The sequence below is a fragment of the Bombus fervidus genome, chromosome 8 (assembly GCF_041682495.2).
Source record: "Bombus fervidus isolate BK054 chromosome 8, iyBomFerv1, whole genome shotgun sequence".
Lineage (NCBI taxonomy): Eukaryota > Metazoa > Arthropoda > Insecta > Hymenoptera > Apidae > Bombus > Bombus fervidus.
In genome coordinates this window covers 245,805-489,597 of record NC_091524.1, presented here as the reverse complement: position 1 = coordinate 489,597, position 243,793 = coordinate 245,805, and the positions used below count along the sequence as shown (strand labels likewise).

At 36.8% G+C, this 243,793-nt stretch overlaps 6 protein-coding genes and 1 long non-coding RNA gene across 22 annotated transcripts; 3 read left to right on the top strand and 4 right to left on the bottom strand.

Moving 5' to 3' along the window:
- Positions 1-742: 742 nt before the first annotated feature.
- Positions 743-63,344, bottom strand: Pvr (PDGF- and VEGF-receptor related). 3 transcript variants are annotated; one of them, XM_072009075.1, is made up of 24 exons: positions 63,014-63,343; positions 53,262-53,398; positions 51,287-51,470; positions 50,578-50,705; positions 49,073-49,211; positions 45,640-45,779; positions 44,488-44,656; positions 42,878-43,001; positions 41,603-41,796; positions 40,548-40,711; positions 39,847-39,982; positions 38,613-38,763; positions 38,391-38,524; positions 36,519-36,658; positions 36,028-36,187; positions 32,984-33,084; positions 32,280-32,430; positions 11,781-12,005; positions 10,557-10,725; positions 7,922-8,192; positions 6,399-6,730; positions 3,371-3,476; positions 1,268-1,881; positions 743-1,119 (listed from the first exon to the last, which is right to left on the bottom strand). In XM_072009075.1, the coding sequence occupies exons 1-24, from the start codon at positions 63,072-63,074 to the stop codon at positions 1,065-1,067; spliced, it is 4,185 nt and encodes a 1,394-aa protein (XP_071865176.1). In that variant the 5' UTR covers positions 63,075-63,343; the 3' UTR covers positions 743-1,064. The 3 variants fall into 3 exon arrangements, with proteins under 3 accessions (XP_071865176.1, XP_071865175.1, XP_071865177.1); XM_072009074.1 differs by having other exon boundaries at positions 743-1,881; positions 63,014-63,344; XM_072009076.1 differs by having other exon boundaries at positions 743-1,881; positions 7,922-8,159; positions 63,014-63,344.
- A 14,177-nt stretch (positions 63,345-77,521) lies between these two features.
- Positions 77,522-108,300, bottom strand: Znt77c (Zinc transporter 77C). Of its 3 annotated transcripts, none has more exons than XM_072009078.1 (8): positions 108,156-108,300; positions 88,605-88,797; positions 85,274-85,399; positions 84,269-84,567; positions 81,124-81,365; positions 80,248-80,426; positions 79,257-79,343; positions 77,522-78,200 (listed from the first exon to the last, which is right to left on the bottom strand). In XM_072009078.1, the coding sequence occupies exons 2-8, from the start codon at positions 88,791-88,793 to the stop codon at positions 77,781-77,783; spliced, it is 1,542 nt and encodes a 513-aa protein (XP_071865179.1). In that variant the 5' UTR covers positions 88,794-88,797; positions 108,156-108,300; the 3' UTR covers positions 77,522-77,780. The 3 variants fall into 3 exon arrangements, with proteins under 3 accessions (XP_071865179.1, XP_071865180.1, XP_071865178.1); XM_072009079.1 differs by lacking the exon at positions 108,156-108,300 and adding an exon at positions 98,850-98,938; XM_072009077.1 differs by lacking the exon at positions 108,156-108,300 and adding an exon at positions 95,112-95,134.
- A 10,893-nt stretch (positions 108,301-119,193) lies between these two features.
- On the top strand, positions 119,194-123,117 carry LOC139990135 (TNF receptor-associated factor 6). Of its 2 annotated transcripts, none has more exons than XM_072009081.1 (6): positions 119,194-119,396; positions 120,611-120,672; positions 120,883-121,013; positions 121,123-121,432; positions 121,503-121,651; positions 121,741-123,117. In XM_072009081.1, exons 2-6 carry the CDS (start codon positions 120,616-120,618, stop codon positions 122,336-122,338), a joined length of 1,245 nt encoding a protein of 414 aa, XP_071865182.1. In that variant the 5' UTR covers positions 119,194-119,396; positions 120,611-120,615; the 3' UTR covers positions 122,339-123,117. The 2 variants fall into 2 exon arrangements, with proteins under 2 accessions (XP_071865182.1, XP_071865181.1); XM_072009080.1 differs by lacking the exon at positions 119,194-119,396 and adding an exon at positions 119,403-119,579.
- Positions 123,118-124,406: 1,289 nt separating this feature from the next.
- On the bottom strand, positions 124,407-127,490 carry LOC139990138 (uncharacterized). Of its 4 annotated transcripts, none has more exons than XR_011800495.1 (3): positions 125,951-127,489; positions 125,508-125,861; positions 124,407-125,317 (listed from the first exon to the last, which is right to left on the bottom strand). It is a non-coding gene; the product is annotated as an uncharacterized lncRNA (long non-coding RNA). The 4 variants fall into 4 exon arrangements; XR_011800496.1 differs by lacking the exon at positions 124,407-125,317 and having other exon boundaries at positions 125,583-125,861; positions 125,951-126,621; positions 126,736-127,490; XR_011800494.1 differs by lacking the exon at positions 124,407-125,317 and having other exon boundaries at positions 125,583-125,861; positions 125,951-126,912; positions 126,994-127,490.
- A 1,308-nt stretch (positions 127,491-128,798) lies between these two features.
- Positions 128,799-131,883, top strand: LOC139990137 (polyprenal reductase). Of its 3 annotated transcripts, none has more exons than XM_072009084.1 (6): positions 128,799-129,029; positions 129,813-130,098; positions 130,562-130,710; positions 130,987-131,175; positions 131,264-131,559; positions 131,632-131,883. In XM_072009084.1, the coding sequence occupies exons 2-6, from the start codon at positions 129,920-129,922 to the stop codon at positions 131,722-131,724; spliced, it is 906 nt and encodes a 301-aa protein (XP_071865185.1). In that variant the 5' UTR covers positions 128,799-129,029; positions 129,813-129,919; the 3' UTR covers positions 131,725-131,883. The 3 variants fall into 3 exon arrangements, with proteins under 3 accessions (XP_071865185.1, XP_071865186.1, XP_071865187.1); XM_072009085.1 differs by lacking the exon at positions 128,799-129,029 and adding an exon at positions 129,193-129,240; XM_072009086.1 differs by lacking the exon at positions 128,799-129,029 and having other exon boundaries at positions 129,373-130,098.
- A 170-nt stretch (positions 131,884-132,053) lies between these two features.
- On the bottom strand, positions 132,054-134,881 carry Ostgamma (oligosaccharide transferase gamma subunit). The gene is made up of 8 exons (XM_072009083.1): positions 134,721-134,881; positions 134,329-134,507; positions 134,133-134,250; positions 133,448-133,588; positions 133,235-133,375; positions 133,017-133,167; positions 132,473-132,638; positions 132,054-132,265 (listed from the first exon to the last, which is right to left on the bottom strand). Exons 1-8 carry the CDS (start codon positions 134,811-134,813, stop codon positions 132,250-132,252), a joined length of 1,005 nt encoding a protein of 334 aa, XP_071865184.1. The 5' UTR covers positions 134,814-134,881; the 3' UTR covers positions 132,054-132,249.
- A 595-nt stretch (positions 134,882-135,476) lies between these two features.
- LOC139989625 (uncharacterized) lies at positions 135,477-146,087 on the top strand. Of its 6 annotated transcripts, XM_072008085.1 has the most exons (16): positions 135,477-135,738; positions 137,618-137,727; positions 139,682-139,851; positions 140,182-140,466; positions 140,541-140,765; positions 140,850-141,326; positions 141,404-141,586; positions 141,713-141,928; positions 142,185-142,379; positions 142,458-142,591; positions 142,696-143,068; positions 143,217-143,438; positions 143,522-143,590; positions 143,717-143,823; positions 143,901-144,054; positions 144,657-146,087. In XM_072008085.1, the coding sequence occupies exons 2-16, from the start codon at positions 137,658-137,660 to the stop codon at positions 144,840-144,842; spliced, it is 3,066 nt and encodes a 1,021-aa protein (XP_071864186.1). In that variant the 5' UTR covers positions 135,477-135,738; positions 137,618-137,657; the 3' UTR covers positions 144,843-146,087. The 6 variants fall into 6 exon arrangements, with proteins under 6 accessions (XP_071864186.1, XP_071864187.1, XP_071864189.1 ...); XM_072008086.1 differs by lacking the exon at positions 137,618-137,727 and having other exon boundaries at positions 135,478-135,738; XM_072008088.1 differs by lacking the exon at positions 137,618-137,727 and having other exon boundaries at positions 135,479-135,738; positions 141,713-141,913.
- The last annotated feature ends 97,706 nt before the right edge of the window (positions 146,088-243,793 follow it).

Sequence of the window (243,793 nt, the reverse complement as noted above, 5' to 3'; positions counted from 1 at the left end):
CCTTTAATATTATGCATTAATTTAATTTAATGCAATATTGGCCCATAATGAGTTAATATCTTATGTCAATGTATCACTTAGACAACAGTAAATGAAAGTGCTTGAAATATTCAATAGAATATTTCTCAAGGTCTGTAAACTAGTAGGTTTATCAGTGATTCTTAAGACTATATCCTATTCCTAAGACTATATCCTTAAGACTGGCTTTCATATACTACCAAAATTTCCAAGGCCTTCAAACAAGACTGATTAAAACTGAAGCAACTTCAGCAATTGTTGTTGCTCATTGTTCTGAACCTTGATTATTTGCTTGCTAAGCAATTGCTTTAACACTTTAACCAATACTTTTCAAAACTCCTAATAATGAATATGATTACTGCCCAGTAACAGTTGCCAGTAACAAAAGTTACTGCTTATTGTCTGTTGTTGTCTGAAATGGTAAAATTAAAAAAAGAGAAAAAGAAGCAATATACAGCAGCACTTTACAACAGAAAGAAGTGTTCATTTAGTATATACACTTTTTCAATTGTTTTATGACATATTTGTATGTGGACAACTAGAAGTAAATTTCACTTTAAAACTAAAACTTATATACTTCTCTGATTATGTTGCTTTAGTGTACACAGAATGTTTCTACAAGTTGATATTTATTGAATACTGTTTGGAACATGCAGCAACAACAGGCAATAGAACTTCTCTTTGTTGTTTTAACAAGGACATAGTTTAAGATTTAAATCATGTTCAAAGTGATTCAATTTTCTTGTCACATTTATTGGCTACAAAAAAAGTATTTGCACATACCCTTACATACCCAACGAAGCATTTTTTAAATCAAGTCCTATACATTTCGTTTTCATATTATTAAATTTTTACAATCACATAAAAGTGCATATGTACTATTAAATGACACAAAATTTTATATACTTGGGCCTAACTAATTAATAAACTAATAAATATGTACAGTAGTGTATAAATACTTTTTGTAGTCACTGTATACAGATTCTAATTACTTCAAAGTGTATCAGATCCTATCGGTAGGAGACAGTAAAAAGATGTATTATTGTTCATTTTTCTCCATTTACCATATCCATATCCACATGTCTATCCATGAAAGCCCGCCTGAAATAGACATTCCCTTCAGTTAATCATCATTATAGAACAATTGTCAAATTTTGTTCATGCACAGGTTCAGACTTTCATCTGATCTCTTTCGCAATTAGCCATCACCACGTAACTAGGATTGCTAAAACTGGCTGGCATGTCTAACCTTAAGTCATTCTTCTGCTTCGGCATGTTTACGTAATTGCCCTGTGTCCTAATGATGGCTGGTATAAAATCCTTCTTTGATAACGTATTTCCAGTATTTAATATGTCAATGTCGTCAGAATCCTTCTCATTCTTTTCATTTTTCTCGTTCAAATCTATCAACTGAACATTTCGTGGAGTATTACAATATGCGAAATCCCTATTGATGGGCTGATGATCTATTTGTTGATTCTTCATTGTCTCTTGCTGTCGGACGAACTCTGCTCGCCGCGCGTGTACGTTAATTGGTTGCAGATAAGGATCCTCTTCTTCTGGTTTCTTTAACATTGGTGACAATTCTACAGCGTCTTCTGAATCGGAAGTGACCGGAAATTTAAAATGCGTTCTCTCTTGATTAGGTCTAGGACTGAATATTTCTGAATCGTACCCACTCTGGCTAGTGGGACTCATGCACAGGTACGTTGTGTTTGAAGCGGGCAAGTTTGAATAATCGTGGATGGGAGAAGAGAGTGCTGCGTGATCAGGTGCGGAGAGCATAGTTAGATAGTCGCTCCGACCACCTTCCAGTAGCGTCGTATTCATGTCCATGTAAGGATCGTTTAGACTGATGTAATGCTGCGAATCAGATAGATATTTAATGTATTATAATTAGATTATAACGACGTGCAAAATGCTATGAAATATAATTAAATGTTATTGAAATATTAATGAAATTTAATTAAATGTTATGGAAGATAGTAATTTTATTGTATAGTAGATTTAGTAAAATTCCGGCGCACTAAATATAGATTCAATTCAATTTTAATACAATTTTAATATGTTATGTAAAATAATACATTTTATTAATCTTGTGAAGAACAGCATGTTTCAGTTTAGAAGTAAAGAAACACATTTGAGATATTGAGATCAAAAATAATTTAAACTAAAATATTTTCTGGATGAATATAGTATTCCAATAAACTAAATTAATTACACGAAAGTGGAGGAATTTATTTTGCCCGAATTAAATTCATATAATATAATGTAATTCATTAAATAAGGGTTAGATTTAAGTTAGTTCATTTTTGCTTTTAATGCGTTTCACCACTTCTTACGAATTTGACCTTCCGCCAACACAAAATTTAATATGAATGAAGGGCAAGGTAGGATCGTTTGAGTCAGTATCACATTTGAGTGAAGCTATAATACAATTTGCTTTATAATTCATCAAATTCGGTCATGGATAATTTTTGAGTGATTTACATTTGAAAGCAAACTGTTTAACTTGTTGGTGGTGTAATTAATGGTGTGAGTGGTGTGAAATATATCGAGTATTTATATTGATAGTTCGACGGCCATAGTTTTCTACAAAAATATATATTCATAAAAAACTAAGAAGTTTGTTAATCAATGTTAAAATTCTTAGATGTAATTATTATTATAATTTAGTAAAGTGTGTGCATTACTTTATTTCTAGAAGTTATATTGTTATTTATTTTATTAGTTCTTATATAATATAATATCCTTTCTGATTCAAATAACTGTATCATAGACTTGAGTCACTTTATCATCTTTAATATTTTTTCTTGTTAAGCCTGAAAACATACAGACTTATATAGTCTTGTAATAAAATTTTAATTCCTCACAAGTATGTATTTTACACATATTAGTGATGTGTATTTTACACATATAGAAATTTAATTATTCTACGTATAGTTCAAGGTTGAATTTTAAAATATTCAAGCTTGTATCTCAAATAATCGTACCTTACCCAACTTATTTTGTCACAAAGTACAGCATATTTAGATTGCAGTGAAAATTAACATATTTAAGACACAAAGTAGATATATTTTTGTATAAAACAAGTATTGTTATTATTGTAAAAGTAAAGGTAAGTATAGTAAAGTTACGTTATTATTTTGTATGCTTCTTTTCATAATTAACTTTCCAAATATAATAGTTTTCACAATGAAAGATGAAACATAAATATTTTTCATATCAGTGAAGACAATAATTTTCCATATATGTTATACAGAGTGGCCATAAATGCACGTAGGATTTTAGAATTTAAATTTTAAAGTAAATAGATTGGCAGATATCAAGAAACTGTTAACATCAAACTCACCGCTTTTACGCTTTCTTCTAATAATTCGCCAATACCCTGTACCAATTCTATGAAACTCGGACGTAGGGTAGGCTTAGCTTTCCAACATTTCAGCATTATGTCATATCTGTAATATATTCACAATATTGAGTTGTAATATTATAATACATACAGGATGTAAAGATATACGAGAGTAAAATGGTTTCTTTTCTTTTTGAGAAAAAGAATTTTTATAGCCTCAGGTTAATTAAAAAATAAGAAAAAATATTACTTGTTTTATCCATTATATATGTTAATAATAACGTATTACAAAAATGATACATGATGTCTCAGGCTATTTTGTGTCAAACGGTGTTGTGTATACGTTATAGACAGTGATATCCACAAGAAAGTTTAAAGAGTAAGCTGGGATAAAACATTGTAATTTTATAAAACTGAACTGTGATTAACAAGAAAAATGAATGTATAATATAAACGTGTATCTTGAAATAGACAAATGTACAGAAAAGATGTTTAATATAAATTTTAGTTATACTCATATACAAGTATCAGTTTTAAACTTTCTTCTGTCCACCACTATATGTAGATACATGTAGGTAAAATATGAAAAAAGTGTGCAAAATTTACAAAGTCATATGCTGATTGTATTATATTTACTAGTGTGATTCAGTAGCTTGTGACTGTTGCGGACTAATTAAAATATTAAGATATTTCGTAGTTAAAATATTTCTTTTCGTTTTCTTAAGTTTTTTCCCAAAAAGCACTAACATAATAAAAAAAACTTGAGACACATATACATATATGTATATGTGTGTACATAATATAATCTTGTAACAGAATTACTGAAAATATCCGATATGTACATACACGTTCAAATACATCAATAATTCTGTTACAAAGCGATTATCTGTTATTTTTAATGATATTATGATATGCGGAAACGCTTAAGGAATGAATTATTTTGTTCCGAGAGACACATATTATGATACAATTTTCTTCATGGCCATATTTTTCGAGATTTAGATGTTTCCGTAATTTTTTAACATGGAACCTTATATCTTTCTATATATTAGTCGATGCGTATTTTTTACTCCCTATAAAAAAATGTAAAGGTATTCGTATACGAAAATATTTAGTTTAAAAAATATTTCAGTTTTAATTTCACCAAAATAAGAGGCAAGTAAAACAAACGCAAGGGCACTGTTCTCTCCTTCCGCATGCTATTGAAACCATCGACACAGATTTCGCAGACACTGTTTTCACCGATAACACTCTTAACTGGCTGACAGTATTAGCACAAGGAAATAAGAAAGGATTTTTACTTATGTAGGAATAATTATTCAAGTAGTTAATGATTGCCGGCCGCTTTACAGTGCTGTGACAGTCGGATTAATAATGTCCAAACCTAATACAGACCATGGATTTGATATTGATTTGCGTTGAAATTTCATACAAACTTAGCGTAAATTAATTGAAATCAAACTTATAATAATAACTTATTTAATTGTTAGCCAGCTTGTACTGCATACTGAGCTTGGGTTAATTCTTTTTAATCCGACCACCGTAAGGCAACCGACCATCAAATATCTGCGACAGTCAATTTACACAAGTAAAAATTCTTTCTTATTTCTCTATACTAAATATTGCCAAAGCTATTATCAGTGAGATCTTGTGTCAGAGAATTGTCGATGAAAACAGTTTCAGGGTTTTTAATGAGACCTGTCTTCTCTTCTCCATATGCAAAGTTTTATAAAAATAAAACTAAGAATTATTTTAAATCAAGCATTTTGGGATTCAAATATCTACCTAGTTCAAATCTATAAATACAAATTATTCGTACACTAAATGTAGAAAAATATAATTTAGATAAGCAGTTTATAGTTTCGGGGGACGGGGGGGGGGGGGCACAGTCTGGTGTAAGTGCTTTTTTTCGAGACGGACACGTTATATGAAGGTGACATACATTTTTTAAAATACAATTATAGATATTTTAATGCATTGATTGACACAGATCGTTATTCTCTACAAAAGAGTATCAACCGATTTATATCCCAAAACCACTAGTCTAGCAGATATTTTAATTTTAATTTGTCAAATTTAATGTATGGAACATAAAAGTGTTCATTTTATGTGAACATAAAAGTCTGATATTTATATTGTCTTTCATAAAATGCGTTGATTAATGAACACAACCATCGTTATATAACACGAGCGATTACAAAGCTACATAAAATATTGCAAAGATGCACCATGAAATATCTATACAAGCTTGGGTAGGTATGTAAATTATCTTATCGTTTGGGGACTACATACATTGTCAGAAAACAATTTGATAGATTGGATTGTCTCTATGCGATTCTTTGATCAAATGGAACGAAAATGATCCATTTTTGAGGTGAATAGTCAGAGGCAAAGAAAAGTGAATCTTTTATAATATTATGGTAAAAAAGTCATCATGGTCAATGGACAAACAAGGTGAACCACCATTATCGAGTTCAAAAGTAGATCTTCATCCGGAAAGGGTTATGCTGCACGCATGGTAGGGTTACAAAGGAATTCTGTATTACGAGCTCCTTTCAAAAAATCAAACAATTAATTCGTATGTATACAGCTCGCAGTTGAAGTGATAGAAAGCAACAATTGAAAAGAAGTATCCAGAATTGGTTAAGGTAGTCATCTTAAGACAATGCAAAACCGCATGTCTTTGGCTAGTAGGCAGAAATTGATACAGTTCGGGTGGGTTGTCTTGTCGCACCCTCCAATTTCCATTTATTCCAGTCTCTACAAAACTTCCTTAACGATTAATTCTTAAATATCCAATTTCTTGGAAGACTAAAAGGAGTAAATAAAATAATCTTTTAGTCAAAGATCTGCAAAATTTTATAACAATGGTATAATAAAGCTATTTAAAAGATGGCGAAAGGTTTATATCAAAAATGAAGAATACCTTACTGGATAAAGTTACATTGGAAAAAAAGAGAATCGTCTTGTAACTTGACTTTGAAAAAACGACACGAACTTTTCACTCAATCCAATAAATTAAACTCACATTTCAGAAGTAGCATATTCCGGTTGTTCCAATCTGTATCCCTCAATCAGTTTCTGATATTGTTTCTCAGCTTCCATTCCGGGATAAGGTGTCTTAGCCAATGTAAAGAACTCCCATAGAACTATACCAAATGACCAGATATCCGATTGCGTTGAGAAAATTCGATCTCTAATCGATTCAATGGCCATCCATTTTATAGGTAACAATCCACCTCCTTTCTTTTTATAATTATTATCCTTGTACATAGTTTTTGCTAGGCCGAAATCACAGATTTTCACTACGTTGTTTTCGGCTAATAAGATATTTCTCGCGGCCAAATCACCGTGTAACACCTACAAATGATTATTAAATTAGATTACAAGCAAATGATTTTGTTTATATTTTTCATTTATTGATATTCATAATTTAATTAGCGAATTAATGAGGTTATTGTCTTCCCCATTTCATACTACTTTTATATTGCGCTTTGAAAATTTTTCTATTATTTTTGATAGCTTAGAATTTATTTCATTAGACATATTTTTTAGTTATCATGATATACTTCAAGTTTCATTTCGCATCCATTTACATAACACGTGCGGGAACGGAAAATTACCACACTAGTTACATGTAAACTTATTACCACTATCATACATCGACATCCATCATCTAATCTATGAACTGCTTCTAGAACTAGAGTTACATAGATCATGTTTGTTGAAAATGGGTGACCTTGAACATCTGAATTCTATATATGTACATACATAGATTATAGACAAGATTTTGGTTGCGGTCTCTTATGGAGGATGGTGCCTACGTTCGATGTTGTGACCGGGTCTTTGTATCCTGACTATGAGGAGTGATGTGTTATTACTCTCGTTTATTTGATATTGTTGTGGTCGGTATTTGTGATCGCATCAAGATACGAAGATCCAGATACATCGAGCGTTAATAATAAGTGGTCGTTAATAAATTTTAAATTACAACAGAGAAGAACATGTTTAATACGTTAAAAATGAAATGTAGAGAACGGAGTAGAAAAGAGCCATGATGTTTATAAAAATGCGAATAATAACATTGTGCATAATTATCTTTCAGGTAAGCACCTTCCACCACAAGGGACCACAACCGAATTCGTTCTGTGTTCTTGTCTGTAATCTATGTATGTACATATATAAAATTCAGATGCTCAGAGTCAATCCTTTTCAATAAACGACGTGATCTATGTAACCCTAGTTCTAGAAGCAGCTCGTAAATTAGATGGTGGATGTCGATATATAATAATGATAGTAAGCTTACATGTACTGGTTACAATGTGTTGTTATTGTCCAAGTTCTCGTATTTGAGAGTTCCAAATTAAGTGAATGGCGCTGTAGATAATTCTTACATACAAATATTTTCCAGTTAATCTTGGTCTAATCCATTTAGTTTACATTTTCCTATAATTATGACGTAAATTATAATCCTTTGAGATTTACCCTTTATTATTTTATATACATAGCAAATTAAACAAGTAAAAAAGAAGAGAAATTATTGAAATGAACCTTTCTTTGGCTAAGATATTCCATTCCTCGCGCTACTTGGAACGCCCAGGATAACAAATCCTGCGTGCAGATTGGCTTCAAATTGTGATCTTTGTAATCACCGCGATAATTAGATCTCCATCCCGGTTGAGAGGAATTATTACTAAGAACACAGCCATCTGGTGACATACTAATTCCTTGAGAATCCGTAGTAGAGATTTGATATGTTGCCGATTCGGTGGCTGAATCTTCGCTACGACTGCGAGAAAATGACAATGCCACGTATTTTATCCTGTCGTATGAACAAAAGAGAACACGAATTTGTTAACACCGTAACCCCATGCACAGCATCAGTAGTTTTATATTATAATAGCAGAGTTATGGATCAAGGGTGGAAAGAAGCAAAAATGTGTAATAGTTTGCTAATTGTGTGTAGCAATAAGTTAAAAAACATGGGACATACAAGAACAGTAAAGCTTCCTATATCCAAACTATAGTACTATAGTTTAGGTAATTATATAGAATAAAATACACCTCACCGATTCCATTGACTTTGAAATATGTTGTTGAGGACAAATTCTGACTTTTTTCCATATATATATAATCGTCGCTCGGCTATAGTTTGCGAGATATTCGCCAAAGGACTTAAATGAAAAGGTAATCATATTGTTGTATAGCTCAATTTAATCCTAATTCATTGATAGTAATTAGTTTTAAGTAAAGAAGATATAAAGAAAATGAAACAGAGGAGAAAAATATGTATATATCAAATGTATAAATCGATTGAGTTACAGTCGAATTGGCGGCTCCTTCTTCTCTTCACCCATTCAGTAAAGCGGTAGGAGGAAAAAGCTCTTTCCATAGCTTCTTCACTCTGATGAACTATACAACTGCACAAGTGTACTATCAACAGGCTAGTCGCCATTATACACATGTATATATAGGGTCCGGCCGAATAACACGTAAAAGTGGGCACGTCGTGATTCCTTATAGAAAAATAAAAAAATAATATAAAATAAAATTTTCTCATTTTCGGCTTAATTTTTGATAAAATCGAGTTTGAGAATTTATCAAGTACACTGAACATGGCTAATTACCGACTAGATAACCTAACTTCCATTTAGTACTTACATGCGTACGATTTATTTTTTCGGAAATAAAGCGTCTTGAGAGAAAATTTTATTCTGCATTTTCGACTTATTTTCATACGTAGAATGACCTCCTGTCGATTATTTACTCCTGCCTAGTTTGGAACTAGCCATATTCAAGTATACTTGATCAATTTTCAAACTCGATTTTCTCGTAAACTAACCCGAGAATAAAAAAGTTTTATTTTATATTTTTTAATCGATTGATATAGAAGGTTTACTTTATTCTGATTTTCAAAACGGTAAAACATGCAATAATTCATCGAAAAGCGTTATTGAAAAATTCCTTATAGAACAAAAATCTTTTAAAATTGTTAAATAATATTTATAGTGTGAAACGTAAGTTGTTTTATAACTTGAAAACTTAGCGGCGGTGATATGTATGAGGAAAAATTATTCAGAATGTCAATTTGAACAACATATTTAAAAATCACCGAAATCGGCGAGTCAATACTCTAATCTACATAATTATTCAACTCCATTTATACGAACTTGATTTATATGAACGGAATTTTACTTATTGTCTTTTTAATTTAACTCTGAATTTCTATTAACTGAACAATTGTCCAGTTATATGAAGATCTGAAACGTATTTGTGTCTACTTATATTTATATTTAGACAAATGATTTCTGTCGACGTTTTGGCAATCCGACGAATTCAAAGTTGCATTGATGCAAATAGCCACCACTTCGGACATCTCTTATTATGCTGCAAGATTTGTTGCTTATTTTCTATTTATTATCAAATGACCTTGCATTGAAGCTCGTTGAGATCGTAATTAAAATAAACATTCTCTATTTTGCTAGGAATAAAAAGCTATAGCAAATAATTTAAAAAGTGGAAATGGTTTTGAAATGCTCGAAAACCCTCAACCTACAAAAATATCATTACCGTCATACTATAGCAACCTCTGTAGCGTTAAACTATTGTAAAAATGTTACTCCATATCTATAGAAAGAACAGAGATATTTACAGTGATCAGAGTTATTAACTTAGTCAGTATTGTGTGAAGTATGTAGTATAGCTACTTTGGATATTCCATATCTTTCTACATATTGTGTTTATGCTATAGTCTAGATTTCTTATAAGTGCATCCACATCCGCAATCTAATTATTAGTAAAAGTTCTATTCCAGCGAAAGAATGTTCGAACAATAGGAAACTCTAATATTATGGTATTCGACTGAAGATTTGGGATACGAGAGGTTTTACTGTATGATTTTTTCGTTTTCAAATATTCTAATGTTAAGCACAATGTTGCATTCTGAGATTAAAATATTTATAGAATACTGCTAATAGTTTGTTAGAATATTAATATACAATGTGGGAGTTGGTTATTTTATACATATAGATTTTAATTGTACACATTTTCATTTTCGCGAGCTGCATTCAATCGATCATTTAATTGTGTAATGGAATAAAGTAAGCAATTATCAACAAGTATATTAATAAATAGGGATATTATTATGATATGAGTTTTTATGTGGAAGTGAAAACCAAAAGCAAACCTGTTGTTGCTGCTAACACTAACAGATCTAGTTAAAAGATCTAAACCGATAGTAGGATCGAATTTGTCAGTTGCAGGATCAATTTGGTTGATGAAATCAGCCCTGTGCCGCAGCAAATAATTGTGCAAATTTCCAAATCGGCAATATTCTACGATCACTAATAATTCACCTATTAAAAGAACGTTAGAAAACTATCAAGATTAAAGTTTAAACTCCACCTAAAAAATATTAGTTTTTGGCAAATTATTAGGTTAATATTATTTTTAAAAAATGAAACTTCATTCGAAAGAATTCAAATTTCATTTCAAATATTATAGTTAAAAAATTCAAATTTTTGAAAAAAAGTTTCATGTATTTTAACCAAAATTTAATAGTTAAATAAAATTAAATTATTAATAATCAAATATACAAATTTATTTATTATTTGCTAATATTAAATTCATATTTAAGAATTGATTTTCACTTAGAATGAATATATCGTAAAGACATAAAGAGTATTTAAAACATTAAATATTCAAAGAACATTATTCAAGTGATGATAGAATCGCTTAGATTTTTAGGTATGGTTTAAAAAGATATAACACAAATTTTACAAAAATAATGAAGGAAAATGCTATTAAGTTTAAGAACTAGATCTATTTACGTGAAAAACGGTCAGCAAGCTCCAGATAGAGATTTTTGTGATTTTATCTATTAAAATATCTTTAAATTAATATTAAATTAATACAAAGAGTTTCTGTTCCTGCGATTGTGATGTGTCGATACGTATAATTCCATTCATAAGCATTAAGACACTTGCAAAGAAACAAGGTATTTAAACCTGACAAATTATTAGGTTGATATTTCTCAAAAATGAGACCAGTCGAAAAAATTTTATTCTATATTTTTAACTTATTTTCAAATCTAGAATAATCCCCTTGATTATCTTCTCAAGCTAGGAATTAGGCAAATTTATACTGTATATTTGATAAGTTTTTAAACTCGGTTTACTCAAAAAATTGTGCTACAATTCTTGATTTTCCTCTTATTTTGAGTCATAGAATTTATTGAATAATTTAAGGCCACAGGGTATAAAGCCTTTTTAAGCGATTTTATAATCACGTTAAACGTGGTAGCAACTTTTTGATTCAACTTTATTTGTTATGCAAGTACTGCGTTATACGGATGCTATACGTATTACTGTAGTGTTCCTTGTAAGTCCTAGATCTATTATAAGATACGTACGTTTAGAAATGTTTTTCGTGCAAGCACCGAGAAGATTAACGACGTTCAAGTGCTTTCCAAGGTGCACCATAATTTTCAACTCACTGGCAAGTGCACGAACACAAGTTGGAACTGTTGTTCGCCGAACCATTTTTACAGCCACAGTCGTTATCGGTTCGTTCTCGCAAATTCCTTCTGCTTCCGCTTTCATAACAACGCCAAAAGCCCCGCTTCCTAATTGTTTCCCTGTTAAACGTTTTGCGTAATCAAGGTATGTACGTACCATCAAATTTTATTTCGCTATAAAAGTAATATAATTAATACCTACAACTTTGTATCTTATTTGACATAATCTTGTTTAAATTGGAAAAGCATTATAATGCTAATCATGGTTGGACACTCTTTATTTGAGATAGAAATAATGAATGAAATCTTATTTGAAAAATTAATTATTTTCATATGATTTATTTGCCAAATATTTGATTATTACGAATAATAATAATAGATCGAATAATTATTCATAATAAAATAACAGATTTATTCGAAGATGAACTTACTTTCAAATCAATTACAATCTCATTCGAAAAATAAAATATTTCCAAATATGTTTGCTAATTATTTGATTATTTTACATAACAATACGAGATAGAGGATAACGAACAATTATTTTTCGTGTATAATAAATATATTAATGAAGTATTCATCGTCGAAACAGATAGATATTGAAACACTGACAGATCAAGCAGTGCGAGATTTACACAATTTGAGAAAAAGCATCAGAATTTTTCAATAGAAAGAATTTTTTGAACAAGAAAATTAAAAGACCATTTCTAAAATAAGAAAACAATACCAGTAATTTAATTTCATGTAACCATACAATACAGTTCTGCCCGAGCAGTTGAGCTAAGCGGACGTGTGAATCAGTGCTTCCGTAAGTGTGACAAGTGGGGAAAACAATGCAACAAATACCACCTATTAGGCTATTAAACAACGGCGAAACATATGTCATAAACAGAGCTGTAAATACAACAAACCCAAACCCAAAGAGCATGATTGCTCAGTTATAAAGGAAACAGAAATAGAAACTACACAAATGAATGACAAGAGGAATAACATCAACATCGATCTACCACACCAGAATGAAAGCTGGAAGGTTGTAACTCCTAGCAAAAAACGAAAAATAACATCAAACACAAATGTTAGGAGGGCTGTAGAAACAGAAAGGCAACAATGGCTCCAAGAAATTCCACTCCAAAACTCCTTCAGCGCACTGTCACAAGAGAAGGAATCAGACCCAACTGAAAAACCAAAAACACACAACGCCAAACCACCACCAATCTACATAGATGCCCAGATAATAGACCCCCTCATCGAACTGCTAAACATCACGGCAGGCAAAGAAAATTACAGCCTTAAACAACTAAAAGTGTACCAGGTAAAAGTGCTGACCAACACCCCAGAAACCTACAGAAAAGTGGTAAAAGTGCTAAAAGAAAAAAACGCCGGGAACCATACTTACCGGCTTAAAACTGATAAAAGTTACAAAGCAGTAATCAGAGGATTACACCCAAAGACAAATACAAGTAACATATGTGAGGAACTAGCCAAAATCGGACACCAGGTAAGATCAATAAATAACATAACCAGATATGATACGAAACAACCACTACCGCCATTTCTAATAGAACTTGAATCTAAAAACAACAACAAGGAAATTTTCGAAATTAAAAAAGTTCTAAACACAATAATTACAGTCGAACCACCCAGACACAAAAAAGACATACCACAATGTATACGGTGTCAACAATATGGACATACAAAAAACTACTGCAACAGAAACCCGGTGTGTGTCAAATGCGTAAAAAGGCATCTAACAATGAACTGCCCATACAAGGAAAAAATAAACGATGTAAAGTGCTACAATTGCAGTGGAAACCACCCAGCTACCTACAAAGGCTGTACAGTCAGAAAACAACTTCAACGCAAACTCTATCTGCCGATTCGAAGCAGGACATACAATAACTATCACACACAACAGGACAGCGCAGAAACTGAGACATCAACAAACGTACAGCACGTAATGAATATCAACCACAATAATACCAACACCTCTGGTAGCCGAAACTACGCGCAAGTAACCAAACAAACCACACCCTTAGACAACCAAAGCCAGAACAATAACATCAATGACGCTACAGAAATCAAAGAACTACTAAAGCAATCCATCAAAAACACTGAAATGCTAACAAAAATGATAAGGGAACAAAATGCAGTTCTCAGACAGCAAACGTAACAAATCACAACCATGTTACAACTTCTTACAAACATGTTAAGCAAAAAATAAAACATGGACATGCTTAAAATAGCAGCCTGGAACTCTAACGGCCTACAACAAAGGGCCCTAGAAACCAAAACATTCCTGTATCACAACAATATCGACATATTACTCGTATCAGAAATGCACTTCACCACAAAAAGTTACATAAAAATACCTTACTACACCATATATGATACCAAGCATCCCTCAGGAAAAGCACACGGAGGGACCGCGGTAATAATAAGAAACGACATTAAGCACCACCTACACAGCTAAGTTAGTAAGGAATATTTACAGGCAACCACCGTTATTGTACAATCTAGCAGCAACCATTTAAGTTGTCAGCAGTACCATGTATGTACCACCGAGACACAAAATTACAGCACAAATGTGGGAAGAGTACTTTCAACAATTAGGCAACAAGTATATCGTAGCAGGAGACTATAGCTCAAAGCACACACTATGGGGATCAAGAATCACTACACCTCGAGGTAGAGTCCTGGAAAAATACGTTTAAAAAAATAACCTCAATCTATTATCCACAGGAAGACCGACATACTGGCCGACAGACCCGAGCAAAATCCCTGACCTACTTGATTTTGCAGTTACAAAGGAACTAAATGGAAATAAAATAAATATAGCATCCAGCCTCGAGATTAGCTCCGACCATACACCCATAATAATTACATACATAAACAAGCCAATACTTTGCAACAACTCAGAGACACTATGCAATAAATCCACCAAATGGCAAACATTCAAAGAAATAATCGAGAGCAAAGTCAACTGCAACATCCCACTGAAAACACCTGAACACATCGAACAAGCAGTAACAACACTTACAGAAACTATACAAGAAGCACCAAGGGCAACCACTTTACCTGAATCAACCATTAGACAAACAAAAATAATTCCGCCAGATATCCTCGAAAAAATTAGAGAAAAAAGAAAAGCGAAAGCAAAATGGCAAAAACATAGAACAAAAGAAAAGAAAAAACACCTAAACAAACTTGCAAAAGAAATAAAAACAAAATAAAAGAACACAATAACAACGAGTTCACAAAGTTCATAGAGTCACTATCTACACACGAGAGCTACAACTACTCGCTATGGAAAACCACCAAAAAAAAATAAAGAAGACAATAAAATTAGCCCCAGCAATCGGAAAAGCAGACAACACATGCTCAACGAAGAGCAAGCTGAAGAATTTTCCAAACACCTATGCAACACATTTACACCACATAACATCAATAACGGCAACCTCAATTGTCATATGGACGAGAATGCGCCAACCACTAGTTCCGCAACTGACAGGTAATACACTATACCTAAAACAACAGCACAAGAAATTAGAAACATAATCGAAAAAACAAAAACCAATAAAACACCAGGAATCGATCTAATCAATGGTAAAATCTTGAAAAACCTTCCTCCAAAAGCGATACGACTAATAACCATAATTTACAATGCAATACTAAGAATCCGATACTATCCTAAACCATGGAAAATAGCACAGATCATAATGTTACCTAAACCAGGCAAAGACCCACACCAAACAGCATCCTGTAGACCAATTTCACTACTTCCCGTGCTTTCCAAAATACTAAAAAAAATAATATACGCCCGACTAAAACCAATAATAGAGAAGGAAAAATTAATACCAGACCACCAATTCGGATTCAGAAACAAACATTCCACTATAGAGCAAATGCACAGCTTGTCAATGAAATAATACTAGCACTAGAAAACAAACAATATTGTATAGCCCTCTTTATGGACATAGAGAAAGCTTTTGATAAAATAAACCACGAAAGCCTACTGCAAACAATCAAGAAACAATTCCCGGAGCAAATATACCAATTAATAAAATCATATCTAAGCAGCAGAACCTTCGTAATAAAAATGAAAGACGCATACTCCGAAGTCAAAGACATTAAGGCAGGGGTTCCGCAAGGAAGCGTCTTAGGACCAATACTATACACACTATACACGGCCAACATACCAACAACTACCAATAGCAAAATACTGACATTCGCGGACGACACAGCTGTACTAGTCAGGCACACTAACCCTGTAACAGCAGTCACAATATTACAAAAACATATCACAAAAATAGAAAAGTGGCCACAAGCTAAACAAATTAAAGCTAACCCTAATAAATGCAACCACATCACATTCACACTGCGAAAACAGATACCACCAAACATCTTCCTGAACGGCACGCAAATAATACAAACAAGGCAAGTCAAATACCTAGGACTCCACATAGATACACAATTCACATGGAAACAGCTTATCAAATCAATAATAGACAAAATACAGACAGCAAGGAGATAAATGCACTGGCTAACAAGTCAAAAATCCCAATTAAGCATAGACAACAAATTAAAAATATACAAAACAATCATAAAACCAATCTGGACGTACGGAATTCCACTATGGCGAATAGCAGCAATGAGCCATATAAGCAAAATTGAGACAATATAAGCTAAAATTCTTAGAACGATAGTAAACACCCCATGGTACGTTAGAAACGAGGACATTCGGAAAGACCTGGGAATACCAACGGTCAAGGAGGAGATTAGCAGACTTGCAAGAGGGTACAGAGAAAGAATAGCAACGCACCCGAAGCGGCTGGCAGCGGAAACGATCAACACACCAAACATTGAAAGAAGACTAAAAAGGAAACACCCAACAGACCTCACAATGGATATAACCTAGCAAACACGACGATGGTACCCCGCTGGGGGTAGCCACCCACATGCTATATTTTTTTTTTGTTTTTTTTCTTTTACTCACCCAGATATAATACTTTACTAAATGTCTTTCTGGACAAATTGTAAAAATAAAAACAATTAAAAAAAAACCATACAATACGTATGAATAATTACAAAAAAAGAAGTTTTGAACAAGTGTAAACAAACAAATGAGTAGTAATATCACTAGTAAACCAATAAATGTGACAGTACTGTTGATAAAATAATAATATTAAAAACATATAATTACCTACAATAATTTATTTAACAAAGAAACGATCTAATCAATGAATGTATAATATTCTTTTAGATAAATTTACATAGTTAATTTAATTTTTAGTTAAACGTAAAAATTAATTGTTAAATTAATTGCTAAATATTATAAAATCTGATTCTTTTTAGTATTTTTCTTATGCTTAATACGTTTAAAAAAAAGTTACGCATAACTCTGCTTAACTTACATTTCTTATTCTATTTATATGCCATTTCATTTAGAAACCTACATTGCATCTCATAATTACAAAGAGAGCTTAAAATGTTCAATTCTCATACAAGTACGAAGTACAAGAGCATGTAAGATGATAAATTTGATCAAAAATGTTAATCAAATATTATTGTTACAATTTTCATTTATTTTTTATTATTCTGAGCTCAATTTTTGTCCAGGGTGTTCAAAAATCATTTTTCATGATTTTGGCAGGTGAGTCTACATAGATGTTAGGATTGGTAAAGGTCTCTTAAAAAAGGTGTTGCAGAATTCACCCTGACCTTGTATTTACCAAGCATAAGGATCAAAAGTCTCAAAGGAACCATGGGTGTCAATTTAACCGTTCTCTTGGAAAAATATATTAAAGTTTCATTAATTCTCTATATGTGCACAGAACTGATTTTCTTTATAAAATGTCATATTTACATCTTGCAGTCAGATGTAGATAGATAACATCTAGATGATTATTCGACCGTTCGCGGAGATACGCGATCGCGAAGAAGCACGTCAACGAGAGTCGTAAATTCCCGTTACGATTTGATAATCGACGCCACGAAATGATCGATCCCCTATTTTAGTTAGGATACTGGAGGTGGTTGAATTGATGCCAACACTTAGTTAACAAATTAAAATAATACTTTATTTTTAACAACTTCGAATACGACAAGTCTGCGAATATATCGCGTGTACAAAGATTTGATCGCAAGTTAAGATGTTGGCGGGTCAAAAAACGTAAAGCAACTCAAACTTCTGTGACGATGATTCCGCGGAGGAAAACTGGTGATGGGTGTGTCTAAGGGCACGAGATAAGCGGATTCGTTGATGACAATTTTTCGTTAGGAACATGAGGGCAACGGACTATCTCTGCTAATTGGCTAAGCTACAAGGCTGGTGGGCGAGGAAGGGTACTAGCCGCCCCCGAAAGAAAGTTGTTAGCGAAAGGCATCATACGTGAAAAAAACCAGATTTCCCATACCTTCCTGGAATGGACAATAAATGTAAGGAATACTTCAAACTAAAAAGATATTTGTTTGGTCTGAAGGACCTAAACTAGAAAAATGTTAAGATTTATGGTTGGTCCTTAAGCTTATTGCGTGTATGCAATAAAGATGTTTAGACATCTGGCGGCCATTTTGCCCGAGGGGTAGGGTCAGCTTTGTGTAGCAGGTCACAGGACGTAACAATGATGGTCAACAGATGTGTGTAAGCAAACGTGTGCTCCAGTCAAGTGATTCAGAGAAGTGCTACGAATAGTGATAGTGACAAACAATGCAACAGCAGATATCAACGATCAAGATTGCAACCAATGGAGAAAAATATTACATAAAAGGGTCGTCAGATTTACCAGGCTTACAGCAACAACAGCAAAATAATAACAACCAAAATGATATGGAAATAGAAGAAATGGAAGAGCAGCGGAGACAGGAGGAGTGCAGACACGACAACAAAATAAGTTACCAGGACGAAAACTGGAAGCTAGCAAAGACTAGCAAAAAACGTAAAATAATTCCAGGCACAAATACTGCAGGAAACCCAGATACAGGAAAGCAGCGATGGCTGCAAGAATTACCTTTAAGAAACTCCTTCAGCTCACTAACGGAAGAAATAGACAATGACCCGACAAGCAAAACCACAACTAAAACACCTTACATATCAAAACCACCACCAATATTTGTTGAGGCCCAAATAATAGACCCGCTTATTGATCGACTAAACAATGTAGTCGGGAAGGATAACTACACAATAAAACAAACAAAATTAGAACAAGTAAAAATTCAAACAAACACCCCAGAAGTTTATAGGAAAGTGATAAATGAACTAAAGGAAAAAAATGCTATATACCACACGTACCAACTCAAAACAGAAAGGAGCTATAAAATAGTTATAAGAGGTTTACATCCAAAAACTAACACAAAAAAATTAAGTGAAGAATTAGGAAAAATTGGCCATGAAACAAGAGCAATAAACAATATGACAAGATACGATACGAAGCAACCATTGCCATTATTCTTAATAGAACTGGAACCCAGAACCAATAACAAGGAAATCTATGAAATCAAAAAAATACTAAATACAATTGTAACAGTGGAACCACCACGCTACAAAAAAGATATACCACAATGCATGCGGTGTCAACAATACGGACACACAAAAAATTATTGCAACAGAAGCCCGGCATGTGTTAAATGTGCAAAAAATCACCTAACAATACATTGCCCATACACAGGAAAAATAGAAGAAGTTAAATGCTATAATTGTAACGGAAACCACCCAGCCAGCTACAAAGGATGTGAAATAAGGAAACAAATACAACGTAAACTGTTTCCTCCACTTCGCAACAGATCACACAATGACCATCAACCACAACAAAGTATAACGGATAATGAAACAACATTGAAAGCACAACACGAACTAAACGCTATAAGCAGAAACATAGATCCCCAAGGTAAACGAAGCTACGCACAAGTAACTAAAAACATTAGCAAACCAACGCTTACAAACAATCAGAATGAAAACAATAACATCGAAGACGTTACAGACATCAAAGAAATGCTCAAACAATCCATTAAAGGTATGGAAATGTTAGGAAAAATGGTAAGTGATCTAAACACAATACTAAGACAACAAGCACAACAAACAACAATCATGTTACAACTACTCACTAACTTGCTAAGTAAAAAATAGAGATGGACATTTTGAAAATAGCAGTCTGGAACTCCAATGGCTTGCAACAGCGAGCCCACGAAACTAAAATATTTTTGTATAAAAATAATATTGATATACTACTTGTCTCAGAAACACATTTCACCCTAAAAAACTACATGAAAATACCGTACTATACCATATACGATACCAAACATCCCTCAGGTAAAGCACATGGAGGAACTGCAGTAATAATAAAAAATGACATCAAGCATCACTTACATAGTCAAACAAATCAAGAACACCTACAAGCAACCACTGTCACAATACAAACCAATGACAATTACTTCCAGATGTCAGCAGTACATGTACCTCCGAGACACAAAATGACACTTAAAAAATGGGAAGAGTACTTCCAATCCTTAGGCGACAAATATATAGCGGCAGGAGACTTTAATGCAAAGCACACATTATGGGGTTCGAGAATTAGCACGCCGAGAGGTAGAACATTGGAAAAATACATTAGAAGCAGCAACCTCAACGTACTATCTACAGGAAAACCAACGTACTGGCCGACAGACCCCAATAAAATACCTGACCTGTTGGATTTTGCAGTAACAAAAGGGCTAAATGTAAGCAAATTAAAAATAGCAACCAGCCTCGAGCTTAACTCCGACCATACACCAATTATAATAGAATATACAAGCAAACCACTACTTTATAACAAGTCAGAGTCGCTTTGCAATAAAACCACCAACTGGCAAACTTTCAAAGAGCTGATCGAAAACAAAATCAACTGCAATATCCCGTTGAAAACACCTGAACACATTGAGCAGGCAGTAGCAACTTTGACAGAAATAATACAGGAAGCAGCGTGGGCAACCACCACCTATGAAACAAATAGCAGGCAATCAAAAATTATTCCGCAGGACATCCTAGACAAAATCAGGGAAAAAAGAAAAGCGAAAGCAAAATGGCAAAAACAGAGAACACAAGAAAACAAGAAAAACCTAAATAAACTTGCAAAGGAACTAAAGAATAAAATAAGGGAACATCATAATAACGAATTCTCAAAATTCATCGAATCACTATCCGCGCATGAGAATACCGACTACTCCCTATGGAAAGTCACTAACAAAATTAAGAAAACAGTAAAAACAATCCCAGCAATCAGAAAAATGGACAACACATGGGCCAGAACCAACGAAGAACAGGCAGAAGAATTCTCAAAGCACCTACAAAATATATTTTCGCCGTATGAAATTAATAACAGCATCCCTGGATGGTAAACAAATGAAGAAGTGGAAAATGCCAGCAACACAACTGATAAACGCTGCACCATACTCAGCACAACAGCGCAAGAAGTTAAAAACTTAATTGAGGCAACAAAGACAAGTAAAGCACCAGGATTTGACTTGATCAATGGGAAAATCTTAAAAAACCTTCTCCCAAAGGCAATAAGACTAACAACGATAATATTTAACGCAATTCTAAGAATACAGTACTTTCCTACACTATGGAAAATAGCACAGATAGTAATGTTACCCAAACCAAACAAAAACCCACATCTAACTGCATCCTACAGGCCGATATCATTACTACCTGCGTTTTCCAAATTATTAGAGAAAATAATATATAACCGCTTAAAACCAACAATAGAAAAAGAAAAACTAATACCGAACCATCGGCCGCCGCACTACTACAAGAACACATTACAAAAATAGAAAAATGGCTGCAAAACAAACAAATAAAAGTGAACACCAGCAAGTGCAACCACATAACATTTACACTTAGAAAAGGAAAAACACCAGATATTCAACTGAACGGCGCCCACATAGCACAAACAAAGCAAGTCAAATATCTGGAAATAAATTTAGACACACGCCTTACATGGAAGCACCATATAAAATCAATAATAAACAGAATAAGTGCAAAAAGGAAGCAGATGTACTGGTTAATCAATGGAAAATCTAAATTAAGCACAATGAATAAACTAAATATATACAAAACAATAATCAAACCAATCTGGACATACGGAGTCCCATTATGGGGGACGGCAGCAATGAGTCACATAAGCAAAATAGAAATAGAGCAAGCAAAAATTTTAAGGACAATAGTTAACGCTCCATGGTACGTCAGAAATGAAGACCTACGAAAAGATCTAAAAATTCCAACAGTCAAAGAGGAAATCGCTAGATACGCAAAAAAGTACAAAGAAAGACTTGCAGCACACCCAAACCAGCTGGCTGCTGAAACAAATAAAACCAAAATAGAAAGAAGACTGAAGAGGAAGCATCCCGCAGACCTCGAAATAGAGATGCAATAGGAAAGCTAGAAGATGGAACCCATCTTCATTATTTTTTTTTTTTATTCTTTTATTCTCTAAGCTATAATATTTTACCAAATGTCCTTCTGGACAAATTGTAAAAATTTACCAAATAATCAATAAAAAAAAAAAAAAAAAATGATGGTAAGTATATTGGATACATGATTAGATATTCTATTTCTTTCTTTTCTCTTTCTTCCTCCTTTTTGGGGTTTAAGTAATAGCCGTGCCTGCGTGTAACTTCTATACTGTATATGCATATCATTTTTTTTTTTTTTTTATTATTTAATTTGTACTTTACAATTTGTCCAGCTGGACATTTGGCAAATTTTTTTAGCTTAATTGCTAAATAACATATGGATGGCTACCCCCAGCAGGATACCATCTTCGAGTTGGACTATTTTATTTCTTTAGTGAGGTCAGTAGGGTATTTTCTTTTTAGTCTTCTTTCTATAAGAGTTTTGCTCGGTTCAGCAACCAGCTGGTTTGGATGTGTTACCGTTCTTCCCTTGTATTTTTCTGCGTACCTACCGATTTCTTCTTTAACCGTTGGTATTTTTAAGGCTGTGCGTATATCCTCCTTTCTAACATACCATGGGGCGTTGACTATTGTTCTCAGTATCTCCGATTGTAGTGATTCTAGTTTATTTATGTAGCTCATTGCTGCTGTTTTCCATAGTGATATTCCGTACGTCCAAATTGGTTTTATTATCGTTTTGTAGATTTTAATTTTATTTTCTATGCTGAGTTTGGAGTTTTGACTAGTTAGCCAGTACATCTGGTCTTCTTTTCATCCATTTTTTATCTATAATTGATTTAGTACGTTGCTTTCATGTAAGTTATGTGCCTAAGTGGAGTCCTAAGTAATTAACTTGCCTTGTTTGTGTTATGTGCGTCTCATTCAATAGGATATTTGGTGGTTTCCGTTTTCTTGGTGTAAATGTAATATGGTTGCATTTACTCGGATTTACTTTTATTTGTTTTCCTTGTAGCCATTTTTCTATTTTTGTGATATGCTCTTGTAGTAGCGTGCCTGACTAATATGGCCGTGTTGTCCGCAAATGTCAGTATTGGTAGTTGTTGTAAATGTCATGCTATTGGTAGTTGTTGGTATGTTGGCTGTGTATAGTGTGTATAGTATTCACACTATATTACACACTATATATATTATTCCTAAGGCGCTTCCTTGCGGAACCCCTGCCTTAATGTCTTTGACTTCGGAGTATGCGTCTTTCATTTTTATTACGAAGGTTCTGCTGCTTAGATATGATTTTATTAATTGGTATATTTGCTCCGGGAATTGTTTCTTGATTGTTTGCAGTAGGCTTTCGTGGTTTATTTTATCAAAAGCTTTCTCTATGTCCATAAAGAGGGCTATACAATATTGTTTGTTTTCTAGTGCTAGTATTATTTCATTGACAAGCTGTGCATTTGCTCTATAGTGGAATGTTTGTTTCTGAATCCGAATTGGTGGTCTGGTATTAATTTTTCCTTCTCTATTATTGGTTTTAGTCGGGCGTATATTATTTTTTTTAGTATTTTGGAAAGCACGGGAAGTAGTGAAATTGGTCTACAGGATGCTGTTTGGTGTGGGTCTTTGCCTGGTTTAGGTAACATTATGATCTGTGCTATTTTCCATGGTTTAGGATAGTATCGGATTCTTAGTATTGCATTGTAAATTATGGTTATTAGTCGTATCGCTTTTGGAGGAAGGTTTTTCAAGATTTTACCATTGATTAGATCGATTCCTGGTGTTTTATTGGTTTTTGTTTTTTCGATTATGTTTCTAATTTCTTGTGCTGTTGTTTTAGGTATAGTGTATTACCTGTCAGTTGCGGAACTAGTGGTTGGCGCATTCTCGTCCATATGACAATTGAGGTTGCCGTTATTGATGTTATGTGGTGTAAATGTGTTGCATAGGTGTTTGGAAAATTCTTCAGCTTGCTCTTCGTTGAGCATGTGTTGTCTGCTTTTCCGATTGCTGGGGCTAATTTTATTGTCTTCTTTATTTTTTTTTGGTGGTTTTCCATAGCGAGTAGTTGTAGCTCTCGTGTGTAGATAGTGACTCTATGAACTTTGTGAACTCGTTGTTATTGTGTTCTTTTATTTTGTTTTTATTTCTTTTGCAAGTTTGTTTAGGTGTTTTTTCTTTTCTTTTGTTCTATGTTTTTGCCATTTTGCTTTCGCTTTTCTTTTTTCTCTAATTTTTTCGAGGATATCTGGCGGAATTATTTTTGTTTGTCTAATGGTTGATTCAGGTAAAGTGGTTGCCCTTGGTGCTTCTTGTATAGTTTCTGTAAGTGTTGTTACTGCTTGTTCGATGTGTTCAGGTGTTTTCAGTGGGATGTTGCAGTTGACTTTGCTCTCGATTATTTCTTTGAATGTTTGCCATTTGGTGGATTTATTGCATAGTGTCTCTGAGTTGTTGCAAAGTATTGGCTTGTTTATGTATGTAATTATTATGGGTGTATGGTCGGAGCTAATCTCGAGGCTGGATGCTATATTTATTTTATTTCCATTTAGTTCCTTTGTAACTGCAAAATCAAGTAGGTCAGGGATTTTGCTCGGGTCTGTCGGCCAGTATGTCGGTCTTCCTGTGGATAATAGATTGAGGTTATTTTTTTAAACGTATTTTTCCAGGACTCTACCTCGAGGTGTAGTGATTCTTGATCCCCATAGTGTGTGCTTTGAGCTATAGTCTCCTGCTACGATATACTTGTTGCCTAATTGTTGAAAGTACTCTTCCCACATTTGTGCTGTAATTTTGTGTCTCGGTGGTACATACATGGTACTGCTGACAACTTAAATGGTTGCTGCTAGATTGTACAATAACGGTGGTTGCCTGTAAATATTCCTTACTAACTTAGCTGTGTAGGTGGTGCTTAATGTCGTTTCTTATTATTACCGCGGTCCCTCCGTGTGCTTTTCCTGAGGGATGCTTGGTATCATATATGGTGTAGTAAGGTATTTTTATGTAACTTTTTGTGGTGAAGTGCATTTCTGATACGAGTAATATGTCGATATTGTTGTGATACAGGAATGTTTTGGTTTCTAGGGCCCTTTGTTGTAGGCCGTTAGAGTTCCAGGCTGCTATTTTAAGCATGTCCATGTTTTATTTTTTGCTTAACATGTTTGTAAGAAGTTGTAACATGGTTGTGATTTGTTACGTTTGCTGTCTGAGAACTGCATTTTGTTCCCTTATCATTTTTGTTAGCATTTCAGTGTTTTTGATGGATTGCTTTAGTAGTTCTTTGATTTCTGTAGCGTCATTGATGTTATTGTTCTGGCTTTGGTTGTCTAAGGGTGTGGTTTGTTTGGTTACTTGCGCGTAGTTTCGGCTACCAGAGGTGTTGGTATTATTGTGGTTGATATTCATTACGTGCTGTACGTTTGTTGATGTCTCAGTTTCTGCGCTGTCCTGTTGTGTGTGATAGTTATTGTATGTCCTGCTTCGAATCGGCAGATAGAGTTTGCGTTGAAGTTGTTTTCTGACTGTACAGCCTTTGTAGGTAGCTGGGTGGTTTCCACTGCAATTGTAGCACTTTACATCGTTTATTTTTTCCTTGTATGGGCAGTTCATTGTTAGATGCCTTTTTACGCATTTGACACACACCGGGTTTCTGTTGCAGTAGTTTTTTGTATGTCCATATTGTTGACACCGTATACATTGTGGTATGTCTTTTTTGTGTCTGGGTGGTTCGACTGTAATTATTGTGTTTAGAACTTTTTTAATTTCGAAAATTTCCTTGTTGTTGTTTTTAGATTCAAGTTCTATTAGAAATGGCGGTAGTGGTTGTTTCGTATCATATCTGGTTATGTTATTTATTGATCTTACCTGGTGTCCGATTTTGGCTAGTTCCTCACATATGTTACTTGTATTTGTCTTTGGGTGTAATCCTCTGATTACTGCTTTGTAACTTTTATCAGTTTTAAGCCGGTAAGTATGGTTCCCGGCGTTTTTTTCTTTTAGCACTTTTACCACTTTTCTGTAGGTTTCTGGGGTGTTGGTCAGCACTTTTACCTGGTACACTTTTAGTTGTTTAAGGCTGTAATTTTCTTTGCCTGCCGTGATGTTTAGCAGTTCGATGAGGGGGTCTATTATCTGGGCATCTATGTAGATTGGTGGTGGTTTGGCGTTGTGTGTTTTTGGTTTTTCAGTTGGGTCTGATTCCTTCTCTTGTGACAGTGCGCTGAAGGAGTTTTGGAGTGGAATTTCTTGGAGCCATTGTTGCCTTTCTGTTTCTACAGCCCTCCTAACATTTGTGTTTGATGTTATTTTTCGTTTTTTGCTAGGAGTTACAACCTTCCAGCTTTCATTCTGGTGTGGTAGATCGATGTTGATGTTATTCCTCTTGTCATTCATTTGTGTAGTTTCTATTTCTGTTTCCTTTATAACTGAGCAATCATGCTCTTTGGGTTTGGGTTTGTTATATCTACAGCTCTGTTTATGACATATGTTTCGCCGTTGTTTAATAGCCTAATAGGTGGTATTTGTTGCATTGTTTTGCTTATTTAGCGATTGGTTATGTCTTGAGTCACTTTGTTTTCCCCACTTGTCGCACTTACGGAGGCACTGATTCACACGTCCGCTTAGCTCAACTGCTCAGGCAGAACTGAGGATTTAGGTGGCATAAGAAACCATTTGGTCGGAATAATCTATACCACACATTCCTTCATTATATTCAACAACAGCTAGTGGTTTGAATATTGCGAACAAACGCAACGAGAGATTATTCTTGAGACCTCCACTTGAGCGACTCGCATTACTAAAATATCGATGGGAGTATCTAGCAGAGAACGCTTGGTACTGCGACACGCGTAGCCTGACGGAGATTTCCTTCAAAACACGCGTGGCAGTCAACGTGTTAGGTAACATATATGATCTGTGCTAGCTTCCATAGATTAGGAAAGTATTGGATTCGTAAAATTGCATTGAATATAATTGTGATTAAACGTATTGCTTTTGGGGGAAGTGTTTACAAGATTTTACAAGATTTTTCAACATTTTTTCAAGTTTAAAGTTCAGTTTTCTTTCTACTGTCGTAGTGTGCACACGTGTGTCTAGTGCCTAGTGAAGTTCGCAATAAGTGACGACCCTCCGTCGAAAGTGAGTTGAAACAGAAACAAGCCAAGTGTTTTCTAAACTTACTCGTGGAAAATCCAACACTTCAAATCTCTAATTCAAATCATAGCTTCTCGACTAGTTATTTTAATTTGAATTAACTAGCTCGAAGATGACCCTAGTAACCAGACCATGCCCTCACGAACAGAACTACAACCGCTCCGTTCTACCTCCTCCGTGGCAAAAGGATATCACCCACCTTTCAAACCACACCAACAGTATCAAATAACGTAAGTTTGATTCAGTCAAAAAAAAAAATTTAAATACTAGTCAGAGTGAACCGACAGCAAGACACACAACCACTCACAACAGATTCGCAATATTAGAATTTACAGACAATTATATGGACATAGTTGAAACATTAACAATTCAACACACACAAGAAAGTCCTCCTCCCCCACCAATCTTCATTGATGATGTTATCGACATTCAAACAATGATAAAGTCCATCGAGAAAGATATTTACAAAGAGGATTACATACTAAAAATTAAAAACAATCTAGTTAAAATCCTGCCGGTCAATCCAGACTCCTACAGAAAACAAACAAAATTACTACAAACCCTGAACGCAAACTTCACATATCAACTGAAACAAGAAAGACCTTTTCGTGTGGTATTACGCAACATCCATCACTCAGCTAACTTAGATGAACTGAAACTTAAACTCTTAAATCATGGTCATGAAGTAACCAGCATTAGCAATATAAGGCATAGAATCACAAAAATCCCACTATCCTTATTCTTTATCGACCTAAAGCAAAAACCAAATAACAAGGAAGCCTATAGTATCAATCGTTTAATGAACTCGGTAGTAAAAATTGAACTACCTTTTATGAAAAAAAGAGATAGTTCAATGCAAAAGCTGCCAAAGGTACGGCCACACGCAAAAATATTGCAACCACAATCATCGCTGCGTTAAATGTGCAGGTATTCACCCTATAGATCAGTGCACTAAATCTTCAGAAACCCCAGCGAAGTGCATCCTCTGTCAAGGAGAGCATCCTGCGAACTATAAAGGTTGCACAGCCTACAAGACTTTGTATAATAATAAGTACCCCAAACCCAGAGTTAAGGACCTAACCAACCAAGCACTTAATCCACAAAAATTCACTACCCCTTCAATCTCTTACGCACAGGTAGTTCAAGGAAATCAAAGCAGACCGAAAATCCATAGTGCTCAACCACAAATTAGTGTTCCCAGTTCACAAGACACGGATAACTTCGATAGACTTGAAAAATTAATCGTGAAACAAACAGAGCAAATTAATAACTTGCTATCATTTTTTACAATCATCGTGGACAAATTAACATGCCCCGACGTGAAATAAAACCAATACGCATAGCTCTTTGGAATGCTAACGGTCTAGCTCAGGATAAATACGAACTAGAACTCTTCCTAAAACAACAAGAAATTGACATAATGCTTATATCTGAAACTCAGTTCATCGATAAAAATTACCTGAAAATAAATGGTTATAACTTTTACCATCCCAACATCCAGTGGAAAGACCCACGGCGGCACTGGAATTATCATCAAGACCAGCATAAAACACTATGAGCTTCCATCATTCCAGAAGGACTACCTCCAAGCCACAAACGTAGCGATAGAAGATTAGCATGGTCCAATCACCACATCAGCAGTATATTGTCCTTCTAGACATTCTATTTCCACAGAAAACTTCGATAAATTCCTCGAAGACCTGGGCAATAGATTATTATATATATATATATATGTCGGAGATGAAAGTACACCGGGCCTCCCCTTTGCAATTCTTAGGAATATCCGTAACACTTTAATCTTATAAGCAACCCGACTATAATTGTCCGAGATCTGCGATAATGAGCTTGGGCTTGTGACGGCACTCGACAACGAATGCCGCCACTCGACATCAACTAGAACTGGACGACGATAGCGCAGTGGTTAGCGCCTTTGGTTACAAACGTTCGGAACGCGGGTTCGAATCCTGGCGACCGGAATCCGATATTTTTCTTCCTTGATACATAAATTAGAAGAAAATGCAGCAGTACCCCAACAGCGACGAACATCATCAACAACCAGCAAGGACAACTATCTCACGGCTTAATCGCCACAATAATGGTGACCCCGACCACAGGCTCGCGGCGACAAACTAGTCGCCTAACGTAGCCCGCGGTCACGGAATTGAACGTTTTTAACCTTAACCTAACAGAAGGTATAGAGTAATTGTATAGTTTCCCCCTTAAAAAGAAATAGTTGTAGCGACACTTAACAGTAAACAATTCCAATGGTCTCTGCTCCGTGGCTCCGCCACACACAGACCATCAACAACCACTCTATTCTTTACGTAAGATGATTGCTAGATGTCGATGCATCTCCACAGTACAAGTTCAGCTAGCCTGAGGATCGACATAATAAATCCCCTTACGATTTTAGAGAACTTTTAAGGTTCTTCAAATGAACAAACAGTCTTTATTCTAACAGGCCCCCCTATCTTATCACCTACTACCGTAGTAGAAGATACTTCCCATAAGAAAAAACGGGAAATCTGCTTTTCTCATGAACGATGCTTCCCGCTAGCAACTTTGTCTCAAGGGCGATTAGCATCCTTTTCTAACACCAACATATAGAAATTAACCAATTAACATTAATGTCGTCCATTTCCCTCACTTTCCGAGCGAACGGTTTCTTCAACGAATCCGATGATCTCTCGTGCCCTTAGACAACACACCCCATTATAGTTTTCCTCTGCAGCATCACCGCGACGGATAACGCATTCTCTGGGTACGATCTCATTAGCGAGGAGACAACGCTTTTTAATGATCAGTGAAATACTCCATGTTTTATTTTAACCAAGATCCAAACATAGACTTTGGAGAAAAATATATTTGCTACCCCGTTGACCGTGGATTCGTTATCGAACCTAAGACCATTGTCATTAGTATCTCGAGTGTCTAATTACCGCGGTTACTTGTCGATTCTGTAATACACTTGTGCTAATCAACATTACCTCGATTGTATAACAACTATGGCTAGTTCCAGTGAAGATTCATTACACGCCCCTAATCTTAATCATAATGTTAACCCGACATATATATATATATATATAATTTTCTCCAAGAAAATTACGAAAACCATGTCAAATGGATATGTGTTTATATGAATCTTTTTTATTGTTTTGATGTGCTGAAGTCACCCCTAAAATATTTCCCACCTATTCTAGGATACTGTATACAATTTATAAAATCATAATATTTGAGTAAAATGGATTCATCCATCAGTATTTAATATTTAATACGTTATAGATTTCAATGCAGAATTTCGAAAAAATTTTTTATATTTACTTGGAATTTTAAATATTTACAAAGATATACAATGTGTTTTACTATTAATTATACAATTTTACTCGTCGGGTGAGAGAATCATGATGAAGCGCATATGTCGAACTAATTAAAATTTTATAACTACGGTTTACATCTGGAATGTTCAAAATTTATATAATAAACGTTTCACCTTCTTCGCAATATTGTTTTCTTTTTTGCTACGACACAGCAGTAGAGTACATGTTTTATAATTAGACTGTGAATGTTCACATATTTGATGTAAAAATGTAATTATTGTACTCTAATTAATATAAGAATGTAAATTATATAATAATATATTTTTATAGAATGTAAATAGAGATGGAACCTCGATAAAAATTTATTGTATGATTAGAAGATTATAAAAATGTGTTTTTCATATTGTATTCTTTGAATAATGCGTATGTTTCGCATATTTATGTTTAAAAACGTATGCAAAGATATATTACATAGCATTTACTTATGCAATATATTCATTTCATTCATCAAATTAATTTAATTTATCGGAAATGCGTAAAGCGCTAACAATAATAATATGTAATCGACATCAAGTGTAAACCATGCTAAATAGTGTATTTGCAATATTGAGTGATTAAATGTAAGAAGTAGTAGTTTGTATTTCCAAATCGGATAAATCGGTATGATTTATCGCATCATTATTTGTAATGTGAATCATATGATGAACAAGAAGTAAATGTATGGGAAATTTTCTTAAATTTTATAAAAAAACGAATATTTGAAAGGATAAACGAGCTATATTTTGTATACAAATATCATTGGTTAAAGTTTGTAAATTTGGACAGAGTGTTTGTAATTTATTATAACACAAATTATATGTATATGTACCAGAACAATTGCACAAATATTGTTAAATATTACATCGTAAATGATATTTAATGTATTAAATTTACTACTATACCTATTTTATATGTTTTATCTATTTTATATGTGCATAAATGTTAAAATAAATGTGCATATATTTAAATATATTTAAATAAAATGTCAAAATAAATGTGCATATATGTGTAGATAGGTATCTCCCGTACTATACAACTCCGAACTCTTACAAAACGATTTCTCTAAACGATTTCTCTCTAAAACGATTTGAGAATGCGGGAAATCTCCACAGAACGGAACAGCACTTTTAAGGGCAATCACCGACATTCGATATTTCTCATTCGAGCAAGTATGTGTGTGTTCACACATCTGCGTATTTTTAATCTGTCTTTAGTTCGGGGATTATTAAATCTTTGCACTCGAATTGTTTCGCTATAGGGAAGTAGTAACTCAAAAATTTTCTCATAAAAAGTCAATGACGTTCTTACAACTAATGAATGAATTATGAATCAAAGATAAACTAGTTTCTTATCGCTTTCTTTTCTAATGAATACATTTTTCGGGGGGGGGGAGGGGTAAATTGTTTCTCAGCATAAAAATATATTAGATAACACATAAAAATTAAAAACTTTTAGACATTTATGAGACGTAATATATGTTTAAGTCAATTATATATATGTTGAGATTCCTCACCTAATTTTAATTTTTCTCGAGGAAATTCCCATTTCTTGTCGTAAGGAAGCAATTCTGCTTGATCATCTACTGTTAACTCTGGATTTAAACATTCTACTGCTCCTTCTTCGAAATGCATCAATCCTGATTCCATTAATTCCTTTCTCATAATCTAAAATATGGAAATGTAGGAAATGATATAATAGTAGTTATTTAAATACATATTAAGGCAACAATTGGTTATTATCGGAAGATCGATTAATGAAGAATTTGAGTATAGTCCTTTGTAAGAAACATTGGAAAACAAAAATAAGAAGTGAGAGAAATTGTTAAATTTTTATTTGGAGATATTATATTAATATTTGTAAAATAGTTGAAAGAAAATAAACGATTTTCACTTATATAAAAAGAAAATTATTCGATAATTCAAACAATTTGTGGCATGACTAATTCTAATCGACTCGATATTCAAGATTCTACTGTATTTCATAATATCAGGATATTTTATAACATTAATAGAATACTTGATCTATATACAAATTGATACGTTTAGAAACGTGATCAAAGAAATGGAACTTAGATACAGATCTGTCCCACCTTTTAGATATTATAATTACTTTACCTCGATCATTCTGTTTATTCACATATATTTTTCACATTCTAATTTCCTACAATTTTATAAGCATTTGCAGACTACTAATTAATATTCAATAATATAGACTTACCCTTTCACGACGAATTTTGATTGTGAAGCAGGTTAACAGAGTCACCACTATGATCAATAAAACAACGATAAGCACGATCAACCCCATAGGAAGTTCTTTCCCTATAATTTTTAGAAGATAGAGTCATTATTAATTTTGGTATTTTTTCATGAACAAGAAGATGAAAGAAACAACACAATTATCTGAAATATTTGCAATTATCTTGTAGGTATTTCCGATTATGACAAAAGTATATTTCTTTTGCAGTTTTATAAATATGAGAATTAGCCGAGGTTAGTAGAGATAAATTTCTATCTATACATTTCATAAAATATTTACAAAATTTTTATGAAAAATTCTGAATTGATTGTTTGAACCACTTTGCTAGTTCTAGTGTTAATGTACAGTTTCAAGTTGCTACTATTTGGAAATTGTTATATACAATACATATATACATGTACTTCTGTAGTATCGTGGACAAATTGTCTAAGAAATATCGGGTGAACTATAAACAATTTTTCTTTTTTTTTTTTTTTCTTTAAAGAATTTTACAATTAATTCTCATTGAGAATTATAAGTAAATTATTCTGGCGTGGCACTATATCATGTATAATAAGTGATTATCATCTGTTTGATTCTAGCTGAATCTAATGAACTATAAACAATGTTGCAAGGAAGCCTAAGTGCCGACAGGCCGAAAGGGTCAGGAAACTTCAATGTGTCGTCAATCCTTCAGTTGAATAGTTCCGCGGAAGAAAGCGTACGTGATCATGATCGCGAGCGGTTACGGAACACGTACGTGGTATGAGAAAAGACAAAAGGATGCTTCTTAAGGGATAAAGACGAAATCAGCAGTCGTTAACTAAGAGTCGAGTTGTGAGGAGTTGAGAGTTGAGTTGCCAAGTTGCTATGAGTTGTAAACTACTAGTTGTGAGTTGTGAATTATCTATTTAGTTGTCTTAGTTATAGCACACAGTCCATCGTTTCCTCTTTAATCCATTGTAAATAGATCCATCTATTAATAAACTTATCATTTAGAATAGAAATCATTGGAAACCCTAATTTCTAATATTTCTGAATAAATAAATTGTATACTATCTTTTGAAATAAATTTTCAAGCAAACTCAGTAATACTAAGTTAACTATAAAAGCTAAAGTTTGACAGATGTAACATGTTATGATATGGATACAAAATACATAGGAAAATTAAATTAGTCTGATATGACTACAAGAAAAGTAATGATGACTTTCATTTATTGTCTAGTAGAAAATGGAGAATAAACTAAATATTAGTTGAAAGACAGTATTTGACCGATGTAAGTCCTGGCAAACATAAATTAATATTTTACGATTTTTCGATTCTGTTATTGCCAAACATTCAAGTAATGAAACTTGACAGATTCTCATGAGATTATTTGTGCCATGAACGTAAACTACTTTCCAAAATTTCTGCCTAAGTATTTTCTTGATAATAAATGAATATTTTGATTATTTCTTTTGTATTTACCTCATATTAGATCTGTTAAACTTTCTGATGAAAGAGGGAGAGAGAAATATTAGTGAGTGGATCATTATTCTCATATATTGTTGTACAAATAAAAAGTAACAATCAACGAATTATAAATTGGGGTACAGTAGTAGCCAATGCTAGTGTGAAATAATTTTCGATGAATAGATTGATATATGGAATGTTGTGTTTTATTCAGATTTTTTATTGATTAAAAATGGATGTGACGAACACCACACGAAGCAAAGTCAAGGTCAATTTTCCAGAATCTTCTTTAACAGATCTCCACCGACTGGAAAGCATCTGTCAAAGCCATATTATTAATGACATATAACTTTTAAATACCCTGTACATATAACATTAAACATAAGTTGTTTTATAACTTGAACACTAGAGTCGAACGATGGTTATATATTCTATGTTGACTTTGACAATATATGCCCCTATTCCGAATAATTACCTATTAATAGTATCTATTATTATCGTTAGATAATTGAATTCTCTAATTTAAAAAAGTCTATAATATACCACAGCTGTTATGGTAGCACTAAATAATTACGTATATTTAAACATCAGAAAATTAAACGTTAAATATCTTTATAGATAATACATATTGCCAAAAATTAACCGGATATTGGTTGACTTACTTTCTTGTCTAAAATCATCAGAAAAAGTTTAATTTAAATCGACGATTCCACTGTTGTGACTTGTAAACAATTTACCTTGTACGTCACCGAATTTGCTTATGATCAGTTTTTGAACGATCTATGTCTATTTTAAGACAAACCATTTATCTTATTGTTAGTGCCACAAGAAATAGCGAAATGTATTGTGTATATTCACAGCTTAAGGATCATAGGATTCTACGACGATATAACTTATATTCATCAAACAATACGAAAGCTGTACAATTAATTGATACTAAACTAGTTAGTACTAAAAACTAATATCTTCAGTTATAATTATCATAATTCGATACCATGTGTGCATAAGTAATAAAAAGAATAAGGTATATTCTTTCAACTTATTTTGTTGTGTAGTGTATTAATTCATATATACTATCTTTTCGCAAACTCAATAAATCCATATAGGATTTCAGTCATTCTTTCATTTTTAATACTTTTTTTGACTAAACCTAAAGTATATCTTATTTTCTTATTCTTATGCTATATTAAATTTATTATATATGGACTATAGATGTACACCATGGGCGTAAATTCGTGGTAGGTAAAAGTCAGGTTGATTCTATGATATGAAATAAGATAATAACGAAATTGCTTTGAAAGCTCCATTTTATAAAAAGATCGAGCTTGAAAACTTGTAAAATATAGTGCATTTGGATAATTTTCGATTAGACAGAAGCGGTCAGTTACCAGAAAAATGCAGAATAAAATTTTTTTTTGCTACAAGTCTCGTTTTCCAGAAAATTATTAGCATCTCATACAACATGATTATTCTATGCAGAGTGCAACATCAAACAAGAATGTTAGGATGTTGAAGCTTAGTTGAATCGTTAAAAAAGATCGAGCATTTGTTATGTTATGATATGATAAATTACCTTTCACTGTTATTGTTATGGTGGACTGGACTAATCCCAATCGATTCTTTGCTTTACACGCGTACACCCCACTGTCATTATCCTGAAGATAATTAATATGCAACTCTTGGTGGTCACGGATGTACATGAATTGCTCGCTTATTTTTAATGGTACATCGTCCTATAAAGAATATATAATAATTATTAAATAATATATTGTATCATTATATATATAATAAAAATTATATTGTATAATAATGTATATTATATATAAAGTACATTATAGAAAGCATAATAATATAATAATTATAAGAATTATATCAAAAAAGATATTTGAAAAAGTCACATTAAAATTCACGAGGTTGAAACGTCACACTATGCTTCAATGTAATAATACTTGTAACAAATCCATCTAACACGATATAGGACAGTATATTGATTAATAAACCTCTCTGAGTATGAACAACTTTTTTTATTCAGTAATTTTTAGTAACAAATTATCAGCCACTTACTCTATACCAAGTGACTAATGGTTTAGGCATTCCACCTACAAAACAGTGCAGTACTAATTCGTTGTGACCTTGGTTGCTAACATCGACTATAATTCCAGTTTCATTCAAATTAGTTTCTATTATGTAAGGTGATACTGCGTCTATAAAAAGAAAGAGAAAGAAAACCTTAAATAAAAAATCTAATTATTCAAGTATTAGCATTCGAGAGATTCATTTACATATTTACTTGACCCGAGAAAACCGAACTCTCTAACGCTAAAATCCTTTATATAACATACCGAGAAAAATTGCCTGTAGATATTCAAATATTTTGGGATCCTCTATATGTACATACTAGTGATGAAATAGTGACGAATCAAATCAAATATCCAAGATTTGCTTCATAGTGATCGAATACTACTTGAATATAATGTTTCGTAGTCGATCCTTCTTAGCCTGTTTCGAACCTCGAAATAAGTATTCGTAAGTTTCGAAAATCTATGTACAACTACTTCAATAATACCGGAGAGAAATTGTTATTTCATTGATTCTTCTAATAAATTAAAGAAAATTCTATAGGATTATAAACGATCAACAGGATTCCCATGAATTTGATTTAAACGATTTCATTTGCACTTGTAACCATAAAAAATGATTTTAAATGAATGGAGAATTAGTATAAAGTGCCCGTAAATCTTCGATCTATTCCAGCAGTGTTCGATTCTACTTAAGTTTACTTTTTTCATTTGGATAATAGCCAAAATATTCGTAGAGAGGTCGAATCTGTCGCATTTAGTATATTTGAAAGTATTACTACCTGTTTTATACTTGTGGAGGATTTGAATCTGATTGACCAATGTTCAAGTCTATATGCAACGTACTTCAACTCATTACTAATATGTACACTACTGTTCAAAACTATTTGAACACTTTTGCGTTATTATAAATAAACAGGCTCACAATAGTATTTGTAGACACCTTTTATGAATATAAATATGAATATAATATAATATGGCAACATGAATATGAACATTTATGTGTGTTACTTAAAACTAGGAACTTCATTAGAACTATTATAAGACTCTATTATCATATTGATACAATTTGAAACGAATCTGATATTTTATGTAGAACTTACAAGATATATTACAATATTAGAAGAAGAAAGTAAGTAAGTAAGAAATGTTAAAAATGATCTCACTGAATGTTGTTTCAATATTTTTGAGGTTTTTTGTGAAATATATCTTGTAATTTTCATATATATTTTTAGAGTTTTTATTAATATAATCACGACAGTCGTGCCCCACAGTCTGATTACGGTGGTAATATAAAATTTCAGATTGTGGTAAATGTTCGAAGTGTACTTTCGTAATTCAGTGGATATAAAATATACTTGGAATAAAATTCTGTAATATAATTTCGGCTTCTGATCCTTACTTGGGGGAATCATATATAACTGACAGATATCGATGAAAACAATGGTCAATTTTAACAAACATAAGTAAGAGAGCAAAAATTGAAATTAAACAATTGGTCTTACAAAAACACTTAGATTCAGTGACCTTATGTAACCTCAAGGTCCAAGCTATATTCATTTAATATTGGAATCTTAGAATGATACACATATGTGATACACATATTTCTAGTTTTAGCAATATTCTGTGTCACTTACAATTAGTTACACCTTTTTGCAGATTATAATTATTTGATACAATCATGTCAAGTAATACAGAATCAACAACAGGAAACCGTTTTTTTTTTTCATTGTACTATAATTTTGAAAATAAAATATAAAATAGCAATAAAAAATTTTATGGTTCTGATCATATTGTATCTATAAAGTATCTATAAAGACGATGGTATATCTTTTTCATTATAATATAAAATATTTACCGTGTACTTGAAGAAAGTAATCCATTTCCTCTTTATTATGACATATGTACATCATTGAGTCATCTTTTGTCACATTTCTTATCTTCAAAATGGAGCGATAAGTAAATCGAGTTTTGGCTCGTCTGATCGTTGTCCTGGCTAAACATTTAAAAAGCGATTGGTTAATGGACAAATATCCAAAGAACGCTCTTTTTGTTAAAGTACGATTAAAATCAAAGACACTTAATATTTAGCTCGATGGGACTGTCATCCGAGTATTTCCATTCGAAATTATCCGTGTAATTGTAAATAGAAGCTGCACAAATCAGTTCCAGATCGTCACCTTCAACCACTGGATCTGTCGTATTTATTATGCCGAAACCACCCCTTCCATCTATGGTTTTAAAATAGAATTTTAGATACAAAGTTGAAAAAATAAGTTAAATAGAAATAAAATTATGAAAACAGGAAAGACAAGTTCGAATAATACACAGTGTTTAACCCGATAGTATTCAGGATTTTTAATAAATCAATTATAATTAGACCGCGGATGTTCATACAAATACATACTTTTATAAAATGCAAGTAGAGAAAAGAGATCTAAATAGAAATTTATTGTGCTAATAGAAGATTATAAAAATATATTTTTTATTTTTCATCCTTTGTGCAATACATATTTATATTTAAAAACATATGCAGAGACATACTGCATATTGCGTGTCATATTTATTTCATCAGGTTGATCTAATTTATCATGATTGTGTTAAGTGCTGTTAATAACAGCAATATATAGTTAATGTCAAAAATAGACCATTGTGTTCTGAAATAGTATAGTTTAATTTAATTAAATTATTGCGTCCGCCATTCTGAATTGTATGGTGAACAAGAAGCAAATGTACAAAAAAATTTCTTAAATTCTGTTATAAACCAATATTTGTAACATAAATGAACGTTACATTTTACATAAAAATGAATGACTAGTCAATAAATACAAATTTGAGCAAAAAGTACTTGTAATTTGTTATAAAATAAGCTATACATACTAGATATTGCATCGTAAATAATATTCGATATGTTAAATTTATATCAAACATATATTGCATATTTTATGCGCATATATATATTGTATATTTAATGTATATAAAAATCCTCAGTCTGGCTATTACATCGTTTAACATTTTATTGCAAAGTTGGGTATATGCTAACAGGTATATGTTATAATATAATTACTATTACTATTATATTATAATTACTGTAATTTGTACTAAAATTAAGGAAAAATAAATATCTTATATATTGTATTAATTTTGTTGTTGTTTTATACTAACACAGGTAACAATTAATAACATTTAGCAGACGTGAGAATTATTAGAATAAATTATAGTAAGCAGGTCAAATATCATGGGCATATATTTAGTGATCCCATAAATAAAATTACAACTCAATTAGAATTATCATTTGAGCAAAGATTACATACCGGAAACCAATATAGTTTCAACTTGAGACTCGCATCCAATAAGATTACACGCGGTGCAAGTAAGATGGCCGCTCATTTCAATAGTCACCCTCACAGTTGAGCGAAACCTGGTATTCATTCCGCTTTCCGTCTTATTCTATACGAAATTAAGAGAACTCTTGTTTTGAACTCTTACGACGAAGAATTAATTACTACTCAAAGTAATTCTATTAAATTGTGTAATAAGTGCGTTTAATTATTATTACTATTTGGCTCGTTCGTTTTGTTTAATTATTCAGTTATTTATTTTTCTAAAAGAGTGTCATAGATCGTTACTTTTGCATATAAAGTCTATTTAATTTATTAAATCAGACGGTGAAATAATGTGTAAAAGTTGAGTAAAAGCAAGTTTATCAAACAAGATAAGTTATTGAGAAATAATACAATAATTACAATAATAAATATATTACAGAAACCGACAAATCGACAACGCAGAAAGAATTCCTACAATTTAAAGAGAATATCTATGCTCAACAAATACATCGATTCGGTTGCAAAATCCGATTGCGCTTGTTTTATAACTAGAATCTAACGATTTTTTGCATAAATTTATTCTGTCTATTATTTTAAGCATGAAAGATAATTAAGTAATTAAAAAAGAAATATTCGATTTTGTCTAAATTCTTAGGATAGTACATCAGTTCAAAGAAGTTATTACGTACCTGTAATTCTATGATGCTCGCGTCTTCATAAGAAGGATAATAAGGACATCTCATGTAACTCCACGTAATGTTTGGTGCTGGATAGGTTGCCACATCACAGGAAATTTCTACCGTTTGATTAGGAGCATAATAAGGCTCTACCTTCAACATTGGGACTGGTTTCACTGAAAAAGATATCAATATAGAGGGTTAACTTCTTTTGCAGATCTTGCTAAACAAAAATTATACACTTATTCAGTTTAAACTGTTTAAAGATTGAAAATGCTCATAGAATGAAAAAAAAAACTTTTCCATAGTATAGTAACAAGTTTAGTAATAAAACAAATGATATTTTATATAAGGAAATTATACAAATTGTAGATTCTCTTATTTAATTAAAGATTATAAAATCGTACAAATGAAATCTATCACCTATAATTTCTATCTTTTTGATTTATTAATGTTACAAAAGTAATTCAGTAAGTAAGGATGGAACTTTTTTGAGCAGTTCTTGATGGGGGATTTTCACTACTCTCTTAAGCTTAAAGAATTTTTGAATGGGAGACATTTTAAAGATGATAACGAATTGAAGTTCACATTCAATTATTGGTAGTTCAATAGAGTGGCAATGGAGAATTGCAACAACGGGATTTTAAAGCTCGTGAACAGATATGATAAATGCATAAATGTAGGGCCTGGTTATGTAGAGAAATAGATTATGTAGAACTGTAGTTTAAAAAAATATAAAATTGAATAATAAGGTTCATCGATTATATTTGAGCCCTCTATAAACATTTCAGAAGAAAGAGAAGTTCAAATCGTTCGAATATTGAATTCGTTTTTCAAACTTTGCAAGTATTCGTTTCGAACTAGCTTATGAAAATCAAATATATACTTATCAAGTAAGCTAGACGGGCCATCAATCGTACGAGAAATATTCGAACTCTATGAAACAAACATTATAAGTATATGACATAATTGAACATGATATTGTGATTGAAGAGTACTTCTCTTAATTATTACTACATCACTTCTTTACCACTCAAAAAATATGCTTATCCTTTGAGTTGACATACCTATTACGTCGAGCGTAAAATTCATCATTTCGAATTTATCTTGGTTGACAGCCTGAAGAGAATATTCTCCCATATCTTCGATATTTAAATGGTTAATCTTCAGAATTGTATGGTTAGGTGTCAATTTTATTACGTACTTCGGTCTATCTGAGTCATGCGAAGCTCCTATGATCTCTTCTCCTTTTGTATTTAACCTAGCAAATGTTCAAATTATACTAAAAAATTTAAATATCATTGTGCACATTAATATTCATTCTAATAATACAATGAAATATTGAATAATTGTCCAAGCCTGTGCAAATGACGTTTCTAAAAAATTATTATCTATAGTAACGTAAATTCTTAAGCAACTATATATATATATAAGTAATATTTTAAATAAACATTTATGGAGGAAAATTATATTGATAATGTGTGATATTTTGTCGAAATTAATTTTTATAGTACGATAATTAGCTCAGATATGTCTAGCATTTATTGAAATGATTGGAAGGAATTGGAATAATTTTGTTTTGTGATTGTTAGCACTATGACAAATGAATAACAAACATCAAATAAATACTGAATAGAGGGGAAAATGACGATATGTTATTCTAAAGTATTCTAAAGTATTATAAGAAATTGAGGCGAGTCGTGGTTATCAATAGGATTATCAATAGGAAAGCTATAAAAGTGGTTAAAACGACCGAGGCGACTATGCCTTTGTATAAGTTTTATAAATTACAAAATTACATTTTTACTGCATTATAAACTTTCCTATTCCTTACGGTTTAATTTCTTTTATACAACTTCAATACTTTAATCTTCTGTAGTTCTATAATGCGTGCCATTTAATTCTAGTGCTGAAATCATTAATATACTTCCAAAGACAACGTTAGATATCCTTTTAAATAAAGTTTGGTTCTATAAAAAATTAGTCTCATTATTATTAAATCGTGGATTTTTGTGCATTTATGGAAGTTTTAAAAATGCATAGAATGCATCTAATATAATAGAATACTGGTTATGTGTACTGATTAGATGTTATTTCCTTAATTATATTAAGAAAATAGTTGCAGCTTGCTAACTACGATTTGTATAAAAGCTACTTGTGTGAGTAATTATATATGTAAATACATACACACAGGCGCGCGCGCATGCATGCATATGTATCTATCCACGCATAACATCAAAAAAATATTTCTCATATTTCATTTTTTCTATTTGAACATTGCTATTTGGAAGAAATATGTTTGGATGTTATCAATAGTGATCCATTAAGCTAAAACTTGTTACCATTTAAGAATAGGTTCTGGATAGGCATGCACGTGTACAACCCATTGTACACTATCACCTTCTCGACGTTGATAATGTCTGTTCGCATCCTGCGCTGTTAGGTTGATAAATTTGTTTTCTGGATCTAAAAATGAATATCCGGAATAGTTTTTGGTACAAAAGCTAAACGCTACATAAGATATATATTTGGCAATTAAAAGTAAAAGATTGTATTCAAATTTCATTTATCTTTTGTATCATGAATCGTATATGAGAATGAATCCACTATGCTACACATATCTGTATATTGAATTCTTTCAGCCACATTTATTAAAACTTTTGATATTTAGTAAATTTAAGGAGAAATCAAAAATAGTTTTATCTCGTATTCCAAGCAATCTAAAGTGTGATTAATAACATTATTCAACAGCCCACTACTGATTATTACGAATCTGCAAGTAGTTTTTCTCAAATTTGATTGTAAAAAGAATTCGTATTTTTCAAATTTAAACAAATTTTGTGCTGTAACTATAAAAGATATTTTATTTCAGTTTGTGTCGAAAAATTCTGTACACTTTCCTAAGTACTCAGATATCAGTTTTTAATACATTATAAATGTTTGAATATGTGTAAACAGTCCTTAAATGTGGGGAGACGTCGATTTTTTGGAATATTTTTCAATTTATCTTAAAAAGTAAGAATCTAGCGTAAAATCGAACCACGATAGAGCAAACTTTTACCTTGAAAAAACGCCCAAGAAAACATGCATCCAACCAGAAAGCTAAATAGCTCCGCGGATGCGAAATGTCGGCAATAATACGCAAAATCAAAGCCAAAGCTCAAAGTCTCACCTATATCGCGCTTGATGGAACATCGAGCTCTTACTTTTTGAGTTAAATTGGAAAGTATCCGTAAAAATTAGTGTCTCTCCATCTTTAATGATCGTCTAAACATTCTTGGTGTACCGAAAACTATCAACATATTCGGAAAAAACTACAGAATCTTCCGACGCAAGCAGGAATGGAATATCTTTTATAGTTATGCCTGACATAATCTGTTTAAATTTAAAAAGTATGAATTTAGTTAAAGATCAAATTTCTCAAATCTAGACGCAATGGGAAAATGATTTATAATCAGAGTGGTAAAAATACCATGAAAAGTAAAAAATACTTAATAGCAATCGGAACGATGGAAAGAATTTGAAATTTGTTGGACGGTGTAATTGAATAACATAAACAAAATATTCGTGAGGCCAGCAAAAGCACATATATAATCGGAAAATCAAATAAGGAGACAGCGAATGAAAATTGATTCGAAATATATCGAATTTTTAAAAATATATAGAATTTTCTACAAAAAGCATGAAATTTGACTTGTTATCTTCCACTGTGGTTTTCACATTATACTTAGTGGCATAATTGTAATTAAATTAAATTAATTATAGAAATAAAAATAAAAATTGAAATTAAATTAATGACGAACTTGACTTGAATACTATATTTAAAAAGTAGAAGAATACTGCAAACGTTAAAAAATAAAAATAACTTATTTTAAGGAAAGACAATATTATATACAAAACAATATTTTATACAAAATCTTATAATTGGAGAATTATTTAAAGTGAAACTTACCATGAACCTTGATGTACTTTCTCGTTTTGTTAAAGTCATAAAAGGATTTGATAATGCATTCATACCACCCTTCGTCCTCATCCCTAACATCTTTTATGATCAATTCGGTGGTTGTGTGTGCAACTGGACCAGACTTTTTAGTATAACTAGTAGTATTTATCCTGTTGCTCTAAAATTATACATGAAATTTATTTTCTATGACAATTAAAATTATACAGGAAGTTTTATGATTTACAGTAAAACAGTACGGAAGGGTGAATCTGGTTGTAAAAAAATTAGTCAAAAATATGGAATACAATCTTTTCATACGAGGCATTGCTTGTGTGAAAATTCACGTACAAGATGTTTTCGATATATTCTCATTAAATATTTTTCTTAATTATTGAATGAATAATGAATTGTTGAATTGATTAATATCTCTACATATATTTGTGTTTATTGTATCGTGTAATAGAAAGTATACAACTAAATAGACTAGCTTTTTATATTTTATATAAAAAATTTTATATTTAAAAATAAAATTCTTTTTCTATTTGTAAAATAATATGAATGTAATTAAATATCACGGATTGTATTAACATCATAACTTTTTCTATCATTTTAGCAGTCTTCTTACCCTGACTTCCAATTAAGAAATTAAATAGGTAATCAAGATAAACAACTTATTAAATAATAAACTAGTTCTGTAAATTTTGTCAATTGGAAACACCAGTTCTAATATTGCATATTGGTTTCTATAAATCAATTTTATGATGATTGCACGATGTAAAATTATTACATTTCGATTTATCCGTAATTTATGAGGTCATAGAAAATTAATCGTATATTTGTAAATTCCAAATATCATTCAATGTCAAAAAAAGGATTGTTTGATAAAATAAATCAACAGAACACTGCACGCTGAGAACATTACAGAGTGTTCATATAAATTTTTGTCAATATAGGGAACAAAATGGAGCATTGAATAGAATAGAAAATGTTTTCAACAACTTTTAAAGTCAATTTTCTGAAAAACAAAGTTTCGTATGAAAAAATTTTGTTTTATATTTTCGACGTATTTTTTCACCACATAGAAGAATCATATTTTTTTTTTAGTTGTATACCAGTTAAAAAACAGCCTGTATAATAAAGATAAATAAATTGTTTCCTAACCACTTGTGGTGTACTCCAAATTAAACCATAAGTCAAGTCTGCTGCAACAGTTGTCGTGCAATTTACATGTAGAGTTTGTCCTCGTGTTACGTGACGCAAAGTGTCTTCTATAATTACTGGAGCAAGCAATTCTGGCTTAACTACAATCAATGCGAATTTTTCAATTAATTTAATATAAAAAATATAATTTAAATTATAGATATTAAAATTAATATATAGTGTCGAACTTCAAAATTTAATCATAAATTCAACAAATTGTTTGCGATAAATTTTTGCTTTTCTCTATAATGTAGACTCTCAAAATATATAGAATGACCGATTTAAAGCGATACGCGCAATTATCTCCTAAATTCTAAACTATTCGTTATACAAAAGAGTGTTTCAAGTAAAACTTACTTTATTTCGCAGGGGATCGAACGTTTCGTGATGCTCACAAATCTTATCTAGGTGGATGTGCCTTCCAAATTTCAAGGTGAAATATGTTTTTTTGAATGAAACTGTGTGTAAAAACATAAATAGAAGCATAATGTAATAAAAACACAGATAGGCGTATACCCCATTCCGTGACGAATTCATCGACTCGAATTAACTATGTTGGTGTTCCAAGGTTATTCAGGGTCATCTATTGCCGTTCAAAACTTTCCTTTGTTAAACGTCTCCAAGATTTCGTTTACCAAAGTTTGTGTTACAATTGCTTCGGAGGAATCAGTATTATCGTGACTAGCAGTACGTGTTCTTCGTTTCGATATCAATTCAATTTACGATGTCTAATTGAACAATATGTTCCCTGGTAGTTGGGTACGAAGAGGGAGCACACTTCTCACCAAGATCTACGGATTTGATATCAGCAGAATTTTTCTTTTGAAGTTTCATAAGAGAAGCTTATCGGCAAGGACCACTATCCCTGATAAAATGAAAAAGTCGTATAATATTGGAATGGATACTTGTTAACAAATTACTTCTGCAATATTGCAGAGGGCGCAACTATCTTTTAGGGATAGAATAAATGAATGCATTCATGTCCGAGCTTATTATTTCGAATACAAAAGATAAGGAACATTTGTGGACATTAAACGAAGGTAAATTTCGACTGGCAATAAATGGCCTGGTGTTCTACACCATCATATTATAGGTCGATAAATTTGTCATGGCATGAGCTACGCACTTATCTGAATAAAAATACGCAAGTAGTTGCATTAAAAAAATAAGATCACCTTGAAATCTGGAAGGCACGTCCACCTAAATAAGATTTGTACTCATCACAAGACACCTCCCTCGAAATAAAGTACATTTTACTTCAATACATATTTTTGCATAACGTATAGTTTAGAGTTCAGGAGACAGTTGCGTGTATCACTTCGAATGAGTCATTTTGTATTTATCTTACTTTGAAGCAATGTAAATATTAGACTTTATAAATATAGTTTTCAGATTTTTATTTCACGTAATAATTATAAACTAAATTAAATTGATTTTTGTATAATGCTTGCCATTGTACATCCTAAAATCAATTCTTTTTATATAAAGTATATTTTTATATTTACTTTTCTAATTTCATATCGTCAATGAATATTTTTTCAACACACTTTATGTGTATATAATATAAAAATTGGATCAAATTCGTTTTTTTTTTTTTTTTTCGAAACAATAGAAAATGTGAATCTACTCATATTCAACAATTATGTATAAATAAAAGATTCATATACCATACGAGACATGCAAGGAATACCTGAAAATGTATTTCATCAATCTATAATTAACAACACGTGTGGCTTTATCAAGCTGCCATAGCTTTTCTGGAGGATCTGGCTTTTGCTTCTGTGTTTCAAGTATCGATAAGGATCACCGAATCCGATTCAGGTGTGACGGGCAATTCATAAAGGGCCGATCGCCGATAAAGATCTAGACTAATTGCGAGCCTCTACAGTAGACACTTTTTACAAATATGTTATATGTGTTAAATTTTTTGGAATGTCCATAGCACTGTTATGAGTAGAATACGGATTTTTATGTATTTGTAAAACATTTAAAAGTGTAAAAATGCACGTAATATACAAAAATATATGTATAAACCACTCAAGCGCCATACCATAAAATTTCAACAAGTTTATATTTAATTATATTAAATTACAGTATATTATAACATAAAATGATCAGAAACATGTTTCAGTAGTGGCCGAATTGACACTGAAATACGGCAGTGACCGAAATATACTGCTTGTATCTGTGCGGATACAAAGTACGCTCATTGTATTAATGGTGTAGAAGTTAATGAAATTATATCTACAGCAAGCTTGTCATTAACTTAAGATCCAATCGTTACAATTTCTGACGTTATACAATTAGAAATGGAAATATGATTCCTACGACGGAAAATACGAGTTGAAGCCTATATTAAAAAGCGCAATTTCAAAGCGCTTGGCCAGGTTGCTGCCTTGGAATCATCTCGATATCAGTTTAACAATTGTAGAAAAATCACTGAACATACGTAAATGAAATTGGTAAACAACAAATTCTTTGCAATAACAATAGTTAACAATGAATAAATTGGAGAAATTTTGCAAACAGGACCGATCTGTGAATTACCCCTAGAAGATACAAACGGTTTCATTCTGATAACTCAATCCAATCCTGAGTAATCGATGGGCATACATAAAAATTGGACTTGCAAAAAAAAAAAAAAAAATAGTTCGCGAAAAACAAACGCAAAAAGGTTTTATAAGTGGACCAGTGGGAGAACATGCCCTACGAGAAGCAAAAAGAATCATCTTGATTGGTTAAGCCGTTCCGGAAAAACGCAAAAATATTAGTTAAAAAACATCACTTAAAACGATCAAATCGAAAAAAAATTTTTTAACGGGACTAACCAGATAATATATTCTACAACGTGCAAAAAGAATCACCTCGGATTGGTTAAGACATTTCGGAGTAGTTGTAACAAACATACATAAAAAGGAAAAAAGAAAATATATATATTTTCGGTATAAAAATGATTCAGATAGGAACAGAATTTTAGACGTGTTTCTTCTTGTAGATGCAGGTGCAGAGATCATATGAAGGTAACATACGTTTTCTTACAATCGTATTTTTTAACATACTAATCTATCTTGTGCCAAAAGAATTGATTTTAAGACCTAACACAATTAAGAGAATTTAAAATATAAACATTGTTCGATATTGCTCTGACACAAATATTCGTAAAATGTACAATTTTCCTTAGATCGTTATTTTTATGATTATTAAACATATTATTTGCAATAAATAGAAGTTTTGTCAATTATAAAAATTACAAACGTTCTCTATGTACTAGAATAGTATATCTTAATTCTCTCAATAAATAGGTAGAATAAGATTTAAGGCTTTAAATGTTATTTTTTATGTCTTTATATAAACGATGAGAGTTAAATTAACATATTTTGTGAAGTATACTTACGCTGCACTAAGAAGAAATATGTGATTTCATGGGCCACATCTGCTTGGTCTATTACGCATTTGAAGTATCCACTGTCTTTTAACGTGATATTTGTCAATGTGAGACCAATTCTCGGATTGAAATTTGTTTGCTCCACGGGCTGCACAGTGAATTCGATTTTAATACAACAATTATAAATGATACAATGAATATTTATTTATATTTTTATATTATTAATATTTAAATTTATCAATCCGATATTTCTGCCCGATCCATTTACATATCTGAATGTCTCCTAATTACGTATCTCTGTTAAAGATTTTATTCATGATTAAGTTTTATTTTAATTTTATTCATTGATTTATTTTATAATTTAAAGCGTAATTTTGGAACTAAATTCCATTAAGTTTTAATTTTTAACTAACACTATAATATGCATTATAAAAATAAAACATCTTGAAAATTTTCACTGTATTTGTTGCACTTGGTTTTAATACCATATAAATATTTCAAGTGTGGAAAATCCGTGCAAAATCATGTACTTAAGGTTTTAGATTGATAACTTTCTAATTTATAAAGTAAATTGTTTAATCAAGATTGTATGTATTAAATGCCTTCATAATAAGCATAGAAGTAACAAAAATAGGAGTCAAAAGTTCAAACATAGTACTCAAATTGACGATAAAACGACATCTCCTCTTTTTCTAATTTTGATACATGGACTGGCTAAAATGATGACATTATACAAATAATTTCCCCCGATCTAAACTAATAACGGTAATATTAAAAGTCAAATTTTTCGGATTCACAGTGCAGTTATCATATGCACATGCCTATCCATCGTATCTTATACGATGTACACAATCTTCGTTAAAGTGGCTTACACTATATTTCTCGTGATAATATAATCAAATGTTATTTTCGTTATTATTTTTTCTAGACATATTTTTTTTTAGTTTTTCTTTTTTGTTCATCGATTTTTGGTTTTTTAATGGTTAACGCCAAAAGATTAAACGGCAGTTTATGGACCAGCGGAGTACAATATACAATGTTTTACATGGCGACTTTGTACGGTTGTGCTCCAAGACTGGCCAGGACATACAAACATGACCTCCTTTGAACTAAATACGAAAACGAAAATCATCGGTTCTTTTAATTAGTAATAGAGAAAATGTGATGAACGGCTTTACTTATCTACGTAGTTTTTACAGGTTTTTTTATGTTCCCAATTATCATTAGAAAAAATATGTATTTATCACACATAAAAGTAAACCTCCCCAATACTTTTTGTTGTATTTGACTTTGACTACATATAAATATTTCAAATACTATATAAGTATAGTTGAATGTATTGTATTCTAGTAGATCTGATCAACGGGAGATTTAAATGTTCTTTGTAGAATAATATGATTAATTTTTTTGCAAAAGACAAATAACAGTGTTCGCTCCGGTATATTTGTCTAATATTGTTACTATTACTATTTGAATGAAAGGTATTAATAATAAACGCATATGAATAAACTTACCATCTCGTTTAAGAAGACTTGGACTGTGAAATTGGGTGACGTTGGTCTGCATGGTATCACGGCGGACCCACCGACTGCTGCATGTAGTGAAGCAAAGGTATTCGCTTCTACGAACACATTTGTAGTAGCTGGAACAGTCATTACTAAATTAACATATTATAATCACATAAATTACAAATTTATCTCGATTTAGTTAAAATCGGTTAAAATTAGCCCGAACCGTGTAATCATTTCATCGTCGCGTCGTTCAAATATTGTAAAAATAGTAAACATAAACATAGTTGCTCACAAATATATTTTAACATTTATAGAAATCTTTTTTGAATATATCATGTATGTTATACAAAACATTTTGGAATTTCATCAACAGTCGATAACACTCAACGAGACTCGACTATTATAACTATATTAGTAATTATTATTAGTATATATAGATCATATATTTCAAATATATATACGTGTATCGGAAAGAATATTGGGATTTTATTAACATTTCTTATTCAACTATCACGATTATATTGATAAAGTTTCAAACGGATCTTCAAAGGATAAATTAAACGCTTATGGGACCCTAGAATCATATATCATAGAGTTTTGTACGTGTTTTCCATATGTATAGGAATCGTAAAAGACGCTACGAATTTTCCGAACAACCCACTATTTGTTTATGATGATAGTTTAGGTAAAAAACATTTAAAAATCCACTTACACTGAACGTAAACATATATCATGCTTTTAGATGTTTTAAAGTTAGGATGTGAGGTAACTTGTAAAGTATTTCCAGGGCAACCATATAACCCGGTATCTCCATGAACAGTTTCACGTCGCTGGAATACGTACATATAAATTCCGTGCTCGATGTGTTCTTGTGCATGCACTGGCGAAGTGACGATCTATTACCAGATTAAAAATAATTAGTGATTATGGTATTACTATTTCTAACAATAAAGAATTTTAACGTAATAAATACAATTTTAATATTATCATAAAAATGGAATTTAATAAACTGAAGATAAGAACATACAATTTTGTTATAGGTATAATAGGTATAATGAAATCAATATATAATTAAAGTTCAATATATGCATAAATTCCTAATGTATTAAATATACGTAAGTACGTAGATTCTGTTAAAAATTGTTACAATTTTATTATATTATGAAAATGAAATTTAATAAATTCACCATTATAAGGTAAAATTAGTAAGATTCAATATGTATTTTATATAGGATTTTAATTCATGAAATATAGATTATGTCGAAAATTATACGGCAAATACAGTTTATCATAAATATAGATAAATAGATAACTTTATTTTCCTGCTTTTCAGCCATGAAAAGGAAGTTAGCCTACAAAACCAATATAAATATACATCAATACAATGATTCTAAATAAACTAAAAATATTAAAGTTTTTACAGTTTATTAAAATTTTACAGGTGTATAATGTTATGATATAAATATAAAACACATAGGGGAAAGCTAAATATCGTAGTAGGTTTAATATTGTGAAGCAAATACGAAAGAAATAATCAGACATGGCTAAAGAGCGTATGATGTGAATAGTGTGTAAGAACAGAACGTGTAATAAAAGCGAATTTTAATGGAAGTGGGAGTAGAAATAGAGGCAAAGAATAGAGGTGAATAAAAAAGAACAAGTGTAGTTCACAAAAAATAAAAGATAACTAAGCGATGTTAGGAAAGCTAACTTTTCTGAGAGAACGAATCTTGGTAGTGACGTATAAGATAGGTAATGAATTGGGACAGTCTCCAAAAAAGATAGAAGTTAGGAAATCAAAACACGAATATCTTACAAATATCGATAAAACAACAGAAATAGGCAAAGAAAGATGTTACAGAGACAGGCATGTTAGATGAATTTTGAAATAAAATCGGAAAGAATTCAAGTGAAGTATGAGAGAAGAAAAAGGTACTACCTGACAAAAGGGCAAAAAGGAAAGACAGAAATAACAAAGAAAAATGTGAAAAATACAGAAGATAAGAATAAGAATAAGAACAAAAAGGGCATCAGGGAAAGAAATTAAAAAAACAGAAAGATTGCAGAATATTAAGGTCCATAGCGAGTTTGATCAAAGAAATTTAAGGTTTGGGAGGAAGAATGAGGTAAAAATTTGCTCAATGGAACAAGAATTGGAAGACTTGAAACAGACGACGAGAGAGAAAGAAAATGAAAAGATCGTTGGAAAATGAGGGAAAAGAGATGTTAGATATAATTAAACAATTCGAAAACAAGAGACTGAAATCGAGAAGAAAGATGGTCACAATAATAATAAAATCATTGGATAGAAGCTAGAAAATTTGGAAAGAAGGATAAAAAGGAAGATAGAAGAAGATGAGAAGGCGAGCTAAATGCAAAAGTTGGGAAGAATAAAAAGAATGATAGAATTACGAGACAGGAGAAACAAAAAAAATAACATTGTAGTTGAAGAAATTAAGATATTGGATAGAATCTTTTATATTGTATATATTTTTACATGTTATGTATATTCAATGCATTTTTTCACCTGCAAATCTTCCATAAATGTATAAAAGTTCGCGGTCTAATTATAACATTTCACATTTGAGACACTTCAATATCTTTAGATAGTTTAAAACTATTGCGTTTACTCGGAAGTTTGTTCCTAGAAGTGGTACTATTACATCGGTTATTTTTTATAAACTTACCGCGTTTCTTAAGTCTTGAGGATAAATGAAAGAAATCCTTTCGTGGCCGGTGCACTTAATCTCTAAAGGGTCGTTTTCGTTTATAAGAAGATCGTCAGCTTCCATTATCGTAGTTATGTCATCCTCTGTTGATCTTGCTAATAAAAAAAAAAAAAAATAAAAAATTTTCTACGTTAAATCCTAAATTTATCGAAAAAACAAATAAGTAATATAACTCCGTTTATATAAACTCTATATAAACGAAGCTTTACTTACATAGTCTTTGATTAACTGAACTCTAACTGAGTTTTTGTTATCTAAACAACTATCGAACGTTACTTCAATTTCATAAACATATTATTTACATTTATATAATATTTAGTCAAATGATTTTTTCCCATACATCTATTATTTCCATTGTTTTTATCATTTCAATGTATTAAAATTAGTTCAATCTTATATTGTACATATGTCATTTATCATTCTATTCTTCAAAAAGCATTTAATTAATTTCATGTTAATATATCGTATCAATTGTCCAAATCCATTTCCCAATATTATATCTTTGTTACAAACTTAATAAACCATAAAGTTGAATTAATTACACGATTCGTAACTACACATGCGCAAATTCATATTCAAAGTTATAAGATGCGCAACACTGTTACGCATTTCGTCCAATTCGTCCAAAAAATTCACCAATATATATATATATATAATAGGAGTTTATTTTTATATAAATTTCGATTGGTGACATGATCCCATCTATATCCCATATATATTATCTGAACGAAAAACTATAGATAGTAAAAAGAATTAAGTGAACTTTTAATTATATGCACGATCTAGTTACCTATAGGAACCTGCTTGTTCTCGACAAAGTTTTCCTGTACGTACATAGATTTAACAACCGGAGTCGAACACTTCTCGGATTTTCCGAAAAATATTTGTCTAAAATAATATTATCCAAATGAATCCCTTGTTCATCATAATTATTCGGAACAGGAACATCATTACTAATTTCAATGACTTAGACATAGATTATCAAAGTGAACAAGGTTATCAAGATTCCAAGGTATTCACAAAAGGCTTTAGTTAAATTTAGGTTACGATTAATCTTGATTGAGCAATAAGTGGCCACATTTTTATATAGCTAAATCTAAACTTAACTCATTCACGAGATAATTATTTTTAATATTGTATAAATGAAAAAGAAAAACCAATGGGTTGTAAGCTGATAAGGTCCAGAGTAGTAGATATCCGGTCTAGTCGCAACACTAGCGTGAAATAATTTTCAATGCATCAGTTATTACATACATGGAATGTTGCACTTTATTCTGATCTTCAATTGGTCAAAAATATAACAAATACACCTGCCGTCGTTGAAAAATTGCTTACATTTACATTTACAACATTTTATTTATAAAATAAATTGTTGAGCGATACACATAGTATATACACATTAAATATAAATTGCTTTATAATTTATAAAATAAAACCGAGCGGCGATTATATGTATAGGAAAAAGTTGTTTAAAATGTTGATTTTGAAATATATTTCGCTCCTATTCCGAATAATTTCCAATATTTTCTGTACTAATAATAAATTTTCAAATACTTTCGTAAGTCACATTCGAATAACAACGCATTTTTATTTGTAGAAATGTTTCATTTAATTATCCAATTCTGTAACGAAACCTAGGAAGATGAGTAACAAATATTTCAAAACGAAGCCGGTTTTTTTAGCCACAATGTTCTGCGGATAATCGGTTCCACTCCATTCTTGCTGGTATCCTTTTATTAGATAAAAACAGTAAAAACGCACATGTGCCAGGCGAGTTCGGTTCTGCGCATATATGTACAACCGTCTCTTGGGAGGAAGTCCTTTCTTTCCTCTTCTGATAACGTAGCCACATTATCAACCAACAGACTCGTTCCATCAGAAAAGTGAATAAATAAATCACAAGTGAACGCTAACGAGAAAAACGTTTTTGGAAAAGTTATTCTTCAATAGATAGATATTATTAGGCAAAATACATTCTTTGCTATCAATGATATTCTTTACAATATCTGTATAATTTTTGTTTATTACCAGAAGAAGAAATATGCGTGTATCTTTACATTATATCGTGATAACATAGGTGAATCAATCTTAGTAATGAAATATTAAAAGACGTCTTTGATGTTCGAGTGTAATAATTTCCAAGTGCACTTTTTATCTTATGATTTGTAGAATATACAGAGTATATACATATCACTTATTTTATGTTATATAGAGTGATTCAAATAACTGAAATACCTTCTTTTACAAACGCAGTAGTGCACTTGAAAAGTGTAAATTTTTAAACAGAAATGCATATTTACTTCTGTGTATATCAATTACTTGAAATATTCTACGTAAAAAGCTATTGGGATAATAATACTTAGATATTCAGAACGAACGACTTAGGAAATAATTATTTTTTATCAAGGTGTACTATATTTTTCATAAAATACGTATAGGAAATCCATAAAAAAACCGCATACTTAAGATTTTAGGTCTATAGCTTTTTAACTTATGAAGCAAACTGTGTAATCAACATTTAATGTATTTAATGACTCCATAATAAACATGAAATAGCAAAAGTAAGGTTCCAGAGTTCAAACATGTTCAAGTTTGATAGCTTGCTCGAATTTTTCTCGCCTTATAGGGTAAAAGGCTTATGTCGTCAAATTTAATGTATGTACCGCAAAAGTGCTTATACATGTACAAAATTAAAATTAAATCCTTGTAAGTAGTTGTTTTAAGACACAAGTGCTTCAATATTTTTTTCGCAGAATACTTAATATTTAGAGAAATCTAATATAAAGTAGATATCGAATATGAATTATAGATTTTTATCTTAAAAGATGCCACTGCACTTTTAGGTGTACCATTATGCTTATGAAAAAAGTGAGACACATCGTAGAAAAGTAGACCTTCTAATAGTTTTTCAAATAAATTAAACGTATAATTATTGCGAAGTTATGTGTATAGCCAAGTAAAATGACATATTATTTAAATAATCGTTTGCAACCATTTTGTTTAATAATAAACAATTATTAGAATATTTCATTCAAACAAATTTAATTTACACAACTTTTGCCTTAAAAGTTTTTACACTGATAATAACCAGTAATAATAGAATCTCAAACTAATAATTTATTAAATAAACAGCAAATTTAAAAGAGAAATATGTATTGTTTTTGTCAAATTAAGTCGATTAAATGAAATTAAGGTAACGCTGAAAATAATGTAAAACATGAATTTTGTGTAGACACAAGTCGTGGGAATTGTTGTATATTGAGAAGTCTTGATAAGAACTGTTCAACCTACTAATGATAAAGAACGGAGAAAAACGAATGGCCTCTCGCAGATTAAATAGCATAAGATATATAGTGCCTTTCTGTTGTTTGGACACACAGATTACCATCGACTGAATAAACAAAAAATCCGAATAATTATCAGCACGTCAGATCAACTTCTATCCATATAATTGTTGAAATAAAAATTTTTATTCTATTTATTATTTTCTTTATTATTTTATCTTAAATAACATTTAATATTTGCTGATATTGACAATATTATCGATTATATTAGGTCCCTTAAGAACATATTGTATAGAACATATTGTAAGTAAAAGTAATATAAGTCAAAATTAAAATTGATAGAAATATTAATATTTGTAAAAAATGTTGAAAAACAGTGAAAATGATATCGTTTTATCTAATTCGAATGAAACTGTGCTATATCCCACAAAAACGTTTTATTACTAGTGACGTGTTCAAGTTTAATATACAATATTCATATATAGATACTAATAAATTGAAATCCAATACACAAGATTCGCTTCATAGATATATAATAGCTTGAAAAGGGATTGGCACACATTTTCCTATCATATAATAATACTTGTACATGATTATAAAAATTTGATAATATGGAAATAAAATGTAGAAACTGTTAAAGAGACGTTTGATCGGAAAATAAAGTGTTGTATTATACTTGCTATGTATATATTTACAAAATGTTCACACACTTAGTTTCAATCTCGCAAATATTAAAGTTCTACTTCAATAATTATTTCAATAATCGAACAAATCAAATCTCTTGCAAAGATCAATCGCGAGAATTCGGAAACCATTTCATAACCATTCATAACCATTTCATTGAAATGTTTTAATAAATTTAGGAAAATTCTATAGAATTACAAATGATAAATGGGATCAATTTTATTGAACGTTTGCTCTTGTCACTATTTAAGAAGATAGTTCAGAAAAGCGATTTTAAGCGAATGGAGAATTTCTGATAAGGAACTCGTAGTTTCGAACTCATGTAACTGTTCTAGTTGTAAACACGTCTTTGTTCATAAATTTAAATTGCATCGTTTTTTTCGTATTTCAGTTAGACAGAAAGAAGTTCCATTTCAACTAATATTATTTCAGTATTAGCATAAGTATAAGCTGTTAATATATTTTGGAATATGCCACTTTTCACGAATGAATTTAGATGGCCAATTTTTCTGATCGAATAACAACAAAATTATTCTTTTCCGCAATGAACCATCATCAAAATGTACAAAGTAAGCATATTCTGGATTCTAGATTGTGATGTCAATTTTGTTAACTTATTTTTCGTATTTTAAATTCAGCTGCTTTATCTTATTAATTATTTGATAATGGCCTGTTTTATGCCATTTTCAAATAATTACTATTATGATTTCCGTTACCTAATACTCGACATTTCATGGACAAAAGTACTGTTTTTATAGACATTACTCCATACAATGTTCAATATTTTGAACAAATTACTGTATATCGAATGTATTAAGTGGTCCCAAAAGTTTCTTTCGTATTAGGAAGTAATAGTTGTACAACATTTTATTTTTATATTATTTTATTGAATATGTACGATCCATTTTGTTCCAATAATTTTTTTTTCTTTTTTAGCCTAATTTTTTCATGTTTAATTTTTCTAAATGTTGCATTTAGTATTTGTAAATTATTCAAAAAATACATAAAAATCTGCAATCTACTTGTGACATAATATTTAAGCTATATGAAGTGAATCTTGAGATTTATAAGTATTCAGATTTACAAGTACATATTGAACTTGATGTAATCACTCATCGCTAGTTTCACGAATTCATGTCAATAGATATCGTTTTTTTAATGCTTCTTTCACACGATTGGATATCAATAATAAATTTTATCCTTTACGTTGCACACGATCATTTCACATCGTCATTTAGACCCAAATGATAAATTTGTCAATTTTCATTGGGATACATGATGTATTCCAATGAAACATCGTAATTGATTGCTGTGAAACTATTATTTCGACCTAAATGAAAAGAGTAGTTTACAATATTGGTCACAACTTCTTTCTTTGGAGATATTTACAACCAACCACTTTATAAGTACATGTTGTAGATGTACATGTAGATGAACATGTTTACAAGTGAGTGTATGTTGTAGATGAAATGGCTTAATAAAACATTTAATATTTATATGTTGCCTGAAAATAATATTAATCAAACATATTTAATACACTTCGACCATTTGTAAAAGAAAGTTACAATTTGGTACTCGTAACCTTTAATTGATCATTATGGACAACTTTTTGTATATTTCTAATATTTGTATGTTCGATGGTATCTTTCAATTGAAATTATTCCACGCCAATGCAGATTGTTCATTTTTTAATATAGTTTTTTTTAGAAAAAGCTGTTATAGCAGTAATTATATATAAAAAATGTTTATAGCAAATTATTTATATAATAGTAAACCATAAATTATTATAACCACAAACCATAAGAAATTTTCATTTACTTTCTTCTAATCGTCAATTCCTTTTCTCAATTATATTGATATATTCTAGGGTAATTATTTTGAAAGCTGCTATCTTCTTGGATTTCGATGATTTTTTAATATATTACAAAAATCAACATTTTGAACAACTTCTTCCTTTGCGTGTTATCGTCGGACTCTTAGATTCCGAAATTTTTGCAAAAAACTGGCGGTATCACTACAATGAATTCTGCTTATAATTGTTTACAAATAATGTCCGTGACGGCGGACGATCCAACTTATATAAACTATAAACAAATGATAAGAATTAAATTCGGATTAAGCGTTATTTTATCTGGTCATCACACTGTGATGCTGCCTAACCCCAATCAATATTTAACGCATACACTGTCATGGACGCAGAATTATAGCCAGAATTCACTGTGGCTGTACCGACAATTTTTTGCGAAAACTAACAATACGACATATTTCGTGTATACGAAAAAGTTGTTCAAATGCCTCCAATAACATATTAAAAAATCATCGATATCTGAAATGGTGGCAGTTTTCGAAATAATTATTCTTAACTTTTATTTTCTTTTTTCTAAAGAATATATTTCACATAAAGTACAGCCTTCATTAATTAATACAGAACAATTCTTTGAAACAGAATTAAAAGATTGGCTTTTTTTTTTCTCATAAAGATCTTTCCACATTATGTTTAATAATCTCATTAGAACTTGGTAGGATAAAATTAATTTCTTTCCTTTTCTATATCTTTTACGGTTTTTGATCGCTATACATAATAATATATTTCGATTAATTTTGATATTCGTATTATTCTATTTTTTGTTATTTGATTCTACGCATGTTATGAATGGTTTTATAATACAAATTTAGATTTCTATAGACTCTTTCGCGTTCCCTATCTAATTTATTTCAAATTTTTTAAATAGGCCAGGAATATATGTGGGTCAGTAATTAATTACTACATTGTTGCAAGTTTTGCAAATGGTTTTAACAAACTTTTGTTATGTGTTCCGGATTGCAATTTTGCATGAATATGAAATTCTGATCGATTAATGGTTTTCTTGATAATTTCGATTAATTATCACAATTCGAATGAAAATAATAGGTGTCCCATACTCGGGATCAATCAACGGGAGTGTACATATATTTAATTATATTTAATTCTTAAAAAATAAATATGGTAATTTCTATAATTTCATTTATAAATAACATGATTATTAATATTAATATGAAATATTACTAATAATATAGTGGTATAAATAACAGTAAATTTCAAGACAAGTTGAAGAAATAATGCTTGTAATAATGGGATATAATCACTCTACTTTCCAATTTTCGAGTTAGTCAATATAGCTTCTACATGATTCATGTAGAATGCACAAATCATTTTCTGTATAATGTCACTTTCTATGTAACAATGAAAACGAATATATCTAGGGATATCTTTAACATTTCTCATTAATTGCAAATATTTAGTCAAAAGAAATATTGAACGTCCCAATTACATTATACGAAAATGCCACTGAAAGATGTTTACTAAAACATTTCCAATAATCAAATGATAATCTCAGAAAGTTATCGTTTCGTAAATTATATCATTGATTTATTGCCTATTGTAACGTGCAAAGCGTCATGAGTTTGATGATTCATTAAGAAACAGATAATGTTCAAATGCTTCTCGTATGTAATTTGCATGATTGCTACGCATTATCTACACGTTTCTATCCACAGTTCTCCTGTTTCAAGTACGAGAGAATCAAATCGAAACTAGCATATCTGCGAATCAGAAAAAAACATTTCAAAATACTGTATGATTCATGCGATAGTGGTTTCAAACGTTTTTTTAGATCGGTCTGTCTTTATATACAGTAGAACTTGATTTATATTAAATTTTATTTAATTTACAATTAATGCCTGAATAACTGAACGCTGACTGAATCTTTATTATCTGAACTGCCAAGTATCACTCATACCAATTACATGAACGAATGGAATGTATTTGTGTCTATTTATATGTATCGAAATGATTTTTCTCGATATTTTTTGTTACTCGAATTAATTTTTATTTATTTATTTATATTTATATCACGTGGTATTAATTAATTATACGATTATGTGTGTTCACAAATTCATTTCCAAAATCATAAGGTTCGAAACATTATTATATGTACATTTATGAGCAAATGTTCGGTGGAATCCATTTATATGAACGTAAACTCTATTAGCTGTCCGAAAAATCACAGATGTTATAAGAAGGGAAAATTAAGTGAACTTGTACTACATACATACAATGTACGAATGACCTGGTTATACGAATCTGCTTATCCCCAACAGATTTGTATAAATGATATTTTACATTATAGTGTAAACAGGTTTATAAAAATATTCGCGGTTTTAAATATACTTTACGAATATATTATGTTGTATGAAACATTTTGAAACTTCATTAGCGCGGTTATGAGTATGAGACTCGACTATCTTTGTTATATTGGTAAAGTTAAAAACAGAACTGAAAAAACCTATATATATATGTCACACACATGTACAGTATGTATATATATATGATTAAAGTTTTATTTTTCAATTCTCCTACAATTGTTTCGTAACTATAAATCTGAATACGAGGAAAGGCAGAATACGGGGAAAGAGTATCTTGGATAAAATCTAACTTAACAAAACTTGAACACTTACAACAGTTTCATTAAAATTTGTATTACATTCGAAAAAGGAAGTCAATCAACATTTGAACCTAAAAGGTGATACTGGTATATAAGAAATTTACTCAATATCACAGAATCTAAATATCCAAACAAACGAAACGGTACGTATAACGAAACAAAAAGAAAATAATATTAATAATAACTCCTATAGAATATAATAATAATTCCCTAAAGAAATAACTCTAAATAAGTACGACTATACAATAAATAAAAAAAAACAAATAATCGAGTAATTGAAAATAAATGATCTCTCATATGAAAGATTAACAAAGTTATTTGATTATCAGAACAGAATAAGTTGTGACTAGTTCGCATGATCAAGGTTGTTCTATTACATGATCTTACATATTTGCTATAACATATTTGTTATATTTATTTGTAAAGTAATAACTTCTCATTAAATAATTTATACTTCAATTGCGTTTCAAACAAGTTAATAAATGATTCTTTTACTACTGTTATATTTTAAATCAACAAATCTCTATTTAACTTCCATTTCCCTAGTCGTATTCATAAGACTATGAAATGTCACAAATATCCGCGATCTAGTTTTTATTAATTGTATAGTATCCTATCAATGATAATCAATGTCCTAGTAATAATGGTACAATTGACAAGGAGGCGATTTTATGTGGAAAAGTAAGTCGAAAATATAAAATAAAATTTTTTCATAGAACGCTTCGTTTTTGAACAAATGAAATTTGAAAAGTTATCAAGTACGCATGGCAAAGCCAATTCTTAACTAAGCATGTTCAAATACTATTTTCTTGGAAATGAAATCTTAAAGAAAAAAATGTTATTTTTCACTTATTCTTTTTCGTAGAATGATCTTCTGCTGATTGTTTACTTATCTCCAGCCGATATTTAATTAGATAAGTTCAGATATAACAAAGAAATTTCCAAATTTGATTTTATCGAAAACAAAGCGTCATGCCGTATGAAAAAATGTTATTCTATATTTTCACTTAATTTTTTCACGTAGAATTACGTTTTTACCGATTGTACCATGATTATTGAAACACCTTGTGTAGTAATGTAGTAAATTATTGTGCAGTAAGGCCCACAGGTATGTGATTGAAGTTACGACGACATGTGGCACGTAACAGTAACCTGTTTTCACAAGCGTGACTCAATGGTGGCCACGTGATTGTGACACCTCACTGAACAACGAATCGATCACCAGGAGAATATAGACGACAGGCAAAACAGCATTTACCTCGATGCAGTATGAGGACAACGAGTAACACGATTGATCTTGAAACTTGTACTATTTTCATCTTCTCTATTTATTATCACACTGTGCACCGTCTTATTTATTTACTCTATACTCTCTTTTTCTCTTTCTCCTATCATTTCATATTTTTGTAAAGAAGCACTTATATATTAAGGCAACCTCATTCACATGGAAACACTCGTCGGAACGAATACACGATACTACACGACTAGAGCATTCCACGCGCGCTTTCTCACTGAAGAACCGAGTGAACGAACGGGTTACGCACGTCCACGATTCCATGAACAAGGCCCCACCCCGACCGATTCCTCGTTCTCTGAGTTATCGGTGACGACATCATACAGGAGGCGACGTTCTTCTCCTTCATTTGCTCTAATGATCAAAGTTAATCGCGTGAATCGAAGCTCTGAAGTCGCCAATGACGATTTCTACCAAGATTGAGTATTATCAAAACAAGCTTTCATTTAAATAATTTTTCAAATTGAAATGTTGACTTTATTTGTTATTTGCTTTGTTCCTTTATCTTAAATAAAGTTATTTCGATAATAATATACTTGGAAAATAAATTATTTGATTGAATAAATATATTTAGTGTTTTATTTGATATATCTACCATCAATCACAAAAGTCTACATGCGCTCCTCAAATATATTATAATAAGAATGTTAGCTTTACGAATTTGTTTGACAGATTAAGATATAACATTGTTAAAATATAATGTAATTTATTTACTTTCAGCTTCATTAAGTAAAAGATATAAATTACGATATTATAAAAATTACATACATCTGTTATATCTGCATGAAATTATAAAAATAGTAGGCTTAATATTATATTATAATTTTATGCTTAACCCCTCTCCCCTTACGTAAACATCAACAATACCCTGAAATTTTCTTGGCATTAGAAATATTGAAGGTTTTGTAATTTCTAGCATAATTTTATCTCAAGAATTTCATGAAGTAAATATTTTAATGTCTTTTTAGAAACATTAGTAATAATGTGTATAGTAATAAAGGTGTTGCCACGTAAGCATAAATAATTTTGTAACAAAGTGTGTTTCTAATTTCTTTGGTAAATCAGGTACATATAATTTGATAGGTATATATAGAGTAATGTGGGCTTTCAGGACTAAGCATAAATATCACTTATTTAATTTCACCAAAAATATATAAAGGTGTTTATTTATGGTACACAGAATTTTTATTCAAACACTTTGATGTGTAGGTCTACGTACACACATTCTTTTTAATATTTACTAATGTTCGCGCTGCTTGATCCGATGAAATATTTTTAGTGTCTAGTTGTTTTTAAAGTGTCCAAAGTGAATATTTTTCGTCAATAGATATGCAGTGGCTACAAAAAATATTGATAAGAGATATAAGGATATATGTGAATACTTATGCTGCTCTACTCTATTCCTTATGCGTTAAAAGAAATTACATATAATAGAATACCGCTTAGCGCGGTGTTCGTGTAATGCGATTGCAAAATTGCTCTAAAAGGCTTTATATATGTTTACGCGATGGTAAATTCTAGAAGCGCAGAAGCATATTATTGCCTTAAACATACAAGGTAATAATTGATTTATTGTTCTTGCTTTCTGTGCTTGTTTTCAAAATTGACTAATTCTTGACAAGCAAATCTTTTTTTTTTTTTTTTGACACAAAGATTTTTGAATTCGACACAAAGATCATACATACGTATTAACCTTTTTACGAAAAGAAACATTTCACCTATTATGTGAGATTATTTGTATACAGAATTAGCTATGTTGCTTCAAAAAAGAATTTATTTTACTTCTTGCGCTGTGGATCCCATATAACATTAAAACTTCGCATAAAGCAGAACGTGTCTGCCATGTTACAGGGAGTTCCACCGTACTTGTTGGATAGAGAATTCTATCTTCTATACCATTATTACTTAAATCGGTCTATAGTAATCAGAAAGAAGTTCTCATCGTCGATAATGATTACTGGTAAGCAAATAAATTTCCATTTATTCACACTGATTAATATGAATAGCGAATATGGTAAGTAAGCTGGTAATAATGGTTATGATAACTAAAAACAATTTCCGTCATCGATAATGAATACCGGTAACTAAAAGTTGTTATTATATAATGTTTATATTACATATAATAGTTATTTCTAACTAGAACACTTAAAAATTAATATTCTTTAACCATTTAATTTTTTAAAAAATCTCTTCAAAATGTAATGATGTATTCTACTGTTTTCTGTTTAAATAAAAATTAATTGTTTCTCAATAGCTTTTTACTAATTGTCATTTTTTAACGATGATAATAATAAATAACGATGTTATTCCGTTTTCAAATTTGAACCTGTAAAGATAAGTATACAAATAATTCTACATAGTATGTTTTTTATCTTTTTAAATCTATCGTTTTTCATCTTTAGTTAGAATGATCTATCTATCATTTGCTAAATATTATAAGGAGTAATATTGTGTATTTTATACATTTTTGCATATTATGTGAATTCATTTTTATACTTTTAAATTTCCCATAAATGTTTAAAAGTCCACTAATTATACGAATACAAAACACAGACACTATAACTGTTTCAAGTTTAAAGGATGTTTTAAGTAAAATAAACTTAGTATCACTAAAATAGCATTTCTATTTCTGATTTCATCAAATTGAGAATGTTAGAAAATGATTTCACAATTTCCCTGGGCATTAAGAATATCAAATATTCATCCACTTTGTATAAAACATTTAACATTGCGATTATTTCTGGTCATCTATCTATCAATGGTAATAGCATAATCTATTAAACTCATATTGTAATGTATTTAGGGGTCAACGTAATTGCCACCTATGAATTAGTGCAACTTGTGTTAATTGTTCAAACATTTTATTGTATGAAACTTCATTTATGAATATATTGATATTGAAAATTTATCCACTATATTTATCTACATTATATATTTTCTTTCAAACATTTCAAGGGAGAAAATATATTGTAAAAAATCTTGAGAAAGGTTTGGAGGAAAGTAATATACAGGACATAAGTATGTTGGCAGAAATAATTTTTAACAATTGAAGAGTTCGTAACAATAAGAAAGCAATTTCAATATTTAAACTGTATTTATTGCAGAAAAAGATATAGGCTTCATATTCAGAAGTAGAAAAATTCATTACTGCTAATATTAGTTCATTGTAAACCTATATTCTAGATTTTAAACTTTCACGATAATCAGATAACATACATTCCGTGATTCTTCTGATTTCAACAGTGTCTTTGATATACATAGAGAGGAAATGAGAGTACTCACGCCCGTAAGTTTAGCTATTCCACAGTATAGGTGCTACACCGTGCGGCCAAGTGCTGAAAGTATTCCACGCTATCATATACAAGAACCTATTTAGTTCCATCACAAACGAGGTATATTCGCTGTGGTTTCACGCTACAAGATCCTTTCATTGTACTGTTCGACGGAAAATTTTTTTTACGTTTTTATACTATTATTTTATAATTATATTATTTATTTTATATTATTTTATACTGTATACGTTTTTAGTCTATCTACTTATTTTCACGACCGTAATCAAACGTGATTTATACGTTTCTCATGTATGCTGATATTCGTTTGCATTGGGTCTGCTCGTCAGTATCGACATTGTTTATGAATATGATTCGTTGGCGACTACTTGTTGACCAGGCTACATAGCCAGCTCGATTTTATCGTTATCAATCCTATCGATTGCCATACCGATTAAAGCCTCGTCTCAAATCATAATATCGAATTTCCACGATTACTTGAATTTTTTAAACAATACTCTTCACAGTCCCCTTAAATAATTTTACTAAAGAACTGGATCATTTCCTCTTACATCTCCATCCACGTTTTCATGACCGGTGTGCATATATCATATCACGATTTAACAACAAGTCGTGATCAGTCTCAGTAATACCGATCGACCGTTACAATCAATTATTCCGCCAATCATTAGTACGTCTCACCCATGTGCAGACAGATGAATCATCCTTTAATGAATCAGAAATTTACGAAGTTATAGTACTTGTAATTACGATCGACGATCCAATCAGTTCACCAAGCACTTCATTTTACGGATATGTTCGTCCTTGCGTTTAGGTCCTGTTCTTCCATCAGATCCCGAATTGGATAACGATCGTTTTTTGCTCTTTTTCGAACTTTCTGAATCGTGAATTACGACTCATTGAGGTGAAATATCAATTTCACATACTGTATGTGATTTTTCTGTAGAAAAATCTACCGGCGGATGGGACAATCGCGGTGCCTGTATGAAATTTGTATAAACATTTGTTATATGTGCTATTTATTACGTCGCGTGAGACCGTCCGTACGCCGTCCTTCATGAAATGACCATCAAAGGCCAACGCATCGTAATTCTGACCCTTAATAAACCTAAGCAACCACCATAAACAGAATCTTTTTAACGGAATCTTCAATCCTGTATTTTCTGTTTATGGCTGATACTTAAAACAGTCCTTGGGTTTATTAGTCGCTCTTAAAAATCACCGAGAAAGCGGGTAGTTACCTAATGGGAAAAGCAAATATTACCTAACGGAAAAGCTGGTTTTTCCCATGAACAAGGTCACCCACAAGCCACGTTGGTAGGAGGCTTCCTACTTTTAACCAATGGGCATTGTAGATCGTTACCCACACTTTCCTGACGAAAAATGGGAACAACGAATCCGAGTCCTTCGTTCAAAGGGCACACCCATACCGAACTTTCCTCCGTAATAACATAAGAGCGAACAGTTAGTTAACACCGGTGCGAGTTAAAAGACAATTCGAGGAACAGAAGTCATCACATTTCATCAAGTCAAAGACAATTCATCAAACGAAGATATTTCATTACATCCGCCAACACGAAAGGAGTCTTAGGTCGTACTCATTCGTAGTTTGTCATTCCATACATAACATTGTATCACACTAAAGTTGTTAGATCTTTTAAATATATTATATAACCTGTTAAGATCAGAGTTATATTCATTCAACCACCTTTATTATCCCAAAAGAAATAAGGGATCGATCGATTTGTAGTATCGATTAATCAAATCGTAACGGGAATTTACGACTCCCGTTGGAACGCTTCTTCGAGATCGCGTCTCCCCGCGAACGGTCGAAAGTACACTATTATTTCTTAATTATTTATAGAGGCAAAGGATTAGAGGAAACGTTAATTCTCTTTACTCAAAAATTCCATGAGGCAGTTTTCGATACGTTGTTATGGATTTTAATGAGTAGGCAGGTATAATGTTTAATCTACAATTTTTCTTACAAAACATCGTGCAGGATGATTTACGTCTTCAAATGTCATAATTTTCGTCTCTAATTATACGAAGTAAGCTGCTGCCTACGTATCGTTCGATTTGAGGATACTTGTGCATCTCGCTGCTTAGGCTGATCTACTTTCGTTCGTGTAAGGAGGTTTGCTCGCGTACAGGGATATTTTGCTTCATTTCTAATTGTCAATAACTAAAAAAAAGCCGAAAAAGCAACATTTTAATTCTTGATTTTTATCTTATTTTAACTTCAAAAATCATCCCTTAAATTTTTTTACGCATGTAACCGAATAACCTGTATATTACATGTTGCGTTGTAATATACAACTGGTTTCTGTCTTCTAATAAGCAACTTACCAATCTCGAGCGTGTTACTTATTTTCAGACAAAACTATAATTAATTGTTGAAAGTATCAAAACAAAAAAGATACTATAGGATTCTAAGTAGCCTTGAATAGGTCATAAATAAGAAGGAAAGAGCGAACCACTTCTTACAATTCCTAAAAGACATAAACCTGTCCCAACTAATCTAGCAAAATCAACACATACACTGTAATTGATATCTGCTATACATAATATGTCCATTATATCGTACGCTTTTTTAATTATCCAATAGCAGATTAATCTAATATACTAATTATACAAGCTTATTGTCTCCATCCGTGCGTCTTATAATATTAAATTGCGGGTTGTGTTTATATATCCTTCTATAGATATAAACTAATTTGTTATTTCAAAGTTAACGAATTCTTACTGATCACTACACGAAAAAATATATATGAAATACATATATACATATACATATATAAATATGCAATAAACATATATTTATTACATTAATTTATATATAATTATATAATACATATAATATAATGCATTATATTAATATATATATTATAATACATATATATTATTATATATATATATGTCGGAGATGAAAGGACAACGGGGTCACCCGTTGGAATTGCTTGGAAAAGCCTCAATAGCATTCACGAAATAACCCAGACACAGTCGTTCGAAACTTGAGACAATGAGCTTGGGCTCGAGGCGACGACCGGTCGCCGAGTGTAGCCACGGTCACGGGATGAACGTTCCACCTAACAGAGATACGAAGTTACATAGCTTTCCTTTAAAGAATTGGCCGTACCGGCACTTGACAATGAGACATTCCAGCGGCCACGCACAGACCCCATTCTTTGGGTGAGATGGTCGCCAGATGCCGACGCATCATTCGCAGTTTATGTTCAGATAGCCTGAGAAACCGTTACAGATCTTAGGATCTGGTTAACTAAAGTCCTTTAGATTGGAAAACAGTCTTTATTATATCAGCCAGTATATCTGTCACCTATTGCGGCAAGATACGTGAGATCTGCTTTCCTCACGTACGACGTTTCCCGCTAGGAGCTCTCTCTCGAGAGCGGCTAGCATCCTTTTCTAACCACCAACATGGAGATTAACCAATTAACAGCAACGTCTATTTCCCTCATCCTCCGAGCGGAAGTTTTCTTTGACGAATCCTATGACCTCGTGCCCTTAGGCACATCCCACCATAGTTTTCCTCTGCAGCGTCGTCGCGATGGAGAGGCATTCTTTTTCTTCCTCATCTGGCGACCATCGCCATTTCTTTGGGACTACCCAAACTGGTGAATTGTAAGGTGAATCTGATTCTTCAACGATGTTTTTGTCTAACATTTCTTTCATTTGTTTCTCTATTTCGGCTTTGTGGCATTCCGGGGGTCTATAAGATTTAGTGTTAATAATTTTATTTTGTTTCAGTGTAATTACATGTTGCGTCAAGTTTGTACAACTTTCTTTTTGTCTTTTCTATAGGTTCTCTAAATTCGCGTTCGATATAATTTGTCCTCACAATGGCTTTGAATTTTGCAATTTGATCTAAATCTTTATTATTTTCGATATAATTAGAAATTTCATGATTTTTCTCACCAGTGTTGAAGAAACATACTCTCGTTGGTTGTCCTTCCAAGGAGATCGTTCGAACTCTCCTTTCTCCTGGTTGGATTACTGTGGATTTCTAGAAGTGCAAGGTGTTGTTGTCTAATTTCAATGTTTCGTTAGATATCTCATATCGGTATTTTTCTAGATATGGCAGACCTAATATTACCATCTTCAATCAATGGAAAATCCTTAGGCACTAGGAAAAATTCATGGCTTTTACCAAATATTCTAAGTATAACATATTTGTCGGTTCTATATTTGTTTTGTCCCATATAAAATGTTCGCGGTTCTTTTGTACTAAAAACAGTCGATATCGCTTGATTTTCCTTGATTAGATTGATGCCGGCTCCTGTGTCGACTAAGTGTGTTACTGGTCCGTCATTCCTCCCGAACTGTACGGTGAGCAATCTTCCTGTAGTAGTGTTGACCCTTGGTATTCCTCGTTCTGATAACTTTGTTCCTCCATTATGTCGTCCGATTCCGTTTCTATTTGATTGACCCGTGAAGGTGATCGGTTTCTTTGGCTGGGTGGCTGAAAATTTGAACACTGAGGTGCTATGTGTCCTATTTTTCCACACTTGCAGCACTTAGCCTGCATTCTTTCATCCGTCGACACTGGGTTTCTGCGTGATATAGCTCGCTGGCTTTGGGGTCGTCTCTCTGGGTGTCTGTTCGTAGGTCGCACTTATCTTCGTTGTTCTTCCTGTAAATACCTTTCAATGTCTCCAGCTTCTTTCTCAGCCTCTACTAGGGTTGCTGGTTTGCTCGATATTACCATTCTTCCTATATCAGTACGTAGTCCTTTCAGATATATCCGACTTACTCTCTGCACTAACTTCTCGGTGCATTATTTTTCGTGTTAGCGGTTGTGGGTTTTCATTGGTTATTGTGTAGGTCAGTTTGTTGAGCACTCGTCGGAATCTAATGTTGAAGGATTGAACTGACTCGTCTCTTCCTTGCCTTAGTTCCCTGATCTGCTCAGCGTATTCGTCAGACGTCACTTGGGCTGCTACGTTCTGTCGTAATGCATCGAACAGATCGGTACAGTTCTCGATCCGTATATTTCGAATGCTTTGTGTTGCTTTGCCTATTATTTTCTCGACTTTAATGGCCTTTAGTAATAATTCTTTTTCCGAACAAAGGTTTCTCATTGATCGGACTTCTGTTATGAAATCTTCTACACCTATGTCGTCGTCACCGTTTAATATCGGGATATACTTAACTGCCTTTTCTGCTGTCAGAAGTTGTCAGTGTGCGTTTCTTGGTTCCATTTGCGAGTCGTCGTCATCGCCTTCTATCTCTGACGCCGACGGGCGGGTGTGTCGAGATGTATTATAGCGGACTGATTCGAAATCCTCTTTCATTATCGTGGCTTGGTTGCCCCCCAGTCCTACCTCTAATTCGGCTACTGCGCGTCCCAATATTTCGATTTCTTTTGCCCGTTGTTTGTTTTCTTTGTTCGTTTGTCGGGCTATATTGTCCATGCGTCTTTGCGCTTCAAGTTGGTTCTGCGAGTATTCTTGTTGTTTGTTTAATTTATTTAGCATTTCGATAATTTGTCCCAGTTTGTCATCGTTTCTACCGATGGATGCCCTATCTTTCGACATCATTCTGAATGTTTCAAACTCTTCGTCCGAGTCTTGTTCGAAGCTAGGTCGTCTATCTCTATATGTAGAAAATGAATCCATCGTTTACCTTGATTTGTTAGCTTCCGTAGATGCTTCCGGTTTCAAACGTCTTCTGGGTTCGCAGATTGTGAATTTCTCGTCGAGGATGACTCGTAGTCCGCGTTGAATCCTTTTTCACGTAGGTAGAATGTCTTGTTTACCTGACGAGCACTTTTCACAATCCTTTTATTGTCACTCCACTTGGTTCGCGATAGTTACTTCGTTGTTGCGGATGACCGTAGTCCCAAATAATTTTATCTTCCGTAGATGATGAATGTCTTTTGGTTTCCGAACAAACACTTTTCACTATCCCGGCAGGATCGCCAAAAATGTCACGTAAAATAAAAAAGGGAATCGAAGACGTAAATAAAAGATAAAAATAAAAAATAAAAAAAAGAGGATTTATTTCTTAACACTTGTTTTTCACTGGCTACAATTTACTTTTAAACTCTAGGCGCAACTTTTCAAGACTGAAGCTCTTACAACTTGACTTTCGGCTGAATCTGATTCTTTTTCTTTGTCATCTATCAATATCCCCACTATCCACATGTTTGTTAGGCGTTCTCGAATATTCGACGAAAGGACCGTTGGGATATTGAGGGTTCATTAGGCACTTAGGCGCTTCCGCGACGTACATTGTCTCCCACGCCGTGGAGTAAGCGTTGAAGTCCCCGAGAATCAGCGACGGATAGGCGCCCAGACGCCTCACGCAAGCCGCGAGTCCGTCCAGGAAGGAGGCGTATTCCACCCAGCTGACGTTAGGCGACACGTAGACGCCGACCACGGCCAGGTCACCCCATTTCACGGCCACAAAGTTCTATCCTTGCTCGATCATCGAGCAGGAGGGGTTCCCCGCAACCCCGGTCCAGAGTATGGCGACCGAACCGAGCAGGTCCCCAGCGCCTCGTGACGCATCTGGGATGCTATACGGCTCCGTCACCACTGCCAGGCCGATCCTCCGCTCCACCAGGCTCTGGAGCATTAAGTCCTGAGCCTGGCAGGAGTGGTTGAGATTGCACTGCAGGAGCGAGTGTCGTCCACTTCTTCTCCTTTCGTTTACGTCGGGGAAGGCTCCGTTTCCATGGCCTCCTCCTCCGGGCCGTTCCCCTCGCGGTCGACACGACCGATCTCCTCTTTGTCTCTTCTGGCCTCCGTGGGGCCGGTCAACGGCTTCGTCTCTTTACTCGCCGTTGCGTCATCGCCTTCGTCAGAAGCGGGACTTATCTCTTGTACGGTCCTCCCCCTGCAGGCCGGTGGCTTACACGATGGAGATCCCAATCGGTGCGACGCGGGCAGTCCCAAGTCCGCGCATACCGGGCATTTAGGTACCCGTGCCAGGCAGTCCCTTGCACGATGCCCTTCCATGCCGCACCAGTAGCAACGATCCGACCGGTCAAGCGCTGACGAGCAATCCCGGCGCACGTGGCCCGTCTCCAGGCACTTGTAGCATTTGGAGTTGACGTGCCGGGAGAGGGGAGACCCTCGCCGCTGACCATCGTATGTGGAAGTTGCCTCCTGGTGGAGTGTCTCTTCCCCCGCCGCTGCTGCCGCCGATTTTTCTTGCCGCTGTCAGCGGGCAACGCAGCCACACCGAGTCGAGGCCCCGAGGAGCCGCGCGTATAACTCCCACGCTGACCTCCGCGGTCTGGCAGTTCCCCGCCTCGGCGACGGTGACTGCCACCTCCTCCGGGGTGATTGAATCCTCCAGCCCAGTCACCCTCAACTCCGCCGTCTTCCGCGGTACGGTGACCTTGGCGGGGATGTCTCGAAGAGCACCCGCCATCTTTTCGGCCAGTCGCGACGCTTTGCTGCTAGCGTCCTGGCCCGCGATCTCGAATATGAGACCACCCGTAACCGCTCTCCTCGGTCTAATCTCGGAGATGCCAAGGTCGGAGAGCTTGATCTCTCTCCTGACCACCGACATTGCGTTCCTATACGTAAAACCGTAGCCATCCCTCACGGTGAGCGCCAACGCTACGCACCGTTGGGTGGCGGGGAAGGCCAAGCATATTTGTTTTATGCGCGTCTCTCCCATCAGCGTTTCGACCCTTCATCCTGTCGTTGTTCTTAACTCCCGCTCCCTCCGCGGGTTCTTTCCCCGTGTGGAGGGGCGCTGGTGGCCGGGCGGCCACCTGGGCGACCGTCCTCGCCTTTGGTCCCTTATAGTTATTGTTGCAATCCACCGTTCCGGATACCGAGATCACTGTTTGCCGTGATGACAACGGCAACGACGACGACGACCGTTCCACGACTCTTACGTTCCCCGACGGCGCGTGGATCGTTGGAAGGGGTTGCGCTTCTGGCCACCTGCCCTTTCGCCTTGCTCCCCCCCCCCTTCTTCTTCTCGCGACGGCGACGAAGCCTTCTGTCTCGTCGCTCGATGACTCGGCAGTTGAGCGCGAGGTGCCTCTCGCTGGCCGCAACCGTGGTGGCACGGTTTTTGCGGCAGTGTCAGTGGCAGGGGGGATTGCATTCTGTTAAGGTTATACGATGGATGTGGAATTAAAGAAACGCGTTGGTAAATTGCAAGGTATTGTAAATATATAATTTATTCTGAATGTAAAGTACAAAGTGTGGAATATATGTAAGCTGGTCCAGATTCGCACGCTAGCAATGTTACCCTGAGACTAAAAGAACGCCGAAGCCAGCGTCGCACGTGTGCCGCTTATGGTCTGTCGTCGACGCATTCTTTTGTCTATGCGCTATCGATGACATCGGCGCTTGTGAAAGCTGAAGACCAGATGTAGAGTTTTCTTAGAAGTATCGATCACTTCAACCATTCTTATATGCTATCTCACGCCACCATTCCTCCAACTTGCGGAGGAATAGAGCCTTGAGGCTTCCGAGTCCTATCGGTCCCTTTCCTACTGCTGTTTCATCGCTCCCCGTCCGATCGGAACAGCAGAGACGGCGTGACGCCGGCCGTGAGTGCGGGGGAGGTGGGGGAGGGGGTCCCATAGTCTCCCCCGTTGGGGCCTCAGGGGCCTTTCGTTTTGCCCTCCTCGTTGTGGCGGTCGCCACCGCTTGCCCTATCCCGTTTGTACTTCTTTCGGTCAGCCGTTCCACCGTCTCCTGGAGACGACTGACCTCACTCTCCAGAGAGCGCACCCTCTCCCGTAGATACGCGGCGTCCGCGTGTTCTTGACCGTTGTTCGATCCCACGTCCTTATCTCCCGGATTCATCCATCCGCATGTCGTCATCGCCAACACCGCCGTCGCGGATGCGGAGGCGGCAGAGACCAGCCACCGTCGAGGCGGCAGCGGAGGTGTCTACTGTACGCTGCTGGAGCTCAGCGCTTGACGCTCTCACCCTCCGTGAGGCCAACCTCAACCGCCTCACGAGTGCGCCCTTCACGTTACTGGAGACGGAGGCGATCCTTTCGACCTCCTCCATCTCCCTCATAATCTCCGCCCCGAAATCAACGGTCGTGAAGCCCACCTTCGTCCGCGACAGATCCGCCACCGTCTCCAGCGGCCGAGGATCGATGGCGGAGGCGGCCCCTGTGTCTGTGTCGGTATCGGTATCCGCCCCGCATCCCGCTCTCCTCCTCTTCCTCTTACCGGGAGTGGGCAATAGCGCGGGGCCCGAATCCCCCGTGGTCGTGCTACCCTGAGATCCTCTACGTCCGGCGCCCTCGCCAATGGCGGTGGCGGTGTGGTCTGTTTGCCCGGTAGTCCTCCTATATGTCCGCTTACCAGGCGCGCTCGTAATTGTCGAAGAGGAAAAACACAACGACATTTCGTCATCGGACCTCTCCCCTCGGCCGCCGCGGTGCCGCAACAGCCGCCCATCACGAGAAGGTCCCGGGTTGTTAATGGTTACCTTATGTCCCTCTGGCATTCCCCGGGACCTCATCGGTTGCCTCTCTTCTTCACCAGACGCCTGAACGCGTCCGGGGGCCTGGTGGTCCACTCCCGGACGGCCACGGTTGCTCGATGACGACGCAACGGGGCCCGCTTTACAACCCACGGCTGCGCCGATACTGAGGTATCCCTCCCCTGCACCGTAAACTTTATTTGTTGTTATCTTCGTCATGTCCATCATATTTTATTTTATATGTGTTGGCCTGGTCATCAACGGAAGTTGCAGTCCCGATGCCACTCACTCTTTCGCACCCCGCGTCGAACCAAGTCGGCGCGGGGTGACAGGGAGCCCCACAAGAAGGTAAGGTGAGTGGTCTTGACAGGTGTGGGCCCACCAACTTCTCTGAAATTCTCCGCGCCGGATCGGCGGACTGATAGGCGCTTAGGCATCGACCAGCCACCGCTTAGCTATAAGAGAATATCAGATCCATCGGGATTTCTCAGGGCGTGGTCCTACACTCTGAGAACCCACACTTGCCTCGTGCTCCCCGAGTAAGTTAAACCTAACCCCAACCTAACCCTAAACAACCACTGTATGTCCTTGTCAAGATATTTCCAACTATCTAAGTTGGTAGCGTTTCGCACGCAACAACTTCACATTTTTATTCATTTATGAAAAATTTGGGGATTCATAAATGCACAGAATACACATAATATTTAAAACACATATACATATAGTACTCATTATAATATTTATTACATAAAAAAAATTTTTTTTGTCACATATCTGTTTAGTTACATTTATAAAAAAGAAAATTGATACATAATTACATAAGATACATAATATGCACATAAATGCACATTAATAATAATTTATATATGCACATAATATTGCATAATATGCAATAAGTGCGTAATATGTACTGATATAACAATGATACAGATGGGCTGCTTTGTATAAATGTACAATAAATAGCAGTTTGGTAATTTTCAACAATAAAGATGTCGTTATGCTTAGATACAAACATATCGTAAATATGTCAATGTAAATTATATCAAGTCATTAGGATACTTGAAGATTGTCTCTCAAAAGATAAACTAATCGATTGCAATTTTTGTAGATTTAAGAACTTCATTACTTGGATAAATGATTAGTGAAAAAAAGTGACTTAATTTCATAAATTTATTTGAATGTATACAGAGATATCATATAAATAATGGTACATTCCAAGTTAAATTTAAACAAATAATATTTATAACATCATTACATCATTATAATATTCCTGGTACTTTTCAGTTTATGAAAATACATACTCAGTGGCTTCTAAGTGCTTCTTTAGTACTAGTTTCCAGTCTTTCTGTTCATATTGATAAATGAAAAATGAAAATGTATGCAAATACTTTTTTCAACCACTGTAAATAACCCTCTTTCATTCTATTGAAATATAAAGCAAAACTTAATATCGATTATTATCAGAAACACTACAAACTTTTGGGGAAGACTAGTAATATTTATTAAAATATTGTTTCTGGAACGTAGAGTGAGATCTATTTCGCTGGAAACTTCCTCGCACCTCTATATATAACTCGTTCGAAAATCAACCTTGATTGTTAACATTGGGTCATTAGGGCCATAATGGTTTAAAATTAGATCATCTCATTTTTAAATTTCTAATTCCATCCTAATTTATTACTCGTATTAATATTCATCATTAAGAATGTAAAATATACAATTAACTTAATTATTTTATCATAGTTATCTATATTAAATTAAATTTTATTAAATTAAATTAATTAAAAAATCATTCAATTAAAAATTCAATATATCAATTAATCCCGTGGTGTACATTCTTCCAGTTATTCTTGACCGAATTATATTTCTAACGTTAAAAAATGTCTTCAGTTTGGACACAATACACAGATCGGTGTGCAGGATTTCTCATTCAATTTTACATTAACTATTTATCAATATGAGAGTACAATTGAAATATGAAAATTCGCAGATTCCAACAGAATTAAAAGTTAAGATACTATCTCTAAATTCTGTTCATCGTGACTCGTAATACACGAAACATAATTTCCATCGTTAACATTTACTACATTTATCGCATAAAGACTGTTATCAATCGCTTTATCTTTGTTATTGTATGTAGCTTCATCTCTCTGCTGACACGAACTTCCGTCAGGCAGATTTTCGTTCGATTGACATGATTTTGAACCTTCTTCGTCATAGATAGTAAACCTTTTTAGATCGATGTTTGTGGAAGCTGGAATAACTTGCTTTTTTTCTAGTTTCTTGTTTATGGATTGTGCTTGTTGTTTGGTTGATAAGTCTGAACAAGAATCTTCGATGAATTTTTCTTTGGAGCAGCATTGAGATGAACTGCAGTGCTCGCCATGACAACGTATTAAGCAACCGGCTTTTTCCGTATTTGGTCTCAACTGTTAAATTAAGAATTAATAAAATAAGGAAAATAAGGTAAAGAAGATTCTTTTTGTTTTTTACTTTAGTGTTAATTGCTTGGGTATTTAACATATCGTAACAATGAACATAAGATAAAACGACAATATTTTGTTAATCAGATTTATAGAAGAAAAAAATATAATGCTCACACACATAAAATGGGAATGGCATTTTCTTTTTATTCATTCTGAATCTATAAAAATCAACATTGTATGGAGTTGTGGCACTCTTAATGATCTTTCAGTAATCTCAAATACCTAAATCTTAATTACTTTAAGTTACGACATTTTTGTGAAATGATATTTCTACTATAATTGTGTCACTTGTTAATTTTAGTATATATATATATATATATATATATATATTATCTTAAGTTACGATAATACTTGAAAACTTTTACTATATGGTAAGATTAATCGATAGGAAATACGAAACAAAAATATTTAATAGAAAATTTCATCAAGAAAGAAATATATTTTCCGGAAACAAACAATAATCATTTATCATCGCAAGAATAAAAACGTTCATTATCAACGTACAAACTTACATAGCTATTTTTGACAATATAATAAACATTCGATGTAAAATATATTTATTCAAAATATCCATACTAAAAATTATCATAATTCCTTGGGACAATTTTCTGAATATCGCTCTTTATGTTTTTGGCTAATAAAAATCATAATAATTCATCGAAAGTGCTATAAACTACAACCATTAACAAATAGTTGTCGAAAGTGACACAACTCAAAATATGAACCATAAGTGTCGAACAATCCGTAAGAGAATGATTTTTTTCACTTAACCACGAAAATTCAACATTTATGTGTAGTTCAATAACTGGATTAATAATTTGGCACTATGAAAGTCACAAATATGCCGAATTATCGTAATTTTAACATATATATGGATATAATATATAATCTTGTAGATATCTAATATCAATTTACATTTTACATTATATTTATACAAGTTTGATTTCTTAATATTCTTTTTTACAATTCACGCCTATTTAAAAATATTTGCTTACATACCTTATAAAATTCCGGCTGTATTGTAACTTGAGTTATTCCTATCTGTATAAAAAAGGCTGTTACTTCATCGGTAATACTGGCATAAACCTGTGCAACAGTGTTATTCCTTATTCAATACACCCACTAAATGCGGTAAACTAATGATGGGATCGAATTCGGATATGGACCAATTCATCCGAATCAAATCCAATACTAAGACTTTGCTCCATAGAATTGAATACTACTAGTAACATGCAGAGCGTCCTCAAAATTATGATACAACCGGACGGGGGGTGGTTTTACATGCAAAAATAAATCGAGAAATGAAGAATATTTTTTCATTTCAGGTTTCGTTTCCGAAAAAAATGATCTCAAAAATTCCTCAGATATCCGTGCATTAACTGCTTACGAGGTATGATACCCGTGTTTCTACTCGTGTTTTTATTATTAAAGATGCACAATGTCGCGATTTTATAATAGTTCGTCCATTGTAAGTAAGGTGCTTGTCAAATATTGGATCGTCGCAAATTGATTTCGAAGCTTGAAAGGACTACTTGCACCTTCCAAAAATCTACTTATAACCACTTCGATGTTCGAACAAATCGAATCCCTTACAAGTAGTAAGAAATCATGAAAGTCAAAAAGGCATTACTAGGCTTTATTAGAATTTCATTAAATTCTTTTAACTAGACAAATTTCCTAGAAATTATAGGCAATAAATAAGATTCCTATAAATTTTATTTGAACGTTTGCATTTGTAACAAACCGGGAAAATGAATTTAAGCGAACGGGGAATTTCTGACAAAGTGCTGGTATAGTTTTGGGCCTATTCGAGTAGCGTTTGACTGTACATGAGAGTACTTTTTTTTATTTAGTACCAGCCAAAGTACTCGTAGGGGATTCGAATCTTTCACATTTAGGTTCAAGTTTAAAACTTGAAAAAGTAGCAGTTATTGGTTAGTGATCGAATCTACTTGCGATCTACTTGAACCCATCATTGCAGGAAACTCACCATTGGATCCAAGAATATGATGTGAACCGTAGAGATTATCTTCTGCCCTGTTAATTGCCAAACATGTAAGTCGTGCACGTTCACGATACCAGGAAAAGCTTCTAGTAATTCCCTCTTAAGAGAATCAATGTTTATGTGATTAGGGATTGTTTGCAGCAGTATCAGTCCAGATTCTTTCACTATAATAACAATTTGCACGCATGTCATGATTAAATTAAAAAGTGCTTTGCTAGAAATTGGATTAATTTTGAATGGAATAAAAATTGAATTAATCAGTTGAATCAATCACGATAGTTAATGTGAATATAATAGAAATGTTTTTGTAAGACAAGAAGAAATATTCTTTAATTTAAACAGAGTCGAAGTATGGGACGATTAAAGTATTTAAGAGTTCAATATAATTACTACACCCAATTCTATGTTGTAACTGAAGTATGTCAACAACTATTTCTTATTCCTTTATCCTTGTCATGAAACGCGAGAAAATAAAAAAAATTCTGTTTGATACTCAAACTTCAAAGTACTGCTTCTAAATTTTTAATTTTTTAAATTTTCGATATTTATTTTTCATTTTACTTCATACACACACGCGCGCGCGCACGCACGCACACAATCACACTTATTCTAATTAGAAATCTATTTGTTTCTCTGTTCAAATAAGCAGGATGATCAAAATCATGTTAATCAGAATCGGACTAAATGCCTTATAATCGCGTAATTTTTACCCATTTGAACGATAAGTCGAACATAGAACCAAAATATTTCCTTTCGAAAAAGCTATGTGCAAATAAAGTTTCATTTGGAAATATTTATTATATCTAATATTACCAATCTAACATCTTTTCGGTAATTCTTTATTTACATTTTAATACTTACTATATGAATAGCTAAGTGCGAAAAGTGAAATGGCTGAAATAATTGCGAAAAGCGGATCGATGTATTTGGCCACGTTAGAATCGGTAAAATATACTAAAATGGACACGAGAATAACAAAAACACAGCCCAAAGCATCACGACACGTTTCTCGTAGACCTTGGCTTTTTGGTATACCCAAAGGACTTCGCCTAGTTTGCGAAGATAACTGTTCTTCACCTTCTTTCGCTTGCTGCGAACTGTTTCTAAAAATAGACAACGCATATCTTATTGTTAGTTTCGGAAATCTTCTATATTTCTTTTGAATTTGGATTAACCAAGAAAATATATGTATATAGTAAAATCATAATTAGAGTGCAGATATTTATGCAAATTCATATTTTTATGAACATAGTTTAAAAAATGGAACCCAGACGGAAATTTATTTTATCCACTGTATCATAACAAATATTACACACAGGATATTTCATGTATTTTTGCGTATTTCGTGCATTTTTGGATTTCTCCATAAATGCAAAGAAATTTACGGTTCGGTCATAATATATTTTTTCTAAGTTCTCTATCAAGCATTGAAGAGTTCGATGACGTACACAAATGCTCAAAAGTTTCGAATACTATATTGTTCACAATAAATCTATTTCTATAGTATATGTCTATATATATTTATATATGTATAGCGTCTTTCGTAACTAAGAAGTATATAATTCTATATGGACAAACAAATCTAAAGCAAAAAATAAAATCTTTTCGAAAGAATATAATATATATTTTCGAAATACAATGATTTTACTTTTCATAATCATAAGAAAAAGGTGTAATAAAATATTACGATGTATACAAATTACTTTTGCTTACACACTTGTAGAATTATTTTGCTACTGACAAGCGCTTTACCTTGATCACTTTTTAATTTTTTAATTATAAATCAAATTAAGGGACCTCTTCTAAACTTATGGAAAGACTTCTGACTCTAATATAACTTACATAACATTTAAATAGTAAATGTATATGTCGGAGATGAAAGGACACCGCCCCCCCCCCCCCCCGTTGGAATTACTTGGAAAACCTCAATATTGTAGCATTTACAAAATAACCCAAATACAGTCATTCGAAACTTGAGACAATAAGTTTAGGCTCAAGGCGACAATCGGTTGCCGAGCGTAGCCACGGTCACGGGATGAACGTTCCACCTAACAGAGATATGAAGTTGCATAGCTTTCCTTTAAAGAATTGGCCGTACCGACACTTGACAATAAAACATCCCAACGGCCCCGTGACTCGCCACACATAGACCCCATTCTTTGGGTAAGATGATCGCCAGATGCCGATGCATCATTCACAGTTTATGTTCAGATAGCCTGAGGAACCGCTACAAATCTTAGGATTTAGTTAACTAAAGTCCTTCAGATTGACAAACAGTCTTTATTCTATCAGTCCGTAAATCTGTCACCTATTGCGGGAAGATACGGGAGATCTGCTTTCCTCACGTACGACGCTTCCCGCTAGGAACTCTCTCTCAAGGGCGGCTAGCATCCTTTTCTAACCGCCAACATAGAAATTAACCAATTAACAGCAACGTCTATTTCCCTCACCCTCCGAGCGGAGGCTTTCCTCGACGAATCCAATGATCTCGTGCAGTGTCGTCGTGACGGAAAGTCATTCCCTTTCTTGCAGTCTCATTAACCAGATACCTAGTGTGTTTGTACGATCGGTGGATAATCCACGTCTCAATAAAGAGTTAGTCAAGCGATCCTTGTATCGAGAGGAGTAAGTCGAGTCCGACTTAGACGTTGAAGCAAAGTATATCCGTTATCCCGTGGACCGTGGATTCGTCATATCGAACCTAAGGTCATTGTCATTAGCGTCTAGTTACCGCGGTCACTTATCAATCTTGTAACATCTATACCTGTGTTAGTAAACGCTACCTCGATTGTGCGACAACGATAAATAATCCAGGTAAAGATTCATTACACGCTCCTAACCCAAGTCCTAACGCCAACCCGACATATATGACAGCAATATAATAAATAATGAAATATATAATTGCTACTTTCTTTAGTAGAAAATTTAAATTTATAATTTGTTAATCTATTTTCATTTTTTTATTTGAATTCTACTGTGTAAAAACATGCATTTACGTAAACATACGCAGTCTAATTATACTGTTCAATAAATTTTACTGTTTTTTCGATTTTATAATCTTCAATAGATGATTCCTCCACACTTCTGTAAGCTAAACACAAATATGCAACACGTTTTTTTCTTAGAATCTACAGTTTTCGAAAAAATCAATTTTGAAAAAAATTGCAGATTTTCAACTTTGGAGATATTTTGCACTTGTAGAGTAAAAGCTATACAATTGCATTTGGGACGAAAAAATGATGTAGACTCTACTAAAACGCGCCATTTTTTGCTTACATTTCCCAATTTATTCCAAAAGTTCTAGCAAAAAATCTAACCATAATACGCTATAGAGTAAATATTTTCGTTACGAAAAGTACCAAGCAAAACTAGAAAATCATGTTTTGTTCCCAATATAAAAGCAAAGCAGTTTGACGAAACAAGTGACAACAGCAATGGTACTGAATGTTGGCGTATGTCTCGCCCGCCGTTCGGCCTAATGGAACCGATAAACGCGCACGGTCCTTAACCGCCGAAATTGAGTACCATTGCCGTCGCCACGTGTTTTGTCAAACTTCTTCGTTTTTACACTTTTACGTTAGAATCAAAACATAATTTTCTAGTTGTTCTTGATGATTTCCTGAACCAAAATATCTTATCTATCACGGGCTAATATTGGGTGCGTATTAGACGCCCTTTCTGCATTGACCATTATTTAAACATATTTAAATGTTTATAATGCATTAACAATATATATCATTTTGTTCAAAAGAGTCCACAGAATATTTTCATTCTAAGCGCAATTCGGTAACTGCCACTCTAACAGCACAAAACATGTCCAAAGTTGAAAATTTGCAATTTTTTTCAAAATTGATTTTTTCGAAAACTGTAGATTCCAAGAAAAAAAAAACGGTTTGCAGATTCTTGTTTATCCCACAGGTCTACAAGAATCGTCTACTGAAGTTTACAAAATTAGGTACGTGTTGAACAGTGTTATCATATGACATGCAGTTAAAATATTACATACCGTCGTAGTATCACATCTCCATTCATTGTAACGTGGAGAACAAGACCCTGATTGAAGGTGTATCCTCCAATTAGTATGTAACAAAAAGCATTAAGGAGGATGCCACACGCGCCAATTGTGAGAACAGGCATTGGATGGTGCATTTCATCCAAATGATCTATATGCACCAGGGTTTGTAAAGCTTCGACCAACAAAGAAAAGCAAAAAGACGCGAGAAAAACGCAACAAATAAGCATCGTAACGATATCTATTCTCGCCCAGCCAAATGTATTCTTCATCCTCCTATCCGATCGTGATTGCTGAAAAGTAAATTTTTTGTTCTTTCACGTGTTTTTTAAATATAATTTAATGAATAGTTCTTCAAGTTTCGATCGTGCTTTTAATTATGTGTTGTAGTTTGTGCCGACTCCGATGTCTCGCCAACATTATAATTCACTTCTTTGGAATAGATCTGGAACAGTTGTTACAGGTGAACGCCAGAACAGGAAATTAAACGATAAGGTCTGAAACAGTTTCTTCCAGCACAAAGTGAGACAGACGATTAAGAACACGATCGAAATCTGGAAAACCATAAATATATCATCCAATCGTCATGAAAGACTAAGATCTAAATAATATTTTAATAATGTTTAAAATGATAGGGGATAATAATTGGAGCCTTGAATTCTAAAATGGAATAGATTCACTAATATTTTGAGAAAATTAATTTTCTTTAATTCATTGTATTCTTCGTAGATACATCTTTGTCATATTTATATTTTTAACGTGATTACATAACCATCCTTTTAAAAAAAAAATCTTGATAAAATCAAAAGTTGTTTTGGAAATCATCGAATAATTTATTCTTTTAATAATTTAACAAACCAAATATTTATTTTTAATCACTGTCCCAATCTCACTTTTGAAATCTTTGTTTGCAAGCTTTTCGGTGTGTTGTATATATTTCTGTATTAAATTTTCAAAGCAAGAACGACCTGATTACAAATTGAATTATTTTATTTTTACCTTTGTTTTCGTCGATAAAGATGTCGTAGAACCGCGTTCATCGCCATTTATACAAATTACTGAATTTCGTAAGGAACTGGAAACGCTATTTTCACTGTGACTGATGCTGCTTTGACGATGACTATACTACAAAAAAGAAATATGTTAATACTTAAATTAATTATTATTCTTTATAAATTAAATAAAAAATAATAAATATTCATACTGAATAAAAAAATATTTTAAGATACTTTCGAAATAAAATTCAATACAAAGTTCTTTCTCATTATTGTTTATTTTTATTAATAATAATTGTCGCATTTACAGATTCAAGGGAGGTACAGAATCAAGAACAATATGAAAGAATCAGTATTTTGAGATGTAACGGAAAATACCAGAAGATAAGGGCAATAACTACTTCAGACTAATCATCTAAGAAGGAGGAAACAAAGAACCAAAAACTAATGGCGAGGTTCAGACGTGCAAACGAAGAGTAAGGAAACAAATTTTAGTTTGAAAGAGATAGAAAGAAGGTATAGACTGTACGAGGGAGAAAAAGAAATTGTAGAGTACTGAAGAAGTAGATGCAAGGAAATGAAGACAGAAAGAAGAGAAGGAGAGAGAATATGTATTAGAGAAATGCGGTTCAAGAAAGGGCTGGATAAAGAAAATAAATAGGAAAATAAAGAAAAGGGAAAAGGAGTAGAGAGGGTAGGAAAGTATGGAGAGGAAGCATACGAAGAAGATAGAGAATGAGTTAAAATAACTGATAGAGAAAGAACCATACAAAGGAAAGGAGTGCTGTACAATGCGATACTAAAAATAATAGGAATAAATGGCGAACAAGACCATAAATGATTTAGGTCTCAAAACAAACAATTATATTTACTATATGTAGACGTATATAGGTTGTGTTAAATTACTACTATGTTTTAGAGTTATATGTAAGCGATTTACCGATAAAAGCAAATATAAGGATGTAAAACCAAAGCCCCTCAAGGCCCGAAAGAGCAAATGAGCTATCAATAAATGATATTATCTGTTGATTATAATATAATAATAGAAATATGAAATTGATAAGAATTCTATAACTTATTGTAACTATTACTTTTTATAATGATAAATCACTAACATTAATTTATTTCTAATTAGTTTATATAGTTGTAAATAATTGTGCTCTGAATTATAAACATTTGAAATCTAATTTATGCTTTCTTAAACAAATAAGTTAATCGTGTACCTTATTCAGTTTTGTAAGACTTGTTTTACAAAGTAGATAACATGCATATGTACGATTAACTTTAATTGAATACAAATTAAGATTTTTATCATCACGGGAAATGATAACGATAACACAATCTACTCTCGTCTATTGTAACTATGTACTCTACGCATGTTTATACTAGATATTATATTAAACGAAAAATAAACTATATCAATTTCAGACATTTCATTCTGGAACGCTTAGCGTAAGCGGTTTTGACCAATCACCAGTCAACTTTAGGCAATTATATTTATGACACACGATTTTTTATCGTTTATTCAGTTTGTTTTAATCGTTGTTCCCTTTCTACTTATAATTTTTTCCATATTTTATATTAACTATTTATTTTTGTAGTATATTTTTTAATGGTATTTATAATTTCAAGTAATTCTGAATTTTTTTAGTGTATAATTTGTAATATTTTGTTACAACGAAAATAGAAAGTGAAGCTATATCTGTTTAATTTATAATAAAATATTATTAAAGGGAACACCTATATTTACTTATGCTATCTCATAAAAAAGTTTGATAATTGTAGAAGCAAGTTATATGGGAAGAGAAACATTTTGTTGAGTTTTGCTATAAAGCACAGATCACGAAATTTTAACTAACTCATAAGGACAAAAAAATTTTCTTTTGCATTTTTATTCTTCTTATTCTTTATTAAAGTAAATAAAATTATGTCAATTACCTTTGGGTATTTTTTGCGATGTCATGTTCATTTTGCAAAGTTTTGAACCTTTAAGTTTTCTATGAAAGCATAACGCATAAACACCTGCAGTCTAATTATAACTAATCTACTATTATTTTTTAAACATACATTACCTAATTAAATTAATTGCAACAATCAGTAGATAAATTTTTATGATATAACATGAGTGATGAATACACGTGTTTTGTTTAATAATATTTACCAACTAGGTTTATTTTTGTTTTAATGAAACATTATAAGTTATACGCTAACGAAATTTATGATTATTAAAAATTATTATTAATTAATTAGTATAAAAAATAAAGTAAATTGTAAATATAAATAAGAAAAAAATTTTTTTAAAAATTTGAAGATCGAAAAATCATGTGCATCATCGTGCTATGATAAAATTAATCAACTTCTTTGAAATCAAAATCTTTTAGTGTTTTTCTTTTTTCTGATAACGAGATAACACATTTCTGAAGCATCAATCCAATGGTACAAACACACGTTAAGTTTTTACAACAAATTCAAAATGTTACCGATTTGATAAATAAGAAAAATGAAAAAATTATTAAAATAGATTATATATGATAAAGAATAGAAAAAAATGTGTTATTCAGAATGTAAAAGTAACAACATAATAATATGTTTAAAACTACAAAAGACTATAGAAAATTATTATCGTCGAATCAAATAATATTCTGAAACGTAGAATTTAGTATGTTACATATTCATAAAACAGAAAAAAATGTCTTTTTAAAGCGTACAAATATTCCCAACAATGATAACAATACAAGAGAACATCGTTCCAATGGAGCAAAGAAATAGAATAAAATTAATACGAATATTATAAAATCAATATTGAAGTTTCGATACTTCGTCATAATCCTTCTTAACATCGAATACATATCATTAGACTGCGAATACTTATGTAAATTCGTATTTTTACAAATATAATTTAGGAAATAGAGGATACATAGAAAATTGTTTTATCTATTAAATGCTATAGAAACTACTGTACGTGTATGTGTAATTTATTAGCATTATACATTTTTGTATATTACATGTATTTTGTGCATTTTTTGGATGTTCGAATTTCTCATAATTGTATAAAAATCCACAGTCCATATATGTCATATATCATTTCCATTATCATTCAATATTGTAATAAATCTCTTGTTCCTTAATACAATTGATAAACATTGCAACAGAATTTAATGGATAACATTGACGCGGCAAACTCAAATCAAAAATCAATTCAAACTTAGGAGAAAGAACATTTCATATACACGATATGTTTGTTGTTTATATGAAATTTTCTTAATTATAGTTGATAGTTGATGATCGTCAAAAGGAATAGTTTGATAAGTTGGATAATTTATGGTGAAACTTACCTTGATGGAGGCGATACAACCAACAAGTGCTATAATGTTGCATAGCATGTGATAGGCATTGAGGAGTAACGTGAGCGAATGAGTCACATGACTGGCGACCATTTCGACGATAAAGAAAGCGGTGGTGAAAAACAGAATCAGGTACAATTGGACGGGCTGCAGTCTTCTGAACCATTCTTTCACGGCCATGATCCTGCAGCAAAGCCACACAGTGAACGTTCCTACTTTATCTCAGATACTGCACACGTACATATAGAAGAACCACAATTCCACGGTTCTATCTGCTGAGAGATAGGATACCGTTGCTCTATTACTTTCTCTTATAATTAGAGAAAAATTGCATTTTTGTGCAATTATGTAATATTTGAATGCAAAACTTCGCGAAATCTACATATAGGATATGCAAAAATATACAGATTATACGTATGCCTTAATACTTTTTTTTATACAGAGTACAAAGATCCATTGATCAATGTAAGAAAAAGTTAGTTCTATTTGAGAGATAGAAATAGTTCTTTAATATTCAAAACGTCTCCGCTTTCGGAATGAACATTAGGCCATTCACATTATTCGCAACCATTTGATTTTGCCTAATGAAATGTTGTCTATCTTTTACCATATCATAGCTATAGTTTGTTCCCGTTATGGAATACTCTGTATAAAATATCCAAAGTACAAATGATACTCATTATAATATTTAATAGTAAAACAAATTTCTGCTTAGGTTCTATCCTTTTTAATTGTGATCAGAAAAATTTGTATTTGCATGAATATCCACACTAATAAAATATTATACTTATAATACACTATATATATAATATATTATATATATAGTATAAGTATATATATAAGTATACCTAAAAATATACTTATATATATATATACTTATAATATACTTATATATACACTTATAATATTACAATATACTATAAAACAACATACTATAATATACCTACTTATAATATAATAAAATAGGATTACATATTTGAATCACGAGTCTCGCTCGGGCAACCGAGGCGAACAGATGTGTGTAAGCAAACGTGTGCTCCAGTCAAGTGATTCAGAGAAGTGCTACGAATAGTGATAGTGACAAACAATGCAACAGCAGATATCAACGATCAAGATTGCAACCAATGGAGAAAAATATTACATAAAAGGGTCATCAGATTTACCAGGCTTACAGCAACAACAGCAAAATAATAACAACCAAAATGATATGGAAATAGAAGAAATGGAAGAGCAGCGGAGACAGGAGGAGTGCAGACACGACAACAAAATAAGTTACCAGGACGAAAACTGGAAGCTAGCAAAGACTAGCAAAAAACGTAAAATAATTCCAGACACAAATGCTGCAGGAAACCCAGATACAGGAAAGCAGCGATGGCTGCAAGAATTACCTTTAAGAAACTCCTTCAGCTCACTAACGGAAGAAATAGACAATGACCCGACAAGCAAAACCACAACTAAAACACCTTACATATCAAAACCACCACCAATATTTGTTGAGGCCCAAATAATAGACCCGCTTATTGATCGACTAAACAATGTAGTCGGGAAGGATAACTACACAATAAAACAAACAAAATTAGAACAAGTAAAAATTCAAACAAACACCCCAGAAGTTTATAGGAAAGTGATAAATGAACTAAAGGAAAAAAATGCTATATACCACACGTACCAACTCAAAACAGAAAGGAGCTATAAAATAGTTATAAGAGGTTTACATCCAAAAACTAACACAAAAAAATTAAGTGAAGAATTAGGAAAAATTGGCCATGAAACAAGAGCAATAAACAATATGACAAGATACGATACGAAGCAACCATTGCCACTATTCTTAATAGAACTGGAACCCAGAACCAATAACAAGGAAATCTATGAAATCAAAAAAATACTAAATACAATTGTAACAGTGGAACCACCACGCTACAAAAAAGATATACCACAATGCATGCGGTGTCAACAATACGGACACACAAAAAATTATTGCAACAGAAGCCCGGCATGTGTTAAATGTGCAAAAAATCACCTAACAATACACTGCCCATACACAGGAAAAATAGAACAAGTTAAATGCTATAATTGTAACGGAAACCACCCAGCCAGCTACAAAGGATGTGAAATAAGGAAACAAATACAACGTAAACTGTTTCCTCCACTTCGCAACAGATCACACAATGACCATCAACCACAACAAAGTATAACGGATAATGAAACAACATTGAAAGCACAACACGAACTAAACGCTATAAGCAGAAACATAGATCCCCAAGGTAAACGAAGCTACGCACAAGTAACTAAAAACATTAGCAAACCAACGCTTACAAACAATCAGAATGAAAACAATAACATCGAAGACGTTACAGACATCAAAGAAATGCTCAAACAATCCATTAAAGGTATGGAAATGTTAGGAAAAATGGTAAGTGATCTAAACACAATACTAAGACAACAAGCACAACAAACAACAATCATGTTACAACTACTCACTAACTTGCTAAGTAAAAAATAGAGATGGACATTTTGAAAATAGCAGTCTGGAACTCCAATGGCTTGCAACAGCGAGCCCACGAAACTAAAATATTTTTGTATAAAAATAATATTGATATACTACTTGTCTCAGAAACACATTTCACCCTAAAAAACTACATGAAAATACCGTACTACACCATATACGATACCAAACATCCCTCAGGTAAAGCACATGGAGGAACTGCAGTAATAATAAAAAATGACATCAAGCATCACTTACATAGTCAAACAAATCAAGAACACCTACAAGCAACCACTGTCACAATACAAACCAATGACAATTACTTCCAGATGTCAGCAGTACATGTACCTCCGAGACACAAAATGACACTTAAAAAATGGGAAGAGTACTTCCAATCCTTAGGCGACAAATATATAGCGGCAGGAGACTTTAATGCAAAGCACACATTATGGGGTTCGAGAATTAGCACGCCGAGAGGTAGAACATTGGAAAAATACATTAGAAGCAGCAACCTCAACGTACTATCTACAGGAAAACCAACGTACTGGCCGACAGACCCCAATAAAATACCTGACCTGTTGGATTTTGCAGTAACAAAAGGGCTAAATGTAAGCAAATTAAAAATAGCAACCAGCCTCGAGCTTAACTCCGACCATACACCAATTATAATAGAATATACAAGCAAACCACTACTTTATAACAAGTCAGAGTCGCTTTGCAATAAAACCACCAACTGGCAAACTTTCAAAGAGCTGATCGAAAACAAAATCAACTGCAATATCCCGTTGAAAACACCTGAACACATTGAGCAGGCAGTAGCAACTTTGACAGAAATAATACAGGAAGCAGCGTGGGCAACCACCACCTATGAAACAAATAGCAGGCAATCAAAAATTATTCCGCAGGACATCCTAGACAAAATCAGGGAAAAAAGAAAAGCGAAAGCAAAATGGCAAAAACAGAGAACACAAGAAAACAAGAAAAACCTAAATAAACTTGCAAAGGAACTAAAGAATAAAATAAGGGAACATCATAATAACGAATTCTCAAAATTCATCGAATCACTATCCGCGCATGAGAATACCGACTACTCCCTATGGAAAGTCACTAACAAAATTAAGAAAACAGTAAAAACAATCCCAGCAATCAGAAAAATGGACAACACATGGGCCAGAACCAACGAAGAACAGGCAGAAGAATTCTCAAAGCACCTACAAAATATATTTTCGCCGTATGAAATTAATAACAGCATCCCTGGATGGCAAACAAATGAAGAAGTGGAAAATGCCAGCAACACAACTGATAAACGCTGCACCATACTCAGCACAACAGCGCAAGAAGTTAAAAACTTAATTGAGGCAACAAAGACAAGTAAAGCACCAGGATTTGACTTGATCAATGGGAAAATCTTAAAAAACCTTCCCCCAAAGGCAATAAGACTAACAACGATAATATTTAACGCAATTCTAAGAATACAGTACTTTCCTACACTATGGAAAATAGCACAGATAGTGATGTTACCCAAACCAAACAAAAACCCACATCTAACTGCATCCTACAGGCCGATATCATTACTACCTGCGTTTTCCAAATTATTAGAGAAAATAATATATAACCGCTTAAAACCAACAATAGAAAAAGAAAAACTAATACCGAACCATCAATTTGGATTCAGGAATAAACACTCCACAATAGAACAAATGCATAGACTCGTCAATGAAATCTTACAGTCGCTTGAAACAAAACAATACTGCACAGCACTCTTTATGGATATCGAAAAAGCATTCGACAAAGTTAACCATGAAAAACTTCTTCAAACAATCAAAAAGCAATTTCCAGAACAAATCTACAAACTACTCAAATCTTACTTAAACAACAGAACCTTTGTAGTAAAAATAAATGATGCATACTCTGAAATTAAGGACATCAAGGCAGGAGTACCACAAGGAAGTGTCTTAGGACCAATATTATACACACTATACACGGCAGATATACCAACAACTGTCAACAGTAAAACACTGACGTTTGCGGACGATACGGCCATACTATTGAGGCATGCAAATCTAGAAACGGCCGCCGCACTACTACAAGAACACACTGCAAAAATAGAAAAATGGCTGCAAAACAAACAAATAAAAGTGAACACCAGCAAGTGCAACCACATAACATTTACACTTAGAAAAGGAAAAACACCAGATATTCAACTGAACGGCGCCCACATAGCACAAACAAAGCAAGTCAAATATCTGGAAATAAATTTAGACACACGCCTTACATGGAAGCACCATATAAAATCAATAATAAACAGAATAAGTGCAAAAAGGAAGCAGATGTACTGGTTAATCAATGGAAAATCTAAATTAAGCACAATGAATAAACTAAATATATACAAAACAATAATCAAACCAATCTGGACATACGGAGTCCCATTATGGGGGACGGCAGCAATGAGTCACATAAGCAAAATAGAAATAGAGCAAGCAAAAATTTTAAGGACAATAGTTAACGCTCCATGGTACGTCAGAAATGAAGACCTACGAAAAGATCTAAAAATTCCAACAGTCAAAGAGGAAATCGCTAGATACGCAAAAAAGTACAAAGAAAGACTTGCAGCACACCCAAACCAGCTGGCTGCTGAAACAAATAAAACCAAAATAGAAAGAAGACTGAAGAGGAAGCATCCCGCAGACCTCGAAATAGAGATGCAATAGGAAAGCTAGAAGATGGAACCCCGCTGGGGGTAACCATCCACATGCTATATTTTATTTATTTCTATTTATTTTTATTTTTTTATTTTTTTTTATTCTTTTATTCTCTAAGCTATAACATTTTACCAAATGTCCTTCTGGACAAATTGTAAAAATTTAATAAAACAAATAAAAAAAAAAAAAAATATTTGAATCACCTCACTGCCTCACATACACTGCCTCACAAAAGTATTTCAACACTTATCATGTTTGTTTTGTGTTTATATTATGTGTATCATATAGAATATTTTGAAATTTCATTAATACTATAATGGGCAGATTACGGATATTTAGGCAAATTCATACTTTGAGAACTTAATAAAAGAATATAAGGTAAATAGAGATTAATTTCTCCGACAAAATATTATATTATATAGCTTTAGCTATAGATATATTAGATATTTAGATACTTTTTACTATATGTGTATTCGGCAAATTTTTGCACCTTGACATTTTCTATAAATAAATAAATATTCGTAGTCTAATCGCGATTATCACTATTACACTGCTATTACAACCAATTTGAACATGTGCAATTTCAACATTGAAAGTTACGAGATATTTATCGCAAACAAATATTTAACAAAAATTTAGAATACAACATGAATATCTATCTTGAGTATACATATATAGGACAAATGTCAAACGTCCTGCTAAATAATGCAGTTTATTAAAATAATTGATTGTTTAAACACTTTTGTGATTTTTGCTAAATGCGTACCTATATTGAGGATCATAATACAAATTATATGTATATAATACTCGATATAAGTAACTGTCGCGTCGCTACGACTTTTCAAGCACTTCTAATAATCTGGGAAAAAATTTTTTGATTTATCATTTTGATATAAATTTTGTTAATTAGCTTTAATTAATTGGCTACAAATTTCAATAGAAGAAATTTCCAAAAAATTGTTTTGATAATATTTGTTTTTGTCAAGCTCATCTTGACTTTTTAAAATAAAGCTATGTACTTTCTACTACATATTGTTGTAGCTGATCTTAAGACGAGTTCAACAACCTACTATGCTATGACTTTGGAATGATCCTGAATCTTGAAATCTCGGCTTCATCGAAAGAAATATTATCGTTAAAAATTATTTTAATTCGATCAAATTACACATTTCGAAATGGTGAGCATCAACAAGAAAAATGTAAATCATACCAATATCACAGAAAGAGCGTAAACGGCCTACAGAAATAGACAACCTTGTTTAGTATGGTATCAAATCATAAACGTTTAATGAACATTGGTTGGGCACTTACAAACCCATTCCTTGGGCACCGCGGAGCCCTGAATTGTTACCGTTAGATTTTAGATTGTTATATTTATTTATTATTTTCGTTTCGTTAACACAGTAATCTATTTAAAAAAGAGTTCATATTTCTAACATTTTTCATTATTATATCTCAAAACTACATAGTTACATGATTATAAAATATAATAAAGGTATTATATTATTTTTATTTTCCTATGAAGAGCATTTTTATCTCCATACACATTTCATTTTTATAATATCAAATGCTTGTAGTCATATGAAAATACTACTAAATAATACGAAATTTAACATATTTCGATCCAATTAATTTAATATAATAAACATAATGGTGTGCAAATATTTTTCGTAATCAATGTTAAAATCGCTTAAATAAAAATAACATTGTAAACAAAGTACTTTGACATAACAGGCACATTCATTAAGATACAATAAGACACTTCACAGAATTCATATTTAAAGACCAGTTTAGAAAAATAGAAATTAATTTAACTCTTGCACTGCAATGTCTGGATCCCTTTGGATAAATCGGCAAAGAACGGAAGTTGTTTATGTTAGAATAATAAGAAGCCAAACGTATCTCTAAAACAGATTTAACATCGATATTTAATGTAATCTCAGAATTTTATCTCCGAACGAACCTAGATACTGTTTCCTGTGTAGTTGACCGAGTCGTCCGTCCTTGGAAGATAGCCATGTTCCGTATTATTTTGACAGTAATAATTTCAACATATGTTTCCTCTCTAACATACACAACTTTTGTCATTTATCGACTAGTCCGAAGGGATTCAGGCACTGCAGTACAAGAGTTAAATTAATTTTTATTTTTCTAAACTGGTCTTTAAATATGAATTCTGTGAAGAGTCTTATTATATCTCAATTGCTTTCCTTGTCCCTTATTCTTACATTCGATATATTCACAACAAAGTGATCAAAAATCAGGTAAAACTGGTCAAGTTGTAGAAAGTTATCGTCAATTTTGAAGTACTGGGTGGAGGAAAATGCTTAAACATTAAAAATGAAAGTTAGCCAATGAAATAAAAAAAGAAGCTCAATGTCTATAAAAATGTGAACCATTTCATTGTATTAAAAAAAAAAATTACATTGTAATTATATTTCAGGTGACCGTCTTCTCTTTATTATAATAAATTTAAAATCCTTCGGCAACAACCAAACGGCCCTATGTTCTCGCCTAATTCTACTTCTACTAACAGCTTATAGATGGCGAACGACATTTGACTGTGTAGTAAGCGTACATGTTACACTGTTGCCATTTTCATGTGATATATTCTGGCGAGCGTGGGTTCCGAGTTAAATGGATAATCCGCACGTATTAGAGGATGTTATTTCATGTTACCCATAGTCACGATAACATTGCGTCATGAACAATAATTGAAGCTCTGTTCGAGCAATCTTTCATAACTTTAAGATGTACGAGTATTTAGTATTTAGTAAAAAATAATACAAACTCGATTAAGTCCCAAATGTTATTTGTAAAAAAGTCCACAATAAATAATAAATGTTTATAAAAATCACAAAAATTCACTTTCAATACTTGTCAGATTGAAATATTTAATTTTTTTAGTTTTTATACAAAACGATTTCAAATGAAAATTCGTAGACACTTTCAATTTATTATACAATAAAATATCGAATTTTTTTCATTTACACAAATTGAAAACTTATAAACGAGAATTTATATATAATCCTCATAATAACTTATGTTTATAAAGTGTCACGAAAATTCGATTGTAATCGAAAATTTATACAGAATCTTTTTTAATTGTGATGTTTGTAAAAATTACGAAAACTAACTTGCAATTCACTCTAAAACAAAATATTCAACCTCTTGAGCTACGGAAGACAAAAATAGAAAATTCGCTTAGAGTGTTCCTAATTTTTAGAATGTTGTCTGTACATATAGTAATATAAAACTACATTTCAGAGGTTTGGTGAATGCAGTAGAATTTGATTATCGTGACACCATTGTTTGGATAATTGAATTTTTCTTATAATCCAATAACATTGTTTTGATAAAACTATCACTATACTAATATATGTATATTCTAATACGTATACGTGGATTGTGAGTTGTTAAAAACAAATTGTGCTTATACTAGCATATATACATTCAATATGTACATTTAAATATACATAAAGTTAGGAGAAGTTCATCTACACCTAAACAAACTACACAACATTTATTACAGGTTACAACTAAGTACAAATATTACGTAACTGGAGTATTTGAACATTGTGTTTTAGAGTACATAATTTACAAATATGTATTTAGTCAAAGTCTTAAATATAAATAAATGATTTCCAATATGCTTTTAACAGGATTTGACAGCAAATAGAAATGAAAATTTAACGTATATCTATATTTATATTTAAGAATCATGAAGAAGAAACGCAAACAAGCAAGCCTGAATGGAAAGTTATTGTCAAACTGCATAAAGAAGGAAAATTATGGCTTTTCTAAATAGAAGTAAATCAGATATACAGTACACTACATAACAGAAAAGTATTTACAACAGTGATAGAAATATTGTAAACGTGTAAATCACAATTGGACATTCTAGATGTTGAAGGTAATTACCGAGAGTAGAAAATACAGCTTTTTATAGGATAATAATAAATGATAAAAATCCATTTATGTAATAAACTTTAACAAGGAGATGCCTGTACGATAAGAAGAAATCAGCAGCTATGCAGAAAAATACAAGGAAAGAACGGCAATACATCCAAATCAGCTGGCTGCTGAAGCGAGCAAAACTCTCATAGAAAGAAGACTAAAAAGAAAATACCCCACTGACCTCACTAAAGAAATAAAATAGTCAAACTCGAAGATGGTATCCCACTGGGGGTAGCCATTCACATGTTATTTAGCAATTAAGTTAGAAAAATTTACCGAATGTCCAGCTGGACAAATTGTAAAGTACAAATTAAATAAAAAAAAAAAAAAAAATTAGCAAGGAAGACAAACTGCCGTTCGATTCGAATGATTTCATTACTCACTATACGCATACACTACATTCATACACTCCATTATACACAGACTACACTTATTTAAACAAACGATTCTAATATTCCTTTTCAATATCTCCAAAATATGTTTGGTGTTCAGAAATTCTTTAAAACTCTCGATTATTCGCGGTAAGTGACAGAAATGTGCATCTATCACGACTGCAAACGACACAGTCGACGGATGTGGTCGTCACACTCGTCATACGCGCGATACCGAAAGAAAAACATAAAACACGACGCGTTGCCAAAGCCACGTGGTCGAGTTGTCTTCAGATGGTTTGACAGATTGGCTTCAAATGAAACATTAATTATCGAAACGTCAATTAATGAAATATTTGGACGTGGTCCGAAATGAGAAAGATTGAGAAATGAAAATAAAGAATGCACAGATACATTGATACATTTAAATCTAAACATTTTTACTCTCACTTAATATATATTAAAACTATTATAGTATTAGGAAATATAATTTTATTTTATTTAATATTATATTATAATTAGTGTTTATTTTAATGTTTATAATGTTATGTTATATATTATATGTGATATTATAAAATTGTTCGAAATATATATAAATCATACGAAACAAAATTATTCGATTATCTAAAGAATGTGTATCACGACTAGTTCGGATAATCAAGGATTCTTCTACAATATGAAAACTCGACACTCCGCAAATCCACACGAAATAAAGATTTACCGTCGCCTTCAATCGAGTCGATCAAGCACTCCACCACTTCTGTCCCCTCGAACCACACAGCTTGTTATGCTTTGTGACGTACGCTCCGTTGTGATAACGGACTTGAACGGAAAGAACCACTGTATTCCTACTTCAATGAGGTTATTGCTTTTTTCCTGGGGCCAAGTAACCTCACGAGCGAGAAGACGAGAATGAAAAGATTCACCAGATGAAATATTCATAATGGTGTAGCATTGGATAGATGGGTACGTGACAATATATTGTGACTCACGAAATTATTTATTTGAACCAATTGTATATACTTCGGATATATCGTTTATAACTTGAAAATATGTAAAATACAATATTCAAAATACAAATTATTTATTATTCTATTAGAAAGTTAACTAAAATAGAAAATTATTAAGAAATAATTTATTTGATCTTAATTAAGGATCAAAACAATACTGTTCAATAAATTTGAACTTCTTTTCGATTTTGTAACCTTCAGTAAATGATTCTCGTACACTTTTGTGAGATAACACAAATCTGCAACACATTTTTTTCTTGGAATCTACGGTTTTCGAAAAAATTAATTTTGAAAAAAATAGCAAATTTTCAATTTTGCGCTTGTAGAGTAAAAGCTATGCAATTGCATTTGGGACGAAAAAATGATGACTACTAAAACGCGCCATTTTTTGCTTACACTTCCCAATTTATTCCAAAAGTTCTAGCAGAAAATCTAACCATAATACGCCATAGAGTAGATATTTTCGTTACGAAAAGTATCAAGCAAAACTAGAAAATCATGTTTTGTTCCCAATATAAAAGCAAAGCAGTTTGACGAAACAAGTGACAACAGCAATGGTACTCGATGTTGGCGTATGTCTCGCCCGCCGTTCGGCCTAACGGAACCGATAAACGCGCACGGTCCTTAACCGCCGAAATTGAGAACCATTGCCGTCGCCGCGTGTTTTGTCAAACTTCTTCGTTTTTACACTTTTACGTTAGAATCAAAACATGATTTTCTAGTTTTTCTTGATGATTTCCTGAACCAAAGTATCTTATCTATCACTGGCTAGTGCTAGGTGCATATTAGGCGCCCTTATCGCATTGATCATTATTTGAACATATTTAAATGTTTATAATGCATTAACAATACATATCATTTTGTTCAAAAGAGTCCATAAAATTTTTTCCTCCCAATTGCAACTCGGTAACTGCCACTCTAACAGCACAAAACATGTCCAAAGTTGAAAATTTGCAATTTTTTTCAAAATTGATTTTTTCGAAAACTCTAGATTCCAAGAAAAAAAAAAACGGTTTGCAGATTCGTGTTTATCCCACAGGTCTACAAGAATCGTCTATTGAAGCTTACAAAATTAGAGACGTGTTGAATAGTGTAATTAGTCATTTTTGAAATTCTTACTGGAAAGGTTTCTGAAAAAAGGTTAAATTTTTATTAGATGGAAGATAGTGATCACTAAATCTTAAAAAAGCTTCTCGACAAATTAAATAACTAGGTACAAATTAATAATTTTTAAATATTCTGGTTACAAATAACCATTATAAATAGTTAAAGTTTATTTGCTTACCACCAATTATTGTCGATGACAGAATATTTTTTTGGTAATATTTGGCCGTCGTTGATTTTTATTAGCATTACTGATATCTCGAAATAATTAATATGTCGAAAGTAAGACATAATTCATTTTTAATACGTTTCTAATATTCCTATATTCCTATAATTGAAAACGCCATTCATTCTAATTTTTCACATTGTTTTTAAGGAAACTAGTTTCCAGGTACTCTTTAATTTGGATTATAATTGTTATGATCCCTGATTTAAGCACTTCCCATAAAAGTTTTATGAATATATATATTATGAAATTTTAAAAAATTTTGCACGACACACATACCAATGTACTCATGAAAGTTTTCTATACTAAATAACCAAATACTTTCGTGAGTCATTCTATGTATATTCAATGGGTTCAATGGTTCGTACAAACGTGTTTAGTCATTTTGCCAATCATTTCTATCGGCAAATTATTTGCCCACCTATTCTCTGAGAGATAATCGGAGAGCTTTCATGTGAACAGTCACAAACATTTCGCCCCTTTACGTACACTTGTGTACTTAAATATAAAATGTTATGGTAAAAACCTTAGTTCTACAATATTTCTTAGGCATTTTGAGACATTATCATTCATTCATTCATACACAATTCATTCGTTTTCGCATTTATTAAGATAAAAGAAAGAAGAAAAATATAAAATACAACGTTACAAAAACTACATATACATATCATATCAATATGAAATCGTAAAAGTAATAGGCTTAATATGTATTATATTAATATCTATAGCCCCACCCCTCCCTAAGTAAGACTCAATAATGTACTTACAATCTCCTTAATACTGAAAAAATTAAAGATTTTATAATGTCTAATGTAATTTTATCTGAAGAATTTTGTGAATTAAACATTTTAATTTTTGTAACTTTTCTAAGAAATAAATTAATAATAATAATATTGATATGCAAGTGTAAATAATTTTGTGGTGAAGCGCATTTTTAGTTTTTGATAAATAAGGTAAGCTTTCATAACTGACTATACATGTATTCATATAATGACTTGTGAAAGCATTTGAGTATTTGCTATAGAAACTTTTATGGATATATGAAATATATATATTATACAAAGTTTTCTGAAATTTCATTAATATTCCTCGGATATTTATGCGAATTCAAATTATTATAAATAAGTAAAACCAAAGAAATATGATCTAAACATCGAGATTTATATCATTCTCTAAATATCATAACAAGTGCTTTACTTTGGGTACTTTGTAGATGTTTATATATATGTAGACTTTAAATTTCCCATAAATGCATAAAAATCCGCAGTCTACTGATAGAATTTCACAATATTTTGTGTCAAAGACATAACATACCCGTAAAAAGTTTTTATAAATCTCCAAATACATACTTCCGTAAGTCACTTTATATCTGCATGGCTAATGAGTATGCTTGAATAGCGAGACGTATAGAGCTCGATCGCTTTTTTATTTATACATTTTTTTCGATTATTATCGTTATATTTGACTTCTTCATAGAACTTTTTATTACATTTACAAATACATTGTTAGATCTAATAAATTAGTGCTACACATATGAGATTTTACTGAATCCTTAGAGCTATAATTTTTTTCTTGTATTAGTCTTGCATCTTGGTTCGTTGTCAGGATATTTATATTTTAGTTATATTCGAATCCTGTATGATTTTTTATTGTAACTTATATTAATATCATACATACTTGCTTGATTACGGAAACTTGTATTTTCAGTTTTTTTCGGTAATACTCTATACTGTTAGGCCTTTTTCACAATTCTTTGATTCTTCCACTTAATTTTCTTTGCTTTCTATTAAATCTTTGTTGATATTATAATCACATATTCCTTCATCTAAACGTATCTAAAGTATCTAAGAATTTTACAAATAAAATAATAAGAACATTTTCGTAACAAAGAATATACAATAAATATATTGTAATACAGAAATATAATCTTTTCATGGTGGCCCTAATTACGTCAATAAAGAAAGGACAAAAAAAAAAAAAGAAAAAACGATAGTAATAGAGAAATACAAACTGATATTTTTAGCTAGTTTAAATAACTAACAAATAAATTTCTCACATCGTTTTACAACAAAAAGAGACCTTTAAAAAAGCTCAGGGGTATGAAAATAGGGGTTTTGCCCATTAAAATGAGTCTAGGTAGTCTGTTGTACGATTCTTTTTCGTGGAATTATAGCAATTTAAATATCGACAACATCTTGATCAAAATTTGATCAATGTTTATTCAACATAAAATTAATTTTGTATTAAAAATATCTTCAAAGTAGAATTCCAGCGGTTACCATACGGATATGTATACATATCTAAATCAAGCTACTCCGGATGTTGATTTTATACTTGTTCACAAAAGATCTTAAAGTCATTGAAATTCACAAAGTACACCGTTTTCTAAATAATTATTGTAGGTAATTACAAAGAAATTTTATTCTATATTAAAGTATCTCATATTTCTTTAAAGCGAAATAAATATATACATAAATCAATTAGAAAGGAACTACGCTTTATATCAGAAATCCAATTCAAAATAATCAAATATACTTCACGTGTTTTCATAAATACTATACATGACTAATCTTTTAAATCACCGATATATAAACATAACAATAATGATATTGAAAAAAATAATAATAAGACACGTAAAAATTAAATAGAAATAACGATGTATTACGCATAATAAAATTAACAAAAGATAATAGAATCGTTAGCTCACAATTTTTGGAAAAAGAAATTCAAACCGTTTTTGATGCATTTCGTATTTAATGTAAAAATGTAGTATTTTACTGATACTGCATTCCATAATACAATCATTGATAGTGTGACGTATAGATAAAAATTACAGGAAATTTATTTAAACGACGTAGAGAATCAAGAATATAAACATTATGTGTAGATGTATGCGTCTTTTACGCATGTTTAGTAGGAATGACACGTTTAAAGAGGAATGTTTAGATTATGACTTGTCGAAAGTTATTTTTTCCAAATTACTGAGTAGGATATGCATTCTGTACAATACAATACAATACGATAGAACCTTATTTATATACCTGCAGATTACGGTCGCGTCGTATCAACGATACGAACAAGAGTTAATGCTGAGCCTTTATTATCCGAACTACAATCGAGAGTAATTTCAATTTTATTGGATCGCCCGGAAAATTCGTTCCGATTCTTAAGGAATTTGGTCGACATGAAAGATCATATTGAAAAGTTTTTCGCCGAAAAACCTGAGAGGTTGTGGAAGGATGGAATATTCAAGTTGCGTGAAAAATGGAGAAAGGTTGTGAAACAAAATGGCACTTGTATAGTCCCATAAATGTATATCAAATCGGAATCGAAATGTAAATTGGAACGAACTTCCCAGGCGACCCAATACATACATGTACAATCAAATATTCTTATAACGAATATACTAATATATATCATTATCTGTTTTTATCCAAAATACTTTCAGAGATTTAGAGATTTTAATATTTGAAGAAGAATATTACGTATATAATAAGAAGAATTGGAGTGAGTGCTTTAGATATAGTGAGCCATTATTTTAGGAACTACATATTCGGCTATTCGAAATGCCTTGTCCCCAATCCATACAGATAAACGAGGTTCTACTCCATTCTACTATTGACAAATCGCCCGTTTACGTGTTGACCTTCGATACTAGTTTAGTTAACCTTTCCGCCCTAATTACCCTATAATTTGGCGTGAAAATTACTGTTTTCGTACTTGGAACATCCATAAACATCTGGACATTTTGGTCAATTTGTAAATAGCATTTGCATTTCAACAAAGTGTACAAATTAATGATGAATGATTATTTTCTCATGGAATTAGAATTATCAGACTAATCATTAAATCAAATTTAATGTTCATCTTAAAAGATGTACATAAGAACAATATATTTTACTATTTACTATATGTATTTCTACTTGCTGCTATACATATATTCACATTTAAATATCATTATCTGCATTAATGTCGGACTGTCTGCTATTCGTTATCTTAATTGATCGAATTGTCTACCATTTAAAAAAAATTGATGTGACTTATGGTTCAAAAATGAAAGAACTGGAAAGAAAAAGCCTTGTCCACTTAAATATTTCAAGATATAATCTTGATGCTTCGTCATACATGGAATATATCGTTCCTCGTTCATACATTTCGAACACTAAACATGTTTATGTGTAAATATTCTTTCAAAAACTATTTCCATTACTTTGATATTATTATTGTATTACAAAAGATTTTTAGATAATGACACATTCTAATAATCAGAAATCAGACCTATCCACTATTCAATATCAATATTGTAAAAATTAATCTATTTTAGCTTGATACCGAATGAAAATTAATAGGTTCTATAAAAACAACATTTCTTATAAGATCCACAACTTCATGATTTAATTACATACAGTTCTTCTGCGATACGTTTACATTTGTAATGTACTTACATATACTTACTTGTGATGGCTCGATTCCTTCAAATATCAAAATAGTTATCTAAACTTGCAAGTTCCTGTTCCATGATTCGAAAACAGTTTGTAGATCGAATATTTGGCAAGTACAATGAATGAACTATTATTTCTTGTGAATAGACTGCGGATTTTTATGCATTTAACTATAGAAAATTAGAAAGTACAAAATTACACAGAATGCGTAATATTTGGTAGATAAAACAATTGATAGAAAATTTTCTATCGAGGTTTTATATTTAGAACGAACCTTGGGTATTAGATTTGATTCGAATTTATAAGTACCTTTTGAACTTCGCATTACTATCACTAATCACATGTTTCAGCATATCTCTACCGCTTTAAACGTTCTATACATTGAAATAACACAATATGTATACAATTCCGCAACAAACTTTAGAATAGGTCGTCAAAGAGTTAGTTACCAACATCCGGTCGTAGTAATAGCTTTTCAGCTCTGAAATGTCCGCTCCTCTGATCGCTATTGTCGTCTTAATGCGTCTTCATCAAAGTTGCTCTAACTCGTTATCCACTGACCTTTGCACGCGTTATGCTAATTGTAAGTATTCATTTGAGAGTTTCTTTTGGTAGTTTCTCTCGAGAATACTGTCGAATTTTTTTTTTTTTTTTTTATTTAATTTGTACTTTACGATTTGTCCAGCTGGACATTCGGTAAATTTTTCTAGCTTTACTGCTAACTAACATATAGATAGCTACTCCCAGCTATCTTCGAATTTTATTTTATTTCTTTAGTGAGGTCGATGGAGTGTTTTCTCTTTAGTCTTTATATGAGAGTTTTGCTCGCTTCAACAGCCAGCTGGTTTGGATGTGTCGTCGTTCTTTCTTTGTATTTTTTTACGTACCTGCCGATTTCTTCTTTAACCGTTGGTATTTTTAGGTCTTTGCGTATATCTTCGTTTTTGACGTACCATGGGGCGTTGACTATTGTTCTGAGTATCTTCGATTGTAGCGACTCTAGTTTATTTATGTAACATTGTGTGTCTATATTGCTGCTGTCCCCCATAGTGGTATTCCGTACGTCCAAATTGGTTTTATTATCGTCTTGTAAATTTTTAGTTTATTTTACATGCTGAGTTTAGAATTTCGACTAGTTAGCCAGTACATCTGTCTTCTTTTTATCCATATTTTGTCTATAATTAATTTAGTATGTTGCTTCCATGTAAGTTGTGTGCCTAAGTGGAGTCCTAGGTATTTAACTTGCCTTCTTTGTGTTATGTGCGTGCTATTCCATTGGATATTAGTAGTTTCCATTTTCGTAGTGTAAATGTAATATGGTTGCATTTACTCGGATTTACTTTTATTTGTTTTCCTTGTAGCCATTTTTCTATTTTTGTGATATGCTCTTGTAGTAGCGTGCCTGACTAATACGGTCGTGTCGTCCGCGAATGTCAATATTTTGCTGTTGTAGTTGTTGGTAGGTCGGCCATGTGTAGTGTGTATAATATTGGTCCTAAGATGCTTCCTTGCGGTACCCCTCTTCTCTTTAACTTCAGAATATATGTCCTTTATTTTTTCTACGAAGGTTCTGTTGCTTAGGTATAATTTGAGTAAGTGGTGGATTTGTTCCAGGAAATGTTTTTTGATTGTTTGTAAGAGGCTTTCATGGTTCACTTTGTCAAATGCTTTCTCGATGTCCACGAAGAGGGCTGTACAGTATTGTTTCTTTTCTATTGCTAGTAAAATTTCGTTTGACGAGCCTGTGCATTTCCTCGATCGTGGATTGTTTGTTTCTCAATCCAAATTGGTGATCTTATTGTCCAATTGTGTGCCCATTTGAGAGTACCTTGGTAAATTTCTACTCTCAGGCAGACAGCAGAAAACTCGCCGAGAGCTTAGTACTAACTAGAATTCCCAAAATCGTGCCCATTTTAAATTCTTAATAGAGGAAGAAAAATTAATATCAGATCACCAATTTGGATTCAGAAACAAACACTCAAGTCAAAATAGTTAACAGATCGCTTGCCACCAGCAAACTATCTTTCACCTCACAGCTTGGCAATTTCGAGTTGTCAACTATCGATTTTCTAAACATTCACTCAAGCACTCTGTTCGAGGTCCCCATCGATGCCTCATCCTACTCGTAAATTATGGTAAGGCTAAATAACGACGAGTTATAGCCCATAATATCGTTAAGAAAATGTGTTGTCGCTGATATACTTTTGAAATAAAACAACAATAATAATGAATATCTCAGAGCTGATTTTCTGGCGTGAAAAACTTAATACTTTCCTACATGGAACAAAGGAAAACATCGGCCAATGCATAAAGACATATTGATATGTATGACTTTACAATATTTAAAAAAAACTTAATTGGCCTCTTTAGTTTCGACTTGTTTCAAAAGTTTCTTTTTTCTTTTCTGTGCATATTTCCTAACTTTGCCTAACTAATAACCTAACCTAACATTTCCTAACTTTAAAAGAGAGCAACAGTAGTGCGTTACATTTATATGGGAATCGATTCCTTATAATTTTAAAAACTTACCTACTATTATTAATGTTTGTTTTATATAATTCACTCTGAATGTATAAATATCAATAGAACTCATTTTTCATATTTTAATTTTACATATGAAAATCTCGCGAAAAAATGGCCTTGAGAAAAAATTCCTTCCATCGTTACATTTATCTCTTCACATAAGAGGCAGACATTTAGTTGATCTCATTTAATTAAGACACGTTACATATGTAGTAAATACAATAGTAAGTAGTAAAATATATTATTACCATACCTTTTAATGGATAATCTAAATTTATAGTTTGCTAATTCATTCATTATTAATTTGTACAATTCACAAATCGGTATACTATTCTGATACTAACTACTGGCAAAGTTATCGTCAAGACATTTTATTTAGCGTACTGAAATATTAGAAAAGAATAAACTAAATAGACCGATTAACATGAAATCTTATCATCTAAACGAGTTAATTTATGTAACAATATTTCCTCTAAAGATCAATCTTCTCTTCTTCGTCGTACCACTTATCATACCGCATACTGTTTTTAGCAGTTTTCTTATCTACGGAACGATTCTGATATCTCAACACGACTTGAAGAAATAAACACAGAGAAGTTGAATCATTTGAAAAAAAAAAATGTTTCGCAACCCATGCTATTTGACTGCTATTCTTTGCATAATTAACATCACTAACTAATATAATAATATTATTATACGATATATTATAGAAAATAACTTACAATCTTCTTAATTTCTCTTGATATTCACGGTGTAATGTAAAAAAACGCTTCCTCCTCGTTAAACTTTCACCGATGTTGAACGAGACAGCCGTAAATGACTTGACAGCGATCGACCATTTGTCTTCGAGCTTGCTTGAGCTGTATCTTTGACCATTGTAGTTATCGGAAAAGTAGGCAGCACCCGATAACCCAAGATTATCATTTTCATTATCGGACAATCAGCATACAAACATGGAACCATGACAGCTTTGTGATAACGGATGGCCATCACTTGTATCTAATTGTTGAAAGTCAAAAGTCGATGGGAGGAGATACAACTCATGTAATATTTCATTTAACTTTATTTATCGGGAACTATTATAGATTTAATTAATTTGAATACTTCTGCGAATTCACTGCACGTACACAGAAAGTTTGCTCAAAAAACTTTTCAGTCAATTTATTAACAAGATACGCAGTTCCTAGTCATCAAAATAGCAATGTATTTAGAATTTCTCTTTTTTAATTACAATATTGGGAAAACCTGTATAGAAGTTTACGGATCATCTTTATCTTCGTATTAATTGAAAAAAACTGGCGACTATTTCCACCAGGTCCAAGTGTGCGTCAGCAAAAATTTATTACAAAACACGTACACTGCAATAAATTATTAAGTTTCTTGTGTTTTCAAGCGTTCCAATTTTACTCGACAATTTTAGAAAATGTATTGCATGCAGTATTTTAGTAATGAGTAGATAAGTTACATAAAGAAATATATAAATAGTACCTATTTGCTTTATATCTCAAAACTTGTTAATGATCATTTCTTTCTGCGCATTTAATTGTAAAATCATGTTCGTGTGTTTTGGAACATTGTCATACGAAGCAAAATCATCATGTAAAATATCGTCTACTGAAAAAACTACCTTCTACTTTTTAATACATATGTGTTGCTATCTTTAAACGTTTGATAATAACGATTAAAATATAAAAATCGATGAACGAAAGCAGTTAAAGAAATAAATCAATAAACTTAGAAAAAATAATAACGAAAATGACATTTGAGTACATCATCACGAGAAATATGGTATAAGTCACTTAAATGAAGATAGTGTGCTTCGTACTATGCAGTGCATAACATGTGATGAGTATATATGTACTGACTGTGGATCCAAAGGACTTGACGATTTCTAATATTACCGTCGTTAGTTTAGATCAGAGGCAATATCATATACTGTTACGCCGTATAAAGCGGCCAACAAGTCAGCCCTTATTACTTGACTGTCAACGGCCCTCATACAGTTATTCTGACCTTCTACAGACCCAAGGACCCACCATATACTCTAACGATAGTTTAATGTCTAACGTATATAGATGGGTCAATTGGTCTGCACTAAAATTACGGGACGTAGAGTCCCAAAAAGTACTTTACGTTTACAGCGGGCTATTCATCACTACCTGGAATTTATTACGTGCTGGTAACAATCACGAATAAAACAGGTATCTGTCATACGGAAAGAGCGGATGTGTATACAAAGAAAAAAGGGACTTCATCCCAAAAAACAATATCATCCACTACCTAAGACGGTAGAAAGTCTCCCACTCCTGAGATGGCGAAAGAACGAACTGTGAGTCGAGTCTAGGCCAGTCTGTGCCACACATCTCCCGGGTTCCTTTGGCTCTTCAAGCCCTCGCGACAGTCAAGTCAACTGTTCGTACGATAATCGGGCATCATATTAACTCTACGTTCCGTCTAAGTAATCAAATTCACCGACTTCGCTTGTGTATGAGAGTGTGTATCCGTGCAAAATAGAAATAAATATATATATTAATAAAACTGTAGACTACAGTTTTATTCCAACTGCACTACCCCTATTATCCCAAAAGAAATACGGGGATCGACCTGCTCGTGGTGTCGATTGATACAATCGTAACGGGAATTTACGACTCCCGTTGACGCGCCTCCTCGTGAATGCGTCTCCCCGCGACTGGCCGAATTTACATATACTACTGTAAGAGAAATTAAATCCTCCCAACCCTAGAAGGACAGCCTTTTACTTGTTGTTAGACTACAAAAGATCATGTGTAACGGGTCTCTTGTGTCCGGCGCTTGTACATCATAAATTTGCAGCAAGCATCAAAGAATTTTTCTTCGGATCGCACCTTCGCGAAGAGCCTTCTTTCGAGAGCAAGGAAAGTCTTCGCCTGTCTTCATCAATGAACGATCGCCGTTTGAACGGAATCACTCATTTATCAACCACGTAGAACATATTATTGTATTCGCCTTTCGTACACTTCGTCTAACCAATATATATGGAACAATATATATACATATCTATATGTCGGAGATGAAAGGACAACGGGGCCACCCGTTGGAATTACTTGGAAAAACCTCAATAGCATTCACAGAATAACCCAGACACAGCCATTCGAAACTTGAGACAATGAGCTTGGGCTCGAGGCGACGACCGGTCTCCGAGTGTAGCCACGACCTCGAGATGAACGTTCCACCTAATAGAGATACGAAGTTACATAGCTTTCCTTTAAAGAATTGGCCGTACCGGCACTTGACAATGAAACATTCCAGCGGCCACACACAAACCCCATTCTTTGGGTAAGATGGTCGCCAGATGCCGACGCATCATTCGGTTTTTTTTTTTTTTATTTGTTTTATTAAATTTTTACAATTTGTCCAGAAGGACATTTGGTAAAATGTTATAGCTTAGAGAATAAAAGAATAAAAAATAAAAAAATAAAAAAAATAAATAAAATATAGCATGTGGATGGTTACCCCCAGCGGGGTTCCATCTTCTAGCTTTCCTATTGCATCTCTATTTCGAGGTCTGCGGGATGCTTCCTCTTCAGTCTTCTTTCTATTTTGGTTTTATTTGTTTCAGCAGCCAGCTGGTTTGGGTGTGCTGCAAGTCTTTCTTTGTACTTTTTTGCGTATCTAGCGATTTCCTCTTTGACTGTTGGAATTTTTAGATCTTTTCGTAGGTCTTCATTTCTGACGTACCATGGAGCGTTAACTATTGTCCTTAAAATTTTTGCTTGCTCTATTTCTATTTTGCTTATGTGACTCATTGCTGCCGTCCCCCATAATGGGACTCCGTATGTCCAGATTGGTTTGATTATTGTTTTGTATATATTTAGTTTATTCATTGTGCTTAATTTAGATTTTCCATTGATTAACCAGTACATCTGCTTCCTTTTTGCACTTATTCTGTTTATTATTGATTTTATATGGTGCTTCCATGTAAGGCGTGTGTCTAAATTTATTCCCAGATATTTGACTTGCTTTGTTTGTGCTATGTGGGCGCCGTTCAGTTGAATATCTGGTGTTTTTCCTTTTCTAAGTGTAAATGTTATGTGGTTGCACTTGCTGGTGTTCACTTTTATTTGTTTGTTTTGCAGCCATTTTTCTATTTTTGTAGTGTGTTCTTGTAGTAGTGCGGCGGCCGTTTCTAGATTTGCATGCCTCACTAGTATGGCCGTATCGTCCGCAAACGTCAGTGTTTTACTGTTGACAGTTGTTGGTATATCTGCCGTGTATAGTGTGTATAATATTGGTCCTAAGACACTTCCTTGTGGTACTCCTGCCTTGATGTCCTTAATTTCAGAGTATGCATCATTTATTTTTACTACAAAGGTTCTGTTGTTTAAGTAAGATTTGAGTAGTTTGTAGATTTGTTCTGGAAATTGCTTTTTAATTGTTTGAAGAAGTTTTTCATGGTTAACTTTGTCGAATGCTTTTTCGATATCCATAAAGAGTGCTGTGCAGTATTGTTTTGTTTCAAGCGACTGTAAGATTTCATTGACGAGTCTATGCATTTGTTCTATTGTGGAGTGTTTATTCCTGAATCCAAATTGATGGTTCGGTATTAGTTTTTCTTTTTCTATTGTTGGTTTTAAGCGGTTATATATTATTTTCTCTAATAATTTGGAAAACGCAGGTAGTAATGATATCGGCCTGTAGGATGCAGTTAGATGTGGGTTTTTGTTTGGTTTGGGTAACATCACTATCTGTGCTATTTTCCATAGTGTAGGAAAGTACTGTATTCTTAGAATTGCGTTAAATATTATCGTTGTTAGTCTTATTGCCTTTGGGGGAAGGTTTTTTAAGATTTTCCCATTGATCAAGTCAAATCCTGGTGCTTTACTTGTCTTTGTTGCCTCAATTAAGTTTTTAACTTCTTGCGCTGTTGTGCTGAGTATGGTGCAGCGTTTATCAGTTGTGTTGCTGGCATTTTCCACTTCTTCATTTGTTTGCCATCCAGGGATGCTGTTATTAATTTCATACGGCGAAAATATATTTTGTAGGTGCTTTGAGAATTCTTCTGCCTGTTCTTCGTTGGTTCTGGCCCATGTGTTGTCCATTTTTCTGATTGCTGGGATTGTTTTTACTGTTTTCTTAATTTTGTTAGTAACTTTCCATAGGGAGTAGTCGGTATTCTCATGCGCGGATAGTGATTCGATGAATTTTGAGAATTCGTTATTATGATGTTCCCTTATTTTATTCTTTAGTTCCTTTGCAAGTTTATTTAGGTTTTTTTTGTTTTCTCGTGTTCTCTGTTTTTGCCATTTTGCTTTCGCTTTTCTTTTTTCCCTGATTTTGTCTGGGATGTCCTGCGGAATAATTTTTGATTGCCTGCTATTTGTTTCATAGGTGGTGGTTGCCCACGCTGCTTCCTGTATTATTTCTGTCAAAGTTGCTACTGCCTGCTCAATGTGTTCAGGTGTTTTCAACGGGATATTGCAGTTGATTTTGTTTTCGATCAGCTCTTTGAAAGTTTGCCAGTTGGTGGTTTTATTGCAAAGCGACTCTGACTTGTTATAAAGTAGTGGTTTGCTTGTATATTCTATTATAATTGGTGTATGGTCGGAGTTAAGCTCGAGGCTGGTTGCTATTTTTAATTTGCTTACATTTAGCCCTTTTGTTACTGCAAAATCCAACAGGTCAGGTATTTTATTGGGGTCTGTCGGCCAGTACGTTGGTTTTCCTGTAGATAGTACGTTGAGGTTGCTGCTTCTAATGTATTTTTCCAATGTTCTACCTCTCGGCGTGCTAATTCTCGAACCCCATAATGTGTGCTTTGCATTAAAGTCTCCTGCCGCTATATATTTGTCGCCTAAGGATTGGAAGTACTCTTCCCATTTTTTAAGTGTCATTTTGTGTCTCGGAGGTACATATACTGCTGACATCTGGAAGTAATTGTCATTGGTTTGTATTGTGACAGTGGTTGCTTGTAGGTGTTCTTGATTTGTTTGACTATGTAAGTGATGCTTGATGTCATTTTTTATTATTACTGCAGTTCCTCCATGTGCTTTACCTGAGGGATGTTTGGTATCGTATATGGTGTAGTACGGTATTTTCATGTAGTTTTTTAGGGTGAAATGTGTTTCTGAGACAAGTAGTATATCAATATTATTTTTATACAAAAATATTTTTGTTTCGTGGGCTCGCTGTTGCAAGCCATTGGAGTTCCAGACTGCTATTTTCAAAATGTCCATCTCTATTTTTTACTTAGCAAGTTAGTGAGTAGTTGTAACATGATTGTTGTTTGTTGTGCTTGTTGTCTTAGTATTGTGTTTAGATCACTTACCATTTTTCCTAACATTTCCATACCTTTAATGGATTGTTTGAGCATTTCTTTGATGTCTGTAACGTCTTCGATGTTATTGTTTTCATTCTGATTGTTTGTAAGCGTTGGTTTGCTAATGTTTTTAGTTACTTGTGCGTAGCTTCGTTTACCTTGGGGATCTATGTTTCTGCTTATAGCGTTTAGTTCGTGTTGTGCTTTCAATGTTGTTTCATTATCCGTTATACTTTGTTGTGGTTGATGGTCATTGTGTGATCTGTTGCGAAGTGGAGGAAACAGTTTACGTTGTATTTGTTTCCTTATTTCACATCCTTTGTAGCTGGCTGGGTGGTTTCCGTTACAATTATAGCATTTAACTTCTTCTATTTTTCCTGTGTATGGGCAATGTATTGTTAGGTGATTTTTTGCACATTTAACACATGCCGGGCTTCTGTTGCAATAATTTTTTGTGTGTCCGTATTGTTGACACCGCATGCATTGTGGTATATCTTTTTTGTAGCATGGTGGTTCCACTGTTACAATTGTATTTAGTATTTTTTTGATTTCATAGATTTCCTTGTTATTGGTTCTGGGTTCCAGTTCTATTAAGAATAATGGCAATGGTTGCTTCGTATCGTATCTTGTCATATTGTTTATTGCTCTTGTTTCATGGCCAATTTTTCCTAATTCTTCACTTAATTTTTTTGTGTTAGTTTTTGGATGTAAACCTCTTATAACTATTTTATAGCTCCTTTCTGTTTTGAGTTGGTACGTGTGGTATATAGCGTTTTTTTCCTTTAGTTCATTTATCACTTTCCTATAAACTTCTGGGGTGTTTGTTTGAATTTTTACTTGTTCTAATTTTGTTTGTTTTATTGTGTAGTTATCCTTCCCGACTATATTGTTTAGTAGATCAATAAGCGGGTCTATTATTTGGGCCTCAACAAATATTGGTGGTGGTTTTGATATGTAAGGTGTTTTAGTTGTGGTTTTGCTTGTCGGGTCATTGTCTATTTCTTCCGTTAGTGAGCTGAAGGAGTTTCTTAAAGGTAATTCTTGCAGCCATCGCTGCTTTCCTGTATCTGGGTTTCCTGCAGTATTTGTGCCTGGAATTATTTTACGTTTTTTGCTAGTCTTTGCTAGCTTCCAGTTTTCGTCCTGGTAACTTATTTTGTTGTCGTGTCTGCACTCCTCCTGTCTCCGCTGCTCTTCCATTTCTTCTATTTCCATATCATTTTGGTTGTTATTATTTTGCTGTTGTTGCTGTAAGCCTGGTAAATCTGACGACCCTTTTATGTAATATTTTTCTCCATTGGTTGCAATCTTGATCGTTGATATCTGCTGTTGCATTGTTTGTCACTATCACTATTCGTAACACTTCTCTGAATCACTTGACTGGAGCACACGTTTGCTTACACACATCTGTTCGCCTCGGTTGCCCGAGCGAGACTATATGTCGGAGATGAAAGGACAACGGGGTCACCCGTTGGAATTACTTGGAAAAACCTAAATAGCATTCACAGAATAACCCAGACACAGTCATTCGAAACTTGAGACAATGAGCTTAGGCTCGAGGCGACAACCGGTCGCCGAGCGTAGCCGCGGTCACGGGATGAACGTTCCACCTAACAGAGAAGTACCAATATTATGAGACACACGTTGTATTAACAATCAAACCCCGGGCAAGAGCAATGTCGCAGCTACGCGGGTCTGCCTAGCAACAGCAGCAGTTTTGTTGGTATCCCGGGCCAACGTTAAACAAAGCTAACGCAATCGTAAGGAGAGGAAAGTTTCCATCAGTCAATTATTCTTGTGATCTCCTTGGTGAATGACACATCGTCTAGAGAGCAATATAAAGAGCGTCATAGCGAGCGATACTTTTATGCATAGAAATTCTATTCTGAGTTTAATAAAGAGTGAGCCCGTGGACCGTGGATTCGCTATATCGAACCTAAGGTCATTGCCATTAGCGTCTAGTTACCGCGGTCACTGGTCGATCTTATTTCATCTGTATCCGTGATAATAAACGCTGTCTTGTTTGTGCAACAACAATGAACAACCCAGGCGAAGATTTTTTACACGCCCATAACCCAAGCCCCAACAACTCAAACCCGACATCAGAAGTGGGATCGTCGCTGTCTATAACGTTGGACCAGCTATGAGCTATGGCTATGGCTATGGCCATCATGAACCAATCAAGAGGACAAAGGGTGAGCGTGGAACCGAAGGAAGTATCCTTACCAGAATTTAATCCTGAAAACGCAGGCGCCGATCCAGCCGCATGGTGCTTAACCGCCAGTCGGCTCATGGAGGAACGGCCCATTAAAAATAACGAATTACTTCTCACCGTAAGCCGTGCGCTGAAGGGCACTGCCGCGCAGTGGCTCACGCATATACCGTTCGTCGCAGACTTCACTTGGGCAAAGTTTAAAGAACAATTCCTTGCGCGTTTCGGTGGGAAAGAGACGGCAACCTCAGCGTTAATGAAGATGCTGACCGAACCTCAGCTGGAGGGTGAATCTACGGGAGCCTATGGTATGCGTCTCCGCTTTCTCCTTGGAGCAAGGTGGGAACATTTAACAACAACTGAAATAGTCAACGCCGCCGTTCTTTATCACCTGAGTTTGCGCGACGAGCGTGTCGAGAAGATAGCGGTTACAAGCGACGTGAAGACTCTGGATCAATTTGCGGCGGAAATGAACGCTTTTCATTACGCGAAGAAGAGGCTGACGCCTTCGTCAAGAACTCCATCGGCAGGCCCCGAAGCAAAACGACGGAAGCTGTCCGACCCCCGGATTAAGTGTCATTATTGCGGAGTCCCCGGGCATAAAATAGCGGAGTGCCGTACGAGGATGAAGACCGGGAGACAGGAGACTACACGACGCCCGGAGAAAAGCCAACCAGCTGTATCATCCAAAGTGTCCTGTTTCAAGTGCCGTGAGGAGGGCCACATCGCGCCTAACTGCCCTTTACTGCGGAAAACAAACCGCGATTCTGATAACGAACGTCGAGTCAACTCCTGCGTGGTGGAGTCTCCAACGGGTAAACTAAGTCACCTGGGTGAGTCGTTTTCATTTTATTTCGATTCTGGAGCCGAATGTTCGCTAATTAGAGAGTCCATAGCTTCGAAATTTTCCGGCAAAAGAACGACCGATGTAGTAGTGATGAGAGGGATAGGAAACAATCGCATTAACTGTACATCGCAAGTTTCGTCCGTAGTGCGCATCAACGATTTTGCGTTGGAGATAACTTTCCATATCCTCGATGACAGCTATCTAGAGTGCGACATCATGATAGGCCGCGAGATCCTAAGCCAAGGTTTTAACATAGATATTTCTCGAAATATTCTCACTATTAGCAGGGCAAAGACCGTCAACAGTTGTAACAAAACCGTCGAAAACGAAATTGATATTAACACACTCGACACTGAGGCGCTCGGCGAGGATAGAGACCGATTGGTTTCTATTCTCGAAGAATTTAAGAGTTCGTTTATTACGGGGTTCCCGCGTAGACGTGTAAAGACGGGACAGTTGAAAATACGTTTGATCGACCCTAACATCACTGTACAAAGAAGTCCCTATAGACTAAGCGAGGCGGAGCGAGGCATAGTACGCGAGCGAATAGGCGAATTAATTAGAGTGGAAATCATAAGGCCTAGCAACTCACCGTTCGCGAGCCCTATACTACTCGTAAAGAAGAAGGACGGTTCAGATAGGTTGTGTGTGGATTTCCGGGAATTAAATAAAAATACGGTCGCGGACCGGTATCCCCTACCCCTTATTGCAGACCAAATCGCGAGATTACAAAAGGCGAAATACTTCGTTAGCCTGGACATGGCCAGCGGGTTTCATCGAATCCCCATTCACCCCAGTTCGACGGAGTACACAACGTTTGTCACTCCTAATGGTCAGTACGAGTACCTAACGATGCCGTTCGGATTGAAGAATGCACCGTCCGTTTTCCAGAAGGCCATTCTAAACGCCTTGGGCGACCTCGCATACTCTTACGTCGTCGTTTACCTAGATGACGTCTTAATTATTACCGAATCGGTAGACGAAGCCCTGGATAGATTGTACATCGTATTAAATACCCTCGTAAACGCCGGGTTCTCCTTCAATTTTTCCAAATGCTCTTTCCTAAAGACGTCGGTACTTTATCTCGGGTACGTGATCCACAACGGAGAGGTTCGCCCCAACCCTGGTAAAGTACAAGCTTTGACTTCTTTATCTGCACCAACAACTGTCACTCAACTTAGGCAATTCATAGGTTTAGCCTCCTACTTTAGAAAATTCATACCTAAATTTTCGCAAGTAATGAAACCGCTGTACGCGCTTACTTCCGGTAGTAAAAACTTAATTTGGACAGATAGGCACGAAAGTATAAGACAAAAAATAATTTCCGTCCTGACGAATGAGCCGGTGTTAGTAATATTCAACCCGAATTACCCGATCGAACTACATACGGACGCTAGTTCGGACGGATATGGGGCAATTTTAATGCACAAAATTGACGGCAAAAACCGGGTAGTAGAATACTATAGTAAAAGAACGAGTCCCGCGGAATCCAGGTATCAGAAATGAATTAGAGACGCTGGCAGTTGTAAACGCCATTAAGTACTTTCGCCACTATCTGCACGGACGGGAATTTCTTGTTGTTGCTGACTGCAATTCGTTGAAGGCAGCCAGCAATAAAGTGAATTTGAGTGACCGGGTTTATAGGTGGTGGGCCTATCTACAGACTTTTACGTTCGACATCATGTACCGAGAAGGTAAGCGCATGTCTCATGTAGATTTCTTCTCGCGTAACCCTGTCGACATCGACCCTACCTCTATTAGCGAGATCAAGGAAAAGAGGATTAATCTCGCCGAAATTTCAAAGGATTGGCTTCTAGCGGAACAGCGTCGCGATCCCCAAATCTCTGAAATCGTCAATAAATTGAAAAACGACGAGCTCGCGGAAGGCATCGCGAATACATACGAGCTACGATCCTAATAATAGCTACTAATAGCTAATATAGTAGCTAATAAATAATAATAAAGTAGCTAATAGCTACTAGCTAGGACTTTGGCTCACTTGATTGTTTAGGAATTCACGAATTTATAACATTTTACAACAGTAAATGACCTCATGCGCAAGGTCGTTAAATTGGTCTTAACAAACACGATCGTACTTACTAAAGAAAAGATATGTATAATAGTTCCATGCGACGATGAAAAAATATTTATGCCAGTACGATTAACATGCAGAGTGCCAAGAGTTGATATTGAATCTAAATGGTTTATGGAAAATGTTGTATGGTGTATGGTATATTAAAATTATTGCATTGCTCCATTGATCTATTATCGTTTGAAAGAAAATATTCTCTTTTCTTCCCAAAAAAAATATAATAAATAATTAATTTCTCTTTCTTAGGCAACTTACAATTAGTTTAATTATTATATGATTTTGTTATTCTCATACTTGTCTATCTCGGACAGATAAGCAGATATGAACTTTTCCATAGACCGTAAAATTAAAATAGGTTCTTGTAGCGCGAAACTCAATAGGTTCTTGTCTATGCTAGCGTGCAACTCAACAGGACAGGTTCATACTTTTATAGGTTCTTGTATATGCTTGCATGTGCCACCTTTAGCACTTGACCGTATGGTGCAGCACTAGTCCAGAAACAATCAGAATCATAAAAGTACACCCATTTCCTCTCTAATGATACGAATTTATATAATCGAAGTGCTTTTCTCATGTTCATGTTATAAAAAGTGACTCATAATTTAATTAAAAATGGCTACAAATCCCACAAACTCTTAAATACCTTTGAAAAAATTGTATTATAAAGAGAGAAGAAAATATATCATCTTTTACAATAGTTGTAGGTATCTTCATAATGTTATATCTCAAAATATGTGTACATAGAAATTATTATACATACATATACATATACAATGCAATTGTTTCATACAGAGTACCTCACTTGAATCGGATATTTAAACTATTTCTGTTGCTGTTAAAGATGAAAAGAGATGATTAAGGGCAATTTAAATAGATTTAAAGTACGCATTTGGACTCTTACAATTAAACCAATATTACTAGCCAAATATCATAAATTACAAATTAAAAATCTTTGGAGAAAAGAAAGATAAATTATCTCCTAATACAATTTTAAATGTGGAATAGTTTGTTCTTTATCACATAAGGAACAATTACTATTTCACATATAAATGTAAAAATACATAACAAAATTAAAGATTGAAAATTTTTGGGTTATTTCCTTATAAGATGCAATGTATTATTACCTTGATCATGATAAAAACGTGTCCCTAAAATCATTTTAAAGATTATTTGCTAATGACGAAATGCGTTGTTATATATCATATATATTAATTAATTATAATTATATATATTATTATATATTATATATATTAATATTAATTAATGGTAGAGTTACATACACGGCTTTCTATAGAAATTTATTGATCTGTCGAACATGTAACAAAATATGCTAATTTACTATTTTTATATTGTATCTATTTAAATTCATTTTACTTGTACAAGATCACTTCAATATTATGGTATATTCATTTATTGAATTTGTCTTGTTACTAACTAATAACATTGCATTATAAAGAAGCAAATATTATCAAATACACGCCTTAAAACCATTAAAGTTTTTAGCAAATTGTTTGTTACCTTTAATAGCAGAAAGAATAATTTGAATATTTAATTTAATTGAAATACCTTGTATAAACTTCACTATTCATAGTTGCAAATAAATTACATTACTTTTACAATTTAATAATTGCAAGTAATAACGTATTTGCTGATATATTTTTATGCTGATAAAATTGTATCACATTACAGATTATAATTATTGTGTATATAGTAAATTATAAATTCTTACAGATAAAATGGCCAAGTCGGACAATTTTAAAGATCATGTTAAGATAGCTGAAGAAAATATTGTCGTACGTATGTGCATTTATATTTATTGAATTTAAACTTATAGATATTAGTAATATTTACTTCATTTCATTTTCTCTGTTGTTAAAAACTGTAAAAAACTGATTTTGTTGCATTGCTATTACAATGTACATCTCAAAAGGCTTTGCTTTCCATTTTGTGTTAACACTCCTATTATGTTTCATTTATTCTGGTAACTGAACTATTATATGAAGTGTGGTGATGCTTTGAAAGAATACCTTGAACCTAGATTCGAGTGTCCTATTTGTTTAACTTGGCTGCGTGATCCAGTTTTAACATCTTGTGGTCATAAATTTTGTTCGCAATGTATATACACTTGGCTTCAGTAAGTTATATTTCAAGATGTTATAAAGTAACATGCATAAATATGTATATATACATATAACATATTATATTTATATTTTACATTTATGAATCCAATTTTTATATTTTAGAAAAGAAGGTGCTTGTTGTCCAGTTGATAGTAAAAGTTTAAAATCTGAAAATGATTTATTCAGAGATTTATATACAAGCAGAGAGATATCACAACAACGTATACCTTGTCTCTACCAACAATTTGGCTGTGAGATTAAAATGTCCCCAATGGATATGGAAGCACATATAAATGGATGCTCGTATAAAAGAAGTCTGGCAGATTCACAAACTGTCTATTGTTCCTTTAAGAATGTTGGTTGCATGAAAACTTTTCATACTGAAGAGGATTTACATGCACATTTAGAAGGAAATATAAATATCCATTTAATTGTTAGTTTATTTTATTTAATACAATCATATTTTGTTACAATATAGTAATGACTTTCCATCTATGTCATAGATGATCCTGAACATATTAACACAACTATCTGTTTCAAAAAATAACGTTAATGCTATAGCTGCAGAATCTAAATTATGGGATCCTCCACCAAAAAATACAACTTCTATAGAAAAAAATGAACCACCATTAGAATGGCAACACTTATTAAAGTAAATTCTTTTTGCATGCTATTGTATAAAAAATTTCTATAGGACATGTTAAATACTTTATTGTAATTAAATATATTATCCTCTATTAGGAATTTATATGAAAGGATAGTGGTGCTGGAACAAGAAAACAAGGAACTATCTATAACCATTTCTAATTACAAAACTCAACTCACAACTTTGCAAACTTCTTTACGATTTAGCCAGGAAGAAATATCTTTACGTAGTTGTAATGGAGTTTATATTTGGAGATTACATTGTTTTCATGAGAAACTTGAAACCATGATGAATGATTCGTTAAAAATGTTTTATAGTCCTGGCTTTTATACGAGCCCTAATGGTTACAAGATTTGTGCTAGAATTAATATATCTTCTAAAGATCCTGAATCTTTGTCACTCCTTCTGCATATAATGAAGTCAGAAAATGATGATGGTCTAGATTGGCCATTCAATGGAACAATGTACTTTGTTTTGGTTCACCCAGATAATCGGAAGAAAGATATACGAGAAATAACTTCATCAAGACCAGATCTTGAAGCATTTAGAAAACCAATATGTGAACTCAATAAGCGCAGTTTTGGTTATACAGAATTTGTGCGAATACGAGATTTACCTGATTTTTTGGAAAATGATTGTTTAATTTTCAGGATAGAAGTTCATGTTTATGATAAATTTAAAATATCAATATAATTCAAAAATGTTCGTGACATCGGTTTTTTTCCTTGTCTAAAATTAGAGCCGTTTTTAAGAAATTTACTAGAAATTTCCATCCTTATGTTAATATAACAAGTAAAAATTCATAAGAAACATTTAAGTATATGGAATGTCTAATTAACATAACAATATGTTAAGTATTATAATGATATTCATATTATGTATTGTAATACATTTTATAAAATTATACAATCATTCAGATAACAATTCTTTAAAACTTCGATTTGGCACAAATGCGTATCATTTAACCTGGAACTTGAATAATATAACACATTCAGGTGCATTTTTATAGAACCAGCGATTCCACTCATTGAATGAATTATGACTCATTGTCAAATAGAAGACAAAATGGCAAAGTAACTCAGAGTGTAAATTACGTTAAAAACGCTCAATTTTAGATGCAGGTAACTCTTGAACCGCTACATTCCTGAAGTTAAAGGTCGAAAACTAATAAATGACACAAAAAAGACTATAATTTTGTGTTTCCTAAAGTAAAGTTTCAATCCGAAACGCATCCATTCGGAATCATATAAATTTGCATTGTTATCGAAAAGTACGCACTTGATTCAATTGAATGTCTTAAAGTTGTACTGAAAAGAAACGTATTTATTTTAATGTAAAAATCTGTTGCCTTTTTATGCATGTGAAATATTATGCGTGTTTTGTAAGGAACTGTAATCCGTCCTGTAATGTGATCAAAATTAATTATATTTGTCTATAAATATTTAATTGAAATAAAACTTTTAATTCACATATATATATATATATATGTATTATGCTTAAAATATTTTTCCTTGAGATTTCGGAAACATATAACAATATATTTTAGATACATACATACAGTAGCGGACATATACCTTTAAATATACCAATTAATTAAAAATTTAGTAATCTTATAGGACTGTTCCGTACTCCCCAACGTCGATAACTTTTGAATATGTTATAAAAATTAACCTTGTGAATTTTCCCTTATGCACATAACCACCGGTCCCGTTTAATTTCCAAGCATTCGTAAAGAACTGCTGATATCACTACAGTAAATACAGTATATACATGGTATTATATGCGCCAATTTGGTCGCCGGCCGTTTATCTTCTGTTTGTAACCGAAGTTTGAACGGGCGTAAAAATCCTGTGCACAATGTATATGAGAGGCTGCAAGAAATGTCTATTTCAATTAAATTCAATTAAAAATAAATATAATCAATGTATTAATTTTATGATTAGAATAAATTTTCCAATCCGACCGCCTCGTGGCGTCCGACAATACTTATCAATATCTCAAAACGCATAAAATAATAATGATTACTTTATCTCGTAAAATAATATCAATTATTCATTTGCCTATTATTTTTATGATTAATTTGTTATTATTATATGCAAACGACATAAAATGATATTAAAATAGATTTGAAGATCTACCCCAAACCCAATACATTGATGATTTTCATCTTAACACGTTGACACCGACGCCGATATTCATGGTTTTCTCCGTAGGGCGGCGCCCAAATTCACTGTCTGCTTCGTGGGACGGCGGTGGGTCATATTAGACTGTTCGACACGACCGCAATTGACCTCAATTTATAGCAAAATTACAAAGGCTATACGATTCCTGTTGGGTTCAATAAATTCCGTGGACTTCAACTAATATATTGATATACAATAGTTTGTTAATATCAATTTGCATATATCTATAAATGTTAAGTAAAGCTAACGCGACCAGCTTTGGCCCTAATTTTGTACTCTTTTCGATTTTTCTCAAAAAGTAGAGGTCTGACGCGAATTATGACCATTGCACGCAATTCTGTGAACATTTTTCTATAAGAAACGTTCATAGCGCAAATCAACAAAGTTTTCAATTCCGTACAGCAAAAAAGAATAGTCATGTATGTCCGTCGGATAACAACGGCGCGGGTAAGGAACATGCACGACGAAAATCGTGTTAAGTTACGTAAAATAGACTGACAAAAGGCCAGTATGTATGCTAGCTACTTCTAAAAATCTTTAGGTGTGTTCTACTATTTATTATAGCTACTTCTATAGGTGTGTTATTGTTCAGGGGGAAAATAGTAAATTAAAGCCAGACATTATCTTTTTTTTTTTTTTTTTCTTATAATAATTCTAAAAAGGGGATGGATCTATCCGATTAGATGGCATCCTATTATAGTTGTTTGCGCAGAACCATAAAATGACATAAAAAATTGTAATGGAATTAATATGTGAGACTTGCCTCGTAAATGCGTGGTATGTACATAGAAGATGGGGTACTAAAAGTATCAAAATTTTAAAATTTCGTGAAGAAATTATTTATCACCTTTTAAATATTAGTGAATCCCCACCAGAGAAGAGATGCTAAGTAAAAATGAAGTACTGCCCACATTTTCTGCAGTCGTACCAAGGGCCCGCGAGCAAAACGAAACGGCGGTGTAAAGAAAGTTGTAAACGCATTTCTAGAAAAAAAGGTAAAAAGTATGCCGCGAAAAGAACCAAAAAAATAACATATTGTGATTGTTGTAAGAGCCAGCCGGCACTCCGCCTAACTTGTTTTAAAAAATTGCATGATGAAAGGAAATAATTATGTTAAGTTTAAAATATTGAATTGATATGTTTTTACTATTGTATGTCTACTTATAATGTTGAGATAAGATAATATAAACCTATTTTATACCTATTTTGTGAAATATATGTGTGACCTATCGCCGCCCCTCGGGACAGACACGTCTGACCCACCGGTGGGTCGCGCCGGCGCCAACGTTTTAAGTGAATTATAATAAACATTTGTTGCATCCTCGGATGTATACATTGTGCACGGGTTCTTTATATTCGTCGGACTCACAGTTACAAACAGAAGATAAGCGGCAACCAAACTGACGTATGCGGTCAAATAGATGTACAATTACAAGCAGAAATACACTACAGTGGTACCTGCAGTTTTCTGCAAATGTCTCGGAAGTTTCTGAAGTCGAGTCTATAATTATATGTATAGCAAAAAGTTGTTCAAACTCTAAAAAGCTGTACGACATAGTGAAAAATCATCAATTTTTATACGAAGTGTATAATGTATAGTCTTAGAGTATTCATCATTTTTATGGCATTTCCAATAACTTTACGAAAAGATTGCTTTTTCAATAAAGAGTCTAGGTTACCTTGATTTTTGCAAATGGTATTATGTACGAGTCCCAAAAAGTAATATCTGCTTTGAAATAACAACAATAAAAATGCATTTTAAAAAGATTTTTTGATTTGTAACTTTAGTATACATACTACTATACATTTATCGTAACATTATACGAGTTTTTGTATATCTTCATCAGACGATTCCGCCGCTAGTTCCCATAATCATCGTCTTACGCAATCCTTTAAATCATCGTGTCTTGTGAAACATTATTGACCAAATAACTCTTTAAGTTTTGCAAAAAACTGGAATAAAATCGCAGATTCGTTCTTGAGCTCTTCTGTAATGATCACGTATAGTTTCTCTGTCCCTATTAAAGTAGTCCCTATAAATTATTGATTAGTCACTATTAAAAAATTATTTTATGAAACAAATGAAATTATGTAGTAAATAAATTCAACAATAATAATATACCGTTTTGCATAGTATGCTATAATGGACAAGTAGGACACTAACTTTAGATAATACCTTTTTTTATCTTATCTTAAGATATTTACAATCAATTCCTTTTAAGAATTTGCTGTCTTTATTTCGTGGCATATAGTAACAAGTTGAATCCTGTCGTAATGATTTATTGTACTTATGTTCAAAAAAGGAAATTTGCCAGATCTAGCAGATTATGTCATTTTAATCTGAACACACGGTTTTTGGGATATGTTAACTCTGCAGCTAGTAACTTTTTGTGCCTTGTTATTTGCTTAACGTTTAACATGACGTTTGCTGTATCTAGTTATCTATAGTTATCTAGTTATCTAGTGTATCTTCGTTGGTTATATATCAACGGGTGTTACATATGATTTGTAAAATTTTCAATTGATTGGAATCTTTGTTGTATTTCAATATTTGATTTGCTTGCTGGTACGTTCGTACTGATCATCTGATATATCAGCACTTTATTTTCAAGTTCTCATTTGAAATATCTTCGTATCAACCAATATATCTTCTTTACTTTTATTTTGAGCTTATTGCGTTTAGTTTCTTTGCGCTTTTTCTATGTCAATCTTCTGTTTAATGTCATTTCGAGATATTTAACTAACAATTCGAGGAAACGTCCACACCACTGGATTTAACTGGACGATATGTGCCTTTACATAGGGTGAAGGCAAGATGGCTTCGATTTATTTTCATTGATATATATAGGGTTATCTACTAGGGTTATCTATATATGAAATTGACAACAGTGTAACATATGCGCTTACTACACAGTCAAATATCGCTCGCCATCTATGAGTTGTTGCTAGAAGTACAATTAGGCAAGAATACAGAGCGGTTTTGTTACTTTAAATATGACGTCACAATAAGGAGACACGATGATAATCAGTGAAAAAGTGAGCCGTTTTCGCCCGACGATTTCATGCCCCTGCGCGCGCTCGAAGCTTCGAAGTAAACAAGCGTACTTTATTCTTATATATAACTTAATTCTTTTTTTTATAACTGATATTTTGGGTTATGCTTACCTGAAATTTAATGACAATGTTTTTTTTTATTTAGAATTGTATTCAGTTGCTAGAGTTATTAGCGAATTACGATGAAATTATCCACATTCTTATAAACATCGAGATTAGTAATTTTCATTTTTAACATATTAAACATCTTCTCCTACCGCCATTACCTTATTTTAGGTCGTTCTACTGTGAATACGACGAATGTAAAAATAAGAAACAAATGGAGTAATTGAGATACAACAAGACACTTCATAAAATTCATATTTAGAGCAGTTCAAAAGAATTGAAATTAATTTAATCCTCGTGCTACAGTGCCTGAGTTTCTTCGGACTACTTGGCAAACGACATTAGTTAATGTTAGAGCGATAGAAAGCCGAACGTATCATTAAATGACAAATGTACCATCAGTATTCAATTCAATCGTAGAATATCATATTCAAACTAACCTACACATTTTCTTCTATGCAGCTAACTGAACCGTCCTCCTTTCGCATCTATAGTCATATTCGGTATCAACAATTCAACTAAAAAAACGTTATATCGATGAAATAAAAAATATATAGAAGCTTTATTTTTCTTATTTTGGCCATTTATAAATAACTGCGTTCTCGTTGGAACAATTTACGCGGCACACCGGGGCCTGCTTCGATCGATCAGTTTCATCCCTAACATACACAGCTTCTGTCGTTTACCGACTAGTCCAAAGCTTAGGCACTCTGTACACTCGGTGCACTGTAACACGAGGATGAATTAATTTCTACTTTTTTAAATTGATTTGTTAAATATGAATCGTATGAGGTGTCTTATTGTGTCTCAATTGCTTTCCTTGTCTCTTGTTCTTACAGTCGATGTATTCTGATAAGATTAATTAATCAAGCGTAAAGGTGTAAAATAAACAGTATTTAGTAAATTCACATGAGCCAAGTTAGCTGCACGCCCTTAGTTGCATGTTCGCAACTCTATGTACACACATTCATCCCACTTTCTTTTCTACTCCCGCTGTTTTCGGTTTGCACATGGTTTATACTACGCTAGTCAGTTCGGGTTCCAATTTATTCACAGCAGATCCAAAATCGGATAAAAACGGTGAATTTGTAGAAAGTTATCGTTAATAAATTTTGAAGTACTATCTGCAAGAAAATGTTTAATACATTAAAAATGAAAATTAACCAACGAACTATAGGAAGGATCTCGAAGATTATTAGAATGTATACAATTTCATTGTATTGTAATTCGCTAATAAGTATTACAATTGAATGTAATTTTTAATTTAAAAAAAGTAACATTCTAGTTACATTTTATGTAAGCATAATTCAAGATATCAGTCATTTAAAAAGAAATGTGGATACAGAACTGAGTACGCACGCTTCCTTCTAGGTTTCTGAAACACGCAGAGATATGAAATTGTAAGGTGAAAACGTCTTTTTTTTTCTTTTTTATTATTTAATTTGTACTTTACAATTTGTCCAGCTGGACATTTGGTAAATTTTTCTAGCTTAATTGCTAAATAACATGTGGTTGGTTAAGCGGGATATCATCTTCGAGTTTATTTTATTTCTTTAGTGAGGTCAGTGAGGTGTTTTCTCTTTAATCTTTTTTATATCAGAGTTTTGCTCGCTTCAGCAACCAGCTGGATGTGTTGCCGTCCTTTCCTTCTATTTTTCTGCGTACCTGTCGATTTCTTCGATAACCGTTGGTATTTTTAGGTCTTTGCGTATATCTTTGTTTCTGACATACCATGGGGCATTGACTATTGTGCTCAGTATCTTCGATTGTAGCGACCCTAGTTTATTTATGTGGCTCATTACTGCTGTCCCCCATAGTGGAATACCAATTCCGTACGTCCAAGTTGTTTTTATTGTCGTTCTGTAAATTTTTAATTTATTTTCCATGCTGAATTTAGAGTTTTGACTAGTTAGCCAGTACATCTGTCTTCTTTTTATCCGAAGGTGAAAACGTGAGACTCGTTTTCTCAGGGATCGTGTTCTCTTTATGTGACGTCAAATTTAAACCTCTTCGTCGACATCTAAACCGCTCTGCCTTCTCGGGTAATTAAATTTCTAACAACACTGCAAGCGTATATGTTACATTATTGCCATACCCACATGTTTTCGCGAACACGGGTAATTAAGTTACTTCCAAGTTAAATACATAACCCTTTAAATACAAGAACATTTCCTATCGTTGTCTAGTTTTGTAGTTCCTGAATCTTCGATGGCGTTGTCATGCGAGGCAAAGATTATCTCGCAAATGTAGCAGGTATTATTTTTCATCCGTATGTCTGCCGTATAATTAAGATACGATTCTGAATCAAGCACATTAAATATGTAACACTTCCAATAGATCTGTGAATGAATGAAAAATCAAGAAATAAAAAAAATAAAAGATATGAATGAATAAAATAAGTTTCCATATTGACGTTTATAATCATAGAAGTCAAAATTTCTGAACTCAAGATAATGTGAAAATCATAGTTTAGTAGAATCATTGAATTCATTTTGGAGTCAACTATAACTCTATCAAATTAAGAATATATAGTGTCATTTGCAAAAATCAAGCAAATTTTTTTATTGTAGCTTGTAATCAAATCGACACTGATCGTTTGTTTTAAACAATTTCTTCTGAGATTAATGGGAATGCCACAAAAACAATAAATGCTCCTAATATACCTACCTATACTCCCTGTACTCCCTGTACATACGATAAATATTCAAACAGTTCCATTACATTACTTAGCTATAAAATGTTGATTAGATAACAATAATATATACATATGTATATAGTTACCATCATACTTATATATATAAATATACATATGTACTTTGTTCTAGTCTATTAACTTGTATAAAAGTGGGTTCAGTGGAGCAAATAAGTAGCAGCAGACGTATCGGAATATAAACAGTGTTACATTTACTTTGTCAGTAAGAATTAAAATAAAATGCAAGTGAATATTATACTTATTATATTTATTTCTGCTTCGTTATTTACGGGTATTGTTGGACTATTGATCATTTATATGGAAGCCTACCTGCCCATTTTAATAACTCGTTCTTTTCGGTATGGTAAATACTCTATTACTTATCAATCAATAATTAAAAATGCAGAAGTACCTAAAAAGTGAGTAATAATAATATTATACATTAATTAATTAATATATTGGCCACTTTGTTGAAAAACCCATGGATTTGAACAGAACACTTTTTAATCATTTTGTTGTGACGTATATATAACAAGAGAAATAATAACAAAGATCGGATGAACTCTATTGATTTTAAGAAAAAATAAAGTACTGTTGATATTAATAGGCGTCAGCTAGATTGAGCACATTATATACATTTATGATATTTAAATATCGATAATTTAATTAAGAAAGAAATATTGTTAGCATATTCATGAACAATATTAATATACGGATGCATTTGCATATTATCTTTCTTCTTATATGTACGTCACAACAAAATGATTAAAAGAAGTTCCATTAAAATCCCATCAACTGAGAAAATAGCTTTTCAACAAATTCATCAATATATTATTAGTTAATTACAATATTTTTGAAAAGTAATCATTTATAACATTGTAGATGGTTTAAACATTTTTATGTTTTGGCTGCACCAGTTTCAAGTTATATCCTATATTTAGTAATTTGTAAATTTTTATGGACGGGCAATAGTCCCAAAAATGTTATATGGATATTAAATATATGTTTGGGATCATTCAGACAAGCACTAGGTAAATACTTAGATGCTATTGAATTTTAAACTTATTTATTAAAGTCTGGATAAGTGCTCGAAAATAAATTGCCGAAAATTGAAAGAGAAATAAATTCGACAATTGACTTGATTAAAAGAAATATGTATATCGATATATGAATGACGATGGAGTATTTAGGCGTAGATCATTAGGCGTAAAAATTAGGCGTAAAAATTAGGCGTAAAAATTAGGCGTAAAAAGCTAATAAAAATTATCTTTTATTAGTAAGCATGTTGTTTAACAAATGTTTTGCAGTATCATCAGAAAGTACATTTATAGCAACTCTACTTTTAACTTTACACTGCTGGAAACGATTTTATGAAACATATTTTGTAAATATCTTTAGTGATAATACGATGAATATTAGCCATTACTTAATGGGATACATACATTACATAGGAACTTTGGTATGTATCATAGGTGAATCTAATGGTTTTGTTGAAGGTAATTCAACACTTATAAATATCAGATTAAAATTTATTTTTAATCAATTGAGCCCAATTTCTTTTAAAGTTGCATGTTCCTCATATAGGTTCAGAAGGAAATTTTTCCTGGAGAAGAATTACATATTTACAACTAATATGTGCTATTATTTTTGTACTATCATCATATGTACAACTCAGAACAAATTTTATTCTTAGTAACTTACGATATAATAAAGATAGAAAAATTACTTCCACAGCATATAAAATACCACATGGTGGTCTGTTTGAGTATATATCAGGCGCATTGCAATTTACAGAGATAATTATTTATATACTACTTTCTATTATCTTATGGCAAAGTACTAATTTTCATTATATTACACTTTGGGTCATAATTAATCAGGTAAAAATATTATATAACATTTTTAAAGTATGTATGTAACTTTGAATTAATAATTTCTTTCTTTTATTTTAGACTGTTACTGCTGTACTGACTCACAAATGGTATATACAAACATTTAAAAATTATCCAATGTCGCGAAGAATTCTACTTCCTTACATTTTTTAAGTATGACAAAATTCTTTTTATTATACATATAATGTTATTATAGAAATCTTAATTATATTTACGAAGCAATACTATAATTAAATGGAAGGAGTGAAATAGTTATATCTTCTTAATGATGTATATGTTTATATAACATTTGAAATAAATTATATCAAGCAATATATGCCTACTTCAGTGTGGCTCTGGTAATTCTAAGTCCACATAAACCTGTAAGTCTATACCATCACTATTTTCTCATAGTTCTCACATGTTATACCCTCATAATATCTCCAGCCACTAATGATCTTGCGTAACTGATGTGACTTAAGACAATAATAAAACAAATAATATGATTTTAAATATTAATTTATTTTATATTACGTACAAACAAATGTAAATTATGATTAAAATACAACACTTTAACAATAATTAAAGCTAAAGTATTTATTTATTATTTGTATCCTAATTTTTAATCTTGACAAATAAGTGAGAAATTTTCTTTGCAATATATACAAATATTGACTTCTTGTATATTTATTTATTCTTTCACTTGAACAGTAAGCTGAAACAAATAATTTAATCCTCTCTGAGATACGAGATAATAGTAATTCTTAGAAAAATATAAAAAGTGGAGTATATTGATATATTTATTCAGAATTTTTGCATGCATCACAATAATTAATGTTTTTATAAATATATTAATATACACCAACATGAAAATATTTTATCAATTAAGAATAAAATACAAATTAAAAAATATTTTATTTACCTGTACGGATAGCCCTGTACTTTGTTCCTAAATATTGATAACAGCAAACTAAAGAAGATAGCGACTAATCCAATGCCTATTGCTGCGAATATTCGTCGCTTTTTTACATCACCTTTACGTGAAGCGGCTTCAGTCATTAATATCATACCCAATACCACTGCTCCATCTTATTATATTTCGTTAAGAAAAATATTAGCTATATATCTATGCATTGAGAAAGCCATGGTAAGGTCATAACAACTGTATAGTACACAAACCATAACATTTCACTGTCGAATATTTACGATTTAAGAAAAGACAAATCAATTTTGGCATTAATCCTTTATGAAATAAAAGAAATAGACCTCATTGAAATTTAATATAGCTTTATGACCAACATTTTTCCAAAATAGAAAATGTTTGATGATTTAGTAAAAACTTTGATTTTTGTATTACTTGATTAAGCTCCATATATAATACTATATTTGTTCAACAAATGCCTAAGGGTTAAACTAGATTAAAATTTATTTTATGAATCACTTATACACTTTAATAAAAAGGATACTCAAAATCATAACAATGTATGTTTCTAAAATAAATTGGCCTTGAGAAGAAGTATGTATGTAAGCTACGTTTCCACTGGGTGATCTATGTATGAAAGGTGGACCTCTAATATGATTCCACATTTGTCCAGATATCATTGTAAGCGTAAAGAACTGTTTTAAAAAAACATTAGAAGATAAATTGTCATTTCAATGAATATATTTATACCATGACTATTACCAATGCACCAAGACCCCATATTGTTTTATTATAAATGAAATCTAAATTGTTACGCCTCAGGTATAAAAATCCTCCAATAAGTACTAGCAACATTATTATTGCCACTGTGCCAGAATAGTTCGGTGGTCTAAGTACTCTAATCTATAACACATCTTGAACATGTTAATATGATTCTTACTGATTAAATACTCATACATATATATATATAAATACCTGAATATCAGTACGTTCAGATATCCACTTTGCAATTGCTTCCGCTGCAAATCCTACTCTTTGAATGTCCATAGTATCTGCAGGTTTTGGTTTGCCTTTTGGTGGAAAATGCATATATACTGGTGCAGTATTTAATCGCATCTATTGTAAATACATTTACTTTTATTTCTCACGTATTATATTCCTATATACATAGTATGTCATAGGCAAAAATTCCACCATGTGTTTAATAGATTATTCTGAATCAAGGTCATATATACTGAGACTTGGTTCATGTTCTTTTGAAATAATTGTTGTTCACTTTATTACATTATCAATTACCACAGTTTGAGTTTATGAAGTAATCTTCATTGATGTTAATAATTTTGTATACAACCTTATTACAATCTTGAACTAATATTTCCAATTCTTCTATGTCAGAAGTGAAATATGATCATGATATGGAAGCCTAATAAATAATAAAAATCGATTTTATGCTAAAAGCATTACTATCGAAAGGAGACTGATTAGATATTTTTTACTCTTCTTAATGAATACTATAAGTATTATAAGTCCTTTAAGTATTGGTCCTTGTTTCTATTAACATATATAATTTTTATGATTCAGTGTAACCTATCAAATATACTATGAAATTTATTTAGTTTCCTTCTGGAATAACCTGTATAAGCATAGATGTATCACATACCATTTGAAAAACATCAGATCCTTCATCAAAATCTACAGATGCAAAGAACAACTTCTTTGAATGAGATTGTAAATATCTGAATGAATTCGCTACTATTACAAATTCATCGTTTGCATGCCTGACAAAATAAAAACATAAAAAGGCTAATTAACACTAAATGTAGTAAAGTTTGGAGATAAATTAATATTAAAATTACCTGCATATGTGGCATTGTCTTTGAGGTGCCATAGCTGTAAACATTACAACAACAGAATAATTTCTTGGTGTAGTTTTAACATATTCTTTAAATTTTGCCCCATTGAACTTAATCACAGGTCTCGTGAGAGCTAATTCTGATAACTGCTGTACTCGGTCTGACAATGAAGAGCTAGGAGTCTGAAATATATTATTTTACTTATATTAAATATAAAACAACTAAAATTTAAGTAAATTTTGAATGATTGAAGATTAAACATATTTTTGTTATGTTGAAAACTTGTATATTGCGTAAAATTGTTAAAGTGAATTGTTAAAGAATTTAAGAAATTGAAAAATTAATTTGTCATTTCCATATGTATAACAATTGTAATAAAGTAATTAAATTCTCACGTTTTTCATCCTGTATTGGCCATAAACATAATTTAAACTTAAAATAAGTCCCAACAGTACAATACTTGTTTTAAAATCCATTACAAACAGCATAAATTAATATAGTACAAATAAAAATGATCTTCTACCACAGCACGTTACAGCAGATAATGTACGAATCTTATTGGTCTATGCAATACAACGTGGCAAATTTTATCCAAATAAATAAACCAAAACTTTATTATTTACACTAACCAAATATTTTTTTTATAAATTTATTTTTTATTTTGTATATACATTGTATAATAATTTTTAAAATCATACATTCTATATTTTAAGTTTTTATGTAACATTTGTCAGGAGCGTATACAAAAATTCTTGAACTTTATATTTTGATATCCTAGTATAAAATTACAATTTAATTTTTAATTTTCTTTTAAAAATTCCAAATGTTTTAGATATCACAAATAACATATAATGTTATAAACATTAATTGTAATCATAATAAAGTAGTTTAAAATATAAATTTGTAATTGTATATGTTAGTTGATTATATATTCAACTTATATATATATAATAAATTGTCATTTAAATGTCGTCAGTAAATTGTCATTAAATTTATCTTCTAATGATCTAAGTTTTTGGTACGGGATTGGTTCATAGCAGAAATGTATCTATTATCTGATTGGTCAGTTACATAACACATGTCCGTTGATTCGTCATTTTACTATTGTTCAACTTGTGTAACCGTTATTTCAAATCAGAAGGACCGGTGGAGTGAAGAAATGTTTGAATCCGACTAGGAAGTTAATGTCGTGACTAGTGCCTTTCCCTCTCATTCAAAGATTACAGTTCAAAGAGGGAACTGGTGTAACGAACACCGTGAATAGTGTTTTCTCCGTACTAAAATCAGTGATAAGTATTAACATTATTTTCAAAATTGTTAATTTCTTGTTGTGTTCTGTTGTCAAAATACGTTAAAAACATTTCACAATGTCATTTTCAAAAGCCAGAATCCAAAGATTTAATGAATTCGAAAGTAAGTAAACATATATCTCTATAACTCTATTTTCATTTATTGCCCATTATAATGTATGTTCTCTTATATATGTAAAATGATAGTAATGTTATTATTTTATAAATTTGTTGTTTTCATTACCTCCCTACTTTTTCGAAATTACCAAATGTTGTGTAATTTTTATATTTACACAATATGTATTTGGCGGGAAGTAAATTGAAGATATGTTAGAAAATATTAATATCAATATGAAATATTATTTATTTATATGTAGAAGTACATACCTATACATATATTGGTTCTAGTTGTCATATATCCTTTATTGTTAACTAGTATAGTTAATTATAATTAACAAAATAAGTTTACTTATCAGAAAGTACAGTATAATGTATGTAGTGTACATATTTTTAACAAATATAATATAATTTTTATAGTATAAATATAATATGACATTACAATATAATAAATTCTATTATGTTTCAGTATTGGAAAACAATTTTTCTTCTAAATTATAAGTCTTTTACTTGAGAAATAGTTGTCAAAGTATTAAATATTACTTGTATTATGCATTTATATATGAATTTATGTAAATAATAAATTATATCTTATTTTATAGTAATAAAAATAGAAGCTTGATAATATTTTTATATATTATATATTATATAGTAATATATGTATATTATAACAGTGTTTTATATATCATTTTCAAAAATTAATTTTTATTCACTGGATTAGCAGAATTTTATTAGTTAACACTTGATTTTCTCGAACGAAGTCAATGGTAAAATTAAACTCATTATTTATTTCTATCTTTTACGTAACTTAAATTATAAATATATGTTATTATAAATATAACTTAACATATAGTAGCAGAAAAATCTCATAACAAAAATAATGAACGATTGATCGTTTAATTATTATAGAATTATTAATGATATATCCTTTTTCTAGGCTGTGGAGCCAAAAAATAAATAAATATATATATATATCGGTACCGGACAAAAGTTTAAGACTACTTTTCTGATAGATTATTGCATTATATTATAGTTTCTAAATGACCTACAGTTCAAAGTTGTCCTTACAATTACATATACACTCAAAATTTATCTACGAACGGCCACAAGACTTTTAAAACATGAACAGTATTTGAAAGAATGGGTATGAAACAATTTGATGCTGTATTTGCTGCGAACGTTCAAACATTAAGACGAACATTCAAATACAGCAATGCTGCGAATTTATCCAATAATAATAAAGTCTATTTAATATGACATTAAATTTATAATAACAACAAACAATACCTAAAAATTTTAGAAAAGAAATGGATGCTATTAGAATGAATCAAAAAATTACTGTAAAGATGGACCATTGCATCCATCGGTTATCCGAAAAGAATAATTTTCGAACTGCTACTGATTTTTAAAATGAAATTTATGCTACTAATGTTCTGAACATTTGTGAAAGAACTCTTTGAAGGTGTCTTCATGATTTTGTCATTAAAGAACGTACGTTTCGGAAGAATCCAATGCCCAATTGTAAGAATCGGAAACTGGGAATTGTTTTCACTGAAGCACGCGAACAGTACAAGTATGGACAGTATATTTAAAAAAAATGTTATTTTCTGATGTATCGAAATTTAGTAGGCTATAATAAAGTGGAGTTCAATAACGAATAATTGCGGACTATTAGTTATTTATTATGTACAACATAGCGCGATAATTTATCAGAAAGGTAGTGGTTTCAAACTTTTTTCTGCTACAAGGTGTGCGCGCATTACTGATGCAAATATGTATATGTATAATATTAATTTTATAATAATTAAAAATAAATTCACTAAATTATCTTAATAAAAACGAATGTAAGATGAGACGTCGGAAGCCATTTAATTCTTAAAATTAAGTGTTGCATGCAAGAATAAGAGAGAGAGGGATAAGAGGCGTATGATACAAGATCGATTTCGTTACGCAACTATGAAAGAAGGGGTGGTTTGGACGTTAGAGGGAACACCTGGTAATTCGATGATCTCATAGAGCATGTTTCTTGCATTTAGAAACAGCTGTCTTTCATTTGCGCTTACTCCATGTAAACTAACACCTACCGAAACGGGAATTCTTTTTACCAACGTTAGTTGTGTTACTACTCCTTCCACTTCTCACAATATATAATGAAATCAACTAAAAATGTTTGGAAATTAATTAAATGAATTTCATTTTTATACAATCATTTATTCAAACTTATTGATATTTATCATTTCACTTATAGTAGCTTATCCAAATATTTGAGTACTTATAAAAACTTTACATGACACATGAATTTTTATTAGCACTTCAGTAATATTTGACTGTCATTGCTGTATTGGTAATGTTTGAAATAAATCTTAAAACATATGTACAAGTTACAAGATATTCAGTGCATATATATATGGTAGGAATCACAAAAGAGTATGTAAGCAGTCAATTAATGATTATATTAATAAGTGTCTTATATGTTTAAAGTGACTCTTCATGGTGTATATATAAATATATGTTTGTAATAGGTACCAAATACATGTTTGTACATAGTAAGTTTATATGAATTCTACTTATATGAACAAAATTTTATTTAGTGCCTGATTAACTGAACTTCAATCGTGCTTCTATTATCTTAACAATTGCTAAGTGTTACTTTGATTATATAATGCCTAACATGTATTTGTTTATCTATATTTAGCCAAATGATTTTTCTCAATGCTTTTATTACTTACAGTTTTTTTTATTATTTCTAAATTTATATTTTGATTGAATTTTGCATTCTTTTTATTATTTCAATAATTAATTAATTAAATTAATTTAATTTCATAATTTTATTTATCATTCTATCCTCTACATATAAAACATGTATTTATAAGCAAATATTTGGATCCATTTATGCAAATGTGAATTCTGATTAACCGAGTGATAAATTATACAAAGTGGAGAGAATTAAGTAGAGTTCTATTATATGTATAATTTGGCCATATAAACTTGTGTATTCACCAACAGATTCATATAAATAGCATATTACTGTACATTTTTAGATAAATTTAAAATTTTATCAGTGTAATCATGACAATTGTGTTTCATTATAGGATTAGTGAAATTTTAAAATGTTTTATATAACGCACATAATACATATATATACATACATGAAAGTTTTTTATAGTAAATATTCAAATACTCTCATAAGTCATATATCCTTATACCCATATAGGATGTAAACAAATTTTTCGTCATGACCACAGTCATATAAGAAGGTCTCAATACTTGCTAGAGAAAACCATTCGAAAATTGAGTCGTGTCTAGTCATGAAAAATTAACATGGAAGGTCAATAACAAAGTAGTACGCATTCTTGCGAGACAAACAGAGATGAGTAAAGTGTCATGCATGCTCAGAACGAAAACCTTCATGTCTTCCATGTTGAATTTTTTACGACTATTTACGATTCAGTTGTCGGACAGTTTCCCTAGGCTCCGATATATGAGTGTCCAAAAGTGTTTATATCATCGTGATCATCACAAATGATTCTTTTACACTTTATGAATACATGAACAATAACAGGAAAGCAGAAACAAGAATATACCTATAGAATCCCATTTCATTAAATATTTTTTTATGAAATTATTTAATACGAAGCTTTCAAAAAATATATTTTATACAGTGACTACAATTAGTATTTGTACATACGCTTATTTTCCAATGGAATGTTTTAGTAGGTCCTCTATTTCATTTCCACAGTATCAATTTTTTGTAATCATATGTAAGTGTTAGTGAATGAAAAATTTAATATACTTGAATGTAATTAATTAGTGTGTAATAATTATTATATTAGTATATATTATTAGTATATATATGCTATAATAAATATAACGATGTACAAATACTTATTGTAGTCAATATATATATCTTCTTTTCTTAATTTATATTTTAAAAGAAATAATTGTTACAGATGATGTACCTCCACCAGGGGCATATGATCCAAAATTAGATAGTAAAGTAAAAGGTTTTGTTATTGAAAAGTCAGAGAGATTTCATGACAACAAAAGCGTTGCCAGTGCAGAGTGCAATGTATCAGTGTGCACTAAAAATGCAAGCAATGTGGCAATTACTTTTAGAACGGTGCGAAATAGAAATTAATTGGATGTAAAAAATTTTATTGATCTTGCAAGGGATGCAGTTGATCTGAGAGATATGTACAGAATTATTATTTAATTGTTCATATTTTATATTTCTTTCACAACAAATGCATATATAGTTGGAATGTATGTTTTAATAAATTTACATTTTTTTCATATATTCATATGCTTTTTATGTAAAACTTTGCACTATGGCACAAATTACTGTATCTCTTGGATATACCGCAACTTACAGAGAGTTAATGAATTATGAAAAAATATATATGTTTTTTCTAGAAAATATTTTAATATCAGTAACAATATGTATTTTCAGCCACAACCACCACGAAAACACAATCGAGACCAAACAAGATCAAGTTCAAAAGTGAAGTCACGTGGGCTTATTACTTCTAACGACCAAAAATTGAAGTACGATTCCGAGCATCAACTCGCTGATCTTCAAGTAGAATGTTCCAACAAAGATAGGACAATACAAGAGCTTGAGAAGCACATCGAGGACATGAAGGAGGAAGTGCAGAAATTAGAATTGCAACTCGACGAGTTGCATAAAAAACAAACAGAAGTAGAGGAGCAACACCGAAAGGATATAGAAATAATGGTTGTAAAATACTTTCTAACAAGAAGTATAATTTTATTTCTAACAAATATTTTATTAACGACTTCTGCATCCAGGCTAAATTGCAACAAGAAATTTTAAATGGTTACGATGAAAAACATCAAACCGAAGTGAAGCGCCTTCGTTCTCAGCTTTTGGAAGTTTCAGAGGAGAAAGAACGCGAAATTGGAACAAGAAAAGCTATGGAAGGTGATCTTAGAAATCGTATCGCGGATTTCTCGAAAAGAATAGCAGCGTTAGAATCTGAATTGGCAGATAAAAAACACACAAACGTGAAAAGAGTAAATACTTGTTTATTTCGAAGAATTAAAATGATTTGGAAACATTGTAACTCTATCACAATTTTTAAAATTTGTTCTTTATAGGTTCAATCTCTTGAAATACAAATTGAAGAACTAACAATAAAATTAGAAGAGATAACAGTAAGTTACAAATATGAAGTTGGCTTGCTGGAACAAGAAAAGGCCAAACTTAATTCATGTGTTAATGATTTAATGGAGGAACGTGATAAGTTGGAGTTAAAGTTGCAAAAGCGACAAAATGTAGTTCTTGAACTGCAAGGACAGCTATCTGCCCTTCAATGTGAATTAGACGAACTAAAGGGTGAATATGAAAAAGTTGTTGAAAATTTTTCGAAAGAAGTGGGTGATCTTAGATATAAATATGAAGAAGAAACTAATAAATTGAAACTCGATTTTGAAAAAGAAAAAATGATCCTTATCAATGAAAACGAATTTGAAATATTGCGTAGGATAGAAATTGAAGCTAAAGTAAAAGATATTGACGAACAAAATAATTTTCTTAAAAAAGAATTGGAAAACGTTCAAAATCTTTCTAAAGATGTAAATATTAAAATTTTTACCTGTTTGAATAATAATAGAAACATTTTCTTAACTTCCTACTTTTTATTTTAATTCAGGTTAATAATCGTTTACGTGAGGCGCATCAAGAATTAGAAGATTCACATAGAAAACACACTCTTATTTTGAAAAAACATCAGGAAGAATTAGGTGATATAATAAAACTTCATGATGAAGAAAAATATAAACTGAAACAGCAATTGGAGGATGCAAGATTGAATTATATAAAAGAGATAGAAAATGTATATTCATATGTTGTTTTATCTTTTTTTTGTATATTTTAATTCGAAACATAGACAAGATTTACATACATTGTTTGTTATATAATAATCTTTTTGTGAAATAACATATATTAATTTTTTGCGTAGCTAACGATAGCAAGAGACAAAGAAGTATCAGAAGTAAAAGAAGCTGCGGGAAAAAAGATCGAAGAAGAAACGAAACGAATTAAACAACATGCCGATAAATTAGTGGCAAATGCAGAAGCTGTTACGAGAGAAACATTGGCAGCTTGCCGTACCGAATGTGAGGAAAGAGTAAAAAGAGTGATTGCTGATAGTGACGCGAAAGTAAGCGGGTCACACGTGCGTAAAATAAAAAACATCACTGACTGAGTACTTTCTTCTAACACCCAATAAAAAATCGTTCAATAAAAATTCTTTTTTACTATACCGAGAAGAAAAAGAGTTGTACTGAAAGAATTTTTATTGCGGACACTATTTCTTTTTTGAAATCTCTTTTAGTATTCTCTCTTCCAGTTTCTGTGATGTTTGCCGAATATTTTATGCTCTTTTGCAAGAACGTATGCATATAGTTTTTAAAATGAACTTATTAATCTAGATAAATGCTATGATCAGAGAGGCAAAGATTGCTGTAGAGGAAGAAATGCGACTTACCGCGGAAAGGTATAAAGCGTGTCTAGCGCGAGTAGAAATGGAACGAACGGCATTAGACGAAAAACTGGCGATTAAAGATGCTGAAATTAATAGACTTTCCGCAACTCTGGAAGAATTAAAGAACTCTGCAGAAACTCAGGTGGGTTGTAAAACGTAATAAAAAATAAAGATAATATTTCAAAGTACCAGTTTGTAATAATTGATTAAACGAATTTAGGAAAGTTTTGGCCAAAGCTTACAAATAGAATTAGATCGAGCAGAAACTGAACTAGCAGAAAAGAAAGATGAATTAAGAGCTCTGAAAGATCAAATCCGAGCAGAGGCAGCAGAGATGGTAGCTAGACGAAAGAGGTACATCATTTTTCACAGAAAGAACTATATGTATTTTTAGAAATAGGTACTTATATATATGTACACACATGTATACATGTATACATGTACGAAATTTTATTTAGATTCGAAGTTATAATGGCTGAAAATCAAGCATCAGTTGCTGCCTTAACTAAACGTTTGGCTCAAAGTAATGCTGAAGTGGAAAGATTGCAGCATGAATTAAAACGTGGTGAAGATTGCATAAACGAACATCGTGATTTACTGAGTATTATGCGCAACAACTCTCAAATAGTACATGAACAAGTGCATGTTTTAATGGATCAATTAGACGCTAAAAAGGGATTGGTCGATCAACTCGAAGCTGAAAGTTTAAGCGAATTGGAATCATTAAAATCTGTATTCGAAGCTAAAATCGATGACTTAAAGAAAATAGCAACTAGACAAGTTGCGAAATTACAAGCTGAAAATGATGCGAAGACCGCTCAAAATATTGAGGTGCTCTTTATTTTCTATTTTTGCTTCAAAAGTATTAAAAATTTTAACAAGTGAAAAATTTGAGAATTGTAATAATTATTTAGATATAATGTGATTAATTGTTCAAAGAGGAAAGTAAATCACTTCATCATCTCATTTCGAATTTTAGATGAAAAATCAGCTTCAAGAAATGGCTAACCATCTTGCTGAAGCACAAAGTATGCTGCTTAAATTGGAAGAAAGAAATGATGCTCAAGAACTCGAAATTTCTCGAGTGGATATGCTAAACAACAAATTTAACGAACAGTTGAAAGAACGTGAAACAGCAATAGAAGACTTAAATAAATTATTAGAGCATCAATCAGAAATTCATAAAGTTACCTTAAATGAAGTATGCTCTCGAAATTGCTATATTAATGCTTCCTTTTTACATAATAAAATATATGAATTTAATTATTTTTACTATTTTTACAGGCAAGTCTGAAAATAGGAGAACTTTCTGATAAAATTAAATGTCTTGAAGAAAAGGATAGCCAGATACCGGTAATCGATCATCTTTTTTTTATGTTTTATATCTAAAAAGATAAAGAAAAGAATTTAAAAAAATACAGTAATTGTTGTATTTTGTAACATATATGTAATTTATTCAAAAATATTGTATCTGTGTAGAAACGTAATGAATTACTCGAAGAAGAACAGAACAGATGGAGAAGTTTAGAAAAAACGATTATAGAAAAACTTGAAGAAGAAAAATCCCGTCGAGAAGCAGCTGAAGAGTACGTTGTTTTCTCCTCTAAAAATAAGAATAATCTAAGAAAGTTATAAAATAATAAATTTATTTTTGTCTGTTTAGTGAAGTGAAAAAGCTTTCCGAATATAATGAGCAACTTCTAAAAGATTATCAAGAAATCCATGAAAAATACGCTGAAGTTGTTGGTCATCATAATCACAGGCAAAGAATTAAACATGTATCTCAACTGAAAGATAAAATCAATCAACTCGAACAGGTGCGTTTAACTATCTGTCTTGGCATGGTGATCATTTTATATTGCATGTTGAATTTATATCCTTATCATAATAGTAGTAATATCTTTTAATATTACAAACATTGAACATTGAAACAAATATTGATTGTTAAATTATTTAATGAAAATATTAAATTTTCGGTTTATATTTATAGTATGTTAATTCATCTCACTGTTTATTTTTGTGTGCGTTATTATTAATAAATGTTTATTCATTGCTATAATGTACAGAATTTGACAAACTATTTAGCTTCTTTTATTTTGCATAAATGATATATCATAATTTTGTATGAATTATGCTAGCACTTTGTTGTTTAGGTATTCATTAATTAGTGTGCCCAAATTATTTGTTTAAACAATAAGAGAGAATATGTATATATTGACTGAGAATAGTAAATGTATATAAATAAATTATTTCTATTGCATAAATGGTATTATTCGATTTCATTTGCATTGGTCTAATTATTTTGTTTTTGCTTCTCCTAGTTGCAAGTATTAACTAATATACATAAGTACTTAAATACTTATGTAATATATATTGATTGATTGTAAAATAAATGTGATAAAATGTAAATTGTTTTTAGGATTTATATGCGAAGATGAGGACAATAGAACAGCAGCACAAGATGATAGAAAAATTGAGAGCAGAAGAAAAACGCGTGCATAGTAAAGGAAAAGAGAACATGTTAGGAATTTCACAGAACACTTTTGCGACACCTATTCCTTCTCCACATAAACCATTGACGCCACTAAGGAATCGGAATGATTAGTCTTAATATTGGCATATTATTCATTTATGGTTATCATAAATGCGAGTTGATAATAATTATTACATTAATGTTTATACTTTAAGGAACATATTCGAATTACTGCATCAGTGATGGTATTAAGATATTAAGTTTGCCAGAGCTTTAATATGTTAAAATTATAAATATATATTATATAGTAAATAGATCCTCTACAAGTACTGATTTTCAAACTTCTAATAAATGAATAATCTTTGTGGTTATTATAAATATGATTTACAAATAATTTAATTAAACTCATGTAGTAATTCTAAATAAATATTTACTTTCTGAAATACATATAAAATACATACTGTGTACATTGTGACTGTATTATAATTACTTATTGATGTAATAATTATCGACTCGCATTTATAATAATAATTTTTGAATCAGTATGCATGAATTTTTTTATTATGAAATGTATTTATAACTCTAACATTTTTAAATCCATAACAAATTTACGTTCTAGAGATTAGGCTCAAGATCTAATACTCTATGTAAGGTCAAGTTTAGTTTGCTAGGTTCTGTAAAAGACTGTAATAATAATGTTTAGTTATAAAGATTACATGTTTGAGCGATATTGACTTTCTAAACTTATGTTTAGCTTATATAATCGATATTAGAAGAAGAAAAAGGAATTTTATTTATATGACAGATGTTTTTCCCCGACGTTTCAATATATATCAATTGCATAAATTTTATTTGTAATACATTTTTGTAATCTATGCCTATATATTGAACTTTGAAAAGTAATATTAAAATCAATGTGGGTGAACAAGTTCTATTGCATAAGTTTCTCGTATGAGATTATACATACTGTTGAAAAAAATCGCTTATTCTTATTGAATTTTAGATGAAATATATGAACAACAATTATGTACTTAACGTTTGTTACCGTCATAATACTTTGGATGTTTGTTTTTTATGCAACATATAGTGTGCCTATATAGTTATTACTATACTCACAAAAGTATTTAAGCTCTTATAGAAACCGTAAATAAATATATTATGTGTTACACGAAACATTTTGAAATTTCACGAGGACTGTAATAATCCTTTACAGTTGAGGACTTTTTGTTTCGGCAACTCAAGACTATTTTTCATATACTTGGTGAATTTCTTACAGTTAATTTGAAATGATTTCATATACAAATTAACGTATAAAACTACTATATTTTAATATTTTATGTACCCTTACATCTGAAAGAAGTAAATTTGTTAAATATTGTTTCTTGTATATATTGTTTCTTCGTATGGTATTTTATAAAACAATCGCCAAGATCCTTGGCTTGTCTGTGCAAGTATCACAATAATATATTGTTTGATGTTTTTCGCCAGAATTATTTCGTTGAGGGTAAACTTTACAATCCTTTTCAATTCCTGTTAGAATAACATGTAGCTTTCCATTCATAATCGGATTTCATAAAAACTAGAGATAGAAGCTCGATCACGAGTCTGGCGAAAATCTCTCCGCAATTGTTCAGCTAAAGTTTTTACATACTTCGTTCGTTTCTTTGTTTTTTTATTCAATTATAAAGAATATAAGAATTAATTGAATATATCTCTAAACCGCCAAAAATAGCTTCTTACACCTCTTACTTCATCACTATCTTCATCACTGCTTTCCGCCTCTCTATCATTAAGTGCTTTATGAATAGAGATAATTTCGTTGTTCAACAACGAAAAATCAAATTCATCTTCACTTGGATTGATTTCATTACCACATCCCATGCTTATAGGGCTTACAAACTTTGAAAGTAATATTATTATTGCCACGACGACTGTCAAGTTCGGACTAACCCCGAAGACGCAGTCTGATCCGTGATGACGGACTAATATGAGATCAAAAGATCCTATAGCCATTTGCGGGGGTATCATTCTACACTTCATAAACTAAGATTATATATAAATAGCTTAGGAATCTACTTATGAAGCGATATTGTCATTGTCACGTAGGAGATACAAGAAATCACGAAAATGATAAATCGCCAGGGATCTTGTTACGTAAACTTGAGACTTAAGTTATAAAAGCAAGAGGGTTGAGCCGTAACACAACTATTAACTTTCTTTTTATCAAACTTTATTATGAATTTAATAAGCACAATTGAATATACACTGAATTGATACGTATAAATCACAGTTTACTCCAACAACTTTATAGAGAAGCTAGTTACACTGGTGCGTATATAAGTTAAGTACACGACTGGTCTAAGGGTAGAAACTCGGTAAAGAGGTGTTGACTATTCTATAGAGAATAAGTGAAGTTTAATGACGATGTTGTGGCGGAGGAAAGCTAGTGATGGGTGTGTTTATGAATACGAGATGAGCTGATTCATTAAGAACAATTTTGGCTAGGAAAGTGAGGGCAATAGACATTACTTTTGATTGGATAATAAGAAGGTTAGTAGACTAGGAAGGGTCTTAGCCGCCCTGGAGAGAAAGTTGTTAACGGAAGATACCGAACGTGAGAAAAACCAACTTTCCCGTATCTTTCCGTAGTAAACAATAAATGTAAAGGACACTTGAAATAAAAGATGCTTGTTTGGTCTGAAGGACCTTAACTATGAAAACGCCAAGATTTCTGGTGGGCCCCTAAGACTATTGAGGGTACCCAGTAAGGATGTGTAGACATCTGGCTGCCATTTTGCCTGCGGTGTGTGGCCTGGTCTCTGATGTGGATTGAGTGTGGTTGATGTCAATCTCCTCGCGTCGAGGTTCGAATGTTTCACAAATAAGGTGAAGGAATTGAACTTTGTATATGGTAATAGAATTTATTATACAAACCCAACAGAGTGACGGCTCAAAGTGTTACAACAGACTGATGTCGAGTGCTTATTTGGGAGGGTTTTTATACTGAGGTTTTAGTCTCTCTGGAGAGGTTGTCGTCTGGTATATCTCAGAGGTGGTTATTCCGTTACTATTTGGTTATTGTTTCGATGGCTGTGGCATGCAGGATGTCTAGCCTATCTTATTACTGTTTCTGAGCGTGTGGCCTTCTTGAGCGTGTGACAATCTTCGTTTCTGCCGGTGTAACTTTCAAAAGTATTAGTTTCAGCTGATGATAGGTCGTACTCTGCAGAACACGTGGTTATCTCTGCTGATACCGATACTTGATTCCTCGGTGCGTGCCAGTCGTTTGTCACTAATGATGCTGTGTGAGAAGGTCGTAGCCTCTCAACTTTCGTTACCTGCGTATTGTACTGTATATTGTGGCGAGGAGAGCTCCCGCAAGGCTGCGCGTATCAGTGGGCATCTTATTGTTCGGCTGATTCTAACACGCATCTCTCTGTGTTCTTTAGCATAATTTCTTTAAGTGTTCGAGTATTTTATTTAATTGTTATTTCGAGTTTTTCCTGATCATGAGTGCAAACCGACTCTTTTGATTTCCGATCCGGTCGTGCAAGTAAGTAATTTTATTTTAGGCTTGTCTCCCGTTTTTGGTGGTCTTTGGTGATTTACTAGCATAAAAAGAGGAAAAATAGAAAGGGATTTAATAAAAATGTTTCGAGGAAGCGCGAGTGCCGTGCGGGTGTAAGGCGCTGGGAACGAAAACGAAGAGCGAATATGTTTAAGGAGTTCCTCTCTGCTAAATGATCCAGAACTTCCGTCGACGTCGTGCTCTGATGACCCTCCAGTCATTGATCTGACTTTGCTTGATGAGGATACCGTGGAGCTTCCGCCGTGTCTATCCTCTATCGAGTTTTTAATCTGAGGTGGATAGGATGTGATAGGTGCCAAAGAAACACTCGGAGATATCTAAACAGTATATTTATTAGTAATTCTCGCTTTCGACAATTTATGTAGAGCTCGCGATTACAATTGACGATTCGCACTTCTCGGTTACAACTCGAATGATAGACGATGATTAAGGTAGTGATAGAGCAGAGTGTGCAGTATAGATTAAGATGATGACTGCTCAAGGTACGTGGAGGAACTGTCTTTTCTGTGACAATGATGCTGTGGAGGAAAACTGTGATGGGTGTGTCTAAGCATATGAGATAATCGGATTCGTTAAGGAAAGTTTTCGTTAGGAAAGTGAGCTGTGCAAACGTGTTTTTTATAACTATGCACCTTCATACAAACGTGAAACCAAGTCTGTGAAATGTCGCGGTGTTTATCTCAACAGAACAAAATGGATTGTACGTAATTCGACAAAATAATATAAAACAAAAAACGTTGTGCGTTTATTATTTCCTCATAAAACGAAGGACACTTTTCGGACAACTTAATACTAGGTTAGTGGTTGAGGAAGGATTCTAACCAGATTTCCCGTATCTTTCCATAGTAGATGGAATAATAATAAATTAAGGAAAATGTAAAGATTAAAAAATATTTGTTTAGTTTGAAGGAGCTTGACTAGAGAAATCCTAAGATTTATGGCGGGTCCTTAAGCTAGTTGAAAGTATGCCATGAAGATATTTGGACATTTGGCAATCATCTTGTCCGAGGGATAGAGTCTTTGTGTAGCGAGCCACGGGACAGAAACCGCTGAAAATTTTGTTGTCGAATGCCGCTACAAATCACTGATAATTGCGAAGGTTCGTTTGCCTACGGAAGTTCCCGAGGAGATTTTGAGTGCCCATGTGCATCATCACCTCACCGGACAAGAAGGGGTTTCGCCCATCGTACGGTCTTGGTATATGGTAAATGTGTCATAGTGAGGATTCCCCCGATGTTTCTTGTAATGATTTCAATATTCTTAGTTAGATTTCAATTTTGTTCAGTAATAATGTAGTGAACAATATTACCGACTAGTCTAAAGAGACTCAAGCATTGTAGCACGAGGGTTAAATTAATTTCTATTTTTTTAATTTGATCTGTTAAATATAAATCCTATGAGGTGTCTTATTGTACTTCTTTAATTGCTTTCTTTGTCTCTTGTTCTTACAGTCGATGTATTCTGATAAGATTAATTATTCAAACATGAAGGTGTAAAATAAACAGCATTTAGTAAATTCACATGAACCAAGCTAGCTGCACGCCTTTAGTTGGATGTTGTTCTCACACTCTATGTACACACATTTATCACACTTTCTTTTCTACTCCCCCCGTTTTCGGTTTGCACATGGTTTATACTACGCTAGTCAGTTCGGGTTCCAATTTATTCACAGCAGATCCAAAATCAGGTAAAAACGAAGAATGTGTAGAAAGTTATCGTTAATAAATTTTGAAGTACTATCTGCAAGAAAATGTTTAATACATTAAAAATGAAAATTAACCAACGAACTATAGGAAGGATCTCAATGTTCGTAAGAATGTGTACGATTTCATTGTATTGTAATTCGCAATAAGTATTGCAATTGAATGCAATTTTTAATTACAAAGATATAACATTCTAGTTACATTTCTTGTAGGCATAATTCAAGATATCAGACATTTAAAAAGAAAATTGAGCTACATGTGAAGAATAGAACTGAGTACACATGATTCCTTCGAGATTTTTGGAACAAACAGGGATATGAAATCGTAAGGCGAAAACGTGAGGCTCGCTTTCTCAGGAACCATGATCTCTTTCTTGTAACGTCAAATTTAAACTTTATCTTCGACATCTAATTCGCTCTGTGTTTTCGCCTAATTATATTTCTAATACCAGTTCATAGATAGCGAACGGCATTTGACTAGAGTAAGTATACATATGTTATGTGTGGAAGGATTTGCACTGCATCAAAAATGGAGTAACATGAGCGTCTATCCGTCAAAAATATCAAACAGAAGCGAAAATACGTGAAGTCGCATATGTCATTCAATTATTCAGGATTCAATGTCACAGAATTCCGAGTATACCTACGGGGAGAACGGACATGTGCTGCTTTCGACATTGCAAATAGTGTAAAACTACCGTTTATTTGTCAGCATGACTTCAACAGGAACATAAATCGCATATTTCAATGAATTACTTCAGAAGATTGCATTTTGTGAAGTACTATGTATACTATGTAAAAGTAATGTCGTACCCCGCATTTGGCATCTAAAATAAAGCATACCGAGCGTTTATTCGTCGAGTAATCTCAAACAGGTAGATATGCAAAATCGTATATTTCAATAAAGTATTCCCGAAAATTGCCTTTCACGGAGTTCTACCAATGCCTGAGTGAACGGTCCTACACGTGATATATTCGGCATCCAAATAAGAGTGAAATGTATGTTTATTTGTTATAAAACTGTCATAAAACCGCGAAGATACTTGAAATTCCATATTAAGTTCAATACCTGCTGGCGATATCATTTATACAAGTTCTCCATATGCGTAGATGCGGAGACAGAACATGAGCGTTTATCGGTCAAAATATTTCTAAAAGTAACTAAAATAACTAAAATCGCATATTTTTCAGAAAGATTCAATTTTACGGATTACCGAGTAGACCGATGGGAAAGGAGTGACGTGCGCCACATTCGGCGACAAAAATAGAGTGAAACCAGCGAGTCTTCGTCAGAATATCTCAAACGGGAGCAGAGTAACACCAAATTTCAGTCAACTCTTCAAAAGATTGCATTTTGCGCGGTTCTGGCCTTGTTTTAACGCCACAGCAGGTATGCGCTATATTCGGTGTATAAAATGGAGTGAAAATTGCATGCCAACGTCAAAATATCACAAACAGGCGCGAAATAACAGCCAATTTCACGAAAAATCTTCAAATCACTTCATTTTGCGCGTTGCTGAGCTTGTTTCAACGTTATAAGAGACACGCTCTACATTCGGTGTGTAAAATGCAGTAACAGCAGCGTTCAAGCGTCAAAATATATCAAACAGTAACGAAATACCAGCTAGTTTTAGTCAAAATCATAAAAAGATTGCGTTTTGCGAGATACTGGGCTTGTTTCGGCGACGAGAAAAGCGTGCACTACATTCGGCGTTTAAAAGTGGAGTGAAAGCAGCGTTTGAACATCGAAATATCTCAAGCAAGAAGGACATTACAGTGTATCACAGGCAAAATTTTAAAAAATTGCATTTTGCGTGCTGCTTGGCTTGTTTCGACGATGAATAGACAGTGCACCAAATATGGCGTGTAAAATGGAGTGAAAACAGCGTTTAAACGACGAATATCTCCAACGGGAAGGAAAGTACAGTCGATTTTCGTCAAAATTTGACGAATGATCGCGATTTGCGAGCGCCTGGGCTTGTTTTGACTCTGAAAGTGTCGTGCACTGCGTTCAGCGTGTAAAATGAAGTAAAATGAGCGTTTAAACGTCGAAATATCTCCAACGGGAAGGAAATTACAGTCGATTTTCGACAAAATTTGACGAAAGATCGCGTTTTGCGAGCGCCAGGGATTGTTTCGACGCTGAAAGTGTCGTGCACTGCATTCGGCGTGTAAAATGAAGTAAAATGAACGTTTAAACGTCGAAATATCTCTAACGGGAAGATGCTTCCTCCTCTTGCGCTAGAAGAAAACACAAGGAAATGGATGGAGGAAAACAAATACCAACCAAGGACCGAGCAAAGAATAAACTTAGAAAGAAAATCGCATGCCGTTACAATTGGAGCAGATACCGAAGACAAAGACGCCTCCATGCCCATAATTGAAGAAAACCGGAACGCACACCAAAACAATAGTTAATCCACTTCGCAAGAAAAAAAAAAACAAATAAAAATATATAACAAACATATAAATATTCAATAAAAGACTTTAACGAAGAGCACAAAACAATACGTGCTGTACGATCGAGAGTCAACGGAACAATAGGACAGTCGCCGACACGCGCCACTCTGCACGGGCGACCACCCCAACACGACTCCTCCTACCAACACCCTGGGCAAGAATCAGACGACACTTCACACGCAGCAAGACCAAGGACACACATACCAGCGGCATCTTGAGCGTTCCCACTGGCATCAGCATGGAAGGTTCCAGAAACATTACATATGAAACGTACGCATACCAGCGGTATCTCGAGCGTTCCCACTGGCATCAGCATGGAAGGCTCTAGAAACATCCCAGACGAAACCTCAGCAAGAAGATGCATACCCGAGGTATCTCTGAAGTTCCCACTAGCATCAACATCGAAGGTCCCAGACGAAACTTCAGCAAATTACGGAATCCACATTTTATCACGTACGATAGGTGGCAAACTTGGACAACCCCGCTCTGAGTTCCATGGGAACAAATTGTCACGTCACTATTATTCCATGGTAGATTAGGATATAAATATACATAGCACTTTAAGCGAGCAGCCAGTAATTATTGTTAGTCCGTCACGCCAGTAATTATTGTTAGTGCGTCAAGCCAGTAATTATTGTTAGTCCGTCAAGCCAGTAATTATTGTCAGTCCGTCAAGCGATTAGTTTTGTCAGTCCGCTAATAAATCAGTTAGAAAAGTTAGTCCGAAAAAGTTCCAACACGTGAGTTCGTAATCGAAATCACCCACAAGAGTATAATTCTAAGGGTGTTCATCTGTTAATCGAAACATTGTCGTTCGTTGCCAATCAATTGCTAACAAGTTAGTCTTAATCGCAATCGAGACAACTAAGAATCCATAAATAATAATTGCGCTGATTGTAAAGTTGAAACAACTTGTGAAGTGCGACCTAACGACAAATTGTACATCAAGGACCTACTGTCTTCGCACATATAACTAAGGTGAGAATTTCAAATTCTATACATCTTCTTCTCTGTTAAATTCGGCATTGTACGATATTCGACATCGAAATAAAATTATTCTTCAATAGTCACAATTGAAGATCGAAATTATCAAAAATATAATTAAAACGGAAGATATTCAAGACATTTAACTCATAACGACGTTCGCTGTATTAACTAGTGATCTGTCGCAGCCGTAGACGTTGCGCTGATTGCGGTCATTTCAACCACAGAAAACACTTACGGGTTTTCGTTCTTCTCTTTCCACTGTTAGCAATCATTGCTCATTTTTGGGCGAGGCTTACGAAACCCCACTAGTTATCCACGGAGAGGATACTAAACCCGAGCACTCCATTATTAGATACCAAAAGCAAGAAAGAATCGTAGAGGTAAGAGTCACCTCAGTAAAAAGCGAGTTGAACGTTGGCAAAACGATTATTAACTGCCAAAATTAAAAGAGAAGAAAACAAGCGTCGAGCTCATCGATACCCGAACATTCGAGTGCGATCCTTTTTATCTAGAACACCATCACCCTCATTGTACGACAGCGATTGTCACAGCTGTAGCGAAGTCAACTGAATAAATTTAGTTAATCGAAATCAACTTATTTATTTCGAACAACTTTAATCCTCTCCCGTGCTAGTACTTCTGCCCATAGCAGGTCAGCCGAAAAGTGGAATCGGTTTACCAGTAGCATTAAACTCTAGTCGACGCTACCCGTAACGTTTGAAATAAATAAAAATTTGAAACAGTCCTTAAACTGTTTCTGGTGACAGCAACTACCGAACAATCGGAGTTTCGAGTACAGATTCCCAACCTATCATTATCAAACACAAACGATAACGATTAAAGGTCTCCTCTTCCTCCGCATTTAGAATGTAACAATAAAAATTTTTTTGGTGGCCACAGAGGATTAAAGTTCTTACGAATATCAACTAAAAAATAAGTAGAAAAATGTCGTTCGCCCGGGATTCGCTAAGCGAAGATACGGTTTTGGCTTTGACGGAAAAATTAAAAGCGTGGGACGAAAACTTCCGTGTATTGACCGATATAAGCTTAAAACTCACTAAATTGGAAGAAGACGTGCGCGTAAGCAGACAAACGAACGAAACCGAAGCACCCGTACCATCACCGATAACACCGCGAGAAACAAGATTGACCGATAATTACCAACAAATTAAATTAAAAGACGCGATTGAATCAGTACCAGTGTTTGACGGTTACCGACCGTCTGTGTTCCAATTCTTGAGGTCATGCGAGCGAGCGCGAAGTATGATTCCTAGGCATCAAGAGCCTCAGTTGGTAAAACTATTAATGAATAAACTTCGCGGACACGCGTTTCTCGCCGTAGAGGACCATGAGGTAGAGACCTTAAACGATTTCGGGAATAAATTAAAAGATATGTTCGGCCCGGGAAAAACCGTTAACGAATACAGGGGAGAGTTGGGAACGGTATTCCAACGACCAGGAGAAAATATATTAGATTACATAGACCGCGGTAGAAACCTCAGATTAGCTATAATTGATGGAGAAAGATGTCAATACGGTTCCATATCGCAAGACGTTCAAGATACGATCGATTGGGACACGAGGGAGGCTTTCGTCAAGGGGCTCCCGAACGAAGTATATCTACGAGTAAGGTTATCGGGATACCAATCCTTAGAAGACGCGTATCGCCAAGCCGTAAAAGCAACGCGGGAACTAAAACAAGTAAACGACAGAATGCGATACCAACGTCCGACACCCTCAAGTAATAACAACCGAAACAACGTTAGTCCCCCTAATAATAATTACACCGAGAATAACCGAAACAACGCTCGTCCTTCTAATAACAATTATACCGGGAACAACCGAAACAACGTTAACCCTCCTAATAATAACTACACCGGGAACAACCACGACGATCGAAGATTTGTACCGCCGTCGCAGAACCGTCCAAACACTCCGAGCCGACAACTTATAGTATGCAACTATTGCAAAAAGCCCGAACATTTTGTAAAAGATTGTTACAAATTTAAAGCCAGAGTAGACGCTGGAATAATAGTACCCTACGCGTCGGGGCAATCGGGAAACCAACCAACTCCTTCGGAAACGGGGGGCGAACCTCGAAGGAGCAACGCTACGAATCGCCCAAGAGTTCAGGCGGCAACGAAAAGGCAGAGGCCTTCGCCAGCAAACGAAACGCGGACAACGACCCCCCCCCCCCCCCCGACACCGATACCACAACCTACAAACAATACACCAAAACCATCGCGCAATCGTGCACAGGAACAATCAGGAAACAGGGAGAACCAGCAACGGAAAGGGAAGACAATCCACGAGGAAACAAACAAGAATCACCAAGAGTCGGACTCAGATTCGGACAACGGCCTCTCCGGATTATTTCGATAAAGCCAAATAATTCTCTATGTACTCCAACCGCGCGAATAGTCTCCCCAGATTTAAAAACCAAGACGAGTTTATTACTGGACTCCGGATCAGAAATCAATATTATCAAGAAACCTGCCTTACCCGCTTCAGCAATCATCAACGAGCAAGAATCGATAGAAGTTCGAGGAATCACGGCAACGAGCCTGGTCACCCTAGGGCAGACAGTAATACAGGTTGCGGGCCATCCAGTTATTTTTCATGTAGTTGATGACTCATTGCTGATCGATCAAGACGGAATCCTAGGATCCGAATTGTTCGCAGGATGTAAAGCTCGTCTAGATTATGAGCGAAAGCACATCAAGTGGGGAAATATTTATATTCCCTTCGACACGAGAGAAAAGATTATCGTGCCAAAACGGAGTTCGATACCATGTTTGATCAATATTGCAAATCCGGAAATAAACGAGGGATTTATTCCAAAAATCGAGCCAATTAAGGGAGTCTATTTTGGTAACGCAGTTGTGAGAAACTGCAAGGGACGAGGTTACCTAAGGATAATAAATACCACATCAAAAGACTACAAATTTACCACTCCTACTATGGTAATCAAAGAATTCGAAAATACCACCTCGTTCCCTAGCATGACGTGCAACGTGATCTCGAAATCAAAGGAAAGCAGATTCGACAAAATAATCAAATTATTACGGCTCGAACACTTGAAAAAAGAAGAGAGAAAAAACGTCGAGAAATTATTACAGAAGAACCAAGACAGATTTCATCTTCCAGGAGACACGCTGGAAGGAACAGAAATCCTAGAGCATCGAATAATTACGACGGACGAGGTACCAATAAATGTCAAACAATATCGTTATCCGCCTGCACATCGAGTGTAGATAAATCGCCAAATTCAAGAATTACTGGATACTGACGTCGTGGAACCATCGATATCTCCATACAATTCTCCGTTATGGATTGTGCCGAAAAAACCAGATTCAGAGGGAAACGAACAATGGAGATTGGTTATCGATTATAGAAAGCTTAACGATAAAACGATTGGCGATGCTTATCCCCTACCCAACAACACGGAAATACTAGATCAATTGGGAAGTGCAAAATATTTTTTCATGTTTGACTTGGCGTCAGGCTTTCACCAGATCCGAATGGCACGAGAGGATGCCCACAAGACCGCATTTTCAACACCATACGGACACTTTCAATTTAAAAGAATGCCCTTTGGATTAAAAAATGCTCCAGCAACATTTCAACGTTTGATGAATTCAGTGCTATCAGGATTGCAAGGAATAGAGCTGTTTGTCTACCTGGACGATATTGTGATTTATTCCAGATCCCTCCGTGAACACGAGATTAAATTCAATCAACTCGTGGACAAGTTAAGAAAAGCCAAATTGCGATTGCAACCCGATAAATGCGAATTTCTACGCCATGAAGTGAATTATTTGGGACATGTGATCAGTGAAAACGGAGTTAAGCCAGATCCAAAGAAAATCGAGGCAGTACTAAATTTTCCACGACCAAAGAAAGCAAGAAACATCAAGCAATTTCTAGGACTAGCAGGATATTACCGGAGATTCATACCTAATTTTTCCAAAGTTGCAAAACCACAAACACAATTGTTAAAGAAGGACATTCTCTTCAAGTGGCAGGAAACTCAAGAAAATGTATTCAACTCTCTAAAAACAACTCTCACGACAGAACCCATTCTACAATATCCGGATTTTTCCAAACATTTTAACCTCACGACAGACGCATCAGGATACGCAATAGGCGGAGTATTGAGTCAAGGACCGATTGGAAAAGATTTGCCAATCGCGTATGCCTCTAGACTACTAAACCCCGCAGAACAAAACTACTCTACCATAGAAAAGGAATGTCTGACAATCGTTTACTGTACGATGCATTTCAGACCATACCTGTATGGTAGAAAGTTTACGATAATAACTGATCACAAACCGTTAGTATGGATGAATTCCATTAAGGATCCCACGTCAAGAATTTGGAAGTGGAAATTGAAATTGTCGGACTTTGAATTTGATATCCAATATAAAGAAGGTAGAGCGAACGCGAACGCAGATGCATTATCCCAAAATCCGCCAGAGATGTGTTTGCCAATCAGGAAACGAGACGAAGATTCACCAGATCGATATCCATATCTAAAAAGATTTCAACTGGATACCTCGACCGAGGACTCTCCGATATTCGAAGCTAAGCCACGCGTATTGTCGCATTACGATAAACAGGGAAAACCTTCTACTCGAAAGCATGTCACCATAGAAGAAACACCCGCAAAATATTTCGACCAAGCACTAGCCGAAATTGAGGTAAACGCAGACGACGAAATAGCCGATCAAGAAATAGAAGACATCGAGATAACAAATGAGGAAGAACATTCTATGGCTGATTCTGAACTAACGCAACAACGAGGAGAGAGAACCGAACCTACAATACTCGCAGAATTGAAGATCTCAGAGACAAGAGATTCGATAGTGAAAATGAATGAGCACAAGGTGATTTTCGTCGACATAAAAGGAAATCCGGTGGACAGAGGAGCCTTCGAAATAAAGGAAGCAGGGAAACTACCGCATTATGAAGACCTGATGCTGGAAAGAGCAAGATTATATCAGGACTCGGGAAAGCAGATAATATCTCTACCCATCAAGGAAAACCAAAACATTCCAATAACACCGGAGAATTTATTAAATTCATTGAAATCCTTACTGGACGTAATAAACGAAAAACAATTAACGTCCTTTAGCATCAGCAAAGGAAATTTGGAAGAGATACCCTGGCGACATACAATCAGGAAATTGAAGGAAATATTTATGGAAAAAACCATAACCATCACCGTCTGCACTGGGGAAGTAGTCACACCACCAGTTGAAATACGAAATAACATAATAAGAGAAAAACACGAATCATCTGTTGCGGGACACAAAGGAGTAACGAAGACGTATCAAAGAATACGACAATATTATTATTGGGAAAAAATGAAGAAGGAGATCCAGGAATACGTAAGAACATGTAAAGAATGCCAATTGAAAAAGTTAACTAGAATAAAAACAAAGCAACCAATGGTACTGACTGATACACCGGGCAGGGCTTTCGACAAAATTAGTATGGATATCGTCGGTCCATTACCAAAGACAGCAAAAGGAAACGAATATATATTAACAATTCAAGACCTATTGACTAAATACTCAATCGCGATTCCGATGGAAGGGATTTCTTCAGCGGAAATAGCGGACGTCTTCATAAAACGATTTATTTACCGATCTGGGTCACCAAGAGCCATTCTTACCGACCAGGGAGCGAATTTTACATCTTCACTGATGAAGAAGGTAGCAAAGAGATTTCACATCAAACAATACATCACGTCAGCATATCACCCACAAAGCAATGGTTCGATCGAAAGATCTCACCACGTGTTGATTGAATATCTCAAGTTATATATTGAAAATTCCAGAAATTGGGACGAATGGGTGGAATTAGCCATGTTTTCCTATAACACCTCTGTACACGAAGGAACGAAATTCTCTCCGCACGAATTAGTCTTTGGACACTTGGCCAGAGAACCCACTGGTGAAATACTAATCGAAGAAAACATGGAACCAACTTATAAGGAATATCTCAGAGACCTGTTCGATAAAATCAACACCGTGCAGCAAACAGCAAGAGAAAATTTGATGAAATCCAAGTTAAAGTCAAAAGAATATTACGACAGACGAATTAACCCTCAAAATTTCAAAATAGGAGATCTAGTATACCTACTAAAGGAACCTAGCAAAGGAAAGTTTCCCGATTAATACACAGGACCGCATAAAGTGTTATAAATTTTGCAGAATCAAAACGTCAAGATTGAAGTCAAAGGAGGTCCACGAATAGTACACCTGAACAAGTTAAAACTAGCACACAATCGAAATAGACAATAGTCAAAACGATTTCAAGAGGTAACGTAGCACAGTAGTATATAATATATCGCTGCTTGACGAACAATGAATATAGCGGAAACCTAAAAAAAAAAAGAAAAAAGAATCATTATGTATTCTAACTACTATTTAAATATAAAATACTTTAAATCAATAAAATAAGATATTTGAAGAGGTTTAAAAGCGAAAATTACCTTGTAAATCGACGAGGTTTGTACACAATTAATTATTGTAAAAATTAATGTATATGCAGAAATTCCACAGGAACATACGACGGCCAGCTGAAATAAAAGGATGGATTAACCTCAATTGTCAACAACATTAAAATCAAACTAAAAGAAACTACGATAATGATCAATGATTGATGTTCAACAACAGACTTACAGTTGGCCAATGGAAAAATTGAGACCATCTTACTTACAGGTATGAGAATACCAAAATTAATAAATATTAAGATTGACAATTATAACCTGAAAAAGAGAGGAATGTTAATAAAACGCCTTGGAATAAAAATTGATAATAGTAGGAAAGTCATTACTCACATCGAAGGGGTATACACAAGAGTCGATGCAGCTACGAGAAACTTACTGCTAAATTTAAATGAACATGTACGGACTACGGAAGCAGATACTATTGGAACGGTTAAGAAGGCAACAGGAAACTGGAAAACCAAGGAAGAATTAGTGACATTATAACAAAATAACTCAACGTTGATGCAGCGGTCTTCGCAAAGAAGAAAAAGGACAGATTATTCTACTATATGGATATTTACTATTATTATGCTAAATATAGCATTTTTATTATTACTTACAGATCTAGGATAAAATAAGGTAGTCATAATAAGTGGTGTCCCTGCCAGGATTGTCAATAATGACAATGACAGTTGACGATATAACGAAGAAACAGATGATGCCTACGTGTGTGACGCAGCATATAGATTCTAAGAATAAAGTCGGAGAAGCTGTAAGCAATAATAATACAGTGAACAACGTTTTAATTAATAAGATATGGACTATCTTCAAACTGTGTTGTACAATTATGAAGTAACAACCAACTAATAAGAAAGTAAAATAGCCAAGGAATGAAAGAAGAGGTTATAAATCAATCAAGATAAGTTAACCGAATACCAACAACATGAACGACTGGAATTAGAAGATAAGATACTACCTTACCTTATATAATATTATTATACCAAATTTAATATACATAAATTAGTATTATAATACATAATGATAGTCGTTGATACAAAACACTATAAACATATAGAATTAAATAAATTAAATGGCATTTCTATACTTATAGAAGTAGAATAACTAAACGTACCCATAATAGATGCTAAGAATGTAACGAAGAACCAGACGATGCCAAACACGCCCCATGTAAATGTTCCAAGCAAGCGACGCAACATTGGAAAATAGAACTGCAGAAACTATAAACAATAATAATTCAATAAGCAAGGTTTAATTAATAATATATAGATTAGCTATACCATACAAATATGAAATAACACCAAATCACAAGTAAAAAGCAACGACAAATTAATAAGAAGGAAATAAAAACGCACAATAAATACAGAGATAGGTTAGGAATCAATCAAGATAGGTTAACTGAGTACCAAAGACCAATATGATTAAAGTAAGAAATTATTATATTGTATTGAGCTATTACAGTATTATCACATTAAATCAGATATAAGGAAATAAGGTTATAATACATAGTAGTGACCAATGATACAACACAATATGCACATGTTAAATTAAATCAATTAAACAAAGCTACACAAATATAAACCACTCATAACCAAGCAGTTAAACAGTGCTATTAACAATTTATAGATTTCAACAGCAATACAATCCACACGCTAATACGTAACACACAGCATATACATACATATTATAACAAACACAAAAACAATATTATTGTCATTCCAATTTTCAATTGCACTAAAATAGAGTTACAAATAAGTAACAAATAAACAATTATTTTGGTATTAAAAGTTATAAAACACATCACTATACTCTTACTGGAGATTCATTCGCACGCGGCCATTTTGAAAATAATACTGATCGTCGCGATCATGAAATAGCTTCTACATGTAATAATTATACACACTATAACAAACACAAATAATATTATTTTCATTTCAATTACACGTTATCAATTAAAATAAAGATACAAATAATTATTTCGATATTAATAAAAAGTCACTATATACTAGGGACATTCACAGGCGGCCATTTTGGAAGATCACACTGATCAACGCGTGCATGTAGTAACTTTTATGTTGCAAAATCAATTATATTTTCCATGAAGGAAATTATTTAATAAAATAATAATAAAACAAATGGGAGATTGTAACAAAGAATAAATAATAATTAATACAATATAATACATCATTATTATATAGAAAAAATTTTAATAGAGATCAGCCATGAAATGAAAAATAAATCAAATTTTTGTAATTAATTACAACTAATTACTGATTATTTATTGACGAATTAACGGAGAAGAATACATAATATACATATGAAGGTAGAGGAGCGGCAGGAAAAGCAATCATACTAGTTAAGGATGAAACCACGTTAACAACAATAGCAAGATACAGCGTCAAAGCTCTGGAACGGCATTATCGAATTTGAAACAATTAGTGTGGCGATACTTGAACTTTTCATAATATTAAAACTAATCAAAGTGATAGTAGACATAGTTATACATGGATACCAACTACACGAGACTTACGGATGTGGAATCGCCTTACTCGGAGCAATATGCGGCTCAGTCACCAACATATTATTAAACATCAAAAGAAGGCGCAACACCGAAGATCAAACAAACAATCACAAGGAATATCAATCACACCGACCAGTACAGTGGACCAACAAACAACAGCACCTACATCCGCTCTGAATGAAGTCAGGGACACGCTCAATCAAATTTCCTCCGGAAATTTGAACCCTAAGAGGGGGGGTGTCACGTCCCGCGCTCTGCACGTGCCGTAACGGAAGCAAGCGAAAGCTACAGCATGCGAATAGCGATCATAGGCAGGAAAATCTTCTACCATCGTTCTTGCTTACGGCCCTTTACACCCGCATCGCTTGCGCCTGCTTCCTCCTCTTGCGCTAGAAGAAAACACAAGGAAATGGATGGAGGAAAACAAATACCAAGCAAGGACCGAGCAAAGAATAAACTTAGAAAGAAAATCGCATGCCGTTACAATTGGAGCAGATACCGAAGACAAAGACGCCTCCATGCCCATAATTGAAGAAAACCGGAACGCACACCAAAACAATAGTTAATCCACTTCGCAAGAAAAAAAAAAAAAAAAAAAACAAATAAAAATATATAACAAACATATAAATATTCAATAAAAGACTTTAACGAAGAGCACAAAACAATACGTGCTGCACGATCGAGAGTCAACGGAACAATGGGACAGTCGCCGACACGCGCCACTCTGCACGGGCGACCACCCCAACACGACTCCTCCTACCAACACCCTGGGCAAGAATCAGGCGACACTTCACACGCAGCAAGACCAAGGACACACATACCAGCGGTATCTTGAGCGTTCCCACTGGCATCAGCATGAAAGGTTCCAGAAACATTACATATGAAACGTACGCATACCAGCGGTATCTCGAGCGTTCCCACTGGCATCAGCATGGAAGGCTCTAGAAACATCCCAGACGAAACCTCAGCAAGAAGATGCATACCCGAGGTATCTCTGAAGTTCCCACTAGCATCAACATCGAAGGTCCCAGACGAAACTTCAGCAAATTACGGAATCCACATTTTATCACGTACGATAGGTGGCAAACTTGGACAACCCCGCTCTGAGTTCCATGGGAACAAATTGTCACGTCACTATTATTCCATGGTAGATTAGGATATAAATATACATAGCACTTTAAGCGAGCAGCCAGTAATTATTGTTAGTCCGTCACGCCAGTAATTATTGTTAGTGCGTCAAGCCAGTAATTATTGTTAGTCCGTCAAGCCAGTAATTATTGTCAGTCCGTCAAGCGATTAGTTTTGTCAATCCGCTAATAAATCAGTTAGAAAAGTTAGTCCGAAAAAGTTCCAACACGTGAGTTCGTAATCGAAATCACCCACAAGAGTATAACTCTAAGGGTGTTCATCTGTTAATCGAAACATTGTCGTTCGTTGCCAATCAATTGCTAACAAGTTAGTCTTAATCGCAATCGAGACAACTAAGAATCCATAAATAATAATTGCTCTGATTGTAAAGTTGAAACAACTTGTGAAGTGCGACCTAACGACAAATTGTACATCAAGGACCTACTGTCTTCGCACATATAACTAAGGTGAGAATTTCAAATTCTATACATCTTCTTCTCTGTTAAATTCGGCGTTGTACGATATTCGACATCGAAATAAAATTATTCTTCAATAGTCACAATTGAAGATCGAAATTATCAAAAATATAATTAAAACGGAAGATATTCAAGACATTTAACTCATAACGACGTTCGCTGTATTAACTAGTGATCTGTCGCAGCCATAGGCGTTGCGCTGATTGCGGTCATTTCAACCACAGAAAACACTTACGGGTTTTCGTTTTTCTCTTCCCACTGTTAGCAATCATTGCTCATCTTTGGGCGAGGCTTACGAGACCCCACTAATTATCCACAGAGAGGATCTACTAAACCCGAGCACTCCATTATTAGATACCAAAAGCAAGAAAGAATCGTAGAGGTAAGAGTCACCTCAGTAAAAAGCGGGTTGAACGTTGGCAAAACGATTATTAACTGCCAAAATTAAAAGAGAAGAAAACAAGCGTCGAGCTCACCGATACCCGAACATTCGAGTGCGATCCTTTTTATCTAGAACACCATCACCCACATTGTACGATAGCGATTGTCACAGCTGTAGCGAAATCAACTGAATAAATTTAGTTAATCGAAATCAACTTATTTATTTCGAACAACCTTAATCCTCTCCCGTGCTAGTACTCCTGCCCATAGCAAGTCAGCCGAAAAGTGGAATCGGATTACCAGTAGCATTAAACTCTAGTCGACGCTACCCGTAACGTTTGAAATAAATAAAAATTTGAAACAGTCCTTAAACTGTTTCTGGTGGCAGCAACTACCGAACAATCGGAGCTTCGAGTACAGATTCCCAACCTATCGTTATCAAACACAAACGATAACGATTAGAGGTCTCCTCTTCCTCCGCATTTAGAACGTAACAGGAGTAAAATGAGCGTTTAAACGACGAAATATCTCCAACGGGAAGGAAATTACAGTCGATTTTCGTCAAAATTTGACGAAAGATCGCGTTTTGCGAGCGCCAGAGATTGTTTCGACGCTCAAAGTGTACGCACTGCGTTCGGCGTGTAAAATGGAGTAAAATGATCGTTTAAACGACGAAATATCTCCAACGGGAAGGAAATGACAGTCGATTTGTGTCAAAATTTGACGAAAGATCGCGATTTGCGAGCTCCAGGGATTGTTTCGACGCTGAAAGTGTCGTGCACTGCATTTGGCGTGTAAAATGGAGTAATATGAGCGTTTAAACGACGAAATATCTCCAACGGGAAGGAAATTACAGTCGATTCTCGTCAAAATTTGACGAAAGATCGCGATTTGCGAGCGCCAGGGATACTTTCGACGCTGAAAGTGTCATGCAGTGCATTCGGCGTGTAAGATGGAGTAAAATGAGCTTTTAAACGTCGAAATATCTCCAACGGGAAATTACAGTCGATTTTCGTCAAAGTTTGACGAATGATCGCGCTTTGTTACTGCCAGTTATTGTTTCGACGCTGAAAGTGTCGTGCACTGCATTTGGCGTGTTAAATGGAGTAAAATGATCGTGTAAACGTCGCAATATCTTCAACGGGAAGGAAATTACAGTCGATTTTCGTCAAAATTTGAAGAATGATCGCGATTTGCGAGCGCCAGGGATACTTTCGACGCTGAATGTGTCATGCACTGCATTCGGCGTGTAAAATGGAGTAAAATGAGCTTTTAAACGTCGAAATATCTCCAACAGGAAATTACTGTCGATTCTCGTCAAAATTTGACGAAAGATCGCGATTTGCGAGCGCCAGGGAATGTTTCGACGCTGAAAGAGTCATGCTCTGCATTCGGCGTGTAAAATGGTGCAAAATGAGCGTTTAAACGACGAAATATCTCCAACGGGAAGGAAATGACAGTCGATTTGCGTCAAAATTTAACGAAAGATCGCGATTTGCGAGCTCCAGGGATTGTTGCGACGCTGAAAGTGTCGTGCACTGCATTCGGCGTGTAAAATGAAGTAAAATGAGCTTTTAAACGTGGATATATCTCCAACGGGAAGGAAATTACAGTCGATTTTCGTGAAAGTTAGAATAAAGATCGCTTTTTGCGGGCGCTAGTTATAGGTTCAACGCTGAAACTTTCGTGCACTTCGTTCGGCGTGTAAAATGGAGCAAAATGAGCGTTTAAACGACGAAATCTCTCTATCGGGAAGGAAATTACAGTCCATTTTCTTCAAAATTTGCCAAAAAATCGATTTTTGCGAGCGCCAGTTATTGCTTCGGCGCTGAATGTGTCGTGCACTGCATTTGGCGTGTAAAATGGAGTAAAATGATCGTGTAAACGTCGAAATATCTCCAACGGGAAGGAAATTACAGTCGATTTTCGACAAAGTTTGACGAATGATCGCGCTTTGTTATTGCCAGTGATTGTTTCGACGCTGAAAGAGTCATGCACTGCATTCGGCGTGTTAGATGGAGTAATATGAGCTTTTAAACGTCGAAATATCTCCAACGGGAAATTACAGTCGATTTTCGTCAAAGTATGACGAATGATCGCGCTTTGTTATTGCCAGTTATTGTTTCGACGCTGAATGCGTCATGCACTGCAGTCGGCGTGTAAAATGGAGTAAAATGAGCTTTTAAACGTCGAAATATCTCCAACGGGAAATTACAGTCGATTTTCGTCAAAGTTTGACGAATGATCGCGCTTTGTTATTGCCAGTGATTGTTTCGACGCTGAAAGTGTCATGCACTGCATTCGGCGTGTACAATGGTGCAAAATGAGCGTTTAAACGACGAAATATCTCCAACGGGAAGGAAATTACAGTCCATTTTCTTCAAAATTTGCCAAAAAATCGATTTTTGCGAGCGCCAGTTATTGCTTCGACGCTGAAAGTGTCGTGCACTGCATTTGGCGTGTAAAATGGAGTAAAATGATCGTGTAAACGTCGCAATATCTCCAACGGGAAGGAAATTACAGTCGATTTTCGTCAAAATTTGAAGAACGATCGCGATTTGCGAGCGCCAGGGATACTTTCGACGCTGAATGTGTCATGCACTGCATTCGGCGTGTAAAATGGAGTAATGTGAGCGTATAAACGACGAAATATCTCCAACGGGAAGGGAATTACAGTCGATTCTCGTCAAAATTTGACGGAGGATAGCGATTTGCGAGCGCCAGGGATTGTTTCGACGCTGAAAGTGTCATGCAGTGCATTCGGCGTGTAAAATGGAGTAAAATGATCGTGTAAACGTCGAAATATCTCCAACGGGAAGGAAATGACAGTCGATTTTCGTGAAAATTTGAAGAATGATCGCGATAAGCGAGCGCCAGGGATACTTCCGACGCTGAAAGTGTCATGCACTGCATTCGGCGTGTAAAATGGTGCAAAATGAGCGTTTAAACGACGAAATATCTCCAACGGAAAGGAAATGACAGTCGATTTGCGTCAAAATTTGACGAAAGATCGCGATTTGCGAGCTCCAGGGATTGTTTCGACGCTGAAAGTGTCGTGCACTGCATTTGGCGTGTAAAATGGAGTAAAATGATCGTGTAAACGACGAAATATCTCCAACGGGAAGGAAATGACAGTCGATTTGCGTCAAAATTTGACGAAAGATCGCGATTTGCGAGCTCCAGGGATTGTTTCGACGCTGAAAGTGTCATGCACTGCATTCGGCGTGTAAAATGGAGTGTTACGTATTTATTTGTTCTAAGTCAAGTTGAGATTGAAATTGGTAGTTGCTGCCACCAGAAATAGTCCAAGGACTATTTCAAAATTTTATTTATTTCAAACGTTACGGGTAGCGTCGACTAGAGTTTGGTGCTACTGGCAAAACCGATTCCACTTTTCGGCTAACCTGCTATGTGCAGGGATACTAGCACGGGAGAGGATTAAAGCTGGTTGAAAGTAGTTTAACAATATCTAATAATTTATTCAAATCTTGCTCTATTTTGATATTGACAATTGACTGACAGATATAAAATTCTTCGGTTGACAAAATGATAACTCTTTGAACGGTAATATTGTTATTCGATAGACGAAGGATAATTATTATACTGACTTCTCTGAGTCGCTACATTTATTTATATCTGTCGGAGATGGAAAAGCGTCGGGGTCCTTCCTTTGAAAATGTTTGGGAAGATCTCCAACGTTTGTTCAACTGACGACTTTGTTTACAATTCAAATTGTCTCAATATCATTATGAAAACATAATTAGATAAATATAAAAACATAGATAAATTTTCGCAAGATATAACCTTTAGAGGCTTTAACTGCCTTTCACTTCAAATACTGTAAACATGGTTTCAAATTGCAAATCGGTTATTGGTATGTTTATTTAGATTTGTGTATAGAGTGGTTTCTTGTTCTCGTTACGGTTCGTGCGGAGCGCGGGACGTGACACCCCCGCCCTTGGAGTTCAAATTTCCAAAGGAAATTTGACTGATGGTGTCTCTGAGTTCGTTCATGGCGGATGTAGATGTCGTTGGTTGTTGAGTGACTGAGCCGCATATTGCTCCTAATAGGGCGATTCCACATCCGTAAGTTTCACGTAACTGGTATCCGTGTATGGCTATATCTATTATGGTCTTGATTAATTTAAATATTACGAGTATTCCAAATATTACTGCACTGACAGTTCCGAATTCCATGAAACCAGTCCATAAGCTTGATACGGTATTTTTCGCTATTTGTATTATTCGACGAACAGCACCACAACATACACTATTGCACTACGTTGCCCACTGCAATCACTTTATTCATCGTTTATTTCGATTATGCGCTAGTTTTAATTTGTTTAAGTGCACTGTTCGCGGAATCCCTTTTACTTCAATCTTGACGTTTTGGTTCTGCAAGATTTCTAGTACCTTGTGTGGTCCAGTATATTGATCGGAGAACTTTCCTTTACTAGGTTCTTTTAGTAGATATATCAAATCTCCTATTTTAAAATTTTGAGGGTTGATTCGTCGGTCGTGGTATTCTTTTGATCTTAGTTTGGATTTTATCAAATTTTCTCTTGCTATTTGCTGCACGGTGTTGATTTTATCGAACAGGTCTCTGAGATATTCCGTATAAGTTGGTTCCATGTTTTCTTCGATTAGTATTTCGCCAGTGGGTTCTCTGGCCAAGTGTCCAAAGACTAATTGGTGCGGAGAGAATTTCGTTCCTTCGTGTACGGAGGTGTTATAGGAAAACATGGCTAATTCCACCCATTCGTCCCAATTTCTGGAATTTTCGATATATAACTTGAGATATTCAATCAATACGTGGTGAGATCTTTCGATTGAACCGTTACTTTGTGGATGATATGCCGTCGTGGTATATTGTTTGATGCGGAATCTTTTTGCTATTTTCTTCATTAGTGAGGATGTAAAGTTTCTTCCTTGATCGGTAAGAATAGCTCTCGGTGACCCGAAACGACAAATAAATCGTTTTATAAAAGCGTCCGCTATCTCGGCTGAAGATATTCCTCCTATTGGAATCCCGATTGAATATTTTGTTAATAAATCTTGAATTGTTAATATGTATTCGTTTCCTTTTGCTGTCTTTGGTAATGGACCGACGATATCCATACTAATTTTGTCGAAAGCCCTGCCCGGCGTATCAGTGAGTACCATTGGTTGCTTTGTTTTTATTCTAGTTAACTTTTTCAATTGGCATTCTTTACATGTTCTTACGTATTCCTGGATCTCCTTCTTCATATTTTCCCAATAATAACACTGTCGTATTCTTTGATACGTCTTCGTTACTCCTTTATGTCCTGCTACGGATGATTCGTGTTTTTCTCTTATTATGTTATTTCGTGCTTCTACAGGCGGGGTAATTACTTCCCCAGTGCAAATGGTGATGGTTAAGGTTGTTTCCATAAATATTTCTTTTAATTTTCTGATTGTATGCCGCCAGGGTATCTCTTCTAAATTTCCTTTGCTGATGCTAAAGGATGTTAATTGTTTTTCATTTACTACATCTAGTAGAGATCTTAGCGAGTTTAATAAATTTCCTGGTGTTATTGGAATATTTCTATTTTCTCTTATCGGTAGGGATACGATGTATTTCCCGGAATCGTAATTCAATCTTGCTTTTTCCAACATTAAATCTTCGTAACGAGGCAATTTTCCCGTCTCCTTCATTTCTAATGCTCCTTTATCTATCGGATTTCCATGTACGTCTATAAATATTACTCTATGATCATTTACTCTCGTAATTGAGTCTCGGGTTTCTGAAATTCTTAGTTCCGCGATTATCGTAGGTCTCGTATCCTTTTCTCGTTGTTGAATTAGTTCTAGATCTTCAGTGGTGGGCTCTTCTTCGCTTGTTGTATCCGTGTTTTCTTTTTCTCGATCGAGCTCGGCTAGTGCTTCGTCAAAATATTTTACGGGTGTTTCTTCTATGGTGAGATGCTTTCGAGTAGGTTTTCCCTGTTTACCGTAATGCGACAATACGCGTGGCTTAGCCTCGAATATCGGAGAGTCCTCGGTCGAGGTATCCAATTGAAATCTTTTTAGATGTGGATATCGATCTGGCGAATCTTCTTCTCGTTTCCTGATTGGCAAGCACATCTCTGGCGGATTTCGGGATAATGCATCCGCGTTCGCGTTCGCTCTACCTTCTTTATATTGGATATCAAATTCAAAGTCCGACAATTTCAACTTCCATTTCCAAATTCTCGACGTGGGATCTTTAATGGAATTCATCCATACTAACGGTTTGTGATCGGTTATTATCGTAAACTTTCTACCATACAGGTATGGTCTGAAATGCATCGTACAATAAACGATTGCCAGACACTCCTTTTCTATGGTAGAGTAGTTTTGTTCAGCGGAATTTAATAGTCTTGAGGCATATGCGATTGGTAAATCTTTTCCGATTGGCCCTTGACTCAGTACACCGCCTATTGCGTATCCTGATGCGTCTGTAGTAAGGTTAAAGGGTTTGGAAAAATCCGGATATTGCAGAATGGGTTCTGTCGTGAGAGTTGTTTTTAGAGAGTTGAATGCATTTTCTTGGGTTTCCTGCCACTTGAAGGGAATGTCCTTCTTTAACAATTGTGTTAGTGGTTTTGCAACTTTGGAAAAATTAGGTATGAATCTCCGGTAATATCCCGCTAATCCTAGAAATTGCTTGATGTTTCTCGTTTTCTTTGGTCGTGGAAAATTTAGTACTGCCTCGATTTTCTTTGAATCTGGTTTAACTCCGTTTTCACTGATCACATGTCCCAAATAATTCACCTCATGGCGTAGAAATTCGCATTTATCGGGTTGCAATCGCAATTTAGCTTTCCTCAGTCTTTCCATTAATTTATCAAATTTGATTTCGTGTTCCTGGAGAGACCTCGAATAAATCACTATGTCATCCAGATAGACAAACATCTCTATTCCTTGCAATCCTGATAGCACTGAATTCATCAAACGTTGAAATGTTGCTGGAGCATTTTTTAATCCAAAGGGCATTCTGTTAAATTGAAAGTGTCCGTATGGTGTCGAAAATGCGGTCTTGTGGGCATCCTCTCGTGCCATTCGGATCTGGTGAAAGCCTGACGCCAAGTCAAACGTGGAAAAATATTTTGCACTCCCCAATTGATCTAGTATTTCCGTTATGTTGGGTAGGGGATAAGCATCGCCAATCGTTTTATCGTTAAGCTTTCTATAATCGATAACCAGTCTCCATCGTTTATTTCCCTGTGAATCTGGTGTTTTCGGCACAATCCATAACGGAGAATTGTATGGAGATATCGATGGTTCCACGACGTCAGTATCCAGTAATTCTTGAATTTGGCGATTTATCTCTTCTCGATGTGCAGGCGGATAACGATATTGTTTGACATTTATTGGTACCTCGTCCGTCGTAATTATTCGATGCTCTAGGATTTCTGTTCCTTCCAGCGTGTCTCCTGGAAGATGAAATCTGTCTTGATTCTTCTGTATTAATTCCTCGACGTTTTTTCTCTCTTCTTTATTCAAGTGTTCCAGCCGTAATAATTTGATTATTTCGTCGAATCTGCTTTCCTTTGATTTCGAGATCACGTTGCACGTCATGCTAGGGAGCGAGGTGGTATTTTCGAATTCTTTGATTACCATAGTAGGAGTGATAAATTCGTAGTCTCTTGATGTGGTATTTATTATTCCTAGGTAACCTCGTCCCTTGTAGTTTCTCACAACTGCGTTACCAAAATAGACTCCCTTAATTGGCTCGATTTTTGGAATAAATCCCTCGTTTATTTCCGGATTCGCAATATTGATTGAACATGTTACTGAACTTCGCTTCGGTATAATTATTTTTTCTCTAGTGTCGAAGGGTATATAAATATTTCCCCATTTGATATGTTTTTTCTCATAATCTAAACGTGCTTTACAACTTGCAAAAAATTCGGATCCTAGGATTCCGTCCTGATCGATCAGCAATGAGTCATCAACTACATGGAAAATAACTGGATGGCCCGCAACCTGTATTACCGTCTGCCCTAGGGAGACCAGGCTCGTTGCCGTGATTCCTCGAACTTCTATCGATTCTTGCTCGTTGATGATTGCTGAAGCGGGTAAGGCAGGTTTCTTGATAATATTGATTTCTGATCCGGAGTCCAATAACAAACTCGTCTTGGTTTTTAAATCTGGGGAGACTATTCGCGCGGTTGGGGTACATAGAGAATTACTTGGCTTTATTGAAATAATCCGAAGAGGTCGTTGCCCGAATCTGAGTCCGACTCTTGGTGATTTTCCTTCGCCGGTTGCTTGTGCTTCATTCTTTCTCTTTTGTCTGGAGATTCCGGATTCTCCGTTTGCGACCTCGTTTGGTTGTGGGATGACTCCCCCACAGTATTTAACGGTTGTTCGTTCGACCTTACGGTCGGCATTGCGTTCCCTCTGGCTCTCGTTATGGGTGGTGGAGTCGATCTCGCGGGGGCGGCTGCCCTCGTTCTGTTCGTTGCCGTCGGCGCCGGTCTCCTGGTTGCCACCTGTACTCTTGGGCGATTCGGCGTATCGTTCCTTCGTGGCTCGCCCCATTCTCCCGACGTGTCTGGTTTCCCGATGGTCTTGAGGTATAAGGTACGATTAATCCGGCGTCTACTCGGGCTTTAAATTTGTAACAATCTTTCACTAAATGCCCGGGTTTTTTACAATAATTACATGTGATATTTTGTCTCGTAGTATTCGAAAAATTCTGCGATGGAGGTACCGATCTTCGATCTTGAGTGTTGTTCCTGGTGTAGTTATTATTAGGAGAGTTAACGTTGTTTCGGTTGTTATTACTCGAGAATGTCGGACGTTGGTATCGCATTCTGTCGTTTTCTTGTTTTAGTTCCCGCGTCGCCTTTACGGCTTGGCGATACGCGTCTTCTAAGGATTGGTATTCTGATAACTTTACTCGTAAATATACTTCGTTCGGGAGCCCCTTGACGAAAGCCTCCCTCGTGTCCCAATCGATCGTATCTTGAACGTCTTGTGATATGGAACCGTACTGACTTCTTTCTCCATCAATTATAGCTAATCTGAGGTTTCTGACGCGGTCGATGTAATCTAATATATTTTCTCCTGGTCGTTGGAATACCGTTCCCAACTCTCCCCTGTATTCGTTAACGGTTTTTCCTGGGCCAAACATATCTTTTAATTTATTACCGAAATCGTTTAAGGTCTCTAGCTCATAGTCCTCTACGGCGAGAAACGCGTGTCCGCGAAGTTTATTCATCAATAGTTTTACCAACTGAGGCTCTTGATGCCTAGGAATCATACTTCGCGCTCGCTCGCATGATCTCAAGAATTGGAACACAGACGGTCGGTATCCGTCAAATACTGGTACTGATTCAATCGCGTCCTTTAATTTGATCGGTTGGTAATTATCGGTCAGTCTTGTTTCTCGCGGTGTTATCGGTGATGGTACGGGTATTTCGGTCTCGCTCGTTTGTCTGCTTAGGCGCCCGTCATCCTCTAATTTAATTAGTCTTGAGTTTATGTCGGTCAATACACGGAAATTTTCGTCCCACGCTTTCAATTTTTCCGTCAACGCCAAAAGCGTATCTTCTCGGGCGGTCGACATTTTCCTACTTATTTTTTAGTTGATATTCGTAAGAGCTTTAATCCTTTGTGGAGCGTATCCCACCGCTGCCAACAAAAAATTTTCCCTCTGTTACGTATTTATTTGTTCTAAGTCAAGTTGAGATCGAAATTGGTAGTTGCTGCCACCAGAAATAGTCCAAGGACTATTTCAAATTTTTATTTATTTCAAACGTTACGGGTAGCGTCGACTAGAGTTTGGTGCTACTGGCAAAACCGATTCCACTTTTCGGCTAACCTGCTATGTGCAGGGATACTAGCACGGGAGAGGATTAAAGCTGGTTGAAAGTAGTTTAACAATATCTAATGATTTATTCAAATCTTGCTCGATTTTGATATTGACAATTGACTGACAGATATAAAATTCTTCGGTTGACAAAATGATAACTCTTTGAACGGTAATATTGTTATTCGATAGACGAAGGATAATTATTATACTGACTTCTCTGAGTCGCTACATTTATTTATATCTGTCGGAGATGGAAAAGCGTCGGGGTCCTTCCTTTGAAAATGTTTGGGAAGATCTCCAACGTTTGTTCAACTGACGACTTTGTTTACAATTCAAATTGTCTCAATATCATTATGAAAACATAATTAGATAAATATAAAAACATAGATAAATTTTCGCAAGATATAACCTTTAGAGGCTTTAACTGCCTTTCACTTCAAATACTGTAAACACGGTTTCAAATTGCAAATCGGTTATTGGTAGGTTTATTTAGATTTGTGTATAGAGTGGTTTCTTGTTCTCGTTACGGCTCGTGCGGAGCGCGGGACGTGACAGACTGTAATTTCCTTCCCGTTGGAGATATTTCGTCGTTTAAACGCTCATTTGGCACCATTTTAGACGCCGAACGCAGTGCACAACAGTTTCAGCGTCGAAACTATACCTGGCGCTCGCAAAAAGCGATCTTTCGTCAGATTTTGACGAAAATCGACCGTAATTTCCATCCGGTTGGTGATATTTCGACGTTTTAAAGCTTATTTTACTTCATTTTACACGCCGAATGCAGTGCAAGACACTTTCAGCGTCGCAAAGATCCATGGCGCGCCCAAATCGCGATCATTCGTCAAATTGTTACGAGAATCGACTGTATTTCCTTCCCGTTGGAGATATTTCGACGTTTAAACGCTCATTTAACTCCATTTTACACGCCGAACGAAGTGCACGAAAGTTTCAGCGTTGAAACAATAACTAGCGCACGCAAAAAGCGATCTTTATTCTAACTTTCACGAAAATCGACTGTAATTTCCTTCCCGTTGGAGATATTTCCACGTTTAAAAGCTTATTTTACATCATTTTACACGCCGAATGCAGTGCACGACACTTTCAGCGTCGCAACAATCCATGGCGCGCGCAAATCGCGATCATTCGTCAAATTGCTACGAGAATCGACTGGATTTCCTTCCCGTTGGTGATATTTCGACGTTTAAACGCTCATTTAACTCCATTTTACACGCCGAATGCAGTGCACGACACTTTCAGCGTCGCAACAATCCATGGCGCGCGCAAATCGCGATCATTCGTCAAATTGTTACGAGACTCGACCGTATTTCCTTCCCGTTGGTGATATTTCGTCGTTGAAACGCTCATTTAACTCCATTTTACATGCCGAACGCAGTGCACGACAGGTTCAGCGTCGAAACTATCCCTGGCGCTCGCAAAAAGCGATCTTTCGTCAGATTTTGACGAAAATCGACCGTAATTTCCGTCCGGTTGGTGATATTTCGACGTTTAAATGCTTATTTTACTTCATTTTACACGCCGAACGGAGTGCACGACAGTTTCAGCGTCGGAACTATCCCTGGCGCTCGCACAAAGCGATCTTTCGTCAGATTTTGAAGAAAATCGACCGTAATGTCCATCCGGTTGGTTATATTTCGACGTTTAACAGCATATTTTACTTCATTTTACACGCCGAATGCAGTGCACGACACTTTCAGCGTCGCAAAAATCCATGGCGCGCCCAAATCGCGTTCATTCGTCAAATTGTTGCGAGAATGGACTGTATTTCCTTCCCGTTGGAGATATTTCGACGTTTAAACGCTCATTTAACTCCATTTTACACGCCGAACGAAATGCACGAAAGTTTCAGCGTTGAATCAATAACTAGCGCCCACAAAAAGCTATCTTTATTCTAATTTTAACGAAAATCGACTGTAATTTCCATCCCGTTGGAGATATTTCCACGTTTAAAAGCTCATTTTACTTCATTTTACACGCCGAACGCAGTGCACGACACTTTCAGCGTCGCAACAATCCATGGCGCGCGGAAATCGCGATCATTCGTCAAATTGTTACGAGAATCGACTGTATTTCCTTCCCGTTGGAGATATTTCGACGGTTAAACGCTCATTTAACTCCATTTTACACGCCGAAAGCAGTGCACGACAGTTTCAGCGTCGCAACAATCCATTGCGCGCGCAAATCGCGATCATTCGTCAAATTGTTACGAGAATCGACTGTATTTCCTTCCCGTTGGAGATATTTCGTCGTTGAAACGCTCATTTAACTCCATTTTACATGCCGAACGCAGTGCACGACAGGTTCAGCTTCGAAACTATCCCTGGCTCTCGCACAAAGCGATATTTCGTCAGATTTTGACGAAAATCGACCGTAATTTCCATCCGGTTGGTGATATTTCGACGTTTAAAAGCATATTTTACTTCATTTTACACGCCGAATGCAGTGCACGACACTTTCAGCGTCGCAACAATCCATGGCGCGCGCAAATCGCGATCATTCGTCAAATTGTTACGAGAATCGACTGTATTTTCTTCCCGTTGGAGATATTTCGTCGTTGAATCGCTCATTTAACTCCATTTTACATGCCGAACGCAGTGCGCGACAGGGTCAGCGTCGAAACTATCCCTGGCGCTCGCAAAAAGCGATCTTTCGTCAGATTTTGACGAAAATCGACCGTAATTTCCATCCGGTTGGTGATATTTCGACGTTTAAAAGCTTATTTTACTTCATTTTACACGCCGAACGGAGTGCACGACAGTTTCAGCGTCGAAACTACCCCTGGCGCTCGCACAAAGCGATCTTTCGTCAGATTTTGACGAAAGTCGACCGTAATTTCCATCCGGTTGGTGATATTTCCACGTTTAAAAGCATATTTTACTTCATTTTCCACGCAGAATGCAGTGCACGACACGTTCAGCGTCGCAACAATCCATGGCGCGCGCAAATCGCGATCATTCGTCAAATTGTTAGGAGAATCGGCTGTATTTCCTTCCCGTTGGTGACATTTCGACGATTAAACGCTTATTTAACTCCATTTTACACGCCGAAAGCAGTGCACGACAGTTTCAGCGTCGCAACAATCCATGGCGCGCGCAAATCGCGATCATTCGTCAAATTGTTACGAGAATCGACTGTATTTCCTTCCCATTGGAGATATTTCGACGTTTAAACGCTCATGTAACTCCATTTTACACGCCGAAAGCAGTGCGCGACAGTTTCAGCGTCGAAACTATCCCTGGCGCTCGCACAAAGCGATCTTTCGTCAGATTTTGACGAAAGTCGACCGAAATTTCCATCCGGTTGGTGATATTTCCACGTTTAAAAGCATATTTTACTTCATTTTCCACGCAGAATGCAGTGCACGACACTTTCAGCGTCGCAACAATCCATGGCGCGCGCAAATCGCGATCATTCGTCAAATTGTTACGAGAATCGACTGTATTTCCTTCCCATTGGAGATATTTCGACGTTTAAACGCTCATTTAACTCCATTTTACATGCCGAAAGCAGTGCACGACAGTTTCAGCGTCGCAACAATCCATGGCGCGCGCAAATCGCGATCATTCGTCAATTTGTTACGAGAATCGACTGTATTTCCTTCCCGTTGGAGATATTTCGACGATTAAACGCTCATTTAACTCCATTTTACACGCCGAAACCAGTGCACGACAGTTTCAGCGTCGAAACTATCCCTGGCGCTCGCAAAAAGCGATCTTTCGTCAGATTTTGACGAAAATCGACCGTAATTTCCATCCGGTTGGTGATATTTCGACGTTTAAAAGCATATTTTATTTCATTTTCCACGCAGAATGCAGTGCACGACACTTTCAGCGTCGCAACAATCCATGGCGCTCGCACAAATCGATCTTTCGTCAGATTTTGACGAAAATCGACCGTAGTTTCCATCCGGTTGGTGATATTTCGACGTTTAAAAGCATATTTTACTTCATTTTCCACGCAGAATGCAGTGCACGACACTTTCAGCGTCGCAACAATCCATGGCGCGCGCAAATCGCGATCATTCGTCAAATTGTTACGAGCGTCGACTGTATTTCCTTCCCATTGGAGATATTTCGACGTTTAAACGCCCATTTAACTCCATTTTACACGCCGAAAGCAGTGCACGACAGTTTCAGCGTCGCAACAATCCATGGCGCGCGCAAATCGCGATCATTCGTCAAATTGTTACGAGAATCGACTGTATTTCCTTCCCGTTGGTGATATTTCGACGTTTAAACGCTCATTTAACTCCATTTTACATGCCGAAAGCAGTGCACGACAGTTTCAGCGTCGCAACAATCCATGGCGCTCCCAAATCGCGATCATTCGTCAAATTGTTACGAGAATCGACTGTATTTCCTTCCCGTTGGAGATATTTCGTCGTTGAAACGCTCATTTAACTCCATTTTACATGCCGAACGCAGTGCACGACAGGCTCAGCGTCGAAACTATCCCTGGCGCTCGCAAAAAGCGATCTTTCGTCAGATTTTGACGAAAATCGACCGTAATTTCCATCCGGTTGGTGATATTTCGACGATTAAAAGCATATTTTATTTCATTTTCCACGTAGAATGCAGTGCACGACACTTTCAGCGTCGCAACAATCCATGGCGCGCGCAAATCGCGATCATTCGTCAAATTGTTACGAGCGTCGACTGTATTTCCTTCCCATTGGAGATATTTCGACGTTTAAACGCCCATTTAACTCCATTTTACACGCCGAAAGCAGTGCACGATAGTTTCAGCGTCGCAACAATCCATGGCGCGCGCAAATCGCGATCATTCGTCAAATTGTTACGAGAATCGACTGTATTTCCTTCCTATTGGAGATATTTCGACGTTTAAACGCTCATGTAACTCCATTTTACACGCCGAACGCACTGCACGAAAGTTTCAGCGTCGAAACAATAACTGGCGCCTGCAAAAAGCGATCTTTCGTCAGATTTTGACGAAAATCGACCGTAATTTCCATCCGGTTGGTGATATTTCGACGTTTAAAAGCATATTTTACTTCATTTTCCACGCAGAATGCAGTGCACGACACTTTCAGCGTCGCAACAATCCATGGCGCGCGCAAATCGCGATCATTCGTCAAATTGTTACGAGAATCGACTGTATTTCCTTCCCATTGGAGATATTTCGACGTTTAAACGCTCATTTAACTCCATTTTACACGCCGAAAGCAGTGCACGACAGTTTCAGCGTCGCAACAATCCATGGCGCGCGCAAATCGCGATCATTCGTCAAATTGTTAGGAGAATCGACTGTATTTCCTTCCCGTTGGAGATATTTCGACGTTTAAACGCTCATTTAACTCCATTTTACACGCCGAACGAAGTGCACGAAAGTTTCAGCGTTGAAAGAATAACTGGCGCCTGCAAAAAGCGATCTTTCGTCAGATTTTCACGAAAATCGACCGTAATTTCCATCCGGTTGGTGATATTTCCACGTTTCAAAGCTCGTTTTACATCATTTTACTCGCCGAACGCAGTGCACGACACTTTCAGCGTCGCAACAATCCATGGCGCGCGCAAATCGCGATCATTCGTCAAATTGTTACGAGAATCGACTGTATTTTCTTCCCGTTGGAGATATTTCGTCGTTGAATCGCTCATTTAACTCCATTTTACATGCCGAACGCAGTGCGCGACAGGTTCAGCGTCGAAACTATCCCTGGCGCTCGCAAAAAGCGATCTTTCGTCAGATTTTGACGAAAATCGACCGTAATTTCCATCCGGTTGGTGATATTTCGACGTTTGAAAGCTTATTTTACTTCATTTTACACGCCGAACGGAGTGCACGACAGTTTCAGCGTCGAAACTATCCCTGGCGCTCGCACAAAGCGATCTTTCGTCAGATTTTGACGAAAGTCGACCGTATTTTCCATCCGGTTGGTGATACTTCTACGTTTAAAAGCATATTTTACTTCACTTTCCACGCAGAATGCAGTGCACGACACTTTCAGCGTCGCAACAATCCATGGCGCGCGCAAATCGCGATCATTCGTCAAATTGTTAGGAGAATCGGCTGTATTTCCTTCCCGTTGGTGACATTTCGACGATTAAACGCTCATTTGACTCCATTTTACACGCCGAAAGCAGTGCACGACAGTTTCAGCGTCGCAACAATCCATGGCGCGCGCAAATCGCGATCATTCGTCAAATCTTTACGAGAATCGACTGTATTTCCTTCCCATTGGAGATATTTCGACGTTTAAACGCTCATGTAACTCCATTTTACACGCCGAAAGCAGTGCACGACAGTTTCAGCGTCGCAACAATCCATGGCGCGCGCAAATCGCGAACATTCGTCAAATTGTTACGAGAATCGACTGTATTTCCTTCCCATTGGAGATATTTCGACGGTTAAACGCTCATTTAACTCCATTTTACACGCCGAAAGCAGTGCACGACAGTTTCAGCGTCGCAACAATCCATGCCGCGCGCAAATCGCGATCATTCGTCAAATTGTTACGAGAATCGACTGTATTTCCTTCCCGTTGGAGATATTTCGTCGTTGAAACGCTCATTTAACTCCATTTTACATGCCGAACGCAGTGCACGACAGGTTCAGCGTCGAAACTATCCCTGGCGCTCGCACAAAGCGATCTTTCGTCAGATTTTGACGAAAGTCGACCGTAATTTCCATCCGGTTGGTGATATTTCCACGTTTATAAGCATATTGTACTTCATTTTCCACGCAGAATGCAGTGCACGACACTTTCAGCGTCGCAACAATCCATGGCGCTCGCAAATCGCGATCATTCGTCAAATTGTTAGGAGAATCGGCTGTATTTCCTTCCCGTTGGTGATATTTCGACGATTAAACGTTCATTTAACTCCATTTTACACGCCGAAAGCAGTGCACGACAGTTTCAGCGTCGCAACAATCCATGGCGCGCGCAAATCGCGATCATTCGTCAAATTGTTACGAGAGTCGACTGTATTTCCTTCCCATTGGAGATATTTCGACGTTTAAACGCTCATTTAACTCCATTTTACACGCCGAAAGCAGTGCACGACAGTTTCAGCGTCGCAACAATCAATGGCGCGCGCAAATCGCGATCATTCGTCAAATTGTTACGAGAATCGACTGTATTTCCTTCCTATTGGAGATATTTCGACGTTTAAACGCTCATTTAACTCCATTTTACATGCCGAAAGCAGTGCACGACAGTTTCAGCGTCGCACCAATCCATGGCGCGCGCAAATCGCGATCATTCGTCAAATTGTTACGAGAATCGACTGTATTTCCTTCCCGTTGGAGATATTTCGACGATTAAACGCTCATTTAACTCCATTTTACACGCCGAAAGCAGTGCATGACAGTTTCAGCGTCGCAACAATCCATGGCGCGCGCAAATCGCGATCATTCGTCAAATTGTTACGAGAATCGACTGTATTTCCTTCCCATTGGAGATATTTCGACGTTTAAACGCTCATTTAACTCCATTTTACACGCCGAAAGCAGTGCACGACAGTTTCAGCGTCGCAACAATCCATGGCGCGCGCAAATCGCGATCATTCGTCAAATTGTTAGGAGAATCGACTGTATTTCCTTCCCGTTGGAGATATTTCGACGTTTAAACGCTCATTTAACTCCATTTTACACGCCGAACGAAGTGCACGAAAGTTTCAGCGTTGAAAGAATAACTGGCGCCTGCAAAAAGCGATCTTTCGTCAGATTTTCACGAAAATCGACCGTAATTTCCATCCGGTTGGTGATATTTCCACGTTTTAAAGCTCGTTTTACATCATTTTACTCGCCGAACGCAGTGCACGACACTTTCAGCGTCGCAACAATCCATGGCGCGCGCAAATCGCGATCATTCGTCAAATTGTTACGAGAATCGACTGTATTTTCTTCCCGTTGGAGATATTTCGTCGTTGAATCGCTCATTTAACTCCATTTTACATGCCGAACGCAGTGCGCGACAGGTTCAGCGTCGAAACTATCCCTGGCGCTCGCAAAAAGCGATCTTTCGTCAGATTTTGACGAAAATCGACCGTAATTTCCATCCGGTTGGTGATATTTCGACGTTTGAAAGCTTATTTTACTTCATTTTACACGCCGAACGGAGGGCACGACAGTTTCAGCGTCGAAACTATCCCAGGCGCTCGCACAAAGCGATCTTTCGTCAGATTTTGACGAAAGTCGACCGTATTTTCCATCCGGTTGGTGATACTTCTACGTTTAAAAGCATATTTTACTTCACTTTCCACGCAGAATGCAGTGCACGACACGTTCAGCGTCGCAACAATCCATGGCTCGCGCAAATCGCGATCATTCGTCAAATTGTTAGGAGAATCGGCTGTATTCCCTTCCCATTGGAGATATTTCGACGTTTAAACGCTCATGTAACTCCATTTTACACGCCGAAAGCAGTGCACGACAGTTTCAGCGTCGCAACAATCCATGGCGCGCGCAAATCGCGATCATTCCACAAATTGTTACGAGAATCGACTGTATTTCCTTCCCATTGGAGATATTTCGACGGTTAAACGCTCATTTAACTCCATTTTACACGCCGAAAGCAGTGCACGACAGTTTCAGCGTCGCAACAATCCATGGCGCGCGCAAATCGCGATCATTCGTCAAATTGTTTCGAGAATCGACTGTATTTCCTTCCCATTGGAGATATTTCGACGGTTAAACGCTCATTTAACTCCATTTTACACGCCGAAAGCAGTGCACGACAGTTTCAGCGTCGCAACAATCCATGGCGCGCGCAAATCGCGATCATTCGTCAAATTGTTAGGAGAATCGGCTGTATTTCCTTCCCGTTGGTGACATTTCGACGATTAAACGCTCATTTAACTCCATTTTACACGCCGAAAGCAGTGCACGACAGTTTCAGCGTCGCAACAATCCATGGCGCGCGCAAATCGCGATCATTCGTCAAATTGTTACGAGAATCGACTGTATTTCCTTCCCATTGGAGATATGTCGACGTTTAAACGCTCATGTAACTCCATTTTACACGCCGAAAGCAGTGCACGACAGTTTCAGCGTCGAAACTATCCCTGGCGCTCGCACAAAGCGATCTTTCGTCAGATTTTGACGAAAGTCGACCGAAATTTCCATCCGGTTGGTGATATTTCCACGTTTAAAAGCATATTTTACTTCATTTTCCACGCAGAATGCAGTGCACGACACTTTCAGCGTCGCAACAATCCATGGCGCGCTAAAATCGCGATCATTCGTCAAATTGTTACGAGAATCGACTGTATTTCCTTCCCATTGGAGATATTTCGACGTTTAAACGCTCATTTAACTCCATTTTACACGCCGAACGCAGTGCACGACAGGTTCAGCGTCGAAGCTATCCCTGGCGCTCGCAAAAAGCGATCTTTCGTCAGATTTTGACGAAAATCGACCGTAATTTCCATCCGGTTGGTGATATTTCGACTTTTAAAAACTTATTTTACTTCATTTTACACGCCGAATGCTGCGCACGACACTTTCAGCGTCGCAACAATCCATGGCGCGCCCAAATCGCGATCATTCGTCAAATTGTTACGAGAATCGACTGTATTTTCTTCCCGTTGGAGATATTTCGTCGTTGAATCGCTCATTTAGCTCCATTTTACATGCCGAACGCAGTGCGCGACAGGGTCAGCGTCGAAACTATCCCTGGCGCTCGCAAAAAGCGATCTTTCGTCAGATTTTGACGAAAATCGACCGTAATTTCCATCCGGTTGGTGATATTTCGACGTTTAAAAGCTTATTTTACTTCATTTTACACGCCGAACGGAGTGCACGACTGTTTCAGCGTCGAAACTATCCCTGGCGCTCGCACAAAGCGATTTTTCGTCAGATTTTGACGAAAGTCGACCGGAATTTCCATCCGGTTGGTGATATTTCCACGTTTAAAAGCATATTTTACTTCATTTTCCACGCAGAATGCAGTGCACGACACTTTCAGTGTCGCAACAATCCATGGCGCGCGCAAATCGCGATCATTCGTCAAATTGTTACGAGAATCGACTGTATTTCCTTCCCATTGGAGATATTTCGACGATTAAACGCTCATTTAACTCCATTTTACACGCCGAAATCAGTGCACGACAGTTTCAGCGTCGCAACAATCCATGGCGCGCGCAAATCGCGATCGTTCGTCAAATTGTTAGGAGAATCGACTGTATTTCCTTCCCGTTGGAGATATTTCGACGTTTAAACGCTCATTTAACTCCATTTTACACGCCGAACGCAGTGCACGACAGGTTCAGCGTCGAAGCTATCCCTGGCGCTCGCAAAAAGCGATCTTTCGTCAGATTTTGACGAAAATCGACCGTAATTTCCATCCGGTTGGTGATATTTCGACTTTTAAAAACTTATTTTACTTCATTTTACACGCCGAATGCTGCGCACGACACTTTCAGCGTCGCAACAATCCATGGCGCGCCCAAATCGCGATCATTCGTCAAATTGTTACGAGAATCGACTGTATTTTCTTCCCGTTGGAGATATTTCGTCGTTGAATCGCTCATTTAGCTCCATTTTACATGCCGAACGCAGTGCGCGACAGGGTCAGCGTCGAAACTATCCCTGGCGCTCGCAAAAAGCGATCTTTCGTCAGATTTTGACGAAAATCGACCGTAATTTCCATCCGGTTGGTGATATTTCGACGTTTAAAAGCTTATTTTACTTCATTTTACACGCCGAACGGAGTGCACGACTGTTTCAGCGTCGAAACTATCCCTGGCGCTCGCACAAAGCGATTTTTCGTCAGATTTTGACGAAAGTCGACCGGAATTTCCATCCGGTTGGTGATATTTCCACGTTTAAAAGCATATTTTACTTCATTTTCCACGCAGAATGCAGTGCACGACACTTTCAGTGTCGCAACAATCCATGGCGCGCGCAAATCGCGATCATTCGTCAAATTGTTACGAGAATCGACTGTATTTCCTTCCCGTTGGAGATATTTCGTCGTTGAAACGCTCATGTAACTCCATTTTACATGCCGAACGCAGTGCACGACAGGTTCAGCGTCGAAACTATCCCTGGCTCTCGCACAAAGCGATATTTCGTCAGATTTTGACGAAAATCGACCGTAATTTCCATCCGGTTGGTGATATTTCCACGTTTCAAAGCTCATTTTACATCATTTTACTCGCCGAACGCCGTGCACGACACTTTCAGCGTCGCAACAATCCATGGCGAGCGCAAATCGCGATCATTCGTCAGATTGTTACGAGAATCGACTGTATTTCCTTCCCGTTGGAGATATTTCGTCGTTGAAACGCTCATGTAACTCCATTTTACATGCCGAACGCAGTGCACGACAGGTTCAGCGTCGAAACTATCCCTGGCTCTCGCACAAAGCGATATTTCGTCAGATTGTGACGAAAATCGACCGTAATTTCCATCCGGTTGGTGATATTTCGACGTTTAAAAGCTTATTTTACTTCATTTTACACGCCGAATGCAGTGCACGACACTTTCAGCGTCGCAACAATCCATGGCGCGCGCAAATCGCGATCATTCGTCAAATTGTTACGAGAATCGATTGTATTTTCTCCCCGTTGGAGATATTTCGTCGTTGAATCGCTCATTTAACTCCATTTTACATGCCGAACGCAGTGCGCGACAGGGTCAGCGTCGAAACTATCCCTGGCGCTCGCAAAAAGCGATCTTTCGTCAGATTTGGACTAAAGTCGACCGTAATTTCCATCCGGTTGGTGATATTTCCACGTTTAAAAGCATATTTTACTTCATTTTCCACGCAGAATGCAGTGCACGACACTTTCAGCGTCGCAACAATCCATGGCGCGCGCAAATCGCGATCATTCGTCAAATTGTTAGGAGAATCGGCTGTATTTCCTTCCCGTTGGTGATATTTCGACGATTAAACGCTCATTTAACTCCATTTTACACACCGAAAGCAGTGCACGACAGTTTCAGCGTCGCAACAATCCATGGCGCGTGCAAATCGCGATCATGCGTCAAATTGTTACGAGAATCGACTGTATTTCCTTCCCATTGGAGATATTTCGACGTTTAAACGATCATTTAACTCCATTTTACACGCCGAAAGCACTGCACGAAAGTTTCAGCGTTGAAACAATAACTGGCACCTGCAAAAAGCGATCTTTCGTCAGATTTTGACGAAAGTCGACCGTAATTTCCATCCGGTTGGTGATAGTTCGACGTTTAAAAGCATATTTTACTTCATTTTACACGCCGAATGCAGTGCACGACACTTTCAGCGTCGCAACAATCCATGGCGCGCGCAAATCGCGATCATTCGTCAAATTGTTACGAGAATCGACTGTATTTCCTTCCCGTTGGTGATATTTCGACGTTTAAACGCTAATTTAACTCCATTTTACACGCCGAAAGCAGTGCACGACAGTTTCAGCGTCGCAACAATCCATGGCGCTGGCAAATCGCGATCATTCGTCAAATTGTTACGAGAATCGACTGTATTTCCTTCCCGTTGGAGATATTTCGACGTTTAAACGCTCATTTAACTCCATTTTACACGCCGAACGCAGTGCACGAAAGTTTCTGCGTTGAAACAATAACTAGCGCCAAAAAAAAAGCGATCTTTATTCTAATTTTAACGAAAATCGACTGTAATTTCCACCCCGTTCGAGATATTTCCACGTTTAAAAGCTAATTTTATTTCATTTTACACGCCTAACGGAGTGCACGACAGTTTCAGCGTCGAAACTATCCGTGGCGCTCGCACAAAGCGTTCTTTCATCAGATTTTGACGAAAATCGACCGTAATTTCCATCCGGATGGTGATATTTCGACGTTTAAAAGCATATTTTACTTCATTTTACACGCCGAATGCAGTGCACGACACTTTCAGCGTCGCAACAATCCATGGCGCGCGCAAATCGCGATCATTCGTCAAATTGTTACGAGAATCGACCGTATTTCCTTCCCGTTGGTGATATTTCGACGTTTAAACGCTCATTTAACTCCATTTTACACGCCGAAAGCAGTGCACGACAGTTTCAGCGTCGCAACAATCCATGGCGCCCCCAAATCGCGATCATTCGTCAAATTGTTACGAGAATCGACTGTATTTCCTTCCCGTTGGAGATATTTCGTCGTTGAAACGCTCATTTAACTCCATTTTACATGCCGAACGCAGTGCACGACAGGCTCAGCGTCGAAACTATCCCTGGCGCTCGCAAAAAGCGATCTTTCGTCAGATTTGGACGAAAGTCGACCGTAATTTCCATCCGGTTGGTGATATTTCCACGTTTAAAAGCATATTTTACTTCATTTTCCACGCAGAATGCAGTGCACGATACTTTCAGCGTCGCAACAATCCATGGCGCGCGCAAATCGCGATCATTCGTCAAGTTGTTAGGAGAATCGGCTGTATTTCCTTCCCGTTGGTGATATTTCGACGATTAAACGCTAATTTAACTCCATTTTACACACCGAAAGCAGTGCACGACAGTTTCAGCGTCGCAACAATCCATGGCGCTGGCAACTCGCGATCATTCGTCAAATTGTTACGAGAATCGACTGTATTTTCTTCCCGTTGGAGATATTTCGTCGTTGAATCGCTCATTTAACTCCATTTTACATGCCGAACGCAGTGCGCGACAGGTTCAGCGTCGAAACTATCCCTGGCGCTCGCAAAAAGCGATCTTTCGTCAGATTTTGACGAAACTCGACCGTAATTTCCATCCGGTTGGTGATATTTCGACGTTTGAAAGCTTATTTTACTTCATTTTACACGCCGAACGGAGTGCACGACAGTTTCAGCGTCGAAACTATCCCAGGCGCTCGCACAAAGCGATCTTTCGTCAGATTTTGACGAAAGTCGACCGTATTTTCCATCCGGTTGGTGATACTTCTACGTTTAAAAGCATATTTTACTTCACTTTCCACGCAGAATGCAGTGCACGACACTTTCAGCGTCGCAACAATCCATGGCTCGCGCAAATCGCGATCATTCGTCAAATTGTTAGGAGAATCGGCTGTATTTCCTTCCCATTGGAGATATTTCGACGTTTAAACGCTCATGTAACTCCATTTGACACGCCGAAAGCAGTGCACGACAGTTTCAGCGTCGCAACAATCCATGGCGCGCGCAAATCGCGATCATTCGTCAAATTGTTACGAGAATCGACTGTATTTCCTTCCCATTGGAGATATTTCGACGGTTAAACGCTCATTTAACTCCATTTTACACGCCGAAAGCAGTGCACGACAGTTTCAGCGTCGCAACAATCCATGGCGCGCGCAAATCGCGATCATTCGTCAAATTGTTTCGAGAATCGACTGTATTTCCTTCCCATTGGAGATATTTCGACGTTTAAACGCTCATGTAACTCCATTTTACCCGCCGAAAGCAGTGCACGACAGTTTCAGCGTCGCAACAATCCATGGCGCGCGCAAATCGCGATCATTCGTCAAATTGTTACGAGAATCGACTGTATTTCCTTCCCATTGGAGATATTTCGACGGTTAAACGCTCATTTAACTCCATTTTACACGCCGAAAGCAGTGCACGACAGTTTCAGCGTCGCAACAATCCATGGCGCGCGCAAATCGCGATCATTCGTCAAATTGTTACGAGAATCGACTGTATTTCCTTCCCGTTGGAGATATTTCGTCGTTGAAACGCTCATTTAACTCCATTTTACATGCCGAACGCAGTGCGCGACAGGGTCAGCGTCGAAACTATCCCTGGCGCTCGCAAAAAGCGATCTTTCGTCAGATTTTGACGAAAATCGACCGTAATTTCCATCCGGTTGGTGATATTTCGACGTTTAAAAGCTTATTTTACTTCATTTTACACGCCGAACGGAGTGCACGACAGTTTCAGCGTCGAAACTATCCCTGGCGCTCGCACAAAGCGATCTTTCGTCAGATTTTGACGAAAGTCGACCGTAATTTCCATCCGGTTGGTGATATTTCCACGTTTAAAAGCATATTTTACTTCATTTTCCACGCAGAATGCAGTGCACGACACTTTCAGCGTCGCAACAATCCATGGCGCGCGAAAATCGCGATCATTCGTCAAATTGTTACGAGAATCGACTGTATTTCCTTCCCGTTGGAGATATTTCGACGATTAAACGCTCATTTAACTCCATTTTACACGCCGAAAGCAGTGCACGACAGTTTCAGCGTCGCAACAATCCATGGCGCGCGCAAATCGCGATCGTTCGTCAAATTGTTAGGAGAATCGACTGTATTTCCTTCCCGTTGGAGATATTTCGACGTTTAAACGCTCATTTAACTCCATTTTACACGCCGAACGCAGTGCACGACAGGTTCAGCGTCGAAGCTATCCCTGGCGCTCGCAAAAAGCGATCTTTCGTCCGATTTTGACGAAAATCGACCGTAATTTCCATCCGGTTGGTGATATTTCGACTTTTAAAAACTTATTTTACTTCATTTTCCACGCAGAATGCAGTGCACGACACTTTCAGTGTCGCAACAATCCATGGCGCGCGCAAATCGCGATCATTCGTCAAATTGTTACGAGAATCGACTGTATTTCCTTCCCGTTGGAGATATTTCGACGTTTAAACGCTCATTTAACTCCATTTTACACGCCGAACGCAGTGCGCGACAGGGTCAGCGTCGAAACTATCCCTGGCGCTCGCAAAAAGCGATCTTTCGTCAGATTTGGACTAAAGTCGACCGTAATTTCCATCCGGTTGGTGATATTTCCACGTTTCAAAGCTCATTTTACATCATTTTACTCGCCGAACGCAGTGCACGACACTTTCAGCGTCGCAACAATCCATGGCGAGCGTAAATCGCGATCATTCGTCAAATTGTTACGAGAATCGACTGTATTTCCTTCCCGTTGGAGATATTTCGTCGTTGAAACGCTCATGTAACTCCATTTTACACGCCGAACGGAGTGCACGACAGTTTCAGCGTCGAAACTATCCCAGGCGCTCGCACAAAGCGATCTTTCGTCAGATTTTGACGAAAGTCGACCGTATTTTCCATCCGGTTGGTGATACTTCTACGTTTAAAAGCATATTTTACTTCACTTTCCACGCAGAATGCAGTGCACGACACTTTCAGCGTCGCAACAATCCATGGCTCGCGCAAATCGCGATCATTCGTCAAATTGTTAGGAGAATCGGCTGTATTTCCTTCCCATTGGAGATATTTCGACGTTTAAACGCTCATGTAACTCCATTTGACACGCCGAAAGCAGTGCACGACAGTTTCAGCGTCGCAACAATCCATGGCGCGCGCAAATCGCGATCATTCGTCAAATTGTTACGAGAATCGACTGTATTTCCTTCCCATTGGAGATATTTCGACGGTTAAACGCTCATTTAACTCCATTTTACACGCCGAAAGCAGTGCACGACAGTTTCAGCGTCGCAACAATCCATGGCGCGCGCAAATCGCGATCATTCGTCAAATTGTTTCGAGAATCGACTGTATTTCCTTCCCATTGGAGATATTTCGACGTTTAAACGCTCATGTAACTCCATTTTACACGCCGAAAGCAGTGCACGACAGTTTCAGCGTCGCAACAATCCATGGCGCGCGCAAATCGCGATCATTCGTCAAATTGTTACGAGAATCGACTGTATTTCCTTCCCATTGGAGATATTTCGACGGTTAAACGCTCATTTAACTCCATTTTACACGCCGAAAGCAGTGCACGACAGTTTCAGCGTCGCAACAATCCATGGCGCGCGCAAATCGCGATCATTCGTCAAATTGTTACGAGAATCGACTGTATTTCCTTCCCGTTGGAGATATTTCGTCGTTGAAACGCTCATTTAACTCCATTTTACATGCCGAACGCAGTGCGCGACAGGGTCAGCGTCGAAACTATCCCTGGCGCTCGCAAAAAGCGATCTTTCGTCAGATTTTGACGAAAATCGACCGTAATTTCCATCCGGTTGGTGATATTTCGACGTTTAAAAGCTTATTTTACTTCATTTTACACGCCGAACGGAGTGCACGACAGTTTCAGCGTCGAAACTATCCCTGGCGCTCGCACAAAGCGATCTTTCGTCAGATTTTGACGAAAGTCGACCGTAATTTCCATCCGGTTGGTGATATTTCCACGTTTAAAAGCATATTGTACTTCATTTTCCACGCAGAATGCAGTGCACGACACTTTCAGCGTCGCAACAATCCATGGCGCGCGCAAATCGCGATCATTCGTCAAATTGTTACGAGAATCGATTGTATTTTCTCCCCGTTGGAGATATTTCGTCGTTGAATCGCTCATTTAACTCCATTTTACATGCCGAACGCAGTGCGCGAGAGGGTCAGCGTCGAAACTATCCCTGGCGCTCGCAAAAAGCGATCTTTCGTCAGATTTGGACTAAAGTCGACCGTAATTTCCATCCGGTTGGTGATATTTCCACGTTTCAAAGCTCATTTTACATCATTTTACTCGCCGAACGCAGTGCACGACACTTTCAGCGTCGCAACAATCCATGGCGAGCGTAAATCGCGATCATTCGTCAAATTGTTACGAGAATCGACTGTATTTCCTTCCCGTTGGAGATATTTCGTCGTTGAAACGCTCATGTAACTCCATTTTACACGCCGAACGGAGTGCACGACAGTTTCAGCGTCGAAACTATCCCAGGCGCTCGCACAAAGCGATCTTTCGTCAGATTTTGACGAAAGTCGACCGTATTTTCCATCCGGTTGGTGATACTTCTACGTTTAAAAGCATATTTTACTTCACTTTCCACGCAGAATGCAGTGCACGACACTTTCAGCGTCGCAACAATCCATGGCTCGCGCAAATCGCGATCATTCGTCAAATTGTTAGGAGAATCGGCTGTATTTCCTTCCCATTGGAGATATTTCGACGTTTAAACGCTCATGTAACTCCATTTGACACGCCGAAAGCAGTGCACGACAGTTTCAGCGTCGCAACAATCCATGGCGCGCGCAAATCGCGATCATTCGTCAAATTGTTACGAGAATCGACTGTATTTCCTTCCCATTGGAGATATTTCGACGGTTAAACGCTCATTTAACTCCATTTTACACGCCGAAAGCAGTGCACGACAGTTTCAGCGTCGCAACAATCCATGGCGCGCGCAAATCGCGATCATTCGTCAAATTGTTTCGAGAATCGACTGTATTTCCTTCCCATTGGAGATATTTCGACGTTTAAACGCTCATGTAACTCCATTTTACACGCCGAAAGCAGTGCACGACAGTTTCAGCGTCGCAACAATCCATGGCGCGCGCAAATCGCGATCATTCGTCAAATTGTTACGAGAATCGACTGTATTTCCTTCCCATTGGAGATATTTCGACGGTTAAACGCTCATTTAACTCCATTTTACACGCCGAAAGCAGTGCACGACAGTTTCAGCGTCGCAACAATCCATGGCGCGCGCAAATCGCGATCATTCGTCAAATTGTTACGAGAATCGACTGTATTTCCTTCCCGTTGGAGATATTTCGTCGTTGAAACGCTCATTTAACTCCATTTTACATGCCGAACGCAGTGCGCGACAGGGTCAGCGTCGAAACTATCCCTGGCGCTCGCAAAAAGCGATCTTTCGTCAGATTTTGACGAAAATCGACCGTAATTTCCATCCGGTTGGTGATATTTCGACGTTTAAAAGCTTATTTTACTTCATTTTACACGCCGAACGGAGTGCACGACAGTTTCAGCGTCGAAACTATCCCTGGCGCTCGCACAAAGCGATCTTTCGTCAGATTTTGACGAAAGTCGACCGTAATTTCCATCCGGTTGGTGATATTTCCACGTTTAAAAGCATATTGTACTTCATTTTCCACGCAGAATGCAGTGCACGACACTTTCAGCGTCGCAACAACCCATGGCGCGCGAAAATCGCGATCATTCGTCAAATTGTTACGAGAATCGACTGTATTTCCTTCCCGTTGGAGATATTTCGACGATTAAACGCTCATTTAACTCCATTTTACACGCCGAAAGCAGTGCACGACAGTTTCAGCGTCGCAACAATCCATGGCGCGCGCAAATCGCGATCGTTCGTCAAATTGTTAGGAGAATCGACTGTATTTCCTTCCCGTTGGAGATATTTCGACGTTTAAACGCTCATTTAACTCCATTTTACACGCCGAACGCAGTGCACGACAGGTTCAGCGTCGAAGCTATCCCTGGCGCTCGCAAAAAGCGATCTTTCGTCAGATTTTGACGAAAATCGACCGTAATTTCCATCCGGTTGGTGATATTTCGACTTTTAAAAACTTATTTTACTTCATTTTACACGCCGAATGCTGCGCACGACACTTTCAGCGTCGCAACAATCCATGGCGCGCCCAAATCGCGATCATTCGTCACATTGTTACGAGAATCGACTGTATTTTCTTCCCGTTGGAGATATTTCGTCGTTGAATCGCTCATTTAGCTCCATTTTACATGCCGAACGCAGTGCGCGACAGGGTCAGCGTCGAAACTATCCCTGGCGCTCGCAAAAAGCGATCTTTCGTCAGATTTTGACGAAAATCGACCGTAATTTCCATCCGGTTGGTGATATTTCGACGTTTAAAAGCTTATTTTACTTCATTTTACACGCCAAACGGAGTGCACGACTGTTTCAGCGTCGAAACTATCCCTGGCGCTCGCACAAAGCGATTTTTCGTCAGATTTTGACGAAAGTCGACCGGAATTTCCATCCGGTTGGTGATATTTCCACGTTTAAAAGCATATTTTACTTCATTTTCCACGCAGAATGCAATGCACGACACTTTCAGTGTCGCAACAATCCATGGCGCGCGCAAATCGCGATCATTCGTCAAATTGTTACGAGAATCGACTGTATTTCCTTCCCGTTGGAGATATTTCGTCGTTGAAACGCTCGTGTAACTCCATTTTACATGCCGAACGCAGTGCACGACAGGTTCAGCGTCGAAACTATCCCTGGCTCTCGCACAAAGCGATATTTCGTCAGATTTTGACGAAAATCGACCGTAATTTCCATCCGGTTGGTGATATTTCCACGTTTCAAAGCTCATTTTACATCATTTTACTCGCCGAACGCAGTGCACGACACTTTCAGCGTCGCAACAATCCATGGCGAGCGCAAATCGCGATCATTCGTCAAATTGTTACGAGAATCGACTGTATTTCCTTCCCGTTGGAGATATTTCGTCGTTGAAACGTTCATGTAACTCCATTTTACATGCCGAACGCAGTGCACGACAGGTTCAGCGTCGAAACTATCCCTGGCTCTCGCACAAAGCGATATTTCGTCAGATTTTGACGAAAATCGACCGTAATTTCCATCCGGTTGGTGATATTTCGACGTTTTAAAAGCTTATTTTACTTCATTTTACACGCCGAATGCAGTGCACGACACTTTCAGCGTCGCAACAATCCATGGCGCGCGCAAATCGCGATCATTCGTCAAATTGTTACGAGAATCGATTGTATTTTCTCCCCGTTGGAGATATTTCGTCGTTGAATCGCTCATTTAACTCCATTTTACATGCCGAACGCAGTGCGCGACAGGGTCAGCGTCGAAACTATCCCTGGCGCTCGCAAAAAGCGATCTTTCGTCAGATTTGGACTAAAGTCGACCGTAATTTCCATCCGGTTGGTGATATTTCCACGTTTAAAAGCATATTGTACTTCATTTTCCACGCAGAATGCAGTGCACGACACTTTCAGCGTCGCAACAATCCATGGCGCGCGAAAATCGCGATCATTCGTCAAATTGTTACGAGAATCGACTGTATTTCCTTCCCGTTGGAGATATTTCGACGATTAAACGCTCATTTAACTCCATTTTACACGCCGAAAGCAGTGCACGACAGTTTCAGCGTCGCAACAATCCATGGCGCGCGCAAATCGCGATCGTTCGTCAAATTGTTAGGAGAATCGACTGTATTTCCTTCCCGTTGGAGATATTTCGACGTTTAAACGCTCATTTAACTCCATTTTACACGCCGAACGCAGTGCACGACAGGTTCAGCGTCGAAGCTATCCCTGGCGCTCGCAAAAAGCGATCTTTCGTCAGATTTTGACGAAAATCGACCGTAATTTCCATCCGGTTGGTGATATTTCGACTTTTAAAAACTTATTTTACTTCATTTTACACGCCGAATGCTGCGCACGACACTTTCAGCGTCGCAACAATCCATGGCGCGCCCAAATCGCGATCATTCGTCAAATTGTTACGAGAATCGACTGTATTTTCTTCCCGTTGGAGATATTTCGTCGTTGAATCGCTCATTTAGCTCCATTTTACATGCCGAACGCAGTGCGCGACAGGGTCAGCGTCGAAACTATCCCTGGCGCTCGCAAAAAGCGATCTTTCGTCAGATTTTGACGAAAATCGACCGTAATTTCCATCCGGTTGGTGATATTTCGACGTTTAAAAGCTTATTTTACTTCATTTTACACGCCAAACGGAGTGCACGACTGTTTCAGCGTCGAAACTATCCCTGGCGCTCGCACAAAGCGATTTTTCGTCAGATTTTGACGAAAGTCGACCGGAATTTCCATCCGGTTGGTGATATTTCCACGTTTAAAAGCATATTTTACTTCATTTTCCACGCAGAATGCAATGCACGACACTTTCAGTGTCGCAACAATCCATGGCGCGCGCAAATCGCGATCATTCGTCAAATTGTTACGAGAATCGACTGTATTTCCTTCCCGTTGGAGATATTTCGTCGTTGAAACGCTCATGTAACTCCATTTTACATGCCGAACGCAGTGCACGACAGGTTCAGCGTCGAAACTATCCCTGGCTCTCGCACAAAGCGATATTTCGTCAGATTTTGACGAAAATCGACCGTAATTTCCATCCGGTTGGTGATATTTCCACGTTTCAAAGCTCATTTTACATCATTTTACTCGCCGAACGCAGTGCACGACACTTTCAGCGTCGCAACAATCCATGGCGAGCGCAAATCGCGATCATTCGTCAAATTGTTACGAGAATCGACTGTATTTCCTTCCCGTTGGAGATATTTCGTCGTTGAAACGCTCATGTAACTCCATTTTACATGCCGAACGCAGTGCACGACAGGTTCAGCGTCGAAACTATCCCTGGCTCTCGCACAAAGCGATATTTCGTCAGATTTTGACGAAAATCGACCGTAATTTCCATCCGGTTGGTGATATTTCCACGTTTAAAAGCATATTGTACTTCATTTTCCACGCAGAATGCAGTGCACGACACTTTCAGCGTCGCAACAATCCATGGCGCGCGCAAATCGCGATCATTCGTCAAATTGTTAGGAGAATCGGCTGTATTTCCTTCCCATTGGAGATATTTCGACGTTTAAACGCTCATGTAACTCCATTTGACACGCCGAAAGCAGTGCACGACAGTTTCAGCGTCGCAACAATCCATGGCGCGCGCAAATCGCGATCATTCGTCAAATTGTTACGAGAATCGACTGTATTTCCTTCCCATTGGAGATATTTCGACGGTTAAACGCTCATTTAACTCCATTTTACACGCCGAAAGCAGTGCACGACAGTTTCAGCGTCGCAACAATCCATGGCGCGCGCAAATCGCGATCATTCGTCAAATTGTTTCGAGAATCGACTGTATTTCCTTCCCATTGGAGATATTTCGACGTTTAAACGCTCATGTAACTCCATTTTACACGCCGAAAGCAGTGCACGACAGTTTCAGCGTCGCAACAATCCATGGCGCGCGCAAATCGCGATCATTCGTCAAATTGTTACGAGAATCGACTGTATTTCCTTCCCATTGGAGATATTTCGACGGTTAAACGCTCATTTAACTCCATTTTACACGCCGAAAGCAGTGCACGACAGTTTCAGCGTCGCAACAATCCATGGCGCGCGCAAATCGCGATCATTCGTCAAATTGTTACCAGAATCGACTGTATTTCCTTCCCGTTGGAGATATTTCGTCGTGGAAACGCTCATTTAACTCCATTTTACATGCCGAACGCAGTGCGCGACAGGGTCAGCGTCGAAACTATCCCTGGCGCTCGCAAAAAGCGATCTTTCGTCAGATTTTGACGAAAATCGACCGTAATTTCCATCCGGTTGGTGATATTTCGACGTTTAAAAGCTTATTTTACTTCATTTTACACGCCGAACGGAGTGCACGACAGTTTCAGCGTCGAAACTATCCCTGGCGCTCGCACAAAGCGATCTTTCGTCAGATTTTGACGAAAGTCGACCGTAATTTCCATCCGGTTGGTGATATTTCCACGTTTAAAAGCATATTGTACTTCATTTTCCACGCAGAATGCAGTGCACGACACTTTCAGCGTCGCAACAATCCATGGCGCGCGAAAATCGCGATCATTCGTCAAATTGTTACGAGAATCGACTGTATTTCCTTCCCGTTGGAGATATTTCGACGATTAAACGCTCATTTAACTCCATTTTACACGCCGAAAGCAGTGCACGACAGTTTCAGCGTCGCAACAATCCATGGCGCGCGCAAATCGTGATCGTTCGTCAAATTGTTAGGAGAATCGACTGTATTTCCTTCCCGTTGGAGATATTTCGACGTTTAAACGCTCATTTAACTCCATTTTACACGCCGAACGCAGTGCACGACAGGTTCAGCGTCGAAGCTATCCCTGGCGCTCGCAAAAAGCGATCTTTCGTCAGATTTTGACGAAAATCGACCGTAATTTCCATCCGGTTGGTGATATTTCGACTTTTAAAAACTTATTTTACTTCATTTTACACGCCGAATGCTGCGCACGACACTTTCAGCGTCGCAACAATCCATGGCGCGCCCAAATCGCGATCATTCGTCAAATTGTTACGAGAATCGACTGTATTTTCTTCCCGTTGGAGATATTTCGTCGTTGAATCGCTCATTTAGCTCCATTTTACATGCCGAACGCAGTGCGCGACAGGGTCAGCGTCGAAACTATCCCTGGCGCTCGCAAAAAGCGATCTTTCGTCAGATTTTGACGAAAATCGACCGTAATTTCCATCCGGTTGGTGATATTTCGACGTTTAAAAGCTTATTTTACTTCATTTTACACGCCAAACGGAGTGCACGACTGTTTCAGCGTCGAAACTATCCCTGGCGCACGCACAAAGCGATTTTTCGTCAGATTTTGACGAAAGTCGACCGGAATTTCCATCCGGTTGGTGATATTTCCACGTTTAAAAGCATATTTTACTTCATTTTCCACGCAGAATGCAATGCACGACACTTTCAGTGTCGCAACAATCCATGGCGCGCGCAAATCGCGATCATTCGTCACATTGTTACGAGAATCGACTGTATTTCCTTCCCGTTGGAGATATTTCGTCGTTGAAACGCTCATTTAACTCCATTTTACATGCCGAACGCAGTGCACGACAGGTTCAGCGTCGAAACTATCCCTGGCTCTCGCACAAAGCGATATTTCGTCAGATTTTGACGAAAATCGACCGTAATTTCCATCCGGTTGGTGATATTTCCACGTTTCAAAGCTCATTTTACATCATTTTACTCGCCGAACGCAGTGCACGACACTTTCAGCGTCGCAACAATCCATGGCGAGCGCAAATCGCGATCATTCGTCAAATTGTTACGAGAATCGACTGTATTTCCTTCCCGTTGGAGATATTTCGTCGTTGAAACGCTCATGTAACTCCATTTTACATGCCGAACGCAGTGCACGACAGGTTCAGCGTCGAAACTATCCCTGGCTCTCGCACAAAGCGATATTTCGTCAGATTTTGACGAAAATCGACCGTAATTTCCATCCGGTTGGTGATATTTCGACGTTTAAAAGCTTATTTTACTTCATTTTACACGCCGAATGCAGTGCACGACACTTTCAGCGTCGCAACAATCCATGGCGCGCGCAAATCGCGATCATTCGTCAAATTGTTACGAGAATCGATTGTATTTTCTCCCCGTTGGAGATATTTCGTCGTTGAATCGCTCATTTAACTCCATTTTACATGCCGAACGCAGTGCGCGACAGGGTCAGCGTCGAAACTATCCCTGGCGCTCGCAAAAAGCGATCTTTCGTCAGATTTGGACTAAAGTCGACCGTAATTTCCATCCGGTTGGTGATATTTCCACGTTTAAAAGCATATTGTACTTCATTTTCCACGCAGAATGCAGTGCACGACACTTTCAGCGTCGCAACAATCCATGGCGCGCGAAAATCGCGATCATTCGTCAAATTGTTACGAGAATCGACTGTATTTCCTTCCCGTTGGAGATATTTCGACGATTAAACGCTCATTTAACTCCATTTTACACGCCGAAAGCAGTGCACGACAGTTTCAGCGTCGCAACAATCCATGGCGCGCGCAAATCGCGATCGTTCGTCAAATTGTTAGGAGAATCGACTGTATTTCCTTCCCGTTGGAGATATTTCGACGTTTAAACGCTCATTTAACTCCATTTTACACGCCGAACGCAGTGCACGACAGGTTCAGCGTCGAAGCTATCCCTGGCGCTCGCAAAAAGCGATCTTTCGTCAGATTTTGACGAAAATCGACCGTAATTTCCATCCGGTTGGTGATATTTCGACTTTTAAAAACTTATTTTACTTCATTTTACACGCCGAATGCTGCGCACGACACTTTCAGCGTCGCAACAATCCATGGCGCGCCCAAATCGCGATCATTCGTCAAATTGTTACGAGAATCGACCGTATTTTCTTCCCGTTGGAGATATTTCGTCGTTGAATCGCTCATTTAGCTCCATTTTACATGCCGAACGCAGTGCGCGACAGGGTCAGCGTCGAAACTATCCCTGGCGCTCGCAAAAAGCGATCTTTCGTCAGATTTTGACGAAAATCGACCGTAATTTCCATCCGGTTGGTGATATTTCGACGTTTAAAAGCTTATTTTACTTCATTTTACACGCCAAATGGAGTGCACGACTGTTTCAGCGTCGAAACTATCCCTGGCGCTCGCACAAAGCGATTTTTCGTCAGATTTTGACGAAAGTCGACCGGAATTTCCATCCGGTTGGTGATATTTCCACGTTTAAAAGCATATTTTACTTCATTTTCCACGCAGAATGCAATGCACGACACTTTCAGTGTCGCAACAATCCATGGCGCGCGCAAATCGCGATCATTCGTCAAATTGTTACGAGAATCGACTGTATTTCCTTCCCGTTGGAGATATTTCGTCGTTGAAACGCTCATGTAACTCCATTTTACATGCCGAACGCAGTGCACGACAGGTTCAGCGTCGAAACTATCCCTGGCTCTCGCACAAAGCGATATTTCGTCAGATTTTGACGAAAATCGACCGTAATTTCCATCCGGTTGGTGATATTTCCACGTTTCAAAGCTCATTTTACATCATTTTACTCGCCGAACGCAGTGCACGACACTTTCAGCGTCGCAACAATCCATGGCGAGCGCAAATCGCGATCATTCGTCAAATTGTTACGAGAATCGACTGTATTTCCTTCCCGTTGGAGATATTTCGTCGTTGAAACGCTCATGTAACTCCATTTTACATGCCGAACGCAGTGCACGACAGGTTCAGCGTCGAAACTATCCCTGGCTCTCGCACAAAGCGATATTTCGTCAGATTTTGACGAAAATCGACCGTAATTTCCATCCGGTTGGTGATATTTCGACGTTTAAAAGCTTATTTTACTTCATTTTACACGCCGAATGCAGTGCACGACACTTTCAGCGTCGCAACAATCCATGGCGCGCGCAAATCGCGATCATTCGTCAAATTGTTACGAGAATCGATTGTATTTTCTCCCCGTTGGAGATATTTCGTCGTTGAATCGCTCATTTAACTCCATTTTACATGCCGAACGCAGTGCGCGACAGCGTCAGCGTCGAAACTATCCCTGGCGCTCGCAAAAAGCGATCTTTCGTCAGATTTGGACTAAAGTCGACCGTAATTTCCATCCGGTTGGTGATATTTCCACGTTTAAAAGCACATTTTACTTCATTTTCCACGCAGAATGCAGTGCACGACACTTTCAGCGTCGCAACAATCCATGGCGCGCGCAAATCGCGATCATTCGTCAAATTGTTAGGAGAATCGGCTGTATTTCCTTCCTGTTGGTGATATTTCGACGATTAAACGCTCATTTAACTCCATTTTACACACCGAAAGCAGTGCACGACAGTTTCAGCGTCGCAACAATCCATGGCGCGTGCAAATCGCGATCATGCGTCAAATTGTTACGAGAATCGACTGTATTTCCTTCCCATTGGAGATATTTCGACGTTTAAACGATCATTTAACTCCATTTTACACGCCGAAAGCACTGCACGAAAGTTTCAGCGTTGAAACAATAACTGGCACCTGCAAAAAGCGATCTTTCGTCAGATTTTGACGAAAGTCGACCGTAATTTCCATCCGGTTGGTGATAGTTCGACGTTTAAAAGCATATTTTACTTCATTTTACACGCCGAATGCAGTGCACGACACTTTCAGCGTCGCAACAATCCATGGCGCGCGCAAATCGCGATCATTCGTCAAATTGTTACGAGAATCGACTGTATTTCCTTCCCGTTGGAGATATTTCGACGTTTAAACGCTCATTTAACTCCATTTTACACGCCGAACGCGGTGCACGAAAGTTTCAGCGTTGAAACAATAACTAGCGCCCGCAAAAAGCGATCTTTATTCTAATTTTAACGAAAATCGACTGTAATTTCCATCCCGTTCGAGATATTTCCACGTTTAAAAGCTAATTTTATTTCATTTTACACGCCTAACGGAGTGCACGACAGTTTCAGCGTCGAAACTATCCGTGGCGCTCGCACAAAGCGTTCTTTCATCAGATTTTGACGAAAATCGACCGTAATTTCCATCCGGATGGTGATATTTCGACGTTTAAAAGCATATTTTACTTCATTTTACACGCCGAATGCAGTGCACGGCACTTTCAGCGTCGCAACAATCCATGGCGCGCGCAAATCGCGATCATTCGTCAAATTGTTACGAGAATCGACCGTATTTCCTTCCCGTTGGTGATATTTCGACGTTTAATCGCTCATTTAACTCCATTTTACACGCCGAACGCAGTGCACGACGCTTTCAGCGTCGCAACAATCCATGGCGAGCGCAAATCGCGATCATTCGTCAAATTGTTACGAGAATCGACTGTATTTCCTTCCCGTTGGAGATATTTCGTCGTTGAAACGCTCATTTAACTCCATTTTGCATGCCGAACGCAGTGCGCGACAGGGTCAGCGTCGAAACTATCCCTGGCGCTCGCAAAAAGCGATCTTTCGTCAGATTTTGACGAAAATCGACCGTAATTTCCATCCGGTTGGTGATATTTCGACGTTTAAAAGCTTATTTTACTTCATTTTACACGCCGAACGCAGTGCACGACGCTTTCAGCGTCGCAACAATCCATGGCGAGCGCAAATCGCGATCATTCGTCAAATTGTTACGAGAATCGACTGTATTTCCTTCCCGTTGGAGATATTTCGTCGTTGAAACGCTCATTTAACTCCATTTTACATGCCGAACGCAGTGCGCGACAGGGTCAGCGTCGAAACTATCCCTGGCGCTCGCAAAAAGCGATTTTTCGTCAGATTTTGACGAAAATCGACCGTAATTTCCATCCGGTTGGTGATATTTCGACGTTTAAAAGCTTATTTTACTTCATTTTACACGCCGAACGGAGTGCACGACAGTTTCAGCGTCGAAACTATCCCTGGCGCTCGCACAAAGCGATCTTTCGTCAGATTTTGACGAAAGTCGACCGTAATTTCCATCCGGTTGGTGATATTTCCACGTTTAAAAGCATATTTTACTTCATTTTCCACGCAGAATGCAGTGCACGACACTTTCAGCGTCGCAACAATCCATGGCGCGCGAAAATCGCGATCATTCGTCAAATTGTTACGAGAATCGACTGTATTTCCTTCCCGTTGGAGATATTTCGACGATTAAACGCTCATTTAACTCCATTTTAAACGCCGAAAGCAGTGCACGACAGTTTCAGCGTCGCAACAATCCATGGCGCGCGCAAATCGCGATCGTTCGTCAAATTGTTAGGAGAATCGACTGTATTTCCTTCCCGTTGGAGATATTTCGACGTTTAAACGCTCATTTAACTCCATTTTACACGCCGAACGCAGTGCACGACAGGTTCAGCGTCGAAGCTATCCCTGGCGCTCGCAAAAAGCGATCTTTCGTCAGATTTTGACGAAAATCGACCGTAATTTCCATCCGGTTGGTGATATTTCGACTTTTAAAAACTTATTTTACTTCATTTCACACGCCGAATGCTGCGCACGACACTTTCAGCGTCGCAACAATCCATGGCGCGCCCAAATCGCGATCATTCGTCAAATTGTTACGAGAATCGACTGTATTTTCTTCCCGTTGGAGATATTTCGTCGTTGAATCGCTCAGTTAGCTCCATTTTACATGCCGAACGCAGTGCGCGACAGGGTCAGCGTCGAAACTATCCCTGGCGCTCGCAAAAAGCGATCTTTCGTCAGATTTTGACGAAAATCGACCGTAATTTCCATCCGGTTGGTGATATTTCGACGTTTAAAAGCTTATTTTACTTCATTTTACACGCCAAACGGAGTGCACGACTGTTTCAGCGTCGAAACTATCCCTGGCGCTCGCACAAAGCGATTTTTCGTCAGATTTTGACGAAAGTCGACCGGAATTTCCATCCGGTTGGTGATATTTCCACGTTTAAAAGCATATTTTACTTCATTTTCCACGCAGAATGCAGTGCACGACACTTTCAGTGTCGCAACAATCCATGGCGCGCGCAAATCGCGATCATTCGTCAAATTGTTACGAGAATCGACTGTATTTCCTTCCCGTTGGAGATATTTCGTCGTTGAATCGCTCATGTAACTCCATTTTACATGCCGAACGCAGTGCACGACAGGTTCAGCGTCGAAACTATCCCTGGCTCTCGCACAAAGCGATATTTCGTCAGATTTTGACGAAAATCGACCGTAATTTCCATCCGGTTGGTGATATTTCCACGTTTCAAAGCTCATTTTACATCATTTTACTCGCCGAACGCAGTGCACGACACTTTCAGCGTCGCAACAATCCATGGCGAGCGCAAATCGCGATCATTCGTCAAATTGTTACGAGAATCGACTGTATTTCCTTCCCGTTGGAGATATTTCGTCGTTGAAACGCTCATGTAACTCCATTTTACATGCCGAACGCAGTGCACGACAGGTTCAGCGTCGAAACTATCCCTGGCTCTCGCACAAAGCGATATTTCGTCAGATTTTGACGAAAATCGACCGTAATTTCCATCCGGTTGGTGATATTTCGACGTTTAAAAGCTTATTTTACTTCATTTTACACGCCGAATGCAGTGCACGACACTTTCAGCGTCGCAACAATCCATGGCGCGCGCAAATCGCGATCATTCGTCAAATTGTTACGAGAATCGATTGTATTTTCTCCCCGTTGGAGATATTTCGTCGTTGAATCGCTCATTTAACTCCATTTTACATGCCGAACGCAGTGCGCGACAGGGTCAGCGTCGAAACTATCCCTGGCGCTCGCAAAAAGCGATCTTTCGTCAGATTTGGACTAAAGTCGACCGTAATTTCCATCCGGTTGGTGATATTTCCACGTTTAAAAGCATATTTTACTTCATTTTCCACGCAGAATGCAGTGCACGACACTTTCAGCGTCGCAACAATCCATGGCGCGCGCAAATCGCGATCATTCGTCGAATTGTTACGAGAATCGACTGTATTTCCTTCCCGTTGGTGATATTTCGACGATTAAACGCTCATTTAACTCCATTTTACACACCGAAAGCAGTGCACGACAGTTTCAGCGTCGCAACAATCCATGGCGCGTGCAAATCGCGATCATTCGTCAAATTGTTACGAGAATCGACTGTATTTCCTTCCCATTGGAGATATTTCGACGTTTAAACGATCATTTAACTCCATTTTACACGCCGAAAGCACTGCACGAAAGTTTCAGCGTTGAAACAATAACTGGCACCTGCAAAAAGCGATCTTTCGTCAGATTTTGACGAAAGTCGACCGTAATTTCCATCCGGTTGGTGATAGTTCGACGTTTAAAAGCTTATTTTACTTCATTTTACACGCCAAACGGAGTGCACGACTGTTTCAGCGTCGAAACTATCCCTGGCGCTCGCACAAAGCGATTTTTCGTCAGATTTTGACGAAAGTCGACCGGAATTTCCATCCGGTTGGTGATATTTCCACGTTTAAAAGCATATTTTACTTCATTTTCCACGCAGAATGCAGTGCACGACACTTTCAGTGTCGCAACAATCCATGGCGCGCGCAAATCGCGATCATTCGTCAAATTGTTACGAGAATCGACTGTATTTCCTTCCCGTTGGAGATATTTCGTCGTTGAAACGCTCATGTAACTCCATTTTACATGCCGAACGCAGTGCACGACAGGTTCAGCGTCGAAACTATCCCTGGCTCTCGCACAAAGCGATATTTCGTCAGATTTTGACGAAAATCGACCGTAATTTCCATCCGGTTGGTGATATTTCCACGTTTCAAAGCTCATTTTACATCATTTTACTCGCCGAACGCAGTGCACGACACTTTCAGCGTCGCAACAATCCATGGCGAGCGCAAATCGCGATCATTCGTCAAATTGTTACGAGAATCGACTGTATTTCCTTCCCGTTGGAGATATTTCGTCGTTGAAACGCTCATGTAACTCCATTTTACATGCCGAACGCAGTGCACGACAGGTTCAGCGTCGAAACTATCCCTGGCTCTCGCACAAAGCGATATTTCGTCAGATTTTGACGAAAATCGACCGTAATTTCCATCCGGTTGGTGATATTTCGACGTTTAAAAGCTTATTTTACTTCATTTTACACGCCGAATGCAGTGCACGACACTTTCAGCGTCGCAACAATCCATGGCGCGCGCAAATCGCGATCATTCGTCAAATTGTTACGAGAATCGATTGTATTTTCTCCCCGTTGGAGATATTTCGTCGTTGAATCGCTCATTTAACTCCATTTTACATGCCGAACGCAGTGCGCGACAGGGTCAGCGTCGAAACTATCCCTGGCGCTCGCAAAAAGCGATCTTTCGTCAGATTTGGAGTAAAGTCGACCGTAATTTCCATCCGGTTGGTGATATTTCGACGTTTAAAAGCTTATTTTACTTCATTTTACACGCCGAATGCAGTGCACGACACTTTCAGCGTCGCAACAATCCATGGCGCGCGCAAATCGCGATCATTCGTCAAATTGTTACGAGAATCGACTGTATTTCCTTCCCGTTGGTGATATTTCGACGATTAAACGCTCATTTAACTCCATTTTACACACCGAAAGCAGTGCACGACAGTTTCAGCGTCGCAACAATCCATGGCGCGTGCAAATCGCGATCATTCGTCAAATTGTTACGAGAATCGACTGTATTTCCTTCCCATTGGAGATATTTCGACGTTTAAACGATCATTTAACTCCATTTTACACGCCGAACGCAGTGCACGACAGGTTCAGCGTCGAAGCTATCCCTGGCGCTCGCAAAAAGCGATCTTTCGTCAGATTTTGACGAAAATCGACCGTAATTTCCATCCGGTTGGTGATATTTCGACTTTTAAAAACTTATTTTACTTCATTTTACACGCCGAATGCTGCGCACGACACTTTCAGCGTCGCAACAATCCATGGCGCGCCCAAATCGCGATCATTCGTCAAATTGTTACGAGAATCGACTGTATTTTCTTCCCGTTGGAGATATTTCGTCGTTGAATCGCTCATTTAGCTCCATTTTACATGCCGAACGCAGTGCGCGACAGGGTCAGCGTCGAAACTATCCCTGGCGCTCGCAAAAAGCGATCTTTCGTCAGATTTTGACGAAAATCGACCGTAATTTCCATCCGGTTGGTGATATTTCGACGTTTAAAAGCTTATTTTACTTCATTTTACACGCCAAACGGAGTGCACGACTGTTTCAGCGTCGAAACTATCCCTGGCGCTCGCACAAAGCGATTTTTCGTCAGATTTTGACGAAAGTCGACCGGAATTTCCATCCGGTTGGTGATATTTCCACGTTTAAAAGCATATTTTACTTCATTTTCCACGCAGAATGCAGTGCACGACACTTTCAGTGTCGCAACAATCCATGGCGCGCGCAAATCGCGATCATTCGTCAAATTGTTACGAGAATCGACTGTATTTCCTTCCCGTTGGAGATATTTCGTCGTTGAATCGCTCATGTAACTCCATTTTACATGCCGAACGCAGTGCACGACAGGTTCAGCGTCGAAACTATCCCTGGCTCTCGCACAAAGCGATATTTCGTCAGATTTTGACGAAAATCGACCGTAATTTCCATCCGGTTGGTGATATTTCCACGTTTCAAAGCTCATTTTACATCATTTTACTCGCCGAACGCAGTGCACGACACTTTCAGCGTCGCAACAATCCATGGCGAGCGCAAATCGCGATCATTCGTCAAATTGTTACGAGAATCGACTGTATTTCCTTCCCGTTGGAGATATTTCGTCGTTGAAACGCTCATGTAACTCCATTTTACATGCCGAACGCAGTGCACGACAGGTTCAGCGTCGAAACTATCCCTGGCTCTCGCACAAAGCGATATTTCGTCAGATTTTGACGAAAATCGACCGTAATTTCCATCCGGTTGGTGATATTTCGACGTTTAAAAGCTTATTTTACTTCATTTTACACGCCGAATGCAGTGCACGACACTTTCAGCGTCGCAACAATCCATGGCGCGCGCAAATCGCGATCATTCGTCAAATTGTTACGAGAATCGATTGTATTTTCTCCCCGTTGGAGATATTTCGTCGTTGAATCGCTCATTTAACTCCATTTTACATGCCGAACGCAGTGCGCGACAGGGTCAGCGTCGAAACTATCCCTGGCGCTCGCAAAAAGCGATCTTTCGTCAGATTTGGAGTAAAGTCGACCGTAATTTCCATCCGGTTGGTGATATTTCGACGTTTAAAAGCTTATTTTACTTCATTTTACACGCCGAATGCAGTGCACGACACTTTCAGCGTCGCAACAATCCATGGCGCGCGCAAATCGCGATCATTCGTCAAATTGTTACGAGAATCGACTGTATTTCCTTCCCGTTGGTGATATTTCGACGATTAAACGCTCATTTAACTCCATTTTACACACCGAAAGCAGTGCACGACAGTTTCAGCGTCGCAACAATCCATGGCGCGTGCAAATCGCGATCATTCGTCAAATTGTTACGAGAATCGACTGTATTTCCTTCCCATTGGAGATATTTCGACGTTTAAACGATCATTTAACTCCATTTTACACGCCGAACGCAGTGCACGACAGGTTCAGCGTCGAAGCTATCCCTGGCGCTCGCAAAAAGCGATCTTTCGTCAGATTTTGACGAAAATCGACCGTAATTTCCATCCGGTTGGTGATATTTCGACTTTTAAAAACTTATTTTACTTCATTTTACACGCCGAATGCTGCGCACGACACTTTCAGCGTCGCAACAATCCATGGCGCGCCCAAATCGCGATCATTCGTCAAATTGTTACGAGAATCGACTGTATTTTCTTCCCGTTGGAGATATTTCGTCGTTGAATCGCTCATTTAGCTCCATTTTACATGCCGAACGCAGTGCGCGACAGGGTCAGCGTCGAAACTATCCCTGGCGCTCGCAAAAAGCGATCTTTCGTCAGATTTTGACGAAAATCGACCGTAATTTCCATCCGGTTGGTGATATTTCGACGTTTAAAAGCTTATTTTACTTCATTTTACACGCCAAACGGAGTGCACGACTGTTTCAGCGTCGAAACTATCCCTGGCGCTCGCACAAAGCGATTTTTCGTCAGATTTTGACGAAAGTCGACCGGAATTTCCATCCGGTTGGTGATATTTCCACGTTTAAAAGCATATTTTACTTCATTTTCCACGCAGAATGCAGTGCACGACACTTTCAGTGTCGCAACAATCCATGGCGCGCGCAAATCGCGATCATTCGTCAAATTGTTACGAGAATCGACTGTATTTCCTTCCCGTTGGAGATATTTCGTCGTTGAATCGCTCATGTAACTCCATTTTACATGCCGAACGCAGTGCACGACAGGTTCAGCGTCGAAACTATCCCTGGCTCTCGCACAAAGCGATATTTCGTCAGATTTTGACGAAAATCGACCGTAATTTCCATCCGGTTGGTGATATTTCCACGTTTCAAAGCTCATTTTACATCATTTTACTCGCCGAACGCAGTGCACGACACTTTCAGCGTCGCAACAATCCATGGCGAGCGCAAATCGCGATCATTCGTCAAATTGTTACGAGAATCGACTGTATTTCCTTCCCGTTGGAGATATTTCGTCGTTGAAACGCTCATGTAACTCCATTTTACATGCCGAACGCAGTGCACGACAGGTTCAGCGTCGAAACTATCCCTGGCTCTCGCACAAAGCGATATTTCGTCAGATTTTGACGAAAATCGACCGTAATTTCCATCCGGTTGGTGATATTTCGACGTTTAAAAGCTTATTTTACTTCATTTTACACGCCGAATGCAGTGCACGACACTTTCAGCGTCGCAACAATCCATGGCGCGCGCAAATCGCGATCATTCGTCAAATTGTTACGAGAATCGATTGTATTTTCTCCCCGTTGGAGATATTTCGTCGTTGAATCGCTCATTTAACTCCATTTTACATGCCGAACGCAGTGCGCGACAGGGTCAGCGTCGAAACTATCCCTGGCGCTCGCAAAAAGCGATCTTTCGTCAGATTTGGACTAAAGTCGACCGTAATTTCCATCCGGTTGGTGATATTTCCACGTTTAAAAGCATATTTTACTTCATTTTCCACGCAGAATGCAGTGCACGACACTTTCAGCGTCGCAACAATCCATGGCGCGCGCAAATCGCGATCATTCGTCGAATTGTTACGAGAATCGACTGTATTTCCTTCCCGTTGGTGATATTTCGACGATTAAACGCTCATTTAACTCCATTTTACACACCGAAAGCAGTGCACGACAGTTTCAGCGTCGCAACAATCCATGGCGCGTGCAAATCGCGATCATTCGTCAAATTGTTACGAGAATCGACTGTATTTCCTTCCCATTGGAGATATTTCGACGTTTAAACGATCATTTAACTCCATTTTACACGCCGAAAGCACTGCACGAAAGTTTCAGCGTTGAAACAATAACTGGCACCTGCAAAAAGCGATCTTTCGTCAGATTTTGACGAAAGTCGACCGTAATTTCCATCCGGTTGGTGATAGTTCGACGTTTAAAAGCTTATTTTACTTCATTTTACACGCCAAACGGAGTGCACGACTGTTTCAGCGTCGAAACTATCCCTGGCGCTCGCACAAAGCGATTTTTCGTCAGATTTTGACGAAAGTCGACCGGAATTTCCATCCGGTTGGTGATATTTCCACGTTTAAAAGCATATTTTACTTCATTTTCCACGCAGAATGCAGTGCACGACACTTTCAGTGTCGCAACAATCCATGGCGCGCGCAAATCGCGATCATTCGTCAAATTGTTACGAGAATCGACTGTATTTCCTTCCCGTTGGAGATATTTCGTCGTTGAAACGCTCATGTAACTCCATTTTACATGCCGAACGCAGTGCACGACAGGTTCAGCGTCGAAACTATCCCTGGCTCTCGCACAAAGCGATATTTCGTCAGATTTTGACGAAAATCGACCGTAATTTCCATCCGGTTGGTGATATTTCCACGTTTCAAAGCTCATTTTACATCATTTTACTCGCCGAACGCAGTGCACGACACTTTCAGCGTCGCAACAATCCATGGCGAGCGCAAATCGCGATCATTCGTCAAATTGTTACGAGAATCGACTGTATTTCCTTCCCGTTGGAGATATTTCGTCGTTGAAACGCTCATGTAACTCCATTTTACATGCCGAACGCAGTGCACGACAGGTTCAGCGTCGAAACTATCCCTGGCTCTCGCACAAAGCGATATTTCGTCAGATTTTGACGAAAATCGACCGTAATTTCCATCCGGTTGGTGATATTTCGACGTTTAAAAGCTTATTTTACTTCATTTTACACGCCGAATGCAGTGCACGACACTTTCAGCGTCGCAACAATCCATGGCGCGCGCAAATCGCGATCATTCGTCAAATTGTTACGAGAATCGATTGTATTTTCTCCCCGTTGGAGATATTTCGTCGTTGAATCGCTCATTTAACTCCATTTTACATGCCGAACGCAGTGCGCGACAGGGTCAGCGTCGAAACTATCCCTGGCGCTCGCAAAAAGCGATCTTTCGTCAGATTTGGACTAAAGTCGACCGTAATTTCCATCCGGTTGGTGATATTTCGACGTTTAAAAGCTTATTTTACTTCATTTTACACGCCGAATGCAGTGCACGACACTTTCAGCGTCGCAACAATCCATGGCGCGCGCAAATCGCGATCATTCGTCAAATTGTTACGAGAATCGACTGTATTTCCTTCCCGTTGGTGATATTTCGACGATTAAACGCTCATTTAACTCCATTTTACACACCGAAAGCAGTGCACGACAGTTTCAGCGTCGCAACAATCCATGGCGCGTGCAAATCGCGATCATTCGTCAAATTGTTACGAGAATCGACTGTATTTCCTTCCCATTGGAGATATTTCGACGTTTAAACGATCATTTAACTCCATTTTACACGCCGAAAGCACTGCACGAAAGTTTCAGCGTTGAAACAATAACTGGCACCTGCAAAAAGCGATCTTTCGTCAGATTTTGACGAAAGTCGACCGTAATTTCCATCCGGTTGGTGATAGTTCGACGTTTAAAAGCTTATTTTACTTCATTTTACACGCCAAACGGAGTGCACGACTGTTTCAGCGTCGAAACTATCCCTGGCGCTCGCACAAAGCGATTTTTCGTCAGATTTTGACGAAAGTCGACCGGAATTTCCATCCGGTTGGTGATATTTCCACGTTTAAAAGCATATTTTACTTCATTTTCCACGCAGAATGCAGTGCACGACACTTTCAGTGTCGCAACAATCCATGGCGCGCGCAAATCGCGATCATTCGTCAAATTGTTACGAGAATCGACTGTATTTCCTTCCCGTTGGAGATATTTCGTCGTTGAAACGCTCATGTAACTCCATTTTACATGCCGAACGCAGTGCACGACAGGTTCAGCGTCGAAACTATCCCTGGCTCTCGCACAAAGCGATATTTCGTCAGATTTTGACGAAAATCGACCGTAATTTCCATCCGGTTGGTGATATTTCCACGTTTCAAAGCTCATTTTACATCATTTTACTCGCCGAACGCAGTGCACGACACTTTCAGCGTCGCAACAATCCATGGCGAGCGCAAATCGCGATCATTCGTCAAATTGTTACGAGAATCGACTGTATTTCCTTCCCGTTGGAGACATTTCGTCGTTGAAACGCTCATGTAACTCCATTTTACATGCCGAACGCAGTGCACGACAGGTTCAGCGTCGAAACTATCCCTGGCTCTCGCACAAAGCGATATTTCGTCAGATTTTGACGAAAATCGACCGTAATTTCCATCCGGTTGGTGATATTTCGACGTTTAAAAGCTTATTTTACTTCATTTTACACGCCGAATGCAGTGCACGACACTTTCAGCGTCGCAACAATCCATGGCGCGCGCAAATCGCGATCATTCGTCAAATTGTTACGAGAATCGATTGTATTTTCTCCCCGTTGGAGATATTTCGTCGTTGAATCGCTCATTTAACTCCATTTTACATGCCGAACGCAGTGCGCGACAGGGTCAGCGTCGAAACTATCCCTGGCGCTCGCAAAAAGCGATCTTTCGTCAGATTTGGACTAAAGTCGACCGTAATTTCCATCCGGTTGGTGATATTTCCACGTTTAAAAGCATATTTTACTTCATTTTCCACGCAGAATGCAGTGCACGACACTTTCAGCGTCGCAACAATCCATGGCGCGCGCAAATCGCGATCATTCGTCAAATTGTTACGAGAATCGACTGTATTTCCTTCCCGTTGGTGATATTTCGACGATTAAACGCTCATTTAACTCCATTTTACACACCGAAAGCAGTGCACGACAGTTTCAGCGTCGCAACAATCCATGGCGCGTGCAAATCGCGATCATTCGTCAAATTGTTACGAGAATCGACTGTATTTCCTTCCCGTTGGAGATATTTCGACGTTTAAACGCTCATTTAACTCCATTTTACACGCCGAACGCAGTGCACGACAGTTTCAGCGTCGCAACAATCCATGGCGCTGGCAAATCGCGATCATTCGTCAAATTGTTACGAGAATCGATTGTATTTTCTCCCCGTTGGAGATATTTCGTCGTTGAATCGCTCATTTAACTCCATTTTACATGCCGAACGCACTGCACGAAAGTTTCAGCGTTGAAACAATAACTAGCGCCCGCAAAAAGCGATCTTTATTCTAATTTTAACGAAAATCGACTGTAATTTCCATCCCGTTCGAGATATTTCCACGTTTAAAAGCTAATTTTATTTCATTTTACACGCCTAACGGAGTGCACGACAGTTTCAGCGTCGAAACTATCCGTGGCGCTCGCACAAAGCGTTCTTTCATCAGATTTTGACGAAAATCGACCGTAATTTCCATCCGGATGGTGATATTTCGACGTTTAAAAGCATATTTTACTTCATTTTACACGCCGAATGCAGTGCACGACACTTTCAGCGTCGCAACAATCCATGGCGCGCGCAAATCGCGATCATTCGTCAAATTGTTACGAGAATCGACCGTATTTCCTTCCCGTTGGTGATATTTCGACGTTTAAACGCTCATGTAACTCCATTTTACATGCCGAACGCAGTGCACGACAGGTTCAGCGTCGAAACTATCCCTGGCTCTCGCACAAAGCGATATTTCGTCAGATTTTGACGAAAATCGACCGTAATTTCCATCCGGTTGGTGATATTTCGACGTTTAAAAGCTTATTTTACTTCATTTTACACGCCGAATGCAGTGCACGACACTTTCAGCGTCGCAACAATCCATGGCGCGCGCAAATCGCGATCATTCGTCAAATTGTTACGAGAATCGATTGTATTTTCTCCCCGTTGGAGATATTTCGTCGTTGAATCGCTCATTTAACTCCATTTTACATGCCGAACGCAGTGCGCGACAGGGTCAGCGTCGAAACTATCCCTGGCGCTCGCAAAAAGCGATCTTTCGTCAGATTTGGACTAAAGTCGACCGTAATTTCCATCCGGTTGGTGATATTTCCACGTTTAAAAGCATATTTTACTTCATTTTCCACGCAGAATGCAGTGCACGACACTTTCAGCGTCGCAACAATCCATGGCGCGCGCAAATCGCGATCATTCGTCAAATTGTTACGAGAATCGACTGTATTTCCTTCCCGTTGGTGATATTTCGACGATTAAACGCTCATTTAACTCCATTTTACACACCGAAAGCAGTGCACGACAGTTTCAGCGTCGCAACAATCCATGGCGCGTGCAAATCGCGATCATTCGTCAAATTGTTACGAGAATCGACTGTATTTCCTTCCCGTTGGAGATATTTCGACGTTTAAACGCTCATTTAACTCCATTTTACACGCCGAACGCAGTGCACGACAGTTTCAGCGTCGCAACAATCCATGGCGCTGGCAAATCGCGATCATTCGTCAAATTGTTACGAGAATCGATTGTATTTTCTCCCCGTTGGAGATATTTCGTCGTTGAATCGCTCATTTAACTCCATTTTACATGCCGAACGCACTGCACGAAAGTTTCAGCGTTGAAACAATAACTAGCGCCCGCAAAAAGCGATCTTTATTCTAATTTTAACGAAAATCGACTGTAATTTCCATCCCGTTCGAGATATTTCCACGTTTAAAAGCTAATTTTATTTCATTTTACACGCCTAACGGAGTGCACGACAGTTTCAGCGTCGAAACTATCCGTGGCGCTCGCACAAAGCGTTCTTTCATCAGATTTTGACGAAAATCGACCGTAATTTCCATCCGGATGGTGATATTTCGACGTTTAAAAGCATATTTTACTTCATTTTACACGCCGAATGCAGTGCACGACACTTTCAGCGTCGCAACAATCCATGGCGCGCGCAAATCGCGATCATTCGTCAAATTGTTACGAGAATCGACCGTATTTCCTTCCCGTTGGTGATATTTCGACGTTTAAACGCTCATTTAACTCCATTTTACACGCCGAAAGCAGTGCACGACAGTTTCAGCGTCGCAACAATCCATGGCGCCCCCAAATCGCGATCATTCGTCAAATTGTTACGAGAATCGACTGTATTTCCTTCCCGTTGGAGATATTTCGTCGTTGAAACGCTCATTTAACTCCATTTTACATGCCGAACGCAGTGCACGACAGGCTCAGCGTCGAAACTATCCCTGGCGCTCGCAAAAAGCGATCTTTCGTCAGATTTGGACGAAAGTCGACCGTAATTGCCATCCGGTTGGTGATATTTCCACGTTTAAAAGCATATTTTACTTCATTTTACACGCCGAACGCAGTGCACGACACTTTCAGCGTCGCAACAATCCATGGCGCGCCCAAATCGCGATCATTCGTCAAATTGTTACGCGAATCGTCTGTATTTCCTTCCCGTTGGTGATATTTCGTCGTTGAAACGCTCACTTATCTCCAGATTACACGCCGAAAGCAGTGCACGACACTTTCAGCGTCGCAACAATCCATAGCGCGCCCAAATCGCGATCATTCGTCAAATTGTTACGAGAATCGACTGTATTTCCTTCCCGTTGGAGATATTTCGACGTTTAAACGCTCATTTAACTCCATTTTACACGCCGAACGCAGTGCTCGAAAGTTTCAGCGTTGAAACAATAACTAGCGCCCGCAAAAAGCGATCTTTATTCTAATTTTAACGAAAATCGACTGTAATTTCCATCCCGTTCGAGATATTTCCACGTTTAAAAGCTAATTTTATTTCATTTTACACGCCGAACGGAGTGCACGACAGTTTCAGCGTCGAAACTATCCCTGGCGCTCGCACAAAGCGATCTTTCATCAGATTTTGACGAAAATCGACCGTAATTTCCATCCGGTTGGTGATATTTCGACGTTTAAACGCATATTTTACTTCATTTTACACGCCGAATGCAGTGCACGACACTTTCAGCGTCGCAACAATCCATGGCGTGCGCAAATCGCGATCATTCGTCAAATTGTTAGGAGAATCGGCTGTATTTCCTTCCCACTGGTGATATTTCGACGATTAAACGCTCATTTAACTCCATTTTACACGCCGAAAGCAGTGCACGACAGTTTCAGCGTCGCAACAATCCATGGCGCGCGCAAATCGCGATCATTCGTCAAATTGGTACGAGAATCGACTGTATTTTCTTCCCGTTGGAGATATTTCGTCGTTGAATCGCTCATGTAACTCCATTTTACACGCCGAACGCAGTGCACGAAAGTTTCAGCGTTGAAACAATAACTAGCGCCCGCAAAATGCGATCTTTATTCTAATTTTAACGAAAATCGACTGTAATTTCCTTCCCGTTCGAGATATTTCCACGTTTAAAAGCTAATTTTATTTCATTTTACACGCCTAACGGAGTGCACGACAGTTTCAGCGTCGAAACTATCCGTGGCGCTCGCACAAAGCGTTCTTTCATCAGATTTTGACGAAAATCGACCGTAATTTCCATCCGGATGGTGATATTTCGACGTTTAAAAGCATATTTTACTTCATTTTACACGCCGAATGCAGTGCACGACACTTTCAGCGTCGCAACAATCCATGGCGCGCGCAAATCGCGATCATTCGTCAAATTGTTACGAGAATCGACCGTATTTCCTTCCCGTTGGTGATATTTCGACGTTTAAACGCTCATTTAACTCCATTTTACACGCCGAAAGCAGTGCACGACAGTTTCAGCGTCGCAACAATCCATGGCGCCCCCAAATCGCGATCATTCGTCAAATTGTTACGAGAATCGACTGTATTTCCTTCCCGTTGGAGATATTTCGTCGTTGAAACGCTCATTTAACTCCATTTTACATGCCGAACGCAGTGCACGACAGGCTCAGCGTCGAAACTATCCCTGGCGCTCGCAAAAAGCGATCTTTCGTCAGATTTGGACGAAAGTCGACCGTAATTGCCATCCGGTTGGTGATATTTCCACGTTTAAAAGCATATTTTACTTCATTTTACACGCCGAACGCAGTGCACGACACTTTCAGCGTCGCAACAATCCATGGCGCGCCCAAATCGCGATCATTCGTCAAATTGTTACGCGAATCGTCTGTATTTCCTTCCCGTTGGAGATATTTCGTCGTTGAAACGCTCACTTATCTCCAGATTACACGCCGAAAGCAGTGCACGACACTTTCAGCGTCGCAACAATCCATAGCGCGCCCAAATCGCGATCATTCGTCAAATTGTTACGAGAATCGACTGTATTTCCTTCCCGTTGGAGATATTTCGACGTTTAAACGCTCATTTAACTCCATTTTACACGCCGAACGCAGTGCACGACAGTTTCAGCGTCGCAACAATCCATGGCGCTGGCAAATCGCGATCATTCGTCAAATTGTTACGAGAATCGATTGTATTTTCTCCCCGTTGGAGATATTTCGTCGTTGAATCGCTCATTTAACTCCATTTTACATGCCGAACGCACTGCACGAAAGTTTCAGCGTTGAAACAATAACTGGCACCTGCAAAAAGCGATCTTTCGTCAGATTTTGACGAAAGTCGACCGTAATTTCCATCCGGTTGGTGATAGTTCGACGTTTAAAAGCATATTTTACTTCAGTTTACACGCCGAATGCAGTGCACGACACTTTCAGCGTCGCAACAATCCATGGCGCGCGCAAATCGCGATCATTCGTCAAATTGTTACGAGAATCGACTGTATTTCCTTCCCGTTGGTGATATTTCGACGTTTAAACGCTAATTTAACTCCATTTTACACGCCGAAAGCAGTGCACGACAGTTTCAGCGTCGCAACAATCCATGGCGCTGGCAAATCGCGATCATTCGTCAAATTGTTACGAGAATCGACTGTATTTCCTTCCCGTTGGAGATATTTCGACGTTTAAACGCTCATTTAACTCCATTTTACACGCCGAACGCAGTGCACGAAAGTTTCAGCGTTGAAACAATAACTAGCGCCCGCAAAAAGCGATCTTTATTCTAATTTTAACGAAAATCGACTGTAATTTCCATCCCGTTCGAGATATTTCCACGTTTAAAAGCTAATTTTATTTCATTTTACACGCCTAACGGAGTGCACGACAGTTTCAGCGTCGAAACTATCCGTGGCGCTCGCACAAAGCGTTCTTTCATCAGATTTTGACGAAAATCGACCGTAATTTCCATCCGGATGGTGATATTTCGACGTTTAAAAGCATATTTTACTTCATTTTACACGCCGAATGCAGTGCACGACACTTTCAGCGTCGCAACAATCCATGGCGCGCGCAAATCGCGATCATTCGTCAAATTGTTACGAGAATCGACCGTATTTCCTTCCCGTTGGTGATATTTCGACGTTTAAACGCTCATTTAACTCCATTTTACACGCCGAAAGCAGTGCACGACAGTTTCAGCGTCGCAACAATCCATGGCGCCCCCAAATCGCGATCATTCGTCAAATTGTTACGAGAATCGACTGTATTTCCTTCCCGTTGGAGATATTTCGTCGTTGAAACGCTCATTTAACTCCATTTTACATGCCGAACGCAGTGCACGACAGGCTCAGCGTCGAAACTATCCCTGGCGCTCGCAAAAAGCGATCTTTCGTCAGATTTGGACGAAAGTCGACCGTAATTGCCATCCGGTTGGTGATATTTCCACGTTTAAAAGCATATTTTACTTCATTTTACACGCCGAACGCAGTGCACGACACTTTCAGCGTCGCAACAATCCATGGCGCGCCCAAATCGCGATCATTCGTCAAATTGTTACGCGAATCGTCTGTATTTCCTTCCCGTTGGTGATATTTCGTCGTTGAAACGCTCACTTATCTCCAGATTACACGCCGAAAGCAGTGCACGACACTTTCAGCGTCGCAACAATCCATAGCGCGCCCAAATCGCGATCATTCGTCAAATTGTTACGAGAATCGACTGTATTTCCTTCCCGTTGGAGATATTTCGACGTTTAAACGCTCATTTAACTCCATTTTACACGCCGAACGCAGTGCTCGAAAGTTTCAGCGTTGAAACAATAACTAGCGCCCGCAAAAAGCGATCTTTATTCTAATTTTAACGAAAATCGACTGTAATTTCCATCCCGTTCGAGATATTTCCACGTTTAAAAGCTAATTTTATTTCATTTTACACGCCGAACGGAGTGCACGACAGTTTCAGCGTCGAAACTATCCCTGGCGCTCGCACAAAGCGATCTTTCATCAGATTTTGACGAAAATCGACCGTAATTTCCATCCGGTTGGTGATATTTCGACGTTTAAACGCATATTTTACTTCATTTTACACGCCGAATGCAGTGCACGACACTTTCAGCGTCGCAACAATCCATGGCGTGCGCAAATCGCGATCATTCGTCAAATTGTTAGGAGAATCGGCTGTATTTCCTTCCCACTGGTGATATTTCGACGATTAAACGCTCATTTAACTCCATTTTACACGCCGAAAGCAGTGCACGACAGTTTCAGCGTCGCAACAATCCATGGCGCGCGCAAATCGCGATCATTCGTCAAATTGGTACGAGAATCGACTGTATTTTCTTCCCGTTGGAGATATTTCGTCGTTGAATCGCTCATGTAACTCCATTTTACACGCCGAACGCAGTGCACGAAAGTTTCAGCGTTGAAACAATAACTAGCGCCCGCAAAATGCGATCTTTATTCTAATTTTAACGAAAATCGACTGTAATTTCCTTCCCGTTCGAGATATTTCCACGTTTAAAAGCTAATTTTATTTCATTTTACACGCCTAACGGAGTGCACGACAGTTTCAGCGTCGAAACTATCCGTGGCGCTCGCACAAAGCGTTCTTTCATCAGATTTTGACGAAAATCGACCGTAATTTCCATCCGGATGGTGATATTTCGACGTTTAAAAGCATATTTTACTTCATTTTACACGCCGAATGCAGTGCACGACACTTTCAGCGTCGCAACAATCCATGGCGCGCGCAAATCGCGATCATTCGTCAAATTGTTACGAGAATCGACCGTATTTCCTTCCCGTTGGTGATATTTCGACGTTTAAACGCTCATTTAACTCCATTTTACACGCCGAAAGCAGTGCACGACAGTTTCAGCGTCGCAACAATCCATGGCGCCCCCAAATCGCGATCATTCGTCAAATTGTTACGAGAATCGACTGTATTTCCTTCCCGTTGGAGATATTTCGTCGTTGAAACGCTCATTTAACTCCATTTTACATGCCGAACGCAGTGCACGACAGGCTCAGCGTCGAAACTATCCCTGGCGCTCGCAAAAAGCGATCTTTCGTCAGATTTGGACGAAAGTCGACCGTAATTGCCATCCGGTTGGTGATATTTCCACGTTTAAAAGCATATTTTACTTCATTTTACACGCCGAACGCAGTGCACGACACTTTCAGCGTCGCAACAATCCATGGCGCGCCCAAATCGCGATCATTCGTCAAATTGTTACGCGAATCGTCTGTATTTCCTTCCCGTTGGAGATATTTCGTCGTTGAAACGCTCACTTATCTCCAGATTACACGCCGAAAGCAGTGCACGACACTTTCAGCGTCGCAACAATCCATAGCGCGCCCAAATCGCGATCATTCGTCAAATTGTTACGAGAATCGACTGTATTTCCTTCCCGTTGGAGATATTTCGACGTTTAAACGCTCATTTAACTCCATTTTACACGCCGAACGCAGTGCACGACAGTTTCAGCGTCGCAACAATCCATGGCGCTGGCAAATCGCGATCATTCGTCAAATTGTTACGAGAATCGATTGTATTTTCTCCCCGTTGGAGATATTTCGTCGTTGAATCGCTCATTTAACTCCATTTTACATGCCGAACGCACTGCACGAAAGTTTCAGCGTTGAAACAATAACTGGCACCTGCAAAAAGCGATCTTTCGTCAGATTTTGACGAAAGTCGACCGTAATTTCCATCCGGTTGGTGATAGTTCGACGTTTAAAAGCATATTTTACTTCAGTTTACACGCCGAATGCAGTGCACGACACTTTCAGCGTCGCAACAATCCATGGCGCGCGCAAATCGCGATCATTCGTCAAATTGTTACGAGAATCGACTGTATTTCCTTCCCGTTGGTGATATTTCGACGTTTAAACGCTAATTTAACTCCATTTTACACGCCGAAAGCAGTGCACGACAGTTTCAGCGTCGCAACAATCCATGGCGCTGGCAAATCGCGATCATTCGTCAAATTGTTACGAGAATCGACTGTATTTCCTTCCCGTTGGAGATATTTCGACGTTTAAACGCTCATTTAACTCCATTTTACACGCCGAACGCAGTGCACGAAAGTTTCAGCGTTGAAACAATAACTAGCGCCCGCAAAAAGCGATCTTTATTCTAATTTTAACGAAAATCGACTGTAATTTCCATCCCGTTCGAGATATTTCCACGTTTAAAAGCTAATTTTATTTCATTTTACACGCCTAACGGAGTGCACGACAGTTTCAGCGTCGAAACTATCCGTGGCGCTCGCACAAAGCGTTCTTTCATCAGATTTTGACGAAAATCGACCGTAATTTCCATCCGGATGGTGATATTTCGACGTTTAAAAGCATATTTTACTTCATTTTACACGCCGAATGCAGTGCACGACACTTTCAGCGTCGCAACAATCCATGGCGCGCGCAAATCGCGATCATTCGTCAAATTGTTACGAGAATCGACCGTATTTCCTTCCCGTTGGTGATATTTCGACGTTTAAACGCTCATTTAACTCCATTTTACACGCCGAAAGCAGTGCACGACAGTTTCAGCGTCGCAACAATCCATGGCGCCCCCAAATCGCGATCATTCGTCAAATTGTTACGAGAATCGACTGTATTTCCTTCCCGTTGGAGATATTTCGTCGTTGAAACGCTCATTTAACTCCATTTTACATGCCGAACGCAGTGCACGACAGGCTCAGCGTCGAAACTATCCCTGGCGCTCGCAAAAAGCGATCTTTCGTCAGATTTGGACGAAAGTCGACCGTAATTGCCATCCGGTTGGTGATATTTCCACGTTTAAAAGCATATTTTACTTCATTTTACACGCCGAACGCAGTGCACGACACTTTCAGCGTCGCAACAATCCATGGCGCGCCCAAATCGCGATCATTCGTCAAATTGTTACGCGAATCGTCTGTATTTCCTTCCCGTTGGTGATATTTCGTCGTTGAAACGCTCACTTATCTCCAGATTACACGCCGAAAGCAGTGCACGACACTTTCAGCGTCGCAACAATCCATAGCGCGCCCAAATCGCGATCATTCGTCAAATTGTTACGAGAATCGACTGTATTTCCTTCCCGTTGGAGATATTTCGACGTTTAAACGCTCATTTAACTCCATTTTACACGCCGAACGCAGTGCTCGAAAGTTTCAGCGTTGAAACAATAACTAGCGCCCGCAAAAAGCGATCTTTATTCTAATTTTAACGAAAATCGACTGTAATTTCCATCCCGTTCGAGATATTTCCACGTTTAAAAGCTAATTTTATTTCATTTTACACGCCGAACGGAGTGCACGACAGTTTCAGCGTCGAAACTATCCCTGGCGCTCGCACAAAGCGATCTTTCATCAGATTTTGACGAAAATCGACCGTAATTTCCATCCGGTTGGTGATATTTCGACGTTTAAACGCATATTTTACTTCATTTTACACGCCGAATGCAGTGCACGACACTTTCAGCGTCGCAACAATCCATGGCGTGCGCAAATCGCGATCATTCGTCAAATTGTTAGGAGAATCGGCTGTATTTCCTTCCCACTGGTGATATTTCGACGATTAAACGCTCATTTAACTCCATTTTACACGCCGAAAGCAGTGCACGACAGTTTCAGCGTCGCAACAATCCATGGCGCGCGCAAATCGCGATCATTCGTCAAATTGGTACGAGAATCGACTGTATTTTCTTCCCGTTGGAGATATTTCGTCGTTGAATCGCTCATGTAACTCCATTTTACACGCCGAACGCAGTGCACGAAAGTTTCAGCGTTGAAACAATAACTAGCGCCCGCAAAATGCGATCTTTATTCTAATTTTAACGAAAATCGACTGTAATTTCCTTCCCGTTCGAGATATTTCCACGTTTAAAAGCTAATTTTATTTCATTTTACACGCCTAACGGAGTGCACGACAGTTTCAGCGTCGAAACTATCCGTGGCGCTCGCACAAAGCGTTCTTTCATCAGATTTTGACGAAAATCGACCGTAATTTCCATCCGGATGGTGATATTTCGACGTTTAAAAGCATATTTTACTTCATTTTACACGCCGAATGCAGTGCACGACACTTTCAGCGTCGCAACAATCCATGGCGCGCGCAAATCGCGATCATTCGTCAAATTGTTACGAGAATCGACCGTATTTCCTTCCCGTTGGTGATATTTCGACGTTTAAACGCTCATTTAACTCCATTTTACACGCCGAAAGCAGTGCACGACAGTTTCAGCGTCGCAACAATCCATGGCGCCCCCAAATCGCGATCATTCGTCAAATTGTTACGAGAATCGACTGTATTTCCTTCCCGTTGGAGATATTTCGTCGTTGAAACGCTCATTTAACTCCATTTTACATGCCGAACGCAGTGCACGACAGGCTCAGCGTCGAAACTATCCCTGGCGCTCGCAAAAAGCGATCTTTCGTCAGATTTGGACGAAAGTCGACCGTAATTGCCATCCGGTTGGTGATATTTCCACGTTTAAAAGCATATTTTACTTCATTTTACACGCCGAACGCAGTGCACGACACTTTCAGCGTCGCAACAATCCATGGCGCGCCCAAATCGCGATCATTCGTCAAATTGTTACGCGAATCGTCTGTATTTCCTTCCCGTTGGAGATATTTCGTCGTTGAAACGCTCACTTATCTCCAGATTACACGCCGAAAGCAGTGCACGACACTTTCAGCGTCGCAACAATCCATAGCGCGCCCAAATCGCGATCATTCGTCAAATTGTTACGAGAATCGACTGTATTTCCTTCCCGTTGGAGATATTTCGACGTTTAAACGCTCATTTAACTCCATTTTACACGCCGAACGCAGTGCTCGAAAGTTTCAGCGTTGAAACAATAACTAGCGCCCGCAAAAAGCGATCTTTATTCTAATTTTAACGAAAATCGACTGTAATTTCCATCCCGTTCGAGATATTTCCACGTTTAAAAGCTAATTTTATTTCATTTTACACGCCGAACGGAGTGCACGACAGTTTCAGCGTCGAAACTATCCCTGGCGCTCGCACAAAGCGATCTTTCATCAGATTTTGACGAAAATCGACCGTAATTTCCATCCGGTTGGTGATATTTCGACGTTTAAACGCATATTTTACTTCATTTTACACGCCGAATGCAGTGCACGACACTTTCAGCGTCGCAACAATCCATGGCGTGCGCAAATCGCGATCATTCGTCAAATTGTTAGGAGAATCGGCTGTATTTCCTTCCCACTGGTGATATTTCGACGATTAAACGCTCATTTAACTCCATTTTACACGCCGAAAGCAGTGCACGACAGTTTCAGCGTCGCAACAATCCATGGCGCGCGCAAATCGCGATCATTCGTCAAATTGGTACGAGAATCGACTGTATTTTCTTCCCGTTGGAGATATTTCGTCGTTGAATCGCTCATGTAACTCCATTTTACACGCCGAACGCAGTGCACGAAAGTTTCAGCGTTGAAACAATAACTAGCGCCCGCAAAATGCGATCTTTATTCTAATTTTAACGAAAATCGACTGTAATTTCCTTCCCGTTCGAGATATTTCCACGTTTAAAAGCTAATTTTATTTCATTTTACACGCCGAACGGAGTGCACGACAGTTTCAGCGTCGAAACTGTCCGTGGCGCTCGCACAAAGCGTTCTTTCATCAGATTTTGACGAAAATCGACCGTAATTTCCATCCGGTTGGTGATATTTCGACGTTTAAAAGCATATTTTACTTCATTTTACACGCCGAATGCAGTGCACGACACTTTCAGCGTCGCAACAATCCATGGCGCGCGCAAATCGCGATCATTCGTCAAATTGTTACGAGAATCGACCGTATTTCCTTCCCGTTGGTGATATTTCGATGTTTAAACGCTCATTTAACTCCATTTTACACGCCGAAAGCAGTGCACGACAGTTTCAGCGTCGCAACAATCCATGGCGCCCCCAAATCGCGATCATTCGTCAAATTGTTACGAGAATCGACTGTATTTCCTTCCCGTTGGAGATATTTCGTCGTTGAAACGCTCATTTAACTCCATTTTACATGCCGAACGCAGTGCACGACAGGCTCAGCGTCGAAACTATCCCTGGCGCTCGCAAAAAGCGATCTTTCGTCAGATTTTAACGAAAATCGACCGTAATTTCCATCCGGTTGGTGATATTTCGACGTTTAAAAGCTCATTTTACATCATTTTACTCGCCGAACGCAGTGCACGACACTGTCAGCGTCGCAACAATCCATGGCGCGCCCAAATCGCGATCATTCGTCAAATTGTTACGAGAATCGATTGTATTTCCTTCCCGTTGGAGATATTTCGACGCTTCAACGCTCATTTAACTCCATTTTACACGCCGAAAGCAGTGCACGACAGTTTCAGCGTCGCAACAATCCATGGCGCGCGCAAATCGCGATCATTCGTCAAATTGGTACGAGAATCGACTGTATTTTCTTCCCGTTGGAGATATTTCGTCGTTGAATCGCTCATGTAACTCCATTTTACACGCCGAACGCAGTGCACGAAAGTTTCAGCGTTGAAACAATAACTAGCGCCCGCAAAATGCGATCTTTATTCTAATTTTAACGAAAATCGACTGTAATTTCCATCCCGTTCGAGATATTTCCACGTTTAAAAGCTAATTTTATTTCATTTTACACGCCGAACGGAGTGCACGACAGTTTCAGCGTCGAAACTATCCCTGGCGCTCGCACAAAGCGATCTTTCATCAGATTTTGACGAAAATCGACCGTAATTTCCATCCGGTTGGTGATATTTCGACGTTTAAACGCATATTTTACTTCATTTTACACGCCGAATGCAGTGCACGACACTTTCAGCGTCGCAACAATCCATGGCGTGCGCAAATCGCGATCATTCGTCAAATTGTTAGGAGAATCGGCTGTATTTCCTTCCCACTGGTGATATTTCGACGATTAAACGCTCATTTAACTCCATTTTACACGCCGAAAGCAGTGCACGACAGTTTCAGCGTCGCAACAATCCATGGCGCGCGCAAATCGCGATCATTCGTCAAATTGGTACGAGAATCGACTGTATTTTCTTCCCGTTGGAGATATTTCGTCGTTGAATCGCTCATGTAACTCCATTTTACACGCCGAACGCAGTGCACGAAAGTTTCAGCGTTGAAACAATAACTAGCGCCCGCAAAATGCGATCTTTATTCTAATTTTAACGAAAATCGACTGTAATTTCCTTCCCGTTCGAGATATTTCCACGTTTAAAAGCTAATTTTATTTCATTTTACACGCCGAACGGAGTGCACGACAGTTTCAGCGTCGAAACTGTCCGTGGCGCTCGCACAAAGCGTTCTTTCATCAGATTTTGACGAAAATCGACCGTAATTTCCATCCGGTTGGTGATATTTCGACGTTTAAAAGCATATTTTACTTCATTTTACACGCCGAATTCAGTGCACGACACTTTCAGCGTCGCAACAATCCATGGCGCGCGCAAATCGCGATCATTCGTCAAATTGTTACGAGAATCGACCGTATTTCCTTCCCGTTGGTGATATTTCGATGTTTAAACGCTCATTTAACTCCATTTTACACGCCGAAAGCAGTGCACGACAGTTTCAGCGTCGCAACAATCCATGGCGCCCCCAAATCGCGATCATTCGTCAAATTGTTACGAGAATCGACTGTATTTCCTTCCCGTTGGAGATATTTCGTCGTTGAAACGCTCATTTAACTCCATTTTACATGCCGAACGCAGTGCACGACAGGCTCAGCGTCGAAACTATCCCTGGCGCTCGCAAAAAGCGATCTTTCGTCAGATTTTAACGAAAATCGACCGTAATTTCCATCCGGTTGGTGATATTTCGACGTTTAAAAGCTCATTTTACATCATTTTACTCGCCGAACGCAGTGCACGACACTGTCAGCGTCGCAACAATTCATGGCGCGCCCAAATCGCGATCATTCGTCAAATTGTTACGAGAATCGATTGTATTTCCTTCCCGTTGGAGATATTTCGACGCTTAAACGCTCATTTAACTCCATTTTACACGCCGAAAGCAGTGCACGACAGTTTCAGCGTCGCAACAATCCATGGCGCGCGCAAATCGCGATCATTCGTCAAATTGGTACGAGAATCGACTGTATTTTCTTCCCGTTGGAGATATTTCGTCGTTGAATCGCTCATGTAACTCCATTTTACACGCCGAACGCAGTGCACGAAAGTTTCAGCGTTGAAACAATAACTAGCGCCCGCAAAATGCGATCTTTATTCTAATTTTAACGAAAATCGACTGTAATTTCCTTCCCGTTCGAGATATTTCCACGTTTAAAAGCTAATTTTATTTCATTTTACACGCCGAACGCAGTGCACGACAGGCTCAGCGTCGAAACTATCCCTGGCGCTCGCAAAAAGCGATCTTTCGTCAGATTTTAACGAAAATCGACCGTAATTTCCATCCGGTTGGTGATATTTCGACGTTTAAAAGCTCATTTTACATCATTTTACTCGCCGAACGCAGTGCACGACAGTTTCAGCGTCGCAACAATCCATGGCGCGTGCAAATCGCGATCATTCGTCAAATTGTTAGGAGAATCGGCTGTATTTCCTTCCCACTGGTGATATTTCGACGATTAAACGCTCATGTAACTCCATGTTACACGCCGAAAGCAGTGCACGACAGTTTCAGCGTCGCAACAATCCATGGCGCGCGCAAATCGCGATCATTCGTCAAATTGGTACGAGAATCGACTGTATTTTCTTCCCGTTGGAGATATTTCGTCGTGGAATCGCTCATTTAACTCCATTTTACATGCCGAACGCAGTGCGCGACAGGTGCAGCGTCGAAACTATCCCTGGCGCTCGCAAAAAGCGATCTTTCGTCAGATTTTGACGAAAATCGACCGTAATTTCCATCCGGTTGGTGATATTTCGACGTTTAAAAGCTTATTTTACTTCATTTTACACGCCGAACGGAGTGCACGACAGTTTCAGCGTCGAAACTATCCCTGGCGCTCGCACAAAGCGATCTTTCGTCAGATTTTGACGAAAGTCGACCGTAATTTCCATCCGGTTGGTGATATTTCGACGATTAAACGCTCATTTAACTCCATTTTACACGCAGAAAGCAGTGCACGACAGTTTCAGCGTCGCAACAATCCATGGCGCGTGCAAATCGCGATCATTCGTCAAATTGTTACGAGAATCTACTGTATTTCCTTCCCATTGGAGATATTTCGACGTTTAAACGATCATTTAACTCCATTTTACACGCCGAAAGCACTGCACGAAAGTTTCAGCGTTGAAACAATAACTGGCACCTGCAAAAAGCGATCTTTCGTCAGATTTTGACGAAAGTCGACCGTAATTTCCATCCGGTTGGTGATATTTCGACGTTTAAAAGCATATTTTACTTCATTTTACACGCCGAATGCAGTGCACGACACTTTCAGCGTCGCAACAATCCATGGCGCGCGCAAATCGCGATCATTCGTCAAATTGTTACGAGAATCGACTGTATTTCCTTCCCGTTGGTGATATTTCGACGTTTAAACGCTCATTTAACTCCATTTTACACGCCGAAAGCGGTGCACGACAGTTTCAGCGTCGCAACAATCCATGGCCCTGGCAAATCGCGATCATTCGTCAAATTGTTACGAGAATCGACTGTATTTCCTTCCCGTTGGAGATATTTCGACGTTTAAACGCTCATTTAACTCCATTTTACACGCCGAACGCAGTGCACGAAAGTTTCAGCGTTGAAACAATAACTAGCGCCCGCAAAATGCGATCTTTATTCTAATTTTAACGAAAATCGACTGTAATTTCCATCCCGTTCGAGATATTTCCACGTTTAAAAGCTAATTTTATTTCATTTTACACGCCGAACGGAGTGCACGACAGTTTCAGCGTCGAAACTGTCCGTGGCGCTCGCACAAAGCGTTCTTTCATCAGATTTTGACGAAAATCGACCGTAATTTCCATCCGGTTGGTGATATTTCGACGATTAAACGCTCATTTAACTCCATTTTACACGCAGAAAGCAGTGCACGACAGTTTCAGCTTCGCAACAATCCATGGCGCGTGCAAATCGCGATCATTCGTCAAATTGTTAGGAGAATCGGCTGTATTTCCTTCCCACTGGTGATATTTCGACGATTAAACGCTCATTTAACTCCATGTTACACGCCGAAAGCAGTGCACGACAGTTTCAGCGTCGCAACAATCCATGGCGCGCGCAAATCGCGATCATTCGTCAAATTGGTACGAGAATCGACTGTATTTTCTTCCCGTTGGAGATATTTCGTCGTGGAATCGCTCATTTAACTCCATTTTACATGCCGAACGCAGTGCGCGACAGGTTCAGCGTCGAAACTATCCCTGGCGCTCGCAAAAAGCGATCTTTCGTCAGATTTTGACGAAAGTCGACCGTAATTTCCATCCGGTTCGTGATATTTCGACGATTAAACGCTCATTTAACTCCATTTTACACGCAGAAAGCAGTGCACGACAGTTTCAGCGTCGCAACAATCCATGGCGCGTGCAAATCGCGATCATTCGTCAAATTGTTACGAGAATCTACTGTATTTCCTTCCCATTGGAGATATTTCGACGTTTAAACGATCATTTAACTCCATTTTACACGCCGAAAGCACTGCACGAAAGTTTCAGCGTTGAAACAATAACTGGCACCTGCAAAAAGCGATCTTTCGTCAGATTTTGACGAAAGTCGACCGTAATTTCCATCCGGTTGGTGATATTTCGACGTTTAAAAGCATATTTTACTTCATTTTACACGCCGAATGCAGTGCACGACACTTTCAGCGTCGCAACAATCCATGGCGCGCGCAAATCGCGATCATTCGTCAAATTGTTACGAGAATCGACTGTATTTCCTTCCCGTTGGTGATATTTCGACGTTTAAACGCTCATTAAACTCCATTTTACACGCCGAAAGCGGTGCACGACAGTTTCAGCGTCGCAACAATCCATGGCCCTGGCAAATCGCGATCATTCGTCAAATTGTTACGAGAATCGACTGTATTTCCTTCCCGTTGGAGATATTTCGACGTTTAAACGCTCATTTAACTCCATTTTACACGCCGAACGCAGTGCACGAAAGTTTCAGCGTTGAAACAATAACTAGCGCCCGCAAAATGCGATCTTTATTCTAATTTTAACGAAAATCGACTGTAATTTCCATCCCGTTCGAGATATTTCCACGTTTAAAAGCTAATTTTATTTCATTTTACACGCCGAACGGAGTGCACGACAGTTTCAGCGTCGAAACTGTCCGTGGCGCTCGCACAAAGCGTTCTTTCATCAGATTTTGACGAAAATCGACCGTAATTTCCATCCGGTTGGTGATATTTCGACGTTTAAAAGCATATTTTACTTCATTTTACACGCTGAATGCAGTGCACGACACTTTCAGCGTCGCAACAATCCATGGCGCGCGCAAATCGCGATCATTCGTCAAATTGTTACGAGAATCGACCGTATTTCCTTCCCGTTGGTGATATTTCGATGTTTAAACGCTCATTTAACTCCATTTTAAACGCCGAAAGCAGTGCACGACAGTTTCAGAGTCGCAACAATCCATGGCGCCCCCAAATCGCGATCATTCGTCAAATTGTTACGAGAATCGACTGTATTTCCTTCCCGTTGGAGATATTTCGTCGTTGAAACGCTCATTTAACTCCATTTTACATGCCGAACGCAGTGCACGACAGGCTCAGCGTCGAAACTATCCCTGGCGCTCGCAAAAAGCGATCTTTCGTCAGATTTTAACGAAAATCGACCGTAATTTCCATCCGGTTGGTGATATTTCGACGTTTAAAAGCTTATTTTACTTCATTTTACACGCCGAACGCAGTGCACGACACTTTCAGCGTCGCAACAATCCATGGCGCGCCCAAATCGCGATCATTCGTCAAATTGTTACGAGAATCGATTGTATTTCCTTCCCGTTGGAGATATTTCGACGCTTAAACGCTCATTTAACTCCATTTTACACGCCGAACGAAGTGCACGAAAGTTTCAGCTTTGAAACAATAACTGGCGCCTGCAAAAAGCGATCTTTCGTCAGATTTTGACGAAAATCGACCGTAATTTCCATCCGGTTGGTGATATTTCCACGTTTCAAAGCTCATTTTACATCATTTTACTCGCCGAACGCAGTGCACGACACTGTCAGCGACGCAACAATCCATGGCGAGCGCAAATCGCGATCATTCGTCAAATTGTTACGAGAATCGACTGTATTTCCTTCCCGTTGGAGATATTTCGTCGTTGAAACGCTCATTTAACTCCATTTTACATGCCGAACGCAGTGCACGACAGGTTCAGCGTCGAAACTATCCCTGGCGCTCGCAAAAAGCGATCTTTCGTCAGATTTTGACGAAAATCGACCGTAATTTCCATCCCGTTGGAGATATTTCCACGTTTAAAAGCTCATTTTACTTCATTTTACACGCCGAACGCAGTGCACGACACTTTCAGCGTCGCAACAATCCATGGCGCGCCCAAGTCGCGATCATTCGCCAAATTGTTACGAGAATCGACTGTATTTCCTTCCCGTTGGAGATATTTCGACGCTTAAACGCTCATTTAACTCCATTTTACACGCCGAACGAAGTGCACGAAATTTTCAGCTTTGAAACAATAACTGGCGCCTGCAAGAAGCGATCTTTCGTCAGATTTTGACGAAAATCGACCGTAATTTCCATCCGGTTGGTGATATTTCGACGTTTAAGAGCTTATTTTACTTCATTTTACACGCCGAACGGAGTGCACGACAGTTTCAGCGTCGAAACTATCCCTGGCGCTCGCAAAAAGCGATCTTTCGTCAGATTTTAACGAAAGTCGACCGTAATTTCCATCCGATTGGTGATATTTCCACGTTTAAAAGCATATTTTACTTCATTTTCCACGCACAATGCAGTGCACGACACTTTCAGCGTCGCAACAATCCATGGCGCGCGCAAATCGCGATCATTCGTCCAATTGTTTTGTGAATCGGCTGTATTTCCTTCCCGTTGGTGATATTTCGACGTTTAAACGCTCATTTAACTCCATTTTACATGCCGAAAGCAGGGCACGACAGTTTCAGCGTCGCAACAATCCATGGCGCGCGCAAATCGCGATCATTCGTCAATTTGTTACGAGAATCGACTGTATTTCCTTCCCGTTGGAGATATTTCGACGATTAAACGCTCATTTAACTCCATTTTACACGCCGAAAGCAGTGCACGACACTTTCAGCGTCGCAACAATCCATGGCGCGCGCAAATCGCGATCATTCGTCAAATTGTTACGAGAATCGACTGTATTTCCTTCCCATTGGAGATATTTCGACGTTTAAACGCTCATGTAACTCCATTTTACACGCCGAAAGCAGTGCACGACAGTTTCAGCGTCGCAACAATCCATGGCGCGCGCAAATCGCGATCATTCGTCAAATTGTTACGAGAATCGACTGTATTTCCTTCCCGTTGGAGATATTTCGACGTTTAAACGCTCATTTAACTCCATTTTACACGCCGAACGAAGTGCACGAAAGTTTCAGCGTTGAAACAAAAACTGGCGCCTGCAAAAAGCGATCTTTCGTCAGATTTTGACGAAAATCGACCGTAATTTCCATCCGGTTGGTGATATTTCGACGTTTAAAAGCGTATTTTACTTCATTTTACACGCCGAATGCAGTGCACGACACTTTCAGCGTCGCAACAATCCATGGCGCGCTCAAATCGCGATCATTCGTCAAATTGTTACGAGAATCGACTGTATTTTCTTCCCGTTGGAGATATTTCGTCGTTGAATCGCTCATTTGACTCCATTTTACATGCCGAACGCAGTGCGCGACAGGGTCAGCGTCGAAACTATCCCTGGCGCTCGCAAAAAGCGATCTTTCGTTAGATTTGGACGAAAGTCGACCGTAATTTCCATCCGGTTGGTGATATTTCCACGTTTAAAAGCATATTTTACTTCATTTTCCACGCAGAATGCAGTGCACGACACTTTCAGCGTCGCAACAATCCATGGCGCGCGCAAATCGCGATCATTCGTCAAATTGTTAGGAGAATCGGCTGTAATTCCTTCCCGTTGGTGATATTTCGACGATTAAACGCTCATTTAACTCCATTTTACACACCGAAAGCAGTGCACGACAGTTTCAGCGTCGCAACAATCCATGGCGCCCCCCAAATCGCGATCATTCGTCAAATTGTTACGAGAATCGACTGTATTTCCTTCCCGTTGGAGATATTTCGTCGTTGAAACGCTCATTTCACTCCATTTTACATGCCGAACGCAGTGCACGACAGTTTCAGCGTCGCAACAATCCATGGCCCTGGCAAATCGCGATCATTCGTCAAATTGTTACGAGAATCGACTGTATTTCCTTCCCGTTGGAGATATTTCGACGTTTAAACGCTCATTTAACTCCATTTTACACGCCGAACGAAGTGCACGAAAGTTTCAGCGTTGAAACAAAAACTGGCGCCTGCAAAAAGCGATCTTTCGTCAGATTTTGACGAAAATCGACCGTAATTTCCATCCGGTTGGTGATATTTCGACGTTTAAAAGCGTATTTTACTTCATTTTACACGCCGAACGCAGTGCACGACACTTTCCGCGTCGCAACAATCCATGGCGCGCCCAAGTCGCGATCATTCGCCAAATTGTTACGAGAATCGTCTGTATTTCCTTCCCGTTGGAGATATTTCGTCGTTGAAACGCTCATTTATCTCCATTTTACACGCCGAAAGCAGTGCCCGACACTTTCAGCGTCGCAACAATCCATAGCGCGCCCAAATCGCGATCATTCGTCAAATTGTTACGAGAATCGACTGTATTTCCTTCCCGTTGGAGATATTTCGACGCTTAAACGCTCATTTAACTCCATTTTACACGCCGAACGAAGTGCACGAAATTTTCAGCTTTGAAACAATAACTGGCGCCTGCAAGAAGCGATCTTTCGTCAGATTTTGACGAAAATCGACCGTAATTTCCATCCGGTTGGTGATATTTCGACGTTTAAGAGCTTATTTTACTTCATTTTACACGCCGAACGGAGTGCACGACAGTTTCAGCGTCGAAACTATCCCTGGCGCTCGCAAAAAGCGATCTTTCGTCAGATTTTAACGAAAGTCGACCGTAATTTCCATCCGGTTGGTGATATTTCCACGTTTAAAAGCATATTTTACTTCATTTTCCACGCACAATGCAGTGCACGACACTTTCAGCGTCGCAACAATCCATGGCGCGCGCAAATCGCGATCATTCGTCCAATTGTTTTGTGAATCGGCTGTATTTCCTTCCCGTTGGTGATATTTCGACGATTAAACGCTCATTTAACTCCATTTTACACGCCGAAAGCAGTGCACGACAGTTTCAGCGTCGCAACAATCCATGGCGCGCGCAAATCGCGATCATTCGTCAAATTGTTACGAGAATCGACTGTATTTCCTTTCCATTGGAGATATTTCGACGTTTAAACGCTCATTTAACTCCATTTTACATGCCGAAAGCAGGGCACGACAGTTTCAGCGTCGCAACAATCCATGGCGCGCGCAAATCGCGATCATTCGTCAATTTGTTACGAGAATCGACTGTATTTCCTTCCCGTTGGAGATATTTCGACGATTAAACGCTCATTTAACTCCATTTTACACGCCGAAAGCAGTGCACGACACTTTCAGCGTCGCAGCAATCCATGGCGCGCGCAAATCGCGATCATTCGTCAAATTGTTACGAGAATCGACTGTATTTCCTTCCCATTGGAGATATTTCGACGTTTAAACGCTCATGTAACTCCATTTTACACGCCGAAAGCAGTGCACGACAGTTTCAGCGTCGCAACAATCCATGGCGCGCGCAAATCGCGATCATTCGTCAAATTGTTACGAGAATCGACTGTATTTCCTTCCCGTTGGAGATATTTCGACGTTTAAACGCTCATTTAACTCCATTTTACACGCCGAACGAAGTGCACGAAAGTTTCAGCGTTGAAACAAAAACTGGCGCCTGCAAAAAGCGATCTTTCGTCAGATTTTGACGAAAATCGACCGTAATTTCCATCCGGTTGGTGATATTTCGACGTTTAAAAGCGTATTTTACTTCATTTTACACGCCGAATGCAGTGCACGACACTTTCAGCGTCGCAACAATCCATGGCGCGCTCAAATCGCGATCATTCGTCAAATTGTTACGAGAATCGACTGTATTTTCTTCCCGTTGGAGATATTTCGTCGTTGAATCGCTCATTTGACTCCATTTTACATGCCGAACGCAGTGCGCGACAGGGTCAGCGTCGAAACTATCCCTGGCGCTCGCAAAAAGCGATCTTTCGTTAGATTTGGACGAAAGTCGACCGTAATTTCCATCCGGTTGGTGATATTTCCACGTTTAAAAGCATATTTTACTTCATTTTCCACGCAGAATGCAGTGCACGACACTTTCAGCGTCGCAACAATCCATGGCGCGCGCAAATCGCGATCATTCGTCAAATTGTTAGGAGAATCGGCTGTAATTCCTTCCCGTTGGTGATATTTCGACGATTAAACGCTCATTTAACTCCATTTTACACACCGAAAGCAGTGCACGACAGTTTCAGCGTCGCAACAATCCATGGCGCCCCCCAAATCGCGATCATTCGTCAAATTGTTACGAGAATCGACTGTATTTCCTTCCCGTTGGAGATATTTCGTCGTAGAAACGCTCATTTCACTCCATTTTACATGCCGAACGCAGTGCACGACAGTTTCAGCGTCGCAACAATCCATGGCCCTGGCAAATCGCGATCATTCGTCAAATTGTTACGAGAATCGACTGTATTTCCTTCCCGTTGGAGATATTTCGACGTTTAAACGCTCATTTAACTCCATTTTACACGCCGAACGAAGTGCACGAAAGTTTCAGCGTTGAAACAAAAACTGGCGCCTGCAAAAAGCGATCTTTCGTCAGATTTTGACGAAAATCGACCGTAATTTCCATCCGGTTGGTGATATTTCGACGTTTAAAAGCGTATTTTACTTCATTTTACACGCCGAACGCAGTGCACGACACTTTCCGCGTCGCAACAATCCATGGCGCGCCCAAGTCGCGATCATTCGCCAAATTGTTACGAGAATCGTCTGTATTTCCTTCCCGTTGGAGATATTTCGTCGTTGAAACGCTCATTTATCTCCATTTTACACGCCGAAAGCAGTGCCCGACACTTTCAGCGTCGCAACAATCCATAGCGCGCCCAAATCGCGATCATTCGTCAAATTGTTACGAGAATCGACTGTATTTCCTTCCCGTTGGAGATATTTCGACGTTTAAACGCTCATTTAACTCCATTTTACACGCCGAACGCAGTGCACGAAAGTTTCAGCGTTGAAACAATAACTAGCGCCCGCAAAAAGCGATCTTTATTCTAATTGTAACGAAAATCGACTGTAATTTCCATCCCGTTGGAGATATTTCCACGTTTAGAAGCTTATTTCACTTCATTTTACACGCCGAACGCAGTGCACGACACTTTCCGCGTCGCAACAATCCATGGCGCGCCCAAGTCGCGATCATTCGCCAAATTGTTACGAGAATCGACTGTATTTCCTTCCCGTTGGAGATATTTCGACGCTTAAACGCTCATTTAACTCCATTTTACACGCCGAACGAAGTGCACGAAATTTTCAGCTTTGAAACAATAACTGGCGCCTGCAAGAAGCGATCTTTCGTCAGATTTTGACGAAAATCGACCGTAATTTCCATCCGGTTGGTGATATTTCGACGTTTAAGAGCTTATTTTACTTCATTTTACACGCCGAACGGAGTGCACGACAGTTTCAGCGTCGAAACTATCCCTGGCGCTCGCAAAAAGCGATCTTTCGTCAGATTTTAACGAAAGTCGACCGTAATTTCCATCCGATTGGTGATATTTCCACGTTTAAAAGCATATTTTACTTCATTTTCCACGCACAATGCAGTGCACGACACTTTCAGCGTCGCAACAATCCATGGCGCGCGCAAATCGCGATCATTCGTCCAATTGTTTTGTGAATCGGCTGTATTTCCTTCCCGTTGGTGATATTTCGACGTTTAAACGCTCATTTAACTCCATTTTACATGCCGAAAGCAGGGCACGACAGTTTCAGCGTCGCAACAATCCATGGCGCGCGCAAATCGCGATCATTCGTCAATTTGTTACGAGAATCGACTGTATTTCCTTCCCGTTGGAGATATTTCGACGATTAAACGCTCATTTAACTCCATTTTACACGCCGAAAGCAGTGCACGACACTTTCAGCGTCGCAACAATCCATGGCGCGCGCAAATCGCGATCATTCGTCAAATTGTTACGAGAATCGACTGTATTTCCTTCCCATTGGAGATATTTCGACGTTTAAACGCTCATGTAACTCCATTTTACACGCCGAAAGCAGTGCACGACAGTTTCAGCGTCGCAACAATCCATGGCGCGCGCAAATCGCGATCATTCGTCAAATTGTTACGAGAATCGACTGTATTTCCTTCCCGTTGGAGATATTTCGACGTTTAAACGCTCATTTAACTCCATTTTACACGCCGAACGAAGTGCACGAAAGTTTCAGCGTTGAAACAAAAACTGGCGCCTGCAAAAAGCGATCTTTCGTCAGATTTTGACGAAAATCGACCGTAATTTCCATCCGGTTGGTGATATTTCGACGTTTAAAAGCGTATTTTACTTCATTTTACACGCCGAATGCAGTGCACGACACTTTCAGCGTCGCAACAATCCATGGCGCGCTCAAATCGCGATCATTCGTCAAATTGTTACGAGAATCGACTGTATTTTCTTCCCGTTGGAGATATTTCGTCGTTGAATCGCTCATTTGACTCCATTTTACATGCCGAACGCAGTGCGCGACAGGGTCAGCGTCGAAACTATCCCTGGCGCTCGCAAAAAGCGATCTTTCGTTAGATTTGGACGAAAGTCGACCGTAATTTCCATCCGGTTGGTGATATTTCCACGTTTAAAAGCATATTTTACTTCATTTTCCACGCAGAATGCAGTGCACGACACTTTCAGCGTCGCAACAATCCATGGCGCGCGCAAATCGCGATCATTCGTCAAATTGTTAGGAGAATCGGCTGTAATTCCTTCCCGTTGGTGATATTTCGACGATTAAACGCTCATTTAACTCCATTTTACACACCGAAAGCAGTGCACGACAGTTTCAGCGTCGCAACAATCCATGGCGCCCCCCAAATCGCGATCATTCGTCAAATTGTTACGAGAATCGACTGTATTTCCTTCCCGTTGGAGATATTTCGTCGTTGAAACGCTCATTTCACTCCATTTTACATGCCGAACGCAGTGCACGACAGTTTCAGCGTCGCAACAATCCATGGCCCTGGCAAATCGCGATCATTCGTCAAATTGTTACGAGAATCGACTGTATTTCCTTCCCGTTGGAGATATTTCGACGTTTAAACGCTCATTTAACTCCATTTTACACGCCGAACGAAGTGCACGAAAGTTTCAGCGTTGAAACAAAAACTGGCGCCTGCAAAAAGCGATCTTTCGTCAGATTTTGACGAAAATCGACCGTAATTTCCATCCGGTTGGTGATATTTCGACGTTTAAAAGCGTATTTTACTTCATTTTACACGCCGAACGCAGTGCACGACACTTTCCGCGTCGCAACAATCCATGGCGCGCCCAAGTCGCGATCATTCGCCAAATTGTTACGAGAATCGTCTGTATTTCCTTCCCGTTGGAGATATTTCGTCGTTGAAACGCTCATTTATCTCCATTTTACACGCCGAAAGCAGTGCCCGACACTTTCAGCGTCGCAACAATCCATAGCGCGCCCAAATCGCGATCATTCGTCAAATTGTTACGAGAATCGACTGTATTTCCTTCCCGTTGGAGATATTTCGACGCTTAAACGCTCATTTAACTCCATTTTACACGCCGAACGAAGTGCACGAAATTTTCAGCTTTGAAACAATAACTGGCGCCTGCAAGAAGCGATCTTTCGTCAGATTTTGACGAAAATCGACCGTAATTTCCATCCGGTTGGTGATATTTCGACGTTTAAGAGCTTAGTTTACTTCATTTTACACGCCGAACGGAGTGCACGACAGTTTCAGCGTCGAAACTATCCCTGGCGCTCGCAAAAAGCGATCTTTCGTCAGATTTTAACGAAAGTCGACCGTAATTTCCATCCGGTTGGTGATATTTCCACGTTTAAAAGCATATTTTACTTCATTTTCCACGCACAATGCAGTGCACGACACTTTCAGCGTCGCAACAATCCATGGCGCGCGCAAATCGCGATCATTCGTCCAATTGTTTTGTGAATCGGCTGTATTTCCTTCCCGTTGGTGATATTTCGACGATTAAACGCTCATTTAACTCCATTTTACACGCCGAAAGCAGTGCACGACAGTTTCAGCGTCGCAACAATCCATGGCGCGCGCAAATCGCGATCATTCGTCAAATTGTTACGAGAATCGACTGTATTTCCTTTCCATTGGAGATATTTCGACGTTTAAACGCTCATTTAACTCCATTTTACATGCCGAAAGCAGGGCACGACAGTTTCAGCGTCGCAACAATCCATGGCGCGCGCAAATCGCGATCATTCGTCAATTTGTTACGAGAATCGACTGTATTTCCTTCCCGTTGGAGATATTTCGACGATTAAACGCTCATTTAACTCCATTTTACACGCCGAAAGCAGTGCACGACACTTTCAGCGTCGCAACAATCCATGGCGCGCGCAAATCGCGATCATTCGTCAAATTGTTACGAGAATCGACTGTATTTCCTTCCCATTGGAGATATTTCGACGTTTAAACGCTCATGTAACTCCATTTTACACGCCGAAAGCAGTGCACGACAGTTTCAGCGTCGCAACAATCCATGGCGCGCGCAAATCGCGATCATTCGTCAAATTGTTACGAGAATCGACTGTATTTCCTTCCCGTTGGAGATATTTCGACGTTTAAACGCTCATTTAACTCCATTTTACACGCCGAACGAAGTGCACGAAAGTTTCAGCGTTGAAACAAAAACTGGCGCCTGCAAAAAGCGATCTTTCGTCAGATTTTGACGAAAATCGACCGTAATTTCCATCCGGTTGGTGATATTTCGACGTTTAAAAGCGTATTTTACTTCATTTTACACGCCGAATGCAGTGCACGACACTTTCAGCGTCGCAACAATCCATGGCGCGCTCAAATCGCGATCATTCGTCAAATTGTTACGAGAATCGACTGTATTTTCTTCCCGTTGGAGATATTTCGTCGTTGAATCGCTCATTTGACTCCATTTTACATGCCGAACGCAGTGCGCGACAGGGTCAGCGTCGAAACTATCCCTGGCGCTCGCAAAAAGCGATCTTTCGTTAGATTTGGACGAAAGTCGACCGTAATTTCCATCCGGTTGGTGATATTTCCACGTTTAAAAGCATATTTTACTTCATTTTCCACGCAGAATGCAGTGCACGACACTTTCAGCGTCGCAACAATCCATGGCGCGCGCAAATCGCGATCATTCGTCAAATTGTTAGGAGAATCGGCTGTAATTCCTTCCCGTTGGTGATATTTCGACGATTAAACGCTCATTTAACTCCATTTTACACACCGAAAGCAGTGCACGACAGTTTCAGCGTCGCAACAATCCATGGCGCCCCCCAAATCGCGATCATTCGTCAAATTGTTACGAGAATCGACTGTATTTCCTTCCCGTTGGAGATATTTCGTCGTTGAAACGCTCATTTCACTCCATTTTACATGCCGAACGCAGTGCACGACAGTTTCAGCGTCGCAACAATCCATGGCCCTGGCAAATCGCGATCATTCGTCAAATTGTTACGAGAATCGACTGTATTTCCTTCCCGTTGGAGATATTTCGACGTTTAAACGCTCATTTAACTCCATTTTACACGCCGAACGAAGTGCACGAAAGTTTCAGCGTTGAAACAAAAACTGGCGCCTGCAAAAAGCGATCTTTCGTCAGATTTTGACGAAAATCGACCGTAATTTCCATCCGGTTGGTGATATTTCGACGTTTAAAAGCGTATTTTACTTCATTTTACACGCCGAACGCAGTGCACGACACTTTCCGCGTCGCAACAATCCATGGCGCGCCCAAGTCGCGATCATTCGCCAAATTGTTACGAGAATCGTCTGTATTTCCTTCCCGTTGGAGATATTTCGTCGTTGAAACGCTCATTTATCTCCATTTTACACGCCGAAAGCAGTGCCCGACACTTTCAGCGTCGCAACAATCCATAGCGCGCCCAAATCGCGATCATTCGTCAAATTGTTACGAGAATCGACTGTATTTCCTTCCCGTTGGAGATATTTCGACGTTTAAACGCTCATTTAACTCCATTTTACACGCCGAACGCAGTGCACGAAAGTTTCAGCGTTGAAACAATAACTAGCGCCCGCAAAAAGCGATCTTTATTCTAATTGTAACGAAAATCGACTGTAATTTCCATCCCGTTGGAGATATTTCCACGTTTAGAAGCTTATTTCACTTCATTTTACACGCCGAATGCAGTGCACGACACTTTCAGCATCGCAACAATCCATGGCGCCCCCCAAATCGCGATCATTCGTCAAATTGTTACGAGAATCGACTGTATTTCCTTCCCGTTGGAGATATTTCGTCGTTGAAACGCTCATTTCACTCCATTTTACATGCCGAACGCAGTGCACGACAGGCTCAGCGTCGAAACTATCCCTGGCGCTCGCAAAAAGCGATATTTCGTCAGATTTTAACGAAAATAGACCGTAATTTCCATCCGGTTGGTGATATTTCGACGTTTAAAAGCTTATTTTACTTCATTTTACACGCCGAACGCAGTGCACGACACTTTCCGCGTCGCAACAATCCATGGCGCGCCCAAGTCGCGATCATTCGCCAAATTGTTACGAGAATCGTCTGTATTTCCTTCCCGTTGGAGATATTTCGTCGCTGAAACGCTCATTTATCTCCATTTTACACGCCGAAAGCAGTGCACGACACTTTCAGCGTCGCAACAATCCATAGCGCGCCCAAATCGCGATCATTCGTCAAATTGTTACGAGAATCGACTGTATTTCCTTCCCGTTGGAGATATTTCGACGTTTAAACGCTCATTTAACTCCATTTTACACGCCGAACGCAGTGCACGAAAGTTTCAGCGTTGAAACAATAACTAGCGCCCGCAAAAAGCGATCTTTATTCTAATTGTAACGAAAATCGACTGTAATTTCCATCCCGTTGGAGATATTTCCACGTTTAGAAGCTTATTTCACTTCATTTTACACGCCGAATGCAGTGCACGACACTTTCAGCATCGCAACAATCCATGGCGCGCCCAAATCGCGATCATTCGTCAAATTGTTACGAGAATCGACTGTACTTCCTTCCCGTTGGAGATATTTCGTCGTTTAAACGCCCATTTAACTCCATTTTACACGCCGAACGCAGTGCACGTCAGGTTCAGCGTCGAAACTATCCCTGGCGCTCGCAAAAAGCGATCTTTCGTCAGATTTTGACGAAAATCGACCGTAATTTCCATCCCGTTGGAGATATTTCCACGTTTAAAAGCTCATTTTACTTCATTTTACACGCCGAACGCAGTGCACGACACTTTCAGCGTCGCAACAATCCATGGCGCGCCCAAATCGCGATCATTCGTCAAATTGTTACGAGAATCGACTGTACTTCCTTCCCGTTGGAGATATTTCGACGTTTAAACGCTCATTTAACTCCATTTTACACGCCGAACGCAGTGCACGACAGGTTCAGCGTCGAAACTATCCCTGGCGCTCGCAAAAAGCGATCTTTCGTCAGATTTTGACGAAAATCGACCGTAATTTCCATCCCGTTGGAGATATTTCCACGTTTAAAAGCTCATTTTACTTCATTTTACACGCCGAACGCAGTGCACGACACTTTCAGCGTCGCAACAATCCATGGCGCGCCCAAATCGCGATCATTCTTCAAATTGTTACGAGAATCGACTGTACTTCCTTCCCGTTGGAGATATTTCGACGTTTAAACGCTCATGTAACTCCATTTTACACGCCGAACGCAGTGCACGAAAGTTTCAGCGTTGAAACAATAACTAGCGCCCGCAAAAAGCGATCTTTATTCTAATTGTAACGAAAATCGACTGTAATTTCCATCCCGTTGGAGATATTTCCACGTTTAGAAGCTTATTTCACTTCATTTTACACGCCGAATGCAGTGCACGACACTTTCAGCATCGCAACAATCCATGGCGCGCCCAAATCGCGATCATTCGTCAAATTGTTACGAGAATCGACTGTACTTCCTTCCCGTTGGAGATATTTCGTCGTTTAAACGC

Bases quoted from the DNA above. Each gene is read 5' to 3' on its own strand.
- Pvr (XM_072009074.1), bottom strand. From the start codon at position 63,074: ATGAAAATAGTACAAGTTTCAAGATCAATCGTGTTACTCGTTGTCCTC. The intron at 53,399-63,013 runs GTAAATGCTGTT...TTTTTTTATTAG, and splicing joins TGTCCTCATACTGCATCGAG to CAAGATCAACAGAGGATGAC. The intron at 38,764-39,846 runs GTATGTAATCTT...TTAAAACCATAG, and splicing joins TGAAACTATATTGGTTTCCG to ATGGAAGGGGTGGTTTCGGC.
- Znt77c (XM_072009077.1), bottom strand. The intron at 80,427-81,123 runs GTAAGTATTAAA...TTGTTATTATAG, and splicing joins CGCACTTAGCTATTCATATA to TGAAAGAATCTGGACTGATA. The intron at 78,201-79,256 runs GTATGTAAGCAA...TTAATTTAACAG, and splicing joins TACAGCCGGAATTTTATAAG to TTGAGACCAAATACGGAAAA.
- LOC139990135 (XM_072009081.1), top strand. From the start codon at position 120,616: ATGGCCAAGTCGGACAATTTTAAAGATCATGTTAAGATAGCTGAAGAA. The intron at 120,673-120,882 runs GTACGTATGTGC...TATTATATGAAG, and splicing joins TAGCTGAAGAAAATATTGTC to TGTGGTGATGCTTTGAAAGA. The intron at 121,014-121,122 runs GTAAGTTATATT...TTTATATTTTAG, and splicing joins TGTATATACACTTGGCTTCA to AAAAGAAGGTGCTTGTTGTC.
- LOC139990137 (XM_072009084.1), top strand. From the start codon at position 129,920: ATGCAAGTGAATATTATACTTATTATATTTATTTCTGCTTCGTTATTT. The intron at 130,711-130,986 runs GTAAATACTTAG...AATGTTTTGCAG, and splicing joins ATCATTCAGACAAGCACTAG to TATCATCAGAAAGTACATTT. The intron at 131,176-131,263 runs GTAATTCAACAC...TTCCTCATATAG, and splicing joins ATCTAATGGTTTTGTTGAAG to GTTCAGAAGGAAATTTTTCC.
- Ostgamma (XM_072009083.1), bottom strand. From the start codon at position 134,813: ATGCTGTTTGTAATGGATTTTAAAACAAGTATTGTACTGTTGGGACTT. The intron at 133,589-134,132 runs GTATGTGATACA...TATTTACAATAG, and splicing joins GATCTGATGTTTTTCAAATG to ATGCGATTAAATACTGCACC. The intron at 133,168-133,234 runs GTAATAGTCATG...TTTTTAAAACAG, and splicing joins TATGGGGTCTTGGTGCATTG to TTCTTTACGCTTACAATGAT.
- LOC139989625 (XM_072008085.1), top strand. From the start codon at position 137,658: ATGATACAAGATCGATTTCGTTACGCAACTATGAAAGAAGGGGTGGTT. The intron at 142,592-142,695 runs GTACATCATTTT...AATTTTATTTAG, and splicing joins ATGGTAGCTAGACGAAAGAG to ATTCGAAGTTATAATGGCTG. The intron at 143,824-143,900 runs GTACGTTGTTTT...TTGTCTGTTTAG, and splicing joins CGTCGAGAAGCAGCTGAAGA to TGAAGTGAAAAAGCTTTCCG.